Raw genomic sequence first — 265,186 nt, 5'->3', positions numbered from 1 at the left:
TTCATAGTATAGGAGTCTGAGAAAACCACAACTAAAAGTAGCTTACTTTACAAAACAAAAAACAATTTGGTTACATTTCCTTCATCCCAGTCAAAGTAGACCCAAAAGATGACGGTGTAATCTCTGAAGGTCACAGTTTGAGTCCCAATGTGGTTAACAGATAAATACTGGCAACTGGTTGAAGGGGCGAGGTCTCCTTGACCTGCTTCTTTGCTCCGGTAATGGAGCTTTGATTTCAGTAATGGCTTTAACTCAGATGTGTCAACTATGCAATCCGCGGGCAGGATCAGGCACGCGAGGGAATTACAGTCCAGCTCGTGAAACAACACTGAGCAAAGTGCAAGAGCAAAACAAGCTGCAGTTTTGAATATGTCCACTGAACTTCGCCCAAGCCAGGTGCCACTCGCAAACCAAATGGAGCTGTATTCTCTCTCTCTCTCTCTCTCTCTCTCTCTCTCTCTCTCTCTCTCTCTCTCTCTCTCTCTCATTCTCTTTTTCCCTGTTCTTTCTCACTCCCACTCTCTCTCTTCTTCTTTTTTCCTCACTATCTTTCCTTCACACTCTCGTTCTCTTTAGTTTCATTTTTTTCTCACTTTCACTCGTTCTCTCTTTTTTACTGTCTTTCTTTTTCAGTCTTTCTTTCTTTCACTTTCTCTCTCTCTCTCTCTCTCTCTCTCTCTCTCTCTCTCCCTCTCTCTCTCTGTTTGTTTCCCTCTCTCTTTCTCTTTCTTTCTCTGACTTTCTTTCTTACAGTCTATCTTTCCCTCTCTATGTTTATCTTTCTCAGTCTCTTTCTTTTTTCCTCACTATCTTTCTCTCCATTTTCCTGTTATTCTCACTTTCTCTCTTACCCGCTGTATTTCTTTCAATTGCTTTCTTTCTTACTCTCATTTTCTCTTTCTTTCTCACCTTCTTTTTCACTCTTTTTTCTATTTCTCTTTTTCTTTTGCTCTTTCTTTTTTTTACTAACTTTCGCTCTTTTTCTTACATTATTCTTTCTTCTCTTCCTTTCCCTTTATCTGTCTCCCTCTCTTTGACTCCCTCTTTTTCACTTTCTTTCTTCTTTACTTCTTTCTCTTATTTTAATTTCTCTCATTGTTTTCTCCCTCTCAGTCATTCTTTCTCTCTTTGTCTTAAATCTACTATTCTGGCCACTGTGAGACTTTTATCTGGCACGTGCCCCCTTGCTAAAATTAGTTTGACACCACTGCTCTAACTCTTGCAGTGGTTAAAGATATACATCCAAATCCATAGATACAGCTACGAATTCACAGATTTTTCACAGTTCGCACAAAATTCACAGTTTTTTTGTTTTTTAAGATAGTAAAGAATCGAAATGCAGTTCTGGAGTTCCCACGTCCTGTTCTTCACTGTGCGTGCAAAAAAATCACTTAAATTTCTTGGGGGAAAAAGAATATCAAGAAAAATGCAGATGAAACCACATACATGGAAAGGAGAAAGAAAGAGAGAGAGAGAAATATATAGAAATGAATAAAGAAAAAGTAGAATAAGAGAGAATAAGTGGAATAGAGGAAAATAGAAATAGAGAGAGAGAGAAATACAGAAAAATAGAAATAGAGAGAGAAAATGAAGAAAAATTAGAAATAGAGAGAAAGAGAAAACGAGAAAAAACAAAAATCGAGAGGAACAGGAGTGTTATAGAAATAAAAAAAGAGAGAAAGAGAAATAGAGAAAAATAGAAATAAGGAAAAAGAGAGAAAGAGAGAAAGAAAGAGGAGAGAGAAAGAGAGAGAGAGAGAGAGAGAGAGAGAGAGAGAGAGAGAGAGAGAGAGAGAGAGAGAGAGAGAGAGAGAGAGAGAGAGAGAGAGAGAGAGAGAGAGAGAGAGAGAGAGAGAGAGAGAGAGATTGAGAAAAAAAAAATTTGAGAAAAAAGGAGAAATAAAGAAGAAGTAGGAATGGAGAGAGAGAGAGAGAAATTGAAAAACATAGAATTAGAGAGAAATAGAGAAAAAATAGAAATAGGGAAGATGGAGTTCAGCAAATTGATCGCTTGGGCAGCTTGACCAAGGTGTGGGACACAAACTCTTCTCAGCAAGATGCAGGAAACGCAGAGCAGGAGTCTGCTCACAATACTCTATAAGGATGCCATGATATGAATTGGCTATTTAGCGTCTAAGGTGCTTGGCCGATTGGTGTGAATCTTGGCTGCCTGAAATGTTCCTCAAAATGGTGGTCGAACCATCTATTGTTTCTTTTAAATTATATTTTTAATCAAATATTTATGTTCGAAGGACTGAACCAGCGATAACTAAGGTGCAATGTAGCGAAGGGTCTCTGTATTCTTTTTTATTGACATTTTCATTACTGATGTGGGTCACCTGAGTCTGCTCCTGTGGCACCAACTGCCTCGGAAGCTGATTGGCTGCCTGTCACTTTTTAAACCCCCGTCTTCCTGTCACCGGTTGTCAGTCCGTCTGGGAACCTCACCTTACACTAGGCAAGCCTTTCGACCTTGACTCTCTCCTGCCGTCTGTTTCCCCGCTCTGACCTATTTTCCGAACTTGACTACGATTTTTGCTCCCCCGTCCTGGCCACAGATCTGTTTTTAACCGCTCTCGACACTGCCTTCGCTCGTCACGGAAATACCACTTCCATGTCTGAGCAACCTGCTCCCCGTGACCAGCGTTCTACGGATCGTGTTTACTATCCTTTACCTTCTTCCAAATAAAACTAAGAGTAACGTATGCAAGTGGGTCCTTTCTTCGTTCTGGTCCAGACAGATTTATTTTTATTTGATGTCTTTTATAACGTTGGTATCCCAGAGTGCCAAATCTAATCTCGTTGCTCACTATATTGTTTTAAATTGCAAAAAGATTATTCTGATTTTTTTATTGATAGTGCGTATTGCCTGACCACTAGATGTTGCTGTGTCGTGTAGTGCAACCGAAAATGAATGCTAAGAAGCACAAGGAAGTCTATGAAACTATGGAGACTCAGAGTGACCAGACTGCACCATTTTGCTTCTCATTATGTTGCCCAGTCTTTCGCAAGGTTTTTGGGTGGCTGTTCTCAACCTACGTATAGTTAGAGCCCCAGCGTGTAATATTTGACCAGCACATGGCACTGTCGTTTAATGTTAACGAAAACCAGTGCCCCAGCAAGCAGCAAGATGACAGACAACCATGACAGCAACTACTAAGTGGGATTCCACTGTTTAAACAAAATACACATTTGACTGTGGCAAAGCAGAACTGAATCATCGGGGATGAATAAAGTATCTATCTATCTATCTATCTATCTATCTATCTATCTATGTAACCACAGCCACAGGGCAGTGTTGCGACGGCGTGACGTCAGCCCGCTCCACTCAAATGTGGAAGCCATTCTGCGCATGCCTGAGCCCTGCAGCCCCGCACAGTTGTCCTTATTCCTGGGCATGACGGCGTTCTATCTGTATTTTCTTCCACACTACTCTGAGCTCTGAGACCACGGCGCCGCTACGTGCCCTCCTTAAGCAAGAGGCTCCCTGGTCCTGGACACCCAAGTGTTCCGCAGCAGTCCGCCAGCTGAAGACGCAACTTACCTCCCCTCCAGTACTTGCCCACTTCGACCTCCAGAGCCCAGAGGTTGATTACGTTACAGACTCAAAGTTGTATTCTGGACTTAAAATTGTGTACTATACTAACATATTTTAAGTGTTTAGCACTTTAAAGAAAGGGTAGTGAATGTGGCACGTAACCACAGCCACAGGGCAGTGTTACGGCGGCTCCAACAATAGAGATGTCTCTTTAGACCAAAGACTGAATCATTGAACTTCTTGAAAAAGGTAACTACCCGTATGTTTGCCAAAGATGTGGGATGTTCACAGTCAGTCGTATTGAGATTTCGACCAAGTACAAACACCATGGGAAGGTTGTTGAAGTCAAGCGTACTGGTAGACCAAGGAAGACATGTATGCGTCAAAACAAACAACTAAAGACCATGTCATGAAAACAGAAAATGCACAACTAGATAAATTAATAAGAAATGGGAGGAAGTTAGAGCCTAAGTATGTGACAGAACCGTGCAAAATCCGCAAAAAGAAATGGGATTTTTATACAGGAAAACTAAAAGAAAACCATCATTGACGCTTAAAAACACAAAAGAACAAGACTGTAATGGGCTTAGGAAAGGCAATCATGGACTAGATGAAGGGTATCTTCAGAGAAGAGTCACAAGTCTGCGTTGGACATGGGGATGATGCTAGAACCTTTGTTTGGTGCCGTTCCGGTGAGATTTACAATGAGTACTGCCTCTCACCCGGTTCCTGTAACCATCAAAGGAAAATGTGTAGAATTTGTCCAGACCTACAAATACCTGGGTGTGCAGCTGGACAACAAACTGGACTGAACTGCCAACACAGAAGCTCTATGTAGGAAAGGGCAAAGCCGACTTTACTTCCTCAGAAGGCTGGCCTCCTTCAAAATCTGCAAAAAGCTCCTGAAAATATTCTATGAGACAGTTGTGGCAAGCGCCCTCTTCTATGCGACAGCGTGTTGGGGAGGCAGCAGCAAGAAGAAGGATGCCTCTCGTCTCAATAAACTGGCTAGGAAAGCGAGCTCTGTTGTGGGCAAAGAGCTGAACAGCCTAACAACAGTAGCTGAGAGACGGGCACTGGAAAAGCTGCGGTCAATTATGGACAATCCATCGCATCCACTACACAGCATCATCTCCAGACAGAAGAGCAGTTTCAGCGACAGACTGCTGTCACTGTCTTGTACTACGGACAGACTGAAGAGATCTTTTCTTCCTCATTCCATGAGGCTCTTTAACTCTACCCGGCAGAGTAAAAGCCCACATTAAACCACACCCCCTACATTGCATATTACCGAATTTTATTGCAATATGTATTCTGTGTAGCACTATTTAGTTATTCTATATAACACGCTACAGTGGGCATTTGCACGTCACACTGGGTATTTGTATATTGTATTCTTTTTGCTTTATTATTGTATTGTTCTCAGCTCAGGGATGCTGCAGGAAATGTAAATTTCCCTTCGGGGATGAATAAAGTATCTATCTATTTATCTATCTATCTAAAGAAAAAAATCAAAATGTCCATAGCTCTAATGACATGGGGCTGCATGTCAGTCAAAGGCACTGACTGGGGAGATGGCTGTGGTCAAATCTGCAATAAATGTGCAAGTTTACATTGACATTTTGGACAGCTTTCTTATTTCTTCAATCAGAAAAATGTCTGGGAATGATGAACTATTCTCCAAGATGACAATGCATCATGCCACAGAGCAAAAACCTGAAAGCATTCCTTGAAGGAAGATGCATTCTGTCAATGCCTTGGCCTGCAAATAGCCCAGTTGAAAACCTGTGGTGGAAATTGAAAAAAAAAACATTTCCACAGCAAGACACCGTCCTGCAAACATGATCTGGCAACTGCAATCAGAAAGTTGGCAACAGACTGACGAGCAATACTGCTGGTCATTCATTAAGTCCATGCCTCAGAGACTGCAAGCCGCCATAAAAGCCAAAGGTGGTGCAACTAAATACTACTGATATGTTTCCATTGTTATTCTTCTTGTTTTTTTCCCTCAGAATGGAGCGATTCCATATTTTTCTCTGTGCTTGGTCTATAAAACAAGCATTTACTGACCACCACAAAGTATTTTTACTAATATAGTGTTTTTGAATGCCAAAGAGTTGCACTTTTGAAAAACGGTATTACTTTTGTATGCTTTTTATCTGAGTTTGAGTCTACTGAATAAAATGTCGGAATGAGAACTTGTCCAAGACTGATGATGCCATACTTTTTGCAAGGTATTGTATTTTTTCAGAGTTTTGTTGTGGAGAAAATACTTGAAGTGCAGTAGGCAAAATGTACTTCACCAGTGGTCTCAAGTTGTGAGAATTATATTCAATTCATTAACATCACTCTATATTGTTTACTGCTGTTTTGATCATACGTCAAGTGCAGGGCAAATCTGTTGCTGGTGATGTGCAATAATATCCGGCAGACGCTAAAGGTCACACAAAACAAAAACAAACATACTCAGAGACAGTTTCTTCCCCAGAGCCATTACCACCCTTAACACACACCGCACAATAAACTGAAACTCTTGCAAACACACTACATCATACAGATGTAAAATTGTATTCATGCCTATGCTCCCTTTTCACAATGTTGACTATTTTTGCACAATGTTGACTATTGCACTAATACGATGCCAAAACTGTATGTAACATCCTACATGCCCACATTTCTTGTGTAAATATTGCGTAAATTATAACCTTATCTTCTTTGTTCCTTTATCTCCTTTGTTTTCTTTTATGCTCACTGTTAAATGTGAAACTGGAGTGCCACGTCCAATTTTGTTGTCACAATATGTTCAACCCATTTTGCAACAATGACAATAAAGGTATATTCTATTCTATTCTATTCTATTCTATTCTATTCTATTCTATTCTATTCTATTCTATTCAACTGACTCGAATATTGCAGAGAAAACCTCAAATTGAGAGACAACTACTTATTTTTAAAGTAACAGAAATAGTTATTTTTTTTGGTAACTAGTTACTTTTGCTTTAAAGTTATTCAGTTACTTTTTCGAAGAAGTAGTGAGTCACTATAACTACTTACATTTTTGAAGTAACATGCCCAACACTGATGGTCAATCATATCAACGTTGAGAAACCAGATTAGACATGGCACTCCCAGGTAAACATGTAGTTAAGACTTTCAAGATAAAAATAAGATAAAGTTTACAATAGGAAAGGCAATGTGTCGTCAACATCATAAAATTGTTATCAAGCGTAAAATACACCTAAAAATGTTATCTAGCTGTTTGTGGATAATTTTGCTCATTTTAAGAAAGTTTAAGTTCAGTTTCTAACAAAATTGAAAAAAGAAACACTAGAAAAATATGATATCTCACCATTGCCAAACATGTTGCTTGATTAAAGGTTTTAATATTTCATAAGATGATTATTTGACGGGATGGTGTGTAATTTTTAGTGACTCCTAGTGGTAAAAAAAAACACCTTGATTTCAGTAAACAGTATACATGAACTATTGATATTTTTTATAGAAAAATCCTACGTCAATAAATTTGTATTTCTTTTACACAGTCCGCCATCTTGCCACCTCGTTCTACCGTGTATTACTGGCACTTGCTTAAACCAGACAACACAGTGCCATATAGTGGTCAAATATTGCACATTGTGGCTTTAAAGCTAAAAAATTGTCTTTTTTTTTTTTTTTGGTTTGTTTTTTATTCTGCTTGCAATGAAGAATGCTTACAAAGCCAGGGTAGATTTATTTTTTATCTTAATCACTCGCTAAGAAGAATGTTTATAGGATTGAATGAAATTCAATTGTCTTTATTGTTGTTGATATCACTGTCACAATCACCCGGATCGGGAACACCTGTGTTCAGGATTTGGCGCCAACAGCCAGGACAGCCGATTGGCGCACCCTGTGCATTTAAATCCCCAGCTTTCGGTAACACTTTGTCTGATTGTACCATGCAATCTGTTGCCATCTGCTCAGAAAGCCCGTACCTCCGACGCTTTGCCTGCCTCCTGTTTTTCTGCTTGATCTCCGTTGCCGACCAGTTTCCGAATTTGCCTACGACCTGCCCTGCCCGTCTGACTCCTGATCACTCTACGACGCATTCCGTCAACCCGTCTCCGAGTCCACAAACACCCCCGACGATTCTTCCATTGCCTACCTCGCATGTCTCCGAAGCAGCAGAACCCCATGTGGGCGCACCCGAAAAGTTTTTCGGCGACCCTACCCAAGTTCGTGCCTTCCTCGTAAACTGTCGACTCATTTTTGATCTCCAACCCCGAAATTTTCGATCCGAAGGAACCAAGGTAGCGTTCGTCATTAACCACATGACTTTGGGGAACCGCTGAGTTTGAACGAGGATCGGTGGCATGTTCCTCGTTTGCACTATTCTCCCAGGAGATCCTAAAAGTATTCGAGACTGGGTCTGCCTCGTCTGACGCATCAAGCTCCCTGCTCAACATTCGCCAAGAAAAACGTTCGGTCGCCGATTACTCCATTGACTTCAGAACACTCGCTAGCCAGAGTAATTGGAATGAGGAAGCGTTAGTGGACGCTTATCTCCACAGTTTGGCCGATTACTTGAAGGACGAATTGATGTCTCATACTCTGCCTTCTACCCTCGACGAAGCCATTGCACTGACGGCGCGAATTGACCGTCGGGTCCAAGCACGGCGACAGGAGAGGGGAAGAACAATACGACTCCTGACGAATTCGCCCAAAGAACCAAGTGGGTTCCAAACGCCCCGATCCCCGATGACAGTTATTCACGAAGCCATGGAGATTAATCAGGCAGCGCTATCGGCCGAAGAGCGCCGGCGGCGGGTTTCTAAGGGACTTTGTCTTTATTGCGGCAGCAAGGGGCATCGAATCTCAACGTGTCCGTTAAAAGGAGGGGCTCGTCGGAGAACGGAGGCGTCCGATTGAATTCTGCCCTTATCCCGTCCTCCAAAACCTCGACCTTCCCTCGAGGTGCATCTCCTGATTGCTGGTTCCCCACAGAGACTTTCCGCGCTAGTGGATTCCGGGGCCGAAGCTAACATTTTGGACCTCTCCCTCGCCCACAAACTCAAGATCCCTTTGAATTCCTTTGCTACTCCTATCACCGCCCGAGCACTAGATGGCCGTCTTCTGGGCACAGTTACCCATGTTACCGAACCAATTGAGATGAGACTTTCTGGCAATCGTAGAGAGCAAATTCGGTTCCACCTGCTCCTATCCCCCGGCCAGCCACTCGTTTTGGGCCATCCATGGCTGGTACGGCACAACCCTCACTTTGATTGGCATTCGGGGACCGTCATGGAATGGGGCGTCGAGTGCCATCAAACCTGTCTAAGTTCTGCATATCACCCCGACCGACCCATGGCTTCTAAGTCTCCTCCTGACGTGTCCAAGGTCCCTGCCTGCTATCACCACCTACGGGAGGTCTTCAGCAAAGCCAAGGCCACTTCCCTTCCTCCACATCGCCCCTATGACTGTGCTATCGACCTTCTGCCTGGCTCTACTCCCCCGCGGGGTCGTCTCTATTCCCTTTCTGCACCCGAAAGACAGTCCATGGAGGAATACATCTCTGAGGTCTTGGCAGCCGGAATAATTTGGCCATCCTCTTCCCCGGCTGGAGCTGTTTTTTTCTTTTATGGCAAGAAAGATGGTTCCTTACGACCGTGCATTGACTACAGGGGCCTTAATGATATAACAGTTGAGAATCGCTACCCTTTACCACTGCTCGCCGCCGCCTTTGAACTGCTGCAAGGGGCCACAGTGTTCGCTAAACTGGACCTCACAAACGCTTATCATCTGGTCCGTATCAGGGAGGGAGATGAATGGAAAACGGCTTTTAACACTCCCACGGGGCACTATGAATATTTAGTCATGCCTTTTGGTCTAACGAACGCCCCCGCCGTCTTCCAGTCCCTTATCAACGACGTGCTGTGTGATGTACTCAACAAGTTTGTGTTTGTCTATCTGGATGACATTCTAATTTTCTCTGAATCCCTGGAGGAACACACGCAGCACGTCCAACTTGTCCTTCGACGACTCCTAGAGAACTTCCTCTTCGTTAAGGCTGAGAAGTGTGAGTTCCACGCCCAAACCGAGTCATTCCTGGCGTATATCATCGCGGAGGGGAGATTGGAGATGGATCCTGCTAAGGTTTCGGCAGTCACCTCCTGGCCTGTCCCCACGGATCGCAAGAAGCTCCAGCAGTTCTTGGGATTCACCAATTTTTACCGACGATTTATTCGGAACTATAGCACGGTAGCGGGTCCCCTGACGGCTCTCACTAGCCCCAAGGAAACTTTCAGATGGTCTCCTGCGGCTGACAAAGCATTCTCTGCCTTCAAGGCTCGATTTTCGACTGCGCCCATCCTCCAAGTACCTGACCTGGGGCGTCAGTAGTTATTGAAGTGGATGCCTTGGACGTTGGTGTTGGGGCTGTTCTCTTCCAAAGGTCAGCCGAGGATCAAAAGATGCACCCCTGTGCATTCTTTTCACGTCGCTTATCCCCCTCCGAACGCAATTATGACGTGGGGGATCGTGAGCTGCTAGCAATAAAATTGGCCCTTGAGGAATGGCGCCACTGGCTGGAAGGGGTGCCAGTTCCGTTCCTAGTTTGGACTGACCACAAGAATCTTGAATACATCGGTTCTGCTAAACGTTTGAACCCAAGACAATCCCGCTGGTAACTCGTATTCACCCGTTTCAACTTCACCCTTTCCTACAGCCCCGGGTCCCGCAATGTCAAGCCAGATGCCCTCTCTCGCCAGTTTCAAAAGGAGGACAATCATTCCCAGGGTCCGACAGCCATCCTTCCTGAGTCCCGGTTACTGGCCACTCTCACCTGGGACATCGAGGACCGCGTCAGGGAGGCCCTCCAAGACCAAGCAGGCCCTAGTACTTGTCCAGAGGGGCGGCTATTCGTTCCAGAAGCCCTACGGTCGATGGGGGCACGACTCTCATCTCTCCTGTCACCCGGGTGCTACCCGCACCAGCAACTTCCTGGCCCGACGTTTCTGGTGGCCCTCATTGGCTAAGGGCGTCCAGGAGTACGTCGGGGCTTGCCAAACCTGTACCCGGCAGAAAACTTCGAATCAGCCCCCTGCCGGATTGCTTCAACCTTTACCAGTCCCCAGCCGTCCTTGGTCCCACATCTCCTTGGACTTCGTTACTGGGCTGCCTGCCAAGGAGACGGCGCAGGTGGTCTAGCTGCATGTCTTCCGCCTACATGGAACCCCAAAAGACATTGTTTCAGACCGAGGTCCTCAATTTGCCACGGGATTTTGGAAAGAGTTTTGCTGTCTCCTGCGGGCCTCGGTCAGTCTCTCGTCCGGCTTCCATCCGCAATCTAATGGACAGTCTGAACGCCTCAATCAGGAACTGGAGACGGCTCTCCGCTGCCTGGTTTCCCGTGAGCTTCTTTCCTGGTCGCCACAGCTGGTATGGGTGGAATACGCCCACAACTCCCTTGTCTGCACCTCCACTGGCATATCTCCCTTCCAGTGCGTCTATGGCTAGCAGCCACCCTTGTTCCCCAACCAAGAGGAAGAGGTTTCCTGTCTGTCGGCTCTGGCAAATGCCCGTCGCTGTCGTCGCACTTGGGCTCAGGCACGGGCTGCTCTTCTTCGGGCCGTCCAAAGTTATTCAAAGAGGGATAACCGAAGAAGAATTCCTACCCCAACGTACCAGGTGGGCCAGCAAGTATGGTTGTCCACCAAGGACCTTCCACTCCGAGTGGAGTCCAAGAAGTTCGCCCCCCGGTTCCTGGGACCGTTTCCGGTGGACAAAATTATTAGTCCATCGGGAGTCCGCCTGCGCCTGCCCAGCACCATGAGGGTTCACCCGACGTTTCATGTTTCCCGCATTAAGCCTGTCCGCCAGAGCCCTCTGGTACCTGTTTTTCTGCTTGATCTCCGTTAACGACCAATTTCCGAATTTGCCTACGACCTGCCCTGCCCGTCTGACTCCTGATCACTCTTCCAAATACTACGACGCCCTTCTTCTCCAGGCCCGACCAACAACACTACGATTACGCCTGTCCGCGACCATTCCCGCCAAGCCTTCACCCGCCTGTCAAGTTCCGTCAATCCGCCAACCAACGGATCGAAGAATCCCACCTTGTCATTTCCTTCCTTTCAATAAAACCAAGAAACGAGCGCAAGTGATCTCAATCTTCCTTTCGTCCTGTCTGACAGAACAATCAGACCAAAATTATGAGATCAGCGCGCGTTCCTCCGAAGGAAGAATCCAGCAACGCGGAGTCTCCCTCCGCCCTGCAGCGGCTACAATGGACCGAGAGCGCCGTACAGAAATCCGCAAGTGACGTCGCCACGCTTCTACAACAAGTCCAACAGCAACAAGTTCTTCTGCAACAGCAACAACACCTCTTACTACAGAACCAACAACAAGTAGCGAGCCTGTCTGAGCAGCTGTCAAAATCTTCCTTTCGTCCTGTCTGACAATCACAGTTGTGAAAACATTGTATGCATCGATATTACACTTGGCACTCCAGGGTAAACATGCAACGAAGACTAAAGAAAAAAAGAGAAAAGACTGTTGGAAAAAATACAGTAAAATGCTGTACAAAGCCAGGGTAGTTCTATTTTGACTATTAATTCCTTGCTAAGAAGAATGCTTAATGAAGTGAATTGGATTGTCTTCATTATTGTTGATATCAATGTTGTGAAAATACATTGCAACAAGATCAGACCTGGCACTAGGGGTAAACATATAATAAATACCTAAAAGAGAAAAAAAGTAAGGATGGCAAACATACTCTCTTTACAAAGTAATTCTTTGAGACTGTTACAATGCTATTATAATAATAACAGTTCAATGAAAGTAGTGCGACAACATTTCGCAGCAACAAAAGAATTCCCAAATAAGTTGCAAGGCAGGTATATTGATTTTCTTATGTGATTCTTAGATGTTATTTGTTTTTTTTATTATCCCATTTTTATGGATTCCTATTATTTTTCCTATCAAATATTTTGTTTCTGTTTCCTCCTACAAAAAAGGCCAATAGCATCTAAAAATAAGCTTATTAAAAAAAATTATCAGAAATAGGACAATTTTCCTCATGTAAATGGGTTTTCACCTCAACAAGCAGCACATGATTGTCGACATGTCATCTTGCCGCCCATCGTTCCAGATGTTTCTCCTCCAGAAGTTTTAGGGGTAGTTGCCTCTCATCACCCAAGTGTGCGGCGGTCCGTGCCTGGGCACAGTTTCTATGACGATCGGCTTCCCCTTCCTCTCACTCCCCTGAAAGATGCCGATCCGTGTGTGGTGCCAGCAGCCTTCCGTCGTTTGAGATTTGGATCCCACTATCGATGATGCCGATGGAATATCCCATCCATCTGTCACTCTCCTGCACCGTTGTTAGCCAATTCATTCTCCCCTTCGTCAAACCCCTTCCCCCTCCTCTCTCCCGTCTTGCTCCCCCTGCCTCCTTTCAAAAGCTGGTTGCTTTGTTTGTGATGTTTGCTGGTCCAGGACCAGGACATGTAGTCCATCAAAAAGATATACAAAAAATAACAGAAAAACAGAAAATAAAAGTCCTTAAATCAGGATTTTAGCTGTACATGAGTGTCAAAAACCCACTCAGTGGTGCAGAAGGACTGATTAGTACAGCAAACTGTTTTTATTTGGGGAGGGTTTGGTACACAAGAATCAGGTAGCAAGGCAACAATGATGGTCCAAGATGCAAGTGAGGTGGCTGGTGTTCCTGTAAGTCCAAACAGTGTGGGTGACAGTCCAAGATTTAGTTAGGTGGCACATGTGATCCCGAGGGGAAGGCAAGGGTTCAGTACAGTGGAATAATAAGACCCTGAAACAAGATTGCCTGAGATGTAACGTGGAAAACAAGCAACTAGCACAGAGCCAAGGAGGCAAAGTATTTACATAGTGAAGAAGGAGGGTCGTGGTAGGAGAGAAATCAAGGCAAATGATCGCAGCTGTGAGGATTAAATTTTAACATGGGAGTGAGTGACGAAGGAAATGATGAGAGGCATATAGGATGATAAATAATGATATAATCAGAGATAATAAGTTAAAGACATTGAGATAGAGAGGGGGGGAGATAGAGAGATAAAGAAAGTGAGAGATAAAGAACGAAATAAAAAAAGACAGGGCTAGGTTAAGGGTTAGGGTTAGAAAGGAAAGGAAAAATAGAGAGAAAGAAAGCGGGATAGAAAGAAAAAACAGATTGAAAAGAGATAAAAAGGTAAAGCCATTGACAATATAAAAGATAGAGGGAGAGAGAAAGAGTGAGAGATAAGAAAGAGACAATGGTAAAGAGTGACAGATAAAGAAAGAGAGAGGAAGAAATAGATAAAGATAATGAAGGAAAGTCAAGTCAAGTCAAGTCATTTTTATTTGTATAGCCCTAAATCACGAAGAGTCTCAAAGGGCTTCACAGATTGTTACACTATATTACACAAACTATTTTCAACCGACAAGAGGAGTAGGTTATTCGTATGCAATGGAGTAGAAGTGAGTTTTAAGTTTAGATTTAAACATTTCCACTGAGGTTGCAGATCGAATCTCAGGGGGAAGAGCATTCCACAGCACCGGTGCCCGGATGGAGAACGCTCTCGAACCAGCAGAAGACTTCTTTGCTCTCGGGATCATCAGAAGACCAGCACTCTCAGATCGTAGGCTTCGGACCGGGAAGAAAAAGAGAGAAAGAGAGAGAGAGAGAGGAATATAAAGACAAAGAGAAATTAAAATAAAGAAAATCAGAAAGATAAAGAGAAATAGAGAGAAAGAGAGAAAAACAGAGAAAGAAAGAAAGGGACATAACGAAAGAGGGAGAGAGATAAAAGACAACGATAGATAAAGAAAGATAGAATAAGAAAAAAAAGAGAGATAAGGAAAGAGAGAGAGATATGAAAAAAGACACAAAGAAAGAAAAAAGTGAGAGAGAAAAAAAGAGAGATAGACAGAAAGTTAGAGAGAAAGATTGCTTTGTTTCTCATGCGATAAATGAGATGAGGTGTGTTGTCGTGGACAGGGTGCTTACTCTCGTGTCACTCGCTTGTAAACCAAAATACATGACTCCAAACATTAGGGTACACACCGTGCACACTCAGTAACAATGTGGCATCATGGATAATGTAGTTCTTATGTTATTAGGCACATAAAGTCACAAAGATAAAGAGAGAAAGAGAGATAGAAAGAAAACAACAGAGAAAGAGAGAAAAAGATAGTTACAGAGAGAAATGAGGAAAAAGAGAGCAAGAGAGAGATACACAAGGAGATAGAGCTTAAGAAAGAGAGGGATAAAGAAAGAAAGGGGGAGACAAAGGCAATATAAACAGGCAACATACACCTATAGTAATCGGTTAATGCATTCTGAACCCCCGGTAGTCCACATAAAACCATTCAAATAGTACATACAGTGCATCCGGAAAGTATTCACAGCGCTTCACTTTTTCCACATTTTGTTATGTTACAGCCTCATTCCAAATTGTATTAATTTAATCTCTCATCTCAAAATTCTACACAAAATACTCCATTATGACAATGTGAAAACGTTTTTTTTTTTACTTTTTTTGAATTTATTAAAAATAGAAAACTAAGAAATCACATTTACATAAGTATTCACAGCCTTTGCCATGAAGCTCAAAATTGAGCTCAGGTGCATCTTTTTTCCACTGATCATCCTTGAGATCTTTCTACAGCTTAATTGGAGTCCACCTGCAGTAAATTCAGTTGATTGGGCATGATTTGGAAAGGCACACACCTGTCTATATAAGGTCCCACAGTTGAGTGTGCATGTCAGAGCACAAACACCAAGCATGAAGTCAAAAGAACTGTCTGTAGACCTGCGAGACAGGATTGTCTTGAGGCACAAATCTGGGGAAGGATACAGAAAAATTTCTGCTGCTTTGAAGGTCCCAATGAGCACAGTGGCCTCCATTATTCGTTAATGGAAGACATTTGGAACCACCAGGACTCTTCCTAGAGCTGGCCGGCCTTCTGAACTGAGCGATTGGGGAAGAAGGGCCTTAGTCAGGGAGGGACCAAGAACCTGATGGTCACTCTGTCAGAGCTCCAGCGTTCCTTTGTGGAGAGAGGAGAGCCTTCCAGAAAGACAACCATCTCTGCAGCAATCCACCAATCAGGCCTGTATGGTAGAGTGGCCAGACGAAAGCCACTCCTTAGTAAAAGGAACATGGAAGCCCGTCTGGAATTTGCCAAAAAGCACCTGAATGACTCTGAGACCATGAGAAACAAAATTCTCTGGTCTGATGACACACAGATTGAACTCTTTGGTGTGAATGCCAGGCGCCATGTTTGGAGGAAACCAGGCACCGCTCATCACCAGGCCAATACCATCCCTACAGTGAAGCATGGTGGTGGCAGCATCATGCTGTGGGGATGTTTTTCAGAAAGTGGAACTGGCAGACTAGTCAGGATAGAAGGAAAAATGAATGCAGCAATATATAGAGATATCCTGGATGAAAACCTGCTCCAGAGCGCTCTTGATCTCAGGCTGGGGCGAAGGTTCATTTTTCAGCAGGACAACAACCCAAAGCACACAGCCAAGATCTCAAAAGATTGGCTTCAGAACCACTCCGTGAATGTCCTGGAGTGGCCCAGCCAGAGTCCAGACTTGAATCCGATCGAACATCTCTGGAGAGATCTGAAAATGGCTGTGCACAAACGTCTCCCATCCAACCTGATTGAGCTTGAGACTTATTGCAAAGAAGAACGGGCAAAACTGCCTAAAGATAGGTGTGCTAAACTTGTGGGATCATATTCAAAAAGACTTGAGGCTGTATTTGCTGTCGAAGGCGGATCAACAAAGTATTAAGCAAAGGCTGTGAATACTTATGTAAATGTGATTTCTTAGTTTTTTATTTTTAATAAATTCAAAAAAACTTAAAAAAAAAAACTTTTTAACATTGTCATAATGGAGTATTTTGTGTAGAATTTTAAGATAAGAGATTAAATTAATACAATTTGGAGGCTGTAACATAACAAAATGTGGAAAAAGTGAAGCTCTGCACATATTAGACAATAGTAACAAAACAGTATACAGTAAGTACTACTCAAATACATGCCAAAGATTAATAATAAGATACGATTATTTATTTTTGATTAATTAGGATTAATTAACATGATAAAATATACATGTAAAAGAGGGTGAAATTTGATTTACCTTTGGTGTGATGTGACTTGAGCCGGTAAAGTGAAGTTAGTGGGTCAATGTAGAGGGAGGAGGAAACAACAGATTAAAATTAAAACTATTTTTTAAACTTACACTTGTGAGGATTGTAATTCCCCCCAAACACTTGGTAGTTTAATCGCCTCTGTATTCTAGATGATTGTCCCGATAGTCCATTTTAAAAAAGGTAATTATGTGTGTGCCGTCTTTGTATTTCTTGATAACCGTAAGTTTTCTTTCCATTGTTAGCATCTTTTTGATTGTCTCTTTAGACAAAACACAAAATACAGTATTGTATTGCGCTAACAAGCAAAATCTTCACCAAATACATAAGATTCTGAAGTGAACGAAAAGAGAGTTGGGCATTGAGGAAGAAAGTTCAGCCTATAGCATATTGGCATCTTCGTGATGTACTGACGCAAACCAATAGCAGACCAGGACCTTATATCACGTCAACCAATTGCAGACAGGCGTATTTGAGATGTATGAGGCACATGACTCACAGTGATGTTTTTTGGGGAAATAGTGTTTTTTGTCAATGTCATTAAGTGGGGAAATTGTCATAATGAGGGGCCAAAAAAACATGTTACTCCAAATTTTTAATGTGAAAACATCATAAGGTGTGGACACCGTATACTGGACTGTCTCAGAAAATTAGAATATTGTGATAAAGTTCTTTATTTTCTGTAATGCAATTAAAAAAACAAAAATGTCATACATTCTGGATTCATTACACATCAACTGAACTATTTCAAGCCTTTTATTATTTGAATATTGCTGATTTTGGCTTACAGCTGAAAAAAACTCAAAAATCCTATCTCAAAATATTAGAATACTTCCTCAGACCAAGTAAAAAAATAATTTTATAACAGCAAAACTAAATCAAACATTTGAAAATGTCCATTGATGCACTCAGTACTTGGTTGGGAATCCTTTTGCACGGATTACTGCATCAATCCGGCGTGGCATGGAGGCAATCAGCCTGTGGCATTGCTGAGGTGTTATTGATGCCCAGGATGCTTCGATAGCGGCCTTCAGCTCATTTGCATTTGTAGGTCTGGTGTCTTTCATCTTCTTCTTAACTATACCCCACAAATTATCGATGGGGTTCAGGTCAGGGGAATTAGCAGGCCAATCAAGGACAGTGATGCCATGGTCAGTGCACCAGTTACTGGTGGTTTTGGCACTGTGGGCAGGTGCCAGATCATGCTGGAAAATGAAATACTCATCTCCATAGAGCTTTTCAGCAGATGGAAGCATGTAGTGCTCTAAAATCTCTTGGTACACAGTTGCATTTACTCTGGACTTGATGAAACACAGTGGACCAACACCAGCAGCTGACATGGCTCCCCAAACCATTGCTGACTGTGGGAACTTCACACTGGATTTCAAGCAACTTGGATTTTGCTCTTCTCCAGCCTTTCTCCAGACTCTGGCGCCTTGACTTCCAAATGAAATGCAAAACTTGCTTTCGTCTGAAAAGAGGACTTTGGACCACTCTGCAACTGTCCAGTGCTTCTTCTCCATAGCCCAAGTCAGACGCTTCTTCCGTTGTCTTGAGTTCAGAAGTGGCTTGACCATGGGAATACGGCTATTGTAGCCCATTTCCCGGACACGTCTGTGAACTGTGGCTTTTGATACCTGGACTCCAGCTTCAGCCCACTGTCTTTGAAGCTCCCTCAAATTCTGGAAGCGGCTCTTCTTCACAATTTTGTTAAGGCTGCGGTCATCTCTCTTGGTTGTGCAGCGTTTCCGGCCACATTTTTCCCTTCCAACAGACTTTTTGTGGATATGCTTTGAAACTGCACTCTGTGAACAGCCTGCTCTTTGAGAAATTTCTTTTTGTGTCTTACCCTCCTGATGGAGGGTATCAATGATGGTCCTCTGGACAGCAGTCAGATCAGCAGTCTTCCCCATACTTGTGATTTAGTTTACTGAACCAAGCTGAGTGTTTTTAAGGTTCAGGAAACCCTCGCAAGGTGTTTCGAGTTCATTAGATGATTCAGGTGATTAGTTGAATAGCCTACTTGTATACTTTTTCATGATATTCTAATATTTTGAGATAGGATTTTTGAGTTTTCTTAAGCTGTAAGCCAAATTCAGCAATATTAAAATAATAAAAGGCTTGAAATAGTTCAGTTGATGTGTAATGAAACCAGAATGTATGACATTTTTGTTTTTTTAATTGCATTACAGAAAATAAAGAACTTTATCACAATATTCTAATTTTCTGAGACAGTCCAGTATGTGGGTGTACTGTACTACACACATCAATAACCTTACTTAGTCCTTGAATATTTCAAAGTTCAATATTCAGGCCAAAATGGACATTGGACATTACTAAACTCTTGTAACTTCCTGAATAAGACCCATAAGGAGCCAGGTTCATGGTTCATGGATCCCTTAACTCTTTCATTGCCAGACGTTTCTCTAAAATGGAAAGTGGCATTTTGACTTATTTTGGAAGAAATGAAATGTTTATTGAAGGTATTGTTGGATACACTAATCAAAACATGACACACAAAAAAAAACTAATGCTGAGAGTGAGCATGGCCAAATATGGTCACCTTACGCCCCCTCCCCAAAGAAAATTTGACAAATCTATTTCTGCCAACCTTTGCTTAAAGGTTTGCACCGTATTTGCACTAATAACCCGGTCAGGCAAAAAATTCCAAATTTTTGGTATCCTGAAAGAAATAAAGTTTCCATGCAAGTTGCTGGTAGGTCTGGGCACCCGTAACTTATATCTATGACCACGTAAACCATCAACACGACAGAACTCAAAAAATTGATCAAAAGGCACATCAATCATTCCATGCAGTACTTTGAACACAAAAATTAAATCAAATCGAATTCTGCGGAGCTCCAAAAAGTCCAAGTTCAGTCTTTGTAGTCTTTCCGGATATGACAAGTTGTGCATCCCAGGTATCCGCTTCGTATACCGACGTTGAACTCCTTCCAGTAGGTTAATGTCCTTGAGTAAGTAAGGGTTCCACACAACGCCATTATATTCTAACCCGGGTCTAACATAAACGCAAAACATTGGAACTAGGAATGGTGGGTTCTTGTTGTAAAAGTGTCTGTAAATGTTTGATGCTATGTTATTGGCTTTGTTGGTAATTTTGGCGATATGCGTGATAAACTTTAAGTTTGAAGTAAGAGTGACACCCAGACCCTTATGTGCAGTAACAACATGCAAATCATGATCATTAATGTGATACAGCGGAACAGAACCATGAAAAAACGACTGTGCTAAGCATTTATCAGATGACAGTTGCAGTTGCCACTGTTCGGACCAAAGAAAAACTGATTTAATGTCATTTTGGAGAGAATCAATTGTTCCTGCAACCTGGGTTTTTGGTAAGAAAGCCGACAGTTTAGCATCATCGGCAAAAATTGAGGTGTCACTACTTTGAATGGCCTCAGATAGGTCGTTCACAAAAAACAGAAATAATAATGGTCCTAGTACTGAGCCCTGCGGTATCCCGCTACAAACTTCCGACCACGCTGAAAGAACATCATCAATTTTTACGCATTGTTTACGATTTGACAAATATGCAGTTATCCATTCAAGCAGCTTTCCACTAATACCATAGCATTTCAGTTTTTGTAAAAGCTTGTCATGAGACACTTTATCAAAAGCCTTGCAAAAGTCTAAGTAAACAAAAAACATACTGGTAATATTGTTCAAATGAGCTATCAAGTTAGTCATGGTAGAATGTCCAGACCTAAACCCATGTTGCTTAAACGTAAAAAGATTGTGCTCCTGTATAAATTTCCATATGGCATCTGAGATAATTTTCTCAAACATTTTACAGACGCAGCTAGTCAAGCTAACTGGTCTATAGTTAGCTGCACTTGTTGTGCTCCCCCCTTTAAAAATGGGTATGACAATAGCACTGAGCCAGTCCTCAGGCAGCTGTGAATCCTCAAAAGATCTAGAAAACAGGTAAAATAATGGTTCACATAAAAAGTCAGCTAGCTTTTTAAGCAAGAAATTTGGAATTTTGTCAGGGCCGGCTGAAAATTTGCTGGGAAGTTTTATCAAGTATTTATGAATCAACTCCTTTGAAAGTTCCACAGAATTCAGAACAGCTGAAGTTCTGCTGGGGAAAGTCGGGTGAAACACCATTGTCACGACCAAAAACACTGGCATACTGATCATTTAATATACGGACATTATCAGCATTATCAGTAGCAACGGTACCGTCAGATGCCTTCAGGTTGGGAATAGATGCCCTAGAAATTAGTTTATGGTTGATGTATGAAAAGAATTTACGAGTATTATTAGCCTCTAAAACTTTATTTTCCTCAGCCACCCTTTCCCGCCTGATGGCCCTCCGCAGTTCCCTTGAAGCATCTTGATAACTTTCCAAGTATGCCAACTGATCACGTTTATAAAGCTTGTGAATAAACTGCTTTCGCCTATGCAATTCAGCTATATCCCGGTTGACGTGAGGTGTAACAGCAACTGAGGGTGCGTATAGCCGCACCCTTCCTAATGACAGATATAATCACACAATTAGCAATCAATTTTGTGTTGAAAGGTTTGAATACAAATCATGCAGTCGAATCAAAACAGAGCTCTAGACTTCAATGAATAATTAAAACTGACTTGTAGTTACTGTGGTCGGACACATTTGTATCATTGTCAGTTGAAAGCCAGAAAACAAAAGAGGTTGCAGTCAATTCAGGAAGCAATTAACTCATGAGAACAAAGTCATACAAATGTTGTAGGTCTCTTTTTACATTAAAGACTTCAATCTCTCTTGATTTGACTTGTCATGCCTTGTCCATACTCAGAGTCAGAGTGTTGGTTGATCTGGCGAGCCTCATCGGTTGGTAATTGGAACAGGTGTGTCCAATCGCCCCACACCTGTCCCTAATTAGCCTGACCCTTGATACGGACATTTTGGACACTATCCAGTGTTGGGTGATTTTTATTTTCCATTTTTATATTCCACCATTACCTATTTATTATTACCTAATATTACCTATTATTGCTTTACGATTCCAAAACTGTATGTCCTACATGCCCAAATTTCTCGTGTAAATATTGTGTAAATTATAACCTTTATTTTCTTTGACCCTTTATCTTCTTTGTTTCCTTTTATCCTCACTGTTAAATGCTAACTGGAGTGCCACGTCCAATTTCGTTATCACAATATGTTCAACCCATTTTGTAACAATGACAATAAAGGTATATTCTATTATATTTTATTCTATTCTATTCTATTTCCAGTCCATACTGATTTGTGATGTTTGTTCTGTTTGTAGAGTCATTCCTTGTCAAATATTTGTTGCTTCTTCCTATAAAGGAAGGTGCAATTAGCTTCAACTGCGTCACAGGCACACCCAGCATATATCACCTGTACACTCACAGGAAAAAATTCATTCAACACTTCTTGCATAAGGAATGACAAGTATATTCCTTGTTTCGGTCAGCAATTTCCTGTTTCCTTATTTGATACTGACAAGTGTGTTTATATTGGGGAGAAATAGTGCTTGTCCCAGGTGAGTCAAAGCCAAACGTGGACCATACTTGGGACCGGGGGTCATGCAACCGACAATTTTGTAAAGACAGCAATACACACTGTAGTCACAGGCAAAGCAAGTGGAAAATAAACCCTCCACCCACACGCTCTGACGTCAAAGGAACGTGCAATTATACTGTCAGTGGTCGGTATGCAACAGGACGTCTTTAATTGCACGCTATTCGTACACATCACTCATCCCTACTGTACAGCCCCCCTCGCGTCTAATTGCCTTTTATTGTTCAGCCTTGTGATCTGGTGTCACAGGAATCCGAAGAACTTTTTGGGGTTCTCATAATCATCCTCGTGAAACCAGTTTTATCTGTTTACACTTCTTAGATTTGATGATCCTGAATGACTGAAAAAAAAACGGCAAACTTGTCGGTTTTGTCTTGAAGAATGAGGAACTCGCTAAAGACAACCTGCAAATTTTGTGTCATCATTAACAAACAATTCCACATTCCAAGAAAATGTCCTATTTAAGGATGCTTTGCATTCATCCTTGGCATTAAGCAACACTCGCCTAGACAAACGGTAAGATAAGGTACGGACAACACATGACATCCTTCTTTCAAATTTGGTTGTGAATTTTTCAAACCAACACTGAGGTTTTTCTTATCAATGTGAAGATGGCATTTGGGCTGCGCTCCTTGTTCCTTCTCTGCAGCATCAGCGGACTGCTGACTGGAGTTGTAAGTCTAAATCTTACACACTTAGATCTGCGTTTATTCCCTTGGAATAATCTTTTTCATGGCAATAATTTGAAAACATTCTTTTTTCTCCCTGGCAGTGGTCGAAACCTACTGTTCATAAAGGTTGGTTGCTGTGCCTTGGACCTTTTTGCCCAATGTTGACTTGCGACTCAAAAATGACAGAAATGGTCTGTTTTTCTTTTGAAAACAACTTTAGTAAAAAATAGCTGCCCTGCTGGCTGGACTCAGTTGGATTGCCATTGTTACCTGTACGAAAATGAAGGGAGAACCTTTGCAGATGCCGAGGTGTGGAAACTTTTAATGCAAGAGTGGGCAACTATTTGGAATGTGGGGCCACATCGGGTTTAAATATTTGTCCGAGACCTCTCCATTTTTCCATTTATGAACAAATATACACGCACATTATATTTATTTTTAACTATATGGGTTTCATCAAATTGGTTCTGAAACCCTCACAATTGCAGCAAAATACTATATTAGTTCCCTGTTTTCAGCATATCAAGTTTTTCTAATATTGCTGTCGTTCTGTTTTTTTTTTTTTTTAATGTATTTTTGTAGTATTACTGTGGGTTTATTTGTCACATTTCCATAGTACGATTGTTGTATTTTGTATATCAGGACATTTTTTGGAGTATTACTGTAGTTCTATTTTTTTAGTAACTGTCATTTTTGTTTTGTGTCTTTCATTATATTTCTGTACAGGTAGTAGTATTTTTGTATTATAGTTTACTGTAGTGGTATTTTTTTAGTATTTGTGTAGAAGTATTTTTTTAAGTATTTCCATCATAATATTTTTGCAATATTACTGTAGTTGTATGTTTGGAGTATCTCTGTTGTGATATTTTTTGTAGTATTTATTGGTTCTAGTATTGCTGTAGTAGTTTCTATTCTTCTATAAAACCAATTCCTTTTACATTATATATATATATATATATATATATATATATATATATATATATATATATATATATATATATATATATATATATATATATATATATATATATTCTAAGCACTAACTTTTTTATGAAATTTTGTATTTTTTTTGGGAGTATTTTGTTTTAGATAAAACAAAGGGACAATGGGGACAAAGTTGGCATATTTTTATTAGTAGTACTTTATTTTAAATCATAAAAATTGTCATTGTAATTTGACCATTTTTGTTTGTTGGGCCAGATGAAAAAGCCTGAGGGGCCGCAGGTGGCTCACAGCCCATAGTTTGCCCACCCTTGTTCTAATGAAGCGCTTTGTCCTGGAGTCAAAATGTGAAATACATTGTTGTGAAATAGTCAATTGACATTTGACAATGATATTTTCATGACCTAACCCTCATCAGAGCGTTTGCAACATCCTGGGCGCCAATCTGGTCTCCATTCACAGCGACCTTGAAAACGCGTTCGTCCTTGAACTGATTCGGGCTGGAGATAATAACGACGAAGCATGGATCGGTCTCCATGATGCCGTTGAGGTAAAATATTCAACAGGGTTTGTACATGTACTTGAAATCCTTGAAAATGTGTGAATTTTAATGTTGTGTTTTCAAGTTCAGAAAAATACTTTTTAATTTTGGGTAAAGTGCTAAAAAAAGCTTGAAATTGTTGCCCTTGCCATGTTTCTTTACAATCTAACTCTACAGACCATGTAAACAATGAACAAAAAAGTTTCAAGTAAGCGTGAAAATTACGCCGACATGTGGAGCATCACCGCTCCCTACTGGTCACACCCAAGAGGACAGCTCTATTTAAGAACACAGAGAAGAGCCTTTTTTGGCTCCCAAACAGTTCCTAAAATTTTGTTTTCGAAAAATTTTATAAACGGTAATCAAAGAATTATGTGCCAAATTATTTAGTAATAAGTATTTTTATGTTTGCAAGGAATCCTGAAAAACACATTACATTAAAATGTAAATATTCACAGATCTACAACAAAAATGTATAAAATGTATGAAATACATTAACGGCAATACGGCAATTTGAGCTTTTAACACACTGAACAAATTAAAAAAAACAAGTCAAGTCAAGTCATGTTTATTTGTATAGCCCTTAATCAAGAGTCTCGAAGGGCTGCACCGATCAAACAATCCCTAAAATAAAAAATATTAACTCTCACTTCTATAAATAAATCATAACATGCTATTATATTCACTACGATTCTATTTCAACCAATTCAGAAACAAATCCTGTGAAAAACACACAAAAATATAAATGAAAAGCAAAAGATCAGCAGTCTGTAATATTAAAAGATTGAATGCGCTCTTCTTCAGAGCAATCAATATCATTAAAATTGGGCCAAATTTGGCTCATCTTTCTGCTTTTCATACATGCGGTACTTTCTTTCTTTTTCCCTTTCGTAATCAACTCTAATACCCAACAAGCGTAGAGCAATTTCTGCGCTTGTAAACAAGTGTGACGTAGCCAGGCTGCGCATGCATTGTTGAAGCAGAATGGCAGAATTCATTTCAGTTTATAGCAGCCCATTGACACAAAAATATTGTAGGTCATAGATAGCAACATCTAAAAAAGCCCAAAGTATGTGCTAGCAGCAAGATAGCCACTTAATTTTAGTCAACAACAGAATCACCGGTTATTTTGATCAGCGCTGGAATTCTTCCTTTGAAGGTAATGCAAAATTTTAAAAACTGGCTTTGAAAGTGCTTGAATTTGGCCATGAAAAAAGGTGTACAAACCCTGATTCAACTTTTTGCTGCTTGTTTAATGTACTTATTAGCCAATTTTTACCACTTGGATAATGAGTCCAGCAGTATCAGTTTTTCAATGTTTGTCTTCCAGAACGATGACTTTATCTGGACTGATGGATCAGATAACGACTACACCAACTTTGATACAGACACTTCAGAGCCAGATGAGACCGGCCCATGCGTGCATATGGACGAGAGCGGTGAGTAGACTCATTGATAAATGTTTACCGTATTTTCCGCACTATAAGGCGCACCTAAAAGCCTTTATTTTTTTCAAAAGCTGACCATGCGCCTTATAATACAGTGCGCCTTATCTATGGATCAATTTTAAAATTGCAAAGTTTTCCAACTAACTTGCAGCCGCCGACTAGATTTCCCCCCGAACGCCAAGTAGTACGCGGTGTATGCTGGGATTTATTTACCGGCGTTTCATTGGCTAACCAATGTGTCAATCATCATTTGAATCGATCACTATTGGCTAAAGTTATTCGGAGGTCAAGGGGCGGATCCTTTTTATCATTTACAGGCTGGCATTGGCTTAGACGGCAAAACAAAGCCTGCAATTAGCCAAAAAAGATGTGTCAATCATCAGTTGAATCGATCACTATTGGCTAAAGTTATTCGGTCGTCAAGGGGCGGTTCCTTTTTAATCATTTACAGGCTGGCATTGGCTTAAACGGCGAAACAAAGCCTGCAATTGGCCGAAAAAGATGAATGTGTAAGCACGTGGCTGACGGCATAGAGAAAGCATTTTTTTCTATTCTTTATTTGTAAATATTTTATTCTCCTGGATTTACTACCCTCACGGATATAAGAGGACATTGGCTGCACATTATTATGAACACAACGACTTCGGTGAGCTACTCCGGGTTTTATATTGTCCCTGTATCTTGTTTCAGACTGAACTCGATGTTTCTGTGCAGATAATGGATAGAATGGAGTGTCTATTTTTAAATTCAACTCAATTCCAAGTGTTTATTGTCATATGCACAGTAAAGTTGCGAGCGAAACAGAAAATAGATACTAAGGAATGGTTGGCATTTCTTGAATCCCAAGACTTTAACCTTCCGAATGATGGAACGATGCATTTGAGTGACATCGTACGGACACCGCATCCGCACGTGTTCTCGACACGTATTTGCGTCTTTGCAAGCTTTCGGAATGTTAAGGGGGTAATAAGTTGGACTGAACTATCTGACTGTTTTGTCGACGTTCCCATTGTAGCGCCTTATAATCCGGTGCGTCTTATGTATGTCAAAAATAGGACCAAAAACTTTTTTTTCGAGGTGCGCCCTATAACCCGGTGCACCTTATAGTGCAGAAAATACGGTACTTGGAATCTAAAGCGCTCCATTTTAAAACCCTTCATCTTCTACAGCGGGAGAATGGGAGGACGAGCTCTGCTCCGAACAAATCCCATACGTTTGCATCAAAGACGTGGAGGCTCACTGAGACAACAATGCCCAATTATCATCTCTTCTTTCAATCTCCTGAAATAATCATTTGATTTTTTAAAACAAGTTTGCAAAATCAAAGAGTATCTTTCTGATGTATAAAACTGAATGTTTGCATGTATCAAATATGTGGTTGTGATTTATTTTTTGACCTTATGGACTGCAGATCTTGAGCGCTTTAGAATTCGAAGGCGCCAAAAGTACTGTAACACAGGCTCAACTGTGCATTTGTGCGACAATTTTGAAGGATGAACTAGATCTAATTAGGGTTTTTTAATCTTTTTTGATCCCTGACCCTTTTTTTTCATGAAAGAATTCTCGAGGAACACTGAAAATGTATAATTTGGTCAATGCAGGGTGATTTCAATCTCCTGGATCATTATCAAGCTCTCTCAAAGCTTGCCAACAAGTTTAAAATTGGCATCACCTGTGTTGGAGCAGAGAAACCTCCAAAACATGCAGGACATGCAGCTCTAAAGGACAGGGTTGGCCACCCCTGAAAGTCCAAAAGAAACATCATATTTGTATTTACATGTATGTGTATGGCTTTTTCAACATGCCTCCAAAACAAAAAAAGAAAAATAATATTAATGCAAATAATATTTAGGTACATGTCTACGTAGTGAAACATTGTATGCAATGGGATTGGACATGGCATTCCAAGGTACACATGTAACAAAAACTCTGAGAAAAAAAGAGAAAAAGCTGTTAAGATAAATAGTAACGCTTAGACTAGAGCATAAGGTCTCTGTAAAGTTGACTGTTTTGAGATATGTGCTTTTCTCAGACTTCAATGAACCTGTTTTTATATTCCTAAATATAAACACAATCTCTCTCACACACACACATATAGAGTCTAATTTCCTCTTTTATACGGTTCTCTATCTTGTATCCTTTTATTGTGAAGTCGCGCTCGTGTGTGTGTGTTCCTTTTCCTGTTTTCTACTGACGAATAATAAACCACACCCCCGACCGGTATGAGCCAGTTTTGTCGAGGACATTTGGCGAGATGGCCTCCCGGCAGGGCTCCTCCGCTAGGGAAATTTATTTGACTTAATGTCTGAGTAATACTGCCACCAAAGAGTTTATATAATATTTAGCTCTTACAGTCTCCAAACTCCAAATTTGTGTTACCTTTTAGTGCAAAGGGCACCCAGTTTGCATTCCTAAAATAACAAGTCATACTATGTTTTTCACGGTTTAAGGATCCTCTAAGAGCAAGGGTCGTCCAGGCACCACTCCCTTTGATGTGGCTTAGGCTAGTCCAGCCTGGTGGTGTTTTTTTTGGGCAGGGACTTGCTCCCCCACATAAAATATAGTTATTGCCTTAACTATTCGGCACCGGGCCCCAGTAGTGTGAACTACCTTATCTACAAAACTATGCTTTTCTGGGATTACAATTGAAACTCCTGATGGCGCCATTGAGCACGCTATGCATTCTGCATCCAACATTTCTTTTGCGGTATACCATAACCATTTAAACCAAGTATTGTGTTTTGCATTCTCCCATCCAAGTTCTTACATTGGGTTAAAACTTTTGGGCTTGATTCTACCAGAGCCTGGATGGCTGTCATGATTGTCAAATCCACCATCCGCACAATAGTCTTTTTTTGCAAAATAATTTTGTGTTTTTACTTCAATTGGCTGTCTAATTGTAGGGCTAGAGGTAACACCTTATATTACTTGTAGCTGCTGTGGCTGTTTAACCTCTGTAACCTTTTCCTGTATTTTACGTACTGCTAGTGTAATTATTTTTGGTTGTTGGCGTGTTGATATCACACTCTTCAGTGTCGTTACTACAGGTGCTGGAGTGAACCACCAGTTGTTTGTGTATTGCTTATTAACTGTTTCTTTATTTTGTACTGTCGTTAACATTTCCGTTTTTTGGTGTTCAGCCGGCACTTCTATTCGTTGTACCTCTCTCTCTTGTCGAATTAATCCCATAATCCTCGGTATTTTGGTAGTTACAATTCTAATCTCTTATGTCATACCCAATGCGATTTTTATACTCCAAATTTTTAAATATTTTGGCATGTTGTACATTATTGTCACACTTAACCGAGGTGCTGTCTTTTTGATGCGTCAAGGTATGCAACTGCAACGTCGCTGTTCGGATCCCCGACTGTACTTTCGGACCCGCGATTTCCATTGGCTGCTGCATATTCTCGGGCTCTGCTCCTTGTAACAACCATATCAGACAACTTATTACCACACACAATTTTATCATCAACATCTTGTTTTCTTAATTTAACTTTACTGTCCTGATGATCTTGGTCGTGCTCATCAACCGTGGCAGCGTTGGCCTTGGTGCAGTGGTTCAGGTGGTACCAAGTTGTGCTGCCCCCGACTTGGATTGCCCTAACAACGGTGTATGGTCTCTCACGTCTAAGTTGGTTCCACTTTCGTCGAAACACTTTGATGTACACAAGATCCCCCCGGGACCATCGTTTTTCTTGAATGGTTGCTCTTGTTTTTTCACCTTCAGGTAGATGGCTTTTTGGAAAGCAGTCAATTGTCTCATATAGTCCCTCAGTTCAGTTTATAACTGCTCAAGTGGTGGCCCCTCAAAGGGACCTCTCAGATCCGGTGCTGGCATTGGTCTGCCTGATAGCATTTCATGTGGTGTTAAATGTGTGATGCGGTGATTTTGCATGTGATAACTCATTAGCGCTAACGGTAGCGCATCTACCCAGTTTAGCTTAGCGCTAGCAGAGATCTTGTTTATCTTTGCTTTTAGTGTTCTGTTTACTCTCTCAAACCAACCCCTGACTCTGTGGGTGATACACCGCACCTAACCGTTGTTTAATGTCTTAAACAGGTGGTGAATACGGCCAAACTGACGACTTGCCTGTTCGACCCACTTCTGGGTTCGCTTATTAAAGTCTTTTTGGGGTCGTTGGACCTTCAGTTCTAAATATTATAAACATATCACATTCCTCAGGTGTAGTTCCAGTGGCTTTTAAGTCCGCTGTTATTAAACCTACATTGAAACGACCCAACCTTGATCCAGAAAGCTTATGTAATTATAGACCTGTGTCAAACCTACCGTTGTTTTCTAAAGTACTCGGAAAAGTAGTGGCACAGCAGCTGAATGATTTTATATCCGAGAACAATCTTTCGAATCAATGCAATCAGGATTCAGGGCTAACCACTCTACTGAAACAGCTCTGATCAAGGTAACCAATGATCTTCTGCTGGCAATGGACTCTGGCGTTTCATCACTTTTGCTGCTGCTGTTGTTGTTGTTGTTAGATCGCTTCAAGTCGTCTATAGATGATCTTTAGGAACGACATGGAACGCTTCGGTTGTGTTACGAGTTCCGCGAATTGGCCGCTCCGACAGCAGATGAGGTCAGCTTTGGGTAACTTGTGCCGAAGCGTTCGTTTTGCTGCTGCTGGACCTTAGTGCTGCTTTTGACACAGTGGACCATAATATATTACTAGAACGGTTGGAAAAATGGATTGGTCTCTCAGGAACTGTCCTTTCATGGTTCAGATCCTACCTCTCAGATAGGACGCACTGTGTTAAATATGGCGAAATGACATCTGAGCCTGTTACCTGTGGTGTTCCGCAGGGTTCGGTACTTGGCCCCCTTCTTTTCAGCATTTACATGCTTCCATTAGGTGATATTATTCACAAGTATAATATCAGTTTCCATTGCTATGCAGATGACACTCATCTATATCTTCCATTGGAGGAATCTGCCACACTAAATTGTGGAAATTTGGAGGCTTGCCTCACTGAGATAAAAGAGTGGATGTCACTCCATTTCTTGCGTCTTAACTCTAAAAAGACCGAAATGTTAGTTATTGGTCCATCTAAATGCCGTGACTTATTCTCAAAAACTGCTGTGAACATTGACAAATGTCACATCACACAGAGTGACTCAGTTAAAAATTTAGGTGTCATATTTGACCCCGATCTGTCCTTTCAAACACACGTAGAGAAAATTACTAGAACCGCTTTCTTCCATCTTCGCAACATTGCTAAAATTCGTCCTATGTTGTCTCAGTCGGATGCGGAGATTATAATTCACGCGTTTGTTACCTCCTGTCTCGATTATTGTAATGCACTACTCTCCGGTCTCCCGAAACCCAGAATCAAGAGTCTTCCGCTGGTACAAAATGCTGCAGCGAGGCTTTTAACTAGGACAAGAAAGTCTGATCACATTACGCCGATTCTAGCTAACCTACATTGGCTCCCTGTTAGCCTAAGATGTGATTTCAAGGTTCTCTTGGTATTATACAAAATCATACACGGACTTGCTCCCCCATACAGTATCTTTAAGATTTGATTTCCCCCTATGTTCCGGTCCGAAGCCTTTGTTCTGAAAGCGCTGGTCTACTGGTGATCCCAAGAGCCAAGAAATGTTCCGCAGGTTCGAGAGCATTCTCCATCTGGGCACCGGTGCTGTGGAATGCTCTCCCCCCTGAGATCTGATCAGCAACCTCAGTGGAAATGTTTACATCTAAGCTTAAAACACACTTCTACTCTATAGCATATGAATAACCTATATTTTTTTTTGTTGACAATATTTCTGTACTATTTCTAATTGCAACATCCATTGCAGCCTGGTCATTCTGAAAGGGGGATTACCACATGTGCGGTCCCTTCTCAAAGTTTCTTCATTTTCCTTATGTTGAGGTTGTTGAGGGGATGGTGTAATAATAGTCTGAAATAATAGTCTGTGCAATAACCTGTGCAGCCCTTTGAGACTCTTTGTGATTAAGGGCTATACAAATAAAAATGACTTGACTTGACTAATGTGTAGCTTTTGTCGGATGCCCTTAACGATCTTTTGAACAAATGCAGCGCCATCATCTGAGCTTATTTCTGATGGAATGCCAAATTGTGGAATAACTTCTCTGATCAAAAACAAAATTATTGTTTCTGCACCTAGATCTTTTGATGGTGCCGCTTCAACCCAACGTCTAAATCAGTCAATCACGACGAGCATATATAGTTTTCCCTGAACTGTCTTGATCATGTCGACGTAGTCAATGACGAGAAGTTTAAACGGGCCTTTTACCACGAGAATTTGTCCGACTGGTGTTTTTTATGCACTTTCTCACGTTTTTTTCTGCATAGATTTCACACTGGTTTAGCACTTAATCTACTGTGACTTGTAAAAATGGAAACCAATAGCCTTGCTGTTTACTTTTCTTTACAATTTCTCCCCTCGCACAATGATCCTCTCTAAACTGCAGGACTGTTTTGATTAAACTAGCTGGGAGGTATTTGAACACCATGACCTCCAGAAATTCACTGACACTGTTTTATCCTACATCCGATACTGCACAGATGAAGTCACAGTAAATAATAAAATCAAGGTCTACCCAAATCAAAAACCCTGGATGTCCAGCGAGGTGCGCACCCTCCTCAAACACCGCAACACTGCCTTCAGGTCTGGAACCAAGGCTTTTTACAGGGTGGCCAGGGCTGACCTGAAGAGAGGCGTCAATAAAGCAAAAGCAGCCTACACAAGGAGGATTGAGCACCTCTTCACTGGAAATGACCCGAGGAGGATGTGGCAGAGCCTTCAACACATCACCAACTTCAGAGGCCACAACCTGGCAACTGTTGAGGCTGAGGCTTCACTAGCTGCGGACCTTAATCAGTTCTTCGCTCGCTTTGAAGCTGGAAGGCCACAAACAGCCACATCACACCCACCAACAACCAGCAGCAACATACTCACTTTTCAGGAGCACGAAGTTAGGCGCGCGCTGAAAACCATAAACCCCAGGAAGGCAACTGGCCAGGATGGAGTACCAGGGAGGGTACTCAGGGACTGTTCCGATCCGCTGGCTGGGGTCTTCACCACCATCTTCAACCGGTCCCTGTCACAGGCGACCGTCCCACCTTGCCTCAAAACCTCCACCATCATTCCCATTCCCAAAAAGTCAGCAGTGGAAAGCCTCAACGACTACAGGCCTGTCGCTCTTACGCCTGTGGTCATGAAATGCTTCGAGAGGTTAGTGTCCCAGCACATCAAAAACTCCCTGCCACTCACACTGGACCCCCACCACTTTGCCTACAGGGCAAACTGCTCCACTGACGACGCCATAAACACAGCACTTCACACCGTGCTGAAACACCTGGACCACCGGGGGAGCTACGTCAGAATGCTCTTTCTGGACTTCAGCTCACCCTTCAACACCATTATCCCGGAGATCCTGATGGAGAAACTCGCACACCTAGGACTTTTCCCCTCCGTCTGCCACTGGATAATGGACTTCCTCTCCAACCGCCCACAGTCCGTAAACCTCGGTAACCACGTCTCTCCCACCCTAACACTGAACACTGGCTCCCCCAAAGGTTGCGCATTGAGCCCCCTGCTTTTCACCCTCTACAGCTCCGACTGCTCACCGACCCACCCCACAAACACTATAATTAAGTTCGCTGATGATACCACCTTGATTGGCCTCATCTCTGAAGGGGACGAGGCGGCATACAGGGATGAGGTGGAGTCACTTTCAACGTGGTGTTTGGAAAACCACCTCATACTGAACACCACAAAAACATAAGAACTGATTCTGGATTTCAGAAGGAATAGCAGGAATCCAGAACCACTCATCATAAAAGGAGGGAGTCCACTCCTTCAAATTTCTGGGCGTGCACATCTCCGATGACCTCTCCTGGTCTGCAAACACCAGAGCGGTGGTAGGGAAGGCCCAGCAGCGACTACACTTCCTGAGAGTGCTCAGGAAAAAATATCTAAAACAGCAGCTGCAGGTGTCCTTTTACAAAGCCACAGTGGAGAGCATTCTAACATACTGCATTACGGTGTGGTATGCTGGGTGCACAGCAGCAGACAGGAAAAAGCTCCAGAGGGTCATCAAAACAGGCCCGAAAATTGTCGGTTGCTCTCTGCCCAGTCTGGAGGACATTGCCTGCTCTCGCTACCTCAGCAGAGCAGAAAACATCATCAAGGACTTTTCTCACCCCGGCCACCACCTCTTCGACCTGCTGCCTTCCGGCAAGCGCTACAGGTCACACAAAGCAAAAACAAACAGACTCAGAGACAGTTTCTTCCCCACAGTCATTACCACCCTAAACAGACACCGCACAAAAAACTGAAAACTCTTGCAAAAAAACTACCTCACACCAATGTAAAATGGTACTCAGGTCTATGTTCTTACACATGCTGACTGCACTATGTTTGTTCACTGCTCAAAACAGACACCGCACAAAAAAACTGAAAAACTCTTGCCAAACACTACCTCATGAGACTATAATGGTACTCATGTCTATGTTCTTGCACACGTCGACTGCACTATGTTTACTGCTCACCTTGCACAATGTCTGACCTTTTCTTTTTTCTGCACTATGATGACTATGTTTTCACCAATGCATATGCTGACTATTTTTTTTGCACTATGATGACTTTTGCACCAAATGCAATATTGCACAACCCTTACGATACCAACGGTATTACGATAACAACTGTATGTTACATCCCACATGCCGACATTTCTTGTGTAAATACCATGTAAACTATAACTATAGCCTTATCCCCTTGTTTTATAACCTTATCTTCTCTGTTCCTTTTTCTTCTTGGCTCATACCTCAATGAGAATGTGTAAAACTGGAGTGTCATGCCCAATTTCGTTGTCACAATATGTTAACCCATTTGTAACAATGACAGTAAAGGTATATTCTATTCTATTCTATTCTATTCTATTCTATTGTGTGCTTCAGAGATTAAAATAGTTAGCAGTTAAACTGGTGCAATAATCAGTCCTTCATGTGAAGTCCTTTATCATTACAGGTTGTTCCCACATTGTTACCACAGTGTTTTTTTTCGTTTTGGCTTGCGTTCTCCTGGATTTGGATTATATCTTCTGGCGTTGCTATTGGCTCCAGGGACACAATAGGCGCAAGGACGGCAATTTTACTTTTTGACTCTTCTTTGGCTGCTTCATCTTCTGCATTGTTCCCTTGTATTACTGTATAATTTCCTCTTCTGTGCGCTTGGCACTTGATAATGGCTAATTTTGATGGTTACATCATTAAAGACATTAGTTCCGTGATTAGTTGATGATGTTAAATTGGGCTCCCATCCGACCTTTTGAATCCTCTTTGCTTCCAAACAGTTCCAAAGTGATGTGCATATGCTGAGTCGGTGTATGTTTCCAACTTTTCCTTCTGCTAATTTACACGCTTCAGTCAAGGCTTTCAGTTCTACATGTTGCGTCGAACAGGGCTATTCACATTTTTCCACTTTCTGTGTCACATACTGTTCTTCTTCTTGCCTAACGACTGCATATCCAGCATGTTTTCCTTGGTAATCTTGGCAACAAGATCTGTCAGCGAAGAATGTCAGGTCTGCATTTAATTCGGGAGTGGACTCCAGGTCCGGTGGAAACTTGGTTCACTTCATTGAGTCTGAAATCTATTCGTGTGCTTCACCCCCAAACTCAAATGGAACGGCGGATTTGTTGTGTTGCATCTTTTTAAAGTAATGTCTGGATATGTCAGTAATGGCATGAACTGCAGGCATCTGGCCTGTGTGACCACAAACTTGCCTTGATTTATCAGTTTTGAGATTTGTGATGAGTGTATAATATAACTAGATAGCCCATAGTTACAGTTGTGGCTTTCTCATACACATATTGAAATGCAGCCAAGCCTTGGCAACATGGCGGCCAACCTTGTACCACCTTATCAAGTTTTGTGCGTTAGTAGGCATTTGGCTGTTTTTGTCTGCCACTGCACGTTTCTTGCATTAACACAGCAGATGCATACATACTATATCGATTTGCTACGTACAGCAGAAATGGTTTTGTGTAGTCCAGTGTTGCCAGGGATGGAGCTCTTTGCATTTCTTGCTTGATATTTTCAAAAGCGTCCATAGCTTTGTCTGTCCACTGTAGCTTTGCCTTCAGCATTGTTGTACCAGCTTCTTTTATCATGTCCCTCAATGGATTGTTTTTTCTTGCATAGTCCTCAATCCACTCAGAGCTGAATCCGGTCATTCCAAGGAAAGTCATCATTTGTCCGACTGTCTGAGGTATTGGAGTTTTGCTGACTCCCTCGAGTTGTTCCAGCGTCATTGCGACGCTTCCTTGTGAAATGAGTCATCACTTGCGGTTGCCAGTATTGTAATTTGGTTTGTGAAGCTTTGTGTCTTGTTTCTGCTAATCTTTGTAGGACTCTGAGTCTCTATGAAATTCTTCGAGTGTTTCTGAGCAGATTAGCAGGTCATCAACATATTTTATCAGTGTACTGTCGATGTCTTGGCCTTCCAGGTTGTTGCGTAGTACTTGCTTGAACATATGTGGACTATGTTTGAAGCCTTGGGGCAACCATGTGTGACTGTACTGCTTCCTTTTGTACGTGAATGCAGAGATACCTTGGGTTTTCAGATAACGGAATACTGAAGAATGCCAAACATAGATCAATTACTGTGAAAAACTTTGCGTTTGGCGGCACATTTGTAAGGATAGGGTTTGGATTTGGAACTTCAGCTGGCCAATCCTGGACAACCTCCTTTACTGCTCTCAAATTGTGCACCAGTCTGTATTTAGATTTGTCTGATTTGAGAACTGGAAAGATCGGAGTGTTGCACGGACTTAGCATCTCAATTAGTACTCCAGCCTTGAGTAGTCCATTGATGGTCTTCTGTATTCCTGCTTCCGCCTCTGGCTTCAGCGGGTATTGTGGTCGAAACGGCAGCTTTGTTGTTGGTTTCAGTTTTATCTCAGCTGGATTGACGGATTTTACCAATCTAACGTCGATGTCATGGTTCGACCACACTTCATTTGGAACATGTTTCAGCATTTCTTCTTTTTACACTTCTTCTTGTTTTTCTTCATCCTGAACAGCTTGTGTCGCCTCAGGTATGGTACTTACCCGAGGTTTTGCACTCATCTTCGTTATGCATTTTATTCTCACCATATCACCTTCGTCTGAGACCGTCATGTATGGGTATTCAGTTTCAGTCCATCGTATGTTTTTTTGCTGCTTTTACCATGGGACCAAGGTCTTTAGAATTTTATGTGAACAGCAGAGCATGTCAAAGAGAGAGAGTGACATAAAAATCCTTTAAGTAAATAACAAGTGTAATGGGTGGTTCTGATTCCAGCACTCCGAACCATTGCGAGGTTAAGTTGTTTGTTTTGATTCTTAGAGTTGCACCATGTTGTCCAATCCAATGGTTTCGGCCTCCAGTTCCAGTATGATTTGCTTTTTTAGCTCATCCCATTTGTCCTCATAGACTATACTGCACAATGGGTCATAGTACATAGTACAATGGTAGTCCGTTGTCATGTTGTTTGCCTCTGGAATCTATACTTTAATGAAAGGTTCCCAAGTTTTCATGATTTCATCAATGGGCTCTTGAAGATCTCCAAGCAAATAGACTTGCGCATTTGCGTCTTGCAACATTTGATTTTTTAGTCCAATTCTATCCACATACACTCCATCTGGAGTGGACCAAACTTTGACTCCAAGTGTCTCTTCCCAGCAAATTTACTGGTGTTTCATCTGACACCAGAGTGGGTACCATAATTTTACCTTTTTCAGTTGAGATTTTCACCGGGGCTGTCATTGGAATGGTTTGTTTTTCGATCCCGAGAATCCTACTGTTCTTATGTATTTGCCGTACTCGGGAAGGTTTGAGGCTTAATCTGAACTCACGCAGGTGTATGTAGCTCCGGTGTCCACTAGCATTGGGATTTTGTTGGCTTCCACTTTGACTTGGATTATTAGTTCCCTGCCAGTTTCCCCTGCACTCATTTATTGAATACAATAAAGTGGGTAGGATTCTCTGGGGCCGCCTAATGCCAATATTTTGGACCTGCACCTGAAGACCCTCCTTCTTGCCTTGATGAGCCCTCCCTTTGTTCTCTCCATCCCCCTGGACCGGGCGTTGAACAGTTTCGTGCCAAGTGACCACGTCCATGACATTTCCAGCATAAATTTGCTTGGCCTGTGGGAGCTTGTCCGTTTTGTCTTGGCACACCTCGACCCCAGGAACGTGTTTGGCCTTGAATTGCACTGTAGGGTCGCCGGCCAAATGGCTGTTGCTGATAGACATTAACAACCGGTGGTGGTTGCTGGGTTGATGGAGAGATAGGCGGAACTATCATGCTTGTTTGGATGGGTTAGTCCAGTACAAGTGCTTGAGTTTTTTGTTTCATTTTACATTGAGGATCGAAGAATTGCATCTGAGTGAATTTTCGTTGTTTTTTTTCTAAATCCTGCTGCCTTTGTTGATCTTTCTTGTACTTTTCGATGGCGTAGACAACATGGTCGCGGAACTCTGTATGGCATTGAGGTTAACCCTACGACATCCTCCAGCTTACTCTGAACTTGTATTAGTAGGGCTCCAATGATGGCATTGAGAAACAGAGTTGAAAGCAGAGGGCTGTTCTCCACTTCTTCTGTCTCCAGCTTCCATCGTAAGAGCTGATGTATGAAGCTGGAATCTCGGTTTCGCCGAGAGTTTCACCTTTTAGTGCCTTTGGGTCGATTTTGGCGGGGTATTTGTCTCGTAGTGCTCTCCTCACTACTGCAGGGTCTGTATATCTATCCGGCGGATCAAAATCTCTAGTTGTGCCCGTTGACTGTCCAGGTTTCTCACTGCCACTTCCCACCTTGTTTGTCATGTTTTAAAGACTGTCCAGTTCCTCTTCTAATTCCTGGATTGTGGCTCTGGCTACTTGGCGCCCTAGGTCCACACCTTCGGTCCCCATGTTAATCCAAAACGATTCAGCGGTCTTCCCTTCAACTGTTTTATTGCGCTCTGGATAGCAGGCAAGCAGCTCTCAGCATCCCGCTTCACTAATTCTTCTTTCAGTGCTGGAGTGCCTTGGAATGATGTTGAGGACTCATTGGGGCGTCGCTCATTTGGGCAACGCCCAGGTTTCGTGTTGGCGTTTTCGTTGCGTCTTCATCTCCTTCATCATATTTGAAGTACCCATTTATTTTAATGGTACAGTCCAGCATCAGTTGCATTAGGCCCTCAGTGATTTTTTTCCCTGTAACTTTCTCGTTCAGTTTTGAACAGATTCAAAATTTCATCTTCACGGCGGCGCAGTGGTTAGCGCGTGTGCGGCACAGTTCTGAGGTCGTGGTAACCTCCTGCGTGGGTTCAAATCCAGCTCCCGGCCTTACTGTGCGGAGTTTGTATGTTCTCCCCGTGCTTGCGTGGGTTTCCTCCGGGCACTCCGGTTTCCTCCCACATTCCAAAGACATGCATTTCAGGTGAATTGGCAGGTCCAAATTGTCCCTAGGTGTGACTGAGCGAGTGAGTTGTCTGTCCCCCTGTGCCTGCGATTGGCTGGAAACCTGTTCAGGGTGTCCCCTGCCCGCTGCCCGATGATTGCTGTACCACTGAGGATAAGCGGTGCAGCTGATGAGATGAGATGAAATTGTCTTTTCTCTTGTCGTTTCTTGCTGTTGCTGGCGGATTTATAATCCATGATTCTCACCTCCATGACTCCACATGCATATGTGTCAAACGTGGCAACTTGCGGCCATTTCAGTTGAAGATTCATTTTTCTTTTCTCCCATTTTAGTCACATCTTCTCAATTAGTTTTGCTTTGTCCAAATACTTTATTCCCAACATTTTAATAGGCACGACAATGTTATACATTATTTTTTATTTGTACTAACCTTGGTTTTCAAGAGTTGGGTTGGGCTGAGGTGCCTTCCGATGGTAGGGCTGTTGATAGGCGGTCTCCTGGATACAGAAAGTGTATATAGTTCCACCACTTTATGATTATTCATAATTGGGGTGGATTCAACTCCATCCATTACCAACATCGTATTTAAGAGCCCTTTGTTAAAACTAGATTCAGCGGTTTTATGATAAGATAAGGGCGGAAGACCATTGCTGGGAAAGCACTGATATGAAAGAATACAGCAAGTAAATACTTTATTCAAATATGTAGATGAACATAAGTGCATTTATAACAACTAAATCAATAGTGTTATTATCTAAGTAATGCTGTGATGATTAAATTGTAAACTTAATATAGCTGGACAACTCCATGTTATGGTGACAACATACTCATAAGTAGGTGTGGAGGAAGAGCGAGTTAGCAGCACGGTTCGGGCTCTTGAGCACGAGGCGTGGACAAGGTGGGAGAACACGTGACGGCACAAACTGACCTAGTCAAACATCATGCAGGCAGACTTGCACTGTGTTCGGTTCTTTTTGCAAGCAGTTTACAGCGTCCTCCTAAGCCATGCAAACTTCCATATGTGTAGGAACAGTGAGACACCCTCCTGCCCTCTCTGCTCTGGAAGAGGCTCTTTGGAACATCTCCTCAGTAGCTGCCTAAAGTCCCTGGCTGATGGACGCTATTGCTGGCGCCATGACCAGGTTCTGAAAGCCGTTGCTAAGAGCATAGCCCTGGCAATTAGCGCAAGTAAACACCCCAAGCCCAAAGCAAGGTTGTGAGGCATGATCAACCCCGGGCGGATCATTTTAGTGAGAGTGTCTGATGTTGCGAGACCCGAAACATTCGATGAACCCTGGATACATCACCGAAGATTCTTACCAAATGCATGTACCGTAAATTCCGGACTATAGAGCGCACCTGATTATAAGGTTTGATGCAGACCTGCAGAGTCTGGGTCCCGTTGAAAGTGATCCAAGGAAAAAAAGTGTATATTTCCATAGGTAAGGGTGGGAAATATGTATATCCACTATTGTCCGCCGCGTCCACCCTCACCTTTACTGGTCCCCTCCTCCCGTCACCCCGCGTTTGTTTCGCCCCTTCTTTTTTATTCGCCCGTGCAAAACATATCAGAATAAGTGTCTGAAATAAATACATTACAAGAATATACAGTTGCAAATATATATTATACATGGTTACACATATTTACAAAGAAAGACGGTACACCGTGAGAGTTTTCAAAGCTTTAATAATAATAATATAACTTTCCCCCCAAACGGTGCCTGTGACAGGGCAGTTAATGGTAGCAACAGGCTAGCGACACGGTCGCAACACAGTAAACCGGTCTGTTAAAAAAACATACCGTACTTGTAAAAATCACGGTAAACCGTCCTCATCTTCCTCCTTATAACTGAAGCCATCAAAGTCGTCTTCCTCAGTGTCCAAAAGAAACTTTGTCATATAGACGTCGTCCCACGCTCCCTTATTTCAAAACACGCTAGCAACACGCTCGCTCCTTCTTTATCGGACTGCTTGATTGCTTTTAGCTTGAAAGCTGCGTCATGTGCCTTTCTTTTTGCATTTTGCATGATGAGGGTATGTTTACGCTAATTTAATGTATGCACAAGCCAAGAAGTTGCAGTCGTCCTCAACTTCCTGCTTAGAACTGAAGCCATCAAAGTCGTCTTCCTCAGTGTCCAAAAGAAACTTTGTCATATAGACGTCGTCCCACGCTCCCTTATTCCAAAACACGCTAGCAACACGCTCGCTCCTTCTTTATCGTACTGCTCGGTTGCTTTTAGCTTGAAAGCTGTGTCATGTGACTTTCTTTTTGCATTTTGCATGATGAGGGTATTTTTACGATAATTTAATGTATGCACAAGCCAAGAAGTTGCAGTCTATCTCAGCGCATATAGTCCACCGGTCTAAATCTTACCTTTTGTACTTGAGCGCCGCTGGCGGCCGTTAAAAAAATTACATAAATTGGTCGCACCACTGAATAAGCCGCAGGGTTGAACGTTTGGGAAAAAAGTAGCGGCTTATAGTCCGGAATTTACGGTAATCTCATGGTAAATGGTAAATGGTCTGCATTTATATAGCGCTTTTCAAGTCAATGAAGACCTCCCAAAGCACTTTACAATGTGCTTCACACTTACCCATTCACATACACACTCACACACTAAAATCCAGAAGACCATAGTGGCTCTCTGCCCAGTCTAAAAGACCTTGCCAGCTTGTGATACCACAGCAAAGCCATCAAAATTATAAAGGACTCATCTCACCATGACCTCTTTGGCTTGTTGACCTTTGTTAGGCGCTACAGGTTCGATCAAATTGGTTTCCAAATAATATAGTAGGACCCTTTTATAAGTACTACCTCTTGTATTTAGTTGTGTGGTTCAGTGGTACCTCTACATACACTTTTTGATGTTACTAAGTACCTGACTGGAAAACTATGTCCTCTAGTTACAAAGGCATTTCAGAATACAAAGTAAAAAATACAATACAGCACGCATAACATAGTAAACATCAATAAAAGAGATGCATACGCATCGGGCCCAGGCAACCCGATGCGTATGCGTGAATCCCGGCATGCTCTTCCTGCCCCCGTTCCGCTCTGTAAACAACTTTAAACAATTTAATCTAATTTTAATATGTATTTGTTTCATGTTTTGATGCGCTTTCATGATTGACTAAAAAATATCATACTTTTTCGGGGCTTGGAACAGATTAGTGCATTATTATTCAAGAGACGTCTACACTTACAAATGTATCAGGTTAAAAAGCTACTTCCAGAAATAATTGATAATGTAAGTAAAAGTGCCACTGTATTACAATCGTTGTGTTATTGTAGTATTTCCATAATGTTTTTTTTTATATTTCTTTTGTATTTTTTTAATATTGCTGTATTTTTGTAGTGATTCTGGCATAGTCTTTCTCTAGAAGAATTCTTGCAGTATTTATGTAGAAGTATTTCTGTAGCATTATTGTTCATATATCAGCGTTGTATTTCTGTAATAGTATTGGTGGAGTTTTTCTGTCGTAGAATTTTTGAAGTGTTTCAGTAGTATTTCTGTATTACTACATTTGTTGTAGTGATACATAGATAGATAGATAGATAGATAGATAGATAGATAGATAGATAGATACTTTGTTCATCCCCGAAGGGAAATTCACATTTGTCCGTCTGTCCTAGATTCTTTCTTTTTTTCTTTCATTTTTTCTTTCTTTCTTTTATTCTTTCTTTCTTTCTTTCTAACCTAACTGTTTTTGTCTCTCTCTTTTTTGCAGTCTTTCGCTTTTTTTATTTGTCTCTGTCTTTCTCTGGTTCTCTGTCTGTCTCTCTCTCTCCCTCTGTCTCTCTCTCTCTTTCTCCCTCTTTCTTTCTTTCTTTCTTTCTTTCTTTCTTTCTTTCTTTCTTTCTTTCTTTCTTTCTTTCTTTCTTTCTTTCTTTCTTTCTTTCTTTCCTTCTTTCTCTTTGTCTCTCTTTTATAGTGATTGGCTGGGTCTATTTAACCCTTCTTCCAATAATTAACCTGGTAATAAATTAGTAACAATGTAGTAGAACATGATTTGTCATTACAGCAATGCCTATCAAACTGAGTGGGTGCCCTTTGCGCTAATCAGTAACAAAAAGTATCTCTCAGCTTGAAAAAGCTTGGGGACCTCTGCACTAGGAGGTGCTAAAAAATACACACTGTGCCTTTAAAGAGGTGTCAGCCGGACCCACGAGTCCAATGAAATTGGAGCTTCCCCTACAGGCAGATCTTGATTCGTGTCCCAGTCTTGCGGTCATTTGGTGCCACTCAAGTGTATTCTTAGTCGCAGTGCCGTGCCGTCTTCTTCTCACTTTTGCGTTCCTTCCAATCAGCCACCTCGCTCTTCTGCATTTTTTTTATTGCATCTGACATTGCCGTAGGCACTTTTTCCAAGTGCCATTTTTCCGACTTCCTGATGGGCGAGACGGAGCTGCCGTCCGTCTTCAAAACCTTCCTGGATTGTTTGTGCCTCTGCTTGTTGGTGAGTTTCTTTTCCGGGCATTCATATCAAATTTGATTCCTAAGATTTGCTTCTCTTCTTAATAACAGAGCTTCCACAGCAACAAACAGGGTTCTTAGAGATTTTAGAAATTTTTGAAAACATTTTAATCTTAATGTTGTGTTATCAAGGTCAGGAAAGTGCTTGAATTTTGGTTGGTGCTTGAAAATACTTGAAATTGTTGCAATTTCAGTTTTAACTGAAGAAAAATAAAAACGTGCTTAAAAATGACGCAGATGGTGGCAAAAGTCCTCATTATTAATTTGTCATGTTAAGCATTGGTGCCCCATACTTTCGCATCCAAGAGGATAGGTTTACCTGACTAGTCATGAGAATTCCGGCGACTGTTCCAGAAGTGTCTCTTTAGGCACCTAAAATACTAGAAACATTATTCACCAAATCACTTTTATTTATCTACCTACCTACCTACCTTTTTGGTGTTTTTTGGGGGGGACCATGGCCAACACAAATGCCCAAACACCCAAACAAGTTAACCACCTCGGGACCCAAGTTGGTCATGCTTTCGTCCCTCCAGATGAAACAGGACACAAGAAAGCTGCCATGTCACTCAGGTCAGGGTGACACAACACATTCTTCTGTTAGACAGCAGGGCCCGACAGCTTTAACTGGTTTACCCCTGCAGCATCATACAGGTGCCCCACCCATCCCTTAGAATGCGTCCAAACATTCCACTATTCTTTCACAACACCTCTCCACTCATTCATATCACCAACAAAAGCTCCAGCTTCCATTACATTTAGACCTCTTTCCTCCAGTGCGGGGGGTTTTTAAGGGTTATTGATCTATCTTCGTTATTCATTATCCATTATCCGTTATCGGTCAGTTCATAATACGCTACAAAGCCTAGGAGCCGGGACACTTACTCTCAGCCAAAAGGCCAAGCTAAGGTCCTAGCCCTAAAGCCTTGCTGCGATCATTGCGAATGCACCGTTCCCGGAGGTACTGCAATACCGGGCCGATGCGTGGAGTGGACAGAGCAAGCTCATATTCCATCTCCGAAATGCAAAAATCAAAGATAGTGACTTCATAGAAAGTACACAAAAGGCCAAGCTAAGGACTTAGCATCAAGGCCAAAGGCCATGGCCTTGATCGGCCAAGCTACCAATACAGAACACCATCAACATCATCGTTAGTTTTGAGTATCACATCATACAATTCACATTGTATTACTTGTGGCTTTTATGTTTGTGTTGAAAAACAAACTTTGTGGCAGTGAAATTACATCCTTGGCGTTTGTGACATATTAAAGCCTCTAAGTCTGGTAAAGGAATTTGCCATTCGAACATTGTTGTTTATATATCTAAAGTAAATTCTAATTCTGAAAAATGAGTGAAAAAAATACTCCAATATCCACTTGTCCTGAAAGCGGCGGCCCTCACAGTCAACTTTCCTTTTCTTATTTACAGTCACCATGTCATAAATGGCGTAACCTAAAATTCTTACAGAAAGCCAGGGGCTTCTGACATCATCTGGTAAAATTGTGGTTTTTGTTTTGTTTTTGTACAAATATATTTTATATTGCGATCAACGTTACTGGCAGGCCACAAATTATTAATTTTATGACGGAGGCCACGGGTCAGTAAAACTTTGAGCACAGACTGTAACTGCCCCTCAGTGATCAAGTGTTGCACACAAATGTTTGTTTTTGTTCAAAATGCCTACCTTACTCATTTTTGTGATAATGTTTTTTGACAAAAATTCCCTTTTTAGCACGGAAGCGGCGACACGGCAGTTGAAAACCGACAAGACGCAAACAACGGCCACCCGCAGTGCAAAAATGGCGACATCCTGGTGGATCGATGTAGGTAAACCACCCCACGCTCGGCGATCCAATTAAATAGAATACGATTTATTGGCATTGTTGACATGTAAAAAACACACCAGTAGTCAAACTGATTCTAACTGTTTCATTACACTAGTTTGACAGCTTAGGCCAGTTACAAAGTACTTCTGTAATACTATATTTGTTGTAGTGATACATTTGTCCGTCTGTCGTTTTCTTTCTTTCTTTTTTTCCTTTTTCCTTTTTTCTTTCTTTCTTTCTACCCTTTTTGTTTTCCTCTTTCTGTTTTTTTTTTCTTTTTTTAACCCCCTTTTTACTTTCTTTTTTGTTTTTATTCTAAAAAAACTCTCTCTCTCTCACACACACACACATACTCAAACACACCACTTTCTTTGTGTGACTGTGTGTGTGAGTGGGTTGTGTGTGACGTGTATTGTAACACGGTTTGGAAGTTCTCAGTAACTGGTAAAGTGGTATATAAATGCAGGCCATTTACCATTTACGTTGTCAATATTTTGTGTATTTATCCTGATTTTTTTCTCCTCTAAAGGGACAGAGTGTAATATTTGACCTCTAGATGTTACTGTTTTGTATAGTGCAACTGAAAACAAGTGCTACAAAACACAAGAAAGAATACAAACTACGGAGATTCAAAGTGACCATTTTTTGTCCCAGCCTTTTGTTAAGAAGGGGGAGAAAAAAATGAGAAAAAAGAGGAAAACAAAAAGAGGTAGAAAGAAAGAAAGAAAGAAAGAAAGAAAGAAGTGAAGAAAGAAAGAAAGAAAACCCAAAAGCGTAAAAAGGGAAAAAATCGGAGCAGGAAAAGAAATAAAATAACAAAAGGTGAAAAAAAATAAGAAAAAAGGGGGGAAGATAGAAGTGGGAAAAGACAGAAAAAAACAGAAGAAGGAGAAAAAAGAGAAAATGGTAAAAACGAAAGCTAGAACCGAAAAAAAAACCCACTTATAAAAGGGGAAAACGAGAAAATAAATAGGGGAAAGGAAGATAAAAAAGATATGAAAAAAGAATGACAAGAAACAAAGAAAAGAAAAAGATAAAAAAGCAAGGGGGAAAAGGGGTCCGAGATGGCGGACAATCATATCAGCTCCCTCTCAGGTGAACCTCAAGGTATGTAAAAACAATTACAAATGTATCCATTAAAGTTCATATATTTTGGCGTATTATTCTTTTTTAAAAATTAATATGTTTTTTTGCTACTAGGAGGTGCTAAAAATACACAATATCATTTTAAGGGTGATTAATATAAAAGTCATATTAAATAAAGAAGTAAATCACCTTTCCTGTTTGCGCAGTGTTTTATTTTTCACCCTTGAGGTCGAGCAATGCCGTTTCTCAATGTGGAGAATCTCTGCATGTTTCTTTTACAGATGAGATCGTGGAGACGTTGGGCGAGGGCACTTTTGGGAAAGTGCTGCAATGTTTAGACCGCGGCAGGTGAGGAGAATGTAGAAAATATCTTGCGATTGCTCCAATTCTAAAAACAAAAAAACAAAAACATACCTTGATATTTTAAAGCGCAGAGGCGGACGCAGAGTTGCGCTGAAGATCATCAAGAACATCTACAAGTACAGAGAAGCCGCCAAGATGGAGATCAACGTGCTGGAGAAAATTAACCGCAAAGATCAGCACAAGCTTTAGTGAGTGCCCTCTGCTTTTTTTTTTTTTTAATTTCATCCTCATAGCTCTGGTTTTGAAAAACGCAAGTAATATAGAGTGCCATGAAAAAGTATTTGCCCCATCCCTGAAGTCTGTGTTTTTGCAAACAGTATTTATCACTCACAAATGTTTCAAATCCTCAAACAAATTTCAAATCATACAGAGACAACCCAAGGAAATACAAAATGCAGATTTTCCATTTATTAAGTTATAAAAAAAAATCCAAAACCCATCCTGCCCATCTGGTGAAAAAGTTACTGGGTCCATTATTTTTTTGGGCAGGGATTTTGTAAATGTTTATGTTCTGATTTCCATTTTTGTAAATATTTCTGATAATAATTCAATTTTTGTCAATGTTTCTGATCTGGATTTTCATTTTTGTCGATGTGTCTTATCTCTATTTTCATTTTCCTCAATGTGTTTTTACCTGTAGTTCCATTTTCAGCAATTTTTCTGATCCAGATATCTATTTTCGTTGATGTATCTCATCCTGATTTCCACTTTCGGCAACTATTCTTATATGGATTTACATTTTTGTCAATGTGTCTTATTTCCATTTTCACTTTCGTCAATGTTTTTTGACCCTCGATTTATTTTTTGTCAATGTTCTGATCTCCAATTCCATATTTGTTCATGTTTTCTGATGTACATTTTCATTATATCAATGTTACTTAACCGAATTTTCTGATCTGGATATCCATTTTTGTTATGTTTCTGATATGTATTTTGATCAATGTTTGTGACCTAGATATTTTTTCATATTTAGCCACTGCGTGCAGATGTTAGACTGGTTTGACATGGATGGCCACATGTGCATCTCTTTCGAGCTTTTGTCTGTGAGCACCTTCCAGTTCCAAAAAGAAAACCAGTTTTTGCCCTACCCGGTTCAGCACGTGCGCCACATGGGCCGGCAGATCTGCCAAGCCGTCAGCTGTGAGTTTTATTTTTATTTCTCACTTGATGCCGGATAAGCGGATCTAATATCAGGCACAGGATTAAGTGGCTGGCAAAAAAAAAACACGCTGCTAGTGAAGCTATAAACTCTGAGGATGATTTGAATAACATTTACAAGTATGACTTCCAGTTAAATTTGCTTGTCTTTTATTTTGTGGACAGAATACAATCGTAGCAAAGGATTTAGCAAGACAGTAATCCCTGGTTATTTTTTTCACGGGGATTGTACTCCGAAAAGAACCTCTAATAAGCAAAATCCCTGAAGTAGTACCCTATTTTTTTTACAATCATTATACAATGAAATACTCGATCATACACTGAAAGCAAAAAACAAACCCTTCTAAGGGCCCGGTCACACAGCCGTTTGCGTCTGTATCGCGGGTAAAATTTTGCGGGGGTTTTTTGCCCGTGGTTGCCCGCGGTGGAAAATGCGCAAAATTTGCCAACCCGCTGTTCATTGGTGGTATGCCCGCAAAACAGACGCCGGCGACTGTTCTGCTTCCTCATCACGTCATTTCCGCGTCATTTTCCCGTGTGGACCACGGGTATAAAAGCTCCCGAGCCGGTGTTGTGCCCAAATCCGACTCCTACGCAAAATTCCCCCCTCGCGTAAACGCGCATTTGTTGGAAGCGTGCATTGACGTTGGTGACTTTTTCATCCGCGTTAACAAACGCATTTTGTAGAATACGATGGCACTTTATCGCTTAAATAAACGCGTTATATAGACTAGGATCTCCCAATTGTTATAATTAGCTCGCTTTATTATTTTAATAAGCGTTTTATATAGAATACGATCGCTTTTGTTGGAAGCGCAGCAGAATGCGTGTTCACGCGAGGGGGGGAGGATTTTATATACGGTGTGCATTACCGTTCGATTACGTTCACAACAAAAATAAAGACGGAATGGTTTAAGTTGTATTACATTCCCAACAAATGCAAGATGAAGTGGTTTTGGTTATATGTTCGCCATTACATTCCCTAAAAGTGATATAAAAGTGAGATAAAACGAGGTAAAAGTGGTTGTAGTAATCTCGGCAGGGATACATTTCTTGGCATAACACCGGGCTGTAGAAATCATAACCGCTCAAGACACAGTCCCGTGAAGATCAAGATTTCAAGCTATGGCACCGAAGAAGCCAATATGTTATTATTGTAATAGTTTTTCATTTTTATTTTATTATCTTGTTATGAAATGAAAAGAAATGTCAAGAAATAAAAATGGATTAAGACGAGGTCACTACGGTGACGGGGATCCATGTCCACCCTTTGACGTCTCGAGCACAACTGACGTGTGCTCGGCAAATCGCGCTGTATATACGCGGAGAAAGGCGTTTGACCGTCACACGCGTAACACGCTAATTTCACGTAATAACACCGCGATACAGGCGCAGAACATGCTATGACCATGCTCCACCCACGATTACCCGCTGAAATTTCCCGTCCTACCCATGTGTAACCACGCCCTGGCCGCCCCCAGAGCACGTCGTTCCGCGTCATTTCCGCGTCATTACCTCGTGTGCCGCCCGCGGTTAACACGTGCTCAAAGTTTTAAGCAGCTCAAAACTTTTTCGCGCAGACAACCGCGTGTGAATTTCCGACCGCGAGTAAATTACTGCTGTATCTCGTCTATATGGCGGTCTCAAAGCGTCCAACAGCGCCCAACAGCGTCTGCTTCACGGCCAGAAATTTCTGGCCGTGATTCAGCCTCGATACGCCCGTGAAAGGCTGTGTACCCGTGCTCTCAAGTATTGAGCAGCGCCAAATTTGTTTGCGCTGCCAACCGCGCGTGAATTTCCGACCGCGTGTTAAGCACAGCTGTATCTCATCTGTATGGCGATCTCAAAGCGTCCAATAGCGTCCGCCTCACAGGCAGAAATTTCTGGCCGTGATTCAGCCGCAAACGGCTGTGTGACCGGGCCCTAACCAAGATTTTGTTCAACAAATTAAAGTTTTGGTTTTAAATGTCAACACTCATGTCAGGCCCCTCTAAGTGAGCCTCATTTTATGCTAAACAAATACATTTCTCAAACTACGAGTATCTCTAAAAAAATGCACATTTATATCATAGTGTATTTTTGCCTATTTTTTGAATCAATATATTCTTGAAATGAATGACTATTTTTTTACTACGAGTCCAAAATGAGAATATTTCCCAAACAGTCCTGGAAATGCAGAGCAAGGATTTGATTTTGCCAGAAGGGTGTTCTGTCTCGCTTTTGAGGTTTTATTTTTCTTTTCTTTTTCTTTTAGTTCTACATGACAACAAGCTGACTCATACGGACCTGAAGCCGGAAAACATCCTTTTCCTCAACTCTAATTACTCCCTCGTATACAACCAGGATAAGGTTGGAAACCAAATCACATAAAAATAAACAGTCCACCACATTTTCCGGACTATAAGGCCTCGCCTAAAACTCCAAATTGGGCAGAAATTTGAATGCGCGCCTTGAAATCCAGTGCGCCTTATTTACTGACAAAATTGGAAATGCATACTGGGATATGAATATCTTTGTGCAATCATGGCAACAGGGATCAAACTCAGATAGCAATGGTGAGAGTGCCAAATCCAAACGAACTGGCTCGTTTTTCATCTTATTTATTTATTTATTTATTTTTTGCTCAGACTTTTACCGGGTTGTAGTTTTTGCGGTACCTGTAGCGGCATGGTTGCTGATAACCTTGTCAGCTCCCTTTAGGTGAGTTTCATGTTATGTAAACTCAAATACAAATACAAATATCACGACATATGAGTATTAAAATGAACACATTTAGAGGATAATAATAATAATAATAATAATAATAAGGGCGGCACGGCAGCTGAGTGGTTAGCACGTCCGCAGCACAGTTCTGAGGTCATGGCTTCAAATCCAGCTACCAGCCTTCCTGTAAGGAGTTTGCATGTTCTCCCCGTGCGTACATTGGTTTCCTCAGGACACTCTGGTTTTCTCCCATACTACAAAAACATTCATGTCAGGTTAATTGGCCGGTCCAAAATTGTTCCTAGCTGTGAATGAGCGAGTGAGTGGGTTGTTTATCTCTGTGTTCCCTGCGACTGGCTGGCAAACGGTTCAGGGGGTCCCCTGCCCACTGCCTGAGGATAGCATGGATGGGCTCCAGCACTCCTGTGACCCTACTGTGGTTAAGCGGTGTGAATAATAATTTAAATGATGAATCATGTTTTTTGCTAATAATTCCAGTTAATAGTTACTTTTTCAATGAATAAAGTTTTTTTATTGCTCGGAGGTGCTAAATAACATACTTTGTCCCGCTACTATTTTTCTTTTTTTCTTATTTAGTTTAAGAAATTTAAAAAAAAAATTACAATGCTTTTATAGGATCTTTTTTGTGGTAAACCCAATTTGACCCAACCTCACCCACACCCATCTCTTGTAACCCACAAGTCAATTGAGTTTGAGACCCCTCAACTAAAGGATGCATGTTTGACCATCAAGGAATTGCAAAAGGTCAACGTTAGGTTTGTCACCTGGCATCTCTGAATAAAACACAATTTGAGCTCAATTTGCGCTCATGAGGCTTTGCCAGTGATTGGCAACCTAAATGTTAAAAGAGTCATATTGGACCAAAAAAAGAACACAGGTCTTTATATACAGTGAAGCAAATAGGTATTTGAACACCCTACTATTTTGCTATTTCTTCCACTTAGAAATCATGGAAGGGTCTGAAATCCAGAAATCACAGTGCATGATTTTTTTAACAATTTATTTGTGTGATACAGCTGCAAATAAGTATTTGAACACCTGTGTATCATCTAGAATTCTGACCCTGAAAGACCTGTTTGTCCGCCCATTAGAAGTCCTTCTTCACTCCATGTATCATCCTGAATCACATGCACCTGTTTGAGGTCGTTAGCTGCATAAAGACACCTGTCCACCCCGAACAATCAGTAAGACTTGAACTTGTAACATGCAAGATATCACCTTGTGGGGGTCTAAATGATTCTAAGAAAGGTGAGGAATCAACCCGGAACGACACTACACTAGTCAGTGTGTAAAAGGGAAAAGTGTGAAGCACATTGTAAAGCGCTTTGGGAGGTCTTCATTGACTTGAGAGCTCTATATAAATGCAGACCGTTTACATTTATAAATAATAAACATTTAATAAAATAATATGCTCTCTAAAGATAAAGTTTAACTCACTTTTGGAAGATGAGCTTCAAGAGTTAGGCAACTTCCTCCTCCGTGGTAGCAAGTGGCCAAACAAAGCGATCCAACCATTTTCTCAACCACATCAAGCTCTCTTATTCCACTTTCATTTCAAAAGAAATGGCTCGCCTCTTCTTTACACTTTAAACCAACCATATTGACTGGATGCTCGAGATATTAAACAATAAAAATTTCAAGGTTATTAGCGCGGTGGAGATACAGTACAGTATGTTCACACACGAACTAGGAAGAGGAAGACAGATTTCTTCTTTGGGGTGTATGGCGGGTGAGCTCTCACAGCGCCACACGCCGGTAGTGGCGGAAAAAAGCACTACAGTACTGTCCTATGCTCTGAGAAAGGTGCACAATACAAAATCGAACTTACAGCAATATCCAGATATGTATGTGTGTATATGTATTGATATATCCATCCATCCATTATCTGCATCACTTATCTTGAGTAGGGTCGCGGGGTGCTGTAGCCCATCCCAGCTATTTTTGGGCAGCGGGCAGGGGACACTGCCACTGGTTGCCAGCCAGTCGCAGGGCACACAGAGACAGACAACTCACTCGCTCATTCACACATAGGGACAATCTGGACTGGCCAATTAACCTGACATGCATGTTTTTTGGAATGTGGGAGAAAACCGAAGTGCCCGGAGGAAACACACGCAAGCACAGGGAGAACATGCAAACTCCACACAGGAAGGTTTGATCTCATAACCTCAGAACTGTGCTGCACACACTGCGCTGCCGTGCCATATATATATATATATATATATATATATATATATTGCTAATAATAATAATAATAATAATAATTTGTCATGGATGAAAACAAAAGTCAGCAGTGACTGATGTCGCTGACAAATCAGTGGTCGTCAGTTACCCACGTGATGTTTCAGTCCCCGGGGCTGTGTTTTGGAACCTCGACAGAGTTGTTACGAAAAACGGACGTGCCAGGGACTTTTTCAAAATGGAAAAACAAAAAAGGCGAGGCAAAGCAAGGATGACTGGAACCGTGGACACTATCAGAAAAAGGGGAACATCAAGCAGACTCTGTCATGTCACTAATATGACAATGCAGCTTGTCTCCCCAGACAGATGGTTGATGAGTTTTAGGAGATCACAAAATGACAAACCTCTTTTTTTTAATTATTTTTTTTACAACTTGTAACTAATCTCATAGGATGGATTATAAAATTGGACTTCTTTTCAAAATAAAACCAAACAATCACTGTTTGGGTCTAATAAATACACCAGTGAATGAATAAATGTATAAAATACATGTACCGTAAATTCCGGACTATAGAGCGCACCTGATTATAAGCCGCACCCACTACATTTCGGGAGGAAACCCGATTTTGTACATACACAAGCCGCACCTGCATATTAGCCGCATGCGCCCACATTGAAAATATGCAATACAAACACGAAATTGGGGTTTTGGGGTTTTTAAGGGTTATTTTTCTATCTTCGTTATTCATTATCCGTTATCGGTCAGTTCATAATACACTGCAAAGCCTAGGAGCCAGGACACTTACTGTCAGCCAAAAGGCTAAGCTAAGGTCCTAGTCCTAAAGCCTTGCTGCGATCATTGAGGATGCACCCGTCCCGGAGGTACTGCAATACCGGGCCAATGCGTGGAGTGGACAGAGCAAGCTCTTATTCCATCTCAGCACCAATATATTTTTTCGCGCGCAGCCACGAAATTAACCTTTACCGGATACAGTCCAAAAAATACAGCCGGCATAACAAACGGAAAATGATACCGGTAGTTATCATTTAATGCAGCCCCGCAGAGTCCAGGTGCCAGTTGAAAGTAATCCAAGGAAAAAAGTGTATATTTCCAAAGGTAAGGGTGGGAAAAATATAAATCCTTTATTGTCGGCCGCGTCCACAACACGTCTCACCTTTACTCCACTTCCCGTCAGCCCACGTTTGCCCCGCCCCTTCTTTCTCATTTGCTGGTACAAAAAATATCAGAATAAGTTTCTAAAATAAATACATTACAAAAATCTACAGTTGCAAATACATATTATACATGGTTACACATATTTAAAAAGAAAGACAGTACACCAAGAGAGTTTTCAAAGCTTGAATAATATTATAACTTTCATCCCAAACCGTGCCTGTGAAGTGTTTCTAGTAGCAAAACGCTACTAGAAGCACGCTCGCAACACAGTAAACAGCCTTGTTAAAAAACATACTGTATTTGGAGTAAGCATGGTAAACCGTCCTTATCTTCCTCTTTATAACTGATGTCATCAAAGTCGTCTTCCTTCAATATGGGAAAGAGACTTTGCCATAGACGTGGTCCCACGCTCCTTTATTTAAAAACACGCTTGCATCAGGCTCGCAAAGTAATTCCTATACCGGACTGCTCGACTGCGTTTAGCTTGAAAGTTGCGTCATGTGCCTTTCTCCTTGCAATTTGCATGATGAGGAGAGGTCGACGCTAATTTAATTTGTGCACAAGCCAAGAAGTTGCAGTTTAAATCTTACCTTTTGTACTCGAGTGCCGCTGGCAGCCGTTAGAAAAATTACATAAATTGGCCGCATCACTGAATAAGCCGCAGGGTTGAAAGTTTGGGAAAAAAGTAGCGGCTTATGGTCCGGAATTTACGGTATATTAAAAAAATGATATATATTTAATTTGATGTGTGTGAACTGTATGTGTAGTTTATGTTCTGTTATGTTGGGTGGGAGTTAGTGATTGTTTTATTGTTTATCTAAAGCTTTATGTGGTACTTTGAGTTGCATTGTGGTGTCTGTAAAGTGCGCAATAAATACATTTTGATTTGAAGTAAGGAAAAGACTTGACTAATGATTGCAGAAATGCAGCGAAAAGCGGCTTAAAGATAGCAGCGTCCGCCTGGTCGATTTTGGCAGCGCCACCTTCGAACCGGAACACCACTCTGTTGTGGTCTCCACCCGCCACTACAGGGCCCCTGAAGTGGTCCTGGGTAAGCTCTGCCTTCCGCTGTCTGGCCCACCTCCACATTCTAACGTCCCTCTTATCAGAATTGGGCTGGAGTCACCCTTGTGACGTTTGGAGCATCGGCTGCATCCTCTTCGAGTACTACACAGGATTCACGCTCTACCAGGTCACAGAAGCTGCAACATGACCTTGATGTGTCAAATAAACTTGACATGACCTTTGCATCCACAGACTCATGACAACAAGGAGCATCTGGCCATGATGGAACACATTTGCGGTCCCATTCCTCCCATTATGGTCCAAAAAAGCAGGTAAAAAGACGTTTATCTCAAAGCACTAGGCAGCCATTTTTGTATGACTGTTTTTTTTTCAGGAAGCACAACTACTTCCGGGGCAGCCGCCTGGACTGGAACCAGTATTCCAAGTCAGGACGCTACATCAAAGACAAGTGCAAGCCTTTAAGGGTTAGCACAACACAAATAGACCGCGGTCCCTCTACATACGTATTTTTAACTCCCCTCATCTTGAACAAATGTTCCCCATGTGAAATAATACAAAACCAATTGATTCGTTCACAGATCAGGTAACATGCCAACTTTTCTATTATAATAAGTGGTCAATGTTATCACATACTACGTTTTTAAGTGCAAAATGCAATCCATTTCCAGAATACATATCTAAAAAACATGCGTTTATTTAAAAGTGGAAGTGGCAAATTGTAAATTTAATGCGATCGTTGGAGAACTTAATTCAAGTACAAAAACTTACAAAATACAAAATAAAGCCACCATAGACTAATACACAAGACTACAGTCAAGATTTGTTTTTGTTGTTTGAATATGAAATAAAAATAGTTGTCTGATGCATAAAATGGTAGTGAGTATAGGTTCTTATCTACAATCTCTTAAATCTCGAAAACATTTCCCATAAGAAGCAACTGAAAACCAATTACTGTATTTTCCGAACGATTGGTCGCAGCCTTTTTCATAGATTGGCCTAATGGGCGACATATACTCCGGTGAGACTTTTATGTGAAACTATTAACACATTGTTGTACCATTGAGTTTAAATTTTTGGTCTTATTTTCACACTAAACCACAAGCTCTAGCGCTATTGATCATTATAACCTAGCCCTGTTGTGAGGGGGACATTTTTCGAAGCGGAAGGAGGAAGAGGCTTATCCTCTGCCTTCCGAGTTGGAGTTGTTTACCAGTAAATCTGACACAGATGATGAATTTTTTTGCTGGATTTGGTGATTTGGAGTGCAAATGACAGTTTGGTTAGCATGTTCTTTATGCTAGTTATGTTAATAACTCTTTACTGAATAACATTTCTGCTTCAGTATAACTTACGTGCATATATTAGACAAGCTCAAATACTTCGGTAACAAAGTAACATCTTAAGAGTTATGTAGATAACTCTAGCATAAATAACATGCTTACCAAACTATCATTTTCACTCGTTTAGCAGCAGCAAAAAAAAGAAAAAAAAAGTCACAAGATATGTTTTCAATTTGTTGTAACTTGGATTTTCTCTTGCATGTTGGGCAAGAATTTTGCTGGAAAGACATCTTGTTTCCCAAATATCTCGTAACTAGAGTAGTTGGTATGTCGAGAGTCCACTATAAGCTAAACTGGTTCCCTCAATAATTATTTTTGTTTCCCTCCTAGGAGTACGTTCTGTTGCAAGGCAGGGATCAGCATCAGTTTTTGGATCTTTTGGAGAAGATGCTGGTGTACGAACCTTCCAAACGGATCCTTCTTTCTTCAGCTTTGAACCATCCTTTCTTTCAGCAGCCGCGACCTTCAACGTGGGATCAGGTTCATGGAAATAGCTACAACAAGGGCAGATAATCTCGAGCAACCAGCTCCTGTTTTGAGTGTGAATAAAACCGATGCCGTTGTTGGTCTTTGTTGACCTTCTGGCATTAGCACGAACAACGTAGTAAACGACTAATGCGCTTGTAGAGTATCGGACGCCATTTTGGCAGTTAAAAGAGCGCCGACCAAGTATAAGTACCTAGTATCGGTATTGATGACTACAGGAGTTGTGTGTCAGTCTCACTCTAGAACAAGGGTGAGTTGACTATTTTTAGTCACAGCCTTGCAGGCCACGTTGGGTTACAAATTGGCAAAAGGGCTAGGATGAAAAAACTGATTTAGTTGATTTTTTTTCTGATAGTCATTCATTGTTGGATCTTCCGTGGGGCCACAGGGGGGCACTGGCCCCCCTTGTGATCTGAATGTCCATCCCATGTGGCCCCCCCCCAAAAAAAATCCGTCAGAAATTTACTTCACTGCAACTCCGATTTCCGATGCTTCTGAAGGCAACTTCGTTGTCCGAGTACAACTGGTAAACATGGTAAAGTCTCGCACACAGCTAGCACCTATCGCGCGCGACACCACTGGCCATTGGTCATTTTGCCGTTATGTTTGATGACATGATTCTGTTGCCAACAGCATTGTCAAATGTTGCTCTCATTTTATTTGCCACAAAGCCCTCATTTGGCTTTTCTTTCGGCGCATTAGTAAATACTGCACTCGTAATTGCTATCAAACTATATGTTAATTACTATTTTGAATGGTAACATGATCTGAAAATACGGTACGTATACAAAATGGAGGAGTGCTGAAAATTGTGACGCTGAAAATGGCAACTCTAAAAATTGTGCCGCTGAAAATAGCATCAGGTTTGCGGGGGCACGTTACTTTTGGCCTTTTGCATTCAAAAGAGTCGATGGCAAATTCCCCACTCGGTTGGCGCCAGGTGTGCGCGGGGCTTAAGAAGACCATATGGTCGTTTCTCACTTGCCTACGTACCTGCATTCAAACGTACTCATGAACCTCAACATCAAGACTGCAGCGGACTAGACCAGTCAGCAGCTTTCATTTTTTGTGATAACTCTCCGCTGCTCCCCCAAAATATCTGTTGTACCACTTGTTTCCCCCCACTAACACATCAGCAACATACGAGGAAATTAATTAATATAGACCTATCCAATTCTTCTCATTTGCATCTGTGAACTGAAATACACACAGATATCTAAATTTACAAGTTTTTAGTGTTATTTGTTTATAGATTAATTTCATCAAGTTGGTTTTGAAACAATCAGAATTAGATAAAGATAAGGGGAGCCAACTCCTGATTGATGATGAGCGAGCTCCAGTAGTTCACTTAAAAAAGGTTTTCCAAACAACACATAACCATCTTGAAGCAAGCCAGCTCTTGATTGATGGTGTGCTACCTCCCGTCTTTAACTTTAAAGAGCCGACTCATTGAGCCGTCAAGTTTGCCAATGACACATAACTACTGGCCTTCCTTTGATTCCTGCTTATGAGTTAGTAGACAGAAACGGTTTTGTGCCATTTGGAAAGCTTCAACAATTAAAGTATGAGATGAAATTGACATTGCACTAAATAAAATTCTAACGGCTAATGAGGAAGAAGTCAGTCAACTCAAATAAAGTCGAGTCAAATTTATTTATATAGCCCTTAATCACAAAAATGTCTCAAAGGACTGCACAGGATTACAATGACACAATTACCTGATCTTAAACCAACATGCGGGCAAGGAACAACTCAAAACCTCAGCGTGAGGAAAAAAAGAAACCTTGAGAAGGGACCTCACAAGTGGTATCCCCCTTCCAGGATGACCAGGGTGAATTACATTTAGCATCACAGTACACAAACATAGTAAACACTAGGTAACATGTTGAAAATTTGTCCGGAAAGTGTATGACAGCAACGACGCCCCCAGCCTGTAAACTAGTCCAGAAAGTCTATGACGGCCACGACGCAGCTTCCCATCTCTGCCAGCTGGTCAATGCAGACGTTGGCATGCTTCAGGTCAAATGCTGGTCCGCTGACTCATCTCAAATCGTCCTTCTCCTTTGTATCACCACCAGGCAGGCAGTCGGAAAAGACAGGACAATACAGAATATGAGGTGGGCATCAATCATAAGCTTTGGAATAGAAGTGTGTCTTAAGCCTTGATTTAAAAACTTCCATTGAGGTTGCAGATCTTATCTCCGGAGGCAGGGCATTCCATAGCACCGGGGCCCTGATGGAGAACGCTCTCAAGCCTGCAGACTTCTTGGCTCTCGGAGTCAAGTAGACCTGCATTTTCTGAGCGCAGACTCCGTGCAGGAACATAGGGGGAAATCAAATCAGCGAGATAAGAGGGTGCAAGTCTTGCGGATAATGTCACCATGCGGGATCATATAAATACTAAAAAGAAGGGGGCCAAGTACAGAGCCCTGTGGAACACCACAGGGGACATTAGATTGTTTAGAGGTCAGATTGCCATAGTTAACACATTGCATCCTGTCTGACAGGTAGGACCTAAACCATGAGAGTACGTTCCTGAGATACCAATGCATTCCAGACGAACAAGTAATATTTTGTGGTCGACAGTATCAAAAGCAGCACTGAGATCCAGCAGCAGTAACATTGATGAGGCACCGGAATCTATTGCTAAAAGGAGATCAATGGTTACTTTAGCCAGGGCTGTCTCAGTAGAGTGATTTGCCCTAAATGCTGACTGGACAGTTTCAAAGAGGTTATTTTCTGACGTGAAGTCATTTAACTGCTGTGCAGCAACCTTTTCAAGTAATTTTGCAAAAAATGGCAGATTTGACACTGGCCTATAATTACCTAGGCTTCCTGGGTCAAGGTTAGGTCGCTTAAGCGTGGGTTTGATAACGGCAGACTTGAAGGCTACAGGAACAATACCCGAGGATAGCGATATATTAATAATATTTAAAACTGATGGTCCTAAGACCCCAAACAGATCCTTCACGAGTGAAGCTGGAAACGGATCAAGCAGGCAAGTAGTTTGTTTGGCTCTACTGACCATCTGTGTTAGACTATCAAGGGACAAATCATTGAAACTGGAGAATGTTTCCGAACAACCAAGGACCGTGTCGGCGGTTGTTCAGAAACATTAACACCTCCACATCTTTGAGATAGGAGGAGGTTACAGAGCGTTCTTTTAAAATTTCATTCCTGATTAGTTGAATCTTTTTAATAAAAAATTCCATAATGTCATTAGCAGAATAAGTAGAAATATTTGGGTTAAGTTGTCTGGTAAGTTTCGCCACGGTGTCAAACAAAAATTTCGGATTATTCTTATGTTTAACAATAATCTTAGGGAAAAACGATGCTTTAGTTGAGGCAAGAGCTACTTTATATTTCAGCAAGCTGTCACACCAGGCCAGTCGGAAGACCTCCAGCTTTGTAGTGCGCCATTATCTTTCAAGTTTTCTGCAACCTTGTTTGAGTGACCTGGTTTCTTCAGTAAACCAAGGTGTATGCTTCTTAGGTTGAAATTTATACCTTAGGGGTGCCACAAAATCAAGAACATTAACCAAAGCAGTATTAAAGTTATTTGTAAGTAAGTCAACAGATCCAGTGTACGAAGGGAAGGCTGCAGTTACCATAAGTAATAGTTCTTTTAAAGCTAATGCCGTTGTAGGGCGGATATTGCGTCTGCTAAAGCCTGATTTTTCCTTATCACAGTAAACATTAAACAGCACCTCACACTTAACAAGATAGTGATCAGAGATGGCATTAGGATACGGTAACACTGTAACATTTGAGGCTACTACGCCACAGGTCAGAACAAGATCTAGAGTGTTCCCATCTTTATGAGTGGGCACATCAACTACTTGATTGAAACCAAATGTATCAATCAGTGACTTAAAAGCAATTGCAAGTGAATTTGATGGGGAGTTTATGTGAACATTAAAATCACCAATAATTACAACATTGTCCGCAAAAGTTATCAAGTCTGTTAACAGTTTCGAAAATTAATCCAAAAAATTTGAGTATGGTCCAGGTGGGCGATACACAACAACTACATAAATTGGTGTTGACATTAAGGACCTCATAACAAGTGCTTCAAACGTTTTAATACTAGTAGGGGTATTAGGAGTAAATATCAACTTACCTTCCGATATAAGAGCAACGCCTCCACCTTTTTTGCATGGTCGTGCCAAGTGTGAACTCACAAAGTTAGGGGGAGAAGCCTCATTTAACACTACAAACTCATTTGGTTTTAACCAGGTCTCACAAAGGCCAATAAGGTTCATTAATGAGGTCATTGACAAGTAAAACTTTGGAGGCTAGTGATCTAATATTCAGAAGGAGTCTGAGACTGAAACTCATCACGGTAAAAACACTGGAGTAAAGAAATAACAGCACAAAATGGCTGCTTGAACTTTTGTTGTTTTTTCCCAGACTAGAGGAACAAATAAATCCCTCACAGGTAGCTTCAGATGTTTTGGTGTTATCGTATACTAATGCACCTTACATTAACTTGTTAAATGTGAGGTGCTGTTTAAAGTCTATTGTGATAAGGAAACAACCTGCGACATCATCTGCTCTCCTGGAACTCTTACCAGTGAAAACTGTGTCCTTATCCTTTGTATATTGAGCCTGTTGACTCACTTACCAATGACCTTATTACCGCTTTGGTTAACGTCCTTCGACCCCTATGACCAGTGTTCCCTCTAAGCTGCGCGCGTGTGCAATTGCGCACTGCTCGCACATTCTCAGCGCACAAGAAAATCTAGCCAGCGCACAAAAATAAGGGCTCAAAATTACTAATTAAGAAGCGACTTAAGTCAAAGTTACAGTGCATGAAGGTAAAAATACACGGGTTCCCCTGTGTCCTAAATGCGGTATTTTGAAGTCGAGTCGAAGTAGAACGAAGTTGAGTAAAGTTAGTAGAGTTTGTCGAAAACCGGCTTCTTCGGCTCGGCTCACTAAAAGGAACCGGCTCTTTCGGGTCCTTAATGGCTCTTCGGGTTGTTTTTGCTTCTTTAATCCCAACATGACCAAATATTATGTAAAATTATGCACAAAATGACTTAAAGGAATGGGGGAATAGAACAAAAAAGAAAAAAATACCAAAATGAAAAAGTAGTGAAAAGCTGAGAGAAAAAAAAACAAAAGGAAGAGAAAAAAAGGAGGAAAAATTTAGAAAAAAAGTCAGAAAAAAGTAACAGCTTGGAAAAAATAAACACAATGAATTTTTTTTAAAGGAATTTTATAAAAAAGTGGAAAAAAAACACGGAAAAAAGAAGAAAAAGTTTGTGTTGCATTCAAATAATTTCCAATTATATCAAGTGAATCGTGTTGCCAACATCGTACTTCCACTAAAAATGTGATTAAGTACAGTTCTGTATCTTACAACTGACTAAATAAGCCCCCACAGATGTTAATATTATGCAACAAAATATGTCAGGAAATAAAAAGAAATTGATATCTTGTGAAAGAATTGTAAGAACAAATTACGTTTGTAGGCCGTACAACCTTTGCAATAGTACATGTGTCAATTCATTCAAAAGTGAAAAATAATTTTGCATTACCAGATACTCAGCAAAATGTAACGTGATGTCAAGTTTTGGACATGTTTGATAATGACTTAGTTGCCACACTTGGGATTGCCGTTGCTCACTGTTGTTTCAAGCGTTGCTCACCGACTTTGTGTGAACGCTCAGACCCGTGCAAAATTAGAGGGAACATTGCCTATGACATACATTTTGAACGAAAAAGCATATGACTTGGGTTACTAAAGAAGCCTGGTCCGTCAAAAAATGTTGCAGGAAATTTGAACGAAAGTAGCGCATTACAAAATTTGGAGTTTTCTGGCTGGCCTGCTGCGACAGCTTGCTGAATTATGAAGTATCTCTTACTTCAGATAAAGCATCTTATTTCTCTGGGATTATTGCTGTACATAAAAATAATCCCCTATTTTTGTTTGATACATTGGTGGCACTTAGTAGACAGCAATTTAACTCAGTTCTACCTATTCTGCCCATGACTTTTTGGTGTTTCTATAATAAGAAGATTCAAATCATCTGGGAAGAATTTTTAAACAAACATTCTGTAACTTAAAGATAAAGATTCGGTAGTTAGAAAATACGAACTGCTAGCCTGCTTGACCAATTTCCGGCTTCACTGGTGAAAGATCTGTTTGGGATTGTAGGACCTTTGGTTTTAAATATTATTAATATACCGGACTGTCTCAGAAAATTAGAATATTGTGATAAAGTTCTTTATTTTCTGTAATGCAATTAAAAAAACAAAAATGTCATACATTCTGGATTCATTACACATCAACTGAACTATTTCAAGCCTTTTATTATTTTAATATTGCTGAATTTGGCTTACAGCTTAAGAAAACTCAAAAATCCTATCTCAAAATATTAGAATACTTCCTCAGACCAAGTAAAAAAATAATTTTATAACAGCAAAACTAAATCAAACATTTGAAAATGTCCATTGATGCACTCAGTACTTGGTTGGGAATCCTTTTGCACGGATTACTGCATCAATCCGGCGTGGCATGGAGGCAATCAGCCTGTGGCATTGCTGAGGTGTTATCGATGCCCAGGATGCTTCGATAGCGGCCTTCAGCTCATTTGCATTTGCAGGTCTGGTGTCTTTCATCTTCTTCTTAACTATACCCCACAAATTCTCGATGGGGTTCAGGTCAGGGGAATTAGCAGGCCAATCAAGGACAGTGATGCCATGGTCAGTGCACCAGTTACTGGTGGTTTTGGCACTGTGGGCAGGTGCCAGATCATGCTGGAAAATGAAATACTCATCTCCATAGAGCTTTTCAGCAGATGGAAGCATGTAGTGCTCTAAAATCTCTTGGTACACAGTTGCATTTACTCTGGACTTGATAAAACACAGTGGACCAACACCAGCAGCTGACATGGCTCCCCAAACCATTGCTGACTGTGGGAACTTCACACTGGATTTCAAGCAACTTGGATTTTGCTCCTCTCCAGCCTTTCTCCAGACTCTGGCGCCTTGACTTCCAAATGAAATGCAAAACTTGCTTTTGTCTGAAAAGAGGACTTTGGACCACTCTGCAACTGTCCAGTGCTTCTTCTCCATAGCCCAAGTCAGACGCTTCTTCCGTTGTCTTGAGTTCAGAAGTGGCTTGACCATGGGAATACGGCTATTGTAGCCCATTTCCCGGACACGTCTGTGAACTGTGGCTTTTGATACCTGGACTCCAGCTTCAGCCCACTGTCTTTGAAGCTCCCCCAAATTCTGGAAGCGGCTCTTCTTCACAATTTTGTTAAGGCTGCGGTCATCTCTCTTGGTTGTGCAACGTTTCCGGCCACATTTTTCCCTTCCAACAGACTTTTTGTGGATATGCTTTGAAACTGCACTCTGTGAACAGCCTGCTCTTTGAGAAATTTCTTTTTGTGTCTTACCCTCCTGATGGAGGGTATCAATGATGGTCTTCTGGACAGCAGACAGATCAGCAGTCTTCCCCATACTTGTGATTTAGTTTACTGAACCAAGCTGAGTGTTTTTAAGGCTCAGGAAACCCTCGCAAGGTGTTTCGAGTTAATTAGATGATTCAGGTGATTAGTTGAATAGCCTACTTGTATACTTTTTCATGATATTCTAATATTTTGAGATAGGATTTTTGAGTTTTCTTAAGTTGTTAGCCAAATTCAGCAATATTAAAATAATAAAAGGCTTGAAATAGTTCAGTTGATGTGTAATGAATCCAGAATGTATGACATTTTTGTTTTTTTAATTGCATTACAGAAAATAAAGAACTTTATCACAATATTCTAATTTTCTGAGACAGTCCAGTATACCTCCCCACAGGTACTGTTTCGGTAGCCTTTAAGTAAGCTGTTGTGAAACCCATGCTTAATTAAGCAACCTAATCCTGGCCCGGAAAGACTATTAAATTATAGTAAAGTGTCAAATCTACTATTGTTTTGCAAATTACTTGAAAAGGTTGTTGTACTGCAGCTGAACAACTTTATGTCTGAAAATAACCTCTTTGAATTTGTTTATTCAACATTCAGGGCAAATCACTCAACTGAAACTGTCGGTCAAAGTAACCAATGATTTTCTCTTAGCAATAGATTCTGGTGCCTCGTCAATGCTACTGTTGCTGAATCACAGAGCTTTTGGTACTGTGGACCACAACATATTACTTGTTTGTCTGGAAAAATTTATTGGTAAAAGAAGAAAAGGACTCTTTCAAATACAGTCCAAATACCAACCCAAACCCCATAAAAGATGAAAAAGAAAAGGGTTTATTCCAGCACATCTAAGAATTTCACATACTTTTACTCAAACAACAAAAGGAACCGCATTGATGATTTCAGCCAGAATATGGCGTCAGCAAGTAGAATATTAGTTACATACGCCACCTTTTAAGGAAATAGGTGAGATTGGCCTGAAAGCAATATTCTTTGACTGCTTTAATGGCCCGCGAAAGATAAAATGGATTCAAACATGGATGAACAGTACTGATTTGTAGTGGTATTGTATCCCTAACCATTTTGCCAGCGAGACAGTCAGCTGACAATGTCCCAAATAACCAGACTTTTTGGTTTTAACCAGACTTTTTGGTTTTTCACCGCTGTTTATCCAGGCCATGTTAAACCATATACTGAAAATGGAAATGATAGAAAATCAATAAATAATAACACATTCAAATTGATCACCAACATTAACTCAAGAGCACAATATTAAAAAAAAAAAAAAAAAGCAAAACATCCATCCATCCATTTTCTGCACCGCTTATCTTCATTAGGGTAGCGGGGGCACTGGAGCCCGTCCCAGGCATCTTCAGGCTGTGGGCAAGGGACACCCTGAACTGGATGATCTGCAAACAAAAAGGTGTAAAACAATTTGTGTTATTTATTTTGTTTGATTTTTTTAATATCAAAGATGATATGGTCGATGATGCCAACAATGCTCTAGTTTACTGATTTTTGGAAAGTCAAAAGAAAAAAAAGTTACCCAAGGTCAAACACCCCCGCGCTCCTCTTGACAAAATCCCGCCGTTTGAGAACCACTGGCTGCTGTACAGAACCATTTTCAGCTAAACTAGCACATGCTAATAACTTAAAACTTAAACTGTCCAGTCAGCATTTAGGGCAAATCACTCTACTGAGACAGCCCTGGTAAAAGTAACCAATGATCTCCTTTTAGCAATAGATTCCGGTGCCTCATCAATGTTACTGCTGCTGGATCTCAGTGCTGCTTTTGATACTGTCGACCACAAAATATTACTTGTTCGTCTGGAATGCATTGGTATCTCAGGAACTGTACTCTCATGGTTTAGGTCCTACCTGTCAGACAGGATGAAATGTGTTAACTATGGCAATCTGACCTCTAAACAATCTAATGTCCCCTGTGGTGTTCCACAGGGCTCTGTACTTGGCCCCCTGCAAGTACAGCTTATATGATCCCGCTTGGTGACATTATCCGCAAGTATAATATTCGTTTCCATTGCTATGCAGATGACACTCAACTGTATGTGCCACTGGAGACAACTGGACAGTTAAGTTGTAGAAATCTGGAGGCTTGCCTTACTGAGATTCAAAGATGGATGTCACTTAATTTTTTGCACCTTGACCCAGAAAAAACTGAAATGTTGATTATTGGTCCAGCTCACTTTCGTGAGTTGTTTTCAAACACGACCCTGAACCTAGTCAAATGTAATATCACCCATAGTGACTTGGTCACAAATCTAGGTGTTATATTTGTCCTAATCTGTTGTTTCGGTCACACGTGAAAAATATTACTAGAATAGCTTTTCACCACCTCCGTAATATTGCGAAGATTCGTTTGATGCTGTCCCAATCACATGCAGAGGTTTTAATTCATGCGTTTATTACTTCTCGGCTTGATTACTGTAATGTATTGCTTTCTGGTCTCCTGATGTCTAGCATCAAAAGTTTGCAGCTGGTTCAGAATGCAGCAGCTAAACTTTTGATTAAGACCAAAAAGTTTGAGCATATTACTCCTGTATTGGCCAACTTTCACTGGCTCCCGGTCCACTTAAGATGTGACTTTAAGGTTCTCTTATTAAAATATAAATGTTTGCAGGGACTTGCACCCTCTTATCTGTCTGATTTGATTTCCCCCTATGTTCCTGCGTTCGGAAAATGCAGGTCTACTTGTGACTCCGAGAGCCAAGAAGTCTGCAGGCTTGAGAGCGTTCCCCATCCGGGCCCCGGTGCTATGGAATGCCCTGCCTCCGGAGATAAGATCTGCAACCTCAATGGAAGTTTTTCAATCAAGGCTTAAGACACACTTCTATTCCAAAGCTTATGATTGATGCCCACCTCATATTCTGTATTGTTCTGTCTTTTTCCGACTGCCTGCCTGGTGGTGATACAAAGGAGAAAGACGATTTGAGATGAGTCAGCGGACCAGCGTTTGACCTGAAGCATGTGAACGCCTGCATGGACCAGCTGGCAGAGATGGGAAGCTGCGTCGTGGCCGTCATAGACTTTCTGGACTAGTTTACAGGCTGGGGGCGTCGTTGCTGTCATGCACTTTCCGGACAAATTTTCAACATGTTACCTAGTGTTTACTACGTTTGTGTACTGTAATGCGAAATGTAATTCACCCTGGGATACCACTTGGGAGGTCCCTTCTCAAGGTTTCTTTTTTTCCTCACGCTGAGGTTTTGAGTTGTTCCTCACCTGCATGTTGGTTTAAAATCAGGTAATTGTGTCATTCTAATCCTGTGCAGTCCTTTGAGACATTTTTGTGATTAAGGGCAATATAAATAAATTTGACTTTGACTTGACTTGACTTAATAACGCGTCACACAAGTTTGTAATTGTGAGCAAAATGCTACCGTAAACAGCAGATTACGTTTCCTTTCATGCCAAAAGATTTTCAAATATTTCGCAAACCTCTGAAATTAAGGGAAATCAAGTCATCATTCTTATTTCATGACTTTTTAAAATGGTCAGGCAGGAAGTAGACAAAACCTCCACAATCTCCCAGTTCATTCAAAAAGATGCACCGATTTGGTGTAAGTAAAAATCGAAAAACAGGCTGTATGAGTGTTACAGGCATCTCACTGAGTAACCCTGTCCCAGAAGATAAGTTTGTCTGTTTTTACAGGGGAAAGAAGAGATAAGAAGCATATCTTGCGTTCTCAATGACAGCTTGTTTTACACATTAAAAGGTTTGACTCGCAATTTTCACAATCACAACTTCCAACCATCCATTATCTGCACCACTTATCTGGGGTGCTGGAGCCCATTCGAGCTATCTTTGGGCAGTCCGCGGAGGACAACCTAAACTGGTTGCCAGCCCATACCTGTCAACCTGTCCGTTTTTGCCTTACAAAGTACGTTTATAATACATTTTAAGACGTGTATGACGTACAAGAAAATCTGTTGAGAAAAAAGCAAATTCGTCAATTATAGGTACTATCCAGTATACACCGACTATCACGAAACGGCAAATCAATCAAGTAAAACTAGTTCGCCGCTATCTCGGTATTGTTTTTTTTTCCGTTTCAAATGTAGCTACTGGTTTGATGCTACTGTGCACATGCGTCTACAGCCTCTGATTTCATGTGGTAGTTATGTAGTGAAAGGAAGTCCGTCTCTTTTTAGAGAACGGGCTTTTTCGGCTCAACTCCTTAAAGAGAGCCGTCTCTCAAACGGCTCACTTGCTTTGATGCATTATATTACGAAGTATTATGTTGTGTAAAGAAGTTGGGAAAAAAGGAAGTATAAAAGGAAAAAATGGAAAAAGACAGGTTTGTGGTTCTCCCTCTAATCAGTATATTACCAACAATAATTTAATGCAGAAAATGAATAAATAATTTGAATAAGCTCCTCCTTGATCTGCTACCTTATCGTGGTGGAGGAGTTTGGGTGCCCCAATGATCCTAGGAGCTATGTTGTCGGGGGCTTTAAGCCCCTGGTAGGGTCACCTATGGCAAACAGGTCCTAGGTGAGTGGCCAGACAAAACGCAGATCAGAAGACCCCTTATGATGAAACTAAACGTTGGTCCTCGATTTCCCTCGCCCGGATGCGGGTTACCGGGGCCCCCTTCTGGAGCCAGGCCTGGAGGTGGCGTCCGCTGGCGAGTGCCTGGTGGCCGGACCCTTACCCACGGGGGCCGGCCAGGCACAGCCCGAAGGGACGACGTGGGACCCTCTTCCCATGGGCTCACCACCTGTAGGAGGGGCCAAAGGGGTCGGGTGCGTAGAGAGCTGGGTAGCGGCCAAGGGAGGGGTCCTTGGCACGACGATCCCTGGCTACAGAAACTGGCTTTTGGGACATGGAACGTTACCTCTCTGGCAGGGAAGGAGCCCGAGTTGGTGCTTGAGGTTGAGAAATTCCGACTAGATATAGTCGGACTCACCTCCACGCACGGCTTGGGCTCTGGTACCAGTCCTCTCGAGAGGGGTTGGACTCTCTTCCACTCTGGAGTTGCCCGTGGTGAGAGGCGCATAGCCGGTGTGGGCATTTTAGTTGCTCCACAGCTCGGCGCCTGTACGTTGGGGTTCACCCCGGTAGACAAGAGGGTAGCCTTCCTCCGCCTCCGGGTGGGGGGACGGGTCCTGACTGTTGTTTGTGCTTACGCACCAAATAGCAGTTCGGAGTACCCACCCTTCTTAGAGTCCTTAGAGGGTGTGCTTGAGAGCGCGCCCCCTGGGGAGTCCCTCGTACTGCTGGGAGACTTCAACGCTTACGTGGGCAATGACAGTGAGACTTGGAGGGGCGTGATTGGGAAGAACGGCCCCCCTGACCTGAACCCAAGTGGTGTTTCATTATTGGACTTCTGTGCCCGTCATGGTTTGTCCATAATGAACACCATGTTCAGACATAAGGGTGTCCATATGTGCACTTGGCACCAGGACACCCTAGGCCATAGTTCGATGCTCGACTTTGTCGTCGTTTCGTCGGACCTGCGGCCGCATGTTCTGGACACTCGGGTGAAGAGAGGGGCAGAGCTGTCAACTGATCACCACCTGATGGTGAGTTGGCTTCGATGGTGGGGGAAGATGGCGACCCGACCCGGCAGACCCAAGCGTGTTGTGAGGGTCTGTTGGGAACGGCTGGCAGAATCTTCAGTCAGAAGAAGTTTCAATTCACACCTCCGGCAGAACTTTGCCCATGTCCCGAGGGATCACTAGTAGACCAGCATTTTCAGAGCGAAGGACCAGAAAATTACAAAAAGGAAAATTTACCTACTAAAAACGGCCTTAAAACAAACATTCATTTGATTAAACCTGCCTCTTAAAATAAAAAGGCTTTAGTAAAATATTTTAGGTAAAATGTTATCATAATTGAATTTTAGATGTTATTCACTTTAAGTGAAATGAAAAAAAATGTTTTAACAACACTCTCTGGATGCTCAGCATCCCCAAAGCTCAGAACCTAAACTTGCCCCTCGTTTGTTATGACAGACCTAAAGAAAAATATCACCTGGCATGTTGCAGTAATTTGGATATATTTGCAAATAAGACACTGCCTGGTGCAAATCCCTTTCCATGATCAACATAAAAGCGCAAATGAACTTCATTTCCATTGACCAAAATACACCCACCAGGCAGCACGGCGGCGCAGTGGTTAGCGTGTCCGCGGCAGAGTTCTGAGGTCATGAGATCGAACCTCCTGTGTGGAGTTTGCATGTTCTTCCTGTGCTTGCGTGGGTTTCCTCTGGGCACTCTGGTTTCCTCCCACGTTCCAAAAAAAACATGCATGTCAGGTTTATTGGCCGGTCTAAATTGTCCCTACGTGTGACTGAGCGAGTGAGTTGTCAGTCTCCATGTGTGCCCTGCAACTGGCTGGCAACCAGTTCAGGGTGTCCCCTGCCCACTGCCCAAAAATGGCTGGGATGGGCTCCAGTACCCCCACGACCCAACTGAGGATAAGCGGTGCCGATAATGGAGGATGGACACCCCAAACCATCCATTTGGTATGAGATGTGTCCCAGGAAAAATAAAAATTCACGTGGTAACCTCAATCGGGATTTGGAAAAGGACGTATCTTTCCACTTTGTCAAGAAATTATTGGAGTAGGATTTCTATTTGAATTTTGTATGAAAAAATGTATAAATCTCATTGTGAATTGTATGGAAAAATGTTAAAAACTCAATGTTGAATACAAAAAAAATCGACTATAAACAAATACAGTACATTCAAAAAGTCATCACAGTCAGATCTAAACTTGGGTCTGGGGCACAATTTCCTGTGGTTTGTCTCAGCCAAATATAGCCAGGTGGGGCCCGTCCGTCTCTCTCCAGGCCAACAAATGTTTCGTACACAGAAATTTTGTATACAATCACGTTTGGTTTATAAGTGTTTGCAAGTCTGTGTATTTCTGCTTCCCTTGAGCTTCAAAACAATCAACATGTTAAACACTAAAGGACGCTTAAGATCACTCTATTTTTTTGGAAGCATTGAGTTTATTCTTATCTGAGATTTCAATTCTGGAAATCTATCAATTTAATTGTCTGATTTTCACAAACGAATTCTGCTGTACCGGAATTTTTTTTGTGCACAACTAATAACCACAATCCATTGCCATCTGGAACAACGGCTATGTATTACACAGGACAAATCTTTTATTTTTGAGGATTGGTTTCAGAGCATATGGTCATGATTACATCTGATGGACGATAATAGCGGAATAATAGAGGGAAAATGTGTAATATATAGTGCCTTCGAGTGGTAAAAAAAAAACTTTCATTCAGTAAAAAAAAAAAACAACAACAACAACAGTGATTTGAATACTGAGGAAACAACAAAAGTTCCATACTAGGTCGAGAAATTTGTATTTCTTTTACATAGCAGAATCACTACCTTAACGCCGCTGCCATGTTTGTCTGCCATCTTGCTGTTACGCTATGCTCTTGGCAATGGTTTTTGGTCGCATTAGACAACAGTGTCATCTAGGCATCAAGTATTACATACTAGGGTTTTAAGTTATGATAATTTTAAATTCAAATGGGGCTTCAATTTACCCCAATAAGAATTAAACAAATTGGTGGATGCCATTCCAAAGCAATTTGTTTCTATAACAGCTGAAATACTGAAATGTCAACTTATAAACCCCCACAGACCACCACCTTATATCCATGGAAGGTAAATTCTGGACAGCAAAAGTGAGTATAACATGATCAGACAATACTTACAGGTGGTGTATGTATCTTTTATATATATTGTACTTACTGACGCTATCTTCTGGCTGAAGTAATCATTGCGGCTCTTTTTGTTAGTTTTGTTCATGGTTTTCTTGTATTCTAGGATGAAAATCGTGAAAGTAAGAAAAGGACTGTTTCAAATGCCAACCCAAACCCCCAAAAAGATGAAAAAGGAAGAGTTTATTCAAGCGCATCGAAGAATTTCACATAGTTGCACACGCAACAAAAGGAACGCCAATGAGGATTGCAGCCACAAGTTGGCATCAGCAAGTAGAATATATTAAAATTACATACACAACCTTTAACAAAAACAACATTTCCTGGAAAATAAAACTAAAATGACACTGTGATGAACATATTGGGAACTATATTTGAAATTACCCATAGATCTTGAAGTTAAAGATACACACATTCACACTGGTGCCATAACTTGTAGTTGTTCTGCATGTGGTTTAAAACAAAAAACATTTTAATTTTAGGGAATTAGCAAAAATTTGTTTCAAAATAAAAGCACGTCAAGCCGAAATTGTCCAATATAAGATTAATTAAAAAATAAAAAGTTGACCAAATTGTGACAAATGATTTTTGGTTTATAATGTAAGCAGTAACTTATGGGACATTTTCTACTTGTGGGAGTGGAGTATGAATAATCACAATCCTTTTTGCTTTTACCTGAGTAGATTTGTGAAGAAGAAAGTTTACTCCGCTACATTAGGCTACATTGAACCTGTTACTTCAATCCCTTCCACGGATGTATGGTTCTGTCTTTGTTAGAACGCATAACAGTAATTTTGGCAGACACCTCGTTTCTTTTATTTAGACTTGACCAGTGACCCAAACAACCACCAGGTGGCACTTGTGAGCAGCGTCAAAAAAGTTTTTCTATTTTTATTTTTTTTTTCAATTTATTGTATTGCCGGACAGTCACTTTCTCTTCACATCTAGATATATAGATATTTATTCATTTAGGTATTTTAATGAAACATTTTTCATGAATTATTGATGTACTTATGGAACTTATTTCACATTGTATGGAACTTGTTTTAAATAATGTATTCATTTTTTATGAAATCAGTGTATTTGTTGATTTATCCATTTAGTTATTAATTAATTTAAATACATAGATAATTTGAATATGAATGTAAAATACACAATAAAAACATATACGAAAAGATGAGCAAAAGTCACAAAAGCAAAAGGACGTAGCGCCATCACCACAAAGTTTCTATTTCAACAAACATAAAACCAACAAGTGATGCAATATATTGTACAATGTGATGCTCAAAATTTTGGAACAAAATAGTTTTTCCCCAGTGACTAAAGTTCTTGTGTTAGTACAGTATTGTCACATACCTTGGAGGTTAAGGGAGCTGTGCACCGTGAACTATATGTGCAGTGTATATAGCTGTAGCTTCACTAATGAATATATATTTTTCAATCCACAGAGCGTTCACCCAAACAAACTGTCTGAGTACACAGACTTGCAATTGCACAGACCTATCATTTATTGTTTATTGGATCGTAGTTGATGATCAATGAATAAAACGTTCCAAAAGTTATGAAAACATTTTACTTCTTCTTGAGTCACTTTTTTCTGAAGAAACAGTACTTTTACTCGAGTAAAATTTTTGGCCACTCTACCCACCTCTGCAAAAATGCAATGAATCTGATTCTATGTACAAACATTTTTACAACATGGGTATGATAGTTTATGTATTGTTTGCCCAATATTCAAATCAATGTTTTTTTAAGTTTTTTTTGATGCACAAGGGGCATTTAATATAACACACTGTCCCTTTAAGGACAGCCCAAACGACTCACCCCACCTTTAACAAATAAAAGAACGGTATAAATGGTTTTTTTCTGCAGAAATAACCATCGTACGGTCAAATAATAAGTGCAGCGACAGTTTAGACAATCATAATGCAGAACGATGCAAATAGTAACATTTAGCAAGCTCGTGAAACGCAAACCACCTAATAGGTTTATTGTAAAATCACAGTGTGTAATCTTTGACCACTAGATGGCACTGATGTTTAATGCTGCTGCTACACTGTACCCTGTGGCTCTGTTTTTGTTGCAAGACACCAGGCAAACATGGCAACGACCTCTAGGTGTGGATTTCGCAAAGTAAAAAGAAATACACGTTTCTTGACCTATGATTTTTAATAAGAATTACATTGGTATGATTGTTCAAGTATTTTTGCCCAGCATTCATTTTTTACTGAATGTAAGTTCTTTGTACGACAAAGAGGCACTAACTATTACACACTGTCCCTTTAATGTAGATACACTCGCAACATCATTGGTTTTACTATAAATCCAAAGTAAGTCGACTAAGAACACTCAGAACGAATAAATAGACTAAAAACGTACAAACATTAAAACGTCTGAATTTTACTTGAGAATTTCAATAAAGTTTTCTCATTTAAAGCGTCATCATTAAGCGACCGAAAAGGCAACATAAGAGACATAACGTCGTGTTTCGCGAGGTGTAATATTGAGTTTATTTGCGGACGTGGGATAAAATGTCGTTTTATATATACATATATATTTAATTCCACACGTATATTTTATTTTTGATAAGCACCTATACTCACCATTTGCTCTGTAGTATGTATTCCTGGTTGACAGCGACAACAAAATAAAGTCGAGGTGGGGGCCAGCAGTGTACCTTTGTTTGAACGATGGCAACGCTAACAAGACAAGATCTCAATTTTGGACAAGGTAGGCTGCAGAGTAGTTAAATGTAGCTTTTAATATTCGACATTGTTTCTGTGTTCATATTCTTTGCAAGATGGTGCTGTCATTGCACTATTTTTATTGTACTATTTGTTCCATGCACTTACGACTTAAGAGTAGTTACAAATGCTACCTTGTTAAAATAGTATTTAGTATAACTTGGGATCTCAACGCTTTTAAGTATTTTGTTACATGTTTGTGCTGTAGTAGCACGTCCAATGTTGTTGTAAGCAATGCACCCTGCTTTGTTATTAATGTCAACAAAGACAATTCTATGGTAAAACTATTTGGTGATGTGGAAATGGCAATGTAGACGATTTTGCTAAAGCTTATTCTGGATCCACCCTTAAAAAAATCTGTATTTGTTTACATATCGTCGTGTATAAAGATGCAGATGGCAAAGCGCATTTAAAAATAGGGGAGACCGAGTACAGTTGTAACACATTTTGCTATCTCCCTCCCCATTTTATGATCCTAGGTTTTAGTTGTCGCTAACTTATATACATGGTACTTTAATTTGTACTTTACAAGTAGACATCAATGGTAGATTGCAGATTAGCTCCAAAAGTGTTTGGCAGTGTCTCAAACAGACACAGTGTTACAACCGTACCTAGTACCGGTTACGGTTGTAGCACTGCTAGGGGACAGTTTCAACAGTGTGATTTATTATTGCAAATAAGCTTCAGATAGTCCAATATTAGAAGAATAATTTAGTGAATAGAAATATTTGACAAGAAAAGCATGGGATAGAAAGAAGTACAAGTTTCATATTCTTTTTTTATGGGCAGCATTGCTTATCAGAGACTGATAAGCAGTTGTGGCAAATGTATAAGACAGTGCCTGGGGTGAAAAGCCTTCCAAGGTCAAATATAAATGTATAATATATATTATACCAGAGCCATATCTCCCTAGTGGAAGGTGGCTAGAGTCAGGAACACGTTCATATTTCTGATTCTTTCTGGGAGATTGATACAGAGGAGGGGATTTCCAGCCCCCTCACCCAACCCAACTGATGTGTTGGGAGTCATTAAGTGAGCAAACCCCCCAATTCCAACCCCTAATGCCGAGCGCCAAGCAGGGAGGCAATGAGTACCAATGTTGTAAGTCTTGGGTATGACTCGGCCGAGGCTTGAACCAGCAACCTCCCAGTCTCGGGGCGGGCGCCCTACCCCCAAGGCCACTGAGCTGGTATATCTGGTAAAATGCTTGCAACAAAACATTGTACCCACTTTCCTCTTTTTATTTGCCCTTATATTTGTTAATACAGAAGTTGTCATTTGGATGTGTTACAACTGCCCCCGTACCTATCAGCCATCACCAAGCAAATAATTTTCTCTGTGGTTGTTAGCTGGCATGATAAAACATCAGATTGAAACCAAGAATGTGGATGTTACAGCCATGTTCCAAAAATGTGTTGTTTTTTTTACCATATTTGTCATGAAACAAAAACCGTGAGAAAGAAAAAGTTTTAAATCTTAGCAGACAAAGTTTTTTTGACCATACAAATAAGACAATGTCCCTCAGTCTTCAAACGTCTTGTGTGAGGTGAAAATGGAAAGGGGGGTATCCTATATCAGTGGCGTCAATAAAACTCTCTTCCAATCGGTCAAACTTTGACTGTTACATATGTCCCCGTGTTACAACCGTACCCGGTCTCCCCTATACCCCCTCTAGTCGTTGCTGACATCTTGTGTGAATTCCTGGAAGTTGCCATCCACCTAATCCTGTATGTCCGGGAAGTCTACCCTTCTGGAATATTTCAGAAGCGGAAGAAGTACAATGTTCCTGTGCAGGTACAGAATGATCTAGATAAATGAACACATTTGACAACTACTTTATCCTCCCACTTCAAAGGTTGTTACTCTTGCAGATGTCATGTCACCCTGAGCTGAATCAGTATATACAAGATACACTTCAATGTATAAAGCCACTCATCGAAAAGGTAAAACCTAAACTGTGTAAAACGGTACCATGTCGGTCTTAAAATTTCAACTGGTTTCATATACTCCATTTTCTGGGGTGGCCACCGTTGCTAGGGTCTGGGTGAGGTTGGGCTATATTTGATTTTTCACCAGAAAAGCTCAAATTAGGGTATTACACTTTTAAAAATATATTTATTTCACACAAATCCATCCATTCATTTTCTGCGCCACTTATCCTCACCAGGGTCCCGAGGGTACTGGAGCCCATCCCAGCAATCCTCGGGCAGTGGGCAAGGGAAACTCTGAACTGGTTGCAAGCTAGTCGCAGGTCACACAGAGACATACAACTTACTAGCTCATTTACACTTGGGGAAATAACCGCCAAATAACCTTCAATGCGTGTTTTCGGAATATAGGAGTGCCCGGAGGAAGCCCAAACAGGCACGGCGAGAACATGCGACATGCGGAACCCTGGACCGCCGTACAACGGGCTTCGCGCTAACAACACTGCAGCCATGCCGCCCTTTTTATACAAATAAAGGTCTTTAAATACTAAAAAAAGATAAGAAAATCAATAAATAAAACGTCTAATCTTGTTGTAAAAATGTTTGTTACATTGTTATTAATAAAAATAAACACAATTCTTATTTTAGCACTACATGATAGAGTAAATATTAAAGACTTAAGAAATAAATATGTTAGTGGAAAATTAAAGTGAATGCTTTCAGATTCAAATGTGTGTATATAAATTGAACAATTTATATCCTTTAACTTTCTGAACATGAATTAAACTTATTACATAAACTGTTCTGCACACGGATTCTCGCAAATTTATTAAGGTAACATTAAATTGTATCCGCACTTTTTGGGCTGAAGTTGTCTGCCGCCACACAAGTCACACATTACAGGAGTCTGACAACACACAGAAGCAAAAAACAGCTAACTTAAGTTTTGCAACCATGGTCAGATAAAAAATACTTAAAAAATTTGGCTCGAAGGAAGAAACTCACTGTCAATCACCTTACAGCTCATGAGATGTGATCAGTTTGAGTCGTGATCCTTATACGTCCACAACTTCAGCAGTTCCCCGTTTTTATTACAGTTCAGTCACAGAGGATTTGGGATAAGGATGTTAATACATAACAGGGGGAAATCATCGTAAAAAGGGAACATCAGACAGAAGCGTGCAACCTTTTCCGAACAAGCAAATGGTTGATGAGTTTGGACAGCTCACATCCCCAAAGACGATAAGACTCTTCAAAGCAAGGAAATACGTTATCCAACTGTTAAGGTTCTGTAGTTTTCAATGTTTGTAGTAAATGCATTATACATTTACACTACTCCTATCACTTACAGAAAATTACATGCAAAGTGTATCCACCCTGAGAGGCTCTTGTTTTGCATTTTGATTTAAGTATAATATTTTGCAAATCAGCTTATTTGTTCAACTTATAGTGTGTGATGGATACACACTTTTATGAGTTAAAAAAGGAAGTAGCGAATCATATTGCATGGCAGACGCACATAAATCTCAAATATTAGCTTGTAAATTGATCCCCAATATTGAGCCATGCCTATCTAATTACCACAGAGGAATCATCCATATCAAACCCGCACAGTCCAAAGTAATATTAAGCTTTTATATTATGGTGGTGGACCCAAACCAATGTACACAAATGGCCTACGGGCTGCGAGCTTGAGGTCCCTGGCTTACACCTTTGTTATCCTTACAGAATGATGCTGAGAAAGTGGTTATAGTTATTATGGACAAGGAGCATCATCCAGTCGAAAGATTTGTGTTAGAGATTTCTCAACCACCGCTGCTCTCTATAAGGTTTGCAATCTCTTATCCACCACAAAATATTAACCTTTGTAACTAATATTATATTTAATACAATATTTTCTTTTTAGCTCAGACACGTTACTGTCTCATGTGGAGCAGCTCCTAAGAGCGTTCATTCTAAAGATCAGTGTGTGTGATGCTGTTTTAAACAATAATCCACCAGGTGAGATAACTGAACTTTTTGCTTAAGTTTCCTCACATAGGTAGTGAAACCATGTTATTTGCTTTTCTCTCAGATTGTTCATTTACAGTGTTGGTCCATACTAGGAACTCTGCAACACGCAACATGGAAAAAGTGCAGGTAATCAAGGTGAGAAGACATGATTAAATCATTTGCACAACAAAGATACAATGGTATGAAAAAGTCCGTGAACGTTTCAAAATTACACACATTTTCTGCATAAAATGACAGTCAAATGGTAAATGTCATTTGTCAAAATCACACAAAAACAAAAACAAGGTCTACTTTACCTCAAACGACAAAAGCATTTTCTAGGTTTCCATATTTTGATCAGGATAGCATGATATTAATGATAGAAGGGGGAGGAATAAGTAACTGAACCGTTGGATTAATTATGTTGTGCTCTCTTTGGCAGAAATAACTTAACTAGACACTCCCTGTAGCTGCATATCAGCCTGAAACATCGATCAAGACTAATCTTGGCCAACTCTTGTTTACAAAACTGCTGTAGTTCATTTAGATTCCTGCAATATCTAGCAAGAATTGGTGTCTTCAGGTCATGCCGCTGCATCTTAAAAGGTTTAAGAGGGTTAAATTCCTCGTGCAGTTTTATGCAAACATGTGAGATCATTAAAAAGAATCTCATACTTTTGCATACATGAATTCGCTCTCTGAATTTTGCAACTCAATGGTTTTATAGGATTTCCCATGGATAGTTGCTGATGAGCAGGAGGTCCACATGCAGGAACCCAAACTCATCCCGCTGAAGACTTTGACGTCAGACATTGTGAAGGTGAATAACTTGATGTCCTAAGTCATGTCCAAAGATACTGAAATTGAATTGATTATGTAAAACAACCCAAATTGGAATCAAACTTTGCATAATCCAACTTGAAACTAATTTAGTTGCCTGTAATGTTGGTTATGATTGTTTTGTTTTCCCACATATTTTCTCCAAACATGGTGCTAGGGCTGCAACAACTGTTCGACAACAACTAATCACATCATCGATTCGTTGTATCACATGATTGATGAGCCACTAAGTACATTCGATGCAAAAGAGTGCACACAATTCCATTGTAACGCTGAGAGTTATAGTACGACTTCGGTTATTAAGTAAGTTATGTTGTATTTTTTCAGACTACAGTCTGCTATCACACCAAACTCCTAGATACTCGATCTTCTTCACAATATAAATATATACATATTGTTCTTATTTCCATTTAGTTTCATTTCAGAACTATTACTTCATATTCATTTTATTTTTCAACCAGCTTCAGCTTCAATCGAAACCCTTTTATCGAAAACAAAATCCAGTGTGAATTGAGTTTTTTGCAAATCCATTAATATATCTGTGATTTACATACATACAGAAAGTAGGAATCAGTCAAGTTATCAGTATCTGTCTGCAGATTTGATCAATTTTCAGTATTGTTAGGAAAAAAGCGATTATTGTGCATCTCTACGCATTACTGTGAAAACTTAAGCGATTTGTGTATTGTATACTTCACCACTACTTGGTTTGCATTTATTTATTTTTTGTCCATTTGGAACAGATGCAGCTCTACGTGGAAGAACGAGCCCAGAAGACGTAGCAGGAACGAGGACAGACAGAAAAAGTCAAGCTGTAGGGAATGAAATGTACAGCAGGTATAATATCAGTTTCTCCATTGGTGTTGGTCCATGGACTCATTTTACATTTACAAAAGAAAATACATGCTAATATGCTATAGTCGTACAGTCGGAACATGAATGTCAGATTTTTTTAATGCAATCTGTTAGTGCTTTGTAATTGTCATCCTTTTAGAATAACATTAAAAATCACAAATGTGCTATCAAACAACAGGCCTTTTCATGTTTGTGCGCACCATCAGCATGTATGGACATAATATCCTGTGATGTATCCCACGACGAAGGCAAAAATTAGCGCCACCAGAGCTCCGGCGGCCTTCACTATGGTGCCAGAACTGCCGGTACACGTTTGGTTGTAGACCCTGAACACAACACATCATAAGGCAGTATTTAAAAGTGACAGCATGTAATAATTCGCCACTAGAGGTTGTCTGTTGAAATTAGAGGTTGACCGATTATTGCGTGGGATGATTCTCGACACAGATATTTGGGAATTTGATGGATATTGGTATTGGCATTTTTATTGATCTGACGGAACGATTAAATATATTTAAAACTGGGTTATTTAGGGTCAGATGCAGCAGAGCTTCGCTCTCTCCTACTCCTCTCTCCTCAGACGCTACCCACCCCACGTCTTCTGATTGAATAAGCGACCAGGGGCAGAGCCACTGAAGCAGGAAGAATAACTAACGTTGGAGCGGCCACTCTGCTAACTCGGCCCAACATGCCTGTGAAGCAAGGCCGCTGATAATGTTGAGATTTGAACAAGTCTGTGGTAGAAAAGCTGTGTGTTTTTCGATTAAGAGAGAGCACTAAAAAGCACACTAAAGTGGAAGGCCGAGTGATTTGCTGTGTGCAAACAGTGCCCACACTTTTCAATTCGCAAGCTCCGTTGAAAATTTTGATGCAGTTTTGTTTTAAGTTCATTTAGGTCATGTTGGTTGTATTGACATTTGTATTTATTTTTGGGAAAAAAATCAGGGAGTTAAGTTTTTATATACCTTAATACAAGTGGCTGTTATGCCTAATTTTATGTCCTGCACTGTAAGTTTTTTGTTTAAGTGAAAGATTAGTCATGTTAGTTGTATTGAAATTCTATTGTTCTTACTGTTAAAGGTGTCAGAGAGCTATAATGGTTTTATTTCAATTGATAACAAAGATTCTTGTTTTCTTTTTGAATTATTAAAAAGTTCTTGGGCCATTTTTTGACAGCTTTAACAGCGAATGATTATCAGCTCAAAATATCGGTTATCACCCTTCTCTTAATGCTAATATTCTGTATCGGCCCTGAAAAAAAAATATTGGTCTATCCTTAGTTAATATGCAGTTAAAGCGTGTGTATTTATTAGAAAACACACTACGGAAGCCCAGAGGATCCCAGTTGTCCCCCCCCCAAAAAATTGATACACTGGGGGCGGCTGAAAGGATCGAGCAACTGGAGTTAGTCAGAGTTAATTTAGCTCCGTTAGCTGAAGTTGCTAACTTAAACGGATAGCAGGTGAAGCTACGAAAGAGTGTCCGTGGGAAAAAAATGGCGGCGACTTTCTTAACGCACCACCGGGACAAGCTACAGTACCTTAGCAATATTGTCATCCAGGCTTCTGTAGCATTAAGATTGTAGCCAAATATGCCAGTTATGGAATATAATTTCTGATTTAGAACCTAAAATCATGTTTATGAAATTGTATATGCGTTTTTGCTTATTTGAATTACTAGTGTTTTTGTCACAAGCCTGAAATGGAGACAGGACCTAATAGCGTTCGTTAAACTCAGTTTATTGAAATAAAGAGCAGTGCTTGCTTCCACGATCTGATGAGCGTCGGACACGGGTGGCTGATGACAGGAACGCGGAATTGGCACTTCCGCGTCGAGCGAGGATACTCGTGGATGGCAGGAAAGCTGGTCGGTAGCCGGGACAGGGGCGCAAGGGCGGTAATTGAGTCCAGAAGAAAGGTCGGCAACAAGTATCAGGCAGGAAACGGGGCAAAACAGGTCGATGGCCAGGACGGAAAAGCAGGGCAGGAACGGGTCCAGAAACAGGTCGGCAACAGGTAATCAGGCAGGAGAAAACAGAGCAGGAGATTGTCGGAGGGTACGGTGCTTGCCTAGCAAAACTGTAGGTTCGCAGGACGGCGCTTTTAACAGGAAGCCAGGGGGTTTAAAAAGTGTCAGGGAGCCAATCAGCGACCAGGGCTGTTGGCGCCAACAGGGCAGCCGCAGGTGCCCCGAATCAGTAATCATGACAGTTTAATTGAAATCAAGTTTTCAGAGTGCCCGGAGGAAACCCACGCAAGCACTGGAGAACGTGCAAACTCCACACAGAAAGGTTCGATCTCATGACCTCAGAGTTGTGCCCCGGACGTGCTAACCACTCAGGCGCTTTAATATCTTGTTATCAATAGTGCTGTGGCAAAGTGACGATTTAGTATCTTGATAGGCTACCGTTTTGCAAGTTAACATTTGTAAAAATTAAAGAAATTACTCATCAGAGAAGCTAAACAACGTGATTCTAGATTGGAAGGGGAATATAAAATTGTTGTGGTTAGCATTAACTGTTGCAATGTTACCCATTGTTTTTTTCTGTACTTACTGTAGAGGAACTTGGCTAATTTTTTTATTTATTTAGTTCAGAATCTAATTTGGTGGTTACCCAGTTGACCAGCAGATGGTAGTCAAGGTCTACCACAGAATTAAAATAGTCTAATTTATTTCAATATTATTCTGAATGAGCAATCCTCAGGAGAGATTTTTTTATTTTGTTGTTCATTCATTTTGATAGGAATGATATGTTGGAAAAACGTTCACACGCGCAGAATGCACACACTGGTTAATTGTAAACACTTTGATTTATTAAAGCAGCAAGAAAATCAATTCTATAAAACAAAGAAAACACTGTGACAAGACAAACTTGCGCACTTCCAATCAACCAATATGTAGGAAAGAGAGAGGAAGTATGCATTGATTCTTAAAAAAAATGATTCATAGGGCGTTAAAAAATAATCAACTAAGCAAAATAAGAAAGTAAAATAATTTGAAAAATGTATTGAACCTTAATGGCAGACAGTTGTACATCATCCTTGTAAAAGATGGACGGAGTCCTATTTAAACCCAACATGAACTTGTTTATTTACAGAACACGATCTAGCGTCTTTGCTAGTTTACAAACATGTCTCCAGATACCACGCGGTCTTCCTGTGTGTACCGTAATAACGCGTCTGCCGCGCAGGCACAATCAATTACCGTACATGACATCTCCCCCCTTTTTTTTTTTCTTTTTTCACAGCATTATCATCCGAACAAGAACAATTAGTCCCCTGTGTGTGTTGTCTCTTCCATTTCTTAACCCCTCTCCCCAAAGGCCATAATGAATTTTAACTCATTCACAGGTCAAGTCTGTTAACAGGTTTACACACCCTTCCAGACCTTGTCACAATCTGTCTTGGTGGAGGTGTGTCGGATGGACATGTAGCCTGGACTGCAGGGACAGTCTCTTCTTGAATGGTAGACTGTAACTAGACCTAAGATTTATGGCCCGAGCCCGAACCCGAACCCGAACCCGAGGCAATTTCGGGCCGGGTCGGGCCTGAAATGTCAGTCATACGGTCGGGTCGGGTCGGGTTCGGCCCTGCTTTTTTTTTTTTTTTTTTTTTTTTTTTTTTTTAAATTAATTAATAATTATAAATATATGTTCATTAAAAATATATACTTAAACTATGTATGGATACTAGACCAAGGAATACTTGTTATAAAATAAATAATTTGGATAAAACGGAGAAGGAGCTGTAATTGCTTTTAACGGAGCCAGAGCATGCTCTGTGCACGTGACGTGACGTGAATGCTGTCCTCTTAATAATCTTCCCCTCCGCAAATTCGCGTGATTTTGGCCTGGTATCCCCGATATGGAGTCGGACCAACAAGAAGTTGTTTTATTGTTTTAATAAGCGTTTTATATAGAATACGATCGCTTTTGTCGGAAGCGTACATTGACGTTGGTGACATTTTCATCCGCGTTAAAAAACGCAATTTGCAGAATAAAATCACGCTTTATTGTTTAAATAAACGCGTTATATAGACTAGGATCTCCCAATTATTATAATTAGCTCGCTTTATTGTTTTAATAAGCGTTTTATATAGAATACGATCAGGGGGGGGGGGGAATTTGCATAGGAGTCGGAAAAGGGCACAACACGTCAACACCCCCTCAATGAAAGTGCTGCGCTAAAATCTTAAGGACGTACTACTACTGCTGCTGTGGATTATGGCCCAATGATCAAGTCGTCAAAATGACGGACGCCCTTAAATGTTTTCGCTACCTCAAAAAAAAAAAAACGTCAATGACAGATTGTCGCTTAATGTAACATCTGCAGTGCAGACACAGAAATATAAAAGATGTAAATGTTTATACAGTTTTATTTAACTTAGGCCTAGATGTTGTAACAAAAGGCAGAGTTTAATTTGTTATCATAAATCACCCTTCCTTATAAATAAAATATGCAATTTCGGGCCCCTTTCGGGCCGGGCCAGCAAATCCAGTTAATTAGTCGGGCTCGGTCCGGGTCGGGTTTAATACCCCTCGGGCCTGCGTCGGGCTCGGGTGCTTTTTTTTGGCCCGATCTTACCTCTAACTGTAACTGCACTTCATCACTTTCTGTAGACGATGCTTGAGTGCGGCGTATAGCTGACGATGTCAGGAGATGACGACGATTCCGCCGTAGAACAGCACCGTCTTGGGTGGTGATATTGTAGGATCTACTTGTAGCAGCCTCTCCTGAGACAACAGCTGGTCTAGACCATGACTTTTCTTGATCCAGCCTGGTGTAGACCGTTGCTCCTGGTTGTAGAGCAGGTAGGAGTCTGGCTCCGTGACGGCGGTTGAAGTAATGCTTAGTAACTGCTTTCTGCTTGGCGTCGTTCACTTTTACCGTTTTCCTGCTGGGCCATCTGGGCAGGAGATTCTTCTCCAAGGTTGGAACTGTCGTCCTGATCCTCCTTCCCATTTCCAAACACACTTGGCATGACATCACTGTGTCCTTTAACTGCTTGGACAGCCCTGGCCACCACACTGATGTTTTGGCTCTCTCTCTACATTTGACCAGGCCTTGGTGCCCCTGGTGTAGTTTCTCCAGAATTTCGGCCCTCATAGAACGTGGCACGACAATCCTGCACCCTCTTAAGACTAGGCCGCCTTCAACGGAGAGCTCTGACTTCACTTTGGTAAACTCCCTCGCATCCAAAGGGACACTACTTATGTGTTCAGGCCACCCTGACCTGATAAGCTTACTGACAAGCTGTAACTCTGTGTCAGTTGCAGTGACGTTTCTAATGTTTTCAAGTCTCTTTGGTGAAGCTGGTATTCCCCCGACTACTGAGGCTACATAGCAGGCTACATCACTGTGTGTATCCACATCCCCTTCGCTACATGTCAGTGGGCTGCGTGACAGTGTGTCTGCTACCACAAGAGTTTTACCTGGTGCATACTCGGCCACCGCGCTGAATCTCATGAGCCTCATCAGTAGACGCTGACATCTGAGAGGAACATTTTCCAAGCTCTGATTGTTGATAAGGGGTACCAACGGCTTGTGATCCGTCACTAACCTGAAACGTTCAAGGCCATTTAGGTATCTGTCAAACTTTTCACATGCTTACACACCTGCCAGACACTCCTTTTCTATCTGGGCATAACGTGTTTCTGCATCAGATAGTCGTCTAGAGCAGTATGCCACTGGTTTCCAGTGTTCTCCATGAAGTTGTAACAGCACACCCCCCAGTCCAAAACTGCTAGCATCTGCTGACACTACCGTGGGTTTGGTGACATCATAGTAGGCCAGCACCGGTGCAGTAGTCAGTAATTCCTTTATGTTTTCGAAGGCTGTCTGTTGAGCATGTCCCCACATCCAGTTATTCTTGTCCTTCAGCAACTCATGGAGCGGCTGCCCCACAGTGGAGAGGTTGGGAATGTACCTGCCAAGGAAAGTCACCATTCCCAGGATTCGCTTTAGCTCAGTGACATTTACTGGAGGTGGCATTTTCCGAATTGCTGCAACCTTCTCAGGATCAGGTCGAATCCCTGACTTGTCGATGAGATGCCCCAGGAACTTTAGTTGGCTTTGCCTAATGGAGCACTTCTCCTTATTCAGTTTAAGTCCAGCTGACTGAATACGATGCATCACTTTGTTGAGACGTCTGTTGTGTTGCTCCATATTGCTCCCGTAGACCAAAATATCGTCCATGAAGACCTCTACGCCTTCCAACCCTTGTAGAGTCTCCATCATCTTCCTCTGGAAGATTTCAGGTGCACTAGTAATTCCAAATGGCAAGCGTTTGAAGCTGTACCGACCAAATGGAGTTATAAAGGTTGTGAGCTTGATGCTGTCTGGATGCAGTGGAATTTGCCAAAACCCGCTGGCTGCATCAAGTGATGAAAAAACAGTTGCTCCACTTAGCTTGGCTGTTATCTCATCCACAGTAGGTAGGATGTATCGCTCCCTTTTGACAGATTCATTCAGTCTTTTGAGATCAACACATATGCGAGCTTTGTCTGTGTTCTTCTTTGAGACAGGGACCATAGGTGCACACCACTCAGTAGGTTGTGTCACGGGCTCAATGATGCCATTACTCTCCATTCTCTTTAGCTCTTCTTTTACCTTCTGGAGCATCGGGAGTGGTACCCGGCGTGCAGTATGTACAGCATACGGCTGGGCATTGTCTTTAAGCTGTATTCTCACTGGCTCTGTTTTCAATGTCCCATAGTCTGCGTGTTGCTAAATGTTCAAACTGATTTTGTCTATTCTCCTCACAAGATTCATTTTCACTGACATTGAGCGACTTAAGAGATTATTAGTGATCCCCTCTACTACATAAGCTGTTAGTGGATATGATTTTCCTTTGTAGGTTACTGTGGCCTGGAACCTCCCTAGACAATTTAGCTCTCCACCTGGGCCGTCCAGTGGAATGTCTGGTGGCTCCAACACACTTTCTGGAGTGTATGCGTTGTACGTCGCCTCGCTGACTACATTCACATCTGCCCCTGTGTCGATTTTGAATGTTATTGGGTTTTTATTTAGCCGGAGCTTAACTAACCACTGTTCTTTTACATTTTTCACATGTGACACAGCACCCAGGAAGTATGCTGACTGCTCGGGTTGTCCTGACTGTTCTGCCCGCTCACTAATCTCATTCACTTGCTTTTTATTCCTGCACACTCTAGCCCAGTGCCCGGCTTTGTGACAGATATGGCAGGTAGATTTCATAGCAGGGCAGTTTTCATCTTTGTTATGCTGTGTTTTTCCACATTTAAGACATTTTCTCACATTTCCCCATTTTCTGTCTTTCTCCCCACCTTGTGGTTTAGACTTTGGGTATCTGTAGCTCTGCCTTGTAACTTCATGCACCGTCCCTACTGCTTCTCCTTGCATGTTGACGTGCGCAGTAATCTCTTCCGCCTGTCGAACTACTTGCACAGTCTGAGTCAATGTCAGGCCTTCCATCAACTGAAGCTTACGCGACACTTCCTTGTCCAATATTCCAATAACTATCCGGTCTCGGATGTTTTCCTCGCGGCTCGTGCCGAAATCACTATGTTCTGATAGTTCATATAAAGCCCTTATGAAGCTTTCTGCCCTCTCCCCAGGCTTCTGGAAACGCTGATGAAAACACGCGCGTTCGTGGATGATATTCCTCCGCGGAACGAAGTAATCATCAAACTTCTTCAGCACAACGTCATAATTATCCTCTTCACCGTCATTAGCAAAAACAAAAGACTTGAACACATTCTCCGCCTCGCTTCCCATTGCATATATCAAGCAGCTTACTTGAACTTGTCCATCGTCTTTGTTTAGTTTCGTAGCGATTCTGTAGCGCTCGAAACGCTGCCTCCAGTCCGGCCATTCTGACGGTTTCTCGAAAGCAAAGTTCGATGGAGGATTAAACTTGGCCATTATGACTTGTCTCCTTATCTGGATCCTTTCAGACTTCTGACACCATGTAAAAGATGGACGGAGTCCTCTTTAAACCCAACATGAACTTGTTTATTTACAGAACACGATCTAGCGTCTTTGCTAGTTTACAAACATGTCTCCAGATACCACGCGGTCTTCTTGTGTGTACCGTAATAACGCGTCTGCCGCACAGGCACAATCAATTACCGTACATGACAATCCTCAAATTTGGCAATCATTCCCTTCTTCGTCTCGATCGTTGTTACTGTTTTCCACTTCCCCTTATCACTAATTTCTTGGGATTCAATAATATTATGACAAATGGGCAATAAAACACAGTTGATCACAATAAAACTAGATGTGGTCTTGCCCAACACAATTGGAACAGAACAGGATCATGTAGAGGGCATGTTATATGTCGAAGTGTCCTTGGGCAAGACACTGAATCCCTAATGCCCCCAACAAGCAGGTAGGCGCCTTGCATGGCAGACTCCCTATTGGTGTGCGAGTGTGTGTGTGAATGGGTAAGTGTGAAGCACATTGTAAAGCGGTTTGAGTGGTCTCCATTGACTTGAAAGGCGCTATATAAATGCAGACCATTTACAATCAACCATCAAAGATTATTTCATGTTGTGTTAGAATGAAATTATGTCCAGAGCACCAACAATATGGGAGTTTGTGAAATTCTTTCTAGTTACCTTGGAATAGGGGAGGGACACTGCGGGGACATCAGCCGTTTTGTAAATACCTCTCTGCCTTTTTTGGAGACTCGTTTGTTTGCTTCCCGAGCAAAGGAGAGGGAGAGATAGGTAGCCACAGGCTCGCTTCCTTTGTCCTCCCTGTCCATGGGCAAAGGCGAGCCGTGGCACGCCAGGTCAGCTCCCGGTCTCGTAGAAAAAAAAAGAGCGCTTGCCTTGCCGCGCTCATTCTAATGCCATTGATCTCATAGACCACTCGGGGAATGTCATGTTACACATGCTAGAAAAGTTTCTAAGGGGGATGTACTTGGAGCAAGGAATTTCCACTACATGTATTTTCAGAATACAAGGCTCACCTAAAGAAAAACATTGGACAGATAGATGAAAGTAAGTTCATAGACTCATAGACCGGTAAATACTTTTTGGAAATGCATAGTTACAATCAAATGCTCCTACATCCATTTAACCATTTATGAATAAATTAATGCATTGTAGTGGTAAAACCAGATTTCCTAAAACTCATGCTCTATGAAATTTACATATATAATTAGTATTTCATGTTTTTATAGTCCAGTATGCCGTTTACTTAGTATATGAAAAATATTTTACAAAATAATTTTGAGAATGTGTGCCCTATAATCTGGTGTGCCTTATAGTCTGGAAAATAGTAAAAATGCAGATGAAAAAGTGACTCACTTAATTTGACTTGTACTTTGAAGCAAAAAGTAAATAGTTGATACCAAATACATCAGTGGTTTCCGTGGGTACATGATACCCTCCCGTGTAGCCCGCAGCCATCCATCCATCCATTATCATCCGCTTATACGGGGTCGGGTCGCAGGGGCAGCAGCCTTAACAGTGAAGCCCAGACCTCCCTATCCCCAGCCACTTTTTCCTGCTCATTCGACTGGATCCCGAGGCGTTCGCAGGCCTGCCTAGAGATATAGTCTTTTCAGCGTGTCCTGGGTCATCCCTGGGACCTCCTTTCAGTGGGACCTGCCCGGAACGCCTCCCGAGGGAGGCGTCCAGGAGGCATCCATATCAGATGTCCGTGCCACCTCAACTTGCTTCTCTTAATGCGGAGGGGAAGTGGCTCTACGTAGAGTACCGGCCTAAGAGGTGCTGATCCTCATCCCAGCCGCTTTACACTCTGCTACGAATCGATCCAGCGAGAGCTGAAGATCACGGCCTGAGGTAGCCAACAGCAGATATGCAATGCTGAGGCCCCCAAACTGGATTCCTTACCCACCAAGGCTGCACATAGAAATCTTGTCCATAAAAGTTATGAACAGAATCTGTAACAAAGGGCATCCCTGGCGGAGTCCTACTTCCACTGGAAACAAATCCGACTCTTTGCCAAGACACGTCAAGGACCACTTCTTTGGCTGCTACCCAGCTCTCTACGCACCCAACCCTTTTGCCCCCTCCCACAGGTGGTGACCCCATGAAAAGATTGCCCCATGTCGACCCTTCGGGCAGTGCCCGGCCGGACCCTTTGAGCAAAAGCCCGGCCACCAGGCGTTCACCAGCGGACGCCACCCCCAGGCCTGGCTCTAGAGGGGGGCCCCAGTAACCCGTGTCCAGGCGAGGGAAATTGTGGACCAAAGATTTGTGTCTTCAAAAGGGGTCTTTTGATCTGCGTTTTGTCTGGCCCCCCACCTAGAACCTCTTAGTCATGGTTGACCCTACCAAGGCCTTAAAGGATCATTGGGACATACAAACTCCTCCACCACGATAAGGCAGCAGATTATAATATTAGGTCACTAGTGATGGGTCTTTGTGATTTTCCAGTACATTTTATTTAAAACTGACCTGGGAGGTCTTCATTGACTTAAAAAGCGCTATATATATGCAGAACATTTATATTTGCATGATGTTTTAGTGGTTGACTGAGCCTATTTCAACTCGACATCTAATAATTACAACCCATTTTAATAACATAATAACGAAATGATAATAACATACAGTATATTGTTATTGGAGAAATGAATGTCAAACAGGTAGACCCTTGTGGCAAACAATAAAAAATATTAGCTCTCAGCTTAAAAACTATTTGTGACCCCTGGAATAAATCATGCTTTTCAGTCATCAAAACAAATGAATTATAAACCTTGCAAATTTACAACACATATATTACTGCCCAAGTGAAAAACAATGATTATGGATGAGACGCTACCTATAAAAAAAAGCACATTCAATCCTAAATTTGGAATATAGAGTCCTGATTAGCTCATGAATTGTGATTGTTTGCAAGGTAGTTTTTACATTCTTATTACGTTTTTTTAGTTTCTCATATAAACTGGAAAACTAAGGAAATATGAGCATATTATTTATTGAAAAAAATCAAAAACGTAAAAACACTACGACTAGAGCTACTTGCTCTCAAATTAGAAATAGAATTGTCTTTATTGTCATTGATGACAACGAAAGAACATTGTTTGCAACGAGATTAGACAGATTTTATCTTTGAGTACATATACAAAATACTTAAGTACAGTAGGCAAGTACTTCTCACATTTCTTTCTGCTGCTGGTTGTGAGGTCACGTTATACCAAAAAAATGAATTATGGGTAAAATTGCATAATGTTTAAACTTCCTGTATTTGTAACACATAAAAAAGCACAGAGAAAACAAGACAAACTTAACACAGTTAATGATTTAATTTAAGTTCCAGGACGCCGTACAGGTGCTTGAAATCCTCTAAAATGCTTGAATTTTAAATCCTGAGTTTTCAATGTTAGTAAACGCTTGAATTTTGGGTAAAGTGCTGTAAAATACCGTGCCCTGCGATTGGCTGGCAACCAGTTCAGGGTGTCCCCTGCCCACTGCCCGATGATTGCTGGGATGGGCTCCAGCACCCCGCGACCCTACTGAGGATAAGCAGTGTAGCTAATGAGATGAGAGATGAGGTGCTGTAACATACTCGAAATTGTTGCAATTGCCATCTTTCTTGCCAGTCTGACTCTATAGACCACTGAATAAATGAAGAAAATCTAATATTGAGTGAAAATGAAACCGACAAAACAATTTTAGATTTTTACACACTGAGCAGATTTAAAATTAGTCCAGATTTGGCCCATTTTTTTGTTTTTCATACAAATATCACCTTCTTTTTTGTCTTCAGTATTCAACTCAATTATTACCCAACACTTAGAGCCCTTTACGTGTTTGTAAACAAGTGTGATGTAGCCAAGCTGCGCGTGCATTGTTGATGAAGAACGGCAGAGTTCATGTCAGTTTATAACAACTCATTGACACGAAAAGATCGTAGATCATAGATAGGAACCGCTGAAAAAAGCACAAATTATTTGCTAGCTGTAAGACAGTGATTTTGTTTTAGTGATCAAAATAAAATAAAAAATATGAAACATTGGCCTTGAAAAGTTTTTGAATATAGCCATGAAAAAAATGTGTTCAAACCCTGAAGTTCAAAAGAGGTTCGTCAAGTTGAGCAAACACCTGCTTGATCAAATGTTACTCACCTGGTGAAGGTGGACTGTGACGCCTCTACGTTCATATTAATGTTGTCATCGTTCCAACGATTATATTCCACACTGCCACCGGCACTGTTGGCTTCCATTTAGGAAATATTCGTTCTCCTCTCGTCAATCGTTCAGGCCAGTTTGAGTTGTGTCAGCGTTCCTCTTATTGACCCCGCATGCGTGGAACTTGCCTTTGAGATTTATGGCCACATGACAGTCACCAACTCACAGGGCTCCCATGGACATAAATTACTATTGTTATATTGTGTGGGTTCAACCTTTCTACAATGACAAAGTCCAGTGGAAATGGTTGGTTAAACATTCCTTGGTCTGTTCTCAAACACTGTGATGGTGCTATAAATGGACTCAAAGTGGACTTTGAGGTCTAGCAATGTTATTAAGATTGCAATTGTCCTCTGATGCACTTTTTGTAAAATTGCAGCGTAACACTTAGTCAAACAGCAAAGTTGTTTGTTTTTGTTAAAATTCGAGTCAACCATTGACTTTCCCGCAGAAAAATATGAGAAGGATGTTTTGAGTTTACATTAACATCAATTTTTGTGGGTAGCCTGTTTTGTAACCGACTGTGAATAGTGAATTTCCGCAATGTAAGAAATATCTAGCATTGCAAAAATGACAACAGTATGACACGTAACACAAGTTTAACGTATAGACCTTTTTAGAGAATTCCAAACGCCACTTCCGCATTCTCCCGAGTGATGTTTTTGACTTCCGATAGCTTAGCTTGGCTTGCGTTAGTCGCGTTTTCAGCCTCGATAAACACAACAGGATAGAAGAAAGAAATGTAGTTCGGGGAGGACGTGCGCCATTATTGGATGCCGAAATTCACAAAAGCGTCTGAACGAGCGGCTTGATCTGGAAAGTTTTGACCACTAACCAGTCACGAAGTGGGGTTGTACATATGATCCATTGTTTTCATTCTTCATGAAGCCAAATAATGATTACAAATCGCGGATGTGGATTAGGGCATTTAGGGTGAGGAAATCACCCTAAAACGTTTTTGTCTGTTCCTTCCACTTTGTGGAGAAAAAAACGAAAATCCTTTTCCCCAAAAACGAGACGCTGTCTCGAAAGGCGAACCCCTTCCTCTTTGCATAGAAAAAGGAGCCGTCTTCAATAGGGTAAGTTAAGCTTCAGCTTGTCTTTCGCTAACACTGTTACTTCAAACATGTACCATCACAGTTGTTAGATTTCTGTATCTACCTGTAGTTGCCAAGTAAATTGTTGCCATGAACATCATAGCCTTGCAAGTTTAGCAGTATGCTATCGGTGTTTGAGTGGTACAGCAGGTTGCCAAACGGTAAAATGTGATTTGGTAGTCTACACCCTGGAATAACGGGAATATTCGTGATCAGATCGCAGTAATATACAGTGATCCAGTATAACAAACCAGAGTGCAGTTTGTTAGCTACATACTGTGTGTGTGTGTGTGTGTGTGTGTGTGTGTGTGTGTGTGTGTGTGTGTGTGTGTGTGTGTGTGTGTTTGAGAGAGATGTTTTTGAAATTGTGATACTATGTTCCACAGCTGCATTAATTTAACTCCATGTTTCTCTACTCCTTTGTTCAGATGTGACTGAAACTTGTGAGTCTGCGTCCCGAGATGTGTCAGAAACCTGCCTGCCTCTTTGTGAGCCTGCTACCCTAAATTATTGAGATGCGCAGACCCAGAGGGAAGATGAGACACATGCTGATCATAGGTACATCTCAAGAAAACAGCACATCAAAACAGGATAAGCAACGCAGTGTGAGGATCAAAACGTTCCTACTCTGGCTCGCACTACAGTCACTGATGATGGCAAGTCGTTGTTCACAGGAGTGCATAAGGCACAGTTTTCCGCTTCGGCGGCGTCATTGCTGCCATTCAGTGAACCATCCGTTAAGCTTCCCATTGTTGAACAAATCCTGATTACCTTATTGCAACTCAGACTAAACCTATTATTAGGGAATATCGCTCATAGCTTCAGCGTGTCTACAAGCAGGTCAAACTTAGTGATTGGTCACTTGATTGATGTTATGGGTGAGCAGTTCTGAGCCTTTATCCCCTTGGAGTTTAAGAAGAACTACCCTCGAACCACCTGCATCATTGACACTTTCAGCTGCTACGAGAGCACCAACACTGTGAAATATCTTTTTGCTGTTGGTCCCAATAGTGTCATCATGTTTAAATCCGACGCATATACTGGCAGAAGCAGTGACAAGTATATCACCAGGGACAGCAGGTTTTGGACTACCTGAAGGCTGGTGATGAGGTAATCGCAGACCGGGGATTCACCATACAAAACCTGCTTGATGAGAGATGGTTGACCAATGAGGAGGTTACACTCACCAGGCGGGTAGCCAATGCCCGCCTCCATGTAGAGAAGGTTGAAAGTAGTCAGGATTTTATCTCAAACCCTTCCCATCACAATGACACTGAGGTTGGATAGGATGTTGACCATCTGCGCTGGCCTTGCTAACATTGAGGGTCCACTGATTCGACTGCCACATGAGGTGTGAACATGTATTGAATAAGAGTTAAATATATTATTCAATAGTCAGATATATATTGCACAACTGTAAACTGCCCTTGACAAAATCAACGATTTTAGGAAGCATGTGACTGAAGACCACTAAGTGAACGCAAAACTTACTGTATGTAACACTCGGCCAGATTGAAATATTTTCCTTTATTGCACGCAGTGTATCTGGTGAGGGTTTGTCACCTCCAGTCAAAGTAGAACAACCGTGTTCCCATTTTACTGGCATGACCATACCAACGTGCAATTCAAATTGTCCGGCTTTTTTTTTACAAAAAATCAAAAGTGAAGAACATCACTTCCAGTGGTGCTGTGTACAATGGCGCCGCCCTAGAGTTTGGCACATAAAGTCGTGTATACGACCTAACAGTATGATGCGCAACACAAGTATAGCGTTTACAACCTAAGAGTATAACGTGTAACACAAGTAGGGCGTATACGAACTAACAGTACATTTGTACCATAAGTACAGCGTATACAACCGTACAACAGTACGACGCTCAACACAAGAATAGCGTATACTTGTGTAATGTGTTACACAAATATTGCGTATATGACCTAAATATAACACATACAACCTAAGAGTATGACATTTAACACAAGTATAGCACATACAACCTAACAGTATGACGAAGCAACACAAGTATAGCGTATATAACCTAAAGGTACGATGCGCAACACAAATATAGCGTATACAACCTAAGACTACAACAAGTATAGCATTAATATATATATATATATATATATATATATATATATATTTTTTTTATTTTTTTTATTTTTTTTTTTTTGATTGCTGGGATTGGCTCCAGCACCCCCGGGACCCTACTGAGGATAAGCGGTGCAGCTAATGATGAGATGAGTCTCTCTCTCTCTCTCTCTCTCTCTCTCTCTCTCTCTCTCTCTCTCTCTCTCTCTCTCTCTCTCTCTCTCTCTCTTTTGAGAGATGGCATGTTTTTGCCCATGGGGTTCTTTGGAACTAGTGATCTTTAGTATTATTATTTATTATTTAGTATATTATTAGTACTCAATACTCCAACTCAATACAACATTTTATTTATATCTGTACATTCAAGGAAACTGTGCGGGTCAGATGTATCGACATTTCGTTCTGTATACACGTGTACTAGAATGACAATAAAGTAGATCTGAATCTGAATCTGAATCTAAACACTCAAATCATCACCCAGGAAACAGAAGCCAGTTTTCCGATTGGTTTCAGAATGAAAGTTCCTCTAAAGTGAAGCCTTAATTCTACCAAGTATGTATTTATTCTTGGAACCTATTAATAGAATAAAAATCGAAGATGCACCAAGGACCCTGAAGATGAACCAGGAAATTGCGAAGGAACACAATGCTTCCAATCTAGATGGTTTCCCAGGAACTATAACCGGGACAGGCCGGAGTAAATGCCTGGAAACTCATTTCAAACCAAGAATGGGCCAACATGACAAAGTCGAATAGACTCACATTTGATGCCGTCATTACGTCCCTTATCGGTCAGATTTCATGTCACCTATTTCTGTGTTTGCGGCTCTTATCTTCTGAGAGCCAAATGGCCGACCTTTGGAGCACGCTTCACGTCGGGAAAAACTCAATGCTAAACTGCCAGTAATGAATAACATTCATTACACTCGCAAATATACATAGAAATATTTACTAAAGCTTCTGTTCAAATCAATCAGAACTTAAGAGCTATGATTTCATTCATTACGGCGTTGCTGCCGACATCTTACTTGATGGAATGTTGGGCTCTGAACGTTGATCTGCTCTGCCGTTTGCTTCAAGGTGAGACTCCATCAAGTTTTTGGTTGGCGGTGCAAAAGAAGATCATATAATTGGAAAAGTGTCTTTCTTACTAGTGGGTGCATTACATATTTTATAGGTTTTAAACGGGAAAAATGCACTAACAACTGAAATTAGGTGGGGAATATTATCTTGAAGGCATTACAGAAGTTATAAAAAAACATTAATTTACAAGATTTTTCTCAATTATGTGTGTAACAGAAGCCAATCAAACATGACTGGGGACGTAGCATTTTAGTGTACTTGTACTATAATCAGAGTAATTTATTCAAAATTAATTCATCCTGCATACATATCACACTGTCCTATGGTAGAGGACAGTTAAGTATACATGAAAACCCATTTGTTCACAAAATATACCATTTTATGTCACTGGGACTCAAATGGCACTGAATAACAGGAATGAACCACAACCTACAGGATTTGTTGGTGCATGTGGGATCTCCGTGATGGTCTCCCTTCTCAGAGTACGTGTGTATGTCGAGGAGGAAAGGTAAAGCCATCTTTCATGCAATTCTATATTTATTTTCTTGGTATTAAACTCTCTTCCTTCAACCCATAGTTCGAATACCGAAGATGCATCCAGGCGGAGGAGAGTAAAACATGGACTCGGGATGCTCGGCTTTGGTTTCATGGCCGGGGTTCTGGCTGCTGTAGGTTCTTGTGTGGCCTCCATAGTGGTGCTCGAGTTTTGTCTTCAGGCGGTCTGTGGATGGGTTAACAGGGGACCGGTAAGAAATAGTTGCATTGATTTGCAGTTTCCGCTTGATAGAAAAATGTGATCTTAATAACAACAATATTAGTCACAAGAGTCATGATTATTATAATTCTTATTATTTTTGTTTTCATCTTCTCCACTCTATGAACAAATGTTGGCGAAAAATATCTCTATTATTATATTTCTAGTCTGGTGTTTTGGGATTGGGAAGGCCTTGTACTCAGCCTCTCCAATGTGGCAATGACTTTGGTGTTTTTCGCATGTTTATCACTCACAAAGGTTTCACATCATTGAACTAATTTTAATATCACACAGAGACCAACCATGGGAATTCCAAAACGTTTTTAAATGTTGATTCAATTCATTAAGGCACAAAAAAATAAAAACCTATCTGCCCCTATGTTGAAAATTAATTGCCTCCTGAACCTAATGGTGAGCTGGGCCACCTTTGGCAGCGATAACAGAAATCAAACATTCACAATAATTGGTAATGAGTCTTTTACAATGCTGTGGATGGGATTTTTCCTCTCCAGAATCTTCATTTTGTTTTGTTTTGTTAATCTACTCGGAGGTGGACTCAAAACTGTATTGGCAAAATATAAAATACATTAATCAGACATTTTTATTTCCTCCTAGCTCAATGTAAAACAATTTTAACCAACAGTGGCCCACGACAAGATAGTCCCCCAGACAGCACCCCCAGCCCCCCAATGGTCTAGAGCCATTTGTTTTTAAGCAAAACATCAATATTTGTTATAGTTGTGAAATTCAGGATTTTTGTGCAATTGTTATGCAGGAATCGCTGAAAGCTCTCCATCATCTCATCGTTCAAAGCCAGTTCTCGCTGGGATGCGCCCTCAGCTGCACACTGCAATTCCTTCATGAAAAGGCTCCTCGTCGCTTGCTATCTTGTCTTCTGGTTGCAATGTTCAGTTACTGGCTGGCGAGGTGGGCTGCTTGCTTGCGGCGGCATGTGGCCGCTCTGTACAAACTGCACAGCTCACAACGCTACTGCGGCATTTGCATCGGTTTGCTGACGTACGGCCGAGGCCCTCGACTCGTTCCTGCAATATGCGGGATGCTCCTGGTCGTCTTTGCAGTGGCTGTAATGGCAGCTGTGGCCATCATCAATCAACATTTCCTGTCGGCAACAGAGGGATTTACGTTTTGGGCGCCCCTAACTATCTGTTACACTTTACTGGTGGTCTACATGCAAGGTAAGAGGTTCCCTTATGTTAAATTTCCCCTCCTAGTAAAGTGTTTCGCAACCTTTTTGGAGCCAAGGCACATTTATTTTATTTTTAAAAATCCCGCTGAACACCACAAGCTGAAAAAAAAATGTGCTATCTGAGGGACTTTGGCTATTTCTCAGGTCTGAGCATCTAATTTAGAATGGCTTTGCAGGCAGGGAGTATTGACGCTTTGCACACACGTGACCTAACCATGTGACGACATCATGACGGACAGTAGTAACGAGGCCAGTAAACAGTCGACAATGACAACAAAAACAGCTATACTATTCAACACCATTGGCAATGACTAGTCAACCAATATATGCAACTGTCAGATGAGGTGGCTCACTTTGTCGGAAAGCACAAAGAGCGTTGTTTGGAAAAACTGAGGCTAGCATTAGCAAGGCTAGCTACCAACCTATACCTTCTCCATCCTGACGTGTTCACACATGCAACCAAATCCTCCAGTCTGCCCGACTTTAGTCCCCACCATATATACTAATATATTGTCAATAGAGTAACTGCATACACCGGTGCTCAACTAAAAGATTATAAAAGTCTGGATGCATACTTGTTCTTACGAAGGTTGTGCTGAAAAATGCACCCCTGCGTAAAATGTCTCCCCTTGTGTAAGCGTAACTAAAATTGTATCTAAATTTATGCCTAATGTACTATAACAGTAAAGCATGGAGCATTTACACCTTGTATAGAAATCACTTTTGAGCATGTTGAAAATATTTATTTTGGCGAAGTGACGCTTTATCTTCTGAACATTCATCTCCTGTCTGATCCTTTGAGAATCTGACAGTTTGTTTCAGCGTAATAAGCTTCATCGTAGAGCACATAACAGTTTCAAAACATGTGATATGAGTAAAATTACCGTTTTGGATTGCTGGTTAATCACAATAATAGCAGCTCGTTTATGTCTCTAACCCTAGCCCATTGAAATTAATTGGCAAAGGTAAGACAGTAACGTTAGCTGTGTATGCTGATATGTTTTATCCAGGATGCCATAAAATCTCAAATGGACTGCAACCGAAAGCTTCTCGAGTTGTTTATCATTCATGGTATTTTGAATAGGCCAATGCGTTTATCTACAGCAGACATCAGACACTCTCAGTTACTACTGTAGCTTACTTATTGTTAGCTACAGTACATTTAGTGTCTTTGACGTGACTTTTACCTACATAACATAAATTTGTTTGGAATGCAACGTGACATCACGTGCTAAGGGGTCAATTAATTGCTCTGCCACAGTGTGGGACTTTTTTAACTTAGCCTCAAGTTCAGCGGCGTGGTAACAAGCTTGAAGGGCTCTTTGGTTTACATTTGCCAGTGTTTCTCATGAAAGTTGCTTGTTTCTTAATGTAAACGTTTTTGTTTTGAAATGAAGAGTTACATTTGAAGATAGCATTTACGCTTACTTGGGACCATAGCACTGTTGGAGAGGTTTTTCAACAAATTAAGCATAACGGAGTCGGTGCCGTTTTTTCTCTGGTAAGCAGGGATCAGAATTTTCCGCGGATCCGCGGATTTCCGCTGTTTTTGAACCCCAAAGGTCATTCCCGTAAATCGTCTAAATTCCATGAGAAAATATTTTTGGGGGGTGAGGTATGATACGTGACTGTTTCATCACCCCAAGTTAGCAGTTAGAGATCGCGAGAAAAATCGGCAAAAAGAAGCGCAGCGCATTAGATCTATAACACACAACGTGGTTTAGCTAACAAATAGATCGACTCCTACCATTGGTCGATAGGTTCGCTGATAACCAATCAGCGGAGCTTTTGTTCAGAGCATTGGCTTTCTCAAACATGGCGCTCCTTCCGGTCTTTTCAAAACGGTGAAATGAGTGTTTGAAAAAGTAAATATGAAAACACTAAGAAAAGAAGACAAGGCTTTTGTCTCCGAGATTGATAAAGGAATCAAGAATAAATTTAAGTGGTCATGGCTGGAGAAGACTGTCACAGTAAACGTTAAAATCGGCGCAAAGATCGAGGAAGTTACAGAAACTTTGAGCCAGTTCATCGCAAAGTGTGATGTTCCAGGGAAAGCAAAGTGTCTATACTGTGTCGATCTGATCAATTATGGTACGCGAGGTTGTGTGGCATTGATCGATCATGCTAAAATGAACAAGCACAAAGCAAAAATAGCTTGCCGGCGATCAAATTATGCACTCGGATCCGCATTTAAAATCGGCAGTGAAACTAACAGTAACACCACCGGTTCAACATTATTGGCCGTTCCAAATCCATCCATCCATCCATCCATCCATTGTCTTCCGCTTATCCGAGGTCGGGTCGCGGGGGCAGCAGCGTTAAAAGGGAAGCCCAGACGTCCCTATCCCCAGCCACCTCCTCCAGCTCATCCGACGGGACCCCGAGGCGTTCCCAAGCCAGCCGAGAGACATAGTCTCTCCAACGTGTCCTGGGCCGCCCCCGGGGCCTCTTGCCGGTGGGACATGCCCGGAACACCTCCCGAGGGAGGCGTCCAGGAGGCATCCTTATTAGATGCCCGAGCCACCTCAACTGGCTCCTCTCAACGCGGAGGAGCAGTGGCTCTACACCGAGTCCCTCCCGGATCACTGAGCTTCTCACCTCTCTAAGGGAGAACCCAGCCACCCTGCGGAGGAAACTCATTTCAGCCACTTGTATCCGGGATCGAGTTCTTTCGGTCATGACACAAAGTTCATGACCATAGGTGAGGGTAGGAACGAAAATCGACCGGTAGATCGAGAGCTTTGCCTTTCGGCTCAGCTCCCTCTTCACCACGACGGACCGGTACAGGGTCCGAATGACGGCAGACGCTGCACCGACCCGTCTGTCGATCTCCCGCTCCATCCTACCCTCACTCGTGAACAAGACCCCAAGATACTTGAACTCCTCCACTTGGGGCAAGACCTCCTCCCCGACCCGGAGGGAGCATACCACCCTTTTCCGACTGAGAACCATGGCCTCGGACTTGGAGGTGCTGATCCCCATCCCGGCCGCTTCACACTCGGCTGCGAATCGCTCCAGCGAGAGCTGAAGATCACGGCCTGAGGAAGCCAACAGCACCACGTCATCTGCAAAAAGCAGTGACGCAATGCTGAGGCCCCCAAACCGGACTCCATCCCCGCCAAGGCTGCGCCTAGAAATTCTGTCCATAGAAGTTATGAACAGAATCGGTGACAAAGGGCAGCCCTGGCGGAGCCCAACCCTCACCGGGAACGAATCCGACTTAGTGCCGGCAATGCGGACCAGACTCTGGCACCGGGCATACAGGGACCGCACAGCCCGGATAAGACTGTGCGGTACCCCATACTCCCGAAGCACCCCCCAAAGGGCCTCCCGAGGAACACGGTCGAATGCCTTCTCCAAGTCTACAAAACACATGTAGACCGGACAGGCAAACTCCCATGCACCCTCAAAGACCCTGAAGAGTGTATAGAGCTGGTCCAGTGTTCCACGGCCAGGACGAAAACCACACTGTTCCTCCTGAATCCGAGATTCGACTTCCTGGCGGACCCTCCTCTCTAGTACCCCTGAATAGACCTTACCAGGGAGGCTGAGAAGTGTGATTCCCCTGTAGTTGGAACACACTCTCCGGTCCCCCTTCTTAAAGACGGGAACCACCACCCCAGTCTGCCAGTCCAGAGGCACTGTCCCCGATGTCCACGCGATGTTGCAGAGGCGCGTCAAGCATGACACGCCCACAACATCCAGAGCTTTAATGAAGTCCGGGCGGATCTCATTCACCCCCGGGGCCCTGCCACCGAGGAGTTTTTTGACAACCTCGTTGACTTCAACCCCAGTGATACGAGAGCCCAACCCAGAGTCCTCAGGCTCTGCTTCCCCAGAGGAAGACGTGCCGGTGGAATTGAGGAGGTCTTCGAAGTACTCCGCCCACCGATTCACAACGTCCCGGGTCGAGGTCAGCAGCGCCCCATCGGCACTATACACAGTGTCGATGGCACACCGCTTCCCCCCCCTAAGACGTCGGATGGTGGACCAGAATTTCCTCGAAGCCGTTCGGAAGTCGGCTTCCATGGCCTCGCCAAACTCCTCCCATGCCCGAGTTTTTGCCTCGGCAACCGCCAAAGCCGCATTCCGCTTGGCCAGCCGATACCTGCCAGCTGCTTCCAGAGTCCCACAGGCCAGGAAGGCCCGATAAGACTCCTTCTTCAGCTTGACGGCATCCCTCACCGCCGGTGACCACCAACGGGTCTGAGGGTTGCCGCCGCGGCAGGCACCGACTACCTTACGGCCACAGCTCCGATCAGCTGCCTCGACAATGGAGGCGCGGAACATGGTCCACTCGGACTCAATGTCCCCCACCTCCCTCGGGACATGGGCGAAGTTCTGCCGGAGGTGCGAATTGAAACTTCTTCTGACAGGAGATTCTGCCAGCCGTTTCCAACAGACCCTCACAACACGCTTGGGTCTGCCGGGTCGGGCCGGCATCTTCCCCCACCATCGAAGCCAACCCACCACCAGGTGGTGATCAGTTGACAGCTCCGCCCCTCTCTTTACCCGAGTGTCCAGAACATGCGGCCGCAGGTCCGACGAAACGATGACAAAGTCGATCATCGAACTACGGCCTAGGGTGTCCTGGTGCCAAGTGCACATATGGACACCCTTATGTCTGAACATGGTGTCCATTATGGACAGACCGTGACGAGCACAGAAGTCCAATAACGAAACACCACTCGGGTTCAGGTCAGGGGGGCCGTTCTTCCCAATCACGCCCCTCCAGGTCTCACTGTCATTGCCCACGTGAGCGTTGAAGTCTCCCAGCAGTACGAGGGAGTCCCCAGGGGGCGCACTCTCAAGCACACCCTCTAAGGACCCCAAGAAGGGTGGGTACTCCGAACTGCTATTTGGTGCATAAGCACAAACAACAGTCAGGACCCGTCCCCCCACCCGAAGGCAGAGGGAGGCTACCCTCTCGTCTACCGGGGTGAACCCCAACGTACAGGCGCCGAGCCGTGGAGCAACTAATATGCCCACACCGGCTCTGCGCCTCTCACCACGGGCAACTCCAGAGTGGAAGAGAGTCCAACCCCTCTCGAGAGGACTGGTACCAGAGCCCAAGCCGTGCGTAGAGGTGAGTCCGACTATATCTAGTCGGAATTTCTCAACCTCACGCACCAACTCGGGCTCCTTCCCTGCCAGAGAGGTAACACAAATTGTATAATTTCCCACGGCACACCTGACAATATCTCAGTGGCACAGTGGTTGAAAAAGTGCTTTATTACTCACAAATAAGACAGAAGACATCACTGGATTTCGAACTTGCAAGGAGAAACAGGGGTAGAAGCCTTCAGATAAGAAAATTCCATTCCCCGTCCCTCTCGCCCTCCCCTAAGCCTCCTCTTTTTATTAAATAGTCAAGGTTACAAAAAACAGATCAACACTAGGGGATGTGGGAATCAAAGAAACAGCAACGGACCTTTATTGTCCGAAGCAACAACCGAAGAGGATTTGCAATAAGTGTTGGAAAGTTGGCATCTAAGCTGCCGTTGAAGTTTCGCTCTTCTGTTTTGTTTCCTCCAGTTCACAGAAGAGTAAAATGTTAACCACAAAATGGCACAGGAAGACAACTTTGTATGTTTAAAAAAGGCATAACAGATACCTACTGCAGTATCGTTCAATTGTAACAATGCATTTTCAATTTTATTCATCGTATTTTCCGGTATGTAAGGTGAACTTTCAAATTTCTGGCCTATTTTGGTTTTATAGGAATGCCTTGTAGGCTTGAAAATATGGTAACTATTAAAGCAAGAAATCATTTTCACCTCTCTACTAAAATGATTAAATAAGTGAATTAAACTAACATACAGACATAATTAAATACAGTGGAACCTCGGTTTTCGAACACCTCTCAGTTCGAACAAATCGGTTCTCGACCAAATATTTCAAGAAATTCTTGCTTGCTTCGCTTTTCGCTCAAAAAATCGGAGTTCGAACGCCGGTATGCTAGGGTGCGATGCTGAGCGGCGTACGGGTGTAGATTGCCCCCACCCCTCGTGAAGAACTGTTATGACGTGCGCGCGCACTTCTTTTTGCTTTCGCTTTACATATACTTACGGAGTGTTTTAGCCCCTAATTATGCCTCCGAAGAAGGTCGGTGCAAGCAGCAAAGTTGCTACAGGTGAAAAAAGAAGTAGTGCGTACAACTATTGCATTTAAGAAAGAAATAATAGCAAAATGAAGAAGGTGTACGGGTTTCCCTTCTTTCGAGGGAATAGAGCATGGCTTCTGCAGACCACCACAAAGGTAAGAAATCCTATTCATAATTATTTTCTTTATCCTTTAACCGCTCACCACTTTTTGTGGAGACCCGGGTGCTAAATGACGTGTAAACGACCTGATTTTTTTAGTCGTACATGTTCATGTTAGCGTAATCTTCCGTACGAAAGATTACGCTAACGCGAACGTACGATTAGCCTGGGTTAGCTTCATGTTTACAATCATGGTAAGCGTTCAGGGTGGTGAAACGGATTAAAATGATTTTACATTACTTTTAATGGCAAAAACGATTTTCTGTGATCGACCAAATCGGTTTTTGAACAGGGTTCTGGAACGGATTATGGTCGAGAACCGAGGTTCCACTGTATTTCATTACCAATGACAGCTATAGATGTCAGAGATCCATTTTTGGCCGCATGATACAGAGACTTGCCTCCGAGTGAAAAGCCAACTTTGCATGGCTATCTTTCCCTTATACGAGATGTCATCACAACATCCACTTCTGAGCTTGTCTCGGTTTTATTTTTTTCTTTCAGCTGAAAATGCATGTTTGATCATTTTCGTGAAAAAAAAATTGGGTTAAGATTTCCTAATAAACATGACATCATCCTTTCGTAGACGAACGGCATGATCTCCCAGCAAGCCAAGAACTCCTGAGCTTGGCGATTGTGCGTCTTGGTGCCTTGATGGTCCTGATGCTAACTGTCGGACGCTGGGCCGATGTCCTTCACATTCTCATATGTCTCCTGGGTGAGACAAGCTGTCTGATCTCCGCCACAGATCTACTCGATGTAACGCTTTTGCAGGTCAGTAATATTTTGCTTCAAAGAGTCCAGTATGTAAAATATATTAAATCTGTGAATATGTGTTTCCAGCAATAAAGGAGGACAGGGGCGAAATGAGAAATGCTGTTGAATCAGTTACCAAAGGTTCATCAAACATCAACACTGTGATAACTTCAAAGTTGTAATACGTTTGTAGGACATTCAACTTTGAGTCAGCATTATGTTTTGTAATATCAAAAAAATTATGAAACACTATCAAAAATATGCATTGTATGGTAACTCCATGATAAACAAGGTAACTCTAATTCAATATTCCAAAGTGGTCTGATGTGGCACTGGGCGTGAACAAGTGGTTTAGTGTCATCTAGCATTTGTAATACAAAGGAACGTCTTGGGTTGCCTTGACAACCAGTCCCCAGGAGCCTGGCCAGCCGTGCAAAGGGTGATTCCAGACTTCCGAAATACAGTTCCGTTGAGGCCAGCAAAGGTGCCAGAGGTTGCAGCTTAGCAAGCAATAAAATAAAGTTCTGAAATGGCAAGAGATGAGCCAGGAGCAAAGGACCAAGTCCTGTCCAGCAAGTAATCAAAAAGGTTCTGAGCAAGTCCTGTGAGTGGGGAGCAAGAACACCTGACTTCACCAACGTCCAAGCACAGATCGCGCTAGCGGCCAAGACGGTGGGACCCACCAGCTATCTCAAAGTGCCCCTCCAGACAAATAAAGGACCCTGAAGGCAGCCACAGTGTTAACCACCTGCAATGATTCTGGTCCAGACAGGGCCTAAAGACTTGAGGACTGCCACACTACCGCAGAGGACACCAGAATCGGCCTTCACCATCATCGAACCAAGACCAAAGTCCATCTCGTGGTTCTATGTATTGATTGGTTTGTCTTCTTGAGAATTCAAATTAATAATAAGAACGCCCAGTTGCTGTAAGTTCTATCGACAGTAAAAATTAGGCCAAGTAGGCTTGTATTTTATCCGAAGGTTGCCAGCCAAGATCTCAACTGCTATCTTTCTTTATTTTCATATCGTTGTTGTGTTTTTCTTCTATTCAAGTTTTTTTTGGCAGATGATGAGTAAAGCAAATTCCTTAAATCCGAGAGTGTGTGTCTTGTTTAAAATCTGCAAACTATAAAAAAAACGGTGAAAAGAATTAACGTAACATAGTGTGTGGCCAATCCTTCAGATTAACAAAAAAGGTTTATCCTCGGTTTTCCTGATAGAATTTTCTAAAAACATATGTTGTGTTTGAAAAAGGATAGAGTTTAAAAAAAATTATAAAGTTGCCTCTTTCATATAATTGGTTAAGGGCTTATTTGTTCAAATAACCACCCAAATTCTCTTCTATGGACTATGTTACAGGTTGTCGACAATCTTGTGGCACATTACTGTTTTACTTGGATATGCGTACTTTGAATGGACTTCAATGACTTTCACAGGTAGGAGTAGCCATTTCCTTGCTGTATCTGGCGCTTGGTATCAAATTTAACAATAGCAGAGGTTAACAAGTAATGTATTTTCCGCACTATAAGGCGCACCGGGTTATAGGGCGCACCCCCCAAAAATTGTTTTTGGTCCTATATTTTCCATACATAAGGCGCACCGGATCATAAGGCGCTATAATGGGAACGTCGACAAAACAGTCAGATAGTTCAGTCAAACTTATTACCCCCTTAACATTCCAAAAGCTTGCAAAGAAGCAAATATGTGTCGTGGACACGTGCGGATGCGGTGTCCGTACAATGTCACCAAACAAACATTTCTTAGTTTCAATTTTATTTTTTGCTGGCAATTGTGTGGACAGCAAAGTAAGAATTTTATTTTGCGGGGAAACGGGGTTCTTTACTGTGCATATGACAATAAACACTTTGAATTTAATTTAGTTTAAAAATAGACTCATCACAGAAACATCAAGATCATTCTAAAACAAGATACCGGGAAAATATAAATCCGCATAGCTCACCTAAGCTCTCTTGCAGCCTTCACGTTCATCAATGATACGTAACCATGGTCTTCTTACAACCGTGAGTGTAGTAAATCCAGGAGAGTAAAATATTTACAAATACAGAATAGTAAATATAGTTTCTCTATGCCGTAGTGCAACCAGACATGTGATTCACATTCATCTTTTTCGGCCAATTGCAGGCTTTGTTTCGCCCCTTCAACCTATGCGAGCCTGTAAATGATAAAAAGGATCCGCCCCCTTTACCTCTGAATAACTAGCCAATAGTGACTGATTCAAATGATGATTGATACATTGGTTAGGAAATGAAACGCCGGTATATAAATCCCAGCATACACCGCGGACTACTTCGCCTTCGGAGGAAAATGGTCTTCTTACAACCGTGAGTGTAGTAAATCCAGGAGAGTAAAATATTTACAAATACAAAATAGTAAAAAATGTTTTCTCTATGCCGTAGTGCAACCCAACATGTGATTCACATTCATCTTTTTCGGCCAATTGCAGGCTTTGTTTCGCCCCTTTAGCCTATGCGAGCCTGTAAATGACAAAAAGGATCCGCCCCCTTTACCTTTGAATAACTTTAGCCAATAGTGACTGATTCAAATGATGATTGACACATTGGTTAGCAAATGAAACGCCGGTATATAAATCCCAGCATACACCGCGGATGACTTCGCCTTCGGGGGAAAATCTAGTCGGCGGCTGCTTGCTTTAGTTGCAAGACTTTGCGACTAAATATTGATTCATATATAAGGCGCACTGTATTATAAGGCGCATGGTCAGCTTTTGAAAAAAATAAAGGCTTTTAGGAGCGCCTCATAGTGCGGAAAACACGGTACATCGAATATAAGTCAAATTTTACAAATTATTTTTTTTTTCATAGAAACATTTATGTAAGGTTAATTGTCTGATCCAAATTGTCCAAGCACAGATCAAGTGAGTTGTCTCTGTGTGCCCTGCGACTGGCTGGCAACCATTTCAGGGTGTCCCCTGCCCACTGCCCGAAGATAGCTGGGATGGGCTCCAGCACAGCCGTGACCCTTCTGAGGATAAGCTGTGTAGATAATGGATGGATGGACTTATATATATATATATATATATATATATAATTTACAGTGAAGGAAATAGGTATTTGAACACCCTGCGATTTTGCCATTTCTCCCACTTAGAAATCATGGAATGGGTGGAAAGTTGTTGGAAGCATTGAAGTTTTTAGTTTTTATGTGAAAAGCAGAGCATGTGTAGGAGTAGTGAGTGAGACAAGTGAGTAGTTCCCTGTGTTGACTGGTGTGAGACAGGGGGGTGTGATGTCACCATGGCTGTTAATGTGTGCATGGATGGTGTGATGAGAGGTGAATGCAAGAGTATTTGGCAGAGGTGTAGAGATGATGGATAACAGTGGAATGGTGTGGCAGGTAAGTCAGTTGTTGTTTGCAAATGACAGCGCTTGTGGCTGATTCTGAGGAAACATTGAGAAGATTGGTAATGGAGTTTGTAAGAGTGTGTGATGGGCGTAAGTTATGTGTGAATGTTGGGAAGAGTAAGGTGAATACGTGTTTACGCGATGGAGTGGGCATGGCGTTGGAAATAAGGTTGAATGGAGAGGTGCTGGAAGAAGTTTAGGTAATTGGGTTGTGATCTGGCTGCAGTTGGTGGAATGGAGTGCGATGTATTGCACATAGTAAATCAACAAAGCAAGGTTTTGGGTGCTCTGAGGATAGTGATGAGCAACAAAAGTATGAGTATGGAAGGAAATTACACTTTCCCCAGTTAGTCCAAACTTCTCTTAGGCCAAACATCGTGATTTGGTCAGAAGAGACACAAAAGATCATCCTGATTGAGCCAACTGTACCGTGGGAAGAGGGATGCAGCGAAGCCCATGAAAGGAAAAACGCCAAATATCAAGAACTGGTCCAACAGTGCAGGGACAAGCAATGGCAGACCTAGCTATTCCCGGTGGAGGTCGGGTGCAGGGGCTTCCCAGCACAGTCTGTCTGGGACACATTAACAGCTCTGGGAATAAGTGGAAGGGAGAGGAAGGCAGTTGGTCATAGGGTGGGGGAAGCCGTGGAGTGAGCCTCTTGTTGTCTCTAGAGAAGGAGAGAGAAGTTTAGCTGGGGACCAGGAGAAGATGGGCAGTAACTAGCCATCACTGCCAGCCCACCAACTCAAGGGCGTTGTGGTTTAGGGTTGAAACGCCCAGCGACGGTTAGACACCACCTGATGACATCTTCTCCTGGTTGAAGGCTGCAGTCACTTTTTGAGCGACTGCAAAGTTAGCACTGATTAGAAGTGTATCTAATAGTATATATATTTTTTTTCGTTTTTTTTGTTTCTGTATCTGCGTGGCGACCTCATAAGTTGCCTATGTAGCACTTTCATTGGACTGGCAGCTAAAGCACTGCCGTACTGTTAAAACAGCTTCCAGTTGCTTCACATTTTCACGGCGTTCGTTTCCAGTTAGCTTGTGTTAGCATGTAGCATCTTCCAATGCCTCTTCATATTATATTCTTTGAAAACAGCCACATTTGTTTCGGATTTTGGTGAAAAAAATATTCCAATTTTCCCTTGTCCTGGAAGCGGGGCCCTCACAGTTGACTTTCCTTTTTTGATTTACAATCACCTTGTCAGAAACAAGGTGGACTTAAACTCTCACAGAAAGCCATGGGCAAGGTGGCCAAGGGGCCACTCCAATCACCTGGAGAAATTGTGATATCTTTATTTTTGTTTACAAATGATACATTTTTACTGCAGGCAAGATTATTGGTGGGCCACATATTAATTTTATGACAGGGACCGCGGGCCAGTCATAATGTAATCGCGGGCCGTAAGTAGCCCCCGGGCTGGTCTTTGAATAAAGTTGCCCAAAGGGGACCAAATAAATTGAATCATTATTACCACTAAATACTATATTTTTATATGGTCAATTTGAAAATACGATATTTAAATATTTTTGTAAAGCAATTTTCAGGGAAAAAATAACCACACAAAGTGCTGTATATAAGCATTCAGCTTACAAGACAATAAAATCCCCACTTCCCTCCCCACCAGACAACCCAAAACACATCAAACACACAAACACCCATCCACACTGATAGAGTTGGGAGAAGATGGCCTCAATATTTAACAAACCTTATGAACTTGGGTAATTATACACCTCATATGACGTATATGGATGTACCCAGTACTAGTTTTTTTTATTATTAAAAACCAAATGGACCTCTCAAGGTCGCCATTTTAAATGCATTCTGAAACACTGCTACTAAATAAAAGACTTTGAAAATTTGGGGCAAGATGAAAATCTTGGGAGAGGAAAAAAAGCGTGATTTCTTGCAACTGCCACACGATAACATTTAATTTACGTTTTTATTACTGACAGGGGAGGGGGGGAGTGGCGTAATTGATAGCGACATTTTTTTTACATCACACAAAGTGGCGTTAAACAAAGACTTCACTGTTTTAAGGCAAGCTTTTTAAAATGACTCAATATTGCTCTCTGTCCGCATGAGTCCTTATCGCCTTGCAAACAATCCTTTTTACAGTACATCAATTCCACGTTACTGTCCTAACACAGCTATTTCACTGCATTATTTCCATGGGACTTTTATTTGAGCTCCGCCATTCCGTGGAAAGTCGACACGGACACGCTTGACGCTCCTGTGAAAATCCAAGTAAAATAATCACTTTGTTGGAAATTGTACTCCACGGGTTTTCTTATATAGGATTTAAATGACAAGAGGGCCACAAGTCCACGCATGCAGCGTCGATTGACGAAAGTGATCAAAATGTCGGACTTGAATAGTGGTCGTCTTTTCCGCACAAGGGAGAATTCTCCTCGTTTGTGATTGGTCAATATCGCGCACGCGCAGATGATGGAGGTCGGTTCTTGTCTGTCTTGCCTTGATACCGAGGCTTAAAATAGTAACACCATTGTTGGATTGAATGCACCCATCCCTCGCTATAACGCGGTTATTTTTTCACTCTCGTTTCTTCATTTGGATCCTGCATTGTGTTATACATTATGAATGGCTAAACAGTATCTCCCGCTTCTATACCCTTCTACACATTGCAGCTTTTTATTTGGACACAGCACCACAACATTGACAAATCATTAACTCATTCAGTACTACAACGTATACATTTGTCGTCTTCAGAAGCATAACACGTGTAAAGTGTGCTCTGAAAAAATGTTTGAAGAGTGTATTAAGAAAGTAACAGAGTAAGAGTGGATCATGATTTTTTTCTGTAACTTTGTGCTTATGCAACAAGTGAAAACGTGAAATAAGGAGGTAGAATAAAGGGCCTTTTCTTTTTTATTCAAAAACAATATTTTTTCTCCAAAGTTATTTGCCTCAAGCAGTTTGTTTTTGGCAGAGAGTTTCACCTGCTTATACAAAAATATTTCACATGGTACAGATGAAGCATGGGTGCTTTGATGTGTGATACCAAGTCAGTAAAGAATTAGATGTGCATATTTCTGTGATTAACTGTACTATAGGAGACTTTCAACTCCGGGGCTTTTCTTTGCCACTTATTTTGAACCACACGCGAAGCTAGCAAATCATTTTCTAAAACAGTCACGTGGTACACCCACTTCGTGAGATTTTAAACGTCACCGCTTACGTCATCACCACACAGTTTGACTCAGTTCATGAGCCACTCATCTAAAATACTCAACACACGCTTCAGTTATTCGAGCCGAGGAGTACATCACTCACTAAGTATGAAGGCTCTGTGAATGATTTAAGTATGATAAATCACCACCAGATGGTAGGAATCAATTTTATCATATCTTTGTCAACACACTTGGCCTTGTTTTGTTTCTCGTGTCCATTGTATGATGCCTTAAGGCAGCATTTAGGCAGCCCATATGCAGTGTACATGCATTGTGATGAGAAGAGGAAGATATACATAAAGATAATCTAATGATCCAGTAGGGTCGGAGGGGTCCTGGAGCCCATCCCAGCCATCTGCGGGCAGGGGACACTCTGAACTGGTTGCCAGCCAGTCGCAGGGCACACAGGGACGGACAATCCGCTCGCTCATTCACACCTAGGGACAATTTGGACCGGCCAATTAACCTGACATGCATGTTTTTGGAATGTGGGAGGAAACCGGAGTGTCCGGGGGAAACCCACGCGAGCATGGGAGAACATGCAAACCCTGCGCAGGAAGGTTGGTAGCTGGATTTGAACCCATGACCTCAGAACTGTGCCGCACACGCGCTAACCACCGCGCCGCCGTGCTGCCCTAATCTAATGATTCAAAGCATTATTATTTCTAAAAAAAAAAGACGAAGTTCCTATGTCATCGTTGGGGAAGAGGAGGAAGACTTTTCGTGCACGTTTGCAAACACCATGACAAATCATGTGACCGAATCACCGGAAACATCGGGGGCTGATAATACATCTTTTATGGGTATGGTCAGTGGTCGTCCAATAGAATGTTAATTTGCAAACAAAGTGCCCTCGTCTTTATGGAAAGCATTGTTGGGATATCGTAGGTATCACAAATATGTGTTTGATCTTATTTATACCTTAACCACTTGTGGTGTGTCTTGGGTAAGTACAGTCTGTTGGCACCCATCCCTAACCAGGCCAACAAATGTTTTCACTCGATCTGGAACTGGAGACCTTTCGCGTGTTAGGCAATATCTGTTAACCACTGCACTAAAGAAACACATCATAAATAAATAAATAAATATATATATATATATATATATATATATATATATATATATATATATATATATATATATATATATATATATACATAGCACAACTGGAAACGAGTGTTACAAAGTACAAACAAAGACAAAAATTGGACAGTTATTTCTTCCTCTTTTTTGGACAGTTGAACACAATATTCTAATGATTGCGCTAATAAAAGTTGTCTTAAAGGGATACAGTATTATATTTGCCCTCTAAATGTTGCTGTATCTTTTTATGCAACATAGAAAGGTTAGTAAAAAGCACAGAGACGATGACAAAGGAATACAACTTATCGAGACTCAAAGTAACCCAATGCACCATTTTTCCAGCCTTTGGCAAGGTTTTTGGTCTTCCAGGTACCAGTGGCAGCAAGATGGCTGACAGTAATACCATTTCCTTCTAGGGTGTAAAATGCATATTTTATGACCTACAAAATGGATATTTGCCCCAAATACTTTGATATGATATTTAGTGTTTTTGTGTAAATCAATATTTTTTTAATTAACTAATGTTTTATTGGTTGGGGCACTAAATAAAATTGAATATTGAATTTATCTTTATTGTCACTAACTTAGTGAACATTTTTTTGCAAAAAAAGTTTTACGTAGCATTTCAGGATGAACACGTAAGACTTAAAAAAATAAGAACAAAATAAAAGAATGTCAAGATAGTCGATAGTATTTACAAAGTAGCTGGCCTAAGTTGTAATAATGCAGTGCAATCAAAAAAGTGAATTGTGAGAATAGTGAAAAGTAAATGGTTAATGGTGGCGCACTGTTTATCCTGGAGTTTCACTTCTACTCTTGTTATAAACAAGGTAGTCTCTGCATACTTGCAGACACTACCGCTTTTCGCCCCTCAAAAACGCTTAACGTTTCTTTTTTTAAATCTACGGCTTTTTCAAAATTAAACAACAACAAAAGAAAACTTCTCTCAGGACTAGACTAGTATTATAGTCTACGGCTGCTGTATTTTCAAGCAATTTTTGTGCTTAAAAAAAACCCTCCAACGATTGCATTAGATTTCAGTTTTAGTAAGAGTACAGTAAGCCTCCTCTGCTTTTAAACAAGTACATGTAGAATTTTGTTTTGAATATTCTGGAGACGGATTATGTCTCCTATGTAAAACTAGTGTGTGCGACAGATCAACTAAATTTTAATGTCAAACGGTTGGCATGTATGTTGCATTTTACTATAAAATAATAACTGCTGGTTTTAACCTTGATGAAAAAATGTCACTTTGTAAACTGTTATGTCTATTTAAAATCATTTGATTTTATCTGCTGTTTTTATGTAACATACCATCACTATCGCTTTACACGTCCGACTACCTATTTTTCTCCTAAAAATGCCAACCATTTTTCTTATAATAAATCTACCGCTATTTTAAATGTAAACAATAAAAAATCTTGACTCAAGGCTGGTACGGCTGCTTTTTTTTGAGTTTTTATGCTCCAGGAATTGCATTTTTTTGTTCCTGTTTTGGAAAAACTGTGCCAATTCCAGTTTTTCGCGTAAAAATGAGATGCATGATAAAACTCCACTGCTTTTTAATATAAAAACTTTGGCATGTTTGGTAGGCGTTGTAAAATAAAGTATTCTTGTCTGATCAATGGAAGAAAGCAAACATCCCGAACAATGGCAAAGTTTTTTTGCATATATAAAATTTTGAACTTTTTTGTGACTCTCTAGACAAGGTAAACAGCATACTAGTGTGCCCTGGGACCCTGCTTGAAAAACATTGGTTTAATCCTTTTTGACCCAAGAGCCATAATAGCAATTATTATTTTTATTTTGAGAGAGCCATGCCATATGTTTTAAGACAAAATTCAGCAAAACTGCCAAACCCACTTTCCAGACAAAATCAAAATTTTCAGCGCATTTTATTTTACTGTGTGACGTTACATGATTTATACGATTATAAACAATTATACCACTTTGAACTTCTTTCCCTCCTGCAATTACTTAAGATTGTTACGGCTCATTCTGACCTTGATTTTTTTTTCAGTAATAATGGTTTCCATACAAGGCGCAAGCAGAGTTCACAAAATACTGAAAACAAAGGTACTGGCATATCAATCCTTTAGTGAATACGGCATTGTGTGCACAGCTCCGCCCACCCCTATTGCTCCCCCAATCGAAATGCTTTGTGTGCCTGGCAGGGTTGGGTAGGGTTACTTTAACTTGATTACTTTCAAGTACTTTTGGATTACTCCAATACCAATAAAAGACAAAAGAAACTACATATGGATAAAGTTATGACTCACAACACGTGGTAAGCTTTCTCTCCTGGCTTTGATCTCTTTGATCTCCGGCAAAACTAACATAAAATGCGACAGAAACAAAATGAAAATAAATCCAAACAGCCAGCCAAAATCATTTTTGCCGTTCCATGTATTCCGTTACTCCCCAAGCCTGCACAAAATTTAGTAATTTTATTCCTATTTAGTTTCTTTGGTCTTTTATTGGCATATTTGTTATTGGAGTAATCCAAAAGTAATTGAAAGTAATCAAGTTAAAGTAACCCTACCCAACTATGGTGCTTGGCTGTCGTTTTATATATTTACAGCTTGTTCTGTGGGTTTTCATAATAATATGTCTCAACAGTGAACATTCATTGACTAATGAGTTTCTATTTAAAAGATTCCTTTGTGAAGTGTAGCCAAAACTGGGTCTGTTAGCGTGACACTTTGACTGTAAATTGCAGTTGGTGCTGTGCTCTCTATATACTGGACCGAACCATAATCGTTACGTCGGCAATACAGTATAAGCACTCATCTTGACTCTGCACGCGTTTGTGTCGGAACGCTGTGGAATAAATTTGTATATCCACAATTCTATTTCCGAGCCATATGTGTTCATGAAATGATCCATATACGACTCGCAAGCCCTGTTTTAATCAATAACAATAAAGCTAATACCACTGCATTCTTTTTAAAGGGAGTGCAAGATATTCCTACGCATGCGCACTCGCGTGTGATCTCATCGGTCGGGAGTAGAGCGGTGGAAATTGTTCACACACACGCGCGCTCACTCTCTCCCTCACGCAGGCTCTCGCGCGCACACATAAAGCCACACCTGCACGAAGCGCCTATCATTGCAACCCATATCAAGCACCGCTTCTTTTTAGGAAGCCCCATGCTTATTTTATTCCATTTTCTCGCCATCCAAAGGTCGCGTAGTGCCAAAGACGCACCTCCTCCTCGTCACGGCGTGCACGATTTAAACAGTGCGGTGTCAAAAGAGCGCGCAAGGCGAAGGACAGCAAGCCAAATGCTCCACATCGGGACTCAACGAGGACTCATTGACATAGGACATCTCTTCTCCTGTTTATTGACATAGCAAAAGAGATCTGCATGGTCGTGCAGCGGCGGCAGCAGCACGCAGCATGGTGCGGGAAACCAGGCATCTATGGGTGGGAAATTTACCCGAAAATGTTCGTGAGGAGAAAATCATCGAGCATTTTAAGCGGTGAGTAGAACCCCAAGGTTTTTTTTACCTTCTTGCTCCTCCACCATCCAACTGTCAGAAATGCCGTAAAAGCAACTTCATTGTGGTGCACTTGCTGCTGCAAAGACAACCTGGAAATAGTCATCCAGTGCAGTAATAATTAGCAGACATCGCGATGTTTTAATTTATTTATATGTTGTTGTTGTTGTTTTTTTTTTTTTTTTGCATGGTGGATGTGATTGCTTTGAACACTGAGAAAGAAAACGCTGCGAGTCTCAATCATGTTCTCTGTTATTGCATGTGGATTTTTTTTGTTTTAATTCAAATTGCATTTCGTTCTCCTACCTGTATTTTATACGTGTTCATATCAATGTGTATATTGTGTTTGTACGGTAAAATTCATTTTGTTTGACCGATCTCTTCTTGCCCGTTTTGGCTCCAATCTGCATCGTCTCGGTCACTGGTAGCAGACTACAACGTCATCGTAGATTGATAATATTGTCGCGGTACCTGAGCAAATGTTATGCTCAATCTTCACTTATTTGGTAAATAAATTTGATACACAAATAATCTTTGTTTTTATTCCACATAGTCTGTCTTGCTTTAAAAAATAAGTGCCCGCCTGTGTTTTTTCAAGATCAGGGGAGCAATAGGCTGTGGTTGACAGGTACAGGAATCCGATTGTTTCGTTTCCTTCCTTGCCTCCCATTATCACTTTCACCATTTTTTTCGTGTAGATCCAACTGTCAAACGCCGTAAAAACAACTTCCTTGTGGTGCACTTGCTGCTGCACAACCTGGAAATAGTTATTCAATGCAGTGACATACAACAGACGTCGCGCAGTTGCAATTTAATGTAATTGCTTTTGCATGCTGGATTTGATTGCACTGAGCAGTGAGAAACGCTGCACTTCACAATCACGTTCTGTGTTATTGCACTTGTCATTTTCGGTTTCTTTCTTCAAAATGCATGTATAAATACAGTATACATATCGTAGCGAGTTCGACCTCGAAGCTGTCAAGGAAATCGCAGCTGGTTCGGTAGCACCCCCGAGCCCCTGACACCTCCAGCACAACGCCAGACTGCGTCTGGCGTTTGTCATTGGTAGGCGTCGGCATCCATGCGAAAATTGTACAACGTTTGCTCCCAGCTGGTAATAAATATGCCATTTTCTTTTGATTTTTTTTTTTTGCGATCGTGCGTTTGCGAAATTGTCCTCAGTGGTGTGTGTCGTGCTGGTTGTTTCAATGGCGCAGGAGGAAGCTGCCTCCCGCTGCAGCTGCAGAGGTTCAAGTCTGAGTGATGCGTTCAGGTAAAGTGTGGTGGTGAGGGATATGATTGGATGAGGGAAAACGGGTATGAGAAATCTGTTGGAGAAAATGGCGTCGGAAGCTGAGCGTGGGGGGACTTGCATATCCACTAATGTGGTGTGAGCTTTGAAATCATGTAGACATGATCAAATAAGTATTTCCTCTTTCCGTTCACACAAGACTTGGCTCATATTCAATTTTAATAGTCTTGGTTTGATTGTGTCACAGCTCAATTTGGTGCCCCCGACATCACATTCTGCATTCATTACTGGAAACCACCATTGCAGATCCCCTGATACGACAATAATCTGTTCTGAGGTGGGATAGTAAAGTGAAATTCCTGTATGGCGAAAGATAGAATCCTATAGTAATTAGCTAATTTGTTACACCAGATAAAAACAATGAAATTAATATATACATACAAAGCCTTCTTGTTTTTTTTTTCCATACAAAATATTACTAACAATGTATTATATAGTAGGTACTATTCATATGTGTATGTAGAATAATTAACCTTATAAATAAATGTACATGTAAAGGAAAAATTATTTGAGCTGGTGGAGTGGAGTGAATGGGTGGATGCAGATGGGGAAGGAGATGGTGGATTCACAATAAAACTAATTTTAAAACGTCCATTTGCAAGGATTTTCATTGCCTCAGAAAATGTTGCGGTTTTAATCGCTTCCTTATTCATATTGATAGTCCAGATTGTCAATTGGTTACTGCCAAACTCCTTGCTTTTGGCAAATATATTTGTGCGTCCTTCCTTTATATTTATAATCTCAAGTTTTGATTCCGTTTTATTGTGTTCTTGCTTCTCCATTTACCATTACTGCAAGTCTTGATAAACACATTTGAGTATTTTACCCAAGAATTCTGTTTATACAAAGATAATGGAAATAAAGCATTGTGTGAGGGAGCTCAGCCAATTGCATATGAGCATTTTCATGATGCTGTGACACAAATCATTAGCAGACCAACATCTTATATGAGCTTGACCTAAAGCAGATGGGCAACTTGCACAATCATACTCTAATGTGTAAGTCAATCTTATCGCTTGGAAAAATACGGCCACAGGATGAAAACGTCCTTGACTGGGAACAAGGAATTTGTAGGGTAGGAACCTCTTAACCCCAGGAGTCTACTATACCTGTTATCTCTTTCAATGGTATCGAATATTCTACAATTTTGGGGGAAAAAAAATATTTTAATACACGGTATTTTCATTAAAGTATGGTTTTCATTTAGAAATTTAAAAAATTGCCAACCTAAAGTAAAAAATATTTAATCTACGTTGTTTCTTTGGGCCTTTTTAAAAAAAAATTTTTACAAAATATTGGAACTCAATCGATATTTTGCATGCGCTGAGATTCGACATTTTGGTACAACAAAATTACAAATGGTAATTTGTATTCTTTTTAGTTCACATTAGGGCTGCATGATTAACCGAAATCTAATAGATATCGCCATGTGATGTAGTGCAACTGTGTCATCACAAACCAATGCAGTTTGAGCCTTGTGTGAGCAGATGCCAACAATAACAATGCTCTCCAGAAGAGGGCGTTGTTTTTTTAACCTTGGTATTACCATGGTTTAAAAAGCCTTATCTAAATAACCGTAACCCCACGACAGTAGGGCTAAAAGAGAAAAATAAAATGTTTCTTAGAAAAGCAGAAGAGGGGCTTTAGATATAACCCTTGATTTCAATTAAATTCAATCAAAGCAGTTCTCCAAAATACCCACAAGGTGGCAGCAACTTCCCACAATGGATTCCATCTCATGCATTGGTATTACAGTCATTCATGTGTGGCAACCATCAAATCACAGGAAAGATCAAAGCAGATACGGAATGTTGACCATTAGTCGTTTTTTTCCCAGTCAAGGAAAAATAAATGAGAACGAACATGTCTAGAACATCTCTGGGAGTGACAGACAGCCCTGATTAAGGTAACCAATGATTTTCTACTGGCAATGGACGCTCTTCATCACTCTTGCTGCTGCTGGACCTTAGTGCTGCCTAAGCCTTTTAGTGTTACCTGTGGTGTTCCGCAGGGTTCAGTACTTTGCCCCCTTCTTTTCAGCATTTACATGCTCCCATTAGGTGATAATTATTCGCAAGTATAATATCAGTTTCCATTCCTACGCAAATGACACTCAACTATATCTTCCGATGGAGGAATCTGCCACGCTAAATTGTGGAAATTTGGAGGCCAGCCTCACTGAGATAAAAGAGTGGATCTCACTCAACTTCTTGGGTCTTACCTCTGAAAAGACCGAAATGTTAGTTATTGGTCCATCTAAATGCAGTGACTTGTTCTCAAAAACTGCTCTGAACATTGACAAATGTAATATCAACCAGAGTGACTCGGTCAAAAATTTAGGTGTCATATTTGAACCCGATCTGTCCTTTCAAACACACGTGAAGAATATTACTAGAACAGCTTTCTTCCATTTTCGCAACATTGCTAAAATTCGCCCTATGCTGTCTCAGTCGGATGCGGAGATTATAATTCACGCGTTTGTTACCTCCCGTCTCGATTATTGTTATGCACTACTCTCCGGTCTCCCGAAACCCAGAATCAAGAGTCTTCAGCTGGTAAAAAATGCTGCAGCGAGGCTTTTAACTAAGACAAGAAAGTTTGATCGCATTACCCCGATTTTAGCTTACCTGCACTGGCTCCCTGTTAGCTTAAGATGTGATTTTAAGGTTCTGTTGGTAGTATAGAAAATTATGCATGGACTTGCTCCCTCTTATCTTTCAGATTTAATTTCCCCCTATGTTCCGGAGCCTTCGCTCTGAAAATGCTGGTCTACTAGTTATCCCAAGAGCCAAGAAGAGATCCGCAGGTTCGAGAGCGTTTTCCATTTCCAAATTTTAAAGACCAATTTTGTACTTTTTTTATACAGCTTATATGGACATGTGAATTAAAAACAACATTTCAATTTTCTATTGTTGGGGCCAATCTAGGATTAGCCATAACATTTTAAGTTAAATAAAATATAATTCAAAATTTTCTGTTTTTAACAACACAGTGGTGCGTCGTTTTGACCAGAGGGCAACTGGAGCGTTAAGTAGCCACAAAAAACAAAACTAGCACAGAAAATACACTTTTCTTTCAAAATTCATATTGAATATTCAATACTGGCCTGAAAATTTGTACTTAGATTTTTTTTCCAAAATCGTAAAGCCATTCAGAAATGGTTATTTTCTAATTCGTGAAAACAAGTTGAGTTATTTGATCTTCTTTGCTCGTTTGCCATGAGTTTGCTTTGGCTGTTTTTTCTGCAGATATGGACGTGTGGAGAGTGTCAAAGTCCTGCCTAAACGGGGTTCAGAGGGCGGAGTGGCAGCATTTGTGGATTTTGTGGACATCAAAAGCGCTCAGAAGGCTCACAATGCCATCAACAAGATGGGGGACAGAGACCTGCGCACTGATTACAACGAACCGGGTACAATTCCTAGTGCCGCCAGGGGACTGGACGATAGTCTGTCTTTGGGCTCTCGAAGCCGGGATGTATCAGGGTTCACGCGGACAGCAGGGGGGGGCGTGTACGGCCCTCAAGCCTCGCTCCACAGCAGAGATGGACGCTATGAACGGAGACTAGACGGGTAAGTGGACACCGTTTCTATGACGGTAGAGGAAGGCGTGCTTTGTTAGTAAATACCCTATCATCAAGTGTCTTTTTAGTGCATTTATTGCTTCTTAAGAGGATATAATCCTGCAGGGATCCACACTAAAGTCAGTTCTCCTTTATGTGTTATTTTAAGATATACTTGTAACTCCTTGTGACTAAGGGCATACTCTTATGAGGCAATATGTGCTGTGTTGGAATCGTTTTCCCATTATGTAAACCCGCACAGAAATCAGATCAGGGTCTTCGTCCGACTTCAACTATTCTGATTGCAGTCCTTGCTTTTTCCCATTACCCTAACCCAAAAAATATATAATAAATAATCTAGTTGATTTCCCTCATCCGGGGTATTTTTATGACCCAAAGCACTGTAAGACTTGTAATCCAGAGACAAATGGAAGAAAGACTCATGTATTTTTTTTCCCTGGGAGATTCCAGTTTTAGTTCATGACCCTATGGCAAAAATGCTAGTCCATATATTGTGGATGCCAGTTGTATCCATCCATATACAGTGCAAGTATATGCTTCTGGCAAGCCACATACAAGCACAACTTGTAAACACAACAATGGAGCTTACTTTTGGAGGCCGGAAGAAACAAGCCCAGTATTTCCTTGGATTTGGTGACACAAATTAAATAATTCCTATATTTAATGTTAAAAGTCAAATGTAGAAAATACATCTATTTTCTAAATGACTTGTTCCCGGTTTGACTAGAAACACTCACTAACACCACATATATGAGGTTAATATGTTTGTCTCTTGGCATGTAAAAATTCTTTACCCTCATAATGTCTCAGAAAACATGCATTCATCAATATTTTCCATGTTTACAGCAAATCACTTTTTTTCAAAATGAACCTACTCCCAAAAAGGAAACTTCCCCTAATATTGCACATGATTTTGGGAAAAAAAACCTTAAAACAAAAAAAAAAACGCAGCCTCAGCAGGGAAGCCCAGGGCATTTCTACTGCAGCCACTTCATCCAGCTATCCGACAGGTTCTCGAGATGTTCCCAGGTGTCCCTCCAGTGTACCCTCCTGCCAGTGGGACATACCCGGAACACCTCCTTAGGGTGGCATACAGGAGGCATCCAATGATAAATAAATTAAAAGAAATATGACACCATATTGTGACCAATGACAGTTTGCTGTGATGTCAGATTTTATTTTATATTTTAAATTAACTCCAAAATAACCTCTATCCAAAGGACAGTTGACAATTTTAACCATCAACTATATTTTACGTATTATACGGAACATCTTCCCAAAATAGCCTTTTGGGATAACTTGCAAGGCACACCTGACAATGGTAAGGCACATGAAATGAAAACTACTGTAAGATTTAGGATTGCGTCAAAAGGTCCCTTGAGAACATTGAAAAAATAATAATAATTTCATAGAACATAAACTTACAGTTCAGGAATTCCTCAACCGCTGGGGTCATCGGGGTACCACTTCCTGTCTTGTTCCTGTCTTGTTCACATCAGCCAGGCGGCACTGATCCCTCCCTTGGATGTTTATTTGAATAGGCGTTTGCTTTCCCACATGAAACAGATTGTACTGTTTTTTACGGATACCAGTAGTAGGTGAAGCCTCCCTATATGACTCAAATACAGCACCTTCATCATCTGGCCGCTGTTATTTTTCTGTGTAAAGCGTCATACAGCTCTTCAGAGATGAGCCGGACCTCGGCGTTGATGGGCAGCGGTGTGTGACACGCTGGTTCTGGAAAAACACAATTCTGGAAAAATGAGTATCAAATGGTTATCCCGTTGTACATTACACATTGCATCCCTTTAAGATTTCATATTTTTGTTGAAAAACAAACTTTGTGGCCAAGATGTTCCATATTTTGCTTTTGTGGCACATTAAAGGCTCTTTGTCCCATAACGGACTTTGCGTCTTGTATATTTTTGCATCTGTATTCAAATTATTAATGTATTTAAAATAACAAACTCAAAGATCCCTTTACCAAACTCTCTATGATCAGTATGACTTTGATGTCTCATGCACATTAGAGCATAAACTACCATGACATTATCTATTTTCACTTTTAAAATATATTGGCTTATTCAAAAATGTTTACCCTATATTATAGAATGTTATTGTAATTATGCATTTCCAATTGTATCCACTGTATTTCCTAGTCTAAAAGGATAATTAAATGCACTTGCGAATTTCAGGAAAATTGGTGTCGTTTAGCTTTGCCTTGTAGTCTGGAAAATACGGTACAGGTTGATAATCTGAAAACTAATGAAATCTTTTACAAATTTTTAATAGATTTGGAAAAACGCCTTTTTGTTTACATGGCTTATTGATGAATAGCTTGGTTGTTGCAGCTCCAGTTAATATAATGCCATGCTAGGACAATCACGTTGTGTATTGCCTCATGTGAGTTTGCATGGTCTGGGAGCCAATTAAAAAAAATGGTCTCAATCTTTTCTAAATACAGAGTTTTTCTCAGGTACGTAATCTGTGGAGGTAAAGATTGAACGTGATACATTTTCTCAGGTGATGCCTAAAAGCAGAGTGCTAAAGAGAGAGTGGTCCAGCAACTGGGACTCCTCTCCTAATCTGGAGTTACATGGCTGGCCTGGTGGATTATATGACCGTTTGTCATCCCCATATAGTCAAAAAACCGAGCAAAGAGTGTATACTACAAAACAGGATTGTTTGGATGAGTCCCATCTTTCATTTATTCACAGTGGAGTCATATTTTGCTCAGGAAATATATCCCCCGCTGCTGGATTAACACCCAGAGGATATTCTATCCCGTCAAAGGTACAGGTTGCCACCTTTTCAGTTCATTTGTTTGGAATTATGCTCAGCATGCTGAAAGAACAAAAATGCAAGAGCCTCAGGTCTTCCTAACTAAGGGGGAGTTTTTTTTTTTAATCCATTTTTTTTTTAATTAAAATCTCAAGGATAAATATGGATGATTCTGGCCGGAAAGTCATGGCCTCCTCACTTTTGGAGAAGATATACTTGTGGAATACCTACGTTCTCTTGCGTGGGAAAATACCTGCTGGATGAAATTACAAACAGTCATTTTTTTGTGGACTGCATGCTGAATCAAGCAAGGACAGATAACTAGAATTTCACATTTTTTTCTCCAACTAAATGACTGCAAGAAAATGGATTACCCTTGATCAGCACCTTTCACGTAAAACTGGAATGGATTGAACTGGATGGTTCTGGCTCATTTTTGTGGAATTCCCAGCAGCTAACAAACCCGGTTATAGAATGGAAAATCAGTCAAGATATATAGTAAGTAAAGGATGGACTCTTGGAATTGCAGTATTAATGAAACACGTACGAGAATGGATATATGGACTCGAGTCGACTCATCGAAGCCTTTCCATTCCAGCTCCTCTCTCCAACCCTGAAGATGAGGATTACATTTTTTCATATTAACCGTTTTTTTCCCGCTCACCACCCTCCACTCATCATTTTTTTACAAAGTTTGGTTTTCCCTGTATTGTATTTGGAATCCTAGGTCCAGTGACCACTTTCCCAAAAGGTTGGTATGTCCTGCCCTGCCTGTGTATTTTAGCTATCCTCGCTAACCCCCAGTATGTAGTTTACACCGCTGACTCTGAGCTTTGCACTAACTTCACTTACCCTTGCACTTTTTACCTTCTATCTTTTCCTTTTCCCCTCAACTTTCCTTACCTGACAGTTATAATAATCTTATGAAAGTGTTTTCCTATAGAGATACGCTTCATGTTTTCTGCATTCAACTTTGTGATATACAAGACAATCTTCTTTGGCTCTGCAAGACATAAATATCAAATACACCAGTCCGAAAGAAGCAATTCAGAAACTACAAAATTGATTTGCTTAAACACTTAATAAAGTGTTAAAATATTTGTTTCCGGTATTTCTAATATGTTAAAATGGTAAAACTATAAAAGGAAACTGTCATTACAGCATTTCCCTCGATTTTCGCGGTTAATCCGTTCCAATACCACCTGTATTAAGTGAACTTATTAAATGGGAACCATGTAACAGAGGAGGACCGATTATCAGGCGGGCCGATTATCAGCACCGATATTTGGTAATTTGACAGATATCTGTATCGGCATTTTTAGGCTCAGATAAAGCCGAGCATTTCTCTCTCCTGCCTTATGTCTCATACGCTACCCACCCTGCGCCTTCTGATGAGACAGGCGCCCGGGGGCTAAACCATTGAGGCAGGAAAAATTACGTTAGAGCGGAGTAAACAGCGGCAGCTCTGCTAACTCCTGAGTCCCGACATACCTGTAAGTCGAGACGGTTGATAAAATTGAGATTTTAAAAAGTCTTTGTTTGAGAAGCATGTCTAGTGTGAATGGTATAGTTTCCTTGTTTCAGGGATGCACATTCAGGGGGAGACTGATATATTAGCTATTATGACAACAATCATTGGTCAATCACGTGTGCTTATTTGTGATTGAAAGAAAGCATAAAAAGCACGCTAAAGTGGAAGGTTGAGTTGAGCTGTTACAATACCATCAATTTGTCAATATTGCTCTAAAACAGGAATGCCCACATTTTTCAATTCGCCTGCACCTTTGAAATTTTGATTTACCTTTTGTTTTACGTTACTTTAGGTCATGTTTGTTGTATTGCCTTTTTTATTTATTCTAAATAAAAACAGGTCTCTATTTGAGATTTTATTTACATTTATACGAGATGCTGCTAAGCCTAAATTTATTTCCTGCACTGTCAGTTTTTGGTTTTTATTTGAAAGATTAGTCATGTAAGTGTGTTGAAATTCTAATTTATTTTACTGTAAAAGGTTTCAGAGAGCTGTTATAGTTGTCTTTGAATTCATAGCAAATGTTATTTGTCTCTTTTTGCATTATTAAAAATGTCTTACGCCAATGTTTAAGCTTTCAAAGGAAATTATTATTTGCTTCAAATGTTGGTTATTGGCCCCCTCTTAATACTACTAATTGATATCGGCCCTGAAAAACCCATATCGGTCGAGCTTTATCATGTAATATATCCACGTATATAATATAGCATTAAACAACCTTGCAATTTACTTCATCTAACATATTTTTATGCCACAAAGCCCTCTGGACTTGTAGTACAAAAAAAGAGTTAGGTGAAGAAATTGTGTTTATTTGTATAGTGACACTGCCCATGATTGACTTCCACTGATCTGATTGTTTGTAAACGCCATGTATATTGGGTTATTCGTTTGTCACTAGACATGTAAACAATTAATTCTAAGAAGGCAGTTTCCGTTTTTAGTGAAAAATCGCTTCAAAGTCAGGCTAAAATTTCACAAAGTATGAATTTATTCATGGGATGAAAAAAAAAATCCACAATACACTGAGGATGCAAAGGTCAAACTGTGAAATGGCCAGGGAATAGTGTATTTTATTTGTTGAGGTGCATTTAGTAGCTCTAGCACTCAAGAACAAAGTGAAGATTCTTTAAGAAACAGTCGAAGCGGACCACAGAAGGGGGATGTAGATTATCCGTCCAAGGATTAATTAATAAACAACTGATCGATTTATTTTCTGTCCTCCATGAAAGCAATGTTATGTCTGCTGGATGAAAAGAAACATTTGCAATTTCAGTATAGCACTTAATCATAATTCATTTTTAGTAATGTCCCATTTCCCAATGAATTGATATATTTTAACGAATTGTGATTCATGTACAGAAATCCCTCAGTTTCTGCTGTTAACTGGAACCAGAACCCTACGCAAAAAGTGAAAATCCGAGAAGAAGCGTCGCACCTTTATAAAAAAACTAAAACTACTACTGTAAGAAAGTAACAATTATAGATCTACAAATATTAACACACAACACATAATTGCATCCGTTTCATGGCAAATGGACATGGCTTTGGCAAGATACAGGGTCTGCAGTGGTGGCTTTGGAGAGTAGTTATCCTAGTCGTTAGCAGTAGGCTGGACCAGCAGAACCGCTCCTGACCTTTCCCAGAAGCCGCCCGAGTCGCTTTTAGAACCCAGTAATAATCCACACAGCACCCACTGATGATCACTATTTGTTTAGCCTCTTTCGACTTTCCTCCAATTTAATTGATAAATTTATTTTCAATGAAACGAGACGCTAAAAGCTAGCAGTCGTTACCCTTCCCAGATTGTTTATGAAAGCAGAATCCGCCCGCTGTTTGACTGACAGCATACACCAGCCCATACTGGACGCGCGTATAGACAGTCACACCCACCCAAAACAGAGCACCCTCCTTAATCTGTCCCCGCTGAACACAATGCACGATACAATGATATTAATGACAACAAAGACTGAGTCAATTAATTCAAAAATTGGCGGAGGAGTGAATCAACGACAAGTGAAGCGCGAAGTAGCGCGGGGTCTCTGTACATACTTTATAATTATTTTCGCCTTTCTTCTCTACTCCAATCGACTTTCATGACTGGCCTCTGATTCTGCAAACACACCAAGATTTCGGAAAGCCTACCCGTGTTCTTAAGAAAATAATTAGAAAATGATTGCTTTTATAAAAAAGACGATTTCTGTTTCACGTTTTTCTTACCTTGTTTTTTGTCTGCACTAGGACTGCTGAAAGTCGTGAGCGATCATACGACCACAGCGCTTATGGTCACCATGAGCGTCAAGGGACCAGCTTTGAACGTCAACGGCACTATGACACCGACTATTATTCAAGGGACAGAACTCTTAGCTCGTCTGGGAATGGATCTGGTATTTCCATCGGAAGCATTACAACTTTATCGTCCGGAGTCTGCGGTATGGTTAACTCTGTTGCTGGCAACACCGGAACGAGCGCCGCTTCGGGTGCTGCCGCAGGGGGAAGTGGAGGCTCTGCAGCTGGCGGGATTACCTTTTACCGCTCCCACAGCAGGAGCCCGTGTCGCTTTGAGACACCGGAGCCTCGTTACGAATCCCGGACCAGGGAGGCTTTTACCCTGGCCAGCGTGGTTCACAGGGACCTCTACCGAGAAGACAGGGCACGTCGCAGCGAGCGCTCTTTTCCAAACAGTCGCAGCCGTTCCCCGCACTCCACGCATTCCCGTAACCCTTCACCCCAGAAGCTAGCCAGCCAGGCCAGTCGGCCGCCACGTTCCCACAGCATCTCTGTATCTCACAGCCGCTCCTCCAGTTCTGACTCTATCAGCAGTACCAGCAGCAGCACAAGTGGCAGGTGAGAGAATTTTCCATTTTTTTCTCAGATATATACTTGTTGTTTAACTGCTGTAATGAAACTGCAAAATATAGTCTGATGCACCTTGGAGGAAAATCGGACACACTGACTGGAGATTAAAGAAGGCTTTATTGACTCAGCAAAGAAGGGGTGGAAGTAGGCCTGGGTGATATGACAAAAATTGTTATCGCGATAAAATATTTCTTATCAATTTATTATTGTGGTGATAATTATCATGTTTTTTTTCCTTTTACATTTTAAATGTATTTTTCCCCCTGAGTAAAAGTTGACAGTATCCAATGCTGCTTAACCAATTTTTAATGTCAGAACAAAGATGCACAGTGACAAACTATTACACAGCATTCCACAAATATTAAACAAGGTTGCAGTGTCTTGCTCACTGGCTTACTCATGGACAGTTTTTTTCCATGCAGCACCTATTTACTCACAGCAAGACAGAATATGTAGAATACTGTGACAATACTAGCAATCTACGATGACGTTCTTGCTGCTTCCAGTGACCAAGACAATTTGGATTAAAGCTGAAACGGTCAAGACGAGATTGGTCGAACAAATTATATATATATATATATATATATATATATATATATATATACACAGTATATCTACCTTGGTCATATCCCTCAAGAGTTGTGACAGACACAAAGAGAAAAAAGGGCAAAAAACACATTTTTGGACCATGGCCAACCCAAATGCCCAAACAAGTTAGGCACCTCGGCATCAAGTTAGTCATGCTTTCGTCGCTCCAGATGAAACGGGACACAAGAATATGTTTCCACAGGCTTCACATTTAAATCACCCAACACGGAAATTCTCTCCATTCCATTGATCACCTCGACTCTCACTTCTCTCCCACCCTCCACATTTAGCAACTCCTCAAAATACTCTGCCCATATCATCTTGACTGCACTATTGTAACCAGCAATCTACCAACGTTATCTTTCACTTTGTCTTTCTTTCCAGACTCGCTCTTTCTTACTCTTTTCACTTTTTTCCAGAACACTTTTCTCCTTTCCTCAAAGTTCAGTCCTATCTTTCAACATCATTCGCTTACCTTTTCGCTGCTTCTACTGCCGGTTTTACAAACTTTTCTTCACTTTATACCTTTTATACGTGCAACCACTATTATCTTGTAGCCACTCCTCAAAGGCACGTCTCTTTTCTGTCACAGCCTCTGATACCTCATCATTCCATTCCATTTCCACACTTTCCACTTCTGTTCGACTAATCCGTTCATACTCTTCCCCTATCCTCTGTTTAAACTCTTTCCTTATTCAACTCTGACATTTTCACCTCTTCCCTCACCCTCTTCTTATAAGTAGCCCTCCACGATCTATCTATTCTCAGTTTTTCTTCCACATAAAAATGATCAGACATACCACTCATTTCACCCCTGTAAACATGAGCTTCCAACAATCTACTTAATATCCCTTTCCTAACAACTACATAATCCATCAATGCTCTGTCCAGCATCTCACCACCATCCACTCTGACAAAGGTATACTTATTTACGTCCCTCTTTTCAAACAATGTATTTCCAATCACCAACTAATTTTTTACACATAACTCAATCAATTTCTTCGCATTCTCATTTCTTCTTGGTACTCCATATCTACCAATCACATTTTCAAGCATTCCATCACCCACTTAAAGTATTACCACGTTCCACCCTTCTTTCGCACTTGCCACACATTCGAACACATCCCTCTATAATTCTTCTCTCTCTTCAGCACTTCTTTCTGAACCAGGTCTATATGCACTTATAAACATCCATACTTCTACACCCCACTTTAACCTCGCCCACATCAAGCTGGAAGATATCTCTTTCCACTACACCAGTTTTTCCTTTGCTTTCTCACTCACAAGCACAGCCACTCCTTCTCTAGCATGTCCACCCGTAATTCCAGACTTCCTACCATACATACCTCCAAGCTGTAATTCACCCTTTCCTTTCATCTTTGTTTCACTCAAAGCTAACACATCAACCTGTCAGACAGGACGAAAGGAAGACTGAGATCACTTGCGCTCGTTTCTTGGTTTTATTGAAAGGAAGGAAATGACAAGGTGGGATTCTTCGATCCGTTGGTTGGCGGATTGACGGAACTTGACAGGCGGGTGAAGGCTTGGCGGGAATGGTCGCGGACAGGCGTAATCGTAGTGTTCGGAAAATAGTTCAGGAGTCAGACGGGCAGGGCAGATTTACAGAAACGGGTCGGCAACGGAGATCAATCAGAAGAGAACAGGGAGCAGGCAAAGAGTCAGAGGTACGGGCTTACTGAGCTGAAGGCAACAGGTAGCGTGAGTACAATCCAACAAAGTGTAACTGGAAGCTGGGGATTTAAATATACAGGGTGCGCCAATCAGCTGTCCTGGCTGTTGGCGCCAAATCCTGAACACAGGTGTTCCCGATCCGGGTGATTGTGACACAACCTTCCTTTTAGTCATCATCCTTCCGATCTCCTCTTTCTTCCACTCAGTCGCTTTACTTCCACATCTTCTCACATTTAGTGACCCTATTACTATGGTTTGCGAAACCTTTCGGTCTCCCGCCCCCCTTTCTTTGCCTTGTTGTCTCTTAGGGAGTAGAGATAGAGTGGAGCGGATTCCCAGTCGCCTCGCTCCCTCCACTTATATATATATATATATGTGTGTGTGTGTGTGTGTGTGTGTGTGTGTGTGTGTGTGTGTGTGTGTGTGTGTATGTACCGTATTTTCCGCACTATAAGGCGCACCTAAAAGTCTTATTTTTTTTCAACAGCTGACCATGCGCCTTATAACACAGTGCGCCTTATATATGGCTCAATATTAAATTCGCAAGGTCTCGCAACTACGAGAAACAGCCGCCGACTCCATTTTTCGCGCTGTGCATACTGGGAAATATTAAACGATTGGTAGTTGCCGGGGCTCGTGTTGTATTTGTTTACTAAGTGGCAAAATGGCTACCCCATTAAACTGCTTAATTCATATTCAACAAATACAGTATTTGTCTGAATCCAGGGTTTTGACTGGTGAAGATGTAAAGCACAATTTACCTTAAACAAACGCAGAATTATTCAGAATGTCACGTTTGACAGAGAGCGAGAGAGAGAGAGAGAGAGAGAGAGAGAGATTCTCTTTCATACGTGCATTTGTATAAAAAATGGCTCCTGTTAAGAGACACGCGTACAACGCCGAGTTTAAACTCAAAGCGATCAGTCACGCAGCACAACACGGCAATAGAGCGGCAGCGAGAGAGTTAAACTTAAATGAATCGATGGTACGGAAGTGGAGAAAGGATGAAGATAAGCTCCGCCAAGTAAGGAAAACTCAACAAAGTTTCCGTGGCAATAAAGCAAGATGGCCAGAGTTAGAGGAGACACTTGAACAGTGGGTTGTTCAACAAAGAGCGGCAAGCAGAAGTGTCAGTACGATAACTATACGTATGAAGGCAACAGCGCTGGCACAAAAACACCGGACGTGTTGGATGGCCCATTCACTGAGATATGGTCAATTCGAACACAGCAGAAGAAGAATTCGAGGGATTCGTCGATGAGGAGCTTATAGAGTGATCTTTGTTTTTCTTTTGTGTGTTTACGTTTTACATTTTACAGTTATTATGTTATTGCTTTATTGTTATCGTTTTGCACTCGTTGTTTTTGCACATTACGAGTGTCACTTTATTGCGATTGCACTAACGTTTCATTTAAAATAACAGTATCAGACGTTTTTTTCTTTGCGTGTTGACTAAATGGACAAAAAATAAAATGATATGTCGATGTTGTTCAAAGATGTTAAAGATGTGTCACGAAAATGCTTTACCTCAGAGAAAATAATAAAACGGCTGTTTATTTATTTTGGGAGTGAATGGAGTTGTGGAAAGCTTGTTTGTTAATAAAGTTTGACCTTTTTGAATGTTTTGTTGACATTCCCTTGAGCGTGGCAACATCTAGAGGTTGCATAACGTAACTACATTCTCTACTGTAGTCAAGTCGTCACATTTATTTACCGTAAATAGCCCTTAATCCCAAAAATGTCTCGAAGGACTGCACAGGATTACAATTACAAAATTGCACAATTACCTGATCTTAAACCAGCATGCACTTATAGCGCCTTATAATGGGGTGCGTCTTATGTATGGCATAAGTTTTAAAATATATCATTCATTGAAGGTGCGCCTTATAACATGGTGCGCCATATAGTGCGGAAAATACGGTATGTATGTATGGATGGATGGATGGATGGATGTGTATATGTATATTTTCTCCCCTGAACAATAATTGTTGTACGGGGTACACAATTTAAAATGTCTATGTATTATCTTGTGAAAATGAGTCAGAATCCAATGCACGATAGTCTATCAGAAATATGGTGCGCCTGGTCAAGAGTTTCTCAGCGCATTTATATGTCATTTATATACCGCCTTTGAGGGCCGTCCCATAAAACAAAGCAGGGTATATAATTAAGGTTTCAAGATGCCCTCCCCCATGAGTGATTAACATTTCTCAACCTAACGCTGGAGGCGTTCAAGAAAATTTCACTGGTCAGTGGGAGTGTCAAGATTCTGACATCCACAAACAACGTCATCTCGCAGTACACGTTGTTTCCGCAATCGCCAAAATCACCAAAGCAACATGCTTCTTGGCTCCAAAAAGGTGCTTCATTGTTGTGTCCGGTTTGTTTATAAGGTGTGCTTATATATGGTGACCAGAACTATGGACTTACTATACTATACAGGGATGGATACAACTGTTGTCAGAACCCCTCTCAGAGGTCCAGAAGCATAATGCAGAAACCGATTAGTGCAGTGTTTTGTATTTTGTTGCCACTCCCATCCGGTCTACCATTTTGTCAGGTTTGTTTTTCGTTTCTGGTTTGCACACTTTAGCAGTTGTTTTGAGAATTGGTTTGTTTTTAATTTGTGTTCCTGGTTTTTGTCAATAAATCCCTTTATTTGTTGAGTAGGCCTGTCTCCATAACGGCTTCCCTTCATTTTGGGTCGACATCTGCAAACTGTGTCATTCACTTTACATGGAGTAATGCAACTGTGGCATTTTTGCCATGGGGGCAGAATGATAAAAGAAAATGTCCTGGAGAAATCAACCAATACAGAAGAGGCTTTTTTTTAGGGAGGAGGGCGGAGAATGTGTATATCACTCATCTCTGTACAACGTCATTGCGTGGAACGGTCCTGGTACTTTTGATCTTGAATTCTTTGATAAAAGTCAATGACTATATTTACATGCAGGTAATACTGAGATCAGAAATCTGATTTTAGGAACAATCCGAATAAGTTTCCATGCTCTAGAGAAAAACGAACAACCCCATTTTAATGTTGTTCACGACTATTCTGATTACAAGAGTGAAGTGAAAATTAGGTCAACACGCAAATAGATGACGTTTAAGACATTAGATAAATGCTGATTTCATTCATTTTACTCACCAATTTCGAATGAACTACCATACTTGTTTGCTCTAGCTCTCTCTGTCTTGTTTTTACAATGTGTGCACGTATGGGGCTTGCCAAAAGCATTGACTTGCATTATATATGGATGGATACAACAGTATTAATGTAACAATGGAGGTAGAGAATTAAACAAACATATTACAGACAAATCAACCAATACACATGAGGTTTATTAGTCAGTAAGTTGGAGTTTGCATGTATCATTAGTGTGGTACTTCAATTCCACAGTGCTTTGAGGCGTTTAAATATCATGGATGAGGGAAGCGGCCTGTGTGCAAACATACTGTATGACTGTAATTTCCTGATTACATGATTCTAATTTTTTGCTATATTTTAAACACCTTGGTTTCAAATAAGGTTCGGCTCATTCGGCGGTACCAAAGAAAATAGCTCGCTGCTCTTTTCCACAATGCGTGCGCTCTTAATACAAATACATTGGGTGACGTTTAGAAACATTTATCACATTCCTCAGGACGAATTAGTCCATATTTTTGCCAACATCATTTATATAATTAATAACAGGAGCAAATCGGAAGGGTTGACAGTACCTTATTTAGTATTTATAACGTACAATATTGCAACCTTTTCACCCACAAGTCCTCAATTTATTTATCTATCAAAAATGCTACACTTCACTTTTCGTATCATCGGCGTCATTGACAGGTTTCTGGAGTTTCCTTTAATGCTTGAGGGAAAATGACAAGCGAATGCAATTTGGTCCATCACCGCGGCAACCACCAATGACAACAGCACAAAAACCATGTCTGGGTTGCAATCTGGCACTATTCTTCACAGTATGGTTGCCCTGGCGCTGAAGTCTGAGACTATAGGGCTCAAATTTTAAGTGACACTGCCCTTATTGGTGTTTTCTTTCGTTGGAGTAAAAATATATGTGCTTGTCTTTATAATCGCCATCTTGAATACTCAAATGATCCGGAAACATATGACGTAGGCATACTTAAAATCCAGTGGGGCTTGAACAAAGACAAAATTGTGTTGTGTTCTTAAATTCGAGCATGTGGCTAGAGCAGCTTCAGCGACAGACTGCTGTTGCTATCTTGTTCCACGGACAGAGACTGAGGAGATAATTTCTTCCTCATGCCATGAGACTCTTTAATTCCACCTGGAGGAGTAAAAGCCCACATTAAACCCTAACTTCAAATTTGCTTATTTTGCTTTATTCTTATTACAGTGTTTAATATTTTGAACATTATTTAACTGCTTTTTATTCTACATGTTGTATTGGGTATTTTTTATATTCTGTATCTCTTATTTTATTTTATTTTTTAACACGAGGATACTGCTGGAAATGTGAATTTCCCTACGAGGATGAATAAAGTATCTATCTATCTCTTTCTCACTCTCTGTAGTCTGGAATTTGTGGTAGTTGTAATTTGCAATAGTACGTTTCCTGCTTCACGTAACTTGACTTAACACATTAATTAATGTAATACACTAATCGCCAAAAATCGCAAGAAATACTGTAATTATTTTTTATTCAATCATAAATGTTTAACTCTCCAATGTCTTTGTGTAAAGCAATGTTTCTCAACTAGTGGTTCCAGACCTGGTTTCCAGAGGGTTGTGGGCCTTTGCTTTGGGAAAGTAATGCAAACAAAAGATAAACTGAGGGTCAATTAAACTCCTTAGCAGTAGTGATAATTTGCAAATGTCAGTCGATGACCCCATTTCACACCACAGAAAAGAGAACAGGAATGTTTGTTTACTCATGTTGAGTATGACCAAACGCAGGTACGGCAAATAATATTAGATATCGATTTTATTATGTTGAAAACAAAGCCACTGAAGTGAAGCGTTTGGATTTCGAGGAATTGTGTATTATTTAGTAGAGGTTTACCGATTATTGGGCAGGCAAATTACTGGCACAGATCTTTGGGAGTTTGACGGATATCAGTATCGACCTTTTTATTTAGTAGATAGGCCGATTATTTAAGCTCAGATGCAGCCGAGCAACTCTGTTGAGATATGTCAAGCATGTGAATCCCCGTTTTTGCCTGTGTTTTTGCTCTTGTTTTGCCAAGCCCTGTGAATCCCTGTTTTGCCTGCGTTTTTTTGCTCTTGTTTTGCCAAGCCCTGTGAATCTCCGTTATTTGCCTGTGTTTTGCTCCTGTTTTGTTCTCGCCCCGATCTTTTTGATCTTGACCACTTCTTCCTTCCGATCAATCTACTTCCGCGACCAACGATCCCCGGATCGAGTGTGCGATCATTCATCTTCTCCCCAATAAACTGTGAGTGACGTTACGCGATTGGTTCTCCTTCCTGTTTCCTGTTCTGGTTCGTGACAGAAAGATTAGTCATGTTAGTTGTGTTAGTTTCTAATTTATATATTTTAATAGGTTTCAGTGACTTATTAAGGTTTTATTTGAACTTGTAACAAATATTCGTTGGTTTTTTTGCATTATTCAAAATGTATTACACCTATTTTCAAGCTTTAACAGCTTTAGGGATTTTTCTAGCTTTAATTTCTAAAATCGTTAGGATTGAAACAAATTCTTTACTGCCATCAGTAAACGAATCAGCATAAATCGTTTTTCTCTCTGAAGGATGCTAGAATTTCCTACACTGATAAAAATGAGATTGTTATTACTTGTGTTCTTTTAAATTCTGATATAAATTCGAATCCGGAGATTATGGGAGTTTTCGACCGCTGAAAGTTACTAAAAAGAAATTTTTCCACGATAATGCTCGTCGATTTGGGGAGATTCCTTTGAACAGAAAAAAAAAGCTTTTTTTTCAAGAACCATCAAACATGATACCGTCTTACCTGCTGTTGCGGAGAGATTTGGTCTCATGCTCTGGTTGATTCCAACGTGTGGCCCACGTGCTGGACTCAGGGTCCCAGGGCCGGCCTGTATGGCCACGTCAAGCACCCGCCATGGGGGGCTGAAGACAAGAGCCGGTCGTAAAAAAGAAAGAGAACTATCAATCAGTTCTCCTCAAATAGGTACCAGGGACGCTTGTTTAGACCATGCCTCTATGGGCGCGGGCTAAGATATCTGATACTTGCTTTGACCAGATCATGTCTCTACAGGCGTGGTCTTAGATATCCGATACTGGAGTATCAGGTAACGGTCTAGAAGTTGCTAAGCTTGTTAAAAAGCCAAAGAAGTGAGAAATTTGCGTATTGTTCTGTACTTGAGAATACCCCTCCAATCGACATAATTAAGTATGGTGAGAACATTTTTTTTATCAATACCAAGCTTTGGATGTTTTAATTTCATTCAAAACTTCTTGTTATCAGATTTCATTATGGCACATCAATTGGTACGTTCGGGAACTGTCCAAAAGGGGACGCAGTCGTTCCATCAATTCCAAAGTTCTGAGTTACTTGGAAGTCAATTTTGTGCTGGGCTCATTTGCTTTACATAGCAAATGAATATCAGGTCCGAATATTGATTATCAGCCTCCTCTTAATACTTATAATCGGTATCTGTTTCAGCCCTGAAAACCCTAACCCTAACAATATTGATTTAAGTAATAGGAAAAAAATAATGAACTATCATTAAAACGTGCATTTTTTTTACCTAGAGGGTGTTGGCATGGTTGTTGGCCATCTTTCTGCTACAGGTATGCCCAAAAAATAAATAACTTGTGAAAGGCAAACAAATGAGAAGAAAAATGGTGCAGTTCCGTCACTTTTAGTCACTGTAGTTTGTATTCTTCCTCGTGCTTTTCAGCACATATCTTAAGTTGCATGACACAAAACAGCGGCATAAAAGTGGTAAGATATTTTACACTGTACCTTTAAAAAAGTGGTGGACTTTTTTTTTAATTGAGCAATAAAGGGAATATTATTGCTCAAAGTCGTTTTGGTTTTGCTAGACATTTTTATTTTATATTATTGTGAGTTTATTCTTCTCTCTCTGGTTTAAACTGCACAGTCCTCCAAATACAATAAATTGGAGGTTATTTTATTTCTTGTGCCTTGCAATTAGGGTGTGATGGAGGGTCCTAAAGTTAGACCAGTTTAGAATGACCGGTGTAAAGCACATTAAGTTCCCTTTTGTCAGAGGTGGGTAGTGACGAGTTACATCTACCGCGTTACTCTGTTACATTTATTCCGTTGTATTTACTTGAGTAAGTTTGAGAGATCTTGTACTTCTGGGAGTACTTTTAAATCACTCTACTTTTTACTTTTACCTGAGTAAATTTGTGAAGAAGAAACTGTACTCTTACTCCGCTGCATTAGGCTACATCTAGTGCGTTACATAAATCGCCGCCCCGAAATTATGTGCATTTTCCTTGTTTTCTCCCATGTCCCCTGAGTAGAGGGCTCTCACTGTCACCAGCCAGGCAGGTAGCAAACCGACGTGTGTGAGAGCCACCATGGACCCCAAAAGTAAAAAGAGAAAAATAACTGCACAGAGATCAAACTTAAATTGTAGTAATGAGATTTTATTTACACTACATTTTCAAATGGCAGCTATTTTATTATTATAAATGCATGCTGCATTTTATTTCCCTCTTTTTGTTAACCAAATAAGGGGCACATTATGCACCCTTTTTTCCGATGCCCAAAATAAAAATAACATAAAAAAAGTTCTCAACTGTGTTTCGTTAATTTTATCAAAACTATAAAATTGTCAGTAATTCATTAATATAGCAACAAATTTAAACTTGAGGCGGTATCAGACAACAGAGTAGTTACGTCATTCTCCATAGGATGCGCAGCATCCAACTTAGTCATTTTGATAGTAGGCTAATATAAATACATACAGCATGTGTTGTGTCCATTATAAGTCTTTTAATTTTGTGTGGCTCCTAACAAGTTTGTTTTTTGGGTCCAATTTGGCTCTTTCAATATTTTAGGTTGCCGATTGCTGGGCTAGCTTGTTGTTCTGCCTGCAGAGCCAGACGAAAATAGTACTGAGGCTTTGAATGTGCTACTTGTAGTTGATTAATTTATTTGATTTCTACGATTATTCTATTTTTTATTAAGTTACTTGAATTTACCTTGATTATTTTAATCTATTTTATTTATTAATTCAATGTAATTTGTTGTTGATTGGATGGACTTTGATCATTTGATTAAATGGTTGTTTAAAAAAATATGTATCAATAAGATGTTGCTACAGTTACTTAGAACTTGGTAAGTTTTTTTAGTAAGTATTTTTTTTACCTCAAGTAATTATTTTTATGACAACTTTTTACTTCAAATTGTTTCATATTTTGTGTTGGTAATAATGCCATTATTCAACTTTGTATTTGTATTTATGTTATGTCATTTTTAATAACGAGGTAATTCATTATTTTTCTGCCGTTACTGTAACTTATTCCCAAAAGCAGTTTGATTCATGCGTTGTTGTGAGTTTTTAAAGTATGTTTTTGTTTATTTACGTAGTTTTTATGTGTTGACGTACATTTTGTGTTTACGTAGGTTGAGGTTTTGAGTTTTTCATTGCCCGCATGTTGGTTTAAGATTAGGTAATGGGGTAATTGTAATCCTGTGCAGTCCTTTGAGACATTTTTGTGATTAAGGGCTGTATAAATAAATGGGACTTGACTTGCCGTTTTTCGTTCACATATGTTTTGTGTTTACGTACGTTTTAGTGTGTTTATGCATGTTTTTGTGTGTATTTACATACGTTTTGTGTGTTCACATACGATTTGTGTGTTTATGTACATGCTGATTGTGGTTTTATGATAGTTTTCTTTTTATTTTAGTTGCACTTCAAGTGTAGGACAAATCTATCGCTGATGTTGTGAAATTATAACACAACTTTATGCCTGTTCTTCTCTATTCAAATGGCTCGAATACTGCTCAGAAAATTCAAATTCTTTTACATGCAACGACTTATTATTTAAAGTAACGTAAATAGCTACTTTTCATGGTAACTAGTTACATTTACTACTTCAGTCACTAACTCAATTACTTTTTGGAAGAAGTATTGAGTTACTATAACTTATTACTTTTTTTTAAAGTAAATTGCCATTCACTGGTCATACTATTCTGAAGTAACAGTACTTTTACTTGAGTAAAATTTTTAGCTACTCTACCCACCTCTGCCTTTAGTACACGATGTGCTCTAGAATTAAACTGCCGTGCCTCGCCTAAACAGATCAGAGCGACGTCCGCAGTCAATGGAGGGAGAGCTTTTGTGGTTTTTTTTTTCAGGAGACGGCTTCTCCATCTTTTTTTTTCCTCCTCAGTGTGCACCTCCATGGTAATGTTCCCCCACATACACAACCCCCTTTCGCGTTATCCAGTTGAAACTGGAAAATTCTAGCCAGTGCTGGCTGCCTGCCCACTCTTTCAGCCTAGCCTTCATCAAGTCGGTGGCACCTCGGCTAACATAGAAGGAAAGATGGAGGAGAGCAGGGAGAGAGGCTGGCAGTGGGTTACGAAGAGGAAAATAAGGCAGACATGATTTTTTCTTTGCATGCACACAAATGCAATCATGTATCATTTTGCAGGGGCCGACAAATTAGAATCGGAATTCTATGCCATAAAAAGCATTTACTGCTAAAGCAATACCTTTTAAACAATGGCACACAGCATGACCGTAACTAGCCCGTTTTGGGGGGTGCTAAAGCAACAAATTTACACAAGCACGTCCAAAAATTAAAGCATTTAAAAAACTATTTTCCTTAATAAGGTGTTGGGAATTGATATCAAAATGTACCGTTTACCAAATTTTTCGAATTAGTTATCTGACTCCATTAACCAAACACAACCTACATTCACCCAGCAATTTAGGCATGCTCGTTTCTTGGCGGAAAAGATGAACAGGAAAGCCGACATTTCCACACGGGGGCAGATTTAATTTTATTAACAATTTAACTAATTTTACTCCATCGAAAACGGCCAAATTAGTGTCGTTAGAGTCTAATTGCGTGCCTACTCCTCCCATGGGCGTGCCAAGGAAGCCCCCCGTGGGCGTCGCGATTTCTGGAATACTCAAAACAACACCGAGCGTTTCTACGTCAACAGGGCCTTTCTGCGTCTGGATGTGCTGATTAGGTTATCAGCCTTGCGTCCCGTTCCCGCCGTTCCTGTAAACAACATTCTCCACCAGGGTGCCCTGACATCGCACCACAGCCCAGCCAGTGAATATCTTTTACATTAAATGTAATTTGTATTCGATCGTATAAAATCCTTTATAGTCAAATGTATAAAATCCTTCAAAGGATAGGCTCAAATATGATGAAAAACACCTCATAAAAATAAAGAAAAGAACATGTGAACAACGCAGCGGCGGAAATACTGCACTGCCTTGGAATGGTTCAGTCCATTTGATTCCTTGCACCGCTCTCGGCACAGTGTTGGACACGTTACTGAAAAAAAAGTTCGGTATTTTCATGACTTTAAGTCACTTAAGAAAGAAAAAACCTATAAGTCACAGCTGGAGTAAAAGTGACATTTTGGGGGACAAACACCAAAAACATGCATGTCATTTTAAAAGGCAATTCAAACTAAAAAATATAATACACAACAATAGGCCGAATGAGTGTATGGTATACTAACGTTACATTACTGACATCCCTGGTAATGTCAGTAACAACGTAACATGTTGAGAGTTGTCCAGATCACTTTAGCATAAAGAACATGCTTAACAAACTATCATTTTCAATCCAATTCACTATATCAAATGAAATATTTAACTTTGGTGTCTCTTTTACCAGTAAACACCTACCCCATCTCAGGAGGTAGACAATGCGCCGATTCCTCCTTCTGCTTATGGCAGACTCATCATCACCTATAACTCTGAAATTTTGTTCTGCTGCTTGAATACTGAATACTGCATATTTATTTTCTGTTCCATGTTTTTGCTCAGCTCTTCTCAGTTATTTGAATAAAAAACTGATGTTGTCGTCAGTGAAATATTACAACTGATTTATTATTCGGTTCAACAGGAATTAATACACTAGCCCTCAATGTAGTTTTAGTTCAATGCGCCTTATAGTCCAGTGCGCCTTATACATGAACAAAATATGACAAAATAATTTTTTTTAAAGCACTGCTTTATAGTCCGGTGCCCCTTTTAGTGTGGGAAATATGGGAGTTACAGTTAGTACTTACTTAATTTCAGTTTCCCCCCCAGATTAATGATACCAAAAAGGTTTAGCACTTTACTATTAAAATATAATAACTGTATGGTTACCAATTTATAGAAGCTGACCCAATAAAATTCATCGATGAGAACATGCACACCAACCTACGACCCAAAAATATCGTCTTTAAAAAGTAGACAGATTATGGGGTGCAGCAGTTTTTTTCTTTTAACCAGCCTATTTAAAGTAAAATGACTTTTGGGGAATTTTATATCTTTTAACAGTTTTACTTTTGTATGTCTTTTTTGTCTGACTGCATTTCAATGCCTATTCTAATGCTGCATGAGAATTTAATAGGTTGAGCACTTTTATATAAAATCTAATGACATTACTATCAGTTTGTTATCATTTTATATTAAACATTTTTAGCAAGTTCGTACAAAATAAGTATTGCATTGTTTTATCTGTGTTTATTTTTTAGTTTTCCGCCAGGTGATTCTTATTTTTAGTTTCAGGTTTCAGCCCCAAATTTTCATTTTGTTGCATACTTACATGCGGTTAATTGAATAGCTTTAAAAAAAATGTTTCCTTTTTTTTCTCAGCGTTTCATTTTTGGTGTTCAACCAAGTGCATCCCTAAAATTTCTAACTATGGCAGGGGTGTCCAAACTATTTAGAAAACGGGCCGGATTAGGTAAACTGAAAATGTGTAAGGGCCGACGATTCAGTCTGGCATTCTTTGAACAGTCTTTAATAAATACACCCTTCGTCAAAGGTTTGCAGTGCTTGCCGACCAGCGTCGCGACCTCATAGTTTGCCTGTGTAGCATTTTCATTTGACTCGCATGGTCTCCTAAAAAGCGCTAAAACAGCTTACAGCGTTCGTTTCCAGTTAGCTTGTCGTAGTCGGCATGTTTTTTTTAAGAAGTGCCTCTTAATATTATATTCTTTGAAAACAGCCATATTTCTTGACAAATTAGGCTGGCACGGTTGTTTTGGATTTTGGTGAAAAAATACTCTCATTTCTACTTCACCTGGAAGGCTCTCACAATTAACTTTTTCTTTATTAATTTTCAGTCACCATGTCGGAAATGGGGTGGGCTAAAATTCCTACTCCCATCCTCTAGTAAAATGAGGATCTTTTTTGTACAAATGTATTTTATACCGGTGAGCCATATATTTTTTATTTTATACATGATGCCGCGGGGCAGTAAAAATTGTATCAACGGGCCGTAAATTGCCCCTGGGTTGTATGCCTGGTGTATGAAAACCTATCAAAAATGGATCTTTGATGTCTGTCACGAACCAGAAACGGAGACGGGATCCACTTGCATTCGTTTTACTCAGCTTTATTTAGGAGGAGAAAAGGGCTTGCACCCACAATCCGGTGATCGTCGGTCACGGGTAGCAGATCGCTTGGAATGCGGAAGTGGCACTTCCATGGCGAGCGAAGGCAGTGTCGAGAGCGGGCAAAAAACAAGTCGATGGCCGGGACGGAGGAGCAAAGACGTAAACGAGTTCAGAAAAGAGGCCGGCACCGGGAATCAGACGGGAAACAGGGCAGGATTGAGTCAGGAGTCAAAAAGGGCTTGCCTAGCATGGAGTTGAGGTTCGCAGACGAACTGACAATCGTTGACAGGAAGACCGGGGTTTAAAAAGAGGTCAGCTACCAATCCGCGTCCGTGGCTGTTGGCGCCAACGGAGCAGAGTCAGTAATCAGTAATCGTGACAATGTCTTTGAATGAGTTAATGATATCTGTATGGCTGCTAGACAGTTAGTTCATTTATTTATGTATTTTATAGCAAGGTAAAAATATTTTGTTCTTTTGACACTTATTTTATTATTTTAATTTTATGAAAATCCAATATTACACATAAATGGGCTCTACATGGAACAATAGAGATACTTTCAATTTGACCTCACGCACATATTTTTTATCAATTTTACCTTTTTTAAAAGGTAAATCCAATTGATGTTGTTTTGCCTTTGCCTCAGCGATTCCAGCAGTAGTTCAAGTGATGAGTCACCAGCTCGCTCTGTGCAGTCAGCTGCTGTTCCAGCACCAACAGCGCTTTCTTTATCATCGCTTGACAAGGAGGAACCACGTAAAAGCTTTGGCATCAAGGTCCAAAATCTTCCTGTACGCTCTACAGGTGAGTTGTTGCTGCTATTCAATACAAAAAAAAGGCAATTTTTTTCAACTGCACCTTTTCATGGATAAACTTTTGTTTTACTACAGATACAAGTCTCAAAGATGGCTTGTTTCATGAGTTTAAAAAGCACGGAAAAGTCACATCCGTGCAGATTCACGGTGCTACTGAGGAGCGCTACGGACTTGTTTTTTTTCGGCAACAGGAAGACCAAGAAAAAGCTCTCGGAGCATCGAAAGGGAAGCTTTTTTTTGGGATGCAAATTGATGTAACTGCGTGGAATGGTCCCGGTATGTTTTGATCTCAAAGTCTCTGATAAAAGTCATTGACTGCTTTTACATGCAGGGAATACAGAAGTTCAGCTTTGGTCTGAAGTGTAGCAATTCGAGTTTATGTGCTCAGAGACAAACGAATGACGCCTTATACGTGCCATTTTTCAGCGATCAGTGCGGGCAGGAATGAGCAAGAAAAACAAGCCAGAGGCACAGACTTACACTATATACGGACCTTTGCATCCAATATGTGTGTGGTTTTGCATTTTTGCCGCAAAGGCAGGAAAATGAAAGGAAATGTCCCAGATAAATTGACCAATAATAGAGAGGATTTTTTAAGCCAGAGTTTGCATGTAGCATTTGCCTTGTAGCACAAATCCAAAATGCTTTGCTGCAAAAAACTATTCAAGATGGAGAAAGTGTACGTAAACACAGGCAATACGTATACAATGATCCCCGGTTAAAGTTTTCTCGAGATGACGTCATTACTGACTGAAAGTATACGACTGTATCAAAAAAACAATTATCGATCTACAAATGATAACCCAAAAACACATAATTGCAGTTGAACGAATGGTTTTACTGTCATTATACAAAAGTAAAATTAATTTGGAAGGCTTCTTTCAGTGTAAGAACGGAATTTAGAGAGCGGTCGGTAGCTGCGCGGTAGCATCGGGTGTCCTCAAATGGAGACATATTTCCACCATTTTTAAAATAAAAGGGTCCCAAATGTAGCGGTTTCCCACGAGTTGTCGATCCTTGTCATCCTTTTCCTGGCTAATGGACCTGGCGTTGGCAAGATACAGGTTCCACAGCAGTGGCTTCGAAGAGTTGTTACTGAGTGGGCTATTTTGTTGCGCTCTTCTAACTTTCGCCAGAATCCGATTTCATCATTTATTTGATTTTTAATGCAACGAGCTACTAAAAGCTAAGAGGTCATGGTGCTTTCAAATTTGTTTTGATTCGGAGACGTTGACTATGCATGACCACGCATGACCACCCCAGCCTATCACAGTCACGCATACAGACAGTCACACCCACCTTACACAGAGCGCCCTCCCTAATCTGTCCCTGCTGTTTGCTGTCTAACAGAACACAATGCAGGATGAAATATCAACAACAATTAAAAAAAAATCCCCTTAATTCAAAATACTCGAAGGAGTGAACCAGAGAAAACCAAAGCGTGAAGTAGCAAGGAGGTCTCTGTATTTGCACGAGTAATCAAAAAATAAAAGTGTGTCTAAACTTCTAAGAAAGTGGGCCAGATTTGGTAAGATAAAGTTATCTGAGGGCCAACTATTCAGCCTGGCATTCTTTGAACAATCTTTAATAAATTCATCCTCCATGAAAGGTTTGCAGTGCTGCTGTGCCGTTAAAACAGCTTCCAGTTGATTCAACTTTTCACAGTGTTTGTTTCCAGTTAGCTTTTTGTAGTCAGTATGTTTCCTCTAGCAGTACCTCTTGAAATTTGTATATATATTTAAAACAGCCACAGTCTCTCGGCAAATTAGGCGAATGCACTTGTTTCGGATTTTGGTGAAAATATACTCTAATTTCCACTTCTGGAAGCTGCGCCCCCCGGACTCAATTTTTTTTATTTATTGTCGCCATATCGGAAATGTAGTGTGTTAGAATTCTAACGGAAAGCTAAGCGCTATTGCCATCTTCTGGTAAAATGGTGAATTTATTTTATACTGCGGTCAACATTACTCGCGTGCCCCAAATTATTAATTTTATGAAACAGGCCGCGAGCCATTACCCTTTGATCACGGGCCATATCCGGCCCCCTGGCCTGGGCTAACCCAACTATTGCAGTCGAAATACTTTCAGTCGGCCGAGGACCGTATTCGCACCGCCTTAATCTGTGCTCGCATACATCCCTTTACATGATTGAAGTATTGTTAATAGTCTGTTTCCAAGCAGATTGTTACCTGCATGTATGTGTACTCATTGATAAATACATCAACTAACAATGAATTAATTTTTCCAGAGACTGAGAGTGAGAATGAGTTCCGGCCTTTAGATGAAAGAATAGATGAGTTTCATCCAAAGGCGACAAGAACGTTATTCATCGGGAACTTGGAGAAGACCACGACGTATCATGATCTGCTCAGTATTTTTCAACGCTTTGGAGAGATTGTGGTATATTTATTAAGCAAATTGAACATTGTCTGACAAAATTTTGCCTTTTAATGATTTTTTTTTCTAATAACACCGATGAAGGATATCGACATAAAGAAAGTGAACGGAGCCCCACAATATGCCTTTTTGCAATACTGTGACATTGCAAGTGTCTGCAAAGCCATAAAAAAGATGGATGGGGAGTACCTTGGCAACAATCGACTTAAAGTAAGGTTGAAGTTCTTAATTGATCAATAGGCCTAGGAAATTGATGTTTTGAAATGGTCCTTCTTTTTTATTTTAGCTGGGCTTTGGAAAAAGTATGCCGACGACTTGTGTTTGGCTGGATGGATTAGCATCAAACACAACCGAGCAGTTTCTTACGCGACACTTTTGCCGCTATGGGCATGTTGTCAAGGTCGGTGAAGCAATTATTATACTTTGCCCCTGTACACAAGACAAGTTTACGTTCTTTGTCTTCGGCAGGTTGTATTTGACAGAATGAAAGGAATGGCCCTTATCTTGTATAACAACATTGAATATGCTCAAGCCGCAGTCAAAGACACAAAGGGGTGGAAGATAGCTGGAACTAAAATAAAGGTGAGCCTGCCTTCGCAAGATAAAGTAGCCTATCTATAAATGTTAATTAAAACAATCTGCTCTTTCATATTAGGTGGACTTTGCCAATCAGGAGAGTCAGATGGCTTTTTATCGTTCCATGCAAGCATCTGGCCAGGATATTAGAGATTTTTATGACATTCTTTCAGAAAGAAGGTTTGTTTGCTCAGTACAAATAAAGTAGAATCAGACTTGAAACCATTCTGAGGTGGGGATCGCAATGTTTTAAACCCAAATCTTTTCCAGGCAGTATCAAGAAAACCAAGACTGGAGTTAAGTCTGAAGAATCAATGCACATTTGTAAAAAAAAACATTGTCAAATTGTAGGAGATAAAAACCTATGGTAATTAACTAACACAGATTAAAACATTACATTTGTTCAGACGTATCAAACATTAGTAACAAAATAGTATGTCTTGACAATCACAAGCTTTGTTTCTGTAAATATCATGTTAATGATTCTCCTTTTAGCATCACTGCTAGCCTTGGGACCATTAACGAATATATTTAATACAAAAGAAAATACAGTGTCAAATTGCTACCTTGCAAAGTCTTTATCAAGCATGCAAGATTCGGAACTGAAAGACATTGTGAGACTGAGTTCAGCCAATATCATAATTGCATCCTCATGTTGTGATGCAAACCAATGGCAGACCAGCACCTTGTACGACGTCGACCCTAGCCCTATAGCAGACGGGCATCTTAGAGCCATAGTCATAGACATAGACAAAGTCATATGCATAAACACACCAAAGTTCAAATATTGTTCGCTTTTGGGCACGCAAACATATTTTTTGTTGATGTTGTACGGTGGTGAAAATGTTGTAAAGAGGGCCGAAAAAACATTTTATTCCACATCGTAACATGAAAACAGTGTAAGGTGGAAAAACCAACACCAGAGTGTCTAGTGTACTGCAATTCATACCCCAACTTAAACAAGATCAATCTTTGTCTCTTATTTGTACTTCCATTTTTATTCCTGATGTTATTTCTTGGCAGGGATGACCGTCGCTCTCAATATGAGTTTCAAGTGGAGAGACAGTATTATGAAAATGTACGCACAACGGGAACCTACGCAGATGATCCTCGCCGCAAATACACGAGCAGAAGTCGTGAAGTCTATGCTGATTGGGATCCCTATCAAGGAGATTACTACGAAACGCAGTACTACGAAGACAACCGGGACTACCGGGAATATCGAAGCGATCCTTACGAGCAGGATATTCGTAAATACAGTTATTTGCAAAGAGAGCGTGAGAGAGAAAAGGAGCGTTTTGAGACTGATAGTGGACGAGATCATGGAAGGAGACCCATTGAGAGGAGTCAAAGCCCAACTCTTGGTGCCTCGCGTCATCCTGCAACACCCATAGCATCCCCTTCAATCTCCGAAAGGATACCAAGTGAATCGGACCGCCGTATATGTTGCCCTTCTTCTGAAAGAAGTGGTAGCTGCAGTTCCGTTTCCCCTCCCAGGTTTGGAAAACCTGAGAAGATGCGCAATGAAAGGTGGAATAAAACAAACAAATTAGAAAAGGGTGTTTGTGAAGCTGAAAGGGTTCATTTGGCTGAAAAGGAGAAGCGTGCTGGACGTAATGATCGCGGGGATAAAGATAGAAGTGACAGACAGCGACTTAAAAAGCTGAAAATATCTTCACCAACCATCCAAACATCTGATGCTGAACATGATCCTGACGGATATATTAGTCCAGAGTCTTTTCATCAAAGTGAAAATGGCAAAATCCTTGATGTCTCAAGTGAGGGTACGGTGGATCTACTCCCCTGTGTGGTGCAGTTAACACGTGTGAAAGATGATGAGGGAAAACCTATGAGTCATGAAAAACAAATGAAGGCTGGAAATGAGAGTCTAATATCACCTTCTGCTGATCAAAATAGTCCTACCTTCTGCACAGAGTCTTCTAAAGGAAATGGAAATTGGGCAAGAGATAAAAACATGCACCGTTTAACAGAAAATACTGAAAAAGATGTCAAAACAAAGTCCAAAAAACATGGCAAAGCTGAAATTGCTTTTGACAGTGGTGTTCCAATGGATTTGGAACGCTTGGCTGCTAGAAAAAAGCGCTTTGAGGACTTTGGCATAAAGGATCATACAAAGAGAATTAGTGAGGATGACTTTGGTAGATCTGTTCTTCATAAGTCTTGGAATAACAAGGACACTGATGTCCAAAAGGATGTGTTTCTTAAAAAGTCACAAAGAAGGGAACATAACAAGGATAAAGCTGCCCGGATATTTCCACCCAATAGCCCCAACATAGAGCATGACTTTGAAAAAGATTCCATAAGCCTTCCTCTTCAGTTGCTGTCCCAGCAAGCATTGCCAGTTGAATCTTCAGAGAAATTAGATTGCCCATTCCTCATTCCAAAATCATTGGCCTCAAAAACTGAAAACAACAGCTGTCTCAAAAATATTTCAATTGAAAGCAGCCTGGATTTCAATACAATAAAGGAACAGAGAAAGCTTTTGTGTGAAAAGGACCCAATTGGAAGAAACTCGAGAGACTCTGAAGATGAGGAACAGTCTGTGCACTACAGCAGGACGAATATCTTTTCAAAACACAAAACTGAACCAAGTCTGTGGTCTCAAGATAAGCTTTGCGATCTTAGCACAATTGAAAAGTGCGGTCGCACACCCCGAGATAAAATTCAAGACTTTGGAATTGATCATTCCTTACACTATATCATCAAACCAAACCGGGAAGTAATCAGTGATGACTTCTCTTTGTTTAAAATAAACAAAGTAGAAAACATAAACTCAAAAAGAGAGGAGAACATTTTAGCTTTTCAAAAGCTGAATGACGGTATTTTTTGCAATTTGAAGCACTCAAATCCCAATTCTTTAAAAAGTGAGGAGGAAACATCACCTTGTTCTACATCAGCCATAAACCTAGAAACAAAGCCATTTGTGGCAAAAGAACACTATCGGTCATTGAAAAGCGGTATAGCCCTGAAACAACGATGTTTCCAAACACTCGAAAGTGAGCAGCGCAAGTCATCATTTCATGGGTGCAATGAGGATCTCCTATACAATTTGCTCGGAAGAGTTCCCTCGGATTCTCCAAAAAAGGAGATACATTCCCAAAGTGAAAGTCGTGTTAAATGCCAAAGTCGAGATCTGGAACCCGGAGAAGTACAGTCTGATTCAGATGATGACGGAGAAATAAAACAGATAACTCACAAGCCCAGTAGTTCCCTTTCTTATATCCTTGGGGAACAAGATGAAAGGATGACAGATTTAAAACTTTGCGGCTCACTGGAAAAAAATAAATTCTACTCATTTGCACTAGACAAAACGATAACCCCGGATACAAAAGCACTTCTTGAAAGAGCCAAGACGCTTTACTCTTCCCGGGAAGACAACTGGTCTTTCCTTCCATCTCGCTTTTCAGCTGCGCACAGCTGCACAGATAAAAACAAGGTGGAACTAGCACCCCGACCAATTCCTCCTTGGTATATGAAGAAGAAGAAAATTCGTACAAACTCTTCAGAAAATATGCACTGCAAAAAAGAAGAGCTTAAGCCTCAGGACCAAGAACGCCAGGAATTGTTTGCCTCACGCTTCCTTCATAGCTCAATCTTCGAACAGGATTCTCGCCGCTTGCAGCACCTTGAACGCAGAGATCAACAATCTGAAATGGGAGTTAATGGAGATTTTGCTCACATAGGTGATCCTGAAACACAGACAGAATGTGAGGATGGTGATTTACCATCAGAACCCATTGTGCTATTCCACAGTCGTTTTCTGGAGCTCCAACAACAAAAAGATAAGGATGTTTTTCCACTTGAGTCTGAGATGGATTCTGTTTTGTTGGATATCAAACATGATTACAAGCCCGGTTGTGATGATGGGCTTTCTAATAAGAAAGTAACTACGCAATTAAAGGTTGTTGAAAGTTGGGTTCCCCCCGTTTCAACCATATCTGATAGCCCAACTGTTCCAAGTTTGAAAGAAATCTCACCACCTGAAACAAAAGAGAACTTGTTTTTGCGTATTGATAAAAATGTGACTCGTACACAAGAAGACATCGTAGAGATTGAGATGTCTCCCTCACCTCCTCCTTTGAACGAATTGAAACCTTTATCCCCTAAACTAGGTATAAGCCCTCCACGCTTACTTTTAGAGGCAGAAAAAGAAACGGAGGTCATTAAAGTAAATGAGACCAAAGCAGGAATTGGAGAGTGTTTGCCTTTAGAGCACAATCTTCCTACAGAAGAGCCTCCTACTCCCAAAAGTTCTGGGGTTAGTTTCAAACAAGATAATACGGAGCTTACGAACTCCAATTTTACAAACGTAAAAGATGAGCACAAGACACAGATTAAGACAAAACAATCTTTTGAAGAATCAAAGACACCAGAGCCACTCCATGAAATATGTATGCCAGAGCTACAGCTAGAAGTCAAACGAGTACCCAACCGAAGACAACCTAAAAACAAAAAAGCAAAACCGCATGCCATATCACGTGCATCAAAAGCTACTAAAAAAGCAAAAAATAAACTGGCTACGCGAAAGAGTGAACGTATTGATAGGGAGAAACTAAAAAGGGGCTCCTTTCAGCAATCGGAGGTGCATAACGGATCATCAGAGTGCAAAATCACAAAAAAGTCCCCAAGTCGCCCATCAAATCAGGAACAAAATGTTGAATCCGGTTTGGTTCATGGCAGAGCACGTCGAAGAAACGTCCGATCGGTCTATGCCACTGTATGTGAACAAGAGCAGTCCAAAAAAGAGACAGTGGAGACATCACGAACAATGCGAAAACGAGCAGCAGATAAAGAACTCGTTACGGAAAATATTCAAATTCCGTTAAGTGTTCCAAGACGAGGCCGCCCCCCAAAAAGAGGTGTCAAACGTTTTGACCATATATCGCCAGTAATACCGGATAAGGAGAAACAAGTTGAGTGTGAAATCTCAACCCCACCAGAAGATGTGAAATTGTCTGAGGGATTAAGCTCTCCTAGAAAGGAGCAGAAAACATCACTGGCTGAATCAGCACCACTAATCAAAATAGCAAGAAAAATTGACAAACACTATGAAGGTGCTACAGCTGTTTTGGAACTAACAGACCTAGCAAGTTGTAATGAATCAAAGCCTAAATCGAAAACTGTTTCTGAAAAGACGGACATCAACCTTCAAGACATGGCACCTGCATCGACTCGTGTTGAAAACTCAGACATAACTCTCCTCAAGAGCAAAGTTGGTGAAACACATATCCAAATAAAAAGACAAAGGTTCAAACGAAATGCCAAGCAGTTGACTCAAGACAAGGCCCACACCTTGAGAAATCTTGAAATCCGTGTAAGTGTCGATGATATAAAAGGTTTGCTTCGTTCTGAAAATGAGCCCAAATCTTTTCCAGGCACTATCACGAAAACCAAGAATGGAGTTAAGTCTGAAGAATCAATGCACATTTCTAAAAAAACAAAGTCTGAAGATCTCCAAAACATTCCCAAAAATTCAAAGAACCTTGATGTGAAACTCATCGAAGATGCTGGTTGTGAGCCAGCGCTTCCAGTGCAACCAGCTGCTGTTCTTCTCGCACATCAAAAGGAATTGGAGCAGGCCGTTGAAAACATAGCTAAGCTTACAGAGCAACCTCCTCGGCCATATAAAGAGCCGCCTTCCGGTCAAGTGCCCATAGTACCCGCTGCTGTGGCACAGCCGCAAACTGAAGTTGAAGAAGAAAAGCGAACTATTCCCTCAAATGAAACAGAGCTTGCAGCAGCTATTGATTCCATCACAGCTGAAGATTTGTGTGCAGATTCAGAAGGATTCACTACTGCGAGTCCTACCTTCACAGCCATCATTCCCACTTCGGAGTCGTCATCATCCGTCACCAGCAGTGAAAACTTGGAAAGTGAAACGGTCAACACGGCAATCAATACTATACCTGCTATGGACTTTGGCGACAGTGTTGCAATATCCAGCCCAAAGAGTCTCATATCCGAAATTAAGACTGTTAAAGATTCTGCAGTAACCAAAACACCCAAGAAAACAGCTAAAGGTAGACCCAAAAGCCAAAAGAAGTCTCGAAGTCGGAAATGTCCCATAAACAAGGATGATGAGGTAGTGGGTACAGAGCTGTCAACTTTCAAATTACCTGAGTCAATCCCAGAGGATCCTGAGATCATTAATTCCAAAGCTGCAGTCATTACAACTGGAGCCACTATCGCAGGGTCTGTGGTAACAGCCATAGCTACGTGTCGAAACGATGTAACAAATTCGACAACTTTGGGGACACCCAAAGAAGCGGAACAACCTGAAGTCGAACAGCCTGTACCTAAAGAATCCGCCTTCCATTCTGATTCAAGAGTCATCTTTGATTGCAAAAAACTTTCCCAAGCAGCAGAGTCATCTCCCTCTAGTCCTAATCGTACCCGTCCTCCGGTAGTTTCCCAATCAGGTATGCCTTTCTTACGACCTGCTAAACTTCAGCACAACTGGCCTCCAAGAACTAAAGAAGGTAATAGCTTTGTTAGCCCTCCGTGTCATGTAACAGTGTTAACTTCCACTGTACCGGCATTAACTTCACTCGGAACCTCTTCAATCAATCCTCCGTTGCCTCCTGACACTAAGGCTTCTGATCTCCATTCAAGTTCCAGTACTTTAAGAAAAATCCTGATGGAACCTAAATATGTTTCAGCATCAAACGAGAATTCTATTTCAACCACTGTAGTGATGACAGCTACATCAGAAAAGGAAATTGTCTCAGTCTCTATCAGTCGAAGGCGTGAAGAAGATAAAATGTCTTCTGTCCCTCTATCTATACATCACAAATGGAAACCACCAGCTGATTGTAGTAAGAACACCCAGCCTACAGTGATTTCCCCTCCAACTTCCGTAATTAGTCGTATCCCAATACCTTATGATACAGATGAGACACCAAGGATTTCCCTTAGCAATAGAACTACATGTCCTTTTTCGGTCAAACCTAAATTCAAAACAACTTCAAATGAAAATTACCGGTATGATGGACTTGACATTGTTGAAGACAAAAACAGATGTCACTCTGTTCCCGAGACTAAGTCTCACTCCATTCCTGGTCTCAGAGTAAATACATCTGAGGGTGTGGTTGTCCTGAGTTATTCAGGTCAAAAAACAGAAAGCCCTCACAGGATGAGAGCCAAAATAAGTCAAATTCCGCAAGCTGACATTGGTGACATTGAATTTCAACAAGTTATGCCGAAATCTCAGACAAAGCAAGACCCTGTAACTCATTTGTCTCTGATTCCCTGTGCTAAAATACCCCCTACTCCATCTACTTATGCACGCTCAGGGGTTGTCTTGACCAACCAGTCTTATAACTCTCAACCTGTTATTTCCAGCACCAAGCAGGATAACCGTGAAAGTGACGAGTCTGAGGTTTTATATCATAAAGCGTCACAGGAAAGTGTGGTTAAAATGTTTCAACAACCAATCTCTACTCCCCCAGTGTTAATGTACAACCAAGCTGTCATACAACAGCAGCACAGTAAGAGACCGGTAACGGGCATGCCACCCCAAAAATACGCCCAACAATCCAACTTCAAAACGATCAAGAGCCCCCACTGCCCTTCACTACCTGGTTCACGCAAGGTCTCCAGTCCTAGCACGCCAGCTGATCGCTCAAGCCTTCAACAAAAACAAGGCCCCCAGTCCTTACAAACGGAGGTTCTTTCCTCTTTACGTCTTGTCAAAGCACCTTGCAATTCGCCAGAGGGAACGCCTGTTGTCATGCCACATGGGTTGTCATCCAGGTCAAATTTCAACGCCAACGTTCATCAGCCACAATCAGAGCAGTCGTCTGTCATAATGCAACCTCACAGTGCCACCCAGTCAGTGACCCACAGAGCACGGATTAACACTTCACCGATGCCTGCAATCAGCTATGGAAGGCGAAGTAACTCGCTGTCCTCCCCTCTTTCGGAGCCGGTACATCATATAGGCATATCTCAGTCGATTGTCATCCAGCAGTCTCATTCAACTCCTCAGGGCTCTTTGTCAACTGGTAGCTGTATGAGCAGTGTGACAGAAGAACAATGTAGACCTTATAACCAACCTCTTGGCAGAGCTTCATTACCTCAGTTGCAATCTGACTTGGTGTTGCTTCACAATGATCGTGGAGGGCTCCATACAACTTTGACTCTGGACCAGTGCAGAGGCGTTCACCAAAGCTTGCTGGCCCATTCACAACTTGGAGAGCCGACCTCAGTTGAAACAAGGTTGTCGCATAACTCTGAGAATGGAGCAAATAGCATCTCTGTGAGGAAAAACGCAGAACTTTCAATGAAAGACTCTTTCAAAGAATTGGAAGGACGGTTGATCCATTCACCAAGCGGAGAAAGTAGAATCAGGGCAGTTACCAGTTCGAGTCCTGTAATGGTGTCCCCTCACTCTCACTGCATACAACTTTCTCATAGTGGAAATGTGGCCTCCTTTCCAGTCTACCCGGACCCGAGAAGCTTTGCTTCCCCGTTGACTGGACATACTTCATCTGGACGGGCTACATCTTCGCAGGTAAATGAAATGCTTGCATTGGTTCTGAATGGATAACATTCTTTGGGGGTCTACTGTACATACTAAAGTGTTGGTTTATGTTTTCCCCTTAGATTCCCCCAGAACCTGAACTGGGTCACCTCTGTCAAATGCCTCAGTCTCTCAAGCCCGGGAGTCCCCACCTTCGCCATTCTACCTCTTCTAACTTGTGTCGAATATCAAGGGAGGGAGTGTCACCCTCCTACCAGCCTCCTATCACCTCCCCACTGGGCCCGGATCACAAAGCAGATCCATCACTACATAAACGCTCTCCTGCTTTTGTGATGACAACTCTGCCTGCGGTACCCTCATCGAGTTCATTTCAGCCACGCGTTGACGCCAAGTCTGATCATTCCGGACACCAATCAATTGACACGGTGCATCTTTTGACGGTAGGAAATAAACGCTCGCTAAACATTGTTTGTTCAGATTTAATTTACAAGGTGAAAAGGGGGACAGAAAGTCAAGTCAAGTCACATTTATTTATACAGCCCTTAATCACAAAAATGTCTCAAAGGACTGCACAGGATTACAATTACACAATTGCACAATTACCTGATCTTAAACCAGCATACTTAAGTAATGTAATTTGACTTTAAAAACATAGAGATCCAGTGCTAACTTTGAGTCAAATGTTTAAAAAACCCTAGTGTGTATAACAAAGTTGTGATACAGTTCGGGCCCCCCGACAGATTTAATTCGGCCGGGAGATGAGGGTGAGAGAGGCTCAAGAGAAAAAAAGTCAAAATATGAGCTGCAGTTTTAAGTAAATCTAGGCGCCACTCCCAAAGCAACTGTAGATTGTTTTCCTCTTTATCTCTCTCTCTCTCTTTGTCACCCTTTTCATTGCTCTCCCTCTTTTTCGATGTATCTCTCTGTTTTTTCTCTTCCTCCCTTTATCTCTTATTTTCTCTTTCTCTCTCTATTGCTCTCTCTCTTTCATTCTCTCTGTCTCTCCCTCCATTTGTCTCTTTTTTCCTCTGTTTTCTCTTTCTATTTTTCATTCTTATTTCTTATTTCTCAATTTCTCTCACTCTTTTTCTTCTCTTTATTTACTCTTTCTCTCTTTCTCTCTGTCTGTGTCTTTCTCCCTCTCTCTTTCTCTCTTTTCCATCTCATCCTTTCTTTATCTTTTTCTATTTCTCTCTTTGTATTTCTTTATCTTTCTCACCTTTGTCCTTCTCACTTTCTCCTCTTTCTCCTTCTCTCTTTGTCCTTCTTATTTTTCTCATCTCTCTTTCTATTCCTTTATTCCTTTCTTTGTCTTTCTGTTTCTCTCTTCCTCCCTATCTCTCTCTCTCTCTCTCTGCCGTTCACTTCCCCCTCTCTCTTTTTATCTCTCTCTCTCTTCCTTTCTCTTTCTAATGGTGTAAAGGTATTTAATTTATTTAGAGAAACCACTGTTAATTCAAATAATGAGAAAAAACACATTTACTATCTCATAAACATGCTCTTTTCTATTTAAAAACTTGTAAGTTTAGTCTTTTGTAAATTATATTGCACAACTTGAGACAGCCTTTGAAAAAGCTAACATGTAAGGCCGCCATCTTGCTGCTATGGAAGCCCGAATGCAGATTTTACAAAGGTAGCTATTCAAGGTGGGTTACAGCCATTGACCTGCCAGAGCTAAGTTCTGCATCTGATGTCACTCAAACATGTTTATTTTCCCACTGTTTTCTTCTCTAGCAACTCATGTTAGCCAATTGGCTCACTGATAGCCGCTACCGTTATTATTAGCTGCCCCATGTAAATAAAGTTTGCTTCTTTCTTCAGTATCTATTATCAGGGTTGTATTTTGAGCAAAACAGCAGATGACTCAATTATTCTTTTAGGGTCTCCTACCTTCTTATACCACAAGAGGGCCCCAACCAGGGTTTGAACTGGTGTTATGCCGAGAAATGCATCCTTGCCGAGATTTGCATCCCCTCGCTACTAAAACCACTTTTACCTCGTTTTATCTCACTTTTCAGGAATGTAACGGCGAACATATAACAAAAACCACTTCGTCATGCATTTGTTGGGAATGTAATACAACTTAAACCATTCCGTCTTTGTATTTGTTGTGAATGTAATCGAACGGTAATGCACACCGTATATAAATCACTTTTGAGAACTGTGATGCACTATACCATAAAGCTTTTTATGCTGAAATAAGCTTTATCGTACAGTGCATAACAGTTTCAATACAAGCGATTTGAATAGAAAAAAACTAAATAAACATGTTACCTGCTCATAAGTAAGTAAGTTTGTATACGGCGTGCATTACCGTTCGATTACATTCACCACAAATACAAAGACGGAATGGTTTAAGTTGTATTACATTCCCAACTGCAAGACGAAGTGGTTTTGGTTATATGTTCGCCATTACATTCCCAAAAATTGATATAAAAGTGAGATAAAACGAGGTAAAAGTGGTTATAGTAGCTAGCGGATGCAAATCTCTGCAGGGATGCATTTCTCGGCATAACACTGGCACAGGTGTCCAATCACAACACAAAATTGCACCCTTTAAAAGTACATTTTGATCTGCAGACGATATCGGGTCATTTTCATTTTCCACCTTTGTTTTCCACCATCACCATTTTACAGTTGCATCCTGATTTATTAGCTTTGTTTTTTGACATGATTGTCAGCCATCCCGTTGCTAAAGGGACCCCCAAAAACCTATTTTCTTTCCTTTCTGTCTTTTCTTTTTTTATTGTTTTGTTGTTTCTTTGTTTCTTTTTACTTCTTTGTTTCTTTGTTTCATTATTTTCTTTTTCTCTCTATGTTATTTTCTTTCTTTCTTTTGATATTTTTTCTGTGTTTTCATCTGTTTTTTTCTTTTTTGGTTGCTTTGTTTATTTGGTTCTTTTTTTCTTTGTTTGTTTCTATGTTTCTTTCTTCCAATCTTTCTTATTTTGTTTTTTGTCTTTTTTTTCTTTGTTTGCTATCTTGCTGCCAAGGGTACTACCAAAAGGCAAAAAAAAGGTTTGGTCATTTGGAGTCTTCATAATTTGAATATTTCCTTGTGTTTTGTATGGCTATTTTTGGTTGCACTGAACAATATAGCTGATTCTAAAAGTCAAAACGGCACACAGCCACTTTAAAAGTTGTTTTAAAAACTTGAATATATTCTACTATTTCTGGTTCAAATTGTACAATTCTTTTCAGTCAATATATTTGCGATGTGGACATTGTTTCCTGATGAAATTAGGGTGGGACGGTGGCTGCTCAAGTTGACTGCCATAGATGGTGCACACATAAATGTAAACGTAAATGGTCTGCATTTATCACTGTCTTTTTTCAATCATGGCTACTCAGAAGAGTTGAATAAAATCCTGTTTCCTTCAGAAATATCCCATCATGTGGCAAGGCCTTTTGGCACTGAAGAACGAGCAAGCTGCTGTCCAGCTTCATTTTGTTTCTGGTAACACGTTATTGGCGCAGCGCTCACTACCGCCGCTAGAGGGCGGCCCTCTTCTTCGCATTGTGCAGAGGATGAGGCTAGAAGCATCTCAACTGGACAGTGTGGCAAGACGACTGACCGTAAGTACGAAACATTAAAAATGGGAGGATGCAAATTATATGGAAAAAAGTGATATGTTAATGGCAGGTGGAGAAGGATTATTGCTTGCTCCTGGCGCTGCCGTGCGGTCGAGACCAGGAAGACGTCCTGTGTCAGACGCAAGCCTTGAAAAGCTCTTTCATCACCTACCTGCAGGCCAAGCAGGCGGCTGGAATTATCAATGTGCCCAATCCCGGATCCAATCAGGTCTACTATGCATTTCATTTTCAACACTATCATTCCTAACCTCTAAAATTTAACATGCACATCGTATATGGAACTGAAAATGTTCCAAAAATGAAATGGAAATAAGGTAAAAACAAACTTCAGTGTTGGGCATTTTACTTTGAAAAAGTAATTCTTTATTGTTACTCACTTCTTCCTCCAGTAAATGAGTCAGTAACTGAATTACTCCATTGTAAAAGTAACTACAGAGGTACCTCTACTTCTGAATGTCTCTACATACTAAAGTTTTAGGTTAGGAATGACCTGAACGGGAACATACAGTCCCTGTTTACAAAGGCGTTTCAGAATACAAGGTCAAAACAGTACAATACGCGATGCTATTAGCCACTCCCAGAGTTTCCCAGACGTATACAAACTGACTTCTTGTCACGAACCAGGACAGGTACAGGAATGAGAACCCAATCGTGTAACGTTACTCACAATTTATTGGAAAGAGGAGGACTGCGCGCACATTCGATCCGGGGATCGATGGTCGCGGAAGTAGATCGAGATCAGAACTAAGGAGTGGTCAAAATCAAACAGATCGGGCCGAAAATAAAACAGTATCAAAACACAGGCAAATTCACAGGACTTGGCATATCACATAGAGTCTAGCAGGAGTTTCGCAGACGCTCTGACACCAGGCAACTCTCAAGACCGCGTTTAAGTAGTCCGGCAGCAATCTGTCAACGCGTTTCAGCTGGTGTCAGTGGGCGGGGCCAATTGGGCGCCGTGGCAACCGTGACAGAACCTGGCGCCACACGGCAGGGACCAATTGGGTGCCATGGCAACCATGATACTTCTGACTAAAGGCATGAAAACTTTTTCTTTGCATAAGTGATCAACACTTTTCATTTACTAGACAATCTTATCTCATTTTCATTAAGGTCATCCAAAGTTATTTGCAATAGTCTATAAAGTCTATAAAGAGCACCAAAAAAAACTGCCAGAAAGTTGACAGTGCGCCTTAAAGTCATGAAAATACAGCACTTCGCTTAAATTCTGTGTCTATCAAAACCAATTAAATGAAATAGTTTATAATAAACAAACATGTACAGGGCCGTGAATAAGTATTTGCAACCCTTCCTCAATTCTGTGGGGTTTTTTTTCAATTGGATTCGAAATTCAGACTTTGATTCGGCCACTCAAGAAGTTTTTTTTTTTGTTTTGTTTTCCCAAATCATTCGAGGTGGTCTTGCTGGTGTTTTTTGGATCATTGTCCTGTTGCATGGTCCCAAAATGCTAGAGTTTGAGGGCACAAATGAATAGCTGGACATTCTCCTTCAGGTTCTTTTGGTAAAAACCAGAATTCATTATTCCCTCCACCACAGCATGTTGTCCAGAGGCAGAAAAGCAGCCCCAAACTATCACACTGCCACCACCATGCTTTACTGTTAGCATCATGTTCATTTTGTCAAATGCTGTGCCATTTTTCCGCCGGATGTAACAGAGTGCACTCTTTCCAAAAAGTTACATTTTTGACTCATCAGTCCACAGAATGTCTCTTTAAAAGTCTTGAGGATAATCAAGATGCTTTTTTTTGCAAATTCAAGACCAGTCTTTGTGTACTTGCGTGACAACAGTGGTTTTCGCATGGGACCTCCCTTAGATGCAAATTATGGCCATTGTCTTTCTTATAGTGGAGTCATTAACACTAACCTTAACTGAAGCTAGCAAGGCCTGCAGTTCCTTAGATGTCTTTTGCGGTTCTTCTGTAACCTCTGCGATAAGCAGTCATCGCACTCTTGGAGTAATCTTAGTTGGTCGACCACTTCTAGGAAGGTTTGCCACTCAATTTCCCCTCTAAGTTTGCACGGATCTGAGCATTTAACCAAACTCTGTGAGCCTCTCTCAGAATAACGGTGAGAAACATCAATCTCAAGTATGCCAACCAAATCATTAGCAAACATGTCTAAAACCTGGCATCCAATCTAGTTACATTTTGCCAAGTTTCCGGCAATGCTTAATTATTTGTTCACATTGTAATGAATTGACTAATGTAGCATTGGAAAGGTTGTACGGCCCACAAACGTCAGTTGTTTTTACAACAACTTTTACTGACATTTTGTCATGGACACTGATGCGGGGCACCTGAGTCTGCTCCGTTGGCGCCAACAGCCGTGGACGCTTTATTGGCTGCTTCCTCTTTTTTTCAAACCCCCGCTCTCCTGTCAACGTTTTTCGGATCGTTTGTGAACCTACACTACACGTTAGGAAAACTTTTGTGACTCCTGACTCTATCCTGCCCTGTTCTCCGTCTGATTCCTGTTGCTGACCTCTTTTCCGGATCTGTTTATGTTTTTGCTACCCAGCCCCGGCTATCGACCTTTTTTTTTTTTTTTATCGCTGTCGACAACTACCTTCGCTCGACACGCAAGTGCCACTTCCGCGTTCCAGCTATCTGCTACCCGTGACGATCATCGGATCGTGGATGCAAGTCTTTTCCTCATTCTAAATAAAGCTGAGTAAAATGAACGCAATTGGGTCCCGTCTCTGTTCCTGGTTCGTGACACATTTCCATTTTTCCAAGTGTTTTTGTTACATAATACTAACGTTTTTTAGGATTCAGTTAGTCTGTTGCACAATACAGAACTGTATTTAATCACTTTTTTTCTGTACCTTTTGTTCTTTTTTCCCTGCTTTTTTATACTTTTTCTTTTTAATTTTCCCCTTTTTTCTTTTTTTTCCTCATTTTGTCCCCTCTTGCCTAGCTCTTTACTTTTTTTCTGCCTTTTTTTCTTCTTTTTGTTTTCTATTTTTCATTTTTTCATTTTGTTTTTGTTCTTCTTACTTTACCTTATTTTTTGATTTTTCCTGTTTTTTAAATTGTTCTCTATCTTTTCCACTTTTCCCTGTTTTTTCCTCCTTTTGCTTCCTTTTCTTAGCTTTTTATTTTTTTCATTTTGGTATTTTTTTTCTTTATCCTCCCCCATTCTATGTCTTTTTGTGCATAATGTTACATAATAATTGTTAATATATAGATTAAAGCAACAAAACAATCTGATGATCTTACTTTTTACATAGGGCCAGATAGGTTTAGATATTATCTTATACAGTACCTTGATGAATGGAAAAAAAACTGCATTTTGTATTTCCTTGGGTTGTTTCTGTGTGATATTCAAATTGGTTTAATGATTTGAAACCTTTGTGAGTGATAAATATGCAAAAACAAAGAAATCAGGCAAAAACGTTTCACGGCACTGTAACATATCCATGTTTATAAATGTGGATATGAAAACATCCTTCGTTTTTAATGAATGAATTTGTGTGTGTTTTAGCCGGCCTTCGTGGTGCAGATTTTCCCCCCGTGCGACTTCTCTGAGTGCCATCTTTCTCGCCTGGCCCCGGACCTTCTTAACAGCATCTCGGCTATCTCGCCTCACCTCATGATCGTCATTGCCTCTGTTTAATTGACATTTTCTGAGCTTTTTATTATACCCTTGTCCAAAACAAAGCCAACACCAGCTGTTTTTTCTAAACTGAATTGCCGAATATTTTTTATATGGATCTCAAGCAAGCATTTAATAACATGTTTTTTCTCTCCCTTTTTCAGTTAACATCACCAAGTCCTTAATCACTCATTGGCGTGCAGTACCCTTCAAGTACACAAGGTTTTTGGCTTGCAGTACTTTTCAAGTACACAACCTTTTTGGCGTGCAGTACTTTTTAAGTACAGAACATTTTTAACGTGCAGTACTTTGAGAGAACACGACCCTTTTGGTGTCCAGTACTTTAAAAGTACACATTCTTAAGAGCAACTTTGCTCACATTTGTCAGTGTTGCTGTCTTTCAAACCTCTTTTTTGAAATGTTTTTGTTCTACCATCAAAATGATTGTGATTTTTTTTTTTAAAAAGAGATGCGGGGAGTCATTGCACTATGTATAAGAGAAAACAATGTGAAGTCTGTACAGATTTGAGTGTAAAATGGATCCATAGGACGTTCTGAGAATCCTTATAGTCTGCTGCTTTTTTGCTCCAAATTGAGAGTTGTACAGTTTACAGTCCACTTTGTTTGCGGCCTCTTTTTGCCAAATATTGTGTAAATACGATGAATACGTTTTAGACTGATGCAATGTGGAGAGACCAAGTGATTTTACAGTGGGGCAAATCAGTATTTAATCGATCACTAATTGTGCAAGTTCTCCCACTTAAAAATATTAGAAAGGCCTGTAATGGTCAACATGGGTAAAGCTCAATCATGAGAGACAAAATGTGCAAAAAATACATAGAAAATCACATTGTTGCAATATTAAAAAGTTTATTTGCAAATCATGATGGAAAATAAGTATTTGGTCAATATCAAAAGTTCATCTTCATACTTTGTTATGTACCCTTTGTTGGCATTACCATTTTCTGTAACTCTTCACAAGCTTTTCACACACTGTTTCTGGTATTTTGGCCTTTTCCTCTGTGTGGATCTCCACCAGAGCAGTGATGTTTTGGACCTTTAACTCCCTCCACAGATTTTTTTATGGGTTAAGATCTGGAGACTGACTTGGCAAATCGAGGACCTTGAAATACTTCTTACAAAACCCCTCCTTTGTTGCCCTGGCTGTGTGTTTGGTATCTTTGTAATGCTAGAAGGCCCAGCCATATCCCATCATAAATGCCCTTGCTGATGGAAGGAGATTTTAATTTAAAATCTCTCGATACATGGCCCCATTCATTCTTTCCTTTTCACAAATCAGACGTCCTGGACCCTTTGCACATAAAAAACCCCAAAGCATGATGTTTGCACTCCCATGCTTCACAGTGGGCTGCAGTGAATGGTGACCTTTGCATGCAATTCAGTATTTCATACGATCAATACCAGTACTTTCTCCTCAAAACACGGGAACCTGAGTCTCGACTAAAAAGTTCTATTTTGGTTTCATTTGACCATTACACATTCTCCCAGTCCTCATCTGGATAATTCAAATGCTCTTTGCGAACCGCAGACGGGCCATGGTTGTGCAGGGGCCCACGTCTGTCAGTACAGTATTTGAGTCCCTGGCAGCACTTTGTTTTAATGATAGTAGCCTTTGTTATTGTGGTTGCAGCTCTCTGCTAGTCTTTTACTAGGTCGCTCTGTGTGGTTCTGGGAGTTTTGCTCACTGTTCTTGTTGTCATTTTGACACCACGGGGTGAGATCTTGCATGGTGCCCCAGATCAAGGGAGATTATCAGTAGTCTTTTATATCTTCCATTTTGTAGTGATTGCTCCCACAGTTAAATTAATTAACTCCAATCGTTTTACCTATTGCAGATTCAGTTTTTCCAGCCTAGTGCAGTTCTACAATTTGGTCTCTAACGTCCTTCGGTCTGGTGTCTTTTATACAGATGAGTTAAAAAAGGTGCCATTAAAACAGGTGGAGCTCTGTTATAAAGTTAAACTTTGTTAGACCACTTCGAGAGCCAGAAATCTGGCTTGTTTGTCGGTGCCCAGATACTTATTTCCGACTCTTAATTTGGAAAAAAATATTTAAAAATCAAACTATTAGATTTTCTGTTTTTTCCACTTTTTGGCTCTCATGGTTGAGGTTTACCCATGTTGACAATTACAGGCCTCTAATCTTTTCAAGTAGGCGAACTTGCTTTTTAGTGGTTGATTAAATACTTGTTGGCCCTTCCGATTGATTTGTTTCTATTGTTATCGCTGACTACATTTTCATGCAGCGCCATTTTGATTAAAGAGGAAATATTGGCTTTCTGGTGCAATCCACATGAATGGTTGTCATGCCTAGAGACAAATGAATAAGCCTTTATACATGGCCTTTACTATTCAACTTGTGACATCAAAATTTAAATTATTTGACCACTAGACTGCTAAAAATCACAAGGAAAAATACAAATTACAAAGACTGGAAAGTGTTTTATTTTACCACTCTGAGGCGCTAAATAATACACTGCCCCTTTTAAAAAAGGATGATTCTTGTCACTCAACGAATTATCGTGCTTGTTTTATGCTCCAATGCTGTGTTCTAGTGTGTTTACAATATTTTCTCCTATGTTGCAACCAAAAGCAGAGACTTTCACGATATATAGATAGATATAACAGTGAGATCTACTCAACTATGATATATCTTGCCCCTATCTGTTTTTTTTTTCCTTTTTTCATTTCATTTATTTTTTTTGTGTACATTTTCTTTTGTTTCCCAACTTTTTCTTTTTCTTACTCGTTTTCTTCCTTCCCTTATCCTTTCTTCTTTTTTTCTTGCCTTTTTCATTCCTCTTATTTTTTCTTTTTTGCCCCCCTTTTCTTTTTTCCATTCTTGTTCCTTTTCCTGTTTAATTATTTGTTTCTTTTTCTTTCTTTCTTATCCATTTTTGTTTCTCTTTTTCTTTTATTTATTTTTTCATTTGGCTTTATTCATTTATTCTCTAATTTCTTTGTTTCTTTTCCTGTGTTCTTTGCTTTTTTCTTCTTCTTTTTTCTCATTTCTTCTTTTTTTATCCGTTTTCTTTCCTCTGTTTGATCCAATTTGAGTTGTTTTCGTCTCGTTTTGGTTATTTTCTCGTTTTTCCTTATCATTTTCTCTTTCTTTTTTCCTTCTCTGCTTTTTTCTCTCTTTTACCTTTTTATATTTCTCTTACTCTTTTTTCTTTCTTCATTTCTTTGTTTTTTTTCTACCTTTTATTTCTCTTTCTTTGCTGGAGAATAATTTGAAGAAGAATAATGCGGTTTGGTCACTTTGATTTTTCGTAGTTGTTATTCCTCATTGTGCTTTCTAGCACTATTTTTCAGTTGCTCGACACAATACAATACATATGTAGTGGTCAAATAAGGAACAGCGCCCCTTTAATCTGATTAGTGTTTGTGTTAAATGGAATACTGGCAAGATTCCCTTTCCATTCAGATTTCCTCCTGCATGTAGTCGATGTCTTTTTTCCCATTAAACAAAGGTGTTTTATCAACCCCAATTTTTTTTTTCATTTTTGTGCCAAAGTTATTTAAGTAAAAAAATAGATTAAAAAAAATGATCATCTATTTTAATATATAACTTTCAATTTTCATTAATTTCTCAGAAGAATGTTAGGAGTTGTTTTTGTTTGGGTTCCGGACTGTGGAGTGGACCCATTTGCAACGAATGTGACTTGAAGTCGCCATTTTACCGCTATTGGATGTGTTGTTATCGTCGCTTTGTCTCTTCCCGATCCCAGCTGTAAATACTAGGGATTGACCGATAAGGGTTTTTCATGGCCAATACCGATACTGATTATTAGGATTGATATATTTATAGCTGATATTCATATGCTGTAAAAGCCAGAAAATGGTGTAAGACATTTTAATAATGCAAAAAGACACAAGGAATTCTTTTTATAAAATCATATCAAACTTTAATAGCTCTCTGAAACATTTTACAGTAAATAAATTAGAATGTCAATACAACTAACATGACTAGACTTTAACTTAAACCAAAAACTAACAGTGCAGGAAATAAAAACGGGCTTGTTACTGTTTTAGAGCCAGATTGACAAACTAATGTTATGGTAACAACTAATCACTTGGCCTTCCTATTTAGCTTGCTTTTTATGTTGTCTCTCAATGACACACACTTGATTGACCAACTTATATTATGATAAAAGTTGATATATCAGTTTCCCTCTGAATGTGCTTCCTTTAAACAAGTTTGTTACACTTTTGACGGTATTTCTTAATTACACACACGCTTTTTTACCATGGATTTAAAAAAATCTTTATACTATGAGCGGTCTTGAATCACTTGTTGGGACAAGCTAGCAAAGTTGCCGCTCTAACGTTCATCTTTCTGCATCAGTGGCTCACACACAAAGACTGGGGGAGAAAACACCCAGTCACTCATATCCAATCAGAAGGCGTGGGGTGGGAAGTGAGGCTGGTGTAGGAGTAGGAGCGAGGGAGAGGGATTCTCTGCTGCATCTGAGCCTAAATAATCGGCCCATCGACTAAATCAAAATGCCGATATCCGTCAAATTCCCCAATATCGGTGCCGATAGTCAGCCTGCCCAATAATCGGTCGAACTCTAGTAAACACTTCCATGTGGCTTCCCGCACGTATTTCTGCGTCTCGTTATCGTCTTGAAGAAAAAAACGGAGTTGTCTGAAACCGATGCTGAAAGTAAATGGCCGCTCGTCTTTTTCCGACGGCCGCGAGAATAATTCATTCATTATTATTTTAAAGGCACTTCTCATGTTTTGATAAAAAAAAAAGGGGGGGGGGGGGGGGCGGTGATGGACTATAAAGCTGTCTTAATTTGAGTGTATTTTTCTGCTCCTCCATGAGGACATTTTTAACTGTAAAGTAATTTGGTTGTTTAACTTCTGAAGATCATTAAATGGTCCTTGACTCTAAAAGTTGTTGATTTTTTTGTTGTCATTCTCAAGTGGTTTTACGAGAGGACCCTGCAGCCTACCCTAATTGCAAGCCATGACCCAAAACAAGATAAAAAAAAAAGGAGATCATTGTCATCTTGCTACTACGGTCACAAAAACCTGTCTTTTTTATAGTTTTTTTATTTTATTTATTCTTCCTTTTTTAATTTATTTTTCGTTTTCTCACTTATTCCTTTATGGGTTTTACTCTAGTTTCTTTCTTTTTTTCCTTATTTCTCTTTTTTGCCTCCCTCTTATTTTCCTTTTTTTTTCCCTTTTCTTTATTTCACAATTTTTTCTTATTGGTTCTCTTTTTCCCCCTTCACCTTATTTCCATTCTCTTTTACTCTTATTTTTCTCTTTTTAATTTTTTTCTATCTCTTTAATTTGGGTGTTTTTTGTATTTTCTTCATTTTTCTTTTTCTATTTTTTCCTTTCTTGTTTTTAAGTCCTCTTTCTTTATCATTCTCCTTTTTTTGTTTTCCCCCTCTCTCTTATTTCATTTTTTTCTTCCTATATTTCACCATGAAAAGCCAGGAAAAAAAAAAGAAAAACAATAATTATGCTTTTTGGTTATTTTTGAGTCTCCGAAGATGTTAAATTATGTGCTTTTGAACACTAGTTTTTTGTTGCATTTCGCAATAAAATAATATCCAGTGGTAAAATTGCAGACACTCTCAACTATTCCTCGCTGTGTCTGCATTTGACCACAAATGTGGAATAGCGGGTGCTGAGAACCACTGCACTAGTGAATCTGAAAGCTACTTTTTGTGACTGATTAGCGCAAAGGCACCAGTTATGCAACTCTAGAATAAAAGTTTAGCAAAATATTACTATGTTAGCACCACTGAGAATATTTGGTTTATTCGAAATTGTGCAATCTTGATTTACATATTTGTATATAACAGAGCTCGGAGAATGAAGTAAAAGTCATTTGCTATGCACTTCAGAAAGCTATTTTCTCTTTATAGTAACTCTTTTATCTTGTTTTTCTTCATGTTTTTTATAATGGTAAATGGTGTGCATTTATATAGTGCTTTTCAAGTCTATGAAGACCTCCCAAAGCGCTTTACAGTGTGCTTCACACTTACCCATTTATACACATATTTATCCATCCATCCAGTATGTGCAGCGCTTATCCTCAGTGGGATCACGGGAGCGCTGGAGTCCACCCCAGCTGTGCTCGGGCAGAGTGCAGGGCACATCATGAATTGGTTGCCAGCCAGTCACATGGCACACAGAGACAGACAACTCTTGCTGATTCACACCAAGGGACAAATAAGATTCCCATGACATGCACGTTTTTCGAATGTGGGCATGCATGCACCAGGAAACACGCAAACTTCGCACAGGAAAGCCGGTGGCTGGATTTAAACCCATGACCTCAGATCTGTGCCGCAGATGCGCTAACCACTCAGCTGCCATGCCGCCTTGTATGTGTATATATATATATATATATATATATATATATATATGTATATGTAACCGCGATGTACGTGTCCCACCAAAGATCCACATTCACGCTGGACTGGATGATGAGGTTTTCTATTATTACAGTTTCTGCAAATGGATGAGTCACAACATTAGCTTTTCTGCTGGCTTTGATCTCTTTGATCTCATTGCAGTTCTCTCTGGTAAGACTGCCACCAAAGCATATCAAAGAGCTTTCTTCACTTTACATAAAATACATTTTAGAATATCACAATACATTTTTACATCTTTACATTTTAACAAGATACTTTTAACAAGAGATCGTATAGTGGATTTTTAACGTTTACAATGGATTCAACATATTTTTCTTTTCGTCTGAATTTTAACCACATCATCCTTTCTTAATGTATATGAAATAAAAACAATAATGAGTATAAAAACCGGTACAAGTTACCTGCAAATGGATGAGACACAACATTAGCTTTTCTGCTGGCTTTGATCTCTTTGATCTCAAGTAAAACAGAAACAAAACAAAAATAAACCTAAACAGCTTGACAATATCAATCACATTACTGTGCATGTTGAGAGATTTGTCAGCTGGGGTTATAATGTTTAAAATTAACGTCTTTTGTGGAGCACCAAAAGATGTGTCTTACCAATACAATATCAAATGTTAAAATAATTTGGTTCTACTTAACGGTTGACTCGCACGGTGTTTGATTTTTAGAAAACATTTTCAGCTTTAAGTTTGAAGCCTAAAATGTTATTGGGAAGGGCGGGGGATGGCAATAGTTTTGCTAGGTACCGTATGTAGCAAAATATTTATTAAAGTATTCGCTTGCGATACGATTTAGTGTAAATTTACTCACATTAGGAGTTCCACAAATCGAATATTCTTGTTCAGACCCTCAATAGCCTTCATATCCTCTTCAGAAATGCAGAAGTCAAAGATCTGTTTGGACATTGCAGTGCAGGATTTCATTGTATTCAAATTTACAAATATTTCTTTCCAAGTATAAAACAAACCTGAAAGTTTTCTTTTATACGAGATGAGCTGAAGCTCTTTGGAATGACAACGACACCCCTCTGCACATTAAACCTGAGGGCTAGCTGAGCTGGTGTCTTGTGATACTTTTTACCCAGTGACACCAGAAGCTCATCCTCCAACATTGGCGGGCAGGTTAAGTTGACCCTGTCGGAAAATTGAACATTCAACATCCAAAACATATTTTGAGACTCTGATTGTATCGGGGCGTTCTGCAATACCAGGATGCATCTCTGGATGTCCCCAATGGGCTGTATCCCACAATGGTAATTTCTTGCTGCCTGCAATACTCCAGCAATTTGGGTTGAGTGTAATAGGGATGGCATTCAACCTAAAAAAGTTTTACCTCTGTGAGTCTTTTCTGTTGTATTAACACAGCACAATTAATCTGGCAACTTCTGCAACTTGTTTTGGCAATTATCTAACTCACATAATCACATACTCAAAATCAAAGCCCAGCCCCAGGGGCTACATCAGGGGCCTTCTATAGCTCCTGATATTATCTTGATTACTTATTGTATCATACATCAGGGATGATGTACATATTTTTTTCACAGTACAATAATTTTCTTTGAATAAAGTGTTGTTGTAGGTAAATAGACATTAGTATTTAATTTTATTGCATTTAGATCCATATTTTTAAAAACATTTCGGTTAAGTGTATGATAGAATTATTTTATTGTCATTGTTATCCTTTGAAGTCAATTTGTCCTACTTTTGCTAAAATACCATTGGCTACTCATTGAATCTGAATAACACTGTCGTTTTTATTTAATATTCATGCAATGGGGATTTTTATATACAGAAAATTTCTCAAATGTGCACGATGGAAATTATGTATTACTGATAGAGGTATATGGAAATTCTGCTTCATACATTCTGTCATATTGTTGTTATATAAATGCAAATTTCGAACACGTCATTTCAAATGAAGGGGCATTAACGTCTTGGCCTCTACTAACATGCACCTGTGAAGTATTTCGCAATCCAAGCTTGGTTTATTATTATTTTGCATATCAAGTCATATTAATTTGTATAACCCTTAATAAATACTTGATGTTGATGCTGTCATTTCTGTATTTCACTGCTCGAAACAGTTATACTATTGCATACGAGTAATTAAGCATTTTAGGAGGAGATCAAGGTTCTGACAGACAAGCTGAAAGAGGGTGTCGCCATATGCAGGCAATACACAAAGAGGTAAGTATTAGTTTCAGGAGCGAGCAGCAGCAAGTCAACTGCAGGAGAGAGAGTGGGAAAGGTGAGATGGCACAACATTCATTTGGACAGGTAACTTAAAATTAGTTTTATCTGGTTATATCAGTATCAGAAATATTTTATTAACACTCCACTTATTGAAACATGAATATTTTGTTTGTTTGTTTGTACATGATTCAATTGTTTGTTTGTTTGTAAATGATTCAAATTGAATCTTTTCTTCCGGCGCCGTCACGAATGGCAGCCACTCCAGCAGCTCCCGTGTTATTTTCGATTGTTCTCGATTGTTCTCAGCTCAGGGATGCTGCTGGAAATGTGAATTTCCCTTCGGGGATGAACAAAGTATCTATCTATCTATCTATCTATCTATCTATCTATTGAGTGGGGTATGGACATGCATGTTTTGGAATGTGGAAGGAAACCACGCAAGCACGGGGAGAACATGCAAACTCCACACAGGAGGTTCGATCTCATGACCTCAGAACTGTGTCTCACAAGCGTTAACCACTGCGCTGCTGTGCTGCGGCAGAGCACATTTCCCATATCAATATAAATATACCACATAAAATTGACCTCCTGTCATGATCGCTAACTCTGGTCACCTGGAGCAATCAATTGGGCGCCTTTTGATTGGCTGACGCTTCGTTCTTTAGCGCGCTGCGCCCAGACATCTTCGTCAGAGTATAACGATTGTAACTCTGTGTGACTCTTTTGATTGCCCGTTTCGTCTAGAACTCTGTTTACCTGTTTCTGCCTGCCTCCGACCCGACCTGCTTCCGTCCCACCCTACGATTTTCTCTCCAGCCCCGGTAAACTCGACCTGCTTGACTTACGCCCTCCGATTGGCCACCCGATCCGAAGCCTTCTTTCCGGCTCCGCTGTTGACGGCTGACAGCCATCTCGTCTCCCGCAAGCCCTGATCGCTTCCCTAAATAAATAACTGAAACGAATGCTCTGGGGTTTCCTGGTCTGTTCTGGTCTCCTGACAGAATACTCTGACCAGAATAAATCCCGCTTTTGTTCCTTAGCCTCCTGACAACTACGAAAGCCAGAACCAGCAGCGCATTCCCTCTGCCGAATGTGCAGTTCGGCAAGTCGCTTCCGATGTGGCCAGCCTGGCTCAGCAAGTGAGCCAGCAACGGCTTGAGTTGGATCTGTTACATCAGGATTGGTCCAATCTCTCGCAAATAATGATCCGACAAGCCACTTCATCGGTGCCCAACACCGACAGTGCCCATTCGGGTTCCGGGTGGCGAATTCCAGCCCCGCTCTCTTCCGGTTCATTCGGCGCCGGATTCGCAGAGCCACAAGTGGGCGCTCCAGAGAAGTTTGGTGGAGATCCCGCTCAGATCCGCCCATTCATAGTAAATTGTAGGTTGATATTTGATCTCCAGCCCCGCAATTTTGCTACTGAAGCAGCTAAGGTGGCGTTCGTCATTAATCACCTCACGGGAAGAGCTCGTCTTTGGGGAACGGCCGCCTACGAGAGAGGTGCTCCGGCACGCACTGCATTCAACCTTCTGGCCCAAGAGATGACGAAGGTATTTGATTCGGGTTCCTCGTCGGCCGATTCCTCCCGTTCACTACTGAACATTCGCCAGGGAAGACTCACAATAGCCGATTATGCAATTGACTTTCGTACACTCGCGGCACAAAGCCAATGTAATGAAGAGGCGTTGGTCGATGCTTTTTTGCATAGTTTGGCAGACTATCTCAAAGACGAATTAGTGTCACACGCTTCCCCGGGTACGTTAGATGAGGCGATTGAATTAACCGCCCGGATTGACCACCGGGTTCAGGCTAGATGACGGGAGCAGGGAGGTCCTAATTGAGTCATTACCCGCCCGACTTCAGAAGAGGGTAACGTACCGAATCCCCGGGTCCCGGCCGCCCCCATCGTAGAAAAAATGGAGGTGGATCGGGTCTCTCTTTCCCCCGAGGAACGGCAGCGAAAGTTCGTTGAACAATTATGTTTATACTGCGGCGGCAAGGGACATCGCGGGCCCACCTGTCCGGTAAAAGCCAACGCTCGTCGGACATACAGGGCGTCCGATTGGGCTCAGCCCTCGTATCTGCTCCCAAAAACGCAGGACCCGTTATCCAGGCTTCTCTCTACCTCTCCGATTCTGCTCAGACATTTCCGGCCCTGATACACTCGGGCGCCGAAGTAAACATTCTCGATCTGTCCCTCGCCCGCAAGTTAGGAATACCTGTTAAGACACTCCCTAGTCCTATCTCAGCACAAGCGTTAGATGGGCACTTGCTGGGCACCGTTTCTCAAATAACGCTCCCCGTCAAATTAAGACTTTCCGGTAATCACCGAGAGAAAATTTGTTTTCATCTGCTGCACTCCCCAAGTCAACCTATAGTTCTTGGCCACCCCTGGTTGGTCCAACATAATCCCCACTTTGATTGGCGTTGTGGCTCGATTTTGGAGTGGGGTATGGACTGTCATCAAACCTCTCTGCGCGCGGCCTCCCGCCCTGATAATTCCGTGTCCCCGAAGACTCCACCCGACCTGTCCCGGGTTCCTGAGTGCTACCATCATTTACGGGAGGCTTTTAGCAAGGCTAAGGCCTCTTCCCTGCCACCCCATCGGCCTTATGATTGCGCTATTAATATCCAGCCCGGGTCAACTCCCCCTCGGGGTCGGCTCTATTCTCTGTCGGCTCCCAAGAGGGAGGCCATGGACGAGTACATATCAGATGCCCTGGCGGCCGGCATCATTCGACCCTCTTCTTCGCCAGCGGGAGCAGGGTTCTTCTTTGATGGGCCGGCATCATTCGACCTTGCATCAATTACCGGGGACTCAATGATATCACGGTGAAGAACCGTTACCCGTTACCATTACTTGCTTCTGCCTTCGAGTTACTTCAAGAGGCTACAATATTCACGAAACTTGATCTCCGTAACGCTACCATTTGGTCCGTATCCGAGAGGGAGACGAATGGAAGACGGCGTTCAACACCCCCACCGGCCACTACGAATACCTGGTAATGCCGTTTGGGTTAACCAACGCTCCCGCTATCTTCCAAGCTCTGATTAATGACGTGTTGCGGATGGTGTTGAACCGTTTTGTTTTTGTATACTTGGATGATATTCTAATCTCTTCCAAGTCCCGAGGGGAACATCAGAAACACGTCCAGCTCGTCCTCCATCGCCTCCTGGAGAACTCCCTGTTTGTCAAAGCCGAGAAATGTGAGTTACACTCTAAGGTTGTTTCATTCTTGGGCTACATAATAACCGAAGGGAAGCTACAAATGGATCCGGCCAAATTATTGTCTGTCACGTCTTGGGCCGTTCCGGAGAACCGTAAGAAGCTCCAGCAATTTCTTGGGTTCGCCAATTTCTATAAAAGGTTCATCCGTAATTACAGTTCAGTGGCGGCACCCCTCACGGCTCTTATCAGCCCTAAGGACACTTTCCGGTGGTCCCCCGCAGCTGATGAGGCCTTCAATAAACTCAAAACTTACTTTTCCACGGCCCCTATTCTTCAGGTACCAGACCCCACACGGCAACTCGTGGTTGAAGTGGACGCATCGGATGAGGGTGTTGAGGCTGTCCTGTCCCAGAGATCTTCGAAGGACCAGAAGATACACCCTTGCGCCTTCTTCTCCCGGCGGTTATCCCCGGCTGAGCGCAACTACAATGTGGGGGATCATGACTTGCTGGCCATTAAATTAGAGCTAGAAGAGTGGCGGCACTGGCTGGGGGGGGTGACGGTGCCATTTATTGTCTGGACGAACCACAAGAATTTAGAATACATCCGTTCGGCCAAGCGACTAAACCCATGACAGTCGCGTTGGTCTCTGTTTTTTGCCCGCTTCAATTTCACCCTGTCCTACAGACCCGGTTCCCGCAATGTAAAACCCGATGCCCTCTCTAGACAGTTCCAGAAACCCGAGGACCAACCCCAGGGTCCGGCAACCATTCTCCCAGCATCGCGCACGGTTGCAACCGTCACATGGGACATAGAGAGGCGAGTAATAGAAGCGCTACGAGACCAAGCCGGCCCCAGCTCCTGTCCCGAGGGACGATTATTTGTCCCAGAGCCCCTACGTTCAGAGGTCCTACAGTGGGGGCACGATTCCCACCTTTCTTGCCACCCAGGGGCAGCGTGAACCCAAGGTTTTGTGTCACGGCGTTTTTGGTGGCCTTCCATGACTAGAGACATAAAAGACTACGTCCTGGCTTGTCAAGCATGCGCCCAGAACAAGTCCTCTCGCCAGTGTCCGGCTGGTCTACTACATCCCCTACCGATCCCTCATCGACCGTGGTCACATATCGCTATTGACTTTGTAACCGGGTTGCCTGAATCTGAAGGTATGACTACCGTCCTGACCATAGTTGACCGGTTCAGTAAAATGGCGCACTTTGTGGCTCTACCCAAACTCCCCTCCGCTAAAGGAACCGCCCAGGCCGTTCAACAGAACGTGTTTCACCTCCATGGCATCCCTAATGATATTGTCTCTGACCGGGGTCCTCAATTTTCGTCAGGGTTTTGGAGAGAATTCTGCCGTCTACTGGGGGCGTCAGTCAGTCTCTCATCAGGGTCATCATCCCCACTCCAACGGACAGTCTGAGTGTTTGAACCAAGACTTGGAGGCTGCGCTGCGCTGCATGGTGTCTCGGGAACCACTCTCGTGGGCCAAGCACTTGCTTTGGGTGGAGTATGCGCACAACTCCCTGGTCAGCTCCTCTACGGGGATCTCTCCCTTCCAGTGCGTGTATGGTTACCAACCTCCCCTGTTCCCCAGCCAAGAGGGAGAGGCTTCCTGCCCGTCTGCGACAGCGAACGCTCGGCGCTGCCGACGTACCTGGGCCCAAGCTGGGACAGCACTCCTTCAGGCAGGCAAGTCCCATTCGACTGGTGCTAACCGACGACGAAGGCCTGCTCCGGAATATCAGGTGGGCCAAAGGGTTTGGCTCTCTTCCACTGACCTACCGCTGAGGGTGGAATCCAAGAAGCTGGGTCCATTCACAGTGGAGAAGATCATCAACCCCTCAGCGGTCCGTCTCCGCCTGCCGAGATCAATGAGGGTTCATCCCACCTTTCACGTCTCCCGGATTAAGCCCGTCCGCCAGAGCCCATTGGCACCCGAGACTCCTCCTCCTCCGGCCCCACGCATGCTGGATGGCGACCCGGTCTACACGGTACGTCGCCTGCTCCGCTCCCGACGCAGGGGACAAGGACTCCAATACCTGGTCGACTGGGAGGGATATGGCCCGGAGGAGAGGTCATGGATTCCCACCCGGCAGATCCTGGACCGTTCCCTCGTGAAGGAGTTCCACCAACAACACCCGGACCAACCAGCGCCGTGGTCGTCCCCGAGGGCCTTCTACACGTTTACCTCTAGAACCACCCTCTGCCGCCCCTTAGGATGATGATAAGGGGGCCTCTGTCCATTCGGAGGAATTCTAGGTACTGTACTGTTCTGACTCGCCGTTTTTTGTTTTGTTTTTTTCGGTTGCCTTGTCTCTATTCACTGATCATTCGATTGTTTATTCTTTTTTTGGGGGGGTTATTGGAGACGTACCTGTGGACTCTGTGACTGCCAAAAACATCGGGTGACTTGCCTTGAATCCATCCGGGTGACGTATTGGAATACTTTTTGTGCTTGTTTGGATTACATTTGACTTCTGTTTTTTTCCCTTGGAGTACCTGCATTTTTTTCTGCTTTTCTGTTCTTTTTGGAATACCGGTTGGCCTGCCCTTGGATTATTTGTTTTTGTTTTTTGGGACTTCTGGAGCCGTCCCTTGAGGGGGGGTTCTGTCATGATTGATAACTCTGGTCACTTGGAGCAATCATGTGGGCGCCTTCTGATTGGCTGACGCTTCGTTCTTTAGCGCGCTGCGCCCAGACTTCTTCGACAGAGTATTACGATTGTAACTCTGTGTGACTCTTTTGATTGCCCATTTCTGACAGCCATCTCATCTCCCGCAAGCCCTGATCGCTTCCGTAAATAAATAACTGAAACGAATGCTCCGGGGTTTCCTGGTCTGTTCTGGTCTGTTCTGGTTTCCTGACACCTCCTCACGCCGTCTTAATTTTTTTCAAAAGCTGACCATGCGCCTTATAACACAGTGCGCCTTATATATATGGCTCAATATTAAATTCGCAAGGTCTCGCAACTTACTCAACAGCCGCCGACTCGATTTTACCCCGAACGTGGAGTAGTCCGCGGTGTATGCTGGGATTTATATACCGGCGTTTCATTGGCTAACCAATGTGTCAATCATCATTTGAATCGATCACTATTGGCTGAAGTTATTCGGAGCCTCGGATTGGCTAGATGGCCAAAACAAACCCTGCAATCGGCCGAGTTTAGCAATGGCGTAGCAAGTCCGCGGTGTATGCTGGGATTAATATACCGGCGTTTCATTGGCTAACCAATGTGTCAATCATCCGTTAAATCGATCGCTATTGGCTGAAGTTATTAGGAGCCTCGGATTGGTTAGATGGCCAAAACAAACCCTGCAATCGGCCGAGTTTAGCAATGGCGTAGCAAGCTTGCTAAAGTACGGCATAAAGAAACATGTTTCATTAGTCTGTATTTGTAAATATTCTACTCTCCTGGATTTACTTCACTCATGGTTGTAAGAAGACCAAGATTGCGTATCATTATTGAACGGGAGAACTTAGGTGAGTTATGCGGCTTTATATTTTCCCGGTATCTTGTTTTAGAACGATCTTGATGTTGCTGAGATGAGTTGAGTGAATTAAACTCAATTCCAAGTGTTTATTGTCATATGCACAGTAAAGTTGTGAGCGAAAAAGAAAATAGAAACATAGAAATGTTTGGCATTTCTTGAGTCCCAAGACTTCAACCTTCTGAATGATATTTGAAATGACGCATTTAAGTGACATCGTATGGACACCGCATCCGCACGTGTCTACGACACGTATTTGCTTCTTTGCAAGCTTTGGGAATGTTAAGGGGGTAATAAGTTTGACTGAACTATCTGACTGTTTTGTCGACGTTCCCATTGTAGCGCCTTATTATCCGGGGCGCCTTATCTATTGAAGATATAGGACCAAAAACTATTTTTTGGGGGTGCGCCCTATAACCCGGTGCGCCCTATAGTGCGGAAAATACTGTACTTGTCTAATCACTGGAAGAAAGCAAATACCAGTATACTGAATACTGGCCTGCTTTTTTGTAAAGATATCATTTTGCAATTTCTAGCAGCACACTAGACAAAGTCCCACGGCACACTGGTTGAAAAACACTGATCAAGAGGACTGATTCTTAACTAGAGCTGAAGAAGATGGATTGAGACAGAATGCCTTTTGCAGTACCCTGGGTCTACAACAGAGGTCAGTGTGGTACACTCCATATCGCAACCTCACTCAAACTTTGAACTCAGGGGTCTCAAACTGAATTTGCTGGGGGCCACTATAGCTGGCCAAATCGGGGTTTTCACGAGAAAACCTCTGAGAAAATATTTCACTCGGAGTCTGAAAGAGACTAAAACGCAACATTTTTCTTCCTGTCTTTTTGCCTGGCCTTTTGAGAAGAGTGAAAATCTGGAAAAAAGGAATGAAGAACGAAAGAAATCAAAGGAAAAGAGAAAAAAACAGGAAAAACAACAAAAGAAAAGAAAAGGAACAAAGGGAGAAGGGAAAAAAGAATAGTTAAGTGAAGAGGGCTCAAGAAAGAACAAAAAATTAAAAAGAAACCAGAAATAAGCAAGAAAAAAACTGAATGAAGAAAGAAAACGAAAAAAAAGATATAAATAAAAGAGCAAAGTTAAAACAAGTCAAGTAAAATCATGGTTATTTGCATAGCCCTTAATTACAAAGAAAAAAGAAAATGAAAACAGAAAAGAGAAATAAACATGGGGAAAGGATATAAAGAAAACATGAAAAGGAAATAGATAGGACACAAAAAGAGAAAAAGAAACCAGAAATAAGCAAGAAAAAAATGAAAAATATATTTTCTTAATGCTATAGACTGCTTTAGATTAAAAGAAGGTGTCCTAATTAGCGGATATGAAAGCTCACAATATTTCTCAATGCACATTTAAAATAAACAAATACATTTCTTCAACAACAGATTTATAAAAGGCTTCCAACAATGGCCTGCAAAGGTATCACAGTAATACGTATGATAAGCTGCTGAGTTTTATGGATCAAAAAATAAATTTTGCTTACAGGAAAGTGACTATTTTTGTTACCTTTGATTAAAAGACTACTATATTTAACTGGGACTAGTCATCAACACTTTTGAAAGGTAAAACTTTTAATGATATTTTCCATTATGAATAAATATTTGATGTCTTGTAGTGGGCATCATCACTCTATATTAAAAGAAAAGGGGAATGAAATGAAATGATCTGCATTTATATAGCGTTTTTCAAGTCAAGACTTCCCAAAGCGCTTTACAGTGTGCTTCACACTTCCTAATAGCGGGCGTTTAGCCATGTAAGGCCCTAACCTGCTTATTGGGGGCATTAGGGGTTCAGTGTCTTACCCACAGACACTTCGACATGTAACACGGAGAAGCTGGGATTCGAAATGCGATCTCTTGATCATAAGACGAGCGCTCTACCTCCTGACCCAGATGAATTTAAAAATAACAGATGACGAGTGGTGGAATTTTTGTAAAACACTGTTCACACCCACTAGCTCCCGGATTCTGAGAGAATTCAACTGGAAGAATGTTGTCAGGTTTTTTATTACCCCCAAAATTAAGAGAGGTTTTTCCGAGGTTCAACAACCATGCTAGAGAACATGTGGAGAGATAGAAATTGACCACATGGATATATTTACAGAATACAAGACTAATGGGACAAATTATGTTTTTTTTAAAGAAGATTGTGGGATAGGGAATACCTAAAATATTTAAGTGCCCTTTTTAGGGAATCTGACGGAAGAAACATTACAGAGAAAGCCTGCGTACGTAGTTAAAAATGTACTGACAGATAGCAAAAAAGTAATCACAAGATGAATGCCCAAACAAGTTCTCCCCACTGTGGGGCAGTGGGTGTGCACTGTGAAGGAAATATTTGTGATGGAGAGAACCACATTTTGAATAAGGATACAGGAGACCCAATCCATGGAAAAATGGGGAAAATCAATGGACTATCAGGAAAATAAGGACACCACCCCCAACAATGAAGACTGGACATCAAAGAAAGACATTAACATGGAAGATATTGATTTACACCTTTTAATCCCCGGATCACTAATTTTCTTGGGACTCATTATTACGGGAAAGAAAGCAATCAAATTAACTAAATCACAATAAAACAGGACGTGGTCACCGCAGCTTTTTCAGTGAGCCTCTCTCAGCTCCAGTTGTCAGGCTGTCCAGCTCTGTGCCCACAACAGAGCCCGCTTTCCTCACCACTTTATTAAGACGAGAGGCATCCTTCTTCTTGGCGCTGCCTCCCCAACACGTTGCCGCATAGGAGAGGGTGCTTGCTACAATAGTCTCATAGAACATTTGTAGGAGCGTTTTGCAGATGTTGAAGGACGCCAGCCTTCTGAGGAAGTAAAGTCGGCTTTGACCTTTCCTGCATAGAGCTTCTGTGTTGGCGGTCCAGTCCAGGTTATTGTCCAGCTGCACACCCAGGTATTTGTAGGTCTGGACAAATTCTAAACATTCTCCTTTGATAGTTACAGGAACCGGGTGAGTTCTAGTTATCCTGAAATCCACCACCATCTCCCTGGTCTTCGTGGTGTTCAGGTGCAGGTGGTTAGTGTTAGCGTCGCTCCATTGGACTAAGTCCTAAATCAATTTCCTGTACTACTCCTCCTGGCCACTTCTGATACATCGCACGATAGCAGTGTCATCAGCAAACTTCTGCACAAATAATACACACTGTCCCTTAAAGAAACTCATGTTTATTGCATTTGTGTGTGACATGCAAATATTTATTAAGCAGTGCAGCACTTTCAAATCAACACACTGTCTTGGAAGCACTTTGTTATTTTTTGCTACTGACGCATTCAACTGTGCCTGATTTCATTTTAGTGTTTCCGACTGCATATGCAAATGGAGCGCAGCCAAAAACCTTTAAGTTCCTGCGTTTTACATGCTTCCGTGACTTTTCTCACGCCTTCTCTCCTGCTGCGTAGCGTCTTCAGAGACTAAAGAGGAGTATGACAGCAATGTGATTTAAACCACTGCTGGGAATGTTAATTGAGGGCCTTTCTGCAGCCTGACGAGAATCAGAGCAGACCGGGTCAAGACAGCCACTGAGAAAACCTGCAGTGCATGAAAGGAGCTAGGGTTAATCTTATTTAAAAGCGTCTTTGGGTTGTAATGTCTATAAGCAACAGCTCAGTTTATTTGGTTTCGTGCTGTCCGCTGCCGAAAATTTCTACCATGGCCAGCACACTGGTCTTTGTTTCTCTCCTTCAGTCGTCGCGGTGAATTACGCATGCTTCGTCAACCACGCTTGTCTTAGCTTTCGGTAGGAATATTTAGTTTTTCTCTTCACCCCGTCTTTCTTGGCCTGTCTCCACTTACGTGTTTTTTTTTCCCATAGGGTCACCTAAGGGGTCTGCTACACTTCGGGTTTACACTTCATACACAATGGTGATACTCTGTGCTTATTGCACTGCGTGGAGGCTAAATGTAAACAAAACACACTGTCACTGAGAATGCCACTGCCCCCTAGTGTAGTGGAGGTGCAATTGAACTTCATCTTAGGAAAGTTAAAAATTAAAGTTTCCCAAAGTCAAACGTACCTGTACCCACCCCGACAGAGCCTTCGGTCCCCCAGGGGTGTCCGCCTCACTATTTAAGAACCATTGGTCTACAGCAGGGCTCACCAAGAGCTACTATTTTTTTTTACAAATTAATGCAAGGGGCACCTACTATTTTGATATGCTGACTTATCATGTTATTACTATGTGGTTACTATGTTATTATCATGTTATTACCAGACTAATTATTGGAAGCAAGGTTAAATAGACTCAGTCAACCACAAAAAACTACTAGAAAATAACAATGACCCAGCACTGGTGAGCTATTTTTAGAATAGGTCTGAGGGCACTTCAGCTGTCCTAAGGTGACACCACAATTGAGACCAATGGTCTACAGAAACATAACAAAGTCTACAAGGATTTTCAATTTAGTGGTTGGTTGGTTTGCTTAGTTGGTTTGTTGGTTGGTTGGTTGGTTAGTTGGTTGGCTCACTTAACCACTAGGATCGTAGCGGCACCATTGGCTGTGGTGCGTCTTGGGCAAGTACAACCTGGTGGTGCCCATCCCTCTGCAGGCCAACATATGTTTCCAGCTGGTCTCTAACCAGGGACCTTTCGCGTGTCAGGCTAATGCACTAACCACTGTAGTACAGAAATTACTTTGCTTTAATCCTTAGTGTTTTAAAACCAGTTCGATTAAATGGTTTATTTTCTGGACTAAATAAAAAGACATACAAGATGTACTTGTAAATGTCTGCACATTTGTTTATTCATCAACGCATATCATTGATGCAATTCTAAAAAACTTCTTTAGGTTTTTCCTTATTTTTAGTGTTGCGTGAATGGAATGTGCAAAAAATGCACAAAATTAAAAAATGCCAAAGAATAGATAGAGATATAGTTATCAAGCTTATTGTCCCACTCGTAGGCCTAAATTACATTTTTCCCTTATGTGTTGCTGAGTTATCAAGTTTGAAACTGAATTGGTTGATACTTTTAATTATATCTCTGACAGCCCTTTTGCCAAATGTTTCAATTGAATTTGGATCTAAATTAACTAAACTAAACTAAATATTAAGGACAGAAGACACAGAATATGGCGGTATACCAACTGGTTCTAACTAGGGGGTCTCAAACTCAATTGAGTTGGGGGCCTTTGAAGCTAGGAACCGGGTGAGTTTGGGTCAAATGGGGTTTTCCACAAAAACAGCGCTGATAGAAGTATTCTGCTGTTTTTAAAGGGACAATGTGTTTTATTATTGTGCACTTGATGTCGCTGTAAGTCAAGTCAAGTCATCTTTATTTGTATAGCCCTTGATCACAAAGAGCCTCAAAGGGCTGCACAGACCACAGATTATTGCAAACCACTATTATGACACCATCCCCTGATCTAAAACGTACATGAGGGCAGATAATACACAGATATTGTCAACATAACATATAGGTTATTCATGTGTAATGCAACCAAAAATCAGTTTAAGGAATACTGCAAACTACAGAGACTGAAAGTGAGCACAATTTTACCCAGCCTGTCTCAAAGAAAGTTAAAAAGAAGGGAAAAAAAACTTTATTTTTTTAAAGGGAATGAGAAATAGGGAAGAAGAAATTAAAAAAAGGCAAAAAAGTAAATGGGAATAAAAATTAATGTAGGAGAAAAAGGCAAAAAAAGAAAAATGGAGAAAAAAGAACAGAAAAAAGGATAGAAAGGAGTTAAAGAGAAAAAAGACAAAAAAATGCCATTTTCTGTCTTTTTTCTTTTGATATTTTTATTTGTATCTTTTTTTTTCTTTCCTTTTTTGAGTTATACCTTTTGTCTTATCCTTTCTTTAATTTTTCTTCTTCTTTTTCTTTTTTTTGGGTCCTTTTTATTTCCTATTTTATCTTCTTTTCAAAAGTAATAAGATGTGTTTTGGTCACGGTATTTCGTCTTCACCCGTTGTGCTTTGAGCACTCGTTTTGGTTGCACGGCAGAATACTGCGACATCTAGAGGAAAAATGATACACACTGTCCCTTTAACTTTCATATGAAGACGGGGGCCTTCATTCTGGGGGCCGCAATTGGCCCCCATGCCGTGCATCTGGGATCCCGGATCTTACTGAACAAAATGTAGAAGTACAAGGACACTGGGAACATACTCACCTGTGGATAGTTCAACTTCATAATGTTGTGACATTCCAATAAATAAAACATGAAAGGAAGACAACACAAAAAACATTCCCACACGTGGACAGAGCTATGCCCAAAATTATAATTTTGAAATAACTTGATTACGGAAAACAAATCTGTAAAACATAGTGCACAGAAACAGAAAAATACAGCTTACTAGGGTATTGACTCTAACAAATGCTTGATTAAGTATCCCTGCTACATCACGACTAAACAATTCCTAGATCTAAATGAACGAAACATGAAGTGCAGAAGAGGCAAGATTTGGTGGAATACTAACTGATTCTAACTGAACAAAACACGAGATAGACAAGAGTGCAGGGAACATACCCATATTGATAGGACAATTACATAAAGTTCCAACAGTAACAGAACAAAACGTGAAAGGAAGACACCACTAGAAACTAGCTCCACCTGAAAAAAAACATGAAAGGCTAAAAATAGAATATAGAATATAGAATATACCTTTATTGTCATTGTTACAAAATGAGGTGGAACATATTGTGACAACGAAATTGGGCGTGGCACTCCAGTCTCACATTTATGGGGTGAGGATAAAGAAAACAAAGAAGATAAAGGAACAAAGAAGATGAGGTTAAAAGATGAGAGATTAAAGAACACTGAAAGTAAAAAGATTAACTGGAGTGCCTGAAGCGCGCGCCGCCATTTTGGTTAACATGAAAACGGTTATCCGTTGGAACACTCATTAGTTTACCTGGACCAAACACTAAATCAAGAGGAGAGCAAGCATGAATGGAACAAGTACATACTGTTCCATCACTCAGAACAAGACATAAAAGAGGACGACACTAAAACAATTTTTTAAAATGTGAAAAACCAAAAGGATAAAACAAGATTAAAATTAACAAAACACGAAAGAAGAGCGAAGATGCAGTATTTGTTGGAAACAAACTAGCTCTAGCCATTCATCCATTATCTGCACCGTTTATCCTAAGTAGGGGGTGCCCATCCCAGCTATTTTCAGGCACTGGGCAGGGAACACCCCCAACTGGTTGCCAGCCAGTCACAGGGCACACAGAGACAGACAATTTGCTCGCTCATTCGCACCTAGGGACAATTTGGACCGGCCAATTAACCTGACATGCATGTTTTTGGAATGTGGGTGGAAACCGCAGTGCCCGGAGGGAACCCACGCAAGCACGGTGAGAACATGCAAACTCCATACAGGAAGGTTTGATCCCATGACCTCAGAAGTGGGCCGCATATGCGCTAACCACTGCGGTGCCGTGCTGCCTTCAAACCGAACAAAACATTAAAACAAGTCGACATGTTGAATAAACAACAGTGAGAATGTCACGACGATAAGAACATGATATACACACACCAAATAGCACATTAACTAGCTCATCATGATAAAAAAATAATGCAGGGTATGTTGGAACACAGCAGCACGGCGGCGCAGTGGTTAACGCTTGTGCGGCACAGTTCATGTCATGGGAACCTGTCGTGGGTTCAAATCCAGCTCCAGACTTCCTGTGCGGAGTTTGTATGTTCTCCCCGTGCTTGCGTGGGTTTCCTCCGGGCACTCCAGTTTCCTCCCACGTTCCAAAAACATGCATTTCAGGTGAATTGGCCGGTCCAAATTGTCCCTAGGTGTGAATGAGCGAATGAGTTGTCTGTCCCTGTGTGCCCTGCGATTGGCTGGCAACCAGTTCAGGGTGTCCCCTGCCCACTGCCCGGAGATGGCTGGGATGGGCTCCAGCCCCCCCGCGACCCTAATGAGGATAAGCGGTACGGCTGATGAGATGAGATGAGATGTTGGAACACAAAGTATTTCTTCATGAATGACAATGCAGGATATTTAACAACTAACAAGCTCTAACTGGACAAAAGATGAAAGGAAGACTTGGAAATGTCATGAAATGTACACAAATAAATTGATTAATCATATGCTATATATCAGGGGTGGAGCACCTATGGCTCGCAAGCCAGATATGGCTATTCTCTTGAGTACATTCGGCTCAGAGATAAAAGACCTTTACTTTTTATCTGGATGGGGTTTGGGGTTTTTAAGGGTTATTGTTCTATCTTCGTTATTCATTATCCATTATCCGTTATCGGTCAGTTCATAATACGCTACAAAGCCTAAGAGCCGGGACACTTACTCTCAGCCAAAAGGCCAAGCTAAGGTCCTAGCCCTAAAACCCTGCTGCGATGCTCCTAATTTGATCTGAGCAATGATGACTATTGGCATTCAAAGGTAAAGCAACAATGTTATCATAAAGGGTTTGGTCCAGTAGACATACGGCACAGTTTTAAGTACAGTTTACTATCACGTCGTCGCACCATCATACACACAGTCAGATATTGTTTATATGGAAGTTCATTAAACAATAAATGTTTTCTGTTAAGACATTTAAAATGGAACAAACTGTAAACACACCAAAATGACAGCAAACCACCCAGAGTATATTGATTGGGTGAGAGGTAGAAATCAGCTATGCATACAGGACAAGCACTCTCTTCTCTCCAAATATGTCGATATCATTCTTGTTTGCAGTATTTTGTGACATTTTTACAAAAGAAATTTGCTTGCACCTTTTTACCAAACCATTACTTAAGACCCCTTGATAGTTTTAAGAGAAGGCTCAAGAACCACTCTTTTAATATGTATTATAACTAACTTCATTTGCTATATGTTTAACTTCTAATCTTTTACTGTAACACATTTTACATTACATTTCACATTTTCATGTTTTGTTATGCAGTTGTTTTTGAGACCAAAACCCTGAAACCGTCAGTTGCCATTCCTATCAGGGTGGATAAGCCCCCCCTCAGGTCCCTTTCCTCACAGGGTTAGTCTGTGCCTTGTCATAATCACATTTTATTTCTATTACCATCTCTTTCCTTTTTATTGTATTTTAACCATTGTGTTTGTCTGATTATTAGGTGTTTTGGGTTGTTGGGTGGGGATAAAGGAGGAGATTTTATTGTGATGAAAGGCATCACAAATAACCACTGAATGTTTTTATACGGAACCTTTCAGACAATGAAAGTGCTCTACAAATACATTTGATTTGAAAATGACGGTCAAAATTAGCCTAATATCTCTTAAGTTACGGCGTGAGGAGGTTAATTTTATGTGGTATATTAATATTGATATGGGACATGTACTCTGGCGCAGCACGGCAGCGCAGTGGTTAGCGCGTATGCGGCACAGTTCTGAGGGCATGAGATCAAACCTGCCTGTGTGGAGTTTGTATGTTCTCCTCGTGCTTGCGTGAGTTTCTTCCGGGCACTCCGGTTTCCGCCCACATTCCAAAAACATGCATGTCAGGTTAGTAGGCCGGTCTGAACTTTCCCAAGGTGTTTGAGAGCGAGTGAGTTGTCTGTCTGTGTGCCCTGCGACTGGCTCGCAACCAATTCAGGGTGTTCCCTGCCCACTGCCCGAAGATGGCTGGGATGGACTTCAGCACCCCCGCGACCCTACTGACGATAAGCGGTGCAAATAATGGATGGATGGATAGATGTGCTCTGGCATTTTTATTGCTTCATATATTTTATCAAAACATCAAATGAGACACAGTGAAATAAAATGTGAATTAACTTTTGTCTGGAGAGCAGGTTTGGTGGTTTGGTTGAATATTGTCTTAAAATATATGATGTGGCTCTCACCCAAAAATCTAAATATTTTTGCTTTTATGGCTCTTTTGGACCCCTGCTACATGATTCCTATTTTGTGGAAATGATTTTAATGCATGCGGTTAAGTAACCGATTAACCGCAAAAATCAAGGGAATACTTTGTTTTTATTATTCAGGAACGATAGGAGAGGAAACTTTGAGTCACAAAGCTTCTTCTATTTGCATGCATGTCTACTTCTCAAGGGAAAATAAAAGACATGCTCCGGTGTTTACATCTTTCCATCTATTTCGAGATTGACCACTTCCCCGCCTCTGCAAGCCAGCCCGAGGGCCGCCGCTAATGACTGGGCTCTTCTCCATTTACGTTTCTGAGAGGCGGCGCTAGTGTACAGAGATCCATTATCCCACACGCTCCACCTTCTTAAATCATGCATTGAAAATAATAGGTTGAAAAATCTGAAAGAACAATAAAAGAAGTGTTCGGAAACAAAAGACATGCATAGACAATGGGGAGTGATCAGGTCTCATTTGAGAAACACTGCTTAAGCAAAATCAACGTATATTTTTGGTCTTGCTGTTCCATTTTTTCAGCCAAGCATTTCACTATTTCTTTTAATGTTTGTTTTCAGACCCAATTTTTCATTTGGCTTCATCCCTACTTAAAATAACCTGACCAGAAGAACAGCAATCCTTTCACTAGTGTGTTTTTAGAGAGGTGTAAGAACCATATGTAGGTACTAACAGGTTACATTTACTCGATTACATTTGCTGGAGTTAATTTTGGTACATTTTGTACTTCGATGAGTATTTTTAAGCCACTGTACTGTAACCTGGTGGTCCTGCACCGCACACTGCTGTACCTCTTCCCAGAGGCTAGCAGAGTGAACAGTCCATGATAGGGGTGAGAGGGGTCCCTGATAATGTTCTTAGCTTGGGATAGGCAGCGCTTCTGGCCAATGTCCTGAATGGAGGGGAGAGAAGTTCAGATGATTTACTCTTACTCCACTCCATTTTTTAATCCACAGAGAGCCCATACAAAACAAACCATTTGAGTAGAAAGACTTATGATCTGATGAATGATTGTTTAAAAAATAATCAATACAAAAGACGTGTCTACAGTTATCTAGTACTTACTTACGTCATTATTTGGATGACTACTTTTTACTTGTACTTGTGTCATATTATTCTGAAGTCATAGTACTTTACTTGATTACATTTACTTGGCTAGTCTACCCACCTCTGGTGAGAACTGCAAAAAGCAGATAAAGCTCCTGTTTCTACACCTCCTCTTATCCAAACACTAATCTCCATTTCCTCCCTATCTGATGCCTTGCCAGGGAGGTCACGTGGAACAAAGTCAACAGGTGCTTGTCGACAGGAGCTCGTAGTGGCTCGCTAGCGCCCCCACCTCCTTCCCCAAATGCTTTTGACTTTATTGCAAGCCTCACCTCTTCGGCCTCCTTCTTCTTTTACGCTTCCTTGAATGTCCACAATAGCTGTGGACACTTGATACCATAGAAGGATGCACTCCTTCTAGTGTGTTGACCAAACGTCAAGATGTGTGCGCCACTCCTTTTTTTGACCTCCTAACCAGCGGGGGCAACATCTGAGTATATGAGCTTGTTCCGGTCCAAGGCATCGGAATGCTGACCTCATATCATGATGAGAGGGAGAGTCAACCAAGTTGGCTTTGGATGAAGAGGTTCACAAATTTGCTGCGTTTAAAGCTGAAAATGGGGAGTGCCAATGAGAGCCAATTTGTCTCATTTTTGAAGGCCTACAGATAATTTAGCTCCTTAGCTATATAGACATAGGACCATCAAAAGAAAGTTTCAACCCTCATCCCATGTTAGAAAAAAGTAGGCGTATAGCTTTTACTATTGTGTACACAACAGTAGCTAGTTTCCAAGAACATTTCTGAAAAAAACAGTGTTTTGTGCATTTCAAGCAGAGCTTTCGCTGTGGTGCTTTTTTTTTAAAAAATATACGTATTTTTGATACCTACAACAACTAAGCAATGTTTTTCATAAACACAAGGGCACTTTGCTCGCAAAAGAGCATTTTAATGAACACTGAACATATGCATGAACAATGCATACATTTTGCAAGAAATTTTCAGCACCCGATGTTTCCAGGGAAGTAGTCACCTTAGCGATTGTGGATTAAAAGTGCACAAAACGTCATCCCTCTTTGGCCCAACGACTTGGTCATCTTTTTTAGAAATCATAAAGAATTTAAGCATTAACTATCTGTGCTATAGCTTCACATTTCTTACTATACTGCTTCGCTGCACGTATTTGCTATATGGGTCGCCCCATACGCTTAATTACTGGGCAGTTTGGGATACATCACAATATGGACAAAGATCTGATCCCAGTCATTCCTGCCATCTAGTGGTGATAGGTCATACTGATACCATTGCCAGAGTCTTGATACTCATCGAACGGCTGTGCCAAAGTCTTTTTAATGGTTTTCTGAAAAAAGAAAATTAAAAAAAATAATAATTTTACGATTTGGCAGTCAAGAACAATGCTTCTGAAATTGTATTAATACGTTTTGGCACAGAACGTGTTAGACAACAAGCCGAGGGCCGGCGACAAAATGTTGAAAAATTTGAAAATGACGTATTAAGTCAAGTGAACTCATTGTTCCCACTGGAAAGCTAACACACAGATTCCAATATGATCGAATGAATAAAGCAATAATTTCTTATGGCACAGATTTCATTGATATAAAAATCCTCATTACATATAAATTAAATTAAAGTAGCCTTTTTTTAAAGCACATTGTGTAATATTTAACCACTAGATGGCTCTGGTGTCACAATGGGTAGGGATTCCGCTATGTAAAAGAAATACACAGTTTCTCCAATAATTGTTTTCAATAAAACTTAACATTGGCGTGATAGTTCATGAATTTAGGCCAAGTATTTAAATCAATATTTGTTTAACTGAATGAAAGTTTTTGTACCACTAACGGGCACTAAATACTACACACTGTCTTCTTGAATAATTTCCCATATATTAAAAAATTATGTTTAATCCGTTTTTTGGGGATATTTCTAGTCCACAATTTATCCATGCATATTACTTATAATTCATCTTTTAAAATAGTATTATGACTAGATTTTTGTAATCAATTAGCTCCTGTTTCTCTTTCAAATTAGCCAATATTTGATGAATGGATATTATTTAGTACCCTTTTGACTAAATATTACGCACCGTCTATTTAGGAAAATCTTTTCAGGCCAGTTTTGGCCTGCAGGCCTTGACTTTGACATATGTGAAGCAAAATGTGATGCTAATTAGAAATAGGATTTCCAAGAAAATGACTATGGTGCCACACGGCGGGGACCAATTGGGCGCCATGGCAACCGTGACATCTATAACTTATGAATGGTCTAGCATCAAAAGTTTGCAGCTAGTTCAGAGTGCAGCAGCTAGACTTTTGACTAAACCAAAAAGTTTGAGCATATTACTCCTGTATTGGCCAACTTGCACTGGCTCCAAGTCCATTTAAAATGTGACTTTAAGGTTCTCTTATTAACATATAAATGTTTGCATGGACTTGCACCCTCCTATCTCTCTGATTTGATTCCCCCCTATGTTCCTGCACGGAGTCTGCGCTCGGAAAATGCCGGTCTACTGGTAACTCCGAGAGCCAAGAAGTCTGCAGGCTTGAGAGCGATCTCCATCCGGGCCCCGGTGCTATGGAATGCCCTGCGTCCGGAGATAAGATCTGCAACTTCAATGGAAGTTTTTAAATCAAGGCTTAAGACACACTTCTATTCCAAAGCTTATGATTGATGCCCACCTCATATTCTGTATTGTCATGTCTTTTTCCGACTACCTGCCTGGTGGTGATACGAAGGAGAAGGACGATTTGAGATGAGTCAGCGGACCAGTGTTTGACCTGAAGCATGTGAACGCCTGCATGGACCAACTGGCAAAGATGGGAAGCTGCGTCGGGGTCGTCATAGACTTTCTGGACTAGTTTACAGGCTGGGGGCGTCGCTGCTGTCATGCACTTTCCGGACAAATTTTCAACATGTTACCTAGTGTTTACAATGTTTGTGTACTGTAATGCTAAATATAATTCACCCTGGTCATCCTGAAAGGGGGATACCACTTGTGAGGTCCCTCCTCAAGGTTTCTCTTTTTCCTCACGCTGAAGTTTTGAGTTGTTCCCTGCCTGCATGTTAGTTTAAGATCAGGTAATTGTGTCATTGTAATCCTGTGCAGTCCTTTGAGACATTTTTGTGATTAAGGGCTATATAAATAAATTTGACTTGACTTGACATAAATGACCTATATTCCATGTTGACAATATCTATTTATTGTTTGTGAATGCTACATCCATTGCAACCTGGTCATCCTTTTGATTTTATTTAATTATTTTATACTTTTTTTAAAATTTTATTGTTTGGTGATACAACATCCGTTGCAGCCTGGTCATCCTGGAAGGGGGATTACCTCATGTGCGGTCCCTTCTCAAGGTTTTGTTCATTGTCCTCATGCTGAGGTTTTTGAGTTTTTCCTTGCCCTCATGTAGGTTTTAGATCAGGGGATGGTGTAATAATAGTCTGTAGTTTACAATAGTCTCTGGTCTCAGCAGCCCTCTAAGACTCCTTGTGATTAAGGGCTATACAAATAAACATGACTTCACATGACTTGACCAATTTACAACAGTAAAACCTTTGCAAATGTGTATTTTACTTTGGCCATTTTTTAGACTTTGTGAAAAGAGTTGTAAATGTTTGAATTCACTATTGCGCACACTTGAGCGTACAACTGGTGTGTTACAATGAATTACTAGTGGCGTTACGCACCTTTATTTCAGGGTCTAATTTGAATAAAATTTGGAAGTCTTCATATCGATTTATTCAAAATTTAATTGGCCAACCAATTTGACAATCATAATTTGAATTGTTTACTATTAGCTAAGATTATTCAGAAGGTAAATGAAGTAACGTCGTTTTTATCAGCACTGGCCCGTATCATATCTTGAATCGGAAGAGTTTAAACTTTCCAATGATATTGTGGTATGACGTATTTCATTCACTGGTGACATCGTTCAGAGACCTATTTGCTTCTCAATATAAAGGGGTTAAAAAGGACAATATTAAAGTAAGTCCTTTAGAAAGGTTTTTTTTTTAAATGTAGGCACCTGTGTCGTAAAACTTTATTTGCTTACTTTCCTAGTTTGACGGAAGGCGACAAATGTAATGATGAGAGCCTTTGCTGTAGTGTTTACTCAGTGGAATTGAACCCTCGCCCCTGTGATTAAAATACAATGTGCATTTCACTACAGCACTGTTTCTCAGTTGATCTGACTTGAGGAGCCGCCATTCCATTCTAATGACAAGCTGTAACCCAAATAGAGAAAAAAAAAAATTCTAAATTTCTAAAATTAATCCGATAACTAAGTAATTATGTAGTTAAAACGATTATTATATTGGTAAAAAGCTACAAATATAACATTTTTACACCATTTACAGTACCTTCCGACAGCATTTAATGGCACTTGTACACCACTTTTGTATTTCCCAATAATTTCCTTCTTTGATTCGATTGTTGTCAATGTTCCCACTTATCCTTTCCCTTATCCCTAACTTTTTAGAGACCTATTATTATGGGCAGAAAAGGGAAATAAAACCAATAAATTCAAGATTAAATTAAATGTGGTCCCTATTAAAAGGTGCTGATTACTGAACCAGTAGAAGAGATTGAGCATGGCATTGTCACCATCAACCGATAAGGAGTATACTTGCAACTTGTCTATTGTACTTTTTTAGTATTCCCACAATAATATTTTTGTAGTACGTCTGTAGTATTTTTGTTTAATTACCGTGGTTGTATTTTTGTAGTGATATTTCTTTCCTAGTATTTTTGTATAATATTATTACTGTAGTTTAGTTTTGTAATGTTTCTGTTGTATTTCTACAGTAGTATACAGAAATACTACAAAAATACTGCCGCTACACTACAAAATACTTTAGATATTCTTCTGCAATAAATACAACAAAAATACCGCTACATTAATGATATAATAAACAACAATGCTACTTTACCCAGGCTTGTGACCCACTGAAAACGGGTCTGCGACTCACTTTTGGGTCCTGAACCTCCAGTTGAGAAATACTGCACTACACAACACACAGTAACACAACACATGTGATGCTAAGCACGGGAAAAGGAAAAAAAGGTGAACCTCCTGAGGAAAGGGCAAGATTTTATTGGAAGATTGGAGCTCCCCATTCCACATGTACCAGTTTCACAAGGCTCCTCACCCTAAAGTGCAGTCTACAAATTCCCCCCATACCCCTGCACTAACCCACACTTCACTCTCTCGTCACCTCTGATCATGGTTTTGGTAAAACTTTGTGGAAAAACAGTTGTTTTAAAAATACATCAAAAAGATTGTGATATAGCAAATTTTGTCCTACTGTAGCAGGGGTGCACAAACTATGAGTTGATTAATAACAATTATCGATTATGTTCTTTCACTATCTACAATCCAATACCTCAGCAATACAGGGATCAAGATAATTGGACAACGTATGTAAACCTAATGCCCTACAAACCAAACATGATCCGCCAAATCATTTTATGTGGCCCATGATACAATGCTGTGAGAAGCAAAAGAGAAAAACGAGCTGAATTGTATCAAACAATAATTTAGTGTTTTAAATATGTCAACAAAGGCAGGCGCCACTTGCAAAGCACCCACCTCTGCATATTTAAATTTGTTTGACGATCTGAAACCTTTGCGAGTGATAAATATGCAAAAAGACACAAAAATCAGGAAGGGGCCATATACTTTTTCCTGACACTGTATATGTCAGTGTTACAGTGCTCATAATGATATCTTATCATTATACTTATCACTGACAAAGTCTCAATACATTGATGAAGCTGGATTCTAATCTCTCCAACACTAATATCTGGAGACAAGTTTACCAAAAGCTGTTCATTGTTGTTATTGTTTTAATTGCAAGGGTCCCCAAAAGCAAGATTTTATCATTTATCCGTCTAAGTGGGAAATTAACTCTTATCCCTACATGAAATACGACCTTATTACTCTCCCGAGTACTTAGTATGCGCACACTCGTACTTTTCCCCGTTCACAGCTGAACTCTTATCGCAAGCACCAAGTGCAATCTGAAGGCCCGCTAGCAGAAATCTCTCGGATGCTGGCTGGAATTTCAGATATCTTTTTCAAACAAGTCAATGACATTGAGGGAAACGTCATTAGATAAATACGTAAAAATTGTATTCATTTTTGGAATTGCACGCTTGTCTGTGCCAAGGTCAACATTATTACACACTGCTAATCATGATATAAAGCATTCCTGTCTTTAACCCTTTATTAACCAAGTATCATAAAGGCTGCTTGGAATTGTTTTGTTATTTTGGCCATGATAGAGTCAGAAATTATGGTATGACTGATGACTTTTGGCCCTGTTTTTATTCAGAACAACCCAAACTTTATAATATCTGGCAATATCTACCATGAATATGTTTTGAAATAATCGAATAACAGTTTATAATGGAAAACCAAACAAAAAGTGGACTTGGATTTTTCAGAATTATAATTAAGTAGAGACTGAACACAACATCAACTGAAAATAAGAACAAAAAGTTGTTTTTAACTTTGCTTACTCAGTTGTTTATATATTGTCCACTATTTTTCACCATGACCAGGCATTTTATGGCCTTGTGTCGTAGATGGTTAAACAATTCCAGGACACAGACACCCACATCGTATGTGACCCATCTGTACCACAATTCATTACCCCTTTGACAATCAAAACTAATACAATAATGTTCAAAGGATTGAAATGTTTTTTCAAATGGTTACACTTTTTCTTTTTTACACAATGCATTATCTATTATGCCGTGTCTGCCATTCCATGCCTGTGATTGAAACGTTGCCACACGTGGATGCCTGTGAGATACCATTGTTGGAAGTTGCTGCTACCTTGTGGGTGTTTTGGAGAACTACCTAGATTGAACTTGATTTTGCTTTTCATATGGTCGCAGGGTTACGGTAAATTAAATAGCGCTCGTAAAACCGGGGCGCTCGCGCCTCCATGTTAATAAGATAGTAAAACGACCTTTTTGTTTTTGTTTCTAAAGTCACGATTTGGGGTGTTAATGGACCCTTGTGGGGGAGGCAGGAACTGACGACAGGAGTGCTTAATACAAAGGATTGTATTTAATAACAAAGAAAGACCAAAGTTGCCAAGAAATGTCCTAACCAGAAACAATAACCAAAACTGGGACTGGGAAATAAATGGAGCAAAGTAACAAAGAAATCAGAAACAAACAAACCTGGCTTACTGTTAAAATGAAATGACATGATCATCCGGCAGCGTGTTCAAACTGGTCTTTTAAAGAATTCTCTTGTTTGTCTCTTCATCCCATTTCTCTTCGCCCGTCTCCACATCCTCGTTAAATATTCATTTCATGGGGTCACTGAGGGTTTGCCACACTTTGTGTCTACACTTCATACTCAATGCTAATACTCTGTGCCTAACAGAACTCTGCAAACAAAACACTCCGCCAATGCCAACGCCACTGCACCCTAGTCTAGTGGAGGTGTAATTGCACTTTATTCTCCGAAAGGTTTAAAAACAAAGTTAACATAACCGCCCCCCCCTTGATGGAGCCATGCGTCTCCCCCAGGGGGGCCCACCCCACTCTTTGAGAACCAAAGGACTACAATAAGTTGTATTGTCCAAATTTAAACTATGTTCTGACAAATTTTGGTTTGAATTTTTTTATTGAATAACATATACCAATATCAGATCAGATCTGTATTGGACGATATCAGTATTGTATCGAGATATCATTACTAATGATATCAGGCCTGGTATCGGTATTCATTAGAGCAATTAACAAAGTCATTTAGAACCCAAAATTCTATATATTTATATTTTTAAAGTAAGAATGTGAATGCAAGAAAATTGAATTTGATTAAAGATTTCGACAAAAATTTAAAACAAGATACACATAGAAACGTCTTAATTAAACTGCAATATCGGCAAGTTCTCTCAGATAAGTCAAATGCTTTCCCCCAAAAATGTAAATGTATTCCGTTACAATCACAGAAAAAGGGTGTAGTCATATTACAAGTATTTTAGCCCAAATAAGGATTTGAATTTTTGTTAAAGATACGTCTACTTATACATATAATGCCAGTAGACAAAACGTGTCAATCATAATTTCAATATAATTTAGTAAATTTAATTTAGTAAATTTGATCGATTGTCTTCTTTTTGTATTGTCCAGTTAATTGTTCTTCAAATTCAACTATATCACCTTTTTTTCATTTATGAATAAATATACAAGAAGACATTTATTTTTATACTTGTTTTAAAACATTCACAATTCAAGCAAAATCATAGCAAAATAATATATTAGGTTTTGTTCTGTGGTTTGACTGTTGTGCTTGTTTTTTTGTATTTATTGAATAATTCCATAGTAGTAATATTGAAGTATTTCCATGTATATTTTGTAGTATTACTGTAGTTTTGTAGTATTTCTTTCATCATGTTTCTGTAGTAGTATTTTCTTACAGTATGACTGAAGTGGTATAATTGTCGTATTTCTGTAGAAGAACTGTGTTATTGTCGCATCTTTGTAGTATTTCAATTTAGTAGGATTACTTTCAAAATTTTGTAATATTACTCTAGTTATTTTTGTAATAATTGTATTGTAACATTTCTGTACCTGTATTTTGCATTATAGAACTACAGTAGTATTAGTTTTGTAGTATGTTTTATTTTATTTTTTTAGAATCAAAACAAAATAAAATATGAAAATATGAGGTCCCTTTTTTAAGCACTAAATTTGATATTTTTTTGGTAGTAATTTTGTAGTATTTTTGTAGTATTTTTTTGTTCATGATACACAAGGGGACAATCGAGACATAGGTGGCACCAAAAGCGGTATTTAGGGGCGGCAGAGGCTCAGAAGGTAGAGCACTCGTCTTTGGATCAAGAGATCGCAGTTCGAATCCCAGCTCCTCCGTGTTACATGTCGAAGTGTCCTTGGGTAAGACACTGAACCCCTAATGCCCCCGATAAGCAGGTTAGCGCCTTACATGGCTGCACGGCCACTATTGGGAAATGTGAAGCACACTGGGAAGCGCTTTGGGAAGTCATGACTTGAAAAGCGCCATATAAATGCAGATCATTTCATTTCATTTAATATTTTATCAGTAGTACCTATTATTATTTGTATTGTCATTACATGTTGACGATTTTCATTTGGTGGGCCTGATGAAAAAGCCTGGCAGGCCGCATGTGGTTGAGGGGGCGTAGCTTGCTCACATGCATTACACTATACTAAATAGTTAAAATGAGGGCACATTTTGGCAGGACTACAAGCAACTACTTAACCTTGGTTTCCTCCAATTCTTTTTCAAGGTTACATTGTTCATCCATGTAAAAAAAAATCTTATTTGATTTGTATTATGTTTATTTTGTCTTTTATCAGCATAATTGCTAGTGTCGTAAACCTTTACTGATTAAATTTTTTAACAGGTGCCTACTAGTGGTAAAAAAACATTCAGGTAAAAAAAAAAAGATTTATATGCTAGGCAAAAATACAGAAACTATCGTACCAATGTTAATTTTCATAAAAAGGCGTGGATGGAGAAATTTGTATTTCTTTTACACAGTGTTTTTTTTTCTTTTTCTCCATTTTCCATTTTTTGCTTTTACCCCTATTTTTGTTTTTATTTCCATTTTCCTTTTTTGCCTCTTTTCTTATTCCTTCATTCCTTGTGTTTTATTCCTTAAAAATGTTTCCCCCTTTTTTGAGAAAAGCTTGGTAAAAATTGGATGAAAACCACATTTGGCCCAACCTCACCTGGATCCTAGCTTCAGCGACCCCCAACTCAATTGAGTTTGAGACCCCTGCTTTAAAGTAACCCAACCGTGGTTATAACGTAGTAATAATATAATTACTTGTTATTTTAGTAATGCATATTAAACTGGTAATACTCAATAACACAAAAAGTACCTCTCAGCTTCAAAAATGTTGCTGACAACTTCGTGCAGAAATGTGACGTGCGGATGGTATCCAGTGACTTGCTCAAGGGCACTTCGGAAGCCTTCTGAAACCACATTTGCACCGTTTCTGCTGAACTTTGCCCTTTTGTCCTTCCTGTCTGCAAAGCAACGAAAAGAAGTAGAAAAGAATTCTTTATAACGCCCTTTCCAATGAGACGATAAGATGTCGTGCCCGGGGGAGAGCGGTTTGAATGCGCACGACCGCACCTGGTACGCCTGTTGAATATGTATTGTTCTTTGTTGAGCAGAGCTAAGTGCTAATGCAGGGATGTAAAATGAGAAGTATAGCAGGTTGCCGGTCGTTCGTGTGTGTGTGTGTGTGTGTGTGTTTGTTTGTGTGTGTGTGTGTGTGTGTGTGTCTGTGTGTGTGTGTGTGTGCGTGATTGGGGGGCGGGCATAAAAGCACAGGTGGAAGGCAACTGGACCAGCACAGTGCAAACAGCCGGCCATTGTTGTTTAAACATTATCTTTTGGTGTGAACTTGGAAGTAACAAACAGGAGTGTGTTGATACTAGATTACCTGATGTTTCTCCATGGCAGTGGTGGACAAACCACAGCCTGCTGGGCCACATTTGGCCTGTTAGGCTTTTTCATCAATAATGGTCAGAATACAAGGACAATAAGTATAGTACCACTAGTAATTAAAAAAATGTTTTGGTCCCCACTTTCTCCCCACTGTCCCTTTGTGTGTTTGCAACAAAAATACTTCAAAATTACCACAGTACTAAATATCAAATTTGGTACATAAATATACAGAACTAATGTATTGTTTTGCTTTCCCTCTGAAAAAAAAACTCCAGAAGTACTACAAAATACGACAGTAGTATTAAACATACTAAAGGAATACTACAAAGATATTACTATAAATAAAACTGCAAAATACATCATAAATACTTACAAAAATACTACATAAATACTAAAAAAAATCCAACTGCAAAAATACAACTAGAAAAATACAATACTGCAGACATATTACTCAAAATACTACAAAAATAAAACTACAGTAATAATACTAAAATACAAGAAAGAATTGACAAAATAAATACTACGAAAATATAACTACAGTAATGTTAAGAAAATACCACAAAATCTGCCAGTCGCATTTCTGCAGAAATGCTAAAAAACATAGGACTACAGTAAAACTGCAAAACTAAGTAGCAAATTAAGTTCTTAAAACAAAGAACAAGATTTTATTTTGCTTAAATTGCGATGGTTTTAAAACCAATCTATTTGAAAATAAATTTGAAGAAATGCAGCATGTAAATGTCTGCATCAATATTCATTCATAAATGAAAAAGTTGGATAGGTCTTTTGGATAGGCCCTTTAGCCATATTTTTAACCCAATGTGGCCCAACACCAAATAGTTGCCCAGCCGTGCACTATGATTTAGTGCAACAGAAAATAAGTCCAAAAAGCACAAGGAATAGTACAAACTATGGAGACTCAAAGTGACCAAGAGGCACCATTTTACTTCATATTTTTGTACAGCCTTTTTGAGGTTTTGGGTGGCAACAAGATGTCAAACAATTATGGCAGATTCCTTAAAAATAAATGATGATTTCTCGACCTACAACAACAAAAATTTAATGCACGTTTAGATGATTGTTCTTGCATTTTTGCTTATTATTTAAATTGATATTGTTGTTTTTTAATGAAGGGTTTTTCAACCACTAGGAGGCACTAATTAATACACACTGTCACTTAAAACTTAATAAATAAAAATAAAACATAGTAAATTATTTGTACTCCATGTCTCTATTAGAATAGAATAGAATAGAATAGAATATACCTTTATTGTCATTGTTACAAAATGGGTTAACATATTGTGACAACGAAATTGGGCATGACACTCCAGTTTTACACATTCACAGTGAGGTATGAGCCAAGAAGATAAAGGAACAGAGAAGATAAGGTTATAAAACAAGGGGGATAAGGCTATAGTTATAATTTACATGGTATTTACACAAGAAATGTCGGCATGTGGGATGTTACATACAGTGTTGTCGTGATACCGTTGGTATCGTAAGGGTTGTGCAATATTGCATTTGGTGCAAAGTCATCATAGTGCAAAAAAATAGTCAGCATATGCATTGGTGCAACATAGACAACATAGTGCAGAAAAAAGGAAATGGTCAGACATTGTGCAAGGTGAGCAGTAAACGTAGTGCAGTCGACATGTGCAAGAACATAGACATTAGTACCATTATATTCGTATGAGGTAGTGTTGGCACAAGTTTTCAGGTTTTTTGTGCTGTGTCTGTTTTGAGCAGTGAACAAACATAGTGCAGACAGCATGTACGTGAGTACCATTTTACATTCGTGTGAGGTAGTTTTTTGCAACAGTTTTCAGTTTTTTTGTGCGGTGTCTGTTTAGGGTGGTAATGGCTGTGGGGAAGAAGCTGTCTCTGAGTCTGTTTGTTTTTGCTTTGTGTGACCTGTAGCGCTTGCCGGAAGGCAGCAGGTCGAAGAGGTGGTGGCCGGGGTGAGAAAAGTCCATGATGATGTTTTCTGCTCTGCTGAGGTAGCGAGAGCGGGCAATGTCCTCCAGACTGGGCAGAGAGCAGCCGACGATTCTCTGGGCTGTTTTGATGATCCTCTGGAGCTTTTTCCTGTCTGCTGCTGTGCACCCAGCATACCACACCGTGATGCAGTATGTTAGGATGCTCTCCACTGTGGCTTTGTAGAAGGACACCTGCAGCTGCTGTTTTAGGTTATTTTTCCTGAGCAATCTCAGGAAGTGCAGTCGCTGCTGGGCCTTCCCTACCACCGCTCTGGTGTTTGCAGACCAGGAGAGGTCGTCGGATATGTGCACACCCAGAAATTTGAAAGAGTGGACTCTCTCTACACAGTCTCCTTTTATGGTGAGTGGTGCTGGATTCCTGCCATTCCTTCTGAAATCCAGAATCAGTTCTTTTGTTTTTGTGGTGTTCAATATGAGGTGGTTTTCCGAACACCACGTTGAAAGTGACTCCACCTCATCCCTGTATGCCGCCTCGTCCCCTTCAGAGATGAGGCCGATCAAGGTGGTATCGTCAGCGAACTTAATTATAGTGTTTGTGGGGTGGGTCGGTGAGCAGTCGGAGCTGTAGAGGGTGAAAAGCAGGGGGCTCAGTGCACAACCTTGGGGGGAGCCAGTGTTCAGTGTTAGGGTGGGAGAGACGTGGGTACCGAGTTTCACCGACTGTGGGCGGTTGGAGAGGAAGTCCATTATCCAGTGGCAGATGGAGGGAGAGAGTCCTAGGTGTGCAAGTTTCTCCACCAGGATCTCCGGGATAATGGTGTTGAAGGCTGAGCTGAAGTCCAGAAAGAGCATTCTGACGTAGCTCCCCCGGTGGTCCAGGTGTTTCAGCACGGTGTGAAGTGCTGTGTTTATGGCGTCGTCAGTGGAGCGGTTTGCCCTGTAGGCAAACTGGTGGGGGTCCAGTGTGAGTGGCAGGGAGTTTTTGATGTTTAACTTCAGATTTCTTTACATATTAATGAGTGAAAATCCCCAAAACATTCAACATATTTAAAAAGACAAATACAAATATTTGTTTTGTGTTTAAGGTGTCAAAACACCTACTTTTCTCGTTTACCTTGTTCATTAGAAAATAACAGTTTATCTGCAGCAATAACAGGAACAACTCATATAATACTTTTATTCAAAAAATGTAAAAATACTGTCAGTAGTTGTCATGGTGTTTTCAAGTATTTTGTCAAAGAAATAAAATAGCAAAACCAAAGAATCAAGCAGCTCTGTAAATAACTTACATACTTTTCAGTCATTTATTGCATGTCAAGAAAGACTTTTTCATTTTCAAGAATATTTACATTTTTTATATCATATTAATATTTATATCTTATATTTTGTTGTCAGTTATTTTTAGGTCTTGTAAGGGGACCAGATATTTTCATTTTTGAATGCATTTTGGTTCTGCAAAAGTTCACTGATATCCATTTTTCGATATGTAACATGAAGGGCTAGAGAAAGAAACTGTGGGTAAAAAAGTGAAAGATGCCTGGAACACAGAACTGACAATGACATTCACTTGTATTACCAGCTGTGTAAAGCGAGTGACACTGAACAACTAAGCAGAAGCAGCTATCACTATATTAAAGGTGCTGGCGGCAAGACAAAGCCTGCAGCCAAGAGGCTAACATGAGTGGTTAAAGAAGGCCAGGTGCCTGAATCACGTCATTGGCAATGTTGGTTGCATGACCAGCAGTGGAAGGGGAGTGCCATTGAAAGAGGAGCAGCTAACAATAGCTGCGAGCTATATCATGTAGCCAATTGGCTAACTTGAGATGTTAGAGAAGGAAACATTGGAAACAATAGTGGAAAATGCTTGAAACACAGAACTCAGCAAAACATAGGCTTGCATGACCGGCTGTAGGAATGCGAGGGGCACTGAAGGACCAAAGAGCGGCATCTTGTCAGGCAGGACGGAAGGAAAACTGAGATCACTTGCACTCGTTTCTTGGTTTTTATTAGAAGGAAGGAATGACAAGACGTGAATCTTCGATCCGTTGTTTGACGGATTGTCGAGACTTGACAGGCGGGTGAAGGCTTGGCGGGAATGGTCGCGGACAGGCGTAGTCGTCGAGTTGTTGGTTGGGGCTGGAGAAGAAGGGCGTCGTTGTGTTGGGAAGAGAGATCGGGAGTCAGGCGGGCAGGGCAGGTCGTAGGCAAATTTGGAAACGGGTCGGCAACGGAGATCAGGTAGAAAAACAGGAGGCAGGCAAAGAGTCGGAAGTACGGGCTTTCTGAGCAGATGGCAACAGATCGCATAGTACAATCGAACAAAGTGTTACAGGAAGCTGGGGATTTAAATATACAGGGTGCGCCAATCAGCTGTCCTTGCTGTTGGCGCCAAATCCTGAACACAGGTGTTCCTGATCCGGGTGATTGTGACACATCTAAAAATAGCAGGGATCCATACCCTGCAGCTTAGTGGTTTACATAATTGGCTAGAGGAGGAAACAGTGGGAAAAAAGCAAAAGATACCCGAAACATGGAACCCAGCGACAATGGCTTGCATAACAGCTGTGGAAGGCGAGTGACACTGAAGGACGAAGGAGGAGGAGCAAACAACGGTGACATCTGGATCACCATAGCCTTCAGCTATGTTGCTCACATGAGTAGCTAGAGAAAGAAACAGTAGAAAAGAAGTCTAAGATGACAAGCGCTAGATGTCTGAATGACTGGACGAAACGATCAGCATATGCTGTGTGAGTTAAGCGGCCATTAAGTGCTAAAATAACCACTGAAACAAGACAGCTTGTCAAAATGGTAATTTGAGCTTCTGTAGTAGCATGATGTCTTATCTGAAGTTATGTACTACTACTTATTTTTGGCCTATAATTCTGCTTATGAAATATTACATATGTTTTTGCTTATTATTTAAATCAATAGTGTTTTGTGTAAATGAATGAAGGTTTTTTTTACACCAACAGTTTGTTAGATGCCGGGGCTTCAATGCATATTAAAGGGGATTAATGATAAGTTGGGTCATTCCTGTTATGCCATTTGTGTCTGACACATTAAATTGTAAATTTTGTGTGAAAAGGAGCTTCCACTAATTTTTAAAATATTTTGTCGTATGCTTTCTGTCATCTACCATAGGACACAATTATTTGTGTGCAGGATGAATTAATTTCAAACAAATAACTCAGTAGTACACGAAAATTAAAATGCTATGTCCCCAGTCATATTCGATTGACTTCTGTTACAAATATAAGTGAGAAAAATCTAATGAATTCACGTCTTCATCATTTCTGTATTGCCTTCATGATAAGATTCCTCACCTAATGTCAATTTCAGTTATTAGCGCATTTTCATGTTTAAAATCTCTAAAATATGTTGTGGACCAGTGTGTACAGTTTGAAAAAACATGTTGATCTTCACACGATGTCGGGTCAAGTCAAGTCATGTTTATTTGTATAACCCTTAATCACAAAGAGTCTTAAAGGGCTGCACAGAACACAGATTATTGCAAACCACGGACTACTATTACACCATCCCCTGATCTAAAACTTACACGAGGGCAAGGAAAAACTCAATAAAACTCAACATGAGGAAAATGAAGAAACCTTGAGAATGGACTGCACATGAGGTAATACCCCTTCCAGGATGACTAAGCTGCAATGGATGTTGTAATAACAAATAATACACAGATATTGTCAACATAAAATATAGGCTATTCATATGCTATAGAATAGGAGTGTGTTTTAAGCCTAGATTTAAACAGTTCCACTGAGGTTGCATATTGAATCTCAGGGGGAAGAGCATTCCACAGCACAGGGGCCCGAATGGAGAACGCTCTCGAACCTGCGGATCTCTTGGCTCTTGGGATCACTAGTAGACCAGCATTTTCAGAGCAAAGGCTCCAGACCGGAACATAGGGCTAAATTAAATCCGAAAGATATGAGCAAAGTCCATGCATGATTTTGTATACTATCAAAGGAACCTTAAAATCACGTCTTAAGCCAACAGGGGCCCAATGCAGGTTAGCTAAAATCGGGGTCATGTGATCAAACTTTTTTGTCTTGGTTAAAAGCCTTGCTGCGACATTTTGTACCAGCTGCAGGCTCTTGACTTTGGACTTCAGGAGACCGGAGAGTAGTGCATTACAGTAATCAAAACGGGAGGTAACAAACGCATGAATTATAATCTCCGCATCCGACTGAGACAGCATAGGGCGAATTTTAGCAATGTTGCGAAGATGGAAAAAGCTGTTCTAGTAATATTAACTTGTGTTTGAAAGGACAGGTTGGGGTCCTAAATTTTTGACTGAGTCACTCTGGGTGATATTACATTTGTCAATGTTCAGAGCAGTTTTTGAGAACAAGTCACTGCATTTAGATGGACCAATAACTAACATTTCTGTCTTTTCAGGGTTAAGGCGCAAGAAGTTGAGTGACATCCGTTCTTTTATCTCTATGAGGCAGGCCTCCAAACTCTCTTGGCAAATATTAATGGTACTTTGCGTTCAAAACAGTTATCAATGAAAATGAGAATGTCCTGTGACGAGGTGGACAATGGACAAGTAATTGGTAAAAAAATGTTACATTATTATATCCCGTGCTGGTTTAATACATTTTTCTTACAGTTTGAATGTCCCTCTTTTTGATAAAATGTTAAAAACATTTGATATTTTACATTTTGTGATTGAAGGTTACCATAATAGAACCAAATGTATTCGTAAAGCACTTTTTAGGCAATTGTTTGCCTGAAAAGGTCTTAATAAGAGCATTTAGCGTGCAGCAAGACAATAGAATCCCCTTTACCCTCCCTTACGCAACAACCAAAAAATGTCATTACGCAGACACACACAATGTTTACAATACAATGAAAACAAAATAAATAGTAATAGAAATACATTATGATTATGGCAAGGCACATACTAACCATGTGAGGAGGGGGCTTGGAGATGGCTCATCCACACTGATGATGGCAGCACAAATGTGTTGCAACCTCTGTGTTTTTTATCACTTTATTATCAAAATGTTTCCCATTACTGTATAATTCAATTTAAATGAATAAAAATAACATTGTCATGATTACTAACTCAGATCACCTGGAGCAATCATGTGGCGCCTGGGTGGGTGCCTTCTGATTGGCTGGCACTCCTCTCTTAAGCGTCCCGCGCCCAGAGAGCAGTGTCAGAGCATATATTTTGTAACTCTGTGTGTTTCTCCTGATATCCCGTTCATTTAGAACTCTGCTTACCCGATTCTGCCTGCCTCCGATCCGACCTGTTTCCGTCCCATGCCTGGATCTCCTCTCCAGCCCCGGTAAACACGACCTGCCTGACTTCTGCACTACGATTCCGGACTCGTTCCGAAGTTATCTCCCCGGCAACGCTGCTGACGTCTGACGGCCATCACGTCTCCAGCAAGCCCTGAACGCTTCCTTAATAAAAGATTTAAACGAATGCTCTGGGGTCCACTGGTCTGTTCTGGTTTCCTGATAAACATGATTTAATGATTTGTTCATATAAGCAATTGAGAGTCACTCTGTGGAATTCCAAACCGTTCATCTGGCCTACATCTACAGTTCTTGTCACATCTCCCAATTAAGCCAAACACAGTTTGATAATCATACGTACAAGAAAATACTACCCTTAGGCTGCCTTTCAATCCAGCTAGCTAGCTAGCTTGATCAGTGTTTTTTCAAACAAAGTGCTGTGAAACCTTGTCTAGTGTGCTGCTCCATTGTTCAATATTTTTGCTTTCTTTCAGTTATTAGCCGAGTAACTAGCATTCATCTTTATCACAGCTTATTATTTTGTTGTTTTTATATGCTAATTATCTGCTCCTGAGGTAGTAAAAGGAAACATATTAAATAAGTTACTCCATCCATCTATTATCTGCACTGCTTATCCTCAGTAGGGTCACGGGGGTGCTGGAGCCCATCCCAGCAATCTTTGGGCAGTTGGCAGGAGACAACCTGAACCGGTTGCGAGCCAGTCACAGGGGACACAGAGACAGACAACTCACTCGCTCATTTACACCTAAAGACAACTTGGACCAGCCAATTAACCTGACATGCATGTTTTTGGAATGTGGGAAGAAACTGGAGTGCCTGGAGGATTCCCACGCAAGCAAGGGGAGAAAAAACTCCGCACTGGAAGGCTAGTAGCTGGATTTGATCCCATGATCTCAGAACTGTGCCGCGGACGCGCCAACCACTCAGCTGCTATGCCGCCCACCACTCAGCATCCGACCCGCCCATAAGTTACTTTGTTTAATAAAGTCAGGGGAAACATGCTCAAGCCACTCAACCTTTGCCTGGGGAAATCAAATGAATTTTGTTGATGGGGACGAGACCTGGACTTTGCTATAGGGATCTTCTCAGCTGGCATTCAGGAACGTGCTTGTTTACACATCTTGTAGCTGAAGTCAATGTTTCTAGTCTATTATGGTGTTTTTCACTCAAAAAGAAGTCGTAAGATATGGCAAATACACTTAAAGCCACTTCTGAAACAAAATAAAACAAAATTGAAGTTACAAAATAAGGGTTTAATAAAATAAATGATGAAATTTTACAATCATGTTGGGACTAACGCGTTTAAAAGGAACATTTCCCCAAACCAAAATTACGGTTACACGCTATTAATGAATGCTGGTCACACTACTGTTGTTATTGCTTTATTCCGCTACTCCCTAAGGGCACATTTTATAAGAAAATGTCGTCTAAGTGCCGTCCTAACCTACATCTTTCACAACGTCACATACAATCCTCAATCTGCCAGCAACATCATTTGAAAGGGAGGATATATTTACAAACTGTGTTAGGACCCGCTCAGGGTGTTGTGCAACCACAGTGCGGAAACACAAATGAGTGCACCAATGGATGTCTTTATTCAGACAAGGTTCGGTACATGGGAGTCAGAAATTGGGGCTACCGTATCAAGATCAACAGAGGTGTCCAAGAAGCAGCTAAGGGGTCCGTGATCTGGTGAAACCACCTTAGCAAAGGCGACAGTCCAAACCTTCAGCAAGTGGTGCTCCTGGTCAGGACAGGAGGCAAGGATTCAATACACTGGAAAACAACAAGGCTGTTTGAAAAAGGCTTGGAACGTGACAAACTAACAATCACCAAGCTGGGGAAACCGAGGGTTTAAATATATAAGGGAGAGAGGTGAGATTGAAGAGTTATCAGGACAAGTTGCTTATACAGAAACAAGAAACCAACCGAAAATTAATGGGGCAAACGTGAGCACAGAATTTACAGTATAAGTGTGCTGAATTTGCTCTTTGTATTGGTAAAATTACTTTTGCAGTACACCATGCCTGTAAAAAATAAAGAAAGTGGTAAGTTTAGGTAGATAATGGACCCATGTGGCGGATGCAGGAACTAGAAATGGGTGCTGAAAACAAAGACGGTATTTCTTTCAGACACTAAGACTGTCAAGTAGATAATAAAGAAGTGGGCACAAAATAACTAACAAAATTTCCAAATGAGAAACCAGAAACAAAAACCAAACCTGACAAACTAGAAACAAACACAAACATATCTGACATCGTGGTGAAATTAAAAGACAATGACCCAACAAACTTGTGCATATCAAAATGTGCTTTTAAACGGGTGCAGGATAGTTGGACACAGGTGTGTTGTGATGGGACAGACAAATGCCTAGTTAAAACCCAGGTTGGTGCCCTCAGGTCGTAGGAGGTGTGTCAGACCCTAGCAGAAAATGTCTACGACAGTACCGGAAATGAGAAAGAAGATCTTTAAGTGATTTGAAGCCAATATGGATATGGAGTGTCTCAAAGTGTCCGTTTGCATACTCTTATGTTTGCGCAAACCAGGAATAATGAAGGCTTCACTGCTTCCGCACGTTGGTGTACACCTTCTTTTCTATTTATTTTATTATGTGGCTATTATAAATCACATATTGTCATTGTAATATTTTTCCTAAACTCTAAGACATTAAAATATAAAGAAACAAGTGCAGTTAACTTTAATCATCGCCTGCACGGTTAGACAACAGAGCTACGTGACCTTTCTTGCCCACGTGACTATGTCAATTTTGCGGGGCAAATTTGTCATCTTTTAAGAGAAACAGCTCACTAATGCGAGCCGGCTCTTTCGGCACCTAAACGCCTTTTCAGATATTTTTTGTTGCTTTAACCCATAGATTACCAATTTTTATGCAACAACACAATTACTTAAAAAGGGCGGAAAATAAAAATACAGAAAAAGACAAAAAGAAAAAATAAACAAAATAAAAATACAAAAAGAGAAAAAGGGAAACAAACTAGAGAAAAAAGGAGAAAAGGCAAGAAAAAGGAAGTAAAAAGATAGAAAAAAGAGAAAAAGAAGTAACAAATAAAATAAAAACGGAAACTAGAAAAAAAAGGCAAGAAAACAAGTTAAATGCTAAGGGAAAAAGAAACCAAAAGCTAGTAAAAAAGAGAAACAAAAGAAGAAAAAATTCAAGAAAAAGAGTGAAAAAAATAAAGTAAAAGAGAAAAAGCAGGAAAAGCGACACATAATTTTGGAGTCTCTTTGATCGCTCTTGTGTGACATTCAAGTTTTTTACCGTTATCCCAAGCGACGTGCACAGACCTTGTGTGATTGCTCAGACCCGTGGAAGCTTACAGGGAACATTGGCAGTGATATATTTCAATATTACAGTGCGTCTGCAGACCCTTGATTGGAGACTTGGGTGACAGTTCCGAGACCGGTTCTGGACAAAGACAAGAGTTTCTCAGGACTCCCACGTCCTTTCCTTTGACCTGATCACCAGACGAATCTTTTTTGCTAGCAATCTGTCGACATGTCTTTTGGGGACAATTCTCTTAAGTTATGACAGGCTATTAGTGGGCCAGCTGCTATTGAGTGTCCATTGTGTTTGTATGAATCCATTTCTCTACACCTGTCATTCCGATTTTGCTGCTGTTTGAGGTGACGGCCACAACAAAGATCTTTTCTCCGTGCAAAACAGTTTTGCATGAGGATATCTGGCCATTGTCTCTTTCCTGTCCTCGTCTTCGCAAGGATTAAAGCATTCAATACGCTCTGCATTTTTGAATATTAAATTGCAGAAACCTTTCAATGAGAAAATCTAGGATTTAGTTTTCGGTTGTGTATTGCAGAAAGCATCCAATGAAAAAAGTTCAGATGACAAAAAATAATTTTAAATATGCTTGAACAGAAAAATTAACATTGTAATTTGTTGCCTGTGCCAAATTACAACTAAAGGCTCCAACTTTGCAAAGTGAACATCACAGCCATGTACTCAATCATTTACGGTATATTATTTTTATCATTTAAGTCGGTGCGGCAGTGGCACAGTTCTGAGGTAAAGGAGTTCAAATCCAGTGACCAACCTTCCTGTGCAGAGTTTGCATGTTCTTCAAGTGCTTGCATGGGTTTCTCCTGGGCACTCTGGTTTCCTCCCACATTCCAAAAAACATCTATGTCAGGTTAATTGGCCGGTCCAAATTGTCTCTCGGTGTGAATGAGAGAGTGAGTTGACCGTCTCTGTGTGCCCTGCGACTGGCTGGGAACCAGTTCGGGATGTCCCTTGCCCACCGCCTCAAGCTGGCTGGGGTGGGCTCCAGCACCCCTGAGACCCTACTTAGTATAAGGGGTGCAGATAATGGATAGATGGATGGATGGATGGTTTACCTAGGGCAGGGGTGTCAAACATGCGGCCCGGGGGCCGGATCAGGCCCGCTAAGGGATTGAATCCGGCCCGCGAGACAACGCTCAGTGAAGAGCAAGGGAAAAACGAGCTGCAGGTCTAAATAAGTCCACTTGATGTTGCCAAAGCCAGGTGCCTCTCACAAAGACAGTGTACTTGTATTCCTTTCTCTCTCTCTCTCTCTCTCTCTTTTCCTCCCTTTTTCTCTCACTCTCTGTGTCTCTCTATCACTTTCTGTGTCTCTTTCTCTTTCTTTGTCTCTTTTTCTCTCTGTGTCTTTTTACCTTCTCTTCTATTTTTCCTATTCTCTCTTTCTCTCTCTCCTGCTTTCCCCTTCTCTCATTCTCCTATTCTTTCTTTCTCTCCTTCTCTTTACTCTCCTTTCCTCTTTCTCTCTTTCTATTTCTGTTTGGATGTCATTCTTTCTCTCTCTTTCTTTCCCCCTCTCTCACTATTTGTCTTTATATCTTTTTTGTTTCTCACATTCTCTCTCTCTCGCTCTCTCTCTCTCTCTCTCTCTCTCTTCTCTCTCTCTTTCTCCCTTTTTCTCTTTCATTGTCCCACCCTCTCTCTTTTTCTCTCCTTCACTTTGTCTTATTTCTTTCTCTCTTTTCATTTCCCTCTAATCTACTAGTCCGGCCCCCGAGAGAATGTTTGTTCTATCGTGTGGCCCCCGAGCTAAATTGAGTTTGACACCCCTGACCTAGGGTATTAGTCATAAACAGGCTTTATCCTTTGAGCCTTTAATTTGTCACAAAAACAAAGGAGGTATGATCATCGCCACAAAGGTTGTTTTTCGATAAAAATATGAAAGCCACAAGTGCTGCAATACGTATTGTACGATGTGATGATACTTCAAATTTCGAAACAAAATTATTTTTCCCCCAGTGATTTAGGATGGGCACCACCTGGGCTTGCCGAAGACACACCCCAGGCAACAGCCCTAGTGGTTGAGGGATCCGACCAACCAACAATCAGTATTGCCACACACCTCTGCCAGGATCACGCTCATCTCTGAAGAGTGGAATGATGCTTCAACACTGGAAAACAACAGTGACCAAATAATGAAGTTTCTGTATCTGAGTCAGATCAGGAGGCTTCTACTGCTACTGGTTACCATGAAAACCAGTACTATGTGTTTCACGTGGGGGAGCAAATCCCTACCAAAAAATGGCCTGGAGAAGGATAGGTGCTGCCAGTCTGTACTTGCCCGAGACACACCACACGCTTGATAGTTCATGTATTTTTTCTTAAATGAATGTTCGTTTTAAGGCTGTTTTAATTTATTGAATGTTCGTTTTAAGGCCACTTTTATTCATCAAATGTTAGTTTAAAGACTGTTTTGCTAGTTGAATGTTCCTTTTATTGTTTGAATTTTGGCAATATGGGCTTTCCATACAGTAGAAGAGAATCAGCTAAGATGAATGAACAAAGATACGTTCTCTGCAGGGATTGAAGCCAACAAGAGCAGGCAAGCTGTTGAAAGAGAATGAATCACTATTTCAGTGGCTATAAACAAAAACAATCAGTTCTCCCATCAGATCAATGACACAAATGTTTTGACCACAAACAAAGCACTTTGACCAATTCTGCAGCAGTAGATAACATCATCCAAATCTCACACTGCTGCTCATTCATTCTAGATGACAAATTTTGGCGTTTCATCGCTCTGATGCATGAATCTGGTTTTGTTTCTCAGTTCCGTAGCAAGAAAGGAAGGGTGGGAAACCCAGTCTTGACATGATAGGTATCTTCGGAATGCCGCGCTTTTCATTGCGTTATTATTTTTCCTTCACACGCTTTCTAGGTTATTTGGGTTGCTACGGGGTGCCGGGCTACACTTCAAATTTGAAAAAAATAAGCATCTTTTGGATAAAAGGGTAGATTGCTTTACTGGCTGGTTGCCAAACTTTGCATACATGTTGCTGGGCTGCTGCAAGCTGTGTTTAAAACTTTGCATTAAAAAATTAGCAACTTCTCGAAGAATGGTAAGTTTGCTGTGCCGACCAGTTGCCAAATTTGTCATACGTGTTGCTTGGCTGCTACGCACTGCAGTGATATAAATTGTATTAAAAAATGTGCATCTGCTGAAAAAATAGGTTAATTGCTGTGCCGGCTTCCTTTTAAAACTGCTGAACATGTTGATTGGCTGCTACGTGCTGCAATGCTAGGCATTAAATAAAATTAAAAAACATAGGTAGATTGATTCACTGGTATGCACGGTGTTGATAGGCATTGAAATAAAAAAATTAGCATCTGCTTGAAAAAAAGCAGATTGCTGTACCAGCTGCCTTTTAAAATTGTTGTACGTTTTGCTTGGCTGCTACATGCTGCAGTGCTAGGCATTAAATTTTAAAAAGATTATGGTCTTGCCGGAAAAACAGGTAGATTGCTGTGCTGGCTGGTTGCCAAAGTTGTCGTATGAGTTGCTTGTCTGCTACAAACTGGGGCATTGAATTAAAAAAAACAAGCATCTTTCCAAAAGAAAGGTAGATTGCTTTTCTGGCTGGTTGCCAAAATTATTATACATTTTGCTGGGCTGCTACACGCTGCTGTGGGATGAAAAAAATAACTTACCGCCAGGTATTTGTGAATCAAGATGGGGAGTAGAGTAATTGTAAATAGAAATATGTGTCATAGAAATGGCACCAGCATCCTTTACTTGTATATTTACGTTATTTCATCATAATCACATATAATTAGTATCATATTTTTCAGGCTATTAAGTACATCTATAAATTGGCCAGAAATTTGAAAGTTCACCGTATATACCAGAAAGTATGGTGGATACAATTAGGAATGCATAGTTACAATCAAACGATACAGCACACGGTGTTCTGTACTGTTCTGCTTTTGAAAAACATATAGGGTGGTCTTTGAGTGCCCGGTTGTGGTTAAGATGGTTATTGTTTAAATACATTTTAGAGGTAAACCGGATGTCATACTGTTAATTTATGTTTTATGAAATAGATTATTTAAATCTAAATGTATTTATTTTTTATGCAAACCTTACTGAAGTTTTAATTCCATATGCCTTATATTCCAGTGCGCCTTATAAAGATACATCACAAAAGACTATTTTTTGGGGTGCGCCTTATAATCCGGTGTGGGAAAAAGTACTTTCTACAATTTATACTATTTTGGTTACTGTATCCACTCTCCATGGCCAGAATGACATTGAATATCAACACCGTCTTTTACAAGCAGTAAGGTAGGTTACCTCAGATGTGAAAACTGCCAAAAAGCTGACTTGGCATTTTTGGTTTTGCTGAATAAGCATCTTTCCCAGAAATGTAAACAATTTGAAGATTTTTACCTGAAGTACTGGGTGTCCGTAACACCTTTACGAATTACCAATAGTTTTTATCCTCCGCCATATGACAATTTTACCTTACGATCCCTGTCGCATCAATTATTAATGTCGTACCCTGGGGGTCTCAACCATTAAATTTCACCAGCGTAAATAGTGTACTATATTATGAATTGGTCACCAGCTAATTGTACATAAAAAAGGAAACACATGATACTGAAATGTGAGATGGAAAATGGGAATCCCCCAAATCTCACACGGTCAGCACCGGAAGGCCGGAGTCGGTTTTCGAACCCGTGACCTCTGAACTGTGAGACAGATGTGCTAAGCAGACGGACACAGGGTCTCCTTTTTTATTATTTTCTTTCGTCAGCTTGGCTAGGCTCACAATGACCCTGTGGCCTTAATGGGCATAAGTGGTCCCTAAGATGGATGGATATGTCATTAGATGTTTGCAAAAAGTGTTCTCATTTTAACTATTTAATACAGTGTAATGCATGTGAGCAAGCTACAGAACCTGAGCCACATGCGGCCTGCCAAGCTTTTTCATCAGGCCCACTAAATGAAAATCGTCAAAATGTAATGACAATACAAATAATAATAAGTACTACTGATAAAATATTGTTTTTGGTGCCACCTATGTCCCCATTGTCCCCTTGTGTGTCTGCAAAAAAATACTAAAAAAGAAAATACCACAAAATTACCAGAAAAGCCCAAGACTTTATGGTCTTCTTTCATAAGAAGATTCAACGCATACAGGAAGAAATTTCTAAAGATAATGTTAATACAACACATATTAAAGGTCTGAAATCGATAGATGCGAGACACGGTGGCTGTCCAGGGATTTTTTCCCGATTTAGTGATCTGTCACTTGATAACCTTAAACAGGTGGTGAATCCGGCCAAACAGACAACTTGCCTGTTTGACCCGCTTCCGGGTTTGCTGATTTAAGGTTTTTTTGGGGTCCTTGGACCTTCAGTTCTAAATATTATAAACATATCATTCTCCTCAGGTGTAGTTCCAGGGGCTTTTAAGTCCGCTGTTATTAAACTTACACTAATATAACCCAACCTTGATCCAGAAAGCTTATGTAATTATAGACCTGTGTCAAACCTACCGTTTCTTTCTAAAGTACTTGAAAAAGTTGTGGCACAGCAGCTAAATGATTTTATATCCGAGAACAATCTTTTTGAATCTATGTAATCTATAGCATATGAATAACCTATATTTTATGTTGATAATATCTGTGTATTATTTTCCCTCATGTAGGTTTTAGATCAGAGGATGGTGTCATAATAGTCTGTGGTTTGCAATAATCTGTTGTCTGTGCAGTCCTTTGAGACTCTTTGTGATTAAGGGCTATACAAATAAACATGACTTGCCTTGACAAAACTAAATATCAAATTTAGGGTTTAAAATAAGGTCTGACATATTAATTTGTCTTCATTCTGATTAAAAAACGACACTAAGAAGTACTACCCTAATACTACAAAACAGAAATATTATTACATAAATATTACAAATATACAACTACAGTACCATATTTTCCGCACTATAGGGCGCACCAGGTTATAGGGCGCCCCCCCAAAAAATAGTTTTTGGTCCTATATCTTCCATACATAAGGCGCACCGGATTATAAGGCGCTACAAAGGGAAGGTCGACAAAACAGTCAGATAGTTCAGTCAAACTTATTACCCCCTTAACATTCCGAAAGCTTGCAAAGAAGCAAATACGTGTCGTAGACACGTGCGGATGCGGTGTCCGTACAATGTCACTCAAATGCATCGTTCCAAATATAATTCGGAAGGTTAAAGTCTTGGGATTCAAGAAATGCCAACCATTCCTTAGTTTCTATTTTCTTTTTTGCTCGCAACTTTACTGTGCATATGACAATAAACACTTGGAATTGAGTTTAATTTAAAAAAAGACCCATCACAGAAACATCTAGATCACTCTGAAACAAGATACTGCGAAAATATATAGCCGGAGTAGCTTACCGAAGACGTTGCGTTCAATAATAATGTGCAACCATAGTCCTCTTATATCCGTGAGTGTAGTAAATCCAGGAGAGTAAAATATTTACAAATACATAATGGTAAAACATGTTTCCTCTATGCCGTAGACAACCGAACTTGCTATTCACATTCATCTTTTTCGGCCAATTGCAGGCTTTGTTTTGCCCCTTTAGCCTTTACCTCCGAATAACTTTAGCCAAAAGTGATGGACTCAAATGATGATTGACACATTGGTTAGCCAATGAAACGCCGGTATATAAATCCCAGCATACACCGCGTACTACTTTCGTGTTCGGGGGAAAATCTAGTCGGCGGCTGCATTCATTAGTTGCAAGACTTTGCGACTTAATATTGATCCATATATAAGGCGCACTGTATCATAAGGCGCATGGTCAGCTTTTGAAAAAAATTAAGACTTTTAGGTGCGCCTTATAGTGAGGAAAATACGGTAATATTATTTATATATCAAATTTAGTGCTCAAAAAGGTCTAAAATATGATTTTGTCTTCATTTTGATTGGAAAAAAATACTTAAGAAATCATTTTTCAGTGAAAAGATTCTAGTATGGAAATACTTTAAAATACTTCTACAGGAATACTGCGAAAATACCAAAACAGTAACACTATATTGCAAAAATACTGCAAAAATACTGCTACATGAAAATTACTACAGATATACTACAAAATAAAACTACAGTAATACTACAAACATACTATCCATCCATCCATTCATCCATCCATCCATTATCTGCACCGCTTATCCTCAGTAGGGTCGCGGGGGTACTGGAGCCCATCCCAGCAATATTTGGGCAGTGGGCAGGGGACACCCTGAACTCGTTGCCAGCCAGTCGAGGGGCCACAAACATGCTACATACAGTATATACTACAAAAATTACAATATAGAAATACTACAATCTTACTGCAGAAATATTACAAAATACCATAAAAATTCAAAATAAGTAACTTTACAAAAATACTGCAGATATACTATGGAGATTATGTTTTGGAAAAATTTCTAACAACTGCAAAAATACTACAAAAATAAAACTACAGTAATAATACAGCAATACTACAAAATTATGAACACTGAAATACTAAAAAAAACTCTACAAACATACAACTACAGTAATACTACAGATATACTACAAAACCATCTACTATAGAAAATACTAAAATTATAAGACTGCCGAAAAGCTACAAAGTGGCGCTAGAAATGTAATGGACTTAACTATTTAAAGACATTGTAGTTTTCCCGGCGCTCAGTTGTTCACACTTTTGTTTTGTTTTATTTTTATTTTATCTAGCGTTTTTCATAATATTTTAGCCTATCCTACCCTTCATTGAGGTAAGAGAGTTATTAAAATGCTATACTTTTTGGGGGTGCTTGAGTTGAATTTGGGGGTGCTCAAAAACAGTAAAAACGTGCTGTTTACGCCTATTCTTCTGCCTTAGAACAAAAAAAATATTTCTTCCCGTCAATTCGAAATGAATGAAAAAAACAATTCCGACGGTTCTTGAACGCCTCAGGTTACTCCGGAGGAGCCTTCCTTCCTCCTTCCCATCCCACGCGCACACGCACACGCCCTCACGCACGCCCACATTCCAACAAGTAGGCTTTTTTTTTTTTTTTTTTTTGCTTTGTGAATGAGCGCGTGCGCGTGCGCGTGCGACTTTGTAGGCAAAGCGCTGTACGGGATTCAAGTTGGTCAGTCGTCGCCCGGGAGCGCGCAACAAAACGTAAAGCAAACTTAAAGGAGCGGACAAGTGGCGCAAATGGAAAGGCTTACAGCACTCCAACCGCTTTTCATATTCACTTATGTGCTAATTAATGGCATCCTTGTCACCCTGCAAAGTAAAGAAGGTGAGTTTTCACTTTTCTTTTTACCAGTTCAAGTTAGCCACGCGGAGAGCCTGCGAGAAACTTTTTAGTGACAGCAGGACGCCGTTTCAAAGTAGCTAGCTATTTTTTTTTATCCGATTTACGTTGAATTAATTTCTAAATGACACTTGTAATTATTTCTGTCACTTAACCTTTTTACCAACGTTTTAACAAAGTTAAACTGAGGAAGAAGTGGATAGAATTATAATATTTCGATGTAAATCTTACTCTTTGTTCTTAATAAAGGACAGGGTAGACTCAAATATGATGAAAAACGTAAGATAAAACAGCTGAAAAGGTTAAACAAAACACAAGAATAAAAATTGAGCCTCGGAAAGACTACAGTGTCTTGAAATGGTTCAGTCCATTTGATTCCTAGCACTACTTCTCTTACGCTCAGTTAGTGTGACTTGAGGCACAGTGACGAAGTCTTCGGAGCTTCCGGCGAATTACGATCAGAGTATGTTTAATAGTTGTTATGTTGAACAACTAATTCACAACTCAATAGGCACGACTTTGTTATAATCAACAGATATTAGTCCACCTTTTAGCTGCATTGAATCGTAGTAATAGTGTTTCTGCTAACAACAAAGTGTAATATAATATCCACAAACAGGAAGTGACACTCATAACCAATGTTGAATGATCCTAAAGTGATTTTTTTTTTTTACCAGCCGTACACTCTGGGTGCTTAGTACCCCAAAGGCTCTGCGCCTAAAATGGCTCTTGTTCACAATATTTTGTCACATTAAATTTACATTTGTAACAATTACGGGTGGAACCGGAAAAATGTTTTCTTTTTCCTAAATTTGAAAGATGGAGGTTCAAGGAATTGGACAGAATGGACCTGTTCCACTTTGAAATGCATCAATTAGATTTCTATTTTTTTTTTTTGTTTGTTTTTGGAAATAAATCTGTGCCAATGATGGTCTGTTGAAGATATTTTGGGGTGTTTCGGTGTGGAACCGTTTTTTTTTTTAATTTGAAAGATGCAAACACAATCCAATCTTTACTCTGCTATTTAATTTTTGGGGAAAAGTTTAAAAAATCGTTGTTCAATATACTGGTGGCAATTGATGGCCTGCTGACCATATTTTGGGTCTCTTCAGGGTGGAACTGGTGTTCTTCTGTTCAATTTGAAATATGTACGTTGATTGAACATATTCAAATTGAATCTTTCTGCTTTGAAATACAAATTTGTTTCTTTTATCTTTGAAGAGGGGTAGATAGATAGATAGATAGATAGATAGATACTTTATTCATCCCCGTAGGGAAATTCACACTTCCAGCAGTCTACCCCGTTGTTTATAAACAGATTAACATGATGCCCTAGGGGTGCTTGAAGTGGAGTAGATGACGTCACGCCAGTCCAAAAGTTCGACATCCCTGCGGCAGATGGAAAACTTTTCTTTGTGAAAATCCAGGGATACACCACCTCGTGTTAGCAAGTCCGCCTCCTCTCCGATTCCCCCCGGCTTTCGTGTCTCTGTTTAGCGGCGTTGAAGCCGGAATAGCTCCGGGTAGCTCAAGGTGGCTACACGTTAGCGTCCGGAATGCTAAACGTGAGCCACGTTTCCGCAAAACACAGCAACTGCGCTCCCTGTGCGCTTCGATGTTTTCCACCAGCACTCGATGATCTTATTTGGTCGTGAGTTCGCATTTACCATGATTACGGATGGTACCGAAGACTTATAACGCCGCTAGCCGCTTCGCTAGCTCCGGCTGTTCTTCCACGATAGGCCCCTTCATCACGCCGGCACGAGAATTCTTCAGGGTAAGGAGTTGAAATTCCTTGAATACACGCATTTTTTGTGCGCTAAAACCCATGTCCCATAGGATAGAAGTAATCCATAGTGTAGTAGTCAAAACGGGAAGAAAGAACACCGAAGATAGGAGCAGACAATAAAACAATAGAGCAGCTGCTGGAAAAGGCAGCCGCTTTGAAGTACCAGTGGTTAGTGAGATCGAACCTCCTGTGTGGAGTTAGCATGTTGTCCCCGTGCTTGCGTGGGTTTCCTCCGGACACTCCGGTTTCCTCCCACATTCCCAAAACATGCATGTCAGGTGAATTGGCCAGGCCAAATTTTCCCTAGGTTTGAATGAGCGAGCGAATTGTACGTCGCTGTGTGCCCTGCGACTGGCTGGCAACCAGTTCAGGGTGTCCCGTGCCCACTGCCCGAAGATAGCGGGGATGGGCTACAGCACCTCCGTGACCCTACTGAGGATAAGCAGTGCAGAAAATGGATGGCTGGATGGATCTTTGAAGAGACAAAATAGGTGTTACAACTATGGCCCCTGGGAGGCATTGTTGTTCCATTGACGATATTTTGCGACAAAGTGGAATTGCTTTTCTTTTTTAAATTTGAAAAATGCAAGACAAAATCAAATCATTTCGCTTTGAAATGCATACATTTTTTAATCTTTGAGCAGACAAGGTTAGAACCTTGGTGTAATAATTATGGCCTGTAAGCCACTACTGGCCAACTGACCACATTTTGCGACAGGGTGGAACTTTTTTTTTTTTTTTTAAACTTGAAAAATGCACGCTGACTGAATTTGACTAAATAGAATATTTCCGCTTTGAAATGCATTGATTAGTCTCCTTTTTTACTTAGGAAGAGAAAGTTAGAAGTATGGGCCAGGGGCCACTGTTGGCTTGCTGAATATATTTTGCATTTATTCAGGGTGGATTTTTTTTTTAAGTTTGAAAAGATGCAGGCTGATCGTGCACAACAAAATTGTATTTGTTTGTTATGAAATCCATAAATTCATCTTTTTTATTAATTTTTTTTAGGGGGGCGGGAGAGAATGTTGGAAAGTGGGTTGTCGAACTACGGCCCAGGGACTATGATGGCACACTGACCATATTTTGGGACGTGTAACCAGTTTTCGTTTTTAAATTTTAAAGATGCAAGCTGTTTGAAATTTTTTTTTTTTTTTTTTAAATGCATCAATATGGTCCTTTTTTAGGTTTTGTGAGAGAAAGTTAGAAAATGTGTGTTCCAACTACGACAAAGGGGCTGATGAAGGCCTGGTGACAATATTTCTCAAAATATTTTGTACTCTACAAGCCTTTTAGGGCATCAAAAACTAATCTATTGAATTGGTTATTACGAATTAGATCAGCGATTCATGAGCCACTTAGTACATTAAATCAATGCAAATAAGAATGCACACAATTCTGTTGTGACGCTGAGCGTTATAGTACCACATTGTTCGGCGGAGGGCGCGAGAACTGTTTTTATAAAAAGTGAGCCTACATTTTTAAAATTATTTTTAATTGAATATTGTATTAAGAAATTTGGCATTGAAGGTATAACTTTGTACTGTTTGACTGTTTCATCATGAAACAAAGTTAACAATTTTAAAAGGAACAAAAAGTACTGCAAAAGGAAAAAAGAAAATCAGAAAATAAGTAAATAAAATAAAGCAGAAAGAAAGATGATAATAATGACATGTTTAACTCTACACAATGGGCAGACTCTTAAGCATATTATATATCATTTTAATATTGGTAATGTTTGTCATATTCAAAGATTTAGCCCCAAAACAAATTTGCTGACAACATTTTGATTAGGGTTTTTTTATTTAAAATATTTTTTTCTGGATTTCTACAAAAAATAATAATTTTCTACTCTTTCTTCTTGGTTTTGTATGATAATTGCAAATATAATAGGATCTTTTGAAAAGGTGGTAGGAAAATTGTATCATACATATACGCAGGTATGTGTACAGCATGAATTTGTATGTATTTTTGTTTATTGGCAAATCAATTGACTAACACTTGGATTTTTTATAATTCTTTTTTCATATGAAATATTCTGTTTATTTTGTGCACTATTTTTCTGTCTGTCCAAAACGTTAATATTTGAAATAAAGAGGAGTGAAGAAATCGGATTAATCAAAAAAATATTCGACCAATTTATCGAAAATGAAAAAATCGTTAGTAGCAGCCTTACTACTTTGCGAATGTTCACATATTGTTTGTGGTTCTGATCCCTGTTGTGCTATTACATCTGTAAAAAAAAGAAGGGATTGCTGTACATGAAACGACAGAAATAATTGACCCAAATTAAGAATGAGAACGACTTTTCGTCATTAAACTATATTCAAACTTTAGACCTTGTGTTTATGTATTTCCCCACAGAAGTTCTTCTGGACATGAAGGCCACAGGCGGCGAGCTGGGCTGGTTGACTTGGCCCTTCGAGCAGGGAGACAAGCCCGGGGTGAGTATCCTTTGCAACATCTCAACACCCCCTCGCTTGGAATTTGCCCGCACGGGGACTTTGCACCGGAAGGGCCAAGCCTCATTTATGTGAAATATTTGAGCGTTTGACTCGTTTGCCTGGGCGCTCCTGCGAGAGGTCTCGGCCTTCGGTGTCAAAGGCGCCAATTGTCGGCTTTGGAAGTGGCCCGGCGGGCACGGAGCGGAGACAGACGAAATAGCGGCTCGCCCTCAGCTGGGAATGCTTGTGGCTTCTTGAGTTCTGGAGGCTCTGCTTGAGCAATTGTATGTGTAGCCAGCAATTCACTTTTAAAGTCTGCCTCCGTTTTTGGAAGGGGGCATTTGAGCCACCGCATGCTACTTCTAAAGCAGCGGTCTCCAACCTTTTTTCAAGCGTTGAAATGTTTTTTACGCAGTTTGATATGAATTTCTAAAATGGGGACTTTTAAATAGCTTGATAGTTGGCTAGGTAAACAGATAAAAAACTAAAAGGGAAACTAGATTGAAAGCAAAAAGAGTAAAAAGCCAACTAATTTGCCAGATAAAATGTTTTTAACAAGTAGTGCCATCTAATTTAATATTATAGTGTGGCATCAAGTGACTAGTTGTAAAGAGGTTGAAAGGAGACACAACCCTGTTGTGCTATTACATCTGTAAAAAAAAATCAAACAATGTTCTAATTTTAAACATCAATACTTGAATCTTTCTAACAAATAGTGCCAACTAATTGAATATTCGGTGACAAGTGACTAATTATGAAGAGTTTGAAAGGAGAAACAACATAGTTGTTCTACCCTGTCTATAGAAAATCAAAATGTATATCAATGAGTAACAAATGCTTTAAACCTATCAAGTAGTGTCAGCTTTTATAATGGTACAGCATGATTAGGTGACTTATTATGTGGAGGTTGAGAGGAAACACAACAACCTTTTTCTAGTCCTTCATGAGAAAATATTTTAATACGTTTAATACATGCTTAGAATCTTTCTAATAAGTACTGTCAGGCAATTGAATAGTATAGTGTGCTAACAGGTGACGAATAATGAAGATATTGAAGAGAGAAACGACCACGAGAAGCCAAATATATTTTAATGAGGAACGTAAATGCTCGGAATCGTTCTATAATGTGCTGTCAGCTGAATATTATGACTTTGAGTCAGGTGATTAACTCTGAAAAGGTTGGGAATGGAAATGACCAAGTTGCGCTACTACTTCTTTACAAAATCAAAATATCTTTCTTTGAGAAACATAAATGCTTTGGTAAAAGTAGTGTCAGCTCATTAACTATTTTAGCGTGGCATCAAGTGACTAATTATCAGGTCGATCTCTATTCTACCAGTCCAATGACTTGATGTCATATTTGGCAGGTATCGGCCCGCTAATTATCGTACATTCCTCCAACTTTTCAAGATTTATGTTTATCCATAATGTGGTTTCACAAAAAGTAAATATTCTTAAGTCTCTGTAAATAATATAATTTAAAAGCGCTAACGACTCAAAAATGTGGTCCCTCTGCGTGTCGTCCTTGTTTTATTTTGTTTTTGTGTCCTGCGAAGGTGTCACGCAGATTTTATACAGCTAGTTTTTCTCTGTAGAAAAAAACGCACATTTTGCCTGCTTTAAAAAGGCCTCATGGGGTTCCTCGTCCCTGCAGCCAAGACCGTGTTCAAACATGTTGCGGCTTCCCCTAGAAATATTTGCGGCCACGTTGAGCGTACGGCATAAGCGGCTTTGGGAAAGTGGCGGTGCTTTCTCACGCTCTGTTGCTGGAGAAAGCGATCGGCAACGGGGACAAAAGAATGAATGTAGCGTCCAATTTTCCATGTGTCGCCAGGGCGTCAATTACTCTTTTGAAGGAAATGGAATCCTGGTTTAGACTGAAGCGAGTGAAGCGTTGTTATGTGGTACGTTGTTAGTTATATGATGTTAAAATAAGAATTAGATGGATAGATAGATAGATACTTTATTCATCCCCGCAGGGAAATTCACACATCCAGCAGCATCCCTGCGGTGAAGAACAAAACAGTAATAAAGCAAAAAGAATACAATACACAAATACCCAATGTGATGTGTTAATACCCAATGTAGCGTGTTATATAGAGTATCTAGATAGTGCTACACAGAATACACACTGCAATAAAAATACGGTAATATGCAATGTTGGAGTTAAAGAGCCTCATGGCATGAGGAAGAAAAGATCTCAGTCTGTCCGTGGTACAAGACTGTGACAGCAGTCTGTCGCTGAAGCTGCTCTTCTGTCTGGAGATAATGCAGTGTAGTGGATGTGATGAATTGTCCGTGATTGACCACAGCTTTTCCAGTGCCCGTCTCTCAGCTACTGTAGTCAGGCTGTCCAGCTCTGTGCCCACAACAGAGCTCGCTTTCCTCACCAGTTTATTGAGACGAGAGGCATCCTTCCTCTTGACGCTGCCTCCCCAACATGCTGCCGCATAGAAGAGGGTGCTTGCCACAACAGTCTCATAGAATATTTTCGGGAGCTTTTTGCAACTGTTGAAGGACGCCAGCCTTCTGAGGAAGTAAAGTCTGCTTTGACCTTTCCTACATAGATTTTCTGTGTTGGCAGTCCAGTCTAGTTTATTGCCCAGCTGCACACCCAGGTATTTGTAGGTCTCGACAAATTCTACACATTCTTCTTTGATGATTACAGGAACCGGGTGAGTTCTAGTTCTCCTGTAGTCCACCACCATCTCCCTGGTCTTGATGGTGTTCAGGTGCAGGTGGTTTGCATTGCTCCATTAAACAAAGTCCTGAATCAATTTCCTGTACTCCTCCTCCTGCCCACTTCTGATACATCCCACGATAGCAGTGTCATCAGCAAACTTCTGCACGTGGCAGGACTCAGAGTTGTACTGAAAGTCTGACGTATACAGGGTGAATAGGAACGGAGAGAGCACGGTCCCCTGCGGAGATCCTGTGCTGCTAACCACACTGTCCGATGTACAGCCCCCCTGTTTCACATACTGGGGTCTGCCTGTCAGGTAATCCATTCTACAAGGTGTGAGCTAACTCCCATCTTTGTCAGTTTCCTACTAAGTAGCAGAGGCTGTATGGTATTGAAGGCACTGGAGAAGTACAAAAATGTAATTCTCACAGCCCCCTTAGCCCTATCCAGGTAAAAGAGGGATCGGTGTAGCATGTAGACTATAGCACCTCAAATTCTTGTAATTGGGTTGAGGTGTTCGGAGAAGGGCAGCATGACATCAGCTAGTATGTTATTTTTGGTAAATGGAAAATGGAATGCATTTATACAGCGTTTTACCAGTCACTGAAGACCTCCAAAGCGCTTTACAATTAACTTCACACTAGAGCTGCAACTGCTAATCGATACAATTGATTAAAATACATTTCCAAAAGCGTTGACAATTAATTAGATAATCGATTTGTTGTATCACGTGATTTATGCGCCACTTAATAAATCAAAGGAATTTAAATCAGAATGCACACAATTACGTTGGTACACGTAGTTGTAAAGCTGTAGTACCACTTTGGTCCAGCAGAGGGAACAGAAAATTCTACAGTAGTACAGAAAAAAAAAATCAGAGAATTAGTTAATAAAATAAAAGTAAAAAGAAAAATAATTATAACAACACGTTTAACACTACACAAGGAGACGATTCTTGAGACTATTATATATAATTTTCACGTTTAAAATATTTTAGTTATTCAAAGATTGGACCAAAAAACAAATTTGTTGACAACATTTTGAAGTGTGTTTACATTTTTGATACATGTTTTTGGGATAATAAAATGCTACACGTAAAATTAAATGTATTGCTAATTCTTTTTTGTTTTGTATGATAAGTCCAAAGGTAATATGATCTTTGGATAAGAGTATCTTACATATTTGCAGGTGTATAGCAAATAATGGTAAGTATTTTTATTTGTTTTCATATTAATTGACAAAACACTTGGATTAAAATAGAATAAGCTGTTGTTTTGTGGACTATTTGTCCGTCTGTCTAAAATTTCAATATTTGGATAAAAAGGAGGAAATTAAAAATGTCTACAAAATCCGATTCATCAGTTAACCACGGTATTGAGTCAATTTCCTTGAAGTTGAAACAGATATATATGATCTACTTGTTGGCCTGAGGGGGGATGGGCGCCACTAGGCTGTACTTGCCAAATACACACCAAGTCGAGCCAAGTCATGTTTATTTGTATAGCCCTTAATCACAAAGACTATTAAAGGGCTGCACAGATCACAGATTATTGCAAACCAAAGACTATTATGACACCATCCCCAAACCTACATTAGGACAAATAATACACAGATATTGTCAACATAAAATACAGGTTATTCATATGCTATAGAATAGAAGTGTGTCTTAAGTTTAGATTGAAACATTTCCACTGAGGTTGCATATTGAATCTCAGGGGGAAGAGCATTCCACAGCACCGGGGCCCGAATGGAGAACGCTCTTGAACCTGCGGATCTCTTCTTGGCTCTTGGGATCACAAGTAGACCAGCATTTTCAGAGCGAAGGCTCCAGACCAGAACAGGGCGAAATTAAATCTGAAAGATAGATATGCATGATTTTGTAAATGTTAGGTTCAAGTTTCCAACATTTATAATAAAACGCTCTGCAATATAGGACAAAGAGAATCGGTTCTTTATAATTAGTTACTTTATTAATCATCATATTGAGAGCCGCCGAGATTCTGCTGTTAGACATATTTTCGCTCGCTCTGCCCTGCTTGCTGCGCTCTGGCTCGGCTCGGCTCTGGCTCTGAGGATCTCCTCGAAAAACCTCCCTTCTAATATTCAGTTTTTGCCTTTGCTACGTAGAGTTGATTAGTCTTCTTTCGAAGGCCTGCTTTCCATCCAATGATGACAGGTGACCTTGGTCCTGGGAAACTCCTTTTTCCCAGGCTCTTTGGTGAAGAACAATCTTGAGTTATGGGATGCCAGGTCAGGATGTATTTCGTTGGTATGTGAGAACAAAAACACAGTCTGTACATAAAAAAACAACTCATGGCCTTGGAGAGTAGTTTACGGGCTGAGAACTCTTCAAAATGGCTGAGAACACATATAACATATTAAATGTCAACTGTAGGATAAATACAACCCCATCATTCCCTCCTCTTTATCCTATTGGTGATTTAATACTTCATTCAACTGTCACTTCGCAATACGATTTTCAACAGAGAAATCATGAACACAACAACAGTTGTTACACTTAGAGGTTGTCGTCATAATGACCAGGATCTGAGTAAAAATCAGGAAAATGCAGAGACAGGCAATCATCATCAACATTTGTGTCATTACAATTTTCACCATCGTCATTTTTATGGTAATTGCCAGAGTCATCGTCAGCATTGGTGTCCGAGGGCAACAGAGCATACAAAGGTACCATCTTTGCCTGCATTGGGGCAAGAGCTGTTGTAATTAATCTCATTAGCAATGTTCTTATGCACGGAATACAACAACATCCACACAATGTGAGAATCGCCGCAAAAACGGCTATCGCCATCATAGCTGATATATTATTTTTTATATTTTCCAAACGTATCTCCAAAACCATCCCACATTGATGTGTCAACTCCTGAGTGGTCTTTCATCTTGTTGTTAAGTGACCTGAGGCCTTCCAGGGCCTTTGTCAGACTTCCGTCTGCTGCCGTGTTGTTCGGTATGAACGTGCAACGTTGGTCACCAAAGATAGAACAGACCCCTCCCTTTTCAGCCAGTAGCATATCAACAGCAATCCGGTTCTGGAAAGCCATGAGGGAGGTAGCAGAGAGTTGCTCGTGTATGGCGGAGAAACCTTGTTCTGTTTTGTTTCCTAACTTCTGCACATTGAAATGGATATAGTTTATTCTGTCAACATTTTTATTAATTGTACACCAATAACAAATCAAAGATTCAAAACCCGCTGCTACTTGATCTGCTAATTTGTATTCATCTGGTACGCCTCTTGGAACACCGATGCTGTCGATGTATGTAGGATCATTGTCACTCCAGGCATAGGTAGACCTTTACTTTTCCATGCATGTGGTAACAAGCTCTTCACAGATGTTAGCAATTCAGGGATTGTGGTGGCGGTTATAGACACAGGTAAAATAAGAGACATAGATGCACACAATCCTGTGGTATTGTACGGTAGTCTATCATACAACTTGTCTCCTCCACACCACCACCAGATGTCACTCCGGGAGAGTGGTTTAAATGTTATATTGACTGTCAACATTTGGTGACATTGTATATCATTCAGACTACTTATACTGTCACCAAGTCCGATTCTATTTATACAGGTAAAATTATTTTGAACTACTCCTTTAGAAAACACAGGCTTATGTTTTTCAACTGTCGTTTCGGGGTAGGATTGATCCCAGAAAGAGCAGTTTCCGTTTGCTACATTATTATTCATTACGTTTATCAGGCACTCTGAGTTCAGAGTGGATGGTACAAACCCGCAAAAGAAGGCAAGCACCCATACACACAACACAATAGGTCATGACAGCATGTGCCGCCTGCTCAGCCATTAGCAACCAGTTGTTATCTATCCTTGAAATTCCTGTGGTAACTTTGAACCACCCATCAATGTCTTCGACTGACATGCTTACTGATGTGATATTTGTCGTTACAGAGTAGTTACTTAATTTTGGCTGATCAGTCGATTTCATACTGTCATTTACACACACTACGACCGGGAAAAAGGGGTCCATGCCCGAGGACCAGGCCCATAACGTGAAACCCCAGCACGTGCTGTTAAAAAAAAAAATCTGATCCCGGAGTTCGAATTGTCTGGTTTGTAACGGTTATAGTCAGTTGTAAATTGCTTCCTTGATGCTGCAATTTAACCCGATTTTTGAAATACTGGGCCTCAGAGCTGTCCCCTGGGGTCCAGTACTCCCCTGCTTCCGTTATAACCAAATACTCCCACCCTTGGAACGCTCCGTGTCCAAACACATACCACCAGTACTCCTCCCACCCTTGCCCAGTAATATGTGTTGGCTGTACCCCTAGACTGCCTCACTGGAACCCTTTTAAAGAGGTTGGTGGCATTTGGTGGCACAGTCACTGTCACAGAGTTGTTATAGGTCCACGATATTAACCATGAGTGCATGTTGTGGCGTGTTTACTGGGGAGTCGGCAGATTCCACTAACAACCCTGCTTTTATTAAATTTTCAATCACTGGTTGTATCCCAGCCATAGCATCTGGCTTGAGTGGATATTGTTTTATTCTAGGGCGATGCTCTGTTTTTGGTCTGACTACTACAGGGGAGGCCCCTTTTACAAGGCCCACGTCCGTAGGCCCCTGAGACCATAATTTCTCGGGAATCTGCGTCAACAATTCCTCGTCCTCTCCGGTTAAAAAGATTTGTCATTCTTGTTCTTCTATTAAGTGTACTTCTGACTGCACTGTCACCGACCAGAAAAGAGCCTTTCTCCTTTGTACACTAATTTTTCCAAGTCTTGCCATTTGATGCTCTTCTTTTTGCACAACGAGATATGCGGTACGCATCTATCCATAAGCCAGTTATGCTGTTTAAACAGTGACTTGAGTGGGTCAGGTAAGAATACTGCTGCTATGGCATTTGACTTTATGTCTGAATACTATCTTGGCCTAGTCACGCTGTTTGGTGTTGCTCAGCAGAGCTTTCTTCTTCACATTCAAAGGACATGTGACCTTTTGACTCGCAGTGTGTTACCCCCACTCCCTTGAGCTCGTTGTTGATGAGCGTAGCTGGGATGTGCTCCATATCACTCCCTTGGCCTCGCTGTTGATAAGCGGCGCAGACAATGGATGACTGATGTCTTTGGCTCTTTCAGCAAATTAGTCCATGGCCTCTTTTTGACAGATTTATATGTCCTTTGGAGACTTAGAAAGAGTCTTTTTGTGGAATTCACTGGCACTTGAGAGTCTCGTTAATTCCATTGTGCTTACGTAGTGGGATTTTTTAGTAAATTGGCCGGATTATTCTATGTCTTAAATTTTTCTCTAAATTTAAGTACTAGTAGACATTATCTTAGTTTAATCAATTTCTACCCATTTATTTCCCATGCAATTATTCTTAAATTAGCATGATATGTTTCGAAATCAACTAATCCGTTATTTTTATTTCTTATGATCCTCTACAAGATTGTTCAATCTATTTCTCATTGTCTTCTGCCATGTGCAAAAGTTTGCAGATGACACTGCGATCGTGGGATGTATCAGAAACGGGCAGGAGGAGGAGTACAGGAAATTGATTCAGGACTTTGTCCGATGGAGCGACGCAAACCACCTGCACCTAAACACCACCAAGACCAGAGAGATGGTGGTGGACTTCAGGAGAACCAGAACTCATCCAGTTCCTGTAACCATCAAGGGAGAATGTGTAGAATTTGTCCAGACCTACAAATACCTGGGTGTGCAGCTGGACAACAAACTGGACTGGACTGCCAACACAGAAGCTCTATGCAGGAAAGGGCAAAGCCGACTTTACTTCCTCAGAAGGCTGGCCTCCTTCAACATCTGCAAAAAGCTCCTGAAAATATTCTATGAGACAGTAGTGGCAAGCGCCCTCTTCTATGCGGCAGCGTGTTGGGGAGGCAGCGTCAAGAAGAAGGATGCCTCTCGTCTCAATAAACTGGCTAGGAAAGCGAGCTCTGTTGTGGGCAAAGAGCTGGACAGCCTAACAACAGTAGCTGAGAGACAGGCACTGAAAAAGCTGAGGTCAATCATGGACAATCCATCGCATCCGCTTCACAGCATTATCTCCGGACAGAAGAGCAGTTTCAGTGACAGACTGCTGTCACTGTCTTGTACTACGGACAGACTGAAGAGATCTTTTCTTCCTCATGCCATGAGGCTTTTTAACTCCACCCGGCAGAGTAAAGGCCCACATTAAACCACACCACCTACATTGGATATTACTGAATCTTACTGCATTATGTGTTCTGTGTAGCACTATTTGGTTACTCTATATAACATGCTAAAGTGGGCATTTGCACGTCACACTGGGTATTTGTGTATTGTATTCTTTTGGCTTTATTGTTGTACTGTTCTCAGCTCAGGGATGCTGCTGGAAATGTGAATTTCCCTTAGGGGATGAATAAAGTATCTATCTATCTATCTATCTATCTATCTATCTTCTAAAAATGCTCTTCCATAGAAACCGTTTCCTTTTAACTTAACCAAACCATAAGTCAGTATTTGTTACACATTTGTTTATCACTTGTCAATCGTAACACTCATTCTAAAAAAATTCAGTGTGTAATCATTGTCCTTTGGGCTAAATTTGTCAAAATTCCAAACCCACACACTATCTAAACATCAAAAATCTCAAAAGATCTAAAAAATCTCTAAAAATGCCAAATCGAACTTAATGTCATAACTTTTCTAATTGTATTTTCTTCTCTCTGTAATCATAATCAATCTTTTGTTATTGATTCAATATAGAGCAATACATACCCGTCACTCATGAACCATCTTGTTGAGTGTATTTATTTTGTTTATTCATATCTTTTATTCTGCGCAACAATCTTTGCTTCTACGCATTAGTCTATGTTCTATGCAGCCCTTCGAGATCCCTTGTGATCAAGGCTATACAGATCAACATGATCTGGTCCGACTATTAATACGTTTCTTTTTTCCTTTGTTTAAAGGAAACATTTTATTCATTGACTGAAATAGCTTCATCTACGTTATTAATTATTTCTAGTCCCGATTCTTCTTTTCTGTAATACGAGAACAACTAAGAAAATAATCTTTTTACGTCTTACGCCTCTTTTGAATTTGTCCATTTACGAACGAGAAGATTGACACTAAAACTATGGACCGTTTTTAGTCATCTTCATTGCTTTAATCGTCCTTGCTTTATTAAGAGCAAAACTACACGTCTTAAAGTTATTACCCTTTGCTATTCGCATTTTCAACGAAAAATGATTAGTTGTTTACTCAAATATCCTTTCTTTTTAAACTATTCTGTATAATTATCTTGTATTATACACTCAGTGTTTTCATTTTCCCACTTACCTGTCCTAGACGCATCATTTATGCTGGGGACGCAACTTTTTTTCCTTTAAATTGTCATTATCATTTAGTTTACTCTTTGACAAGGATTTAACGCATTACAAACCTTATCGTTATTTTGGTATTGCTGTATGAGTTTTTTTATTTTCCTGCACGCCGATCTTCACTAATGAGATCTCGTCGCTTCGAGATTACGTCATTGTTGTTGGTAATTCTTGTCGAGCGAAGGTTAGTCTTTTTATTAGACAAACGGCTTTTTCCTTGTTCAATTCATCAAAGAGAGCTTACTTTTACGGCTCATTTGCTTTGATGATTGACATCACGAATTATGTTGTACTAAGATGTTAAAGAAAGAAGTACAGAAAGTAGAAAAATTGAAAAAGACAAGCCTGTTATTCGCAATTACCATCAACAAATGCAGAAAATAAATTAATAATTCGATGATCAAAACTGAATGAATACGCAGATATCTACTATATTTGTCACCGATTTATAAGTTCGATCTTTGTATCACTAAATTTCAGGGGTTCTGCCAAGATCTATAAATCTTTAGCAAGCTAGTACACGGAATTCAAAATTCCTATCATATTATCATTATTGATAGTTCAGTTTAAAAAAAATCATATATATCAGGATGTCCCCTGCCCACTGCCTGATGATTGCTGGGATGGGCTCCAGCACCCCCGCGACCCTACTGAGGATAAGCGGTGCAGCTGCTGAGATGAGATGAGATATATATTATATATGTGTGTGCAGCACGGTGGCGCAGTGGCCAGCACGTGTGCGGCATTACTAAGGACCTGGGAACAGGTGTGTGTGTTCCAAGCCAGCCTGCATGCTCTCATTGTTACGGTTTACTTTCCTCTTTCAAAAAACATGCATTTCAAGTGGACTGACTGGTCCAAATTGTCCCTATGTGTGAATGAGCTAGTGAATTGTCTATCTTTGTGTGCCCTGCAATTGGCTTGCAACCAGTTCAGGGTGTCCTCCAATCGCTGCTCGATGATCGCTGTGATGGATTCCAACAAGATGAGATCTACTTATCATAGTTATGGTTCATACCGGCCGAATATGAACACAAAACTTTTCTGGTTCTCACCTGTAACGCCTTTATTGTTGACATATTCCTTTAATATCATAAAAATTGGTTTTTCACTTACCATCGTTCATCCCATTCAAGTATCTTCATCATCGTTAGTAATGCTACTTTTTTTTCCTCACCGTTCTTCCATTTTCTCCTCAGCGGATTGTTGAGTCCAAATGAGACAAGAACCAAAATTCTGAAACTCAAAAACATCGTTACAGCAACACTTTTGCTGTAAAATCAAACTTTTCCTTCCCTTATATATATATATATATATATATATATATATATATATATATATATATATATATATATTTTTTTTTTTTTTTTTTTTAGTCTATAATATTTCTCATTATGGCAACAAAATAGTGTAGTTTTTGTATCACTACAGTATTTTTGTAGTCGAATTTATTATTGTAATACTTTGCAATTCTCTCATTTCTTGTTCTAAAGCAAAACAATATGTTATGTCTATGTTCATTTGCCTTCAAATAGATTTTCATCCTTTATATAGTTCTCTTTTATTTTTATAGCTTATCTATAAAATTACTGTCACATGTTTTGCACAATGCTGACAACCCTTTTTTTTTTTTTTACTACTACAGTGGCTGTTTCTCACCAAATGCATATTTACACAAATCTCAACTGTATGTAACATCTTACATGCAAATATTTTTGTGTAAATATTGTATCAATTATAACTATAACCTTATCTTCTCCTTAATTTAGTGTCCACTTAATTCCTGCGTCCTCATATTCACCTCTTTTTTTTTTTTTTTTTTTATTCACAGCTTGCTCGGTGTCACGTGTGAATCCCCCTTCTAGATTTAAAACCATTATTCAACCCAGAAAAATAACTCCCTTTTCTCTTCTTTCACTCCTATCACGTCATCCCTTTTTAATTAATCACTGCCAAGGCAGTGCTATGACCCATGATCTGACCTACTCAGGATTAATCAGTTTCTCGTTATCTATATCTATTTTTTACTCTGTCAATAAGGGGGTCCACTTGGCCTTTTAGCCATTGAGAATCGGGCGGTAAAACCCTACCCTCTTCACCTATAGGTGCCAGTGACTGTACTTGTGGTGAGGGGGACAGTATTTTGCCTAGTTCTCCTGACATGCTATGTGACCAGGCTCCGGCTTCTCCTCGGAAGCGGGTAAATGGCCTGGGGGGTATTAGCGCATGTGAATGATATTTGGCATATTGTGGGGGCGGCGTGGAGCGAGGCGTATTACTGTGTGCCTGCTCTTCCTCCCTCAGTAAAGAGGCAGCAGCCATTAATCGACGCGGTTCAATATATGGCCCTGTATATTTGTTATCCTCTTTTTTAGGATACATTACGGTATTTCCACAAAGGTAATGCCATAAATCGCAAATGGTTTGCATCTAAACAACGCATTTCAAGTCAATGAAGATCTTCAAAAGCACTCTATAATGTGCTCCACTCTACCCATTTACTTACTCTAGATTTAAAACAGTTCAATGTTGAAAAAGTAAGGTTTTTTTTCCCAATCTATTGTATTAAGGTTAGTCTCACTTAATTTTCACCATATTATCTCTCTGAATATTTAATTAACTTTCCCCTTTATGTTTCTCTCTCTTTTTTTTTTTTTTTTTCTTTAAACCAATTAAATCTACTATTTTAGCTTCACCTATTTAATGTGAAAATGGCATCTATTTATTTATGAGTTATCTTACTCATTTGAATTTCACTCAATCCATTTTTTCCATTTTAATTGAAAGAGAAAAAAAAATATTTATAAACAATTTTTTCAATATTTTTTTGGTATAAAAATGCCCTTATCTCAAATTAGTGTATTTCAATTCACTCAATTAGATTTTTCCTATTCTTCCCAGTCCTTTTTTACCAATTTTTTTTTTAACTGAAAACAGGAATATTTTATCTTTTTCGGTATTATTCTGGCATTATTTTGATTTAACGCATTTATATTTTTCCCAAATTTCTCACTTTTATCCAGTAACACAGAGGCTCGATTGCGGTCGGGTCTTCCCTATAAATGACTCTTCACCTATGGGTTCATCGAGTATTTATTATTATTATTATTATTATTATTATTATTTCTTTTTTTTTATATAAAATACAATTGCCCAGGGGCAACTTTATATTTCATTCGCTCTTTCTCAATCACACAGACGTCTTGTTTTTTATCGTGATCACGTTCTTACATCGCTTGTTCTTTTTCCACTTATTTTCAGTTGACAGAGGACTCCGCACATCCTTGTGAAATTTAACTAACTTTAAAGCGCTGGGTTAGGGGAGTCCACGCCTCCCGCGGAATTTTAACTGTCTGAAAACTATTTACCTGATAGAGTCTAGAATTGTCAGGGTTTTTCTGTTAAGAATCTGCCCCCCGTATTTTTCCTTTTCAACGGAGGATTCTTAATCTTTGTCTCTGTTAAGATTTTCCTTTTCTACAAAGGATTCTTAATCTTTTTGACGGAGGATCCTTAAACCTTAAGAATCTACCCCCCGTGCGAGACATTTACTTTTACTGGTATGCACACAATGTTATGAATAAATTTTACTCACGATTCTCTAAGTCCTTGGCTTTCCGTCAACCGTCAGATCCCAGCCCGCGAGGGAAGGTCCAGTCCCGGAAAAAGGGTCTTTATGCTGTGGCCACAGTCTTTCCTGGATTTTCCTCTCGCGTCCTGGAATCATCTGGCATCTTGGAATCCGGCTCGAAGGACCAATTAAATGTTAGGTTCAAGTTTCCAACATTTATAATAAAACGCTCTGCAATATAGGACAAAGAGAATCGGTTCTTTATAATTAGTTACTTTATTAATCATCATATTGAGAGCCGCCGAGATTCTGCTGTTAGACATATTTTCGCTCGCTCTGCCCTGCTTGCTGCGCTCTGGCTCGGCTCTGAGGATCTCCTCGAAAAACCTCCCTTCTAATATTCAGTTTTTGCCTTTGCTACGTAGAGTTGATTAGTCTTCTTTCGAAGGCCTGCTTTCCATCCAATGATGACAGGTGACCTTGGTCCTGGGAAACTCCTTTTTCCCAGGCTCTTTGGTGAAGAACAATCTTGAGTTATGGGATGCCAGGTCAGGATGTATTTCGTTGGTATATGAGAACAAAAACACAGTCTGTACATAAAAAAACAACTCATGGCCTTGGAGAGTAGTTTACGGGCTGAGAACTCTTCAAAATGGCTGAGAACACATATAACATATTAAATGTCAACTGTAGGATAAATACAACCCCATCAGTATACTACCAACAGAACCTTAAAATCACATCTTAAGCTAACGGGGAGCCAATGCAGGTCAGCCAAAATTGCGTTAATGTGATCAAACTTTCTTGTGTTCCTACCAGCTGAAGGCTCTTGATTTTGGACTCTGGGAGACCGGAGAGTAGTGCATTACAGTAATTGAGACGGGAGGTAACAAACGCATGAATTGGCATCTCTGCATCCGACTGACACAGCATAGGGCGGATTTTAGCAATGTTGCGAAGATGGAAAAAAGGTGTTGTTGTTATATGCTTAACATGTATTTTAAAGGACAGATCGGTGTCAAATATGACACCTAAATTTTTGACTGAGTCACTTTGGGTGATATTACATTTGTCAATGTTCAGAGTAGTTTTTGAGGACAAGTCATGGCATTTAGATGGACCAATAACCAACATTTCGGTGTACAGGAAATGGCCCAGTGACCCTAGTCATACCAACAAACCAACCGTATACAATATTATAGCATAACACTATCAATTTGTCTACCTGTGCACGTTACTGCACCTGGGTCTGTAGCTGATATGACATATTCGTGTAATAGCAAATCTTTTTCATATTCGCAAATATTTTTTCCATTTGCAATTACATTTTTTTTGTTTTTGTTTTCACCCCTTCTGAACTTCTGCAGCACTTTCTGTTCCCTTGAAAATTGTTAACTTTTTTCAATGGTGAAACTGTCAAACACTACAAAGTTGAAACTGTTATGGCATTGTTTTGTGAAAATGCAATCTTTAATAAAAAATATTTAAAAAAATGTAAGATAATTTTTTTATAAAAACGGTCTTGGCCCTCTCTGCCAGAACAAACTGATACTCCAACTCACAGCTGAATTTTGTGCACTACTATTTGCATTGATTTAACGTAACTGGTGACACATAAATCACATGCTATAATGAATTAATGATCTAAATAGTTGCCAACGCTTTTAACCATTGATTTTAAGCAGAAGTTATTGCAGCCCAAATTGATTTTTTTTTGTCAATTTTACAATTTGAATTAAAAATTGCTGTTTCCTTGCTTTGATTTCAGTGGGAGGTGGTCCAGCGGACTCTGAACGGTTCACAGTTTTACACCTACTCTGTGTGCAATGTTGGCGAGCGTGAGCAAGACAACTGGCTGCGCACCACGTTCATCCAGCGCCGACCTTCAGCCTCGCGAGTCTTTGCCGAGCTCCAGTTCATTGTACGTGACTGCAACTCTTTCGACGGTGCCTCCATGACCTGCAAAGAGACCTTCAACCTCTTCACTTCCGAGTCAGATGTGGACGTGGGCACCACCTTCCGCAAGGGCCAGTTCAAGAAAGTGGCCACCATCGCCCCCGACGAAATCACCAGCAAGAATGAGCTAAACATCAACACAGAGACTCGCGTGGTGGAGAACCTCTCCAGGAAAGGCTTCTACTTGGCTTTTCAAGACATCGGCGCCTGCGTGGCGCTCCTGTCCGTTAAGGTTTACTACAAAATCTGCCCGGCTACCGTCATGAGTTTAGCGTCATTCCCTGAAACAGTGGCTGGTGGCGAGAACCAAGCTCTGAGGGAAGTGAATGGGATTTGCGTGGAGAACGCTGTGAGCGAGGAACTGCCTCGTGTCTACTGCACTGTGGATGGAGAATGGGTGGTGCCGGTCGGGCAGTGCCAGTGCAAAGCCGGACACGAGAAAGTCGGAGATGCCTGTGAAGGTAAGCGCCGGATATGTCGCTGGGATGTGAGGGTCTCTGTGTACCAACCGTTTTTGTTTGGGTTGCTATACTGTTATTTGCTAAGTATGTTTGGCATGGGCGTTATTATCATCGCTCAGTGGAATTCAGCTCTTGGCTAACGCGGCTCCTCTACCTCGGAAAGAATGCTACATGTTCCAACATTATCCCAAAACCACACAGTGGATGTGTCAGTTCGTATGTGCGTGTCTACCTTATCTAATTCTAAGAAATTAATCCACAGGGAAACTCTTTGACTCGTTCTCGGCGTCACTTTACTTTCATTTTCTTTCCCCCCCAGCCTGATTACGTTACAAATAAAACTGGAAGTGATAGTAAAGGTTGTTTGATTGAAAGCAATTTGCAGAAATATAAAGTCTTTCAAGAATGTGGTACTGTGATTCCTGGAAATATTAAACCCATTACGGCTCTCAACGTAACAGGTCTTGATGACAGCCCACAGAAAACCGGGAATAATTACTGTAAAACCTCAGGATACAATAATAGTCACTTTTGAGGCGGGGATCATAGGGAAAAATTGTCATATGGTATAGAAACCTACGGTAATTGGCTAATATGTTCCAAACCCTGTGACTCCGGATAAAACATTAATATTGTATATACATATAAAACAATAGTCACAAATACAGTAGTACCTCTACTTGCGAATTAAATTTGTTCTTGGAATAGCTTTGTAACCTGAAAACTTCGTAGGTAGAGACGCATTTTGAATGTGAATGCCCTAATCTGTTCCAAGCCCTGCAAAAGTACACCTACATATTCTTTTAATAAATCATACAGTAAAAGAACATCAGAACATCAAACAAATACATGTCAAAATTAGATTACCACACAAAAACGTTTAACAAGAGGCACATCATGTAAAAAAAAACAAGAATAAAGAATAAATAATAAAAATATTAATTTACTTTTTTGCCTCACAATTCTTGAAAAACTGAACTCATGACATACGCTTTTGCCGGCTTCTGACAATCCGTCAGAAATTCGCGAGGCAGACATAATGAGCCATAGCCTGACCTGTCACTTATTCCGGGTGATTCCTTTCCACAAATTACAAGACTTTATAGAATTTTGCTAAAATGTCTTTAATTTTAATTGGGGCTGCGTCCTCCTCTCTACCATTTTGCTGGACCCCCTCCTCTTTGTCGTCTCTTAACTCTGAACTGTGACTGTGAAACAAATGTAGCAGTGTCCCACGAGATGGAGCTCAACTACCCACGTTCCACAGTGGTAGTTTAAGAGTTGTTTGCCGTTTGCTGTTAGCTGTGCCTTGCGATGCCACCTCAGCCGATTCCTGGACGCGACAGCACCCGTTGGTGATTAGCATTGTTTGCGCTCTTCTGACTTTCCTCAGTGTCCGATTTGAGTAATGAATTTCTTTTTCAATGTAATGAGCCACTAAAACTACGAGCTGTCGCGCTTGTTTTGGTGGCCAGTTGTGGAAGGGCTGTAAGGCTGGTGTAAGCTGTCAGTTAATCAGTTGCGCACGCACTGCATGCAAAATTTGCCTAGCCTTCATTGGCTGGTGGCATTAAAACATGCCTCTGATTGGCCGGCGCTGTTAAAACCTGAACTGTGACAATTCCTGTTGGCCAAACACTCCTTCATTCAAATAACAAACTGGAACTTTGAATCTTTGAAAAATACGCAGTGTCTTGCGATAACACAATCGCACTACGTCTAATCGCAGTATTGATTAGATTTTGGTAAATCGTGCGGCTTTAGTAAGAACTGTTGTGTAGTTTACGTTTATATGATTTAATTACATCTCTGTGTGCCCTACGACTGGCTGGCTACCAATTCAGGGTGTCCCCTGCCCACTGCCCGGAGAAAGCTGGGATGGGCTCCAGCATCCCCGCGATTGTGAATGGATATACATGCCAAGTAAAAAATCGTATTGACCTTTAGTGTTATGTGAGTTGAGCTGGTACAGTGCAGTTGGTGATTTTAATGCTGCCACTTGCCCTTAAAATATTTTTTGTATTACCTACTTCCTTATTCTTGACAAATGTCAAGATTGTAGATTGGTTACGGCAATATTCCTTAGCTAGGGTAGGTCTTAATGTATTATGACATACCCACAATATCGTTTAGAACTAAAATCAACACATTTCACACAAGAAAATCCAATAAAACAAAAAAAAATAATGATTTTTACTAAAAGTTACTTTTAAGTATATTTGTGATTATTGATGTTTAATATCAGAATCTTTAGTATTCATCCATACCTATATCGTAGGTACACAAAGTGCATTTCCCTTTTCTCTGCATGTGATCATTTTTAAGATATACCCTTCAATTCTAACATCATTCCTTATTATCGCATTTATTTAATGGCCTTATACCATTCCTTTCAGATGCCTAAAAAAAATCTGGTCTTCAGTTATTTTTACTTCCTGATGAAAAAGCAGATTCATTTTTACCCCTTTGGGATGCAGCTTTTAAGGTGGGCATGCACTGACAGGCCATTCAAATACCTGAAGACCTCGTGACTCCCATGAGTCTCATTTACTACTTTCCTCGAACACATCACAGGTATGCGTACAAGGCCAACTGCATACTGAATTACGGTCGTAAATCCCGCACGCCTGCAATAGATTTGCACTTAGATCTCCCCCTCGCAATCGCACAAACGTGTCGAAGTTTACTGTCGGTACTTCGTTTTTCAGCCGCGGGGGGAGAAATGAGGCCACAACTTTGCATTTGGAGAAGTGCTGTGATTTTAAAACTGACTGGAATGTAAAGGTAAGGAGAACAATGAAGGTCTGTGTTTTTGGTACATTCCTGATCCGTTTGGCAATGTGCTGCTAGCGCTCGTCTTCGGGTCAAGACCTTCCATAAAAAAATGACTTAACGCCGCAAATCTGAGAGGCATAAAGGAAGTTGGAGATGAGGCTGGAAACGTCTGCTTTGGCTCTCCATCTAAGCTTCAAACAGCCCAAGATGGCTCACAGACACATTTTCTCAACAGAGAATGGTTCTTAGCAGGATGATAAATTTTGTCAATGGAGGGCGGTGAATTTGATCACGTTTATGAACTGTAACTTACATCTGTCAGCCCTATTGTTTGGAATGAAAACACACAGTTTATCTTGGCTGCTGTGGGCCGTGGCCATCAAAATGAAGATAAATCAGTCATTGACGAAATGTTTATTAACATGTTTCTTGAGGAAATGTAGCATCTTAACATGGTACCTTACTCTCTTTGACACAGTTAAAATTGTTACGAATGGTATTTTAGGTATCAAAGTTGTAAAAGAGGATTAGAAACGTTGTAAATATATTTTTCTTGACATATAGCTGTCAAATTTGGCTAAAATGAATTGTCCGATGCCAAAGATATGCTACGTTTTGGTTCAAGTTTTATTATAGTTATAATGTGTTCCTTCTGACCATCTATCCATTGTTCAATCTATTTATCGTTACAAGCATTCATCCATCCATCATTCAATCATCATTAAATCTCCCTGCCCATCCGCCTGTCTGTCTATTCATACTGCAAATATCTGCTACTCCATTGAGCCATCCCTTCTCTATATAAAACTTAAAAATTAATCTATTCATTGGTTCATGCATTCACTGTTCCATCTATTCATCATTCTATCAAAAATTCAATTGTAAAAATCAACCAATATGGGTTTTTCAGGGCCGTTACAGATTATTAGCGATAGCAGGAGGACTGTAACTGATATTCAGAGCCGATATTCATTTGCTGTAAAAGCTTAAAAATTGGTGTAAGAATTTCTTTACAACGAAAAAAAGTAAATAATAAGAATGAAAAAAGAAACAAAGAATATTTTTTTGTAAATTCAAATTAAACTTTAATAGCTCTCTGAAACGTTTTACAGTAAATAAATTACAATTCCATCACAACTAATATGTATAATCTTTCATTTAAACCATTTTAACCAAAAACTAAGAGTGCAGGAAATAAAATTAGGCTTAGCAGCAACTTATGTAAAGGTACATAAAAACTTGAATAGCTCCCTGTTTTTTAAAAACAATAAATTAAAATGTCAATGCAACCAAAATGTCTCAAATTAACCTAAAACAAAAAGTGCATCAAAATTTCAAGGTATCTCGCAAACTGAAACATGTGGGCACTCCTGATTTAGAGCCAGAGTGATAAACTAATGTAATGTTAACAGCTAATCACTCAGCTGTCCACTTTACTGCACTTTTTATGCTTTTACTCTATCACAAAATGCACATGCTTGATTGACGAACTAATGTTATGATAAGAGCATATATATCAGTCTCCACCTGTACCTGCTTAGTTAAAACAGGATGGAACTCAGGAGTTAGCGTAGCTGCCTTAATTTACTCCTCTCTAACGTTATTCCTGCATCAGTGGCTCCACCCCCTAGTCGCTTATCCAATCAGAAGGTGCGGGGTGGATAGGTTGTGAGACAGGATGGAGGGAGAGGGAGAAAGAGAGAAACGGAGAAAAAGACTCGGCTTATTCTGAGCCTTAATAAATGGACATCAAATAAATAAAAATGCCAATACCGTCCATTCATTATCTGCACCGCTTATCCTCACTGGGGTCGCGAGGGTGCTGGACAGTGGGCAGGGGACACCCTGAACTGGTTGGCAGCCAGTCGCAGGGCACACTGAGACAGACAACTCATTCGCGCAATCATACCTAGGGATAATTTGGACTGGCCAATTAACCTGACATCCATGTCTTTGGAATGTGAGAGGAAACCGGAGTGCGTGGAGCAACATGCAAACTCCACACAGGAAGGTTTGATCCCGTGACCTCAGAACTGTGCCGCGGACGCTCGGCCGATATTTTGTTGACCTAATCAATTGTTCCATCCATCCATTGATTTATCCATCAACTATCTGCACACCGGTCCACCCCTTAAAAATCTGTCCATCCGTTCATCCATCCTTTGTTCCATCCACCCATCATCCATCCATCCGAATAAAGCACCTCTTTGAACTTTTTTGCTAGCTGCTAGCAATCCTCAAGTCGTGCGAGTAAAAGCATTCATGTTTTTGTCCCTAAAATCGTACCCAATTATATTTGAGTTGGGCATTTTTGTGAAACCCAGATTACTTGTGTGTATTTACTCGTTTTTTGACGACTTAAAAATCGGTTCTTTTTGGCATATCCGTTCATTTCAGTAGTGAGAGACTGTTTGAGATGTTTTGAGTTAGGACTGCGGTCGCAGAACATGGAACACATTCAAATCGGGTCAATTATCAATTAAATGCTTGGCTCGCTCCCGTTTTTTTTTCCTTTCTCTCGTCCTGTTACTCGCCCATAATCTTTGCTGGTACAATAGCAACAGGCCCTTATCATTAGCCTTCTTCGCTGGACTTTGCGATTGTGTTCAGTTCTTTGGGTTCTCAGCTCATCTTGTCTCATCACATTAAACCCTGGGTCAAGGTTTGAATTTTGAAACACACAATGAGAACTATTTAAACTGATGATTGTGGAATTTGTATCCTGGACAACCTGGAGCCTTGACGGGTAAGAGGGTCTAGGCAGAGAATTCCTGTAAACTATTTTCTGTCTCTTCATTTTCCACACTCATCCTTAGATGACAAAGTTCAACTTGCTTGGCAATTGATGTTAATGTTTAGTAATTGACTTCGGTGTGTTTCAGTAACTACTGGTCTTGTGAGCTTGCAACTCCCACCCTCTACTTTTTAGGTGTGACGTGACTTTAGGTGGTACAGTGGAGTAAGTGGGTGGATTTAGAGAGAAGACAGCAGATTTAAATTAAAAGTTCCACTTGCAAGAATTTTTATTGCTTTAATTGCCTCATTTTTTGAATAGTTGTCCCAAATGTCAATTAGTTGCGGATATGTAACTGAGGGTAGTGATTTGTTTGCCTTTATATTTTTGGATAATCGCAAACTTCATTTACATGGTTATCATGTTCTTGCCTCTCCTTTTAGCACCACTGCAACCTTTGGGACCCATAGCCAATAAATATACAGACGCTCGTTAATTACGAATGAGATACGTTCCGGACGATCGTTTGTAAGTTGAATTTGTTCGTAAGTTGCTTCAGTGCGATAGTTTGTATGGAATGTATGTTTTAAGGTTCATATAAGTATGTTTTAAGGTTCATATAAGTATGTTTTAAGGTTCATATAAGAATGTTTTAAGGTTCATGTAAGTATGTTTAGGGTTTGTATAAGCATGTTTAAGGTTTGTATAAGCATGTTTAAGGTTTATATTTTGTATGTTTAAGGCTTGTATAAGTAACTTGTATTGATTTGAACTGAAAAAAGGACATTTGATAAAATAACATGCTCTATAAAGATAAATAAAGTGAAGTGTAACTTACTTTTGGAAGATAGGCTTCAAGAATTAGGCTACATCCTCCTCTGTGGTAAAAAGTGGGCAAAAAAAGCCATCCAACCATTTTCTCAACCACATTAAGCTTCCTTACTCCACTTTCATTTCCAAAGAAATGGCTCGCCTCTTTACACTTTACACCAGCTTTATTGAATGGATGCACAAGATATAATTAACAATAAAAATGTCAAATTTCTTAGCGCACTGGAGATATAGTGCAGTATGTTTACAAACGAATTGGGACAGTGACAGGAAGAGGAATCCGGTGGATCCTGGGTGAGCTCTCAGAGCACAACACGCCGGTATCGGTGGAAAGAAGCACTACTATACTGTCCTGTACTCAGAAAAAGGTGCACAATAAAAAATCAGATTTACAGCATTGTCCGAATGTGATTTGACATCCCGGAAAAATGTTTGTTGGTGTTTGTAACTCGAATGTTCATAATAGGGGAGCGTCTGTATTCCAAAAATTGCAGAGTCTTATCGCACAAACTCACAAAGTCTTGAGTGAATTTAGAGAGAAAGCCATTGTGGGAGGTAGTTGAACCAATATCATATAAGCATTTTAATGATGCCGCGACACAAATCTATAGCAGACCAGCATCTTGTATAACATCGACCAATAACTGACAGGCATATTAGAGAAATTACGCAGAAATTCCGCAAGTTTTTGGGCACACAAAACAAGTTGTTGTTTTTTTTTTCGTATTGTTGAGAAAATAATGTAGAGAGAGGCTGAAAAATATATCTTATTTTACACCATAATTGAAAACGTCAAAAAGTCGAGTTACTGTATCCCACATGATAAAGTACATCACCAAAAGTGTATCCCTTGGGTGTACTCCATTTTTGTTTAACCATACCTACTCTCTGAAGGACTTTTTAGCCAATCAGAATTTCAAACTTGACAAAATCTTTGGAGCAGTAAAACCATGACTATAACATAGTTATAGCGAGGGATTGCTGTTGTCCCATCTCTACATATTCCGATAATCATCTCCAGCGTTTAACGCAAACGCTAGCGCCGAAAGGGTAACGAGCTGCCAGACAAAGTTTATTTTGGTGTCATGAATATGACACCAACCAGGTTTGAACATCCCTGATGGGAGCGTTTAGAGGACGGCTGCACCATTCTCCCCACATAGTAGAAATTAAGGTCGCGTAGGGGTAGAAAATTTCAAGTCAATCTCCGTAAACCAGGACATACTCTAAAATTGGGCTCTTTCCATGACAATTATGTGAATTAGCTGGGAATTGAGGGTAATCTAATAGAAGGGTATCATGTTCAAGTACAAATATTTTTTGTTTTGTCACAAGGAGACCTTTATAGAATAATTGGTGCTAGCGAGTAACACGAAGCAGATCATCCTGAAAGTGATGAGTCGGGAAATACTTTCTTTGTTTTCATGTACCTTTTTTTTCCTGCATTTAGTTATTAATAATTAATAATTTATAATTAATTAAACTTATACCAACAAACATTCTCTCTGTTAGCTTTTTTGTACTCTAACTGTTGACATGCTAACACTACAGAGCTAAAAAATGTAAAGTAAACAAAGAATCCATGAAGACAAATATGTCGTTGGCGAACGAACCGACTAATTCAGACTGGAGTGAAGGCGTAGGTGTGAACTCCAGCACTGCATCTGACACACTTGAAATGTAATTTTGTAAAATGAAAAAAGGAAAACCAAAAGCTAAGGCACTGTTTAAAGAATGTTTGATGGCTTTTAGAAGACGGACAACTTCCTCTTGAGCTTTTTTGGGGGTCTTAGAGTTCTGTGATAACAGTGGAATTTGAGCAAGGCTGCTTCCAAACATCCTGATAAAAGCAGGTGATTCACAGCCTCCCTTTGTTTCGGTTTCAAACCAGCTGTGTCTTAAATAATCCCTTCAGCCCTCTAAGACCAAGGTCTACCACCATTTTTCACTTTATCTGCTTTTGCATGAACACAGATAAGTTAGTTGACCTGTTTCATGTCGTGTCCAATAATAGCTGGCTTCTTGAGATTTTCTCCACAGTGCCTAGACACTATACCTGAGGTCAACCTATTAACGGCACGAATATTTGAGAATTCGCCCGATATAGGTATCTGCATTTTTATTTATTGGATAGGCCAATAATTAAGTCTTAAATGATGCAGGGACTCTCTCTCTGCTGCTCACACCCCTTTCCTCCCTCCTCGCTGAACACCTGATTGGATAAGCGACTCGGGACAAAGCCACTGAAGCAAGAACAATAGCGTTAGAGCGTCCCGACATGCCTGTGTCTGTGATAGAAAAGCGGTTTTGCGATTAAAAGTGTGGTTAACTTGTTTTAAGAGAAGCCACCAACAGAGTATTGTTTGAAAGTTTTGTCACACACAGAAATAATGCAGTAAAAAGGGACCGAGTATGATAGATATCGCCAATCTTATTTATTTGACGGGCAAATTATTAAGCCTCACTTGCTGACAAGGCTCACTCCCTTGCTCCTACTCCTCCCCGTTTAGTTTGTGGTAGAAAAGCGTTAAAAGTGGTTAACTTGTTTAAGAGACGCACGCTTAGGTATATTAGCTTTTATCATAACATTAGTTTGTCAATAAAGCGCATGTGTTCTTGATTGAGAGCATAAAAAGCAGGCTAAAGTGATTAGCTGTTACCATAACATCAGTTTGTCAATATGGCTCTAAAACAGGAGTGCCCACACTTTTCCATTTGTGAGCAGCGTTGAAATTTCCATGCACTTTTTGTTTTGAGTAAAATGAAGTTATGTTTGTCGTATTGACATTTTAATTCATTTATGTAAAAAAAAATTAAGAGCTATTTAAGGTTTAATGTAGCCTAACATAGGTTGCTGCTAAGCCCAATTGTATTTCCTGCACAGTTAGTTTTTGGTTTAAGTGAAACATTAGTCATGTTATTTGTGTGAAATTCTATTTTTTTCTTTGCCAAAATTCTTTTGTGAGATATTAAAGTTTTATTTTAATTTACAACAACTATTCTTTGTTTCCTTTTGGAATTGGGGGGTTTGGTCACCTAATTACTCCCAACACAGCTGTTGGGTATAAAATGGTGGCACCCTGTTTGGCTGTGCCTGCATCAGCTCGTTACAGTTTAACTGTACGGGTCAGGTGTATCGACATTTCGTTCTGTGTGCATGGTTACAAAGAATGACAATAAAAGTAAATTATATTCTATCTCTAAGCTTTTACAGCAAATTAATATCTGCCATGAAAAACTCATATCAGTCGATCCCTACTTGACACTAAACCAGCTTTTATTTTTACATTCAACCACGCCTTCTTCAGCCATAGTGCCGAGGTAGATTCTGCCCGATAGGGTATGGAGTTTTTGTGGAAATAACGAGAGGATGATAAAGACACTTTCAAGTCATTGTTTCCACATGAGAGTTGGTAAAGGGCGCAATCGCTGCCAACAAGCCAGCAGGAAATCCAACCAATAAACTGATAACTTTTATCTTGCTTTCTTTTTTCATTTGAGGAAAAAAAATCCCCCTTGCGTGACAGTGTTAACCTGCATGACTAAGAGACCCAGAAAAACATAATTATATACTTGGAATATGCAACATTGTCATTTAGATACAATTTCAATGGGATTACTCACATATGAAATGATTAGTTTGGCCCCGTTTGTTATGTTATGTGATTTGGCCAGACGGTAAATTTCCAAGTTAGGGATCTTAAAATATTTTCACATTGTAATTTTTTTAGAATTTTGTTGTAGCATTTTCCTCAACATATGACATCAACAGTTACTTTGACATTATTTGCATGCAAGTATAAGTAACCTGTGTTTTGTGTCTCATGCATTAGACTGTGTGCTAATGGTAGACGTCATGTAGGATGCTGGTGTATTGGGTAAACTCCCACAATGCCTTTCTTTCACTTGACTCAGTTCAGAATCTCATGTGCTTTGTAAAGACTTTGCTAGTTAGTGCAATACAATATTATACCCTACCTTTTGTACTGTATTTATTCGCTATGAGTTCCAAGACCTTCAGTTATGCTAAAGAGAGAACAAAAACATCATAACCATGGAAACGAAGCTTGCGATTACCAAGAAATGAAAAAGGCCCATACATTGTTACACTTGCTAAAAAATACTGTAATGAAATACTGAAATACAGTGTTTATCTACATCATCGCTAATAACTTCTACTATTACTACCAATAAAGTTAAAAAAAATCGATTATGGTGTCATTCTGGTCCAGTTTCCCTTAATGTTGGTAAAAAATAATGTGCATTTTAAATACGGTTGATTTTGGGTTTGGATTTTTGATCACCAGGGATACATTTTTCTCTCAGTTAATGCTGAGATTGCGGATTCAAGACTGAACAGGTAGATATAAAACTAAAATTAATCATTTTTTTTCCTGCTGGTGCCATTTTCTTTTTAACTCAATCCATCCTGTGACTCAAAGTTTGCCCACCCTTGGTGTAGATATACAGTAATATATATTTAAATGCTTAATGTTTTTTTCTAAGGATCAACCGACATGGGTTTTTCAGGGCTGATACCAATTATTAGTATAGTTGGCCAATAACTGATATTTGGAACCAATATTCACTTGCTGTAAAAGCTTAACAAATAACATATAAACATGCAGTAAGACCTCGGTTATCGCTGTTAATGAGGACCAAAACCACCCGCGATAAGTGAAAATCCGCGAAGTAGCGGCGCACCTTCAAAAAAATAAATAAAACAAATTATTATTATTTTTTAATTATTATTTTTTTAGACCCGGTTAATGGGGAACAAAACCACCCGCAAAAAGTGAAAATCTGCGAAGTAGCGACGACCCTTCAAAAAGAAAAAAAAAACGTTTTTTTTTTTAATTATTATTTTTTAGACCCGGTTAATGGGGACCAAAACCACCCGCTAAAAGTGAAAATCTGCGAAGTAGCGACGCCCCTTCCAAAAAAAAAAGATCTAATTTCATCTCGTTATCTGCACCGCTTATCCTTATTAGGGTGACGCCGCGTCCGCCGAACTTGCTCCGTCGCGCGGCCCGGGAGTGACCTCCACTGACTAAAATTGTTTCCAGCAATAAATTAGAATTTCAACTAATATGACTAATCTTTCTCTTCAACCAAAAAATAACAGTGCAGGAAATAAAATTAGGCTTGGCAGCAACGTACATAATCGTACATAAAAACTTAAATAGCTCCCTGATTTTTTAATAATAAATACATAAAAATGTCTATACAACCAATATGGCTCAAATTAACCTAAATCAAAAAGAAAATCAAATTGTCAACAGAGCGGGCAAATTGAAAAGTGTGGCCACTCCTTTTCTAGAGCCAGATTGACAAATTAGTTTGAGCTAATCACTTAGCCTTCCACTTTAGCGTTCTTTTTATGCCCTGTCAAAATGTCAATCACAAACCCACTAGCTTGATTGACCAAATAATGCTATGATAGGAGCTAATATATCAGCCTTCACCTGAACGTGCTTTCCTAAAACAAGTTAGCTGCACTTTCTACGCTTAATGACACACACGCCTTTCTATTTCAAAATCTCAGTATTATCAGCGGTCTTGATTCATAAGGCATGTGGGGAATCAGGAGCTAACATAGCTACCACTGTTTACTCCGCCCTAACATTATTCTTCCAGCTTCAGTGGCTCCGCCCCGAGTTGAGAGAGTCTCAGCTGCATCTGAGCCTAAACAATTGGCCCGTTGAATAAATAAAAATGCCCATACCGATATCCGTCAAATTCCCAAATATCAGTGCCGATAATCAGCCCGTCAGATACTCGGTCAACCTCTAGTTTCTTCAGTACAAATGTATTACTCGATAGGCTTTTCTGGTTGAAAAGAAGTCAAGGAATGATTTGCGTATGGATGCATGTGGTGGCAGTGTGGGGGCAGTTTTCAGGGGGTAGGGTTTTTGTGTTGCAAGTGTCAGCAATGTAACGTGTATTGTGTTATTCTTGTGGTGTGCGAGGTGAGCTCAGCACTTTCCTTCCCTGCGTGTCATTCATCTCCCCGTCCGACAACAGCTAGCCAGCGGAAACCGGAGGCCACCTAATCCCTGCTTGACTCCCTAACCCGTTTGGCTTGGATTTTTCCATAGTAACATTGTACTTGCCCACTTTCATTGACTTTTTCAGTGTGTTTTGCCAGAAAGTTGAAGGCAAAAGAACAGCTGTGTTTGCCACCTGGTTGACTGTTTGATATAATGAGGGAGGCAATTTTCCAAAAATCAAAAACCATGATTGCTTTGTTTCACGCTATTGCGGCATTCCATGTACGAGTTGTAACATGGGTGTTTGGCTTCCGTACCTTTGGAAAATGGCTGCCAACGAGCTTGTATACTTACATAAACGTTGAAAACGGAGAAATAACACAGTTCCTTATAAATTTTCATGAATTAATGTGTCATTGGTTGCTAATTGTTGCCTTCTTTACTCCCAAAGCCGTTGAATTCCCAAAATTTGTTTTCCTTTTTGTTCATTTAGGATTTGTCGAACATAGCCTTGGATGATTGTTGTCAGAGAGCCAAGCTGGGCTAGTACTACAAAATGAAACATGTACTTACTTTATCGAAGTCAATGTATACATTAGGCTCCCAAGTTACTATGCTCTATCTTACGATGTTTTTATGTTTACAGTCTGGAATAAGATGTATTCTTTAGGGATCAACAAAAATAGATTTTTTCAGGGCTGATACAGATTATTAGTATTGAGAGGAGGCCGATATTTTGAGTCAATAAAAAAAAGTTTAAAATAATGCAAAAAGAAACAAAGAATATTTGTTATAAATTAAAAAAAAAACTTTGATAACCCTCTGCAACCTTTTATCATGAATACATTAGAATTGCAAAGTGAGGGCACCCCAGTTTTAGAGCCAGATTGACGGATTAAAGATGCGGTAACAGTTATTTACTTCTACTATTCTTACTTTTGCATTTATTTTTTGTTTTCTTTCAATCACAAACACACACGGTTAAGTGATGAGCTATTGTTATGATAAAAGCTAATGTATCAGTTTCCACCTAAAGTACCTCTCTAAAATAAGACACTTTTTACGCTATCTCTTAGAAAAACGTGTTTGCAATTATGACCAACACAGGCATGCCCGGCGGGAGTGTTAGCTGAGCTTGCGCTCTAACAAAATTGTCCCTGCTTCAGAGGCTTTGCCCCTTGTTGCTTATACAATCAGAAGGCACGGGGTGCGTAGCAAGGAGAGAGAGAAGGAGGTGAGGGGAGAAGTAGAATCAATGGAGAGAAAGTCTTAGCTGCAACTGAGACTTCATAATCGGCCCGCCGAATAAATAAAAATGCTGTTTCCAATATCAGTCAAATTCCCAAATATCAGTCCTGATAATTGGCCCGCCCAATAATCGGTCGACTTCTAGTATTTTCAGTCCCCCATTACAGTATTTTTCCCCCCACTATATGATATCAGCAATTAATTATTTAATGTGGCTAAAAATTACAGCTTTCAAACTACAGTAATCCCTCGGTTATCGCGGTTAATTGGGACCAAAACCACCCGCGAAAAGTGAAAATCCTTGAAGTAGCGACGCCCCTTTAAAAAAAAAAAATATATATATATATATATATATATATATATATATATATATGTATATATTTTTTTTTTTTTTTAGAATTTTTATTTTATTTTATTATTATTGTTCTTTGGACCCGCGTAGCTCTGAAACCGTGAACGGTGAACCGCAAAGTAGCGAGGTCCCACTGTATACTGTGTTAGTGTATATGACTGCAAATCACTTGCCTTATACATCTCCAAAATACTGGTCTGCTATTGGGGTGCGTTATGGCATCATGACAATGTTGATATGCTATTGGCTTAACTCCCTATCACAATGAGTTTGTCTTTCTTTGTTCATTTCAGAATCTCATCTGCTTCATTAAGATTTTGCGCCTTAGTGGGTTACAATACAGAATTTTCCATACTGTATTTATTAACTATGGGTCCCCAGACTAGCAGGGATGCTAAAGGGGGGAAGCTAAAATATACCTTTGAAAAATAAGCTTTCAGTTAGCAAGATGTACAAAGAAATCTCTTTCATCATTACCATTGCCTAGGAACCACTGCAATTAATCAACAAATGGACAATTATTAAGAATAAGGAGGTGATTAAAGCAACTAAAGCTCCCACGGGCTTGACAATCCTTGCAAGTGGAAATTTTCAACCAGTTATAATTTTAATCAGCCAAGTCACTTTTCTGCATCCACCAACTAACTCCACCATACCAGCTTAAATGTATAGATATTCATAATGTTATTTAATCATGTAGATGTGTGTAACATATAACAATAGTACTTACTTTCTACTATTTTGCTACTCATGCTTAATAGGTAAATATATTTTTTTATCTTTTCACCTAGAGTAATAGATGTTCGGAACACATTAGCTATTCACCATAGGTTTCTATCCGCCCACCATATGACAATATGACAATTTCCTCTTACGATGCCCACCTCTGAACAGATTAATGTTGTATCCCGGGTATCTACTTTACTTACCCAAGATGACGTATATTTATCAGAATCTCAGTGCTGCCATGTGACATGGAGTAACTTAACAGAAGATCCCACAACAAAAAGGTGTGTTGCCATACTGTGGACTGTTGTAGTCTTTTATGTCGTGTATAGAGCATACTATTGATTTCTCCTCTTCATTTGGTATGATCAATGGTAAACTAGCTGCAACCGCTAGATTTGTGATGCATGGTCATCAGCTAGTCCTTCTGTTTCCCCCAAAACGACTCTTTCCTTTAAAACCTGAGGTTTCATTGGTTGAATGAAGCCGTCCTTGTTGCCAGTGGTCTGAGAAAAGAAAAGGGATCAAAGAATGGATTGTGTTTGTTAACATCCACATGAAAGCCCAAACCCAATTGTGAAAGGACTGTAATGCCCTCACAGCCGCTAAACCTTTTGGCTAATGACCGACCCCCTCTCTTGAACATGCTTTCGTCTTGTACCTACCACCCTCGTTTACCTCAAGTTACGTCCCCCAACCGAAAACTTTGGGCCCCATTGTTCAGCTTTAAAATTGCTAATGGTTTGTTGCCACTCCGCACTTGTGTAGAACGACGTGATGTTTCGCCATGCATTGTGCATAAAAGTCCGGATAATTGTATACAAATGATTTATACTCATTGGTTCAATGTGTTTTGCGTTCCTTGGTGGTAGCTTCTTTTGAGTGCCCCAAAATATAGAAAATTCAAAACATTGCAGTGTTGCGTATGATAGTGTTGGTTATGTCTCTAAGATGCTTTTTTGATAGTGGTCAATGTCATATAAGATGCTGGTTTGCTATTGGTTTGCATCATGGCATCATATGGTATTGTTAAACTCTTTCCCAAACTGCGTTTATCTCACTTTGTTCAGTTCAAAACCTTATGTGCAATATGATGCTATATTCTTTGTACTGTATTTGCTAGCAATGGGTCCCAAGGCTTACAGGGATTCTAAAGGGAGAAGTAAAAACATACCTGTATACATCAACACAAGGCTTTTTATTGATTATCCTCACCTGTTTATTCTGACGAGAGGCATCCCTTTTCTTAGTGCCACTTCCCCAACACACTGCCACATAGAAAAGGGGGCTCGCCAGAGCACTTTGATCGAAGGGGGAGAAACAAAAACATGCTTGCACATTATTCAGTCTTGTACCTACTACTTTCTTCTAACCCCAAGTTATGTCCCCTAACCAAGGACTGATGGCCCCATTGTTCTGATTCTAAAACACTAATGGTTCGTTGTCACCCTGCTTTTGCGTAGAACGACTTTACGTATCACCTTGATGGATTCAAGAAGCTGAGGAATGAAGCGTCGGGGATCGCGATCTACAGTTTATTCATGTCAAGTCAAGTCAAATTTATTTATATAGCCCTTAATCACAAAAATGTCTCAAAGCACTGCACAGGATTACAATGACACAACTACCTGATCCTAAACCAACATGCGGGCAAGGAACAACTCAAAACCTCAGCGTGAGGAAAAAGAGAAACCTTGAGAAGGGACCTCACAAGTGGTATCCCCCTTTCAGGATGACCGGGGTGAATTACATTTAGCATTACAGTACACAAACATAGTAAACAGTAGGTATCATGTTGAAAATTTGTCCGGAAAGTGCATGACAGCAGCGACGGCCCCAGCCTGTAAACTAGTCCAGAAAGTCTATGACGGCCACAACGCAGCTTCCCATCTCTGCCAGTTGGTCCATGCAGGCGTTCACATGCTTCAGTCAAACGCTGGTCTGCTGACTCATCTCAAATCGTCCTTCTCCTTCGTATCACCACCAGGCAGGCAGTCGGAAAAAGACAGAACAATACAGAATATGAGGTGGGCATCAATCATAAGCTTTGGAATAGAAGTGTGTCTCAAGCCTTGATTTAAAAACCTCCATTGAGGTTGCAGATCTTATCTCCGGACGCAGGGCATTCCACAGCACCGGGGCCCGGATGGAGAACGCTTTCTAGCCTGTAGACTTCTTGGCTCTCGGAGTCACAAGTAGACAGGCATTTTCCAAGTGCAGACTCCGTGCAGGAACATAGGGGGAAATCAAATCGGAGAGATAAGAGGGTGCAAGTCCATGCAAACATTTGTATGTTAATAAGAGAACCTTAAAGTTACATCTTACGTGGACTGGGAGCCAGTGCAAGTTGGCCAATATAGGAGTAATATGCTCAAACTTTTTGTTCTTAGTTAACAGTCTAGCTGCTGCATTCTGAACCAGCTGCAAACTTTTGATGCTAGACATCGGGAGACCAGAAAGCAATACATTACAGTAATCAAGCCGAGAAGTAATAAACGCATGAATTAAAACCTCTGCATCTGATTGGGACAGCATCGAACGAATCTTCGCAATATTACGGAGGTGATAGGAAGCTTTTCTAGTAATATTTTTCACGTGTGACTGAAACGACAGATTAGGACCAAATATAACACCTAGATTTTTGACTGAGTCACTATGGGTGATATTACATTTGTCTAGGTTCAGGGTAGTGTTTGAAAACGACTCACGACAGTGAGCTGGACCAATAATCATCATTTCAGTTTTTTTCTGGGTTAAGGTGCAAAAAATTAAGTGACATCTATCTTTTAATCTCAGTAAGGCAAGCCTCCAGATTTCTACAACTTAACTGTCCAGTTGTCTCCAGTGGCACATACAGTTGTGTGTCATCTGCATAGCAATGGAAACTAATATTATACTTGCGGATAATGTCACCAAACAGGATCATATAAACACTAAAAAGAAGGGGGCCAAGTACAGAGCCCTGTGGAACACCACAGGGGACATTAGATTGTTTAGAGGTCAGATTGCCATAGTTAACGTATTGCATCCTGTCTGACAGAGAGTACAGTTCGTGAGATACTTATGCATTCCAGACGAACAAGTAATATGTTGTGGTCGACAGTATCAAAAGCAGCATTGAGATCCAGCAGCAGTAACATTGATGAGGCATTGGAATCTATTGTTCTAAGGAGATCATTGGTTACTTTAGGCAGGGCTGTCTCAGTAGAGTGATTTGCCCTAAATGCTGACTGGACTGTTTCAAAGAGGTTATTTTCTTACATGAAGTTATTTAATTACTGTGCAGCGACCTTTTCAAGTAATTTTGCAAAAAATGACAGATTTGACACTGGCCTATAATTACCCAGGCTTTCTGGGTCAAGGTTAGGTTGCTTAAGCGTGGGTTTAATGACGGCAGACTTGAAGGCTACAGGAACCATACCCGAGGATAGCGATATATTAAAAATATTTAAAACGGATGGTTCTAAGATCCCAAACAGATCCTTCACCAGTGAAGCTGGAAACGGATCAAGCAGGCAAGTAGTTTGTTTGGCCTTACTGACCATCTGTGTTAGACTGTCAAAGACAAATCATTGAAACTGGAGAATGTTTCTGAACAACCACCGACACGGTCTTTACCTAACACATCCACATCTTTGAGATAGGAGGAGGTTACAGAGCGTTCTTTTAAAATTTCATTCCTGGTTACTTAAATAATTTTATTAAAAAATTCCATAATGTCAATAGCAGAATAAGTAGAACTATCTGGGTTAAGTTGTTGTCTGGTAAGTTTCGCCATTGTGTCAAACAAAAATTTCGGATTATTCTTATGTTTAACAATAATCTTAAAGAAAAACGATGCTTTAGCTGAGGCAAGAGCTACTTTATATTTCAGCAAGCTGTCACACCAGGCTAGTCGGAAGACCTCCAGCTTTGTAGTGCGCCATTTTCATTCAAGTTTTCTGCAACCTTGTTTGAATAACCTGGTTTCTTCAGTAAATCAAGGTGTATGCTTCTTAGGTCGAAATTTATGCCTTAGGGGCACCACAGAATCAATAACATTAACCAAAGCAGTATTAAAGTTGTTTGTAAGTGAGTCAACGGACCCAGTGTACGAAGGCTGCAGTTACCACAGGTAATAGTTCTTTTAAAGCTAATGCAGTTTTAGGGCGGGTATTGCGACTGCTAAAGCCTAAATTTTCTTTATCACAGTAAACATTAAATAGTACCTCACACTTAACAAGATAGTGATCAGAAATGGCATTAGGATACGGTAACACTGTAACATTTGAGGCTACTACGCCACGGGTCAGAACAAGATCTAGAATGTTCCCATCTTTATGATTGGGCACATCAACTATTTGAATGAAACCAAATGTATCAATCAGTGACTTAAAAGCAATTGCAAGTGAATTTGATGGGGAGTTTATGTGAACATTAAAATCACCAATAATTACAACATTCTCCGCATAAGTTACTAAAAGTCTGTTAATAGTTCCGAAAATTCGTCAAAAAAATTTGAGTATGGTCCAGGTGGGCGATACACAACAACTACATAAATTGGTGTTGACATTAAAGACCCCATAAAAAGTGCTTCAAACGTTTTAAAAACAGTAGGGGTACTAGGAGTAAATTTCAACTTACCTTCCGATATAAGAGCAACGCCTCCACCTTTTTTGCATGGTCGTGCCAAGTGCGAACTCACAAAGTTAGGAGCAGAAGCCTCATTTAACACTACAAACTTATTTGGTTTTTTAGAAAGAGTGAGACCACCTTGCCAGTTAGGGTGAAGGCCGTCTCTCCTCAGCAGGTCAGGTCGGCCCCAGAAAGCAGGCCAGTTATCTACATACCTAAATCCCGGCTGACTACAAAAACTTGCCAGCCACCGGTTTGGCGAGACTAGTCTGCTAAACCTCTCATCATTGCCTCTCGCAAGGAGGTGCTGTGTTTCTGTGTTCATTGGTCGTAACTCCTACTCTTTTCTATCCTGTGAGCACGAGTTTGTTTTACTTGGCTGGCGACTTACTGAAAGCCACAAACACTTTAACTTACCGCTGCCCTTAGGCACATATGACCTTTTAGCAGAACTCCGTCAAGGGCCCCCCCTTACCACTTGCACCGCAGGCCCTGAGGCCAATTTCCCTTGTCAAGACTCCATGTTAGCCATTCATCCATCTCTCCGAACATGCATTCATCACTGTCACCATCTCATCCATCTTGCGTTGACGCACAGAGAGGGGCCCGACGTGGTTTGGGCTCCTGGACCTTGGTAGGGGGCCCCCGCCTTGGAACAGGCCCCTTGCACTCAGCTTCAATAAACAAACAAGAGCGACTGGAGGTTGACGGGGCCTCTTCATTGACAAACAGCACTTCACTTTTGGAGCGCTGAGGACGGAAAATCGGGTCTTAAGTTCATCAGATGTTTGGAGTCTCTTAAAAGGTTTTTTGTTCCTATCAGGAGTCGTGCTTCGAGTTTTTTGTCCGATTGAGATTCTGGAGCTTCTCTGTTTTCTTACTTTCATTGAAGCTTTGAGGAAGGAAAGGAAAGACCACGTCAGTCTCTGCTTCCTGCTTCCTGTGGTGTCCAGAAACAATCCAACTTCAGGAAGTTTCTGTTTGCTGTTGTCGAAGAATCTTCTTGGTAAATAATTAAAAAAACTGACTTGCTCAGTTTTGCTTTACTTAGAAACGTGAGCTCTAAATTGACAATAAAAAACAAAGCACCCGGGAGAACAGATTTACAGGACTACAAATAAAATCTGTTCTTTGGTAGGGGTTGTAAAGTAACTAAACAAATGAAAGTAGGTGACACAGTCTTCTGAACCGAATAAGAAAGCAAAAGGCATTGTGGGAGGGATGCCATAACAAAAACCAATAGAATACCAGCATTTTATATAACGTCAACCAAAAGGAGACAGTCATCTTAGAGATGTAGCTCATCATAGGCATGAACAATGCAAAGTTTGGACTCTGTTATAGGAATTGTGATATCTTATATTGATGTTGGATAGTGAGGAAAATACCCTAAGGAGGGGCCAAAATCATTTTTTCCACACTGTAAAGTGAAAACGTCGTAAGGCAGGGATGCCTTATCCTGGGGGTCTACCGTATGTACACCGAAGAGCAATCCAATTCGGTGAACAATTTTACAGTTGCAATACTTTTAAGGAACTTATCCATTGTTGTTGAAGAGGATGTCCAGTCATACTTTATAGTATGTTCTATGAATAATCTTATGAGAAGAGTAATTAATTTTGTTGGAATACAAATTATGAAGGGAACTCTACCTGTTTTAATCCAAATTTCAATATGGCCAGTTTGCCGCAAGCATGCTGTCTGAAAAGGATTCAGAAAATGGTTGTAATTATGAAACCCTTAAGCAACACACAAAGTTCTGGGTTTCTTTTTTCAGCACCGTGTTCTACTAGTTCGGCAGCTTTCATTTCTTGTCGTTTTAGTATTCTTCACTGTAAGCAAAGACCAGAGAAACTACTGTTTGTCTTGGCCACACCTAACAGTCACTCACCCCTTCCGCGTTTCAAGGCCCGACATTGGAAAAAAAAAACAGGTTTTTATCAATGTCAGGGTTTAGAGCAAGGAGATTTGAGACAAGTGAAGTAAGCAGTATGATGTTTTGGGGAATTTGTGTTGATGAATTAGCGGTTATACACTTCGTGTGAAAGTTTTCCCACTCAGCTTCTTGATAGAGAGCTCAAATAATATGTTTACATGCAGGAATAGGTCTGAATGAGATAAGAATTTAGTTTTTTTGATCAATCTGAATAATGAGTTTATGTAACTGGTGACAAGGACAGAGCACTGGCGACATCATTACGCAATTTTTGACGTAAAGATGATTTTATTTATCAAATCAAATATATTTGTAGATCAGTTTTCAGGCATTAATTTTCCACTGCAAGTGATGTTTAAAAATATTCAGCGTATGATAAGACTATAAAATCCCCTCTTTGATTCCCGCCCAACAATCCAAGACACCTAACACACACAGACACACAATAGTTTAATGCATCGATCCATTCATTATCTTCTGCTTATCAGGTCATGGGGGCAGCATCCTCAAAAAAGAAGTCAAGTCAAGTCATTTTTATTTGTATAGCCCTAAATCATGAAGAGTCTCAAAGGGCTTCACAGCACAAACCCCTATCCCTATCTCTAGCCACTTTTTTCCAGCTCATCCGACGGGATCCCGAGGCGTTCCCAGGCCAGCCTAGAGACATATTCTCTAGCGTGTCCCAGGTCGTCCCCGGGGCCTCTTGCCAGTGAGACATACCTGGAACACCTCCCGGGGGAGGCATCTAGGAGGCATCCTGATCAGATGCCCGAGCCACCTCAACTAGCTCCTCAATGCGGAGGAGCAGTGGCTCTACACAGAGTCCCTCCCGGATGACTGAGCTTCTCACCCCATCTTAAGGGAGAGCCCAGCCACCCAGCGGATATAACTTATTTCAGCCATTTGTAACCGAGATTGTGTTCTTTCGTTCATAACCCACAGTTCATGACCAAAGGTGAGGGTAGGAATGTAAATAGACTGGTATAGCGAGAACTTTGTTCCACGTCCAGGACGAAAACCACACTGCTCCCCCTGAATCCAAGATTAAACTTCTTGACGTACCCTCCTCTCCAGTACCCCCGAATACACCTTACCAGGGAGCCTGAGAAATGTGATTCCCTTGTAGTTGGAACACACTCCTTAAAAAGGTGAGCCACCACCCCTGTGTGCCAATCCAGAGGCACTCTCTCTGATATCCACGCGATGTTGCAGAGGCCTGTCAACTATCTTCTTCATTTTCTATATATTTCTATTTATTTATTTTATTTTTAATTATTTATTTTCTATTTATTAGCATTTTCTTTGGCCTTTTCACATACTGGTGTAAATCAATTAAGATTCCACATGTGGAATGGGTAATTTCTGTGAAAAATACATTCACATGGAAACGGAACAGGAAATGTTCTTTTTTTTTTCATAGTTTACTATATTTTTCCCTCAATAATCTAACTGGGCGTTTTGCATTGATTCTATAAAAGACCAAGTAGCCTTTTTTCTGGTATTTACTCCTTGACACACGACAGACGATTTTCTATGAAGAGGTGTACATTAACTTCTAGGGCGGCCAGAAGAACAAAGACACCTTGCCTTTCACAAAAAGAATGTGCTGGCACGTCAATCAAGCTCCCCACTAACACAGAAGCTCCCTTGGCCCAGCCCAACTGCTGGGCTACTTATTAACCGGGCCAAGAGGTGGTGAGTTGAGGAGCGGCGGATCCCGCCGAGCCCCTTTGGAAAGGCAGAAAAAAGACCGATCTTGCCTTATTGTAGAAATAAATGTGTAAATAAATACCATCAAATATATGCCATATCAAATGAATCAACACATAACTAAATCACGTGATACCTAAATATAAGACATAAATGCAATTTATTTTATTTTTTTGCGTTTTATTAATTCAATATTTCTTTGCTGCAGATTTGACATTTATTTTGTAATTTATTTGTTTCTCTATTTTTTTAGTGGTGCGTTTTCATGTGCATTTTCTGATGCATTTTGCCATTTGTTTAATTTATATTGTAGTGTATTTTGTCATTTGATTTGTCGGGTGCTTTGTCGTTTATTTTGTTTTGTTGTACCTTTTGTCTTGTGTTTTTCTGTGTGTTCTTTCGCCCATTTTATCGTGGATTTTGTCATTTGTTCATTTTTTTTCTATTTTGCTATTTAATTGTACATTTTGTCCTATGTTGTCATGCATTTGGTTGTGTATTTTGTCATTAATTTTGTCGAGTATTTTGGTGCATCATGACGTGTGTATTGCTCTTTATTTATTTTGGTATCTATTTTTTTTTTTTTTCGTCTTTTATTTTGTCATTTTTTAATTCATTTTGTTGTGTATTTTATCTTTTTTTGTCATGTATTTTGTCGTTTATTTTTTCATTTATTCATTTTGGTATTTTGCCGGGTATTTTCAGATTTAGATTCAGATATACTTTATTGTCATTCTAGTACACGTGTATACAGAACGAAATGTCGATACATCTGACCCGCACAGTTTCCTTGAATGTACAGATAAAACTAGACAATTCTCGCGGCAATTGTAAGAGTTGTGATTGATCTGGAAGATGATCCCGGTATGTATTTATAACCCCGGTTGTTAGCATTATGAGTTAGCATAAAGTTTTTAGCTCAGAGAGATGTTTCTGTCATTTTTTACTTGGTTCTGTGGGGGGACTCCAACACCGCCCCACCCCCCACCCTCCGGTACTGCCAAGTTCATTTGAGATGGGCCCACAACCGTTAGCAACAAGGATATGCCTTGTGAAGGTTTAAAAAAACACATTCATGGTAAAATAATAGTAATAACACTGTTATTACTCTTTAAAAACTTTTCAAATATACATGTTCAAATAGAATGGGCCGTTCGATTTGAATTGGCCCATCCGGAATGCATTGAGCCCATTCAATTTGCTGAGTCGTTAGCATTAAAATAATTTTTTAGCATAAAGAAGTTAGCATTTAGCCGTTAGCATCACTTTTTAGCACGTATCTGTTAGCATAAGTCATCAACATGAAGCCATTAGCATAAATTGTAAATATGAAGTCGTTAAAATATTTCCATTACCAAAATTTTTTAGCATAAAGAAGCTAGCATTTAGCCGTTAGCATCACTTTTTAGTATGTACCCATTAGCATAACTCATTAACATGAATCTATTAGAAAAATTTGTAAATATGAAGTTGTTACAATATAGCCATTCCCAAAATTTTTGGGCATGAAGAAGTTAGCATTGCCCACAGTGTTAACAGCTAGCTTGTGCTAATACTTGGCACAGCCAGCCCAACCCATTGCGGACAGTGTTTACAGCTAGCTTGCGCTAATACCTGGGCTGGCTGTGCCAGCCCAACCCATTGCGGACAGTGTTCACAGCTAGCTTGCGCTAATACTTGGGCTGGCTATGCCAGCCCAACAATTTGCTAGCGGCGCACATAACTGTTAGCATCCTCTCGCTAGCATCCACTCTTTTGAATTCACCATTTACCCATGGTTAAAAGTAATGTGGGTCGGGCCCCATCAAGCCACCATGGACAGTCCCTGCTTAGTCCCTACTACCCTCTGGAAAAGCCCTCGTTTCCATGACTACCCATAGAAATGAATGGGCCCATGTATTCCGGATGGGAGATTCTCAAAATCCATTATTCTGGATGGGGACGTTTTTTGGTCTCCGGGGCCCCTTGTATCGCTTATCCGTATCGTCGCAGGGAAGTCCTGATAGGGCCGTAATTTTAGGTCTATGAATCGTTGGGCTACTCCAAAAGCTCTGGGAGGAAGATAGATTTAATAATATTATTGAATAAGATCTCGGGGGATTATAATAGTTGCAGGCACAACTACATTGCCCTGTGCTTTCAGCACTTGGCAATGTAGTTGTGCCTTGCTGCAGCAATCACAACTAATAAAATAAAATGCCTTGTTGTTGATGAGAAGTGGGGCATTTTAGTGTGTATTTTGTCATTTATTTATTTTGGTGTATATTTTGGAGGCGGCTTCGTTGCTGTAACTTTTCCTTTTTAATCAGTGATAAACAAATCATTTTGAGCTAAAATTGATTAAGAAAATTGTGTTTTTTCATGTATTGAAGTATTACTTGATTTATTTATGTGTTTGTTTATCTATATGGCATATAGGGCCATTTATCTCTACAAAAGGCAGGATTGGTCCTCCATGTGAAAAGGCCCAGACCTGACTGGGCTATTGAGAAGGGGAAGCAGCTGCTGCCTACAGCTCACAGTCATCTTTTCACCTCTCCACACTCATAATCCCCAAATTCCTTCTTCATTCCTTCCTCCCTTCTCCTCGGCTGAGCCATTAACGTCCCTATTCACCGGCGAGCAGCAGGCGAGGAGAATGCCATGCCATTTGAAAAGCTTCTCAGATAGGAGTTGCCCCAAATTCCACATGGCCAGTCAAAAACAGGCTACTGCTATGACAAAAACAGCTCTTGACTTTGTTGCACGTCTTTGAGGACAAATTCCTGTTCTTGTTTGTGTGAGCATTTGAAGGAATTAACTCCATAAATTAAAGCAAACATTGGGATTTGCTATTGACATATACAAAAACAAGTAGAATATAAAGACTTTCTAAGATAATTGGTGTTTTTCTAAACCAAACGTTTGCACCTTTGTCCTTACAACACCCTCATAATAATCTTACTTGACATTGTTGTAAAACTTTCATAACATTACCAATATTTTGGTTTAAATCCAAATATTTTGATATTT

General features: G+C 40.5%; 8 protein-coding genes, 1 long non-coding RNA gene and 3 pseudogenes across 16 annotated transcripts in view; 7 read left to right on the top strand and 5 right to left on the bottom strand.

The window, feature by feature from the left end:
• The first annotated feature begins 8,818 nt into the window (after positions 1 to 8,818).
• LOC148370495 (uncharacterized) lies at positions 8,819 to 11,926 on the top strand. Its single transcript, XM_088329846.1, has 3 exons — positions 8,819 to 9,227; positions 11,058 to 11,404; positions 11,738 to 11,926. Exons 1-3 carry the CDS (start codon positions 8,819 to 8,821, stop codon positions 11,924 to 11,926), a joined length of 945 nt encoding a protein of 314 aa, XP_088185972.1.
• A 9,666-nt stretch (positions 11,927 to 21,592) lies between these two features.
• On the top strand, positions 21,593 to 27,186 carry LOC148370494 (lithostathine-1-beta-like). 2 transcript variants are annotated; one of them, XM_088330135.1, is made up of 8 exons: positions 21,593 to 21,621; positions 22,562 to 22,756; positions 22,852 to 22,914; positions 23,013 to 23,037; positions 23,132 to 23,220; positions 24,272 to 24,403; positions 25,725 to 25,833; positions 27,012 to 27,186. In XM_088330135.1, the coding sequence occupies exons 3-8, from the start codon at positions 22,852 to 22,854 to the stop codon at positions 27,083 to 27,085; spliced, it is 492 nt and encodes a 163-aa protein (XP_088186261.1). In that variant the 5' UTR covers positions 21,593 to 21,621; positions 22,562 to 22,756; the 3' UTR covers positions 27,086 to 27,186. The 2 variants fall into 2 exon arrangements, with proteins under 2 accessions (XP_088186261.1, XP_088186260.1); XM_088330134.1 differs by lacking the exon at positions 21,593 to 21,621 and having other exon boundaries at positions 22,741 to 22,766.
• A 16,290-nt stretch (positions 27,187 to 43,476) lies between these two features.
• On the top strand, positions 43,477 to 67,301 carry LOC148370491 (dual specificity protein kinase CLK2-like). 3 transcript variants are annotated; one of them, XM_088333019.1, is made up of 11 exons: positions 43,477 to 43,734; positions 45,484 to 45,574; positions 46,945 to 47,011; positions 47,098 to 47,214; positions 48,000 to 48,166; positions 50,439 to 50,533; positions 55,188 to 55,317; positions 55,376 to 55,458; positions 55,524 to 55,603; positions 55,666 to 55,756; positions 67,243 to 67,301. In XM_088333019.1, the coding sequence occupies exons 1-11, from the start codon at positions 43,669 to 43,671 to the stop codon at positions 67,252 to 67,254; spliced, it is 999 nt and encodes a 332-aa protein (XP_088189145.1). In that variant the 5' UTR covers positions 43,477 to 43,668; the 3' UTR covers positions 67,255 to 67,301. The 3 variants fall into 3 exon arrangements, with proteins under 3 accessions (XP_088189145.1, XP_088189144.1, XP_088189146.1); XM_088333018.1 differs by lacking the exon at positions 67,243 to 67,301 and adding an exon at positions 56,963 to 58,707; XM_088333020.1 differs by lacking the exons at positions 43,477 to 43,734; positions 67,243 to 67,301 and adding an exon at positions 56,963 to 58,707 and having other exon boundaries at positions 45,478 to 45,574; positions 47,093 to 47,214.
• On the bottom strand, positions 44,691 to 44,863 carry LOC148370493 (U2 spliceosomal RNA; annotated as a pseudogene).
• Positions 58,168 to 64,976, bottom strand: LOC148370492 (uncharacterized; annotated as a pseudogene).
• A 7,396-nt stretch (positions 67,302 to 74,697) lies between the features above and the next one.
• On the top strand, positions 74,698 to 80,785 carry mad2l2 (mitotic arrest deficient 2 like 2). Its single transcript, XM_088333021.1, has 8 exons — positions 74,698 to 74,981; positions 76,671 to 76,789; positions 76,867 to 76,938; positions 78,652 to 78,752; positions 78,830 to 78,924; positions 78,998 to 79,071; positions 79,643 to 79,735; positions 80,499 to 80,785. The coding sequence occupies exons 1-8, from the start codon at positions 74,942 to 74,944 to the stop codon at positions 80,535 to 80,537; spliced, it is 633 nt and encodes a 210-aa protein (XP_088189147.1). The 5' UTR covers positions 74,698 to 74,941; the 3' UTR covers positions 80,538 to 80,785.
• Positions 78,052 to 92,837, bottom strand: smim1 (small integral membrane protein 1). Of its 4 annotated transcripts, XM_088333015.1 has the most exons (3): positions 88,386 to 88,637; positions 86,042 to 86,169; positions 78,052 to 80,936 (listed from the first exon to the last, which is right to left on the bottom strand). In XM_088333015.1, the coding sequence occupies exons 1-3, from the start codon at positions 88,509 to 88,511 to the stop codon at positions 80,813 to 80,815; spliced, it is 378 nt and encodes a 125-aa protein (XP_088189141.1). In that variant the 5' UTR covers positions 88,512 to 88,637; the 3' UTR covers positions 78,052 to 80,812. The 4 variants fall into 4 exon arrangements, with proteins under 4 accessions (XP_088189141.1, XP_088189143.1, XP_088189139.1 ...); XM_088333017.1 differs by lacking the exons at positions 86,042 to 86,169; positions 88,386 to 88,637 and adding an exon at positions 92,692 to 92,831; XM_088333013.1 differs by lacking the exons at positions 78,052 to 80,936; positions 88,386 to 88,637 and adding an exon at positions 92,692 to 92,837 and having other exon boundaries at positions 84,212 to 86,169.
• A 4,088-nt stretch (positions 92,838 to 96,925) lies between these two features.
• tmem82 (transmembrane protein 82) lies at positions 96,926 to 106,242 on the top strand. The gene is made up of 6 exons (XM_088333012.1): positions 96,926 to 97,016; positions 97,455 to 97,527; positions 97,597 to 97,765; positions 98,549 to 98,969; positions 105,830 to 106,017; positions 106,087 to 106,242. The coding sequence occupies exons 1-6, from the start codon at positions 96,926 to 96,928 to the stop codon at positions 106,090 to 106,092; spliced, it is 948 nt and encodes a 315-aa protein (XP_088189138.1). The 3' UTR covers positions 106,093 to 106,242.
• On the bottom strand, positions 97,643 to 137,564 carry LOC148370487 (uncharacterized). The gene is made up of 3 exons (XR_015850148.1): positions 137,458 to 137,564; positions 123,478 to 123,789; positions 97,643 to 97,740 (listed from the first exon to the last, which is right to left on the bottom strand). It is a non-coding gene; the product is annotated as an uncharacterized LOC148370487 (long non-coding RNA).
• On the top strand, positions 106,101 to 172,023 carry spen (spen family transcriptional repressor). Its single transcript, XM_088333011.1, has 17 exons — positions 106,101 to 106,140; positions 107,361 to 107,437; positions 116,845 to 117,142; positions 121,721 to 122,041; positions 128,603 to 129,208; positions 144,680 to 144,837; positions 144,924 to 145,124; positions 147,097 to 147,248; positions 147,330 to 147,455; positions 147,532 to 147,645; positions 147,714 to 147,827; positions 147,901 to 148,001; positions 148,845 to 156,354; positions 156,447 to 156,764; positions 159,706 to 159,900; positions 159,968 to 160,126; positions 163,423 to 172,023. The coding sequence occupies exons 3-17, from the start codon at positions 117,060 to 117,062 to the stop codon at positions 163,552 to 163,554; spliced, it is 10,290 nt and encodes a 3,429-aa protein (XP_088189137.1). The 5' UTR covers positions 106,101 to 106,140; positions 107,361 to 107,437; positions 116,845 to 117,059; the 3' UTR covers positions 163,555 to 172,023.
• A 46,799-nt stretch (positions 172,024 to 218,822) lies between these two features.
• epha2b (eph receptor A2 b) overlaps positions 218,823 to 265,186 on the top strand; it is a 95,688-nt gene continuing 49,324 nt past the window's right edge. For both annotated transcript variants that reach the window (XM_088332997.1, XM_088332996.1), the window contains exons 1-3: positions 218,823 to 219,000; positions 223,166 to 223,245; positions 238,610 to 239,258. In XM_088332997.1, coding sequence (XP_088189123.1) covers positions 218,913 to 219,000; positions 223,166 to 223,245; positions 238,610 to 239,258 — 817 coding nt within the window. In that variant the 5' untranslated portion in view covers positions 218,823 to 218,912. The remainder of the gene's footprint in view (positions 219,001 to 223,165; positions 223,246 to 238,609; positions 239,259 to 265,186) is intronic.
• Positions 225,231 to 229,966, bottom strand: LOC148370485 (uncharacterized; annotated as a pseudogene).

This window comes from Urocampus carinirostris, chromosome 3, assembly GCF_059441175.1.
Source record: "Urocampus carinirostris isolate Australia breed hairy pipefish chromosome 3, RoL_Ucar_1.0, whole genome shotgun sequence".
Classification (NCBI taxonomy): domain Eukaryota; kingdom Metazoa; phylum Chordata; class Actinopteri; order Syngnathiformes; family Syngnathidae; genus Urocampus; species Urocampus carinirostris.
The sequence above is the reverse complement of the archived record's forward strand: the minus strand, read 5'-3'. Positions and strand labels throughout refer to the sequence as shown.

What these genes read in the sequence shown, in the direction of transcription:
- LOC148370495 (XM_088329846.1), top strand. Translation starts at nt 8,819, where the DNA reads ATGGAATGGGGCGTCGAGTGCCATCAAACCTGTCTAAGTTCTGCATAT. An exon ending in TGATATAACAGTTGAGAATC is followed by an intron (nt 9,228 to 11,057) that starts GCTACCCTTTAC and finishes TCCCCAACCAAG; the next exon opens with AGGAAGAGGTTTCCTGTCTG. An exon ending in CTGTCCGCCAGAGCCCTCTG is followed by an intron (nt 11,405 to 11,737) that starts GTACCTGTTTTT and finishes TTATGAGATCAG; the next exon opens with CGCGCGTTCCTCCGAAGGAA.
- LOC148370494 (XM_088330135.1), top strand. Translation starts at nt 22,852, where the DNA reads ATGGCATTTGGGCTGCGCTCCTTGTTCCTTCTCTGCAGCATCAGCGGA. An exon ending in GAACCTTTGCAGATGCCGAG is followed by an intron (nt 23,221 to 24,271) that starts GTGTGGAAACTT and finishes AACCCTCATCAG; the next exon opens with AGCGTTTGCAACATCCTGGG. An exon ending in CGTGCATATGGACGAGAGCG is followed by an intron (nt 25,834 to 27,011) that starts GTGAGTAGACTC and finishes CATCTTCTACAG; the next exon opens with CGGGAGAATGGGAGGACGAG.
- LOC148370491 (XM_088333018.1), top strand. Translation starts at nt 43,669, where the DNA reads ATGGGCGAGACGGAGCTGCCGTCCGTCTTCAAAACCTTCCTGGATTGT. An exon ending in GTTTGTGCCTCTGCTTGTTG is followed by an intron (nt 43,735 to 45,483) that starts GTGAGTTTCTTT and finishes TTCCCTTTTTAG; the next exon opens with CACGGAAGCGGCGACACGGC. An exon ending in GATCTGCCAAGCCGTCAGCT is followed by an intron (nt 48,167 to 50,438) that starts GTGAGTTTTATT and finishes TTTTTCTTTTAG; the next exon opens with TTCTACATGACAACAAGCTG.
- mad2l2 (XM_088333021.1), top strand. Translation starts at nt 74,942, where the DNA reads ATGGCAACGCTAACAAGACAAGATCTCAATTTTGGACAAG. An exon ending in AGTACAATGTTCCTGTGCAG is followed by an intron (nt 76,790 to 76,866) that starts GTACAGAATGAT and finishes TTACTCTTGCAG; the next exon opens with ATGTCATGTCACCCTGAGCT. An exon ending in AAAAAGTGCAGGTAATCAAG is followed by an intron (nt 79,072 to 79,642) that starts GTGAGAAGACAT and finishes ATGGTTTTATAG; the next exon opens with GATTTCCCATGGATAGTTGC.
- smim1 (XM_088333013.1), bottom strand. Translation starts at nt 92,789, where the DNA reads ATGGAAGCCAACAGTGCCGGTGGCAGTGTGGAATATAATCGTTGGAAC. An exon ending in TCACAGTCCACCTTCACCAG is followed by an intron (nt 86,170 to 92,691) that starts GTGAGTAACATT and finishes TGAACGTTTCAG; the next exon opens with GTTAGTGACGGATCACAAGC.
- tmem82 (XM_088333012.1), top strand. Translation starts at nt 96,926, where the DNA reads ATGATTTCATTCATTACGGCGTTGCTGCCGACATCTTACTTGATGGAA. An exon ending in GTGTATGTCGAGGAGGAAAG is followed by an intron (nt 97,528 to 97,596) that starts GTAAAGCCATCT and finishes TTCAACCCATAG; the next exon opens with TTCGAATACCGAAGATGCAT. An exon ending in ACTGGTGGTCTACATGCAAG is followed by an intron (nt 98,970 to 105,829) that starts GTAAGAGGTTCC and finishes ATCCTTTCGTAG; the next exon opens with ACGAACGGCATGATCTCCCA.
- spen (XM_088333011.1), top strand. Translation starts at nt 117,060, where the DNA reads ATGGTGCGGGAAACCAGGCATCTATGGGTGGGAAATTTACCCGAAAAT. An exon ending in TAGCTGGAACTAAAATAAAG is followed by an intron (nt 147,828 to 147,900) that starts GTGAGCCTGCCT and finishes CTTTCATATTAG; the next exon opens with GTGGACTTTGCCAATCAGGA. An exon ending in CCAATCCCGGATCCAATCAG is followed by an intron (nt 160,127 to 163,422) that starts GTCTACTATGCA and finishes TGTGTGTTTTAG; the next exon opens with CCGGCCTTCGTGGTGCAGAT.